We start from the raw sequence: 288,358 nt of genomic DNA, 5'->3' as shown, positions 1-288,358 counted from the left end.
ATGGTGGTGATGAGACATGCCCCTTTCTAACGGCCCCTTACCAACTTTGCTACCCTGGAAGAGAGACACATCATACAGGCGTATCATGTGAACTATCAGACCATCATGGAGCTGTGTACCCAGTTGGAGCCTGATCTGTTGCCTGCCAGACGTCATCCCTATGCCATCCCTCCCTTAGTACAGGTGTTGTCAGTTATTCACTTCCTTGCCTCAGGGTCATTTCAAATGACAGTGTGCTTGTGAGCAGGGATGTCACAGCCGGTGGTCAGCAGTGTTGAAGGATGTACTGTGTGCTTTGCTCAAACATCTGCCCTGATACATCAGGTTCCCCCAACATGCAGATTTGGCCACTGTTAAAGCTGCCTTCTACAATTTGGCACATGTCCTTCATGTGATAGGGGCCATAGATGGTACCCACATTGCGTTGGTACCACCCAGGATAAATGAACAAGTGTACAGGAACCGGAAAAACGTTTATTCCATAAGTGTCCAGGTGGTGTGTCTCGCTGACCAATATATCTCCCAGGTCACGGCCAAGTTCCCTGGTTCTGTTCATGACTCATACATTCTGTGGAACAGCAACATCCCACACATGATGGCACAACTACAGAGGGGCCGGGCCTGGCTCTTCGGTATATATCCAATAGTATGTGTGCCCCTGTAATATCACCTCTCTTCACAATATGGCCTGTGTCTTCACGGGTATTGAGATGTGTCCTACCTCTGTGCACACAAGTGACTCTGGCTACCCTAACCTTCGCTGGCTGCTGACACCTGTGAGATATCCGACTACAGATGATGAAAACTGTTTCAATGAGGCCCATGGTAGGACGAGGCATGTCATCAAGAGAACCTTTGGGCTAGCGAAGGCAAGATTCCTCTTTCTACATGTCTCTGGGGGTGCCCTACTCTACAAACTACTAAAGTCTGCCAGATCGTTGTTGCCTGCTGCATGCTACACAATCTGGCCCTTAGGCGTCACATCCCATTGCTGGATGTTGAGGAGGAGGCAGCTGGACCAGTGGCTGATGAAGGGGACATAGTGAGTGATGAGGAGGAAGATGATGAGGATGCAGCTGACTAGAGCAGAATTAATTCAACAATACTTCCCATGAGAAACAGGTATGTGTCAACTGTTTCGTATGTGACCTGTACTCCTTTTGCCTTGTGACATAGCTCCTCCTGGTGCAGTGGCGGCCGGCAGTTTTAGGGGGGAGGGGTGGGCGGGAAGCACACTCACACATTCTTTCACACACACATGCATGCACATCTATTAACAACACTCATCAGCATTCAAACATACACGCACGCACCAAACATTCATTTAAAAAGATCACACACACACACACACACACACTAACCTTCAGCCTCGGAGGTCCCAGGAGGGTTGGACTGCTGCCTTCCCTCATTGGCTGACCACAGGTCAGCCAATGAGGGAAGGCAGCAATCCCAACTTCGTCACAGAGTGGGATGGGGTCAGTGAGACTGCTGATTCCACCCCACTCTGTGACGAGGTGTCACTGATTGACACTCTCCCTGGGCGCTTCAGGGCTTAAACCTGAAGCGCCCAGGTCGAAGTCAATGGGTGACGCTTCCCTCTTCACCCAGGGAGGGCCTCGAGGCACCTTTGCTGAGCCGAGGAGGTCACGTCCACAGGAACTGTGACCTCTTCAGCCCAGCAAAGTTCAGCCCAGGCAGCCAGAAGTCTGCACAAATCGCACACGTCTCCTCCTGGCTGCCTGACCTGAACATGAAGAGTGTTTGTCAGGCTGACCTTTGCTCAGCCTGACCGGCACTCTTCATGTCGTGCAAAAGGTGGGGGGGGGGGGGGTGGCCCCTCTGCCCTAAAGGAGGGGCCACGCCTGTCCTGGTGTCTGTTATCAGTGGAGGCGTTGACTGCAGCTCTCCCTCCGGGTGGTTTGTGGGGGGAACATTTCGCCCACCAAAGGAGGTGTTATTGTTCAAATGTTAGTGTATATCCACTCTGCTGTTGTGTTGCATCATTCATGCAATTTATTGTGCCTTGTGCTATGTTCCCTGTACTGCTTTGTCAACTGCAATTGTAGTGCCAAACATAGTGGTGTCTTCAGTATTGCTATTTATCCTCACAGTCCACAATGGGAGAATGTGTAACCAGACTGGTCCTGACTGTGGCACATGCCTTGAGTTGAGTTTTGTCAGCTGCGAGGGAAGGACAATTGGGTATGGGTATCTTGTAAATGTTGACCTGAAATGGGCATAAGGTTTGAGATTCCACCTGCCAAATCACTCTAGGGATTGAGACATTGTACTGCATGTGTGTTGAGTGACCAACATTGACTCCTATTGCGATAGTTGTCCCTGTCTTGGTCTATTTGCAGGGCATTCGTGTGGTGCAACTCAGGTTCCCGCCTTGCCTGGTGGCTTCCTTAACACATGTATCCAGAATATGCCTGCTCTACTATCAACCTTGTTGCATGTTTCTCCCCTTCTTTCTATCTAACAGACTTTTGCAGGACAATGGTTTGGCTGTAATGACATGTTATATAACAGTAAATCTCAATTATTACAATAATGACACGTAGGCAGTAGATGTGCTTAAAGGTGTTTAATTTAATTCACAAGTGGGTGATGAGTGGGGTCATGGTGGGTGAAATCATCAGTTGTTGTCCCAGCTGTAGGTAGTCCAGGTCCAGTATCCAAGGGGCCAAGGGAAAATGGAGACATGACAGTGGACAGTTAACAGGGTGTGTCAGTGGCAGACATGGGAGAATGTTCAGGAGAGGGTCACTTACTGGCAGTGGTCTTGCTATTGGATCAGATCCTGCAGGATGTCTAGATGGACGTCCTCGCTTGTGTGGAGGTTCCTCAGTTACAGGGGGAGGGGCTTTGGTGGTCTGCAGGTCACAAACATTTTTATAAAATAATCAATATGTATCTGGCTGCAACTTACTTAAAAAAGATTTTTACATATCAGGTATGCTTGTTTTACTTTTATTAACCAGCAGAGCTTGGTTTAAAATTAATGGTGGAATTTACATACCTGTAAATAGCTTTTGCTGATAGATTCAAAAAAAACTTTGACACCGTCACTTGTGCTCTTTTTTTAGATGAATAAAAACTCAGAATAAGAATGATAGCCCACTCTTACACCAAGTAACAAGCAATGGCAATCTATTCACCTTAGCTCTCACTGATACTCTCCTAGTTATCAAATCACAAACTCCGTTTCATCTTTTATTTATGTTAGCCTACATCTCAATGGTTACTGTGTGTTAGCTCTATTTTGTGCTTCTAGTCAGAAGCAAAATTTGCTGCTGCGTGCTGTAGAGTCGGAACTCTGTTGAGTCCCCCTGTGCGGACCCCAGGTGTAACTTCGCAATGGACTTGCAACTCCATTCGGGGATATAAAAATATATTTACCTTTTTTTGTACATCTTTCACTACATTATAAAAATAGAGATAATATTTATCTAGAAAAAGTTTAATTCCAATTACAACTCCACTACAATGTCCCCTTTAGTAACAAATGTTTGTCTCCTTTAACCCGTTCTGTGCCCAGGATGTAATGGTTACGTCCTGAGGCACAGTGCTGCTGTGCCCAGGACGTAACCATTATGTCCTGGGCACACAGCCCAGAGGGAGCGCTAGCGCTCCCTCTGTGGGGTTCCCTCCCACCCCCCCAAGTCAGGGATGGAAGGTGAAGCCCTTCCTTTTCCACCCCCGGCCCACCCACCCCCCCTGTGACGTCAGGGCGCGAGTGCGCGCTGAACAATCACAGAGCCTCCATGGGGGAGGCCGAGAGAGGCTTCGAAGGGAAGGAAATGTATTTTCTTCCCTTTGAAGTCTCTCTCAGCGTTTTGGCAGCCGGATTGAAAGCAATCCGGCTGTCAAAACGCCCACTAGACACCAGGGATGTCTTTTCTAAAAAGGAAATGGACATAAGGGTGCGACCCCTTGGGCAAAGGTCGCTCCCAGGGGGGGCATTTTTTTTTAAAGCCTTTTCAGCCTATTATTAGGCCGATCTGCCCCCATGGGGGGCAGAAACCTCTAGGCACCAGGGATAAAATTTTTTGTTTTTTGTTTAGTTTTTTGTTTTAGGGGTGGGGAGCAACCCCTTAGGCAAGGGTCACTCCAATAGGGGGCAAATTATGTTTAGGCCATTTCTGCCCCTCTTGGGGGCAGATTGTCCTATTTTTATGAGGCCAATCTGCCCCCAAGGGGGGCAGAAACCACTAGACACCAGGGAGTTTTTTTTTTGTTCGTGCATTTCACGTAAGGGGAGCGACCCCTTAGGCAATGGTCGTTCCCCTGGGGGGCAAATTTATTTTAGTTAGGCCGATCTGCCCCCAAGTGGTGCAGAAACCACTAGGCACTGGGGATTTTTGTTGTTGTTGTTGTTGTTTTACAGATGGGGAGCGACCCCTTAGGCAAGGGTCGCTCTCCTGGAGGGGCAAATTGTATTTAGGCCATTTCTGCCCGCTTTGGGGGCAGATCAGCCAATTTTAGGTCAATCTGCCCCCAGGGATCTTTTTTTTTGCGCTGTCACGCAAGGGGAGCGGCCTTGTAGGCAAGGGTCGCTCCCCGGGGGGGTGGGGGCTCAAATTTATTTTAGGCCATTTCTGCCCCCCCCCCCAGGGGCAGATCGACCTATTGTTATTAGGCCGATCTGCCCCCAGTGGCGGCAGAATCCTCTAGGCAACAGGGCACATTTTATTTAAAAAAAAAATGTTGTTGTTTTTTTAGAGATGGGGAGCGACCCCTTAGGCAAGGGTCGCTCCCCTGGAGGGGCAAATTGTATTTAAGCCATTTCTGCCTGCTTTGGGGTCAATCTGCCCCCAGGGATCTTTTTTTTTGCGCCGTCACGCAAGGGGAGTGACCATGTGGGCAAGGGTCGCTCCCGGGGGGGTCGGGTGGCAAATTTATTTTAGGCCATTTCTGCCCCCCCTGGGGGCAGATCGGCCTATTGTTATTAGGCCGATCTGGGGGCAGAAACCTCTAGGCGCCAGAGCAAATTTTTTGTTTGTGTTTTTTTTTTGTTTGTTTGTTTTTTTAGAGATTGGGAGCGACCCCTTAGGCAAGGGTCGCTCCCCTGGAGGGGCAAATTATATTTAGACCATTTCTACCCTCCTTGGGGGCAAATCGGCCGATTTTAGGTGAATCTGCCCCAAGGGGGGCAGAAACCACTAGGCACTGGGGATCTTTTTTTTTGCGCTGTCACGCAAGGGGAGCGACCCCGTAGGTAAGGGTCGCTCCCCAGGAGGGAGTGGGGGGGGCAAATTTATTTTAGGCCATTTCTGCCCCCCCCTGGGGCCGGCTGAGCTAGAGGCCAAAATCAACAGGTAGGCACTTTGCAAAAAACACCTCTGTTTTCTGTGAAAAAATGTGATGTGTCCACATTGTGTTTTGGGCCATTTCCTTTCGTGGGCGCTAGGCCCACTCACACAAGTGAGGTACCATTTTTATCGGGAGACTTGGGGGAATGCTGGGTGGAAGGACATTTGTGGCTCCTCTCAGATTCCAGAACTTTCTGTCACCGAAATGAGAGGAAAAAGTGGTTTTTTGGCCAAATTTTGAGGTTTGCAAAGGATTCTGGGTAACAGAACATGGTCAGAGCCCCACAAGTCACCCCATCTTGGATTCCCCTAGGTGTCTAGTTTTCAGAAATGTGCTGGTTTGCTAGGTTTCCCCAGGTGCCGGCTGAGCTAGAGGCCAAAGTCCACAGGTAGGCACTGTTTTCTATGAAAAAATGTGATGTGTCCATGTAGTGTTTTGGGCCATTTCCGTTCGTGGGCGCTAGGCCTACCCACACAAGTGAGGTACCATTTTTATCAGGAGACTTGGGGGAACGCTGGGTGGAAGGAAATTTGTGGCTCCTCTCAGATTCCAGAACTTTCTGTCATCGAAATGTAAGGAAAATGTGTTTTTTTAGCCAAAGTTTGAGGTTTGCAAAGGATTCTGGGTAATAGAACCTGGCCAGAGCCCCACAAGTCACCCCATTTTGGATTTCCCTAGGTCTCTAGTTTTCAAAAATGCACAGGTTTGGTAGGTTTCCCTAGGTGCCGGCTGAGCTAGGGGCCAAAATCTACAGGTAGGCACTTTGCAAAAAACACCTCTGTTTTCTGTAAAAAAAAATGGGAGGTGTCCACATTGTGTTTTGGGCCATTTCCTTTCGTGGGCGCTAGGCCCACCCACACAAGTGAGGTACCATTTTTATCGGGAGACTTAGGGGAACGCTGGGTGGAAGGACATTTGTGGCTCCTCTCAGATTCCAGAACTTTCTGTCACCGAAATGAGAGGAAAAAGTGTTTTTTGGGCCAAAGTTTGAGGTTTGCAAAGGATTCTGGGTAACAGAACATGGTCAGAGCCCCACAAGTCACCCCATCTTGGATTCCCCTAGGTGTCTAGTTTTCAGAAATGTGCTGGTTTGCTAGGTTTCCCTAGGTGCCGGCTGAGCTAGAGGCCAAAGTCCACAGGTAGGCACTGTTTTCTATGAAAAAATGTGATGTGTCCATGTAGTGTTTTGGGCCATTTCCGTTCGTGGGCGCTAGGCCTACCCACACAAGTGAGGTACCATTTTTATCAGGAGACTTGGGGGAAGGCTGGGTGGAAGGACATTTGTGGCTCCTCTCAGATTCCAGAACTTTCTGTCATCGAAATGTAAGGAAAATGTGTTTTTTTAGCCAAAGTTTGAGGTTTGCAAAGGATTCTGGGTAATAGAACCTGGCCAGAGCCCCACAAGTCACCCCATTTTGGATTTCCCTAGGTCTCTAGTTTTCAAAAATGCACAGGTTTGGTAGGTTTCCCTAGGTGCCGGCTGAGCTAGGGGCCAAAATCTACAGGTAGGCACTTTGCAAAAAACACCTCTGTTTTCTGTAAAAAAAAATGGGAGGTGTCCACATTGTGTTTTGGGCCATTTCCTTTCGTGGGCGCTAGGCCCACCCACACAAGTGAGGTACCATTTTTATCGGGAGACTTAGGGGAACGCTGGGTGGAAGGACATTTGTGGCTCCTCTCAGATTCCAGAACTTTCTGTCACCGAAATGAGAGGAAAAAGTGTTTTTTGGGCCAAATTTTGAGGTTTGCAAAGGATTTTGGGTAACAGAACCTGGTCAGAACCCCACAAGTCACCCCATCCTGGATTGCCCTAGGTCTTTAGTTTTCAAAAATGCACAGGTTTGGTAGGTTTCCCTAGGTGCCGGCTGAGCTAGGGGCCAAAATCTACAGGTAGGCACTTGCCAAAAAACACCTCTGTTTTCTGTAAAAAAATGGGATGTGTCCACGTTGTGTTTTGGCCCATTTCCTTTCGTGGCAGCTAGGCCTACCCACACAAGTGAGGTACCATTTTTATCGGAAGACTTGAGGGAACGCTGGGTGGAAGGAAATTTGTGGCTCCTCTCAGATTCCAGAACTTGCTGTCACCGAAATGTGAGGAAAATGTGTTTTTTTAGCCAAATTTTGAGGTTTGCAAAGGATTCTGGGTAACAGAACCTGGTCAGAGCCCCACAAGTCACCCCATCTTGGATTCCCCTAGGTCTCTAGTTTTCACAAATGCACAGGTTTGGTAGGTTTCCCTAAGTGCCGGCTGAGCTAGAGGCCAAAATCTACAGGTAGGCACTTTGCAAAAAAAACCTCTGTTTTCTGTCAAAAAATGGGATGTGTCACGTTGTGTTTTGGGGCATTTCCTGTCGTGGGCGCTAGGCCTACCCACACAAGTGAGGTATCATTTTTATCAGGAGACTTGGGGGAACATAGAATAGCAAAACAAGTGTTATTGCCCCTTGTCTTTCTCTACATCTTTTCCTTCCAAATATAAGAGTGTGTAAAAAAAGACGTCTATTTGAGAAATGCCCTGTAATTCACATGCTAGTATGGGCACCCCGGAATTCAGAGATGTGCAAATAACCACTGCTCCTCAACACCTTATCTTGTGCCCATTTTGGAAATACAAAGGTTTTCTTGATAGCTATTTTTTACTCTTTATATTTCAGCAAATTAATTGCTGTATACCCGGTATAGAATGAAAACCCACTGCAGGGTGCAGGTCATTTATTGGCTCTGGGTACCTAGAGTTCTTGATGAACCTACAAGCCCTATGTATCCTTGCAACCAGAAGAGTCCAGCAGATGTAACGGTATATTGCTTAAAAAAATCTGACATTGCAGGAAAAAGTTACAGAGTAAAACGTAGAGAAAGATTGCAGATTTTTTCACCTCAATTTCAATTTTATTTTTCAGTTGTTATTTTCTGTAGCAAACCCTTGTAGGATCTACACAAATTACCCCTTGCTGAATTCAGAATTCTGTCTACTTTTCAGAAATGTTGTGCTGTCTGGGATCCAGCATTGGTTTCATGCCCATTTCTGTCACTGACTGGAAGGAGGCTGAAAGCACAAAAAATCGTAAAAATGGGGGATGCCCCAGTAAAATGCCAAAATTGTGTTGAAAAATTGGGTTTTCTGATTCAAGTCTCTCTGTTCCTGAAAGCTGGGAAGCTGGTGATTTTAGCACCGCAAACCCTTTGTTGATGCCATTTTCAGGGAAGAATCCACAAGCCTTCTTCTGCAGTCCCTTTTTCCCATTTTTTTGAAAAAAAAGAAATTGTAGAAACTGTATTTTGGCTAATTTCTTGGCCTCCTTCTGCGGAACCCACTAAGTCAGGGTACCTCTAGAATCCCTAGGATGTTGGAAAAAAAGGATGCAAATTTGGCGTGGGTAGCTTATGTGAACAAAAAGTTATGAGGGCCTAAGCGCGAACTGCCCCAAATAGCCAAAAAAAGTCTTGGCACAGGAGGGGGAAAAGGCCTGGCAGTGAAGGGGTTAAGAACTGCTCTTCCCCCCACACTGAGGTAGGTCATTCCAACTTCGCCAGTCTTCTGGTGAGACCGCCAAAATCATGGGCGCCAGAGGACCGCTAGTGCTGGTGGTCCTCCAACCGCCATATTCCGAGTACCGAAGGACTTCCACATCAATTTGGGCAGAAATCCTCCAGCAGTCGTGCTGGCGGTCAGCGGTGCAGAGGCAGTCCCACTGCCGGCCCGCCCCACCAAAAGGACTCCACCAGCTGTATTCCGACCTGTAATACGGCCTGGCGGTGTCCTGATGTTTGGTGCTGGCCCGGCAGTGGAAAAGCCGGGTCCCTTGCTCTCAGGGAGGAGCCCCTCCTCGGATGAGGTAAGAGTCCTCTGCAAGGGGGGGGGGTATGTGAATGGGTGTGTGTGAGTGTGTATATGTGTGTAATGAATGGGGGGTGGGAGGGGAGTGTTTGTGTGTGCGTGTGTGTGTGTGTCTGTGTGTAATTGTTATGCGTGTATGTGTGCGTAAGTGTAAGGGTATTGTGAGTGTGAGTGTGTATCAGGCTGTGCGTGTGTATTTGGGGGCGGGTTTCAGTATGGGGATCGGGGGTCTTTACTGGGGGATGGGGGTTTGGAGGTCTCTTCTGAAGTGGGTGGGGGAGCCTCTACTGGGGGGGTCACTATTGGGAGTGGGGGAGTGGAGGAGTCATCTACCAGCAACAGGAATTCATATTCCTGTTGCCGGTAACCTTTCCGCCAGGGATTTCGTGGCGTGCTACTGCCACAGAATCCCTTGCAGAAAGGGGACTCGAATTCCACTGGCGGTATTGGGTGGCCTGCCGGGTTGGAGATGCTCGTCTCCGGCCCAGTGGGTCAAACCGACCTGGAGGTAGCAACGAGGAAATGGTGGTTTGGCGCAGGCCAAACCGCCACACTTGTTATTTGGTGGTCTGCACTGCCACCCTGGTGGCGGTCAAAAGACCGCCACAGGTGTGGCGGTTCAGTTACCGTCAAAGTCGAAATGACCATCTGAATGTCCACAGGTTCCACAGCGGCCTCCTCTAGAACACTCTACTCTACCAGAAAAGTTCACTATATTTATTCTTAGCAGCAGTCTAGCTTTACTGTCTACTGTAGCAGGTGTGGTTTATGTAACCATATCCAAAATGAGAATATTTGATTGAAAAAAAAGAACCAATCACAAATTGACTGATATATTTGTTAATCACAAACTACTTGTATCTATCACTCTTTTTATAACATGCAATCAAATATGTGTTTTTCTTAATATGTGGTTCTCTCTCCATTTTAACCACCTACATTTTCAAAACTCATTCATTCAGATGTGGCCTTCTCCTGTCTGCTCCTGCTCCTTCCCTTCAAAATGTTCAGAGTGGACCTGTGAGTGGGTGTGTGAGTGGGTCTGTGAGTGGGTGTATGAGTGTCTAAGTGCATCCGTGAGTGTATCAGTGTCACTTGGTCTGTGAGTGGGTGCTTGGGGGTCTGAATGGGTCTGTGAGTGGGTGTATTAGGCTCTGAGTGAGTCTGTGAGCGGGTGCATGGGAGTCTCAGTGGGTCTCTGAGTGGGTATATAAGTGATAGTGGGTCTGTGAATGGGGGCTTGAGTGTGTGACTACATCTGTGACTGGGTATCTGAGTATCTGTGTGGGTGTGTGACTGGGCGTGTGAGTGTCTGAGTGAGACTATGAATGGGTGTTAGAGTGTCTGAGTGATATTTTCCAGTTAATTTCTCAGAAACCACTGAACAAATTTACACCAAAACAACAAAAAATGTCACTTTCTGGACCAGGACCTACTTTTTCTGCCAAATTTGGTGTAACTGTGTCCAGTAGTTTCAGCGCCATCGCTGTTTAAAATCCCTATGGAAAAATGAATGAAGAAAAAGTGTTTTGGAACCCCCCCTTTTCTCTGTGTCCCCTGGATGGATCACCCTGAAACTTTCCAGACAGCAGCTCGAGTGTGCATAGTATTTTCTTGGAAACGTTTGTGCAGATTTGTCAAGCGGCGCCAAAGTAATTAGATAAACAAAAAATGGTCTTTCTATACAAATGTAGGGCCTCACTATGAGACTGGCAGTCTGAGGGCCACCATGTTGGTGGTGGCAGTCAACAACAGGCTGGCAGAGAGGACCACTAAATTATGACATTTGCGGTGATGCAACCAGAATACAGTCAAAGCTCCGCCGGCACCACCTGTGTAGTCAGTCCGCCAATGATGATTGAAGGCACCAGCAGGCCGGTAGAGACCAAGTTTCAATCAGACTCATTACGAGGTTGCACACTGCCAACATCTCCGTCGTGGTCAGACCACCACGGAAACCCATCCGGAAATTAACTGGATAAAAGGAGACACTCATCTCCAGGAAGCCATACTCGTTCAGAATCACCAAGGAACCACAACTAGACGTCATTCTGCTGCTCCTGCTTGACCAATGACCATGGAATCTTCACTGACGAGGAAGACAGCAACTGTAAGTACACACACTCACCTGTTCCAGTTGTATATTGTGACAATTTTGTACAGTTACATAACATACCATAGGGATGGGGCTGCGAGGGCAACACTCACACGAGATAGCACATCGACACGTACCCTCTCATACAACAGCAAAGACACCCACACATATACAGCACACACACTGCAGCCAGCACACACACACACCACATCAACAGCACATACTTACACACGACAATACAACTCAGGCCCATTTTCACACAATTCCACACAACATACCTACACATCACACCAACACCACAACCGCAACATCATAAACACATTGTCAAGCACTCACAACCGACACTGGCCAGGGACTCATCATACATACAACACAATGTACAATCATCAGGGAATGAACAGACACATTAACACAACCATACAACTTAGCAATCGACATACACATCACACACACAGCAAATCATACCTATCATGCAATGTACAATACACGCACACTAACACAGTCAAATCACACAAAGCCACACACCACAACAAACACATGTAAACACAAACACCACACAATACCATCACTACAACATGTCTGCAACATACACATGCCCATCACACCACACATACCCTATCCCTGGGTGACAAACGCACTGCACACACCCTCACATACTCCCCAAACAATACAGGAAGCACAAGCACCACACACACACAAATACTCACACACAACCAATGTCAGGCAGGAACAACCCAAAGCTAGAAAATGAAAAACAGGACAAAGATGTAACCAGTAAATCAACAACTGGTTGGTCTGAATATATTGTAAAAAATATGAATACGAAAAGTTCAAGGCCATTGGCCATTCCAATATAAATACAAATTGGTAGGCCAAAGAAACTATATGATGCCCCAACTTGACTCCTGACTGCCATGTAACCTCTACAGGTAGGGACATCAAGGGGGCAGGCAAGCACCTTAGGGATGATCTGGGGTGCGGGTGGCAGAGGGGGGATTTGGGAGAGAGGGGGCTTTGGCTTTGGCTTGGGAGTTTTTTTTTTGTTTTGGCTTGGGGGAGGGTTGGGTCCTCTTGGGAGGGATAGACTTCTTGGTAGGGGGAGGGGCATGGGTACTGGCTGGGGGTAGGGCAAGCATTGGAGCTAGAAGGGATGGCCTTGGGGAGGGAACCTGAACGTCTAGGGGTGTCACGGGGGAAGGAGTAGGGAAAAGGTCAAACTTCGAGAGGACAGACTTTATGGATACACAGGGATAGTCATAACAACAGGGTTTGGGTGTGGAGGGAGGGGGAGTGGTTGTCTGAGGTGTTTGTGTGAATGTCTTGGGTTCATGTTTGTAAGAGGTATGTTTGTGGGTGGTGGGGGTCTGTTAGGTGGGTGAGTGAGGGGCATTAAAGTGTCTTGGGCTGAGGAGGGTGGAGGTGCTGGGGGATGCCATGGTGGATGGGTAGCTGTCTGTTGGGGTGGTGACTTCAGGTATGGTGGATGTTCTGCATTTAGGCGTGTCTGTGGGGTCTGCGGGTGTGGTGCCTGGGGTGGATGTCTGAGGGTCTGCTGGGGTGGTGTCTGCGGGTAGGATGCCTATGGTGGTTAGATCAGTGAATGTTGGTGTGGTGTCTGCAGGTGTGGCAGGTGTTGTGTCTGTGATGCTGGGGATGGTAGGGGTGTCAGGGCAGGTAGTGACTGTTGCTGTGTGTGCAGGTGTATGTTGTTTGTGTGTATACCTGTGGTGTGTCTTTTGGTGCTGATGTTTGTCTGTGCTACCCTTGCATGTTGAGGTGGATGCATGCCTGTCTGATTTAGTGCTTTGGCTGGGTCGGGGAAGAGGGGATTGGGATTGGGAAGAGGGGACGGTAGACAAAGGGTGACTGGCTGCCATCAGTGTGGAGGCCAGAGCCTGAAATGATCTCTGTAGGCCAGCTAGTGCACCATGAATGCCCTCCAGGAATGCATTACTCTGTTGTATCTGTGTTGCCAGCCCCTGGATGGCATTCACAATGGTCGACTGAGCCACAAAGATTGACCTCAGGAGGTCAATAACTTCCTCACTGAGGGCAGCAGGGTTAACAGGGGCTGGGCAGAGGTGCCTCGGCAAAGGAGATGCCCACCCTCATGGGTAAGCAGGCCCGGCCAACTGGGTGAGGAGCTACAGGGAGGACGGAGATAGAAAGGCTGGTGCTGGACAGAGATGGTGCTGGGGTGGTCCTAGGTGGGTCCACCACCGCCAGGGAGCATCCACTGGAAGAAGATTCTGGAGATGATGAACTGGAGCCAGTCTCTCCTGTGGCTGTCCCCTCACCTTCCAGGCCACTGGGTCCCTCGGTGTCGGTGTCCTCGTGACTGGAGGTCCCGTGGCCAGAAACCTCCCCACTCAGCTGTGCCCTGTCTCCTTTGCCTGCGATGCTGATGCTGAGAAACAGAAAGTGAGGTAGGGTCATCACATTCTTTACGTATCACGTACATCACATTGTACACATCAGTAACATCACATCTAGCTGAACAACACCCCCAGGTAGTACCAGTTCAGTGCCAACATCATGTCACAACAAGATACAGTGCACATCCCTCAATCATGACATAGTCACACACCAACTATGTTATCTATCTCACACCTACAGTAACATGATATCAGCAGAGCTACCACACTAACCAGTCCATGACAAGGTGACTTGCCCACATGATACGGGACCCTATTCAGAGCAATGTAGACAACCAACAACCAAGCTATGGGAAATAGATGTAACATAGATTTCCACATATCACATACACACACTAAACACATACCAACAAATTGCCCTGATGTCATGTACCAAGTAAGGAAACATATTGTATAGTGAAAACAAGATAGCATGTTTCACACAAGCCATACCTACCTCATGTCACTGAGTATACAATCTTCCCCATGGAAATGTGCAAACATGCAACTGCTCTAATTGGCATAACCAAATGTTAGAAATGAAAGAGTCGGAACACATGACACCTACACATGTACCAATAGTGATGTAGGAAAGGATTATACATACTTTGTGTACCAAGTCATCTAAGTCATTGTCCTCTTGAACACAAAGTATAGCACTCATATAAGGGCCTAATGAGCGCAGAGCATTTACTCACACACAACCACAGGCAGTACATCTACTATTTCAAGACAATGGGCACCTGTCAAGTGTATGAAGGTGACATACAGTGCAATGTATCATGCAATTGTTCCATCAATAGCCCAATGACTGAGTGGCAACATCACTAAACATATATCAGACAGAAATAGCCTTACATCTGTTTGGGGTCAATTCTGAGAGACAAACCACATCTGTGGCTACCATGACAGATACACCCACCATGATGAAAGCCAAATGCCTGAATACACATACCATACCACTCACATGTGTTTGCCATTGGCTGCACATACACCACAATGGTGCCAGTGTAAACAATAGGTTTCCATATAACAAGGATTCATAACATGTCCAAAATAGTAACAGAAAGAATGTCAATAACTCTTTTCAATGTTGACTCATGATGTAACCTTTCAATGTAGATGTGATGTTGGCACAAAACAGTTGAGATTATAACTGTCAAGAATATGTCTTGGCCTATTTATCATGTCTACAACACTAAGCTAAGGAAATAGCTGTGTAGCCTCTTCCCACCTACAGAACATGAACATGGTAATAAAATTCATAGCCCTGACACCAATGTTTGTGATCCAACAGGATCCAATAGGAGTCTAGCAATACCTCCATGGTTACCAACATGTATGATGTCCACTCAGATGACACATTATACAGCCCTATGTACATCCCTCACATACCAAGGGGGTTGACCTTGTAACAGGTTTGAATAGGACATGCAATTATGGCATGTGAAATGTCAGATGGACATCACAGCCTCACATGATGCTGTCACTCATCAGAAACCTTTTGAAAAGTTGGAATGACTTCAAATTGTCAGATTCTATTTTGCACATAGACATGGATCAGGGGACATTGGAATGGACAGAGGACAAAGACCAGAACAACTTACCATCATGATGTTGGGAATATTGACCTGTAGGTGGAAAGGAACAGCCACCAGGGTATGAAAAGCTGTATAGTGGTACACACATTTGACAAATAACATGTGCATCATCATATGCTTCTGTGCAGAGGGGACAACATAGGAGAGTAATATGTTGTCCCTATACGAATTAGAATGTGCACACCTGTGTACCAATGTTGGAGACTGTACATCAATGTTGTCCTTGGAGATCTTTTTCCCTTTGCACTTACCACATTGTCACAGCTTAGAAACCATCACATCATACACTAACCTGTTAAAGGGATGAACTTGTGGCAAGTCTGTACCTACCCCCTTGTGGCTGCTGTGCTGCACTCAAGCACCCATCCAACTCTGGGTAGGCCATCTCCAATATGGGGGCCATTAAGGGGATCAAGGTCCGACGGGCACCCCGTCCTCCTTGAGAGGACACCCCCAGCCGGGCCTCTGCGGTCTTTCGGGCCCAGCATCTCAGGTCCTCCCACCGCTTCCCACAGTGCGTGCTCTGCCGACTGTGGCCCCCAGGGTTCGCACTTTCTTGGTGATGGTACACCAAATCCCCTTTTTCTGAGGGGTGTTGACCTGCATGGATGACACAGACAAGAAGAGAATGTCATGTCCACATACACAATACCAAAACAAGCAGGGTGAAAATACAAGTTAGTGTAGCTAGCCATACACAGACTGCCTTCAACATCCCTTTCAATGAGGGATGACCATCTGCAGTCAGGCCATGTGTGATGATGAGGCAGACATACAACATGCATATCCAGTACCAGGTGTCAGCTTGAAGTATGTGACCAGATCACAAGCATATCACTAAACATTGTATATCTTTCAATTCTTTTTTCACATCACATTCACTGATTATGTAATACAGTCTGAACTTGGGTCAGGGTACATACATCACACACACACTCTACTATGTCTCCGGACTCAAAATCTATCTGTACACATATGCACATGCCCATCTACCCACACATTTTACCACAATCTTTCATTCCACCACATTCGCTGAACATCATCATACACTTAACCCTTATAACATGGCACTTGCATTGCAATTAGCTGATCCTCTGGTGCACCATAGAGCTGTTCATACAGGGGTAGGACCTCCTGCACAAGCTTTTCAAGCTCCTCAGAGGAAAAGACAGAGGCCCTATCACCTACAGGACGTGGCATGACTGCTCTCAGAGGCAGTACACAGCAGCTCAGATTGTGGAGGTCTTGCTGGCAGCAATGGCAGGAGTCAAGTGAGAGATGAAGTATGAGATGGCGGTCAGGTCTGCCACGTAAAACAGCATCACTGACAGCAGATATCGTCATTGGCCCAAGACTGCCAAAGGCGGCAATGTGTTCCAATGGCACTGTCCACTGCGGTTGTATGCGCCTACTGCCATGACGACTTCCGCCAGCAGACTTAGGTCACTTCCTATTGTCCAGTACAGTAAGTCAGGCAGCTGCCATTTTAAGGCTCATAGATGAACGAAAAATTTATTTTAAAGTTGCGCCACAAGCTGTGAAAATATCTACAGTATTGCGCTCCCTTCTGGATTTGAGCAAACATATAGCAATGTGCATGACTTCTGTTCAGGATGTCAAATTGATGTGTTTTAAGATTTGTAACTGTAGTAGCAGAGTCAGCAGACCTTTTACAATCTGACATGTGATATATGTGTGCCATATATGTGCCATATGTTACAAATGTAATTTCACATAGACTGCCAGTGACATGCTTTCCCATTTTTAAAATATGATAGAGGAAAGGGGATGTGAATGCAGTAATAAGCCATTATTTAGCTAGGTATGTTCAGTGTACAATGTTTCAACAGTTTCCTGCGGCATTTTAAAGCATAAAATTTAACATAGGTATGATCATACTTATGATGTACAGAATGAGTGATACACATACATTCTGGTTTTCTCCCACATAGTTACCCTGGCATGAGAAGAGTGAGAGAACCTCCAGTGTACCGTTCACAAGTAGACCTGCAGACCATGGAGGAGAAACATGTGATTCAGATCTGCTGCCTGGATAGGCATACAATCGTGGATCTGTGTCGTCTGTTGGAGCCAGATCTAATGCCTGCAATTCGTAATCCCCATAGCATACTACCTATTGTACAATTTATGTCAGTACTGCACTTCCTGACCAGAGGAACCTTTAAAAATACAGTGGCCCTAACTGCAGGCATGTCACAGCCTATGTTCAGTCTGGTCTTGAAGAGTGTGGTGTCTGCATTGTTGAAAAACCTGGACAGCTACATCAGATTTCCACAACGTGAAGATTTGGCCCATGTAAAGGCTTATGTTCATGCTTTGGGACACATTCCACATGTAGTTGGAGCCATAGATGGCACCCATGTAGCCTTGGTTCCCTCAAAATCCAATGAACAGGTGTATAGGAACAGCAAAAACTTCCACTCCATCAATGCCAAAGTGGTCTGTTTGTCTGACCTCTACATTTCACAAGTTTGTGCAAGGTACCCAGGGTCAGTCCATGATTCCTTCATCGTGCGGAACAATATCCCACTGATGATGACACAACAATACCCAGAGAGGGCCTGGCTGGTTGGTAAGTTATATGTCATGTGTGTCTGTAACTTTTATCTGCTAACTAAAGTGTGGATGTCCGTTGCTTAGGTTTGCCTTTCTAAACCCTTCCTTATAGGGAAAACTGGTTACGCAAACCGTCCCTGGTTGTTGACACCAGTGAGGTACGGAACCACGCCTGAGGAAGTCCACTTCAATTAGGCGCAGGGAAGGGAAAGGCGTGTAGTGGAGCAGACTTTTGGCCACCTGAAGGCAAGATTCCGTATCATCAATAAGTCTGGTGAAACCCTTTACTCACCCACCAAAGTATGTCAAATTATTGTTGCTTGCTGCATGCTCCACAACCTTGCCCTGAGATGTCAAATTCCATTAATACCAGATGAGGGGGAGCCAGCAGTTCCATTGGGTGAGAATGCAGATTTGCCAAGTGAGGATGAGAATGATGGGGATGAACCTGGAGACATCAGGGCAGATCTCATTAATAAGTACTTCACCTGACTTTAGGTATGTGATGTTATGTCATTTTAGGTACTCAGTGGGGTATTGGTGGGGTTGGGGATGCTTTTTAAGGGTCTTAGTATATCCATCAGGCAGATCATAAGTAGCTTTAAAACACATAACTCTGATGTGCATGCAGAATGTAACATGGAGTAGTGTGCAGGTTTTTAATCACCATTATCTTATTTTCTCACAATGCACCGTCTGAGTCACCCCTGTAAATGGGAATTGGCTGTATGATGTTTTAGTTTCAATGCAGCCTATACCTTATGTTTGACATTTATAATTTGCAAATTGCTTCACAAGCTCATCCTCATTTGGCAATATCTGACAGTGTCACAGGCAGGTGAAATTTTCAGACTGACAAGTGAAATGAACATGGATTGTACAAAATACTGTCAGGCATGAGATTTGTGGTGTGTGAGTTCCATGCCCAGACTCTCAGAACAGTGAGATGATAGTGTCCTACTCTACTCTATAGACCTGTATGGCATTGTGGGTTTGTTCCATGGTGCCACGTGTGTGTTCATTTGTCTCGCACACGTTATCCTGTGCTATCCATACCCCCCACCATCAGAAAGCTTTGTATTGTTAATAAGTAATTTGTATGTAGCCGTCATTGTGTTTCCTCACTGCAGGATACTGTGGATGTGGATCAAGACTGACACAGGAGAGTGGCATGCCTACTGATCCCTGACCATGGAAAGTGGAAGGTTCCATGACTGGGGGCATTTGTACTGACCTCTGTCTGTATCATGGGGTACAGTCAATTGGGAGCAGATACTGAAAGACTGACAAGTACGTAACTTCAGTAGTCTATGTGGTGGCAGTCTATGACATCTATGCTGATGCACGAAAGTGAGCAGCATTACTTCACTGAGTGATTGGCATTCTCCCAACCTGCATGTGGAAAGTTCAATGAAAGTGATTAGAGTAATGCCTATCATTATTGTGAAATGCAAAATCTACCCAGATTAAACAGTATATGTGAGATGGAACATTACAAATGTCTGACATTTGAAAGAAACGTCTTTGTGCAGGAAGTGTTATAGATGACATTAAAATGCTCTCACACATAATCTGTGGTTAGGTAGCATTTATTGGGAGTGCACAGCAAAATTAGTGAATTGTATAAAATTTAACAGAAAGGAAACAGTGAAGGGTTTTGCAATGGTGGATAAAATCATCAGGGTAGCTGCTACAACATTTGAATATACAAATACAGTGTCCTTATACCGTAGGAAAATGGAGATATGTTTCAGAAAAGTCAACAAGATGTATCTGTGCCACACAAGGGGTTCCAATCAGCAGAGGTTCACTCCTGGCAGTGATTTTGGTCTTGGCTATTGCTCCTCCTGGATGTTTTGGGGAATGTCCACATTTGCGGGGGGTTCTTCAGTTACAGAGGTAGGGGTGTCTGAGGCATATCCTTCCCCTGACAGGGCCTCCAATTCCACTACCAGCCACAGAAGTAGAAGCGGCTAAAGTCTCATTACATTTGGAAGGGGCCAGCTGGTGAGTACAAAACCAACTCAGTGTGGTATTCATGTCTCTCCCTTGCAGTGGAAGCCAAGTAGGCATTTTGTGCCTACAACTGCTGCATGACTTCCTGGTGGTTGTTTCTATGCAGCTGCTTTATCTCTCCGATCATGGTGCGTACCGGGCCCATCATGCCTTGGGCATATTGGTAAGTTCCCAAGGCTTGGGAGTTGGTGTCCAGGCCATTTGTATCCCTAGGAGCCTCCATCCTCTGGCCCATGCCATCCGTCCCACATACCCTACCCCCACGTGCCTGTGCCCCTGGGACAGTTTGCCCACTCCCACTGGTGCCAGGTCCATCATTGTGTGGGATAACAAGAGGAGACTCAGGTACCTGTACTGGGGGGCACAAGATGGTAGACACTGTCCTTGGAACACAGGTTTGGGGGCAAATGGCTGCCTGTGACGTTGAAGCAGCAGGGCTGGGAGGAGTCGATGTGGGCAGGGTGAGGCTCACAGCTGTTGAATGACCAGGTATCTCAGATGGGCCAACTTCGTCCTTACTGTCCACAAATCCAAGAGTGTATTCCTCACAGAGGGCTTCATCCAGAGTGATGGTGGCAGTCTCGGGTGTCCTTTCCATGGTGACATTGGATAGGTTACCTGTAGGAGAAGTGGAACACACCGTTGCTGTAAGTGATAAAAGTGTTGTTTAACTTTGAACACTAGACATCCTATGTGACATGCGCACAATGCTTTTATATAATCCCCTGATATGACAATGAGAAATGCTTTCACATCTCGGTTAGGCCTATATGGGACACAGTGATTTTTAATTGCATACATCTTGCCACAGGATGTTGGAGAATCTTGGTGGGTAGATGACTGTTCATTGACTCATAGCTTGTCAGTTTGATAACTTGACAAGTTAAAGTGAACTCCAAGTAAGGTGTATAACATCAATGAGTCACCTAACAGCTGCACAATGTACAATGGCAACAGTGTTGGCCAAAAATATAGGTGCAACCATTATTCCTGACCCTATGTATCGGTGTACTCAATGTACATCCAGCTTCCTATGTTGGTGTTCCCCCAGTAAGTACATGACCTTATTTGGATGTTGATTTAAAGGCCAGTTTTGTAGGGAACACAGCTGTAGCTGTGTGTTGCTTTTATAAGTGCTGGCAGAAGCCATAGCATTGCTGTCATTGCCATGGACTGTACAACAGTGGAGGAGACAGGTGGGTTGAATTGATTGTTAGTTTCACATGCAAGGCAATGTAACTTGTAGTACAGAGTTCTGGTTTCCTTAATGGCAGTACAGTGCATGCTGGGATTTGTAATGCTGTCAGTCCCTGTACTACCCATGCATAAACAGACAGTGTGCCCCCAGGTGAGTTTAGTTGACATATGGTATGCCAGAGAGGGGTATTTGGACATTTGGTCACAGGAATGGTGAGAGGGTTGGCTGTTAAAGTGGCCAAAGGTGATCAGTGTCCATGCAGGACATTGCAGTGTGGTGACAGTTGTTGAATTGCGACTTATCAGAATCCACTCCTCCAGGTATTCCTGCCAAGCCCTCAGGATGTCCAAGACCTTCTGTTCCCATGATGTGAATTGTGGGGGAGGAGGTGGTGGCCCACCGCAGTCTTGAGGACTGCCAGCTGTTGCTTGGTGGCCATGGAACGTACCTTCCCCCTGAGGTCATTCCACCTCTTCCTGATGTCCTCCCTTTTGCGTGGGTAGCTGCCTACAAAATTGACCATGTCGATTATTCTTTGCCACAGCTCCATTTTCCTGGTGCTAGATGTTTGTTGGACTTGTGATCTGATGATTTTGTCCACCATGACCCTAAATTCATCATTTCTGAAACGGGGATTTATTTGTGGGGACATGGTGGTGGTGGATGAGACAGTGAGGAAGAATGAAATAATTAGATGAATCAGTGGTGATGAGATGTGAGTGCTGTGATGTGAGTTGTTGAATGGTGGTGTTGAATGTGTATGGTATTAATTTATGTGTTGTGCTTGTTTGGCAGGTGTGGGATAAGTGCTATGTGAAGTATGTAGGAGTGCCTATTCTATGGTTGATAAATATTTTTGCACAGGCTCTGTCTCGTGGTGTCTGGCATTCTGGTTGCAAAGGATTGTGGGGTGTGAAAGGGTGTGTTTTATAGTGCAGTGTATATGTGCGTTGAGTGTGTAGGTGTGCCTCAGGTGTGAGGTTTTCAAACAATCCAATTTGGTGTGGTGTATTACTGATATAATCGCGGACTGTCACGGTTTGCACCCCCATTGTGTTCCACAACAGAAGAACCGCAATTGTGATTTTTGGATCGTAATAGGATCAGAGGTATTTTGGCAGGCTGGCAGTGCTGGTGGTGGGACAGCCTCTATCCCGTTCTCCAGTGTCCTTGCGGTTTTGGGATTCTAGCTGTCTTTTGGCGGGGTTGGCTGTGTAACTCGTAATATGGTGGTCTTTAAGAGTGCCGAAATGGCACTCTTTTAGCAGTCGCCACCGCAGTGGTCTTACTGTCAGAACGCCAAACTTGTGATGAGGCCCTCAGTCCTAACGATAGCTACCTAGCGGCGACTGCCACTAGGTAATATATATATATTTTTCACTGAAAAAACCAAAGTTACACAGACATTACAGTTAGGAAATCAAATAAAAAAACCTTCAAATTTCACAAAAAAAACAAAGCTTACAGGGACGTTTTAGTTACATTCAGAGTTTACACACCCAAATCCATAGAAATACAGCAGTTATAGTTATCTCAAGTAACTATAATTCGTGCCCTAAGGTAACTATGAGGGTCATTACAACATTGGCGGTAAAAGCCGCTTACCGCCGTGCAGAAGACCGCCAACACACCGCCGCAGCCGAGACCGCCAAAATTCAGACACCCACACAAGTCCGCCACATCAGTGATAAACTGGCGAAAACAAAATCTCCACCGTCATACCAACAGAAATACGGCCACACTATCACGACGCACGAATCCACGCGGCGGTCTTTCAACCGCGGTATTCCATTGGCGGTACACACCGCCGCGCTCAAAATACACACACATTTACAAAACACTACCACATTGGACAAATTGAAATACACACACCTGATAAACATACACACACCACTCCCACACACCCAATACAATATAAAACACATACCCACATCACCCACAAACCCTTACGACAACATTATCGAGAGAAGGCCAGAGAGAGACACTACAATCCACAACCAAGCATCCACAGGCACAAAATACCATCACCAACAGACCTTCCACGCATCTCACACAACACACCACTACATATCAGCACACCTATCACCACACACACCACCCCACACATCACCCACACCACCCCATAGCACGGCAAAGACACCCCAGGTTCTCTGAGGAGGAGCTCAGGGTCATGGTGGAAGAAATCATCCGGGTAGAGCCACAGCTGTTTGGAGCACAGGTGCAGCACACCTCCATAGCTAGGAAGATGGAGTTATGGCGAACAATAGTGGACAGGGTCAACGCAGTGGGACAGCACCCAAGAAATCAGGATGACATCAGGAAGAGGTGGAACGACCTGAGGGGGAAGGTGCGTTCCGTGGTCTCAAGACACCACCTTGCGGTTCAGCGGACTGGCGGTGGACCCCCACCTCCTCCCCCACAACTAACAACATCGGAGGAGCAGGTCTTGGCGATTCTGCATCCTGAGGGCCTCGCAGGAGTTGGTGGAGTAATGGACTCTGGTAAGTCAAATCTTAACTACTATATCCCCCACCCTACCTGCATGCCATCACATACCCCCAACCTCACCCCCATCACTCCAACTCCTCACAAATGTCCCAATATCACAAACCACACATCCCAACACCAAGCCCTGCATGCAACAACAAAGCATGGACACCCAGCACCAAAGCATGGCCACTGCACATACCCATACACCCTCCTAAACCATCATCACACAAGGTCCCACACAGGAATGCAAGCACTGGGGTACACGGTCACCCACCCATTGCACACCATGCCACACACAGATGTAATAAACATTCTTTTATACCCCTGCAGGACCCCTACCCAACGTCACCGGACAGGAGGGTCCACACATGTCCACACCACCAACAGAAGAGGCCCACAGTGATGACAGCAGCTCTGTCCAACTGGAACTAGATGACCAGCCCAGCCCATCGGGGACCTCGGGACAGTCGGTTCCCCTCACACAGTCACAGGCCACTACAGAGCTTCCTCCCTCTGGAAACACCAGCACAGCACCCACCCAGCAGGCCCATACCTCTGTCCCCAGTACACGTCAATCAGCAGTGTGTCCACCACTACAGGGAACCCAGGCTAACCCACCCCCCCAACAACACCAGGGACCTGGGGGCAGTGGTAGTGGGCACACGGTCCAGGAGATGGAGGCCCAGGAGCACAGGGGAACTGGGAGGGCTGCTGTGCGACAGGGGGAGGACAGGCCAAGGGAACCCACTCTCCATGAGGCCCTCTCCTCCATCATGGGAGCCTACCACCACTCCCAGGAGACGATGGCAACAGTACTGGCCAAGTTTCAGGAGACCCATCGCCTGCAGGAGGAACAGTATTTGGGCTTCAGGGAGGAACTCAGAACCATCAATTCCACCCTGGGCACCATCGTAGGGGTGCTGAAGTAAGTACTCAACTCCAGGAGGGACACTGTGGCACAACAAGGGGCCCCTGGCACTAGCATGGACGATGAACTACGCACCACCTCCGCCGGCGCTAGTGGACAGGACACCCCGCCACAGGACCACCACACCAGCACCTCACCCCCTGCAGAGGAAGAACCACCCCGCAAACGGTCCCTGAGATCCAGGACAAAGACAGAGAACGATGCCAAGACCCCCGCCAAGAAATGAGACCACCCTGAATGTCATCTTTCTGTCCCAATTTGTCACCCTGTCCATCCTCAAACTGCCCCAGCTCCACTTCCTATGCCCATTTGGGCAATGCACCTGTGAGACGAATAGACTGGACTCTGCCATGGACATTCCTCCACCATCCCCCTCACCATTTTACAACCCCCTCCAATATTGAGCACTTATATAAACACCCTTGAAGCACAAAACAATCTGGATTCAGTCTGTGATTTCGAAATTGTGTATTAGCAATTACAGTGACAAAATGCTCTTTCAATTGTAATGTCAACATACCTATGTCACACAGCTGTAGTCCATGAGGAAACAAAGCAGATGTCACACAGTGGGACCCACATCTGTGAAATCGTAAGGGAAAGTGACAACTCAGAGACCATGCACTGGGTGAAAACGACAGACAGTAGAGAGGTAGAAGGGTTAAGGTACATGTAGTAGGCAGGTCTGTACTCTTACCTGTGTCTCACTGGAAATATTGCAGGATCAGGATCACCGAGTTCCTGTTGTCCATGTCCTCTTCTTCTGCTTCCTCGTCTTCACTGTCCACAGGCCCCACAGCTGCAACAACACCGCCATCTGGACCATCCTCCTGCAGAAAAGGCACCTGTCATCGCAAAGCTAAGTTGTGAAGCATACAGCAGACCACGATGATCTGGCACACCTTCTTTGGTGAGTAGAATAGGGATCCACCTGTCATATGGAGGCACCTGAACCTGGCCTTCAGGAGGCCGAAGGTCCGGTCTATAATCCGCCGAGTTCGCCCATGGGCCTCATTATAGTGTTCCTCTGCCCTTGTCCTGGGATTCCTCACTGGGGTCAGTAGCCATGACAGGTTGGGGTAACCAGAGTCATCTGCAAATGGTTAGGGACAACTGTTAGACACACACTAGCCTGTAGGGATATCCCCAGACCCAGACAACCATTCCCACTGTCTTCCTTCCAGGTACTCACCTAATAGCCACACACGGTGCCTCTGGAGTTGACCCATCACATAAGGGATGCTGCTATTCCGCAGGATGTAGGCGTCATGCACTGAGCCAGGGAACTTGGCATTCACATGGGAGATGTACTGGTCTGCCAAACACACCATCTGCACATTCATGGAATGATAACTCTTCCAGTTTCTGTACACCTGTTAACTCCTGCGGGGGGGTCCAAAGCCACATGTGTCCCATCAATGGCACCTATGATGTTGGGGATATGTCCCAGTGCATAGAAATCACCTTTCACTGTAGGCAAATCCTCCACCTGAGGGGAAACGATGTAGCTCCGCATGTGTTTCAGCAGGGCAGACAACACTCTGGACAACACGTTGGAAAACATAGGTTGGGACATCCCTGATGCTATGGGCACTGTTGTTTGAAATGACCCACTTGCAAGGAAATGGAGTACTGACAGCACCTGCACTTGAGGGGGGATTCCTGTGGGATGGCGGATAGCTGACATCAGGTCTGGCTCCAGCTGGGTACACAGTTCATGGATTGTGGCACGGTCAAGCCTGTAGGTGATGATCACATGTCTTTCCTCCATTGTTGACAGGTCCACCAGCGGTCTGTACACCGGAGGATGCCGCCATCTCCTCACATGTCCCAGCGGACGGTGCCTATGAATGACAACAGCGAGCACAGAGTCAACCAACTTAGAGGTACGTACTCACAGCTTACAAAGAACACGAATCATAATCCGAAAAGTGGCCTGTATGTGTGTTGAGGCTAGGCCTAGGTATGTGTGACACAGTTAAAAATTAAGCCATGTGGGCCCCTGAAATGGCGGCTGCCTGACCTCTAAAGTGGGACAATGGGATGTGAGGTAACTGCACTGGTGTTGTACACCGTCGCGGTAGGCGGTCGAAGACCGCGGCGCAATGCTGCATTGGTTAACATTGGACCCTATGGGTCCCAGGAGCCAATGACGATGTACGCCGGCGGTAACGGTACGCACCGCCGCGGACGTGACCGCCATTTTCTATCTGTTCAATCACTTGATACCTGATCTTCGACAGGAGAGGACCTACACTGCAAGTGCTGCTGTGACCTCGGTCTGGAAGAGACAATGGCTCTGGTGTCTGGGGAAAGGGCCCCTGCCTTCACATCGGAAGAGTTGGAGAGACTTGTGGATGGGGTCCTTCCCCAGTACACGCTACTCTACGGTCCTCCAGACAAACAGGTAAGTACACTGGGAGCATGCTGTGTGGGCTATGCCTGTGTGGAGTGGGGTGGATGAAAGATGGGGGGGGGAGATTGAGGCGTGCATGAAACGACGATGTATGCATGTGCCACATGGCAAGGGTAGGGATGGGGGCCAATGACTGTGACGGTGCAGTTGGTAATACATTTTCTCTTCCCCTGTACAAATCATGTAGGTCAGCGCCCACCAGAAAAAAGATATTTGGCGTGCCATCGCCAAGTACGTCCGGACCCTGGGGGTCTACCACAGACAGAACACCCACTGCCGGAAAAGATGGGAGGACATTTGCCGCTGGAGCAAGAAGACGACGGAGCTTCAGCTGGGGATGGCCTCCCAACGGATCCTGGCGGTGGCGTACCCGGAGTTGGATGGGCGCTTGAGGGTATCACAGCAGCCACACGGGGGTGAGCACACTCTCATCTTGCTGATTTTGCATGCAGTGGAGGTGTCTGGGTGGGGGAGGTGGGCTGTGGGTTTCCCTAGGCCAGGGCGGGTTTAGTAGGCAAGGTCCCTCCGTAAGGCAGGCCATGTGGCACCCCACCCGACCTCAGTAGAGTGCCAAATACACCTAGTAATGCTGCTGTGTCATCCATGTGTACAGATGTCGTCCATAGCCTTGTAGGCCATGTCCCAGGGTTTGAACAGTGGAGCCCAAGAGCGCTGCTGAGTGCAGGGGGCTTCTGTCGTGTCTCCCAACGGTAGCGGTAATGCATGCACTGAACATGTCTTTCTTCTGTCGTTCCCCCCCTTTTTGTTGTCTCCCTGTTCTTGTGTGCATTAGCATCATCAGGTGGAGGAGCAGTGGCACCGGAGCAGGAGGGAGCTGCATCCCACATGGCCCTGGAGGGTGACACTACGGACTCGGAGTTCACCAGTGGGACGGAGGGCGAGGGGAGCCCCACGGTGGGGACAGGAGCTGACACCAGTGACACGGACTCGTCCTCTGATGGGAGCTCCCTTGTGGTGGTGGCACCATCTGTGCCACCCGCTTCTACAGGTACAGCCGCCATCCCCCCATCAGCACCGCCCTCCCAGCAGCCCCTCAGCCTTTGCCCAGTGCCCGCTCACCCAGGAGGGTGGGCATCACCTTTGCCCCAGGCACCTCAGGCCCAGTCCCAGTCCCTCCTCAGGTCCCTCACTGTTGGGCAGCCTACCATTTTGAATGCCATCCAGGGTGTAGAAAGGCAGTTGGAACAAACAAATGCATTCCTGGAGGGCATTCATTCTGGTCAGGTGGCCCTTCAGCGAGCTTTTCAGACTCTGGCCTCAGCACTGATGGCAGCCATTGTCCCTGTCTCTAGCCTCCCCCCTCCAACTTCCTCCACCCAGACCCAATCCCCTGTACCCCAGCCTATCCCAAGCACACCTTCAGACCAGCATGCACACACGTCAACACACAAGGGAAGCTCAGGCAAACATAAGCACCACACATCCCACAGGCACTCACACAAACATCACACACATGCAGATACACCAACATCCACTGCCTCCACTGTGTCCCCCTCCTCCTCGTCTCCCTCCTCCCTCCCAGTCTCGTCTACACTCACACCTGCATGCACTACATCTACAGCCACTACTGCCATCACCAGCACACACACCACCACACCCCGCTCACGTGCAGTCACCACCCCCACTACCATTCACACGTCCCCTGTGTCCTCTCCCAGTATGTCTGTGACGCCACCTCCCAAGATACACAAACGCAGGCACACACCCACCCAACAGCCATCCACCTCACGACAGCCTCCAGAGCATGCACCGTCACCCAAAGTCACCAAATGAACACCTCCTCCAACCACAACCTCTTCCTCCACTACCAAACCCCCTCCAGCTACCCGTCCCAGTGTCTCCAAAAACCTTTTCCTGTCCAACCTTAACCTCTTTCCCACACCTCCCCACCCCGTCCGTCTCCTAGGTCCTGACTCTCCAGGTCCCAACCTAGCACCTCAGCCACAACATCTCCGGGACCAGTGGTGCCTGTAGTCACCGGAATATGGAGTACACCGGCCACCAGGGCAGCCAGTGTGGCACGGAGCAACAGCATGGACTGTCCCCCACCTGTCAAGCATCAGAAGTTGGCCAGTGCCCGGCAGGAGAGGGGGAAGACTCCAGGCACCAAAGCCGCTCCCAGGGGTCCCGGTGGGAGTGTGAAGTCAGCTGCGACACCTTCCAAGGTTGGGAAGGGCCACAAGAAACCTGGCAAGGCTGGGAAGAGCAGCATGGCGGAGAAGACCGCCATCATCCCCGCTGCCCAGGAGGCCACCGCCAGCACCTGCCCTGCTGCCCAGGAGGCCACCGCCATCATCCCCGCTGCACAGGAGGCCACCGCCAGCACCTGCCCAGCTGCCCAGGAGGCCAACGCCATCCTCCCCGCTGCCCAGGAGGCCACCGCCAGCACAAGCCCCGCTGGGCTAGAGAGGACCGCCAGCACAAGCCCCGCTGAGCGAGAGAGGACCGCCAGCACAGGCCCCGCTGAGTGAGAGAGGACCGCCAGCACAAGCCCCGCTGAGCGAGAGAGGACCGCCAGCACAAGCCCCGCTGGGCTAGAGAGTACCGCTAGCACAAGCCCCGCTGAGCGAGAGAGGACCGCCAGCACAAGCCCCGCTGAGCGAGAGAGGACCGCCAGCACAAGCCCCGCTGGGCTAGAGAGGACCGCCAGCACAAGCCCTGCTGGGCTAGAGAGGACCGCCAGCAGCTGAGTCATTGCAGAGGAACACGCCGCCACAAGCACCACTGAACAGGGCACCACCGCCACAAGCACAGCTGAACAGGGCACCGCCACCACAAGCACTGCTAAACAGGGCACCGCCGCCACAAGCACCGCTGAACAGGGCACCGCCGCCACAAGCACAGCTGAACAGGGCACAGCGGCCTCAAGCACCGCTGAACAGGGCTCCGCCGCTACAAGCACTGCTGGCCCATGAGCGCCAAGGGCACTGACGCTGCTGAGTCCGTCACGAGCAGGATGAAGCACTCTGGGCACAATGCCCCCTCCAGAACCAGTGGATATTTACATCCACTACCTCTGTCCTTAGCAGGATGAAGCACTCTGGGCACAATTCCCCCTCCAGAACCAGTGGAGACTGTCATCCACTACCTCTGTCCTTAGCAGGATGAAGCACTCTGGGCACAATGCCCCCTACAGAACCAGTGGAGACTGTTATCCACTTGAGAGACTGTGGCTTTGCACTCCCCAGGATGGAACAGTGGGCAAACCACCCACTGTAGAGACTTGAGAGACTGTGGCTTTGCACTCCCCAGGATGGAACAGTGGGCAAACCACCCACTGGAGAGACTTGAGAGACTGTGGCTTTGCACTCCCCAGGATATAGCAGTGGGCAACCCACCCGCTGTAGAGACTTGAGAGACTGTGGCTTTGCACTCCCCAGGATGCAGCAGTGGGCAACCCACCCACTGAAAAGACTTGAGAGACTGTGGCTTTGTACTCCCCAGAATAAAGCAGTGGGCAAACTTCCCACTGAAAAGACTTGAGAGACTGTGGCTTTGAACTCCCCAGGATGCAGCAGTGGGCAAACCACCCACTTAAAAGACTTGAGCAACTGTGGCTTTGCACTCCCCGGGATAAAGCAGTGGGCAACCCACCCACTGAAAAGAATTGAGAGACTGTGGCTTTGCACTCCCCAGGACTGAACAGTGGGCATGTGCCCCCCTCGTGGATTTGGCATCGTGCACTCAACCGGCTGAGGTGCCCCTGCTTTCCCTCCCCTGAGGTGCCAGTTTTCTTGCTCTCTGATGCCCCTGCAGTGTTCTCTCTGTCATGGTCGGGGATCTTGTGTGGGCCTCGCCCATACCGTGTGGGCCCTGTGTTCCACCAACTTAATTGGAGCACTACCTAGACTACTATGCTTGGTATATATTTTGTACATGGTGTATATATATATATTTTTGCCTACTTGATTTTCATATATTACAATGGTTACACTCATTTTCTATTGTCTTTGCATTCTTCTGGGGGGGTGTAACTGTGATGTATCAATATGTATTAGTGTGTGTGTTGTAGTGGGTGAGGGTGGGAGTGTTGCGTGTGTGTGTCCCTGTTTTTTCCCTCCCCCCTCCCCTGTGTCGTAGGTGCAGTACTCACCATGGTCTTCGCCGCCAGTGTTCGTGCTCCTGGTAGAGGAGCAAGAAGACAATCGCAGGGAGAATTTGGAGTTCCGGGTCCATGGTGTCCTCGTTCCTCGTGGGGTGTGTAGAGGTGAGTGTTTTCCCTTAATAATCCTGTTTCCACTGTGTTCATTGGAGCACTAACTGGACTACTAAGGTTGGTGTATATTTTGTTTATAGTGTATATATATATTTTTGCGTACTTGATTTTAATATATTACAATGGTTACACTCATTTCCTTTTGTCTTTGCATTCTTCGGGGGGTTGGGGGGTGTAACTGTAATGTATCATGCTGTATTGGTGTGTGTGTTGTTGTGGGTGTGGGTGGGGGTGGGGGTGTTGCGTGTTGCGTGTGTGTGTCCCTGTTTTTTCCCTCCCCCTCCCCTGTGTTGTAGGTGCAGTACTCACCGTTGTCTTCGCCGCCGGCGTTCGTGCTCCAGGTAGAGGAGCAAGAAGATAAGGGCTGTCAGGATGTGCAGCTCTGGTTCCATGGCGTCCGGATTCCTCGTGGGGTGTGTAGAGGTGAGCGTTTTCCCTTCGAAGTCCTGTTTCCGCCGTATTTTTGTTTGCGGTGACTCCGCCCCGGAAAAGGTGGCAGATTGGTAGGTTGTGATACTGTGGGCGGTACTTTGTCCTCCGCCTGTCTGTTGGCGGTGACCGCCGCACTGTTTGTACCGCCGTGGCAGTCGGACTGTTAAAGTGGCTGTCTTTGTTGGCGGTTCCGCCACGGTCGTAATTCCAATTTGTTTACCGCCGGCCTGTTGGCGGTCTAACCGCCGCTTTAACACCATCCGCCAGGGTTGTAATGACCACCTATAACTTGTGCACAATTTTATCATCAATAGTTTCACTGCACTTGTTGCAGTGATAGTTATTATCAATTATTTCATAGAAGATGTCATGAATTATGTGATATGTGGGGTAATTAGCAGTGCATGGTGGAGGCGTGAGTTATAGTTACATGTGGTCACCCTCCCTGCATCCAGCCAACCACACACTGTGCACAACTTCTGGCTAATCACCCCAAAGGCAGCCAACCATACACCGCAAACCAGCTTTGACCTTGTGCGGTGGCAGGTTACCCACAGGAATCCTAGAGTCTTTTTTTTAAACACAGCAGTGCACCCCTCCCCACCCAGAGATTTGTAAGGCCCTGGGGACCCCATCTTTCAGGGCTACTAATTAAACTTAAGGGGCAAGAGCGGCTCCTCCGTTAGGACAGAGGAGCGTTGTTCCCTGCCAGCAGCAGAAACTGCAAACCTTTAACACACGAAACGATAATAAACCACAATGCCTATATTTTTGTATATTGATATTGTGTGGCTCAATATTATGTCAGTTATCTGTCCTTGGACCACCTTGCGTTCCCCTGCAGAGCATCACTCATAATATTGAGCCACACAATATCAATATACAAAAATATCAGAAAATAAATATTCTTAACAAAAATATTGTCTTTCTACACTCAACTAATAAAAGCACAAATGTTCAGAACACAAATATCATTGTTAAAATACTGTTTACGACATACAACACTGCACATATGAAAATCAGAGATATACTGCGGAAACATTGGCATGTATTAAAAAGTGATCCTGTAATTGGGGCAATAATACCCAACAAACCACAATTAATGTATAAGAGAAGTAAATCTATGAGAGATATACTAGTTAAAAGGGATGTTAGGAACTGTGAAAAGAATGAGGGGTGGTTGAAACAACAGGATGGGTTTTATAAGTGTTCCAAGTGCAAAGCGTGTAGAAATGGTGAGAGCATTAAATCCCTACTGGCAGGACAGAAAATAATAGATAGAATTAAGGCTCACTACACTTGTAAGAGTGATTTTGTAGTTTATGTTCTGACTTGCAGTTGCCTCAAAATGTATGTAGGGAGTACCAAACTACAAGCTCACAAACAAATCTTGCAACATTTGAGAGCCATACAAAACAAAGATGATACAGATCCAGTTGCACGTCATATACATCAGAGGCACAATGGAAGAGTAGAAGAAATAAAATATAGTATTATAGATGGTATTGCTAAAGATGTTAGAGGTGGTAACAGGGAACTAAAACTGAGAACCTTAGAATGAAGATACATAATTATGTTAGGTACCTAGGAGCCGAATGGATTGAAGAGCAGTGAAGAATTATCAGTACATTTACAATAAGTAGCAATGGGTTAAAGTATTAATAATCAGAGGGTTAAACATATATCATTAAAACTAATAGGCTGGTTCAATTTATGAGCATGAAGGTATTTAAAATGAAGGATAATTAAATATACATGTCGATAGTGCTAGTGAATAACTGATGGATATATGGTTATGTCGTGGTGCACGGGTTCGCTTTTGTAAAATAAAGCCTGCTTACCTGCTGTCAGGCGCTGTCTCACTCCGGCGCCCTCCAACACCGAGTTACGAGGACAAGCATGAGGTATATAAAGTGATTCCAAGATGGTGACGGCAAGGTTGACAAAGGCGTTGGACGCCGAAATGCGTTCCTTTGTGAGTCAATAAACTTTATTTCGAGTAGCTGTGGAGTGCCGTACCCTTTGTTGGAAATAAAAGGAAAGGTGAGTATATATATATATATATATATATATATATATATATATATATATAACCTACTGTCGGTCGGTGGTTAACGTTAGCACCTAATTCCCATAGACAAAGCATTTTTTGGTTTGCTAATAACTTCAGCGCCATTTGATGAATCGTCATTAATGTTTTTTTTTAAAGTGCCCCACTTCTCCTAGTTTTACATTTAGAGATTCAGGGTGATCCATCAACATGTTTTCCCATTCAATTTCCCATTGGGATTTTGAAAACAACTACAGCCCAAATCTCTGGACAGAATTACACCAAATTTGGCAAAATGCTAGCTCTTGGACCAGAAAGAGCCCTTTTTGTGATTTGCTGTCAATCCCTTCAGTAGTTTTGGAGACAGTAAAGGAAAAAGAAATATAGATATTTAGGGACTTGAATCCTTTGTAGAGGCATTCATGGGACAAAAGCAAGGCCCTGATTGGCTGGCTGCGTCCTGAGAGGAAAGTTGTGGCTGCCATTTTCTTTCACACATTGGGCCAGAGGGAGGAGAAAACACTAAAAGACTGACATAAGGGGTCAGGGTACCCCATAGGAGAGATGGAAGGGTCCCTAAGAAACCCCTCATGGGGAAACATTCCCCAAATTTTAAGTTTTTTGGCTGATCTGTGGATCATTTCTGGTGCCCACCTACAGTATGCTTTGCTTTATCCTTTTGAAGTTCAAGGTGAAGGATGGTGAGTCTTCTCATTTCTTCTTGACTGTCGAGGATGCCTGGACATGACTCCATGCAAAGGGGATGGCGGGCCCATCATCGGAAGACTGGAGCACTGATGATTGGCTGACATCTCGCAGGGCCAGGAGGTGCGAAGAGACTGGGAACTGCCCCTCTATCACACAAGCAGCTAGGGAGGATGCACAGGCAGGGGAGGAGACAGAATCCTTTGGCAGCTATACCATCAGAATGTGCTGTGTACACTGGGGTGGACACTGGTGGTGCTGTAGCCTCTGTAGGGGAGCCTCCTTGTTGAAACTACGAGTAGTTCAAACTGCACAGAGGGACTGCATAGAGTGGTCTCAACATGATCCACAGTACCAGCACCACAATCAGAAGGAGCCGTCTAGCGCGGAGCTTCCCCAGTACCCGGGGCAGGGTTCCTGCAGGATTTAGTCTTCACCATCATGGCCACAGTGACACCTACTACTAGAGCAGACAGAGGGGAGGGCAAGCCGAATCATCAGGGCCTTTGTACCCCCACGAACATTGTGTGTTAGGGGCTGCAAGGTATTTGGGCAAAATATTGAGTTTTAAATTTTGAGATACAGAAATATCGGAAAAATATTGTGATACCAAAATATCATAATGCAGAAATATTGTGGGCAAGAATAATTATATTTTTAGGTAAGTAATATCATTTTCAAGACTACATTTGTTGTTAATATCGTTTTCAATAATATAGATGTAAAAAATAATGTTTTTAAATTATGTTTATGTGTTTTATCTCTTATATTTATTTTATATGTTACATATTGTTTGAAGAATTCTTATCATATATTTAAATGTAGCTTGTAATTTTAAGTTATTTATCATTTTTAATGCAATAACTAATAGTAATTTATACTGTTGTAGTGGGTTGTGCGGATTATAGGGGTACAAGGTGGGAAGGTAATTAAGTGTAATTAATTAACAATGTATTATTTATTAATTTATTAATAATTATGTAAATTGTGTAATTATTATATTGTTTAGTTATACTTTAGGTGTGGGTAACTGGTTTGTAGAGGTACAGGATGGGAAGCTAATTAAGCAGTGATTAATGATTTATGATTAATTGTTTAATTGATTAATTGATTAATAGTTATGTAAATTGTGTCATAATTTTTTTAAGTTATATATTAGGTGATGACCGTTGGTGTGTAGGGGTATAGGGCAGGAACTTTATTAAATAATAGTTAATTGACAATTATTAATTTATTATTAATTATGCAATTGATTATTAATTATATAAATTGTGCAATAATTACATTTTTAAAGTTCTATATGTAGTACCGACTGTTGTGTTTGTAGGGAAATAGGGTGGGAACTTGATTAATAAATATTTAGTTGATTATCAGGTATGTTAATTGTGTAATACCTATGTACTTTAGTTAGGTTTTAAGTGTGGGCTGCTAGGTTTGTAGGGGTATAGTGTTGGAAGTTAATGAAATAATTAATAACAATTGTTAACTGATAATTGTTACATCTTTTAATAGTAATGTAAATTGTATCATTCTTTTTATTTTTATATATATATCATTTTCCTTATAGGAGTTTTATATTTCTTGTGAACCAATGGGGTTATTAAAATATGTTATATGTTTGAAATGAATTACGTTTCCTACTGCTGCACAGACCGGAGTGGGAATAGTGGATATTACTCCTCTGGAGTCCAACACTTTCCCTGCTGTTGCACAGACTGGAACGCCTCCGAGGTCCAACGATTTCCCTACTATTGAACACAGTGGAGTGGGAATAGTAAATTTAACTCCCCCGAAGTCCAATGCTTTCCCTACTGTTGCAGAGATTGGAGTGGGAATAGCAACTTTAGCCACCCGAAGCCAGCGCTTTCTCTACTATTGCACATACTGGAATGGGAATTGGAAATGTAACCCCTCTGAAGTCCAACAGCTTTTCTACTGTAGAGCAAACTGGAGCGGCAATAGTACATTTAACCCCTCCAACGTTTAACGCTTTCCCTACTGTTGCACAGACTGGAGAGTGAATGGTAGATTTAACCCCTCCGAAGTCCAACTCTTTTCCTACTGTTGCCCAAACTGGAGTGGGAATAGTAAATTATACCCCTCTGAAGACCAATGCTTTCCTTACTGTTGCACAGACTGGAGTGAGAATAGTAAATCTTATCCCTCTGAATTCAGCACTTTCCCTACTGTTGCACAATGTGTAGTGGGAACAGTATATCCATTATTACCAGACTGCAATACTTTTTTTTTTAATAATGTGTTAACATAGATGTTAGTTTTTGTTTATTTATTTTATTTTATTAAACTTGTATATAGTTTTTAAAAACAATTGTATTATGCTCAGTATTTGTTTTGGATTTTATAGTTTTTCATACCTAGTTTTGTGATTTAATATTTTGCAGTTAATCTTTTAATATGTATAATATCTATCTATCTATCTATCTATCTATCTATCTATCTATCTATCTATCTATCTATCTATCTATATGCACATATATATATGTATGTATATATATGCATATATATATATGTATATACATCTGCTTTTTACAGTACTAAATGTAAAACAATTAAACATTTAATATAATGTAAAATTGATTTTTAATTATTAGTGTTCCATTATATATATATGTATATGTAAATACCCACAAACTCACATATATATATAGCTGTGCACGTTTATAGGAGTATATATTTATATATAGTATTAAATATTATTCAGAATTATCTCATTTACATTATTATATTATTCTTATATGTTAAAATATTTAAGATGTACTATTTTAAAATTTCTCTATATAATGAAAATCAATATTTCTGTATGTTTTTTGAAGATATTAGTGTGAAACAATATTTTTTATATTTTTGCACTTACCATGATAAGTAAGAGGAGACAATATTTTTGTAATCTACATTTTTGACACAATATTTCTGTATCTCGATATTGTTGGTTCTGATATTCTGTCAAACATGCAACTGCAATGCTCCCCCCCGGGGTGGTGGGTGCTGGTCACCATATATAGCGGACAATGAGTGCTGCAAAAGTTAAGCAGAGTGTGCCTGGGTCGCACTCCCCACCGAAGTCAGGGTCCAGCATACCTCAGGTAGAAACTCACCAGCACTGGCTCCAACCTCATCCTCACTGCAGAGCCAGGAAGCAGACCCCAACTTCCAATTCCTGAGGTACGTTTACCCAGCCCTCCACAGGGCAAGCAACAGCATGGTCCGGCTCCCAGGATGCTTCACAGGGCCCATGTGCACCTTGGGACCCCCGTCAAGGGTCAAGAAGGCATCCCGGTCCAAAACGATCCATAGCTGGCAGAGGCCGCAAAGCGGAAGCCAACATCAGCGTCCTCACAGGGCTCTGGTATTGACCTCCCATTCCCCTGCAGGCCACCTTATCTCTGGGCCTCAACTGGTCATTCTGCGGTTGGGGCCCTCTCATGTGCAGCATGGCCACCGCAGGAGCTCCAATGTCAAGGGCCTCATGGCCATAGAGCCAGCACAGGCTTCACTAGGTGGAAGCTGCAGGCACCAATCAGTGGTAACCCTTGGCCTCCATGGAGCATACCCTGAACCGGGTCGAGGTGTGCCGCTGCCTCCGTGCACTGCACAAGCCTCCTGCAGCCTTGCGGCCAATGGCCGTGTTCCAGCCCAATCCACAGCTGGCGATGCCACCGGCCACAGAAAAGATGATATTGGGCACTCTTGCTCACCGGGGTTACTATGGGAGGGGTCACACTCACAACAGCGGGGCCTCCAGTTGGGTCCCAAAGGATGGTTAAGGATAATAATCAGACTTGGGCTGGAGCTAATCGAACTTTGGCTGGAGCTCTCTAGAACATGTACGTAGTGGCTGCCATCTTGGCCATGCCCCCCATGCACTGGCTCCTTGATAAAGCCAATAGGTCACCTTTTTATATTTTGGTGTTCTGACCTTTGGCAATGTCAGTAGCACTGCCCTGCTTAAAATGACACTCTATACATTGTTACATGACATCAATGGACATCTCATTTTACGCTTTTAATAGACCATAGAAATTCAGTGAAAGAACAAAGGTTAAAATCACATCATTATTAGGAATTGTAATCATATCTAACTTTACATTTTTTTTAAAAACTTACAAATTTACTGAAAAAACTAAAGTAAAAGGATGATATAATTAGATGAAAATGTCAGTTGAGAGAAACCATTTTAAAGTAGCATAACTACTGAATTAACCAGTTATAGTTATCTCAAGTAAATATAACTCATGCCGCAAAGTAACTATAAATCGTGCCCTCTCCATGCAGTGCTAATTCCTCACATATTAAATCGTTCATGACATCTTCTATGACATCATTTATAACATCACTTCAAGAACTGAAATTATCTCACTGATGACCGTGCATGGTTGGGGTGTGAGGTGCTATTTCTAGGGCACGAGTTATAGTTATTTGAGATAGCTATATCTTGGGAATTTCACTGGTATAAAACGGTATGTTTAAATGACTTTTTCATCTAACAATAACGTACAGAACCAACACCACCTGGGGTCAAAATAAATAAAATTAAAAAATCCAGTGCCACAGGAAGCATTTTTTCATTAAAATTCCCTCTCGTTTGGCCATCGAATGGAGAGGGTGTTTTAACTTTTTTATTTTAATATAGTGATGGGGGCCTGCTTGAACCCCCTCCCCGAGCCTGGTAGTAGCCCATCAAACCCCATTCCATAGGGCATGTGAAAAGATATTTTTTTTCAAAGTAATATATTGGGAAGGGGGCTATCTGGGACCCCCTACTTGAGCCAGATATTGGCTCTGGTGACCCCATCCCCAGAGGCAGCCACAAGCATGATTACTCCTCCTTCAGATGGGAACAGAAAGGTAACCAGCAGATGGGATCAGAAATCCCTTTCTGTTAGAAAGCAGCAGGGAACAGTGCATTTCTCTCAAAGCAGAAGTAGAAATTAAGCCTGCTCCCCAAAAGAATATGTTGCACGGTTCCGGAAGGGACAGAGGAACCCACCAAAAGCACACAAAAGGTGTGGCTGCCTCCCACTGGCACCCAGGATGGGTGCAGGCTGGAGAGCCAGCAGGGTCGTGGGGGCTTTTGGTCTCTCCTTGTGCCACCAATTGCTAGCTAAGTTGTGGGTGCCCATGGTGGGGCCAGGGTACCCACAAAATGTTTTAAATAGTGGTATCTCTGGCTCCTGCTTGGCTCCTATGTTGGGCCCTGGCTGGCGAGCAGATGGCTTTACAGGTGCCTTAGGGCTCCCCAGACCCCTAGCAATATAAAGGCTGTGGATGTCCCAGATGACAAGGAGCATCTCATAGTACCCTTTGTGGTCAAATTTGCATGTTTTACAGGTTTGTGGTGCCCAAACTTGGAAGTGGCACAAGCATCTACATGTTACAAAATTGGTACAGGGTGCTGAAGGGAGTGCCGCAACCCCCTAGAAATCATTTACTAAAAGTATGGAGTGACCTCAGGAAACATTTATGGTGTTTGTAAGTATTTCTCAAACTGTACCTTTTGCTCTTCAGCTGAGAACTGATTCCTTGTTGTTGGTCTTAAGACTGCATTATATTCCCTAAGGAATGTAAAAGAAAGACGTTGACACTGCTTAATGATGTTTTGTACACATGTGCTTTGTTTAAAGGTTTATTGATAAACATGCTTGCTATTAATAATGAATATTTTTAAATGTGATGTTGGATTCTATTGCTTTCATTATTTAATCATACTATGGCCTGAGTTTATACTTTTTGGTGAAAACTGCATCATTTAACAATGCCAGCCGGGCGCTGTATTATTAGTATGGCGCAAGCCAGGGCTAGCGTCTTAAAAAAAAGACGCTAGCCGGGTGGGGGTGGTGGTAGGGAATGAGAGGGTTGTGCATCAGAAAATGACGCTAGCCTGATTAGAGGCAAAAGAAATGCCTCTAACCAGACTAGTGCCATTTGCTGGCGCACAACCACTAAAAACATGACTCTGGTCTTAGGAAAAACAGGAGTCATTCCCACCACCCCAGTGGCCAGCACAGGGGACAAGTGTCTCCTGGGTATGGCCATTGCACCCTGTGCCGTGCAGGGGCCCCAAGTTAGGGCCCCCAATGGCAAAAAAAAACAATTAAAAAATATTTACCTGGGATGGGGTCCCCATTCTCTGCTGTCCCTCAGGTGGTGGGGGTGTTCCTGGGCTTGGAGAGGGCACCTGTGGATGTATTCCGTGGTGTTTAACCATGGAAATGGGTCCATAGGTCCCCTAACACCTGGTCTGACCCAGGCGTAAATAATGGTGCTAAGCAGGCTTAGCACCATTATTTAGCCCCTTTTCCCACCCGTATGTCATTTTAGCACAGGGGAATAAATATGGGGCTATGGTAATAACATAATTTTTTTGGATGGGAACGCCTACCATGCATCTCATTGACTCATCCAAAAAATGGTGCAAACTCCTATATTTTGACGTTAGACATGTCTAACATTAAAATATAAATATGGAGTTAGGTTTTCGCCAAATTTGCGTAAAAAAATGACGCACATTCGGCACAAAATGAGTATAAATATGGGCCTATGTCTGGTGTTTCATTAGGATAGCGAATCTTTTACAAAGCCAAGAGGTTTGCCTTCATATATTGATGTGGTGAACCATTGAGAAAGTCAATAGGCTTGCAATATACAATGATGTAGCCACCCTGGACAAAGTCAATAGGCTTTATTTCTGATGGGGTGCTCCCATGCCAGAGCAGAAAGGTTTGCCTGGTATATTGATGTCATCACCCCTTGACAAAGCCAATACGTTTGCCTTTTATATACTGATGTGATGATCCCTTGATAAAGCCAGTATGTTGGCCTTTTTTTAAATGACACCCCTTTTATACTGTGCTGAGTGCTCTCATTAGGTGGACATGCAGTTAAACCACTATGCTACCACGCAAGGGCTCCCATTGTTCTTGGTTGGATCCGTTCTTGTCGCAGCACTAGGCCCAGCCATACAAAGGGGGCAGCATTTTTATTGGCATGTGTGAACAATACGGGATGGTAGGACTTTTGTGGATTCCTGCGTATTCTGGATGTTTCCATAAGATGATAATGATTGTGCGTGATTTCAAGCAAAGTTGGAGGTTTGCAGGGCATTGTGGGCTAAAAAAAAACTAATGGTATCCACACAACTCATAACATCTTGGATCCCCCCACATGTCTAGTTTTAAAAAATGTACTGGTTGACTAGTTTTCCCTAGGTTTCGTCTGAGCTAGGGTTCAAAATCTAGAGCTAACCACATCGGAAAAAGAGGGTCAGTTTTTGTTGGAAAAATGTGTTTTGGCCATGTTGCGTTTTGGCCAACTTCCTGTCATGGGCACTAGGTCTACCCACACAAGTGAGGTACCATTTTTATCAAGAGGCTTATGGGAGCATAGAATAGTAGAACATTTGATATGACCTTTTGGGTTTGCTGCATTTGTGCCTTTCAAATGTAAGATAGTGTATAAGAAAGATGACATTTTGAAAAGTACCCTGCAAATCATATGCTAGTACGGATACCCATAAATGCAAAGATGTAGAAATAACCACTGCTTCTAAACTCTATATCTTGCACCCATTTCAGAAATATATATGTTTCCTTGATACCCATTTTTCACTCTGCCTATTTCGCTATAGGAATTGGTCTATACTTGGTGCTCAATAAAAAACCATTGTACAGTGCAGCTCAGTTGTTTGCACTGGGTACTTGGGGTGCTTGGACTATCTACAAACCCTATATATATATCCCTACAACCAGAAGGGTTTAGCGGACGTTATAGAATATTGCTTTTGTCAATCTGCCATTGTGAAAAAAAGTTACAGATGAAAATATTGTCATAAATGCCAGTTCTTTCCTACTCATTTTAAATATTTATTTTTCCGTAGTTATTTTCCTCTGGAAAATGTTGAGGGACCTGCGCAAAGGCCCCTTGGCTGAGTTTGGAATTTTGTCCACTTTTCAGAAATGTATAGATGTTCTGGATCATCCATGGGGCTTACACTGATTTCCATCACGAACTGGAAGTGGGTTGAGAGCACACAAAATATGGAAATAGGCTACCTCTTAGAAAAATGCTAAAACTGTGGTCCAAAAGTTTTTTTTTTTCATTCAGTTCTGCACTTTCCTGAAGGCTGGGAAGATGGTGTCTGTAGTACCTCAAACCATTCTTAGATGCTATTTTTATGGAAAAACACAGACACTTTTATCTGAAGCACTTTTTCCCTGCTTTAAAAAAAATAAACTCAAAATGTTGCTATATTTTGCCTATTTTCTCAATACCCTCCAAAGGAACCGACAGACCCTGATCACCATTAGAATCCTCAGGATGTTGGGAAACAAGACACAAATTTGGCCTGGATAGCTTATGTGTAGAAAATGTCGAAAAAGTTATGCAGGCTTAAATGCGAATTACCACAAGTAGCCAAAAAAAGGCTCAGCCCTAGGGAATGGGGGGATGGGGGAGGAGCATCGAAGGGATAAAGAAGTGATTTATTAGACGTATACAAGGAGCCAAATTCCAATTGGAAGAAATGTGACTCTTATAGGTTACCACTCTTTAAATAGCACTACAGTACATAAAGAACCAATACATCTGATTGATATATTGTGAGATAAGGTAGGAGAGAATTGGCACGCACAAGATTAGTGTGAGGAGGTACTTAAATCTTAGGCTCTGATCTAGACTATTGCAAAAAGAACAATTGATGGATGGAATGCTGAACATTGTCAAATATTCACCCCAGTACAGAGAGCTGGGCCTAAATCCCTTGTTTTGTTTGCTATCCATGCCATTCCAATTTAGACCCAGCCATATGTAAATCAGTCTTGACCGTATTCCACATAGGGAAATTCCAGACCGAACTGCTAGGCCAGGTCTTCCGTGGACCAGAAACAAACATCCTGAGACCAGTTTGGGGTATCACCCCTCCTCAGCCAGGCTAGCTTGACTCCTGTGGCATAGAGAGCCTGGGACCCACGTCTGGGCATACCCGGACCACTTATGGCGACAAAAGCAAACAAACACAAATGATTGACGGAATGTGGAACCAATCAAACATTCACCCCCAGTCACAGATCTGGGTTTAATCCATCAATTCTTTTGCTCACCATACCACCCCAGTTTGGACCTAGCCATATGCAAATCAGTCATGAACCTGTTCCCTATGAGAACAGTCCAGGTCAAACTTCAATGCCAAGTCCTACCTGGAATGGAAATAAGCATTCTGAGATGGGTTTCAGAGTATCACCCTTCATCATCCAAGCCTAACAGTTCGGTCTGGACTGTTCCTATGGGGAACAGGGTCAAGACTGATTTGCACGTGGCTGGCTACAAACTGGAATGGCATGAGTAGCAAAAAAACGATGGATGTTCTTTTTGCAATTGTAGCCCTAAGTGAAAAACAAAAAAATGAATGACTCCACACGACTGAGTTTTCTTCCAGGATGTGAGGTCATTATAAAAATAAGAACTGCAGACTCATCATTCCCAAATACCATCTCTCCCACTGGCTCTACCATCAGAAAACTGATGGTCTGCCTGACGCATAATTGTCGGAGTGGACTGAAGATTTAGCAAACAGGGTACTCTGCCACAATTGCACCCTGTCCACCAAACCATAAATCAGGCCCTAAATCTGAATTATCTCAGAATCTGAATGGAATATAACTGTAATTTGTCAGGATGAATAATTAGCAATTGCTTCCGGGGTTTTTAAAACACTCACAGCATTCAGTGTTTCTAAATTTGGGCACACTGCCAAACTTGTGACCTCTCTTCTGATTGGTTACATCGCAAATTGTCTACTCACAGGGACTCCCAAAGGGCCTGCCTAATGAATATCAATTAAGCAAGTCGAAATTTGAGACCCTCTGAGAATGGATGCCACTGAGGTGATCGAGTTCTCCAAGGTACAGCAGACCTCTGTCCTGCATTTGCTTTCCCAAACAATAAAAGATTATTTTTCAAAAGCAGCTCGTGTCCATTAAAGACACAGGTGTTAGTTTAAAAAAAAGTGTTTTTGATTTGGGAAAATATCGGGGAAGCAGGCAGTGGATTTTTTTGTGAATATCAATAAGCACCCCACTTGTCGGTTGCAGTCACAAAGCATTAAAACAATTCCCTTCCACATTGTAAATAGAAAGACAATGCCCCCCTGCAATTCAGAAACGATCGCAAAAGCCCTATTACGAATCTGAAAGAATTTTAAAATTTTGAGAATCCCAGGTTTTGCAACTGTAAAAGGGCTTTGTGCATTGAGCTCCTAATCTCCATGGGCCAGATATATAAAAAGTTTTTGCATTCGCAAACGGTGCGAATCGCAAAAATCGGCCGTTTGCGAGTGCAAAAACGTGGTCTGCGATGCATGAAAGGCATTCGCAGACCAAAAATAAGAAATTGCAAAAATTGCAATTTTTTGCGTTGCAACCTGGTTTTGCGAGTCGCATTTTGCGATTCGGTATTTCCAGTAGGAAATTGCGAGGCGCAGAATGCGATTCGCAAAATCCAAGTCGCAAATAGATGCATCAACAAATCGCAAATTCCGACTTTTCGCAGAATGGCATTTTGCACATGCAAAATACCACTAAGTGAAACCAGGTGGTAACCAGGTGCAACCTATATAAAGAGGCCCAGAATGCCTCAGACACTTTTCCACAATGGCTGCACTCTACGTCATGGCGAGGAGGATGAGGATCTTGGCAGGTTTGAGGAGAGGGAGGAGGAGACAGGAGCGCATTTTTTCAGAGTGCGCATTACACTTTTTGACCTGACAGAGGAGGAAGTATATGAGAGGTATAGGTTGAACTCAGCCATGATACTTGATCTGATAGCTGAGCTACAACCCATACTGCAGCGCAGAACACTAAGGACTCACAGCATACCCACCTATGTGCAGGTATTATGCTCCCTACACATACTCGCCTCAGGGAGCTATCAAGGGGTCATAGCAGCAGCTGGAGGGGTTTCACAGAGTACCCTCTCCAGATTTTTCAATGCATTTATCAACGCCATGCTTAGCAAACTCCAACAGTACATCAGATTCCCCCACACCCCACAGGAAATACAGCAGACAAAAATAGAGTTTTACCAGATAGCACAGTTCCCCCACGTCCTAGGTGCCATAGATGGCACACGTGGCAATCTGTCCACCATCAGACACAGAGTATGTGTACAGAAACCGTAAATACCAACATTCCATGAATATTCAGGTGATATGCAATGCCTCCTATATCATAACTGATCTCGTGGCCAGGTACCCAGGGAGCACACATGATTCGTACATCTTTCGCCACGTCGGCATTCACACAAGACTGCTAGCTGGGGAGTTTGGTGAAGGATATCTACTAGGTATTTTCCCTCTGTACACTGGTGCATTTATGCAGTAGTGACGTCTGGTGGCTCACTTACTCATTGTACCCTCTGTTCCTTCCAGGAGACAGTGCCTATGCATTGCGCACCTACATGATGACACCCTACCTCAATCCCACAACACCAGCAGAACGGAGATACAATGCAGCACACAGGGCAACCTGCAACCTGGTGGAGCGCACATTTGTCCTGCTGAAGAGTCGCTTCCGATGCCTCCACAAAAGTGGAGGGGCACTACAGTACAGTCCAGAGACCACATGTAGAATAGTGGCTACTTGTGGAATCTTGCACAATATAGCTACAACCAGGGGCATACCTATAGAAATCAGTGACACTGAATCAGATGAGGATGACGATCCCATACCACCTCTACAGCCAGCAGACAGGACCAGTGCAGCAGAGGGAAGGCAAAGGCGTGCCGACATCACACACAACCATTTCAGACGTGAGTATGAATGATAAAAATCCACTGACAACTGTACCTGTAGTGATATAAATTTATTACCTTACGTCAGGTAATGAATGATTGATAAATGAAAGAAACAGGAGGGAGGAGGAGAAGGAGAGAGTGCACCTAAGTGTGCATGTGTGTTTGGCCGCCATTTTAGGCCAACCAAACACACATGCGCACTTAAGGTTCTTCAGCCCGGTTGTGTTGAACAGCCGGGCTGGAGAAACTCCACAGACCCCAGGACACTGTCTGAGCAGCAGTCAAGGCTACTCAAAGCAATCCTGACATTGCTTTCATGCTGGCTTTAGCATGAAAGCAGCACCAGGATTGCTGGGGAACCCGTGCTGGTGTCCCTGTGAATGCTGGAACACCAGAAGAAGAGGAGCGAGACAGCAGGAAGTGGTGGCAACGGGAAGAGGTAATTTATTTTAATTATTTTTTTATTCCCCCCCTCCATACTCCCTGCCCACCCCTCCCATTGAGATTTGCGGCAGTCGCTGTTGTTCTTGAGACCCATGGAAATTACCCTGGTACTTACCCTCTCGTTTGGAAACAGTCTATGGAGAGTTCCTCTACACCTTAGGCTTAGAATGTGCTGTTGTAGCCCCTTGTGAACCCTGTAAGATAACCACTTGTCAGCCAACACCACAAACTTCTTTGGATGCCTCTCTCCCTCGATCCCTCTAACCCATTCTTTCTAATCACAGAATACATCATGAATCCAAGCCTTAAATGGAACACCATCTGTTCTCTTGCAGTACCGTAATGTCTGAAGGTACTAAGCTGTGTTCAGACCAAACACAACACACACATAACCACTGCACACAAACACCACAAACCACATGCACATCCTATCACCCAAACTCACACCAACAGACAGCGCACCCAGCATCACTGCACAACACACACCCCACAACACAACTACCATGCACCACAAAAAAAACTATGGTTCACAGACGAAGAGCTGAGGGTCATGGTCGACGAAATCATCGGAGTGGAGCCACAACTGTTTAGAGCACAGGTGCAGCAGACATCCATAGCCCAGAAAAATGACTTATGTCAGAGGATCGTCGTCAGGGTGAATGCTGTGGGGAACCCTCTTACCACAAGGGAGGACATTAGGAAGAGGTGTAACGACCTATGATGGAAAGTATGGGCCATGGCTTCCAGGCACCAAATCACCATCATGAGGGAGGTCTGGTGGTGTGCCTCACCACCTCCCCAGAATTATCATTGTGGGAGGAGAAGGTCCTGGCCATCCTACACCCAGAGGGGCTGATGGGAATAACTAGTGGACTGGACACTGGTAAGTCAACTACACTCCCCGGCCACATGTCCCCATGCACGGCATATAACCCCACCACCCTCTCACCCCCTCACACCACTCTATCATGCACAAACCCACCATGGACCTTATATCTACCCTTTCATGCCACAGCTACCTGCTAACACCGTTCCCCCTCAGCCCGCCTAGAGCATGGATACCCCACACTGTAGCAGGTACTACAACTACCACAATGCAACACTGCCTTCCCTTGCATGACTGCTACATCCACTTCACCTCTCTGTACTTGCATGTTAAACCATGTCACTCCCCTTCACCAACAAGTAATTGGAATGCACATCAGTACATGGCAATGACAGTAGCAAGACAAATACAAACTATTCCCCAAAATAGGACCATTGCAAGCATTCCATTGATACAAACACATGCAGTAGTCTAGTAACTGTCAATGCCATTGTTGCCCTGAAAATCCAGTCAATGATGGCATACAACCATGTGTATCTCTTGTACAATACCATCATGTGACATAATACCTCTAATTTCACTGGTCTCCCAAGTACTGCCACACAGCAGAGGATGCCAGTGACAGAAAGCCCTTGCCTGGAAGCAGGTCCAAAAGTGGTGTAAACCCCTTGGATGTCTAGATATGGATGACGAACCTGACCCATCAGGCATGAGTGATCAGTCCACCACCACCAGCCTCAGCCTGCCCATAACTGAAACCACCTCCCATGTGGTATCCATGGCACAGCAGAGCCTACCTTCCGAAACCTGTGTCCCAAGGTCACATCAAACATCAGTGTGCCCCACAGGACAGCGGCATGAGTCAGGAGTGCAATCCCAAGACAATGACAGCCCTGGTGTCATTGGGAGGGGGCACACTCACCAGGGGCACAGGCACAGGGGGCAAGGGCCAGTGGGAGGGCAATCGTGGGCCAAGGGACGAGGCAGCAACAGGACACGACTGGCTAGGAGGCCGTCTCCAGAGTCCTGGGAGCCTACCAGCAATCCCAGGACAAGATCGGCCAGATACTCACTACCTTGCAGGAGGCCCAACGGCTGCAGGGGGAATACCACCAGGAGGCCATGCAGCAGTGGCAGGTACTCAATGCCACAATGGTCTCCATGTTATGGGAGTTCAAGGATCTCAACAACATCCTGCAGACATCCTCTACCCAACAGCAGGCCCCATCCAGTAGTCAGCCAACACCACTGCCCTCTACATCAGCACCTGCTACTGGAATGGAGGCCCAGCAAGAGGACCCACAGGCCACCAGCACCCCTACCCCTGCAGCTGTGGGACACCCTTAAAAGAGGTTGGCCATCCAGACATCCTGCAGGACCTGAGGCAAAGACCAATCCCCCTGCCAGGAAGTGATCCCTCTCCTGAACTGTTACACTTGTGTGCCACTGTTACACCCTCTTGGCTGTCCAGTGCCACGTTCCCACTATCCCAAGGCTAATGGATACAGGACCTGTGAAACAAACAGCTGTACCACCCACTCTGATCTTCACCTAAACCATGCCACCACTCCTCTGGACTGTGATGTAAAACACTCAATAAACACCAATTTGCACAAGTCATGGTGCATGTGCCTTCATTGTTTAAAGTGGCAATTCTGTTTACAAGTAACAATCAAATACACATGTCGGCACTACAATAATATCAAAGCGACAGATGTAGTAGGAATATCCAGTAGGTGTGTAAGTACAGCCATATTGTAGTAACATCCAGTGTCAACGATGCCAAAAGGCAAATCAGTAAGCAGCTTGCAAACAGACGTGACTTGAAGAGGGAAAATTACATGGAATTAGGCACAATCTTGTAAGCCATGTACTCCATAGTGATACATCAACAGCAGTTGAACACAAACACAGGATGACTGCCACAGCAGCTATGATACCACATATGTAAGGGCCTGCATTGTTACTCACACACATGTGAATAAAAGTAAAGATATCACATAGGTAACATCCTCTACTGTTCACCTCCCTGAGTAGTCAGGAAAAGGTAGTTGCCACACAGCAGGTGACAATGCAGCATGATAGGCCTACACAGCAGGAAAAAGACTGATAAGCCTCCCGTACATTTACCCAAAGAGGCAGGCTGAGGATTCAAAATCTTTGGTACAACCTTAAGGATGTTCTGTTATGGCACCAGCATTTCACACATGCCATTAGTAGCAATGCATTTCTACTACCCCTCATGGTAAGTCAGCTCCCTTTCAGGCTCTGAAACCAAGATGGAAGGCAGTAGTCCCCACACACACCTTGATGCATGCAAAATCTGGGTAAAGACTGGCTTTAGCAATATATCGTCCAAGTGCAGATGACATACACGTCACACATACTTGTTCATCATTGAAAGTAGTGACGAATCAGGCCAGTCCTGTTGTCATGTGCCTCATCCTCGTATGCCTCCTCCTCAGCATCAGAGTCACCAGCCCCAAACGCTGCTCCAGCATCAATGTCCCCCTACTCCAACAGTGGGATGTGCCTTCTGAGGGCCAGATTATGGAGCATGCAGCATGCAACAAAGATCTTGCAGACTTTCCCTGGTCAGTATTGTAAGGCACCTCCGGAAACATGGAGGGAAGAAAATCTAGCTTTCAAGAGGCTGAAAGTCCTCTCAATCACTCGCCTCATATGACCATGTGCCTCATTGTTCCTGTTCTCCCCTCCTGTAGTTGGATGTCTAACAGGTGTCAGGAGCCAGGGCAGGTTGGGCTATCCGGAGACACCTGTGTGGAAAAGGAGATATGATGATAGGTAGCAATGCTAGGCAGAGTGCAGACTGTGTAGGGAGGGGTATCAAATGTTTGACATGGAGAGCAGTACACATACCTATTAGCCAGGCCCTTTCTCCTTGTAGCTGTAACGTCAATGCAGGGACACTGCTGATGTAGGAATCATGTACCGATACAGGGAAATTTGTGTTTACATGTGTTACGTACTCGTCTGCAAGACACACCACTAGTACATTGGGCAAATATGTACTCTTCCGGTTTCTGTAGACCTGTTCATTGGCCCTCGGAGGTACCAAGGCAATGTGAGTCCCGTCAATGGCCCCTATTAAATGTGGGACATGTTATATATTGTAGAAGGCTTCTTTAACAGTGGGCAATTCAGCACATTGTGGGAACCTAATGTACCTGTTCACATGCTTAAGTAAGGCATCCAGCACATCCTGTAACTCCTTGCTGAACTTGGGCTGTGACATCCCTGCAGCCAGTCCGACAGCGATCTGAAAAGAGAGAGACACTTGACAGAAAATGCAGGACTGCCAACACCAGAACTGTTGAAGGGATGGCAAGGGGTTCAGTAGATAGGTCAGGATGATGTGGCACTCCTACATGGTTTCAAAAACTACTAATGGCTGATAAACTGATGCATTCCTCATGACTCCATTTTGGTGCTATCTAGGCAGGGAGACAAACAACAATCTGGGCAACTCTCACAATGTTGTGTGCCAAGTATGACATACAACAATGACGAAGTATTGGTTATGTAAGTTGGCTGTCATGTTGTGGAAAGACACATTACTTCACACTCCATTCCTAGCCAGACAATGCCACATAATCCCTGTAACAAGGGACATGTACAGGGCATGTAAACATACACCTTCCATGTGTTCCACCAGTTTGTCAAAACAGACATATGTAGTGACACGTGTGGTGATGTCACCTGACACTCACTACATATGTGATTATCCACAAAATGTAACCTAAATAAATCAATGACGTAGTGTAAGCCCAGGACAGTCATGTAACATACTAAAATGGCATCCGCCTGTCCTCCATGCATTGGACAGATGGAAGTGACCTTATTCCACCGGCGGCAGTTGTCATTGTGGAAGGCGGTCAGAACCGCTGTGCAATTCCTCATTAGATAACATTGATGTCTATGGGAAACTGGGACCAATGACGATCACCGCCGGCGCTGACGGTCATGACTGCTGTGGTTGTGACCACCATTTTGTATAGGCAAGCTCACTTGACTCCTGGCATTCGGGCAAGGAAGACCTCCACTTCGTGTGCTGCTGTGTCCTGAATCTTGGAGCAACTATGGCATGCACTGAAGGGGATAGGTCCCCAGCCTTCACAGCTGAAGAGCTGGAGAAACTGGTGGAAGGGGTCCTACCCCTGTATGAGCGGTTGTATGAGGATCCAGGGCAACAGGTCAGTACAACGTCCTTTGTCCCACATTTCAGGTGGTGTTTGACGATGAATCTGTGTGCACATTGACATGTGATGACTGATTTGGGGTTTTGCATGCATATGATGTGTGTGGTATATTGGCAGTGTGCATGGTGCGTGCATGTTGTGTGTCGCCAAAGGTTGCAGCTGTATTGGTATCATTTACATCATGCCCCCCATTTTCGGAATGTTTCCCATGCATGTCATCACCCACTAGGAAAAAGGGTTGTGGAGAGCCATTGCCAAGGAATCGCAGACCTTGGGGGTCCATAGCTGGTGGAGTACCCACTGCAGGAAGCGGTAGGAGGACCCGAGGCGCTGGGCCCGGAAGACCGCAGAGGCCCAGCTGGGGATGGCTTCCCAACTTGGAAGTGTTTCCCGTCAGACCCTAACCCCCCTAATGGCCTGCATACTGATGGTGGCCTATCCAGAGTTGGATGGGTGCTTGAGGGCAGCACAGCAGCCACAAGGGGGTAAGTGTAGACTATTAGGTGACTTCATCTTGGTTGTGTACTGTGACCCTCACTGGACTTGGGATTTATATGTTCAGATGAAATCTGGGGAGTTTACAGTCCTGGTTGTCACATTAATCATGTTGGAGTTTGGCACGTTAGCTAAGTAGAGACATCCAGGAACAGAAGTGATGGTACTGTAACACACATTCTACTGTGCATATGGGTTGCTCAAATGTTCAGGCATTTCACTGGCTACATACTCCATCTCTGCGTATACAGTAGTAGTACAAGGTGATCTTATTGGCACTGTATTTTGGTAATGACAGGTATGTTTTGTTAACATTGCAATTGCTTCAATTGCAATATCAATGGATCTTTGTATCAAATGTACTCCACACATACCTGTTATTTAGTTTGTGTGCACAGTTCCTTTGAGATCAGATTTGTGTCATCCTGTCATGACTGACGTGTTTGGGTATGTTAATGGGATGAATTGTTGGATCAGTCATTTAGCCAGTTGACAGGCATGTAGGACTTTTCAATCAGGTGTCTAGGTTGCAGGGATGAGGTGATTGCTGATAAATTTGGGTATAGCTTGCAGAACTCTATTGTTCATGACTGCAAAATGGTCTGTTGTTTTCCTGACAGGGGCAAATGTATGTATTGTTGGTATGTGAAGTGGGTGTGTGGGTTATTACCATTTCCTCCCTTTCTGTTTCTCCTACCCTCCTTCTCTCTCCACCTCTATCTATGTATGCATTAGCATCATCTGGCGAAAGGAGGCTGGGCATCAGTGAGTGGGGATGCAGTAGCCCACGGGACCCCGGAGGCTGGCACCAGCGAAGCCAAGGGGACTAGTGGGATGGAGAGCGAGGGGAACACCACGAGGGAGACTGGAGGTACCACCACATCTGATTCTATTCTGATTCCTCCTTCGATGGCAGCTCCCTGGAGGTGGAGGACCATCTGGGACCACCCCAGCACCGCCCTCCCTGTAGCTCCCCACCCAGTTGCCCTTGCCCGTCTCCTTTGCTGTAGGCACCTCTACCCCTGCCCCAGTCTGCCCTGCTGCCCTCAATGAGGAGGCTATTGACCTCCTGAGGTCCATCTCTGTGGGGCTGACAACCATTGTGAATGCCATCCAGGGACTGGCATCCCAGCTGAAGCAGTCCAATGCCTACCTGGAAGGCATTCATGGTGCCTTGTCTAGCCTACAGAAATAGTTTCAGGCTCTGGCCTCCTTGTTGGCGGCAGCCAGTGTCCCTTCCTCTTCCGTCCCCCCTCCAGCTACCTGTTCCCAATCCACAACCCCTCTCCCTACACCCGTCCAGGGCACACCTACAGACCAGCATACAAACACTACAACAGACAAAGGGGGTCATTCTGACCCTGGCGGTCATGGACCGCCAGGGCCAACGACCGCGGAAGCACCGCTTCCGGGGGCATTCTGACCACGGCGGTAAAGCCGCGGTCAGAAAAGGGAAGCCGGCGGTTTCCCGCCGGCTTCCCGCTGGCTTCCCGCTGCCCCAGGGAATCCTCCACGGCGGCGCTGCATGCAGCGCCGCCATGGGGATTCCGACCCCCTTCCCGCCAGCCTGGTTCTGGCGGTTCTCACCGCCAGAACCTGGCTGGCGGGAACGGGTGTTGTGGGGCCCCTGCAGTGCCCATGCCACTGGCATGGGCACTGCAGGGGCCCCCCTAACAGGGCCCCACATTGATTTTCAGTGTCTGCGTGGCAGACACTGAAAATCGCGACGGGTGCAACTGCACCCGTCGCACACCAGCAACTCCACCGGCTCCATTCGGAGCAGGCTTCCTCGTTGCTGGTGCTTTTCCGCTGGGCGGGCGGGCGGCCTTTTGGCGGTCGCCCGCCAGCCCAGCGGGAAAGTCAGAATGACCGCCGCGGTCTTTTGACTGCGGTACGGTCTTCTGGCGGTTCCCGCCAGGCCGGGGGCTTCCGCCGCCGGCGGGAGTCAGAATGACCCCCAAAGTGCGCAAAGACAAACATAAGCACCACAAACGAACCCACAGGCATACACACACTACACAGATGCATACACAACAACAGACACTTCCCACACTGCCTCCCTTACAGTCAGATCACCACTCACACCTGCCAACACTGCATCCGCACACCATATCCGCACTCACCACGACCACCTTATCTGCCACCTGCAGCACATCCACTTCACTTGCACACACCACCCCAACATTCACTCACACATCTTCCATTCCCTCTCCCTGCATCTCTACCCTCCCCCTCCCAAGATTTGCACCCACTCACCCACCCAAAATACACCCAGCACAGACATGCACACATTGCATACCCCAGCATCCACGTACAGCACACCAACACGTCACACGAGCACTCCTTCTACCTCCACTCATCCCTCATTCATGTGACAGTCCTGTGTACCTTAAAAAGTCTTCCTTTCTGCCCTTGACCTCTTACCTACTCCTCTCCCACCCCGTGTTACCCCTAAATGTTGTGTCCCCCTGCCCCTCCCAGGCCCTTCCACCTTCCATTCATCAGGTGCCCCCTCTGGTGTTTCCCCTGCTTCTACACCCAGCAAACAATCCACCCCTCCCAGAGCCAAAGTCCACCCTCCCAAGGCCAAACAGAGACATGCCCCTTCCAAATCCAAGCAACACCCACCCCAACCGTCCCCAATCCCCTGAGGTGCCTACATTACCAATTTATGCCCCTATGACGTGGAGGCCTATTTGCTGTCAGGAGTCAAGTTGGGGCCATGATGTCTGGACAATGTGTTCTGCATTTCTGAACATTGGACTTGCCATTTGGCACATTTTGTATATAGATTATATTATTGTCATGGTTCTAAGTACATCGGCCCACATTGCTGTACTTGGCAAGTTGAGATGCTTGTCCTGGTTTCCTTCTACATGGTGGTGAGACATCTGTATGCAACAGTGTGTGTGGTCTGTGTATGGATTGTGTCTGTGTTGTTGCATATGCTGGGTAGATGGGTTGTGCCATGTGCATGTTGTTATGTGTCTGACTGCTTGCTTGTGGGATTGTATGGGGTGTTGTCTGCGCCGTGTGTATGGTGCTGAATCTGTAGATTTCCTTGTATGTTGGTTGTACGTGATGTGTCACCTGTGTCAGTTTGGATGTGTGTTCACTGCTATTGATTGTGTATCATTGCTACATACAGTTTGTTTGTGTGTATATGTGTGGTGTTTCACAACGTGCCTGCCTATGCCTGAGTTGAGGTGTTTGTGGTCTAGTTGTTGTTGAGTGGTTATGGGGTGTTGTGTTTGTGTGTGTATGACTGTGTGGTGGTGTCTATGTCCATTGTGCTGTATGTTTGTGACGTATCTGCTTGGCTGTGTGTGTGTGTAATGGGTACTTGGCTTTTACGTATTTTGAGTGTGTGTGTGGATGTGTGTGCTGTTACGGTACATTTGTATGCGTGTTTGTGTGTAGCCTTCGCTGTCCGTGCCGGGAATGTGTGTAACGTGTGGGTGTGTATCACTGCCATTTCCTCCACTCTGTGCTAGGCATACTTATGTTTGTCGTCTTCATCGTTGTCGCTGGCCCTGAAGGTGTATGGCGAAATAGAACACTGGGAAGACTGGCAGTTTGTTTGCCATGGTAGCCGCAGACACATCTGTTTTCCTGAAGGTTGGTGTTTCCTTTTGTACTTTCTGTTTCCGCCAAGATTTTCGTCGCGGCCAGCCCGCCCCGGATATCCTGGCAGTCTGGTGACTCGGAATATAGTGGGCAGGACATTGTTTCCCGCCAGCGTGAAGTTGGCTACCACCACTGGATGCTGCTCATCAACGGTGCTGGTGGTGAGTTGTCTGTGTTGCTTTGGGTTCACCGCCTTACTCGTTATGTGGCGGTCTGCACCACCACCCTGGCGGCGGTCATAACACCGCCGCTGGCATGGCGGTCAGGTTACCGCCAAACTCTGAATGACCACCTGAGTCTTTAAAGTTTATGCTGGGGCTCTGCTTCCTTTTGAAGTTCAGTTTCCTCTGCCCTTCCTCCAGAAGGCTGTCTGTCACAGCAGGAGCTACTTCAAATATGATAGCCACACAACACAGGCCATGGGAGTGACTAGAGCTTTACACCTGGATGTCAGTCATAGCGATATGTGTATCAAAGTATCAAAGGTTTACCTTAGGGCCACAGCCTTACTCTTTATGATTCTTTTATCAGCCCCATCCTTTTCTAGAGATGTGCCCAGGTCCCATGTTAGAGACTTATTTCTGAATCAAAGAGCACTCTTTGAAGTACACTGAAGAGTCTAAGTTTCCCTTCCTTCAGGGTGTCCCACACAGCTCACAGGAATGAATCTGTCTAGGAGGATTATTCTACCTCATCATATTTCCCCGGTTAGTCCTGGGTCTCCCAAAATAGATGCCAGAATCTTCCGTGTATTGAACACATACGTCCATTAACAAGAACAAATACACTGGCACATGTGTATAGCACATATGTAGTGCATAGCACTACGTCTCCTATGTATTGTACAATTCACAGGCACACATACACCCACCACATGTATATAACATACACACACTCAACAGGGATCCATCCCCCCTGTATTCTACCATTCACAGGTACACATACACCGAGCACATGTATAACACATGCACTGAACAGCACTACACACCAATCCAATGTAGGTTTTGTTAAGTAAACAGCAGTGGAACTTTAAATAAGTGAGCTTGAAGGCCTCACGCCAGTGGCAGAGGTAACAAGCATTTGAAATGCACTAGGACTCGCATATTTCGAACAAGTTAATTGTCATCTTTAGACAACAGCGCCCATGAGCAAAAACATAAAAAGACATGAGTGAAAACTGAGAAACGCCAACTTAACAAAATAAAATAAAAATAGCTTTAAAAAATAAAACTTTGCAATTTTGTTTGTCCTGCAAAGCTCGTTTTTGCCAGCCACAAGCCTTCTGTTTGCAGGGCACTGGAAGTTAGAACAAAATAGTACCTCAATCACGTTGGAAGCAGCAGAAGGGCACTGATTACGTTGAAATCAATTAGTGTTTGATCCCTGCTTCACACAGAGGAACGGAAATGATGCCGGACATGCCTTAACAAATTACGAGGCTGTAAAGTAGAGTGCAACGCAAACCAACAAATGGTGATCAAAAGGCACGCTCCGAGCCCTTTACTGAGCACAACAGCATCTAGTATATGAGATGCATGCGCAAACGCATGCACTTGCAGGCTCAACCCTAAAAGGACTATTCACTCCTCTTGATCACTACATGGTGTGCTGCCATCACTGCACTTGTGCTGCTTACCCCCAGCAACAGCAGTAGCCTTTCACCACTCTATGGGTAGTGCTTATTGCACCCCTTCTGCTTTGAAATGACTGCAATCCATCTTATGGCACACATGCATGAACTGCGTTCGACCATGACAACCAAAATCAGCATCAGGTATCAAGACATCATTAGAGTTGGGGCACTCAGGGAAGGGGTTCATGTCCATCACCATAGGAGAGGCATTTCAGTCCTAATATGATATATCTTATACTTATATATATGGCCTTTCAGACAGTCCTTCTCTTCCACTGGTCTGTTAATGTATCACTCACATTTTTTTCTTCTGCCTAATACAATGTGCAGCTTAGAGCAATAGGTCAGCCCACTTCAACCATTGCTTAACATCACTGTGAGTAATGACTGTGTTCTATCACAAAGAACACATCCACATAGAAAGCAGTTCACCTCAGTGCCAGAGACTACCATTTTAATGTGTGTTCTTTAGCAAATTTGTTTTTTATATTGCCAAGGGAGCGCAGTTCCCCTACAACAAAGTTTTACAAAAATCATGACAAAACAAAACAAGCATTGACAAAGCCAGTGCCAGATGTCTTGGCTTCGGCACTGCTTGTTTCTTTTTTTTACACTTCATTTTCAGTCTGATTGTATCCTTACTGTGGGTGTGCCAAGGGCTAACAGAGGTGGTGAGCTTGTCAGACAAAAAGACAAGTGTGTAGGTTGTGATGGAATTGCAGATTAAGCAAATGATTTTGAAGGTGAGATGGGCTGGCAAGAGGAATCAGTGGAGTGCCACAGAGTGCAGGTGATGTAGTCATTTATCTTCAACTTTATGCTCTTGATGAAGCATGCTGCATCGTCCAGTCATAAGTGAGGCCAATGTGGAGCCTTGGAGTTTATGATGCAGGGTGTTTCTACTTTCCGTTTGCAGGAATAGGAGAGCGTGAACAACAGATCTGAGGTCACTTTCTGGAAGGAATAATTGTAATGTCTTCAGAAGGAAGAGCACTTACTAGGCCATCTTGGTTTTCTTGGTGATATGTTCCTTGAGGATGACGTTGGTGTCCCGGGTAAATCCAAATGGTTGGGCACTGGTTGAAAGTTAGTTTGAATCCTTCAAGGTTAATGTCATTGTGTTAGGTTTGAACTAATTGTTGCATGTTGCTGTTAAATAGTACGAATTCTGTCTTGCAGGGGTTGATTTTCACTAAGTACTAGACATTCAGGTGTGGATGCGGTTCAGACAGTGTTTAAGGTGTTGTATGTCTGGAGAGCAGGAGATTTTCAAGTAGAATTGTGTGTCGTCACCAGAACTGCAGATTTTAATGCTGTTAAACACGAGTATTGTCCAAAGAGTCTTAATGGAGAGGTTAAAGATGACAGGGGGACCCAATGGAATTATGGGGGGGTTTCGCAGGTGATAGAGAGTTTTGGGGTCTAGAGGTACCTATGTGAACCAACTGGCATCATTTTGATAGGTAGAAGAAAAATTAGTGAAGGATGCTGTCAGTAATTTTTGTTTGAGTCTGCAGCATGCGGTTGAGGGGGCGATGATTAAGAGATTTCATCTACATCAATATTAACAGGTTCGCTTGCGAACATGCATTTCATACATCATCAGCAAAGCAAGAAAATCTGTACAAATGGCATTGTTCTAACAAGGCGTTATAGTTCGGCTCACATTTTAAACGTACAAAACCAGAGAAATTCACCTGTTATAGTTAGAGTTATTTCAAGTAACTATAACTCGTGCCCTGAGGTAACTATAACTCGCACCCCCGCCATGTACAATTTTTTAATGAATATTTTTACAACAAATGTTAGAATGATATTATCCATGATGTCATAAAAGATGTTATGAGTGCTGTAATATCTGTAATTAGAAGTGCATGGTAAGGGCCCGAGTTATAGTTACCTAGGGGCAAGAGTTATAGTTACTTGAAATAACTCTAACTATAACAGGTGAACTTCTATGGCTTTGTACGTTTGAAATGTTAGCATCACTATAATGTCCCTGTAACCTTTGTTTTTTCAGTGAATATTGATGTTTTTTTCCATTCTATTTTTTAACTATAATATCCCTGTAACCTTTATTTTTTCAGTGAATTTCCATAGTTATTTTAAAGTAAAGTAATTTTAATTACTATATGTTATCCAACCACTGCCGCGAATGGCCTTTGGCCGTGTATGGCAGGGGTTGGCCGCAGGGACTGGCCTGCGGCCAGGACTTGTGGCCAACACCCTATAACCACCCAACCCTGCACCAAGCATGGCCATGTGCTGTGAGTGGCGGGGGATGGCCGCAGGACCTGCGGCCAAACCCCTATAAACACCCAACCTGCACCATTCTTGGCTTTTGAATGGCACTGTGGGAGATGGCAACAGGGTCTGGCCTGTGGCCAGGCCTTGCGGCCAAACCCCTGTAAACACTCAACACTGTGCCATGCAATGAGAATTGTTCTGGCAAATAGAAAAAAATACATTTGAAAAGCAAAAAAGTGAGATCACCTTTTGTACTTACCTTAAATTTTTGAGGTTGAAAAGAATTTAAAGCTGAGAAATGATAACTGACACACTTAGACTGCAACTCTCAACTTGCTGTTTGAGGGTCTGAGACCTTAACCACTAGGTCACAGGTGATTCCTTACTATGCAGAGTCCAGACATCTATATGATATCCGAGCTAAAAATGGCGATGGGTAAAAAGACGTTAATGTTCCGCTGCAAGGAATATTTAACATTCAAATTGCAAGTAAATAAAAAGACACACTGCCATGAGATACCAGGATTTGAACCTTCTGAGTGACAGTCCAAGAGCTCTATCAGTAGGCCAGAGGTGAATCTGTTCTGCTGGGCATCAAAAGGTGAATATAACATTCCATCCAAACATCTTACTAGTGTGACGCTTTGAAGTCATATAATGGACAGACCATTGCAATAACAATGTCTCTCTTTCTTTCTCTTCCATCCCACTATGGGGAGAGAGACAAAGTGATAGGACCACATGGGGGGCTTCAAGGCCCCCCCCCCCCCCCACCGCCCTAGCCGGGCTCCCTGAAGCCCCCACACCAGTGCTCCCACAAGCCGAGAGCAGCATTAAATAGCAGCTCCCTGCTTGCGGGAGCAATGTTTTCCGCTCTTTCCCTGCACGTATCTTGGCACGTATCTTGGTATGCAGGGAAAGAGATGAAACCCTGCTTTCAGGAAGTGGGAGCTGTTTGACAGAGTTTTTTATTTTGCCAATAACTTTGACTCCGTTTGACGAATCTTCATGAAATTTTCAAAACTACTGCAACAGTTCAGCTTCTGTCTTGAAAGGTTTGAGGAGATTCTTCAACTGGGGCCTGAGAAAAAGGGGGTCCTGAAACTCTTGTCCCCTTGCAATTTCCCGTACAAATTTTAGATATGACTACAGTCTGAACCGCTGGAAGAAATTACACCAAGTTTGGCAGAAAGGTAGCTCTTTGTCCTGAAATTGCTCTTTTTGTTATTTGGTGTAAATCCATTCTGTAGTTTTAGAATATTTAAAGGAAAACCAAATGTGTATATTAAGGAACACAGAGGCTTTGCAGATCCCAGAGAACTCATGCTGAGATCTGATTGACTACCTGCACTTCAACCAGGAAGTGTTGGTAGCCATCTTGGGATGCGGCCTCAGCAAATCCCAAAACAAAACGTTAAAAAAAGGAAAGGGAGAAGGGTAGAAATACCCTGACCCTCTAGCCTTGGTGTGCCAGGCAACTTATTTAAAAATACATTTTCTCAGAAAATCATGGGTGATGTGTAAATCAGGCAAAACACGCAGATCTTTTTTTAAAAAGGAAGGGGCATATGGGGCCCTTCTCTTAAGGCTCCTATGAGCACCGGGGACCACCACCACCCTGAGGCCTTTTTAAAACATTGGAGGAGGGGCCACACAGATCCCCCCCCCCTCCATTGGGCTCTAATGAGCACCAGGGGCCACCTCCAAGGGACTTGAATAGTAATATGGACTGACCCTCCTCCTGTGGCTGTTTTATGCCCCAGAAACGCCACCTCGCCGGGGCTAAATTTGAATTTGAGCAGGGGGGGTCGCGTGGACCCCCGGCATGCAGGGACGAGCACCTCCCAGAACCAGTAATAAGTGAAAACTTGTAGGGGGCCAAAGGCCCATCTCCAGGGCCATATACGGCACAGGGGCCCACCACCTTCCTTGGGCCAGTTCATGCAACTTAAAGGAGGGGTGCTGCGCAGCTCCCCTCCTGGAGCTAATAATGGCTCTGGGGACTGCCACCCCCAGGGCCGGTGCCTGCTATCGCTCGAGGTGCCCACCCCCGGGAGTTAGCAGTTTGCTTTCGTTTGGTGAGAACTGTGACAGCTCCCGCCAAGAGAAGGCAAATAATAACTCTGCTCCCAGTAAGCGGTAAAATTGCTCTTGCTCGCTGGGATGGAGTTTTGATCTATTTCCCTGCCTGCTGTCATGCGGGCAGGGAAACATATGAAATGATTGCTCCCACACACAGGGAACTGCGAGCTGAAACAATGCTGGCTTCCGCAGGAGCCGGCAAGCTGACTGGCACTGCAGGGGCATTTAGGCTCCCCTATGTCCCCATCAGTGCACTATGGGTGCCCTGGGTAGGGCCCGGGCACTCAGGTACATATGACCAGGCCCCAGGGGATAGGGTCCCCAGGGCCTAAATCAATCCAGGAAGTGGGGAGTGGGGAGTGTCACATGTCCCACCTCCCCTTCAAATAATTGCCTGAACCCTGGGTGATTGGGTACCCAAGAAGGAATGACAGTCTTACTGTGGCCAAACTATTGTTCAGGGAGTTGATCCCTCATTTTGGCATAACTTTTTCTCTGGAGTCACATTGTGGGACACACTTCCCTAATGAGACTATGCATGTACTGTGTATAGCCTGCAAGTGGATCAGATACTTCATTGTAGTTACAGGCCAGAGGCATCTGGCATTGTTATGTTTTTTAAATATTTTTATTGAAGTTTTTAAAACAAACAACACTGGTGCTCAACTGCACACAGTAAAACCCGAGCACACAGGAGTGGAAATGCATTTGTAGTTGGTTTGCAGGAGTACAGTACACTGTCAAATCGATCACTGTGAAGACATAATCACTACACTTTATAAGATGGCACAGAGAACGTTCTATACATTATTCGGGCAGGGTTGAATGGGTGGGGGGACTCCCATCTCCACTGTTCAGGTCTGTACCATAGTAGCTCATCCACAGACCCCATATTTTATGGAACTTCTTTGGGCATCCTCTAACCTTAAAAGTAGTATTCTCTGCCCTCATGGAAAGATCTATTCCTGTTTTCCACTCCCAAAGAGTTGGCAGCCCCGGGGCCCCCAGTACTTAACCATGTCTCTTTTGGCCACTATTAAACCCAGGGTGCTAAATAAGCTTGGCGTGAGGTATGTCTGTTTCTGTCAGTATACCTAATAGAATATAGTAGGGTGTAGGCTGTAGGCTGCTGGGATAGTTTTCCCCGGTTTATTACTCAGTTCACCTATTATGTCAGTCCAGTACCCTTATATTTTAGTGCAGTCCATCAAGGTGTGTAGGAAAGTTCACTGTTCCGAAACACATCCGAAAGAATTGGGAAATAGCTTTCTATCCATGTGGTGTTGTCCAACTCTATTGTAGTACAACCTGTGTAGGATTTTGAATTAGATCAGCCTCAATCTTATTTTAATCGCTACCTCTCGAGGGTGCATCAGGGCTGCCATCCAATCTCTGTCGTCCAGCTCTCCTATTTAAGTTTGCCATCTTGCCCTTAAATTTGTCAAGTTGTCAGGTACATTGTTATTGATCATGTTGTAAGTCTATGAGACCGCTTTGGCTTCCAGTTCTCTCTGGGGTAGTCTCTCCTCCAGCAGAGCATATTCAGGGATATCTGTGATGTCTAAATTCTCCACCCTCCATGCATGTTTAAGTTGTTGATATTTAAAATGTTCCAACTTATTTAACTGGTACTCTTTCTGTAGGGCATCAAAAAAAGTTAGTGACCCCCTCTGTCACAAGATCACATAATTTGGAGATCCCAAAGCAATGAATTGCTTGAATTTCTTTACTTCTTTCAGATGTGACCCCACCCATATGGGCGTCTCTCGGTGATCCTCTTATGCCTTCTTATATATCTCCCTGCTCAATACAGGCATCTATAGCCACCTGTGTTGCTGACAGTAGTTTTCTAAGCACTTTCCCTCTATACACATAATGCAAATAAGGAGTAGTCTGAAATTTCAACCGCTCAAGCACATAGGCTAGATGGTCTCCAGCTAAGTGGCACCAGTCATTGATCGCTATGAGATGTGCTGCACAACAGCAAGGCTATATGTCTGGTAGGGCTATAGCCCCATTATACTGGTTTCATTGCAGGGTTGTTAGTGCCACTTGGGTGTGCCGCCCTCTCCATCTTAGGTGGCGTACCAATTTGTCTATTTTAAGAAAGACCTCCTATGGGACCTTGTAATAGTTGTTTTGAAGGATGTAAAGGAGTTTTGGCAGGGTTATCATTTTGTACATTGCAGCTTTCTATAGTAATGTGAGTGGGTAGGGCCTTCCATCGTTCAATGTCGCTGCTAAATTCCGTCAGCACTTATCTGATATTATGGTTCAGACCACTCTCTCTGTCTAAGGACACATATAGTCCCAAGTATTGGAATCCCGCTTTATCTATATGAAGGTCATGCAGGAGGTCTACTTCATCTAAGTTTCTCCCCATCTTAAATACGCTTATTGTATATCCTGCGTCTGTTCTGTAATGATCAAAAACGTTAAATACTTCTGGTAGGGTGTCTCTCAGGCATGTGACATATAGGAGGATATCGTCTGAGTAGAGGGAGATCCGCTCATTCTCCATCTCTCCTCCCCTACTCCTAAAGCTTGTGATGTCTGGGTGGGCCCAGACTATTCACACGAGTGACTCCAGTACCAGGGCAAACAGTAGTGTGCACATGGGGCATCCCTGTCTCATGCCTTTCCCTATTGGGAACTCATCCGATACCTTCCCATTCACTCTAAATGTAGCCACTGGGTTTTTGCACAGGAGTTCTATCCAGGTCAGAAATTTGGGTCTGAAACCAAGCCTCTTGAAGGCCTTTGTCAGGAAGAGCCAAACACCTTCTCAGCATCCAATGATAAAAATATGTGTGGATCATCTCTGTACCATACCGTTTCCATCCATTTACACAGTCTGCGGAGGTTAAGTCTCCTAGACTGGGTAGACGATAGCTATTGTGCATAAGATGGAAGAGTCTGTCTCTGCTCCGGGTTGGCTTTCCAAGTCTCTTTCCAGGTATTCCATGTCTCTCAGTTCCCTTTTACTTTTATGTGCTATTATGTTTTTCACCCTGTCTCTTAGTACTGTTTTATAGGACTCCCATAGGGTAACCGCTGATTCTACTAAATATTTATTTTTCTTAAAATATAGGTCTGTGTCTCTAAGCTCATGTGAGACAGACTCATGTCTCAGTTCCCATGCATTCAGTCTCCATTTCACCCCTGGTCTGCGGTGTTGCCTACTGAGTGTGATCCAGAGGGGCAAGTGGTCAGAGAGGCCCCTCACCAGGTGTTCTGCCCTATCTATCTTTTCCACTTCTCCTGCAGTGGCAAGGAGATAATCTAATCTAGAAAACACCCTATGGGTTCCAGAAAAGTAGGAATAATGTCTATCTTCAGGGTGACAGTGGTGCCAGTGCTCCAATAGACCCATGGACTGTACAAATCCTGCCAGTGACATGTCCCTCTGTGGTCTGGGGCCTAATTGTCTAGTTCTGGGCTGCGTACGTTGTTGAGGCCCACCCCAGCTATGTGTAGATAGGAATCAGTTTCGACCAGTATCCCCACTACTTTCTCCATGGTTTGTTTTTATAGTTGTGGAGGGGCATAAAGGCTAATCGGTGTTACACTTCTCCATCCCATATCCCTGTAACTGCGGCGTATGTCCCATTCAGATCTGGCCATGATTTTTCTATACGGAAAGGGGGTATTTTCTTAATCAGAGTAGCTCCCCCTTGGGAGTCTGTAGTACGGCCGTCGTGTGCCAGCGTAACATAGGCCCAGAAATCTACAAGTGGAACCCCCTAGGTGTGTCTCCTGTAGGAATACTATGGGGCTCATTACGACTTTGGCAGTCTCAGGTCCGCCATGTTGGCGGTGGTGGTCGTACTGCAGATGGTCCGGCGGTGAAGACCGCCAAATTATGACCATGGCGGTCTTTCCTACAGAACACAGCCAAACTACCGCCAGTACCCCCAGTGCGGTCAGGCCGACGCAGACGACAGTAGGCACCTTCAGACCGTCAGGGACCATGTTTGCACCGGACACATCATGAGGCTGCACACCGCCAAGGTTTCCACCACAGTCGCATTGCCACCAAAACCCTGGCGGAACAGCGATGAAGACAACAACCGTAAGTACACCTACCTAGCACAGACTGGAGGGAAAGGCATTATTACACATGCAAATACTACATACACAACCGGGATGGCTTGTGATGGCCACACACACGTAACCACACGCCCATACGAAAACACACACACACCTACATACACACACCCACACACACACACCCAAACTACACACACCACAGTCAACACACACGTGCCATACACATACCAGCCCGCACACTCGCATCACCGCCACTGTCTAATACAATCATACACAACACCACCGAGTCACAAGATGACATCACAACCAGAATTGCACAAATGCTTCGGCAAGCAATTTCACTGCACACCTACACATGACAACACATACTAACAACAACACGTAATAACATCAGACAACCAGTCAGCACTATCACACTGCCATACAATGTACCATATGTCACACCATGCCCACACCATACACAACGCATATGACATAGCAATCACCACACACAACAACCACACAAGGGCACACACCACCATAACACATGGCAACACAAACAATACACAATTTAGCTACACATATGCATGTACCAAACACAAACATTTCCTACACACAATACACAGCAATGGCAGTGGGACTAATGGCAGGGCCACACACACATGCAGCCCAGGCACAACAGCTAGCACAACCCTCACACACACACACACATACACACACACACAAACCAAAGCCCACAAACACTAAAAAGCAATGTAGAAAGAAAGGCAGGACAAATATGTTTCCATCAAATCCAACACCAGGATGGCCCAGATGTATTAAGAAGGTGAAATAGAATAAAAAAGAATAACTATTTATAATCATAGGGTCATTGGCCAGTCCAATGTTCAAATTACCAAAGGCAAAAATGGTACTGCAGTGTGCCCCTACTTGACTCCTGACTGCCAAATTACCTCCACAGGTTAGGGGCATCAAGGGAGCAGGCAGGCACCTCAGGGGTGGGTGTGTTGATCAGGGTTTGGGCTTTGGAGGTTGTCCTTGGGCTTTGGTTGGGTTTGGGAGGGGGACTTGGGCCTGGGCTTTGGAGGGGTAGCCTTCTTGGCAGGGGAAGGGGCTTGGGTACTACCAGGGGGAGCAGAGGAGTACTTGGAGATAGAAGGGCTGGACTTGGGGAGGGACAAAGAGTGTTTGGGGGTATCAAGGGGTGGGAGAAGGGTAGGGAACAGGGAAAACTCTGAAAGGAAATGCTTCTTGGACACAGGGGGTGGTCATGGCAAAAGTGTTTGGGAGTGGTTGTAAGATGTGTCTCTGTGGATATCTTTGGTGTAAGTGTATGCGTGGAATGCTTGTGGGTGCTGGGGGTCTGTTGGGTGGGTAAGTGCGGGCATTTAGGTGTTTTGGGAGGAGGGAGGAGGTGCTGGGAGATGTTGTGGTGGATGGGTGACGGTCTGTTGGGATAGTGTCTGCAGGTATGGTACATGTACTGCATATGGGGATGTTGGTGGTTGTGGTGGTTGGGGATGAGGTGACTGTGGTGGATATCTGCCGGTCTGCTGTTGTGTAGACTGTGGGTAAGATGGGACTGGTGGCTGGATCCGTGAATGATGGTGTGGTGGCTGTAGGTGTGTCTGGATTAGTGTCTGTGAAGAGGGGGTGGCGGGGGAGTCAGTGCAGGGAGTGGATGTTGGTGTGTCTGGAGGTGGGTGTTGCTTGTGTGCATGCCAGTGGTGGGTCTTGTGGTGCTTGTTTTTGTCTGAGCTACCCTTGTCTGTTGAGGTGGACGCATGCCTGTGTGTAGGTGTCCTTTGGAGGGGTATGGGGAGAGGGGTTTGGGATTGGGAAGAGGTAGGTTGAGGGGGGACGGGAGACAAAGGGACACTGGCTGCCATCAGAGTGGAGGCCAGAGCCTGGATGGCATTCATGATGGTGGACTGACCCACAGATGTGAACCTCAGGAGATCAATAGCCTCCTCACTGAGGGCAGCAGGCCTGACTTTGACAGTGGCAGAGGTGACTGCAGCAAAGGAGACACCCACCCTCCTGAGTGAGCGGGCACGGGCAACTGTGTGGGGAACTACAGGGAAGGCGGTGCTAGTAAGAGGGGTAGAGGACAACGATGGTGCTGGGGTGATCCCAGATGGGTTCGCCGCCACCAGGAAGTGTCCACTGAAGGAGGATTCTAAAGAAGAGGTGATAGATCTGGTATCCCCCGTTGACTACCCTTGCCCTCTGTCCCACTGGGTCCCTCGCTCTCGCTGGTGGCAGCTTCCTGGGTCCCGTTGGCTGCTGCTTCCCCACTCGCCTATGCCCCTTCTCGATTGCCAGCTGATGCTGATGCACACAAAGAGAGAGTGGGAGGGAGAGAGAGACAGATGGGGAGAAAAGGGTCAACATATAATTCCCATAGACAGATATAATTGTTACACTGTGACAATACATATCATGGCAAGACAATTGCATTTGCCAATACACATTACCCACATCATGTCATTACTACCCACACCTGTATGCCAGTCCTCATACCTACATCAATACCTAAGTAGGACTGCACTACTGGAGTCATCCCCATGATGCCAACCAAAGCCCTCACAGACCATACAGCACTTACCTACCATATTACATGGCTAGCCACTCAGTACAGGGATGCCATTATGGAGAACAACTCTGATTTACCTAATACAAGTCAGACACCCAAACAGTTCACATCTGATGTGTACTATGTGGATCTGTGGTAGAGCCATGTGATCGGTCAGACCCTATCACATAGCTAGAGCAGCTGACACACAGCACATATCACTACTCAGCATACTGCTAAGTGCATCTACAATGGGTCATGTACCATATATCACACATCCACTGAGTGCAGTGTCACAACAGATGTACCTCTGGAACACACATATCACATCATGGACCACTTCCAATGTCACCAGACATGCAGGTACACCAGTTGGACTACGCACCATGACAACTCCAGCCTCACACACACTATTCCACAAATGGAAAACCTGTCACTGAATCCAGACTTCACAATTCTCAGAGGGGAAATATTTGCATTCACTAGGCACACATGGACAAACACCACTGGCTGTACAGCAATTACACATCCCACTACCACGTAAGGCAGCCTGAAGAAACTGAATACAAAATGTGAATCACCTCAACATGCCATGTATCGTGCAGTTCCCAAACCACTCCTAATCTGCCACTGCCTAGTACCTAAGTGAAGCTGTAACAGTCACAGGCCATCAAATGTGCCTCCAGATTTCCATGATGACATAATGTAGGCAGTTACTCAGCATTGCAGCATTGGAATTGCTAAGGCGTTGTCATACATTCCATTTACACATCATGGTGACAACTTAGGGATATCCTAGGGAACTTACCACCTCTAGTACCATCCCATAGGTTTAAAGGCCACATCCCCATGAGTAAAGCTCCTAGGAATGCATTATTTGTGTAATCAGGCCTCATCAATTCTACATGTTTCAGTTGGCTACCTGCACATACCCTACAGTCAGCAGATCACCTATATATATGCCTAGTCAGCTGTCAGGCCAATACCCTTGTCCCATGAAGTCCATTTATGTGGTGGAACTGTAATGCCAGCCCCACAATCTGTCAATTCCAGATACAGTACATGGTGTATATCGTCCCAGTGATAAAAGGAGAGTCACACAGTAGCATATACAGGTAGACTACACAGATGGGAGTGGACTGACATCTCAGAGCCACTAATAAAGATGGATGGAGCTGGTCATACACAATGCTTAGGGTGATCCAAACTCTCACATCCATTATATGGTCAGGATAGAGTCACACATGTGCCTATGTGCATCACCACATTATAGACATGGAGAGGCATGGAAATGGGAGATGTACATCCACTGACAGTAAAGCAAGGAAACACACCTACAAAAGATACTCTGCCAGTGTGCCTAACTAACCATTGAAAATTGTCGATAAGCATGTAGCATGGACGACCATGTCACTTTGGCTGCAGTGAGGCACCCAATCCAATTTAATGCCAGCCAAGTCCCAGGATACAGTCAGTACTCACCACCTTGTGGCTGCTGTGCTGCTCTCAAACGCCCATCCACTTCAGGGTAGGCCACCACCAAAATGCAGGCCGTTAAGGGGGTCAGGGAACGATGGGCACCCCTGCCTCTTTGGGAGGGCATCCCCAGCTGGGCCTCCACGGTCTTTCGGTCCCAGCGTATCAGGTCCTTCCACCGCTTACGACACCGCTGCTGGGTATGGCCCGCAGGGTCCCCACTTGCTTGGCAATGGCACGCCATATCCCCTTCTTCTGATAGGTATTTACCTGCATAGGTGACAAAGACAGAAGGAGAAAGTCATGTAGACTGACACCATACCAACAGCAGTGGACTAAAAACATCAGACACACCAAATGCCCACACATACCCATCTTTACGGTACACATGCCTTAACTCAATGCCCCCTGCATACATGTACTCCCTGACTGGTAGACTTATGCCATTTACCCTCACACACACCCCTATCACACGACAATCGCATTGGGCTCACCTGCTCATCTGGTGCCACATACAGCTGTCCATACCAGGGTCAGACCCCTTCGACCAGCTTCTCCAGCTCTTCTTGTGTACAGGCTGGGGCCCTATCATCTGCAGGATGTGGCATGATGGCTCCCAGAGACAGTACACAGCAGCCTACGTCGTGGAGGTCTTGCTTGCAAGAGTGTCAGGAGTCAAGTAAGCAAGGCTGCAGAAAATGGCGGTCAGGGCCACCACGTACAGGACCGTCACGGCGGCAGTGATCGCCATTGGCCCCAGACCCCCATAGGCAGAAATATTAACCAATGAAAAGTTGCATGGCGGTTGCGACTGCATACCGCCATGATGAAGTACAACGGCGGAGTTAGGTCACTTCCATCTGTCCAGTGCTGCAAGACAGGCGGCTGACATTTTATGCACATATCTTGCTGCAGCATAATAAGTGTGCCATACTCATTTTTTGACCAGAATGCTTAGCAGGCCTATGTTGTACCATCATAGGTAGGCGTATACATGTGACATGCATGACACAGTCACGTTATATGGCAGGTTGTCAGATGATATGCATGTTCAGATACTCAGAGCCTCATATGCGGTGTAACCATATAGGTATATAACATGACTACATACATGGTCAGTGCAGGACAGGTCAGTGTACCACATATGGAACATAAAACACGTGATGTGTGGCACAAACTATCGATCAGGGGCAGCAATGTGTAGTAAGGATGGTGTCCATGGCACTTCAGCATGCCCAATATAGTATTTGTCAGCAGTGCGAGGCATGTCTACAGTGTTAGGTGTGTGCGATAAGGACATGTTCAGCTAACATGTGGAGTGCTTATCACATTGTACATTCTCTCCTCGCTATCCTAGATACTCTGTTATGAGGAGATTGAAAAATGCACCAGTGTACCATCTGCTAGTCAACCTTGTAAACCTTGAAGGGCAGGTATATCATCCTGACCTATCGTCTGAATCGTTAGACCATCATGGATCTATGTACCCAGTTGGAGCCAGATCTATTGCCTGCCATACTTAATCCCTATGCCATCCCTCCCATCAGTACAAGTCATGTCAGTGTCACACTTTCTCGCCACTGACTCCTTTCAGAATTCAGTGGGCTTGGCAGCAGGAATATCACAGCCCATGTTCAGTCTTGTGTTGAAGGATGTACTGTATGCTTTCTTGAAACACCTGAACAGCTACATCAGGTTCCCCCAATGTGCGGATGTGGCCTATGTAAAGGCAGACTTATATGATATGGGACAAAACCCTCATGTGATAGGGGCCATAGATGGCACCCATATTGAGTTGGTCCCTCCCAGTGCCAATGAACAAGTGTATAGGAACAGGAAAAACTACCACTCTATCAATGTTCAGGTAATGTGTGGCAGACCAGTACATCTCCCAAGTGACAGCCAAGTTTCCAGAATCTGTGCATGACTCCTACATTCTGATAAACAACAATGTCCCCCACATGATGGCACAACTACACAGAGAGAGGGCTTGGCTCATTGGTATGTATGCATTTGGATGTGTGTGTTCTTTTAGGGCACCTGTTATCACATTCTTCACTGTGACTGTACCTGTATTGTAACAGGTCCTACCTCTGTGCACACAGGTGACTCTGGCTATCCTAACCTTCTCTGGCTGTTGACACTAGTGAGGTACCCGGCCACGGAAGGGGAACTCTATTTAAATGAGGCCCATGGCAGGACCGGGCGTGTAATTGAAAGGACATTTGGCCTACTGAAGCCCAGTTTAAGGTGCCTGGACGTCTCTGGAGGTAGCCTCCTCTACAATCACTAAAAGGTATGCCAGATCATAGTTGCCTGCCGCATGCTCCACAATCTAGCCCTGAGATTTCAGATACCATTACTAGCTGAAGATGATGAGGTAGCTGGACCAGTGGCTGGTGATGCAGACATGGAAAGTGAAGAGGAGGCAGATGAGGAACGTGCAGCTGACTCTAGGACTGAGCTTATCAATCAGGTCTTCCAGTTACATACAGGTATATTGTGTGTGTATTTGCAGGTGTTGTATTTCCACAATGATTGGTGTCAATGGTCCTCCAGATTTGGAGCATCAGTGGTGGTGTGATGTGTCCTATCCCTATGTGTGTGTGGTGGGAGGTGATTGATTGCATATAAGATGCAGAGTTAAACTATCTAATCTCTAACATGTGTACTCTATGCTGGCTGCAATAATCACATCTCCTATGGACAGGCCTGTAAAGTGCTATGTGTCCTGCATTCTCCTGTTCTCATTTCGTTCAGCGAATAACTTTGTACTGTGAATCTTTGCCTCTCCTACCTATTGCTTTAAGCAGTCATGCTCATTAGCCTTTGGTAACTGTTTACAGAGTAGAGTTTTGCCCATGACAGATGCCAGTTACAGTGTTTTGTGATGTATTTCCTGAGATGTAGAAGTGACATCTGCTGTGCCCTGTTTAGTTGGCAAACCCTGGGCACGACAACTATGAACCTCATATGTGCTTTGTGTGCCACCATGCCTACTACTAATCTGATGGAAGTCACTGTCATGGTAATTTTGCAGGTTGGATAAGTAGAGATACTCTGGTGTGTGGCTGGACTAGTGACTCCCATACATCTGCCGTGGGACATGTCTGTTGTACGGTGTCTCCAACAGAGGATGCATTACTCTGCTGTCCATTACACTGCCTGTTGGTTTAGGGGGCCATACCCACATAACATTTTGCTGGCCAAACTTCTGTATATGTACAAATAACGACACATTTGCAATTGCTGTATTCTACAGTGTTTATTGTGCATACAGTGACAAACAGGTGATGAGTGGGGTCATGGGAATGAAATCATCAGAGAAGGTGGCACAGCTGTAGGTAGCAAGGTCCAGTGTCCAAGGGCCATGAGAAAATGGAGAAAATGTAATTGAACAGTCAACAGGGTGTCTAAGTGACACACAAGGGAGAGAAATCAGGAGAGAGTCACTTCCTGGCAGTAGGTTTGATCTTGGCATCTGCTCCAGCCAGATGTCTGGATGGACGTCCACGTTTACGGGAGGGGGGTCTTCAACTACAGAGGGAGAGGTGCCAGAGGCCTGTGGTTTTCCGGGTAGGGCCTCTTTTCCACTAGCTGCCGCAGATGTGGAAGGCTCAGATGTGATGTGGCTAGTGGAAGGGGCCTGCTGGTGGGTGGATGAAGCATGCAGGGTGGTGTTAATATCCCTGAGCACCCCTGCAATGGAGGACATGGTGTCAATGTGGGCCTGCCACAGCTGCATGACCTCCTGGTGGTATTCCCTCTGCAGCCTTTGGTTTTTACTCAACATGTTAATGACCTGGCCCATCCTGTCCTCGGACTGTTGTTATGCTCCCCGGATTTGGGAGATGGCTTCCTGGTCAGGTGACTCCCTTGGGTGCCCTGCCTCTGACCCATGGGTTCCCTCCCATGCTCCCTGCCCCCATGTGCCTGTGCCCCTGGCAAAGTCTGCCCACTCCTAGTGTCAGCAGGACCTTCATTATCTTGGGTGTGAGGGGTCGACTCAGGTCCATGTACTGTGGGGCACACAGTTCTTGGGACACAGGTTTGGGGACAAAGGGTTGGCTGTGATATTGGTGCCAAAGGGTGGGGGGGGGTTTGATGTGGCAAGGGTGAGGCAGGGAATGGTAGACTGACCTGGGGTCCAAGATGGGCCAGGTAGGTTGTCACTGTCCAGACATCTAACGGTATTGTCCTCACTGGGGCCTTCACCCTGAGGAGGGCTGGCAGTCTCTGGTATCCTCTCCATGTTGGCAATGGCAGGGGTACCTGTGGATGGAATGAGAGAGGGTTAAATGGTGGAGGTGGTTGTCTTTTTGTCTGATGCATACAGTGGCTTGACTTGATCACCAGCAATGGCAATGAAAGGTGCAGCACTGCTAAAACCGTTTGTGGATAGTGGATAGCTCCATAGGGCTTGTTGTCAATCAGGCTTAGTAACCTTGGCCTGATGGGTGGGTTCTGTTCCTGTATGATGGTTCACATGACAGGTGTGCCCTGTTAGAAGGTGGCAATTCAGGCTTGCTAGATGTGAGTGGGTATGGCTGTACATTGCAGCTTGGTGTCCAAGTGGGAGGAGGGTTTATGTGTATGCAAGATTGCTTGTCCTGTCTGTGCATGTTGTGCATGGAATATACCTTTTTACTTTCAAGGCCATGACTTTTCCATTTCAGGGTTGTTGATCTGGATACATGGTCCTTAGGTCTGGTGACAGTGCTGTGTCTCTGTTGTTTGGCATTGTGTTGTGCCATAGCAATGGTGTCATTGCCATGTAGTGGTCCTCAGTGGAAACATCCAGTTGGTGTAGCTGGTGCAATAGACATACATGTGAGAGATGTAATGTGATGTGCACATTGCAGGTTTTGATGGAGACTGGCAGGTACATTGTGGGGGTCTTAGTGATTGTGATTGTCAGTGCTATCTGTGTACTTGGCAGGGACTGTGTGTGGATTGGGGCAGGGTGGTGGTGTGGCATGCAGGAGAAGGGCATTAGTTGATTAGGTGGGATGTGTAGTGGAAGATAGAGTGTATTGGGGAGTGATTGGGTGGTGAGGAAGCATGCTGGATCGGACAATTTGTGCAGTGGGAGCCTTAGTTACTTACCAGAGTCCAGTCCTGTGGGTATTCCAATCAGGCCCTCTGGATGCAGGATGCCCAATGCCTCCTCCTCCCACGATGTGAACTATGGGGGCCCATTGCTAGTTTTCTGCATGGCAATTTGGTGTCTTGATTCCATGGAACGCACCTTCTTCCGTAGGTCGTTCCACCTCTTACTGATGTCCTCCCTTGTGTGTAGATGTTTGCCCACTGAGTTGACTCTGTCGATAATTCTGTGCCAGAACTCCATTTTCATGCCAATGGAGGTTTGCTGTACCTGTGCTCCAATCAGTTGTGACTCTACCCTAACTATTTCAACGACCATGACCATCAACTCATCGTCTGCGAAACATTGGTGCTTTTGATGGGACATGGTGGTTGTGTTATGGGTGGGGATGGGTGTAGTGTGTGTAGGGTGCTTGGTGGGATGGGGGAGTTTGGTTGTGGTGTTTGTGTGAAGTAGCGATGTGTGTATAGTGTTGATCATGCAGTTGTGTGTACTGAGTGTGAGGTGTATAAGTGCTAAGTAATAAGTTTATGGGTCCTCGCTGTCTCTGTATTTGGTCTTAGTCGCAAACGATTGCGGGTTGTGAGGGGGTGTATTATATAGTGCAGGGAGTAGGTGTGTCTGGTGTGTGTATGGAGGATTCGAACTGTCCAATGTGGTGAAGTATTCTGTCTGAAAGTGAGTTTCTGAACGCGGCGGTTCGGACCGCTAATGTTTTTCTGCCATGGAAGAATGCTGTGCTGATTTGTGGCTCATAATCTGGTGGAAAGTTGTCGGGTTGGTGGTGAAACCGCTTCTTTCCTGTCCTCCCGTGTCCTGGCGGTGCTGGATTTGTGCCTGTTTTTGGGCAGTCTTCAGTGTGTGACTCTTTATACAGCAGTCAGAATACTGCCAACATGGCAGTCTTTTGGTGGCCACCACAGCGGTGGTGTTGCCAAAAGACCGCATAAGTCATAATGAGGCCCTGTTTCTGTTTAAGTCTCCTGATGTAGGCAGCAAGAAGTCCTCATTTTATTTTGTTGCCTAACCAGTTCACGTAGGATAGTATAGATTACGTTTTACCTTCTTGCATCTCTGCCCCTCCCATCTATGTGTGATTTGTCGTCCTGTATTGTCTTCAGTGGTACTTCTATGTTTTCCTCTTTTTCACTCCGTGGGTCTGAATGTTTTTCTCCCCCCAACCCAACTAAAAAAAACCATAGCATGACCTAACCTCCCATCTTCCCATGCCCTCCCTCCCCAGTGCTTTTCTCCCCATATGACAAGATGACAACTGTGTCACAGGTCAGGCCTGAGAGATCTGTTGCCCATCCGCATATAGCTCACATACCCACCCTAATGATCTATCCCCCAATAACTGTTAAGCAAACACACTTATACCTATATATGAAACTGTGTTAAAGAACAAAGTAAAGAAAGAAAAGGAGAAATTTGAAGTAAGAACTTGCACTCTTCCAATGACCCAGTGCTTGTTTGTGGGTAGCGTGGTCAGCCTGGTGGATGCCTACTTCTCTAGTCTCTGGCTTATTATTGCCTTGTCAAGGGTCTTGTCGCTCTGAGTCCAGGTCATGGGTCTGCAGCTGTGATTCCTGACTATTGTTATCCTCCTCTAGGATTGTTATTGCTTCTGCGAGTGGATGCAGTCCTTCAGTGTTCAAGGAGAGTTTTTCCTCTCCTGATCCCGATGAGGATGTCCATAACAGTTCAGATTTCCTCGCTGCTCCTGGGGTTTGTTTATGATCTCGTTCCATGTCAGATGACAGTCCTCTTCCGCGACTGGCCCCTTTGTTGGGTATGGAGTCCCTCTGGTGCGCTGTGTCAAGGTGTATCCCCTCCTCTCTCTCCTTAATTGGCTCTCTTTAGGGCTAGCCCCTGTATCCCAAGATGTTGGCTGTCCAGGCCCATGCCCTGTTCATGGGTATGAAACAGGGTCTCTCCTCCAGCCGTGCCCAGGCTTCTTCTGGCATTTGGAAAAATAATATTTTACCCTGGTAGAGGATCTTTAGTTTCACTGGGAAAAACACCACATATTACAGTTGGAAGGCTCTCAGTTCAGTCTTCACTGAGTCAAATGTGTGGTGTTAGCGTTGCACCTCTCAGGTTTAATCGGGGAACACCATTGTAGGAAAGTACCCTCCTTCTGGCATGGTTACCCCACTTTTGGCCTGATGTCAGTATGTTTTGACTGTGTTCACTGGGATACTGCTAACCAGGGCCCCAGTGACTGTGCTCTCTTCCTTTAAATTTGGTTGCGTGGACTATTTACACCCCACATTTGGCTTACTGGTATCCCCATATAAATCCCTAGTATATGGTGCCCAGGTACCCAGGGCATTGGGGCACCAGTGGTTCCCCATGGGCTACAGCATATATTATGCCACCCATGGGAGCCCATGTAAAATGTGTTTGCAGGTCTGCCATTGCAGTCTGCGGTGAAAAGGTGCATGCACCCTTTCCCTTCAGGTCGCTGCACCTAAGTCAACCCTTTGGCAAGCCCTCCTAGCTCAGAGGGCAGAGTGCAGGTACTTGTGTGTGAGGGCACCCCTACATAAGCAGAGGTGCCACCACAAACTCTAGCTCCATTTTCCTGGACTTCTTGAGTGCGGGGACACCATTTTATGCGTGTACTGGACATAGGTCACTAGCTATGTCCAGCTACATAATAGTAACTCCAAACATGGGCATGTTTGGTATTAAACATGTCGGAATCCTACCCCAATACTGTTGCCAGTACTGGATGTATGATTCCGTGCACCCTGGGGGCTCCTTAGAGGACCCCCAGCATTGCTCCTATCAGCTTACAGGGTTTTTCCAGGCAGCCCAAACTGCTGCCATCCTACAGACAGGTTTCTGCCCTCCTGCTAATTGAACCAGCTCAAGCCCTGGAAGGCAGAACAAAGAATTTCCTTTGGGAGAAGGTGGAAACACCCTCTACCTTTGGAAATAGGTGTTACATGGCTTGGAGGGGTAGCCTCCCCAAGCCACTGGTATGCTTTGAAGGGCACATTTGGTGCTCTCCTTGCATAAACCAGTCTGCACCGGTTCAAGGACCTCCAGTCCCTGCTCTGGCATGAAACTGGACAATGGAAAGGGGAGTAACCACTCCCCTGTCAATCACCACCCCAGGGATGGTGCCTAGAGCTCCTCCAGGAGGACACTTGATTCTGCCATCTTGAATCCAAGTGGGAAGAGGCCCCTTGGAGCGTCCGAGTGGCCAGGTCAGGCAGGTGACGTCGCAGCCCCCTACGGATAGGTAGTCACACTGCTAGGTGACCAATCCCCTTTCTGGGTTATTTAGGGTCTCCATCTTGGGTAGGTCCTCAGATGTGATGTGCAAGACTCCAGCAGGACTCCTCTGCAATATTTATTTCAACTTCTGGCCACTGGAAGTGCACCTGGACTTTACATGAACCTACAGTCTGCAGCTATAGTGACGATTCTGCTCTGCAATATTGTTTCTCTGCCTCCTTCCAGCAACTGCAAAATTTCTGACTGTGCATTCTCAGAGGGCAACACGTCTTCAGCCTGCACAAGTAGCAAGAAGGAATCTCCCTTGGAGTGAAGGAGTCACTCCCCTGCATCCCCAGGCACTAACTGCAATGACAATCGGCTACGTGGATCTTCTCTCATCCTGAGGTGCTTGGATCCTGCATCCTGGGTGATGGTCTGTAGTGGTCCCCTTGGCCTCCTGTACCAACTTTCAAACTTTAGAGATGGTAGGTCCTTGCCTCTCCAAGCAGGACAGTACCCCAGGGCACCACGTCTCTTACAGCTACCAAGGTTTATTGGCATCTCCTCCAAGTGATCTTCAGGCTCCATGTAGCCCCAGCCCTCTTCCCTGCAACGCACAGCCCTCTGCGTAGTTCTCCAGCGATGTGGGACTCCTTTCCAAGTCTGCTGCATAGGCCACATCATGACTCCTGTGCTTGCTGCCTATGGGTTGTCTGTGGGGCTGCCTCCTCTTTGTCTTACTCTCCTGCTCACTGAGGGTCACCCGGGACTCCCTTCCATGGGTTGATTCCCCCTGGACCTTGTTGGTCCCCGGCTGCTCTACTTTTTTCTATCACAACATTTGCCTTTGCCAGGCTTGTTGGTGGTTTTTTCCACACCACAGACCAACTGCAATTCTTCATTCGGCATGGGACATCGACTGCATCACTCAGCAACTCTTCAGCTGCTCCAGTGCTGCACTGCTGACCGCCTTCATTTCACGGTCGATCAGATCCTGCATCTATAGATGTGTGGGCAGTGGCTCCTGCCACAACCGGACACGCCAACGTGAAATGGACTTGGTCCCCTTCTCTTTAAGGTCTCCTTCTTCCAGGATCCACCTTTGGTTTCTTACAGTCTTCTATGGGTCTTGCAATATCCTTCTCTGAAGTCCTTTTGGTAGGCTGGGGAAAATCCAGTTAGTTACTTCTTTCCTCCTGGTAGCTGGAGGGAAGTCTAGTACTTATCTTTGGAGTTTCCTAGTTCCTCCAGCTTCCCCTCTACCGATTCTACTTCTTTGGGTGGGGATCCGACTTTTGCATTCCACTTACTTAGTATATGGTTTGGTCCCCTCCCCCAGGCCTTCAGTATTGCCTATTGCTTTTCACTGTTTTCTATTTCTTTTTATGCCAATCTCTTATTGCTACTGTACATATAATAGCGTGTTACTTGCCTCCTGTTGGAGTATTGCCTATCTAATGTTTGTGTTACCATAATAAAGTACCTTTATTTTTGCAACACTGTGTGGTTCTTTCATGTGCGTGAGTGCTGTATGACTACAGTGGTACTAAATAAGCTTTGCATGTCTCCTAGATAAGTATTGGCTGCTCTTCCACAGCTATCTCTAGAGAACCTGGCATCCTAGAAACTGACTACATCTCACTAATAGGGGATACCTGGACCTGGTATAAGGTGAGAATACCATAGGTACTCACCACACACCAGGCCAGCTCCCTACAACCATGATCTTGGAGTTTTCATAGTATATTTATCCACTACAATACATTTCTCGAAGGTTCATGTCCCAGTCTAAGACATTGAGGAATTTCACAATGATGGGATGAGGTGGTGTGCCTGGTGGAAGCCTGCCACTCAAGGCCCTGTGTGCCTGCTCTATCATGCAGAGAATTGATCGGAGGGGACAGTGTCCTTCAACCAGGTCTCTAAGAACATGTTCACCCTACACTCCTTCAGGGATGCCGACAAAATTGAGGTTATTTGGTCAGGCACAGTTTTCCACATCTTCCAAGCGCCACACAACATCTCAATTTGTGGTTCTGAGTCCCCCCATTGCTTTCTTAAGATCCTATACCACTTCTTTTACTTCTGGGCTCTTAGTTTCTGTCACAAATCCTGGCGCAGCAGAGTGACCTCCAAACAGACCTCTCCTATCTAGCCCTCCAGTGTTTCTCTCGTGGATTGGATCGCCAGCAAGATGGTGGAATTGTCTGGCATAGTCTGGGTATCTTCTTCTCAGTTCATCACAGGGGGCCACGGCCCTGGTATAGCGGTCCATCCTGCCGGGTGTTTGTTGTCTATGTCTTTTGCCATGGTTGTAGATGGGCCTGCAGATTCAGCGGCGGTGGAAGGTGGCCCGATATCAGTCTTTCAGTACCGTCTTAAGTGAATCAAGGGGGACTCGATGGACGTAATCCCCTTCCTCCATATCTGTATGTTAGGCTATCACCACCCTCAGCTCAGGAATGTGCGCAGCTGCCACCTAGGACCAGATTTACTGTTGTGCTGTTTCGCAAAGCAGGGCAAGATGGACCCTCATCCAGCAACTGCACCTGTTGAGTCCCCTGGCATCAAACCAATTATTAGGGAACCCAGGGAGGGTTCTCTTGTGCACTGGGTTCGGGTCCTGGCCCGTGTCAGCATGGTCCCATCCATATGATCAGCTGTGTATTTAATGTCACGTGGTTGCCAGTCCCTTTACCACACTCTACAGCCCCGATCAGCAGGTCACTCACTTATGCGGGGCGCTCCAATTTGTAGCTGCTGCTGCTCAGTCCTGGTCCGGTGAGCTTGGACGGTGGGTCCCTCAGCTGTCTCACAGTTGCAACTGTGTGGAAGGCCTATCATTGTAGTGCCTTTGCTCCCAGGTCTCTTTGGGCTGTGGTGGGCTGCCGTCCATGGGGTCAGGCTTTGGCCTCTGTACTTTTGTGTCTGGAAGGCCCATCAGCAACAACAACGGGCTTTGCTGGGTATCAAGCAGTCCATTGCAGGAAGCGATGTCAGGTTGGTTCTCATCGCCACAACACCCTCAGCGATCAGACATGCATGCCTCCCCTCGCGGAGGCCAGATGCTCGACATTTTCTGTCGTTCTCTGCCTCTCGTATGTGATCAGTGCTTGCTTTTTTCCCCAAAAAGCTCAGCAGTCAGCGCAGTATAAGGCAGCCGAGTAGAAGGGTCAGGTAAAATTAGGTTATCGCTGCAGCATTTCCCTCATCTGTTCCCCCTATATTGCCCGGGGTGTATCACAAGTGCAGGTCTCAGTGCCCGGGGGCACTCTTCTTACCAGTCAGGGCCTCGTCCTCTGCCGCATTATGGGATGGGTTCTGTTCCCAGGACCCATTTCGCCTATGGGACTTCTATGGCCCTGCAGCTCTCTCCAGGGTCAGGCAATTTGTTCCAGTCTGTTATACACTGGGTACTCACCGCTACCAGGTATGCTGTGCTTGGGTGTGCCTGCAGTTCTCACAGCTGCTGAAGTGCTCCACTCCCTTCACAGTTTTGATTCTCTTCGTTTGACTCCCGATCCGTGTATATCTGATAGCAGCCTGCATCGGTTTTGCCGTGAAGGACCAGCAACTCACAACGACCCCTTCTTGTTCAGGTCTGCGTTGCTTCTTTTGATGACCCTTGTTAAGGCAGGATTAGTGTTGGATTTAACTTCTATAGCCAGAGATCTCAGAGAATGCAGCTAGTCCGCCATGTTGCTGGCCACGCCTCCCCTTGATTGGCAAATGGCATTGCTGAGCAAATCAGCAGAATCTGAAGTCACGACTTGCTTTAGTGTATTCATCCACATACCTCAAAAGGCAAAATGCCCCCGTGGTACTGATGCATCTCTGAAGCACTCTGGTTTGGAGAAGAGCCATGACTCTTCCTGCCATGCCTCCAGTTGCACCTGTGAATATTACAGATGGTATGGTTCTCTAGTGCTACAAAGTATTTGCTGACATGGTGTGTTCCGTCTCTCACCGGATTGAGGCAGCCTCTCCCCTTCCATGCTAAGAACATTGTCATGATTTCAGTCAAGGAGATTGGGTCCTGGTGAAGACACGTGTTAGGAAAAGTTGTTTGGAGCCCTGCTGATATGGCCCCTTTTAAGTCATCCTCGTGATGAACACAGCTGTGAAGTGCAGTGGCTTCCCAAACTGGGTAGGTACATGCTTCTCATATGCAAACAGTGAGACAAGTTGGTGAAGAAGTGGTGACAACTGATTTGCAAAATCAAACTCCAGAACAACCCAAATGTTCAGAAGGGGAACAGGATTGTGCACAGGTGTCACAAAGTCAATCTGAGGTGAGTGCTAAGTCTGCAGTGAATGAGTCAAGAGTAGCCAGAGTGAACAAAGCTGAAGAAACTTCAGTTGATATCTCAGAGTCTGGAGACGGGCTAAGCAGTTCAGCTAGAGGGGGGCTCAGAAGAGAAAGGTGGCCAAGGAAGGGTGAAAGACAGAGCTGTTATGACAGAGGAATACATCCCTGAGACAGCTGACAAGAAAACAGAGAAAAACAAGCAAAGTGATCGCTATGGTGAACAGGCAGTAGTCAGGAGATTAAAGGGAACATGTGTGCCTAATTGAAGTTACTCAGTTCCTGAATTGAATACTCTGCTGCGAGCAGGCCTGACTCAAGAACACATGAGACGGAGAATCAATGGAAAGCGTTTGAGAAACTTCAGTGAACCGGTCTACCACAATGAAGAATGATAGATTTTTTTCATTCTTGACGGACTTGATTCAAGTGAACTGTTCAGACAAACTGAAAACTGGCCTGAAACTTATAAAACTTCTTAGGACCTAGGCTCCAGCAGAAGAGAACGGTTATCATTATTAGAAGAAGCTGATGTAAGGTTAGAATACCGTTTGAAGATAATTGAACTATTTTTTTCAGCTCTGAACTAAACAGTGTGTTGCCAGTTTGCACAAGTAGAGGTTGACAAATAAAGCTTGCTTTTGCTTTATGATTTTGTGTTATTTTGATCTGACTCGAGAGAAACCATGGTGTCCAATTCGCCAAACAAATGTAGAGTATTAGTTAGTGAAGTGGCAATTGTCTTAGTCGTCATGATTGTCCTACTATTGGGTTTAAATTCTCCTACTGAGCATGCTTTCACTGTAACCAAACTTATTCTACTCACTTAGAAGAACAGCATAGGTTTCACATGAAGATGATACATAGAGATGCTTCTGAAAGCAATTATACTGAAAATGTTTTCTTTTCAAACTTTTGCATGAATACTCAAGTCATGCATGCTCCTGATTGCTAGTCTGTACCTGCCTACCTGCAGCTACAGCAGGAGAAGTAATCTACCACCATTTGCCTATTACCTGTAGTAATTCTCTGAGCTTTCTTTATGAGATGGGTCGATTTGAGTATTTTTCTAATTATGATTTGCTTTTTGACGAATTGCCTATGGTCAAGAATTTAAATCCACTTCATAATGCTCTATATATAATGGAAGTGAAAAGTTATTTTAAGTTTCTCATAGAACTCAACGGTCCCCACTTTCTTAAGGAAAGAATAACATTTAAGTTGATTGGACCTGAGAAGGATTTTATCAAAGAATTGGAAGACAGAAGAGAATGAGCTAAAGGCAAAAGAGACTGAAAAAATGAGAAAGGTTGATAGCTGCTGGAATACATCCGAGGTTAAATTTGGATTGGGAAAGGAAATCTCTCTCTCATGAGAAGGAAGGAAAAGGTTTGATTGGTTTGATGGTGGGTTAGATTGAATGTGAACAGAGATTTGAAGCTCTGGGGGATCAGATATATGCTGGCAAAGATCCTGGTATTCCTGGAGTTTATTATGTATGAAGGAAGAATGCTTGTTTTCAGCGTCCTGTAAACTAGATAGGCAGCTGCTACCTCGTTTTAGTGTTTCCTAAAGTGTAACATGTAGATGTGATAGACAATAAGGGAGTGGTGCTTCATGAAATGACTGTTCAGAACACCCCTTGGGTATATTATGGACATGTTATCATATGAGACACCCCAAAAGATATGAGAATGCAAGGACTTCACATCTGTGCAAGGATTGCACAATTGTTTAAATGTTACGCATTATTTACTGGACAAATTGTAGCAATGAACAAGGGTCTAAGGACAATGCATGAGGAGATATGTATTAGATATTGGATGACCATATAATGATTTTCAATAGCTATTATGGAGTAAGTAAACAACGATTTATCCCTATTGGTTATTTTTTGTGTCTACAATTCTATTACCCAGGTACACATAGGGTTATCCAGGTAACCCTACTCTATCTTCACTGAAGTATTTGAAGCATATCTCAACTGTGGTCAGTGTGAAGAGGTAGAAATTTCCAAAGGAGAGAGAGCTGCATGTTCATATCATTTGCCACTGCATTTACTTGTTCAACAAAAGAAATTACTCACTTGAATGAAATCCCTGGATTCCGTATGTGTAGTGTGTAATCAAATGTGCTTACAGTCCCTCATTACTCGAATCTCGGTCTTGGCAACATTCATGCACAGAAAATTCTCCTTCATCCAGTGGAATACACTGTCCAAGCGCACGGTAATGCTGGGACCATTTTCAAACAAATATGGGTTTGTATGTCATCTAACATTTGGAAGTTCACCTGGTACTGCCTTCTCAGCTCTGCATGGGGTGTAGATAGATGTTGAAAAGAAGAACTAAGAGGGATAATCCTTTGTGAAAGGCACAGGCCGTTTGATAGATCCAGTTCTTTCTGGCTGTGATTGACAAAGCTTTATGTAGTTATTTGAAAACTAAGGAAGAGGTGCGAGTGTGCATTTATTTTCAAGATACTTGGGTTTACATGCTTTTAGTTTTCAGACACTCCCATTCTCCTATCATTGACTGTAGGTTGGATAAAGAGAGATATTACAAAGGTATATCCATTCACAATTACAGTTATGCTTAATATGCTAATGACAACTTACAAGCGATTTATTTATCTTGCAGTGATCCATACAACCTATACCTCCTTGACCCTAGATGTGAGGAGGCAGAGTGTGGAGTCCTGTGTCTGTTTTCCCTCCTATTCTATTCCCTGCTTCTACTACTGGCCTTCATATTCCAATTTACGTTTTCATTGGTGGGAACAGAGAGAGACAGAAGAGAGCATCTCTCCCTTTCGGTCCTTCACATAAGGTTATGCAATATGACATTCAAACTCACCAGTGTATACAAAGGGAACTAGATTTGGCTTGGGAGTAGGTGCTAAATTGCTTCATGCGATGAAACAACTAAACAGCAAAGTTACTACTTTAGTGCCCTTAGCTTAATCCAATCTGTTTGGTCCGTTCACTACATTTGTTCTTGCACTGGGCTGTCATGGCTCAAGATACATATGTAGCATCAGGAGGGCTCACTGGCATGTCTATGGTACCCCAGAAAACTATTCTGCTACCCAAAAGCTTTTTTTTCACTTTAAAGGTCTTTGTTTGCTCCATTTCTTGGTCTGTATGCTAGTTTGGTTCTGACCTCTACAAATTGTCATAAATATTGCGTTGTTTATGTGTAGAAACGTTTGTTTTACCCACTACGTTTAATCTTAAATGTGATTCAAGTCTGCAAAATTATAATTGTCCACTCCATTAAGATTTATCTAGCCTTTGAGAACCACATATAGGACTGCAACAAGTGTCACGAAATTTGACATGGCCAAATGCGTCTATCTCTACAGTTTTCAATTGAAGGATGAAAAGACTCTATGCCTTTAGGAGTAAATCAATCTACTACTACTAACTACTACGGCTACTGCTGCTATGATCGATCTAGAACTACCAACAGATCAGCAACACAAAAAAATGATAAAGCGGGTGACACTGTGATGGATGTAGGCACTGAATGTTACTTGGGCAATCAGAGCTCCCCCCACCACTGTCCCTGTGAAAGGTCCTTACGGGTTACTAGGATAAAGAAGAAAGTTCGTGCCACAGAATGAGAAAATAGTACAGTCTTTGACTTTTCTTGGTATATATTGACTTTTCTTGGTATATATTTGACATCCCCCCAAAAAAAAATCTGTATAAAGGCGTCCATATCTGAATAGCTAGCCAGTTTATTGCAATTAAAATCCACACATTTGTTGAAAACTGTCAATTGATAGATTAAATAATTTTCCTCCTGGAATCCCCCAAAAAATTATCAGACGTGCTTGATTAATATTATGTACAGAAAATCTGTTTCTTTCAGGTGCACGTGTTTTTATTTTTACTCGACAGTATAGAAAGAGAATAAGATTTTTGGCGTAACCATTTTTAATCACCCGTTGTCCAAGTTTTTCGATCACGATTAAAAACCGGGAGCCATTATTACGAGTATGGAATACATTTCAGCCCCATTTCCTCTTTGCATGTGACTTGCTGTTTTACAACGCTCTTGAGAAATCTTATTTTTCAAGGGGGCAGTTTCAAGCCTCGCTCCTAATTCATCTGAGTTAAAAGCAGGGGAAACGCACGTCAGCGGCCCTTATTACTACCATCTTGAGGAAGGTGTTGGTACGGGTCACATGGTCTAGCGCTGCAGCTTGTCTTTTTTAAACTTCTGATACTTTGATTGGGAATTAAAGTCTTAAGCTTTCATTAAAACGATATATCGTTTACGTCACTGTCATGCGTTTAATCGTTTGCAGCATTAAGAGTAATAGCCGGGTTCCCGGATGTTCCGGTGTTGCAAGTTCAGGAACCGAACATGCACAACCCCTGATAAAGCTGATACACTCACTGGCTCTTGGAGTAAACATTGCCGACTGAGGAGTCCTTCTTAAGAGACATATTTTATAGGATCTTTCATTGGGCAAGAACTGAGCAGACAGAGCGTTGCACTATTTTTCTGCAACAAAAATAGTATGGTAGAACATATTTACAAGCCTTGTGCGCAACCGGTGCATCACTTTTTGTGACGCACCATTGTGCAGACCTATATCTTTCTACAAGGCCACGCAAAACCACTTTGCATGGCTTTTCATGGCCTTGCAGTTATTGTGTTCCGCATCACAGCACATGCCGCTGGGATGCCTTACACCGTGTCAGGGAGACTACCGTGGGTGTTCCCACACAATCCAATCGGTTTTGACGCATTCCCCCATTTACGAGAATCTGTAAGCCTGAGAATACGTCAAAACTGTATACATTCATAGGGCAGTCGCAACTAGGAGAAATATTTTTATTTCTCCTTGTTGTTTCCTCTAATCCTGCAGTCTTCAGCACACACAGAAACAGGAAAATGTCTCTGAGGATTGTTTTTGTGTAGGAAGGTGTTCCCTCCAGCACACAAACAATCCTGCTGACAACGCAGAAACCCTTGCACCACGATACAGTTTTGAGATTTCTGTGCTGCACTGAGTTATTTTGAGGTCTACCTTTTTATTTGTCTTTGCTAGATACAAGACAACCTTTGCTTCTTGGCTGGGATTTCTCGAAACCTGCTGGTTCTGGGCTATTCCCAAATAGCTCTCTGCATCGACTTCATGGCCATACCCCATAAGTGTCATCCGACCACACCTAGTGAGCACACTCCATGAAGATATCAGCAATCAGCCATACCTCGAGACCTCATCAGATGTCAACACTACACTTAACATCTACATTACAGTTCTGAAACCCATCTCAGGGCTATTTAGGGTCTCTCCTCTGGGTGTTCCTCAGATTCAGTTTGTAAGATTCCTCCAGGACTCCTCTGCATCAGCTTCTGACCGTTGAAATAACCACAGACTGCTCCAGGAACCAATGTAACTGCAACAAAGTATCCAGGACGACTCCTGTGACCTACAACTTCAGGTCCAGCCAGCATTTACAACAATTTTCAAGGTTTGCACGCTCTGAGGACTGGCCGTCTTCACCCTGCACCTGAAGAACCGAAGGAATCTCCAGTGGAGTGACGGAATCACTACCCTGCTTCTGCAGGCACCTCTCTGCGACAACCGGTACACTGGGACTCCTCTCTTGTCGACGAGTGTGATCCCTGGAACACAGGTGGTGGACCCAAGTGACCCAGACTGTCCAAAGGTCCAGCTGTCCAAATTTGGTCACGGTAAGAGCTTGCCTCCCTGTGTTGTGACAGTACTCCTGTGCACCGCGTCTTCAGCAGCTCCTTGGGCTTCAGGGCACTTCTTCCAAAAGTTCTCAATGCACAGCTTAGCCCAGGCCCCCAGCACTCCATCCTGTGATGCACAGCTCTCTGAGTTGCTCTCCCCGGCGGCGTGGGATCCTCCAGTGTAGTGCTGCAACAACTGCACTTTGCATCTTCTTTGTCCCCATGTTCTGGGACTCCTGTGGGTGCTGCCTGGTCTTGTGAGGGTTCTCTGAAGTGCTGAGAGCCCCCTCTATCTCCCCGGTCAGAGTTGAGACCCCCCAGGTCCTTCCTGGGTCCAGGCAGCTCCTCTTTGACACAAACTGTGTACTTGCTTGAACGAAGGCTTGTTAGGGGAATCCAGCGAGGCAAACAGCCTCCATCCAACAACTCGGCGTGGGACAGCTCTTGCAACAAGCAGGAACCCGCAGCTATCTTTTTTGGTGCATTTCTGTACTTTTCTTCTAACCGGAGAATCCACCTTTGCACCGTCTTCCAGGTTGGCAGGGGATCCTGTTCTTTCTGGACTCTTCTTCGACTTCTGGACTTGGTCTCTTCTCTCCACAGGTCTTCAGGTCCAGGAATCCATCGGTTGTTGCTTGCAGTCTTGCTTGGTTCTTGCATAATTCTTCATCACGACTTGTGTCTCCTGAGGAAACATGCTGTACTTTACTCCTGCTTTCCTGGGCTCTGGGGTACTTTATCTACCTTTGGTGTTCTCTTACACTCCCAGCGCCCCTCTACACACTACACTTGCCTAGGGGGAAATTCAACATTCGTATTCCACTATTTTAGTATATGGTTTGTGTTGCCCCTAGGCTCATTGCAATCTATTTTATTTTCTACTGTTTGCACTTTTCTATGACTGCTTACTTACCTGATTTTGGTTACTAATGTATATATTGTGTGTAATACTTTCCTCCAGAAGGAGTATTGCCTTAAGATATTTTTGGCCTGGTTTCACTAAAATAAAGCACCTTTATTTTTGGTAACACAGAGTATTGTCTTTTATTGTGAATAAGTACTGTGTAACTATAGTGGTATTGCAGGAGCTTTGCACTTCTAGTTCAGCCTTGGCTGCTCTGCTATAGCTACCCCTAGACAGCCTAAGCTGCTAGAACACTGCCTACATTTCACTAATAAGGGATAATTGGACCTGTTATAAGGTGTAAGTACCTTAGGTACCCACTACAAACCAGGCCAGCCTCCTCAGACTATCATTAGGGGGTAATCAGCCCTTTTGTGGGGACAGGCACTTCACTACTGAAGTGTAAGTGTTAGCTACCATACACCCTTCCAGCCCAGGAAGGTCCATCAGAAAGCAGTTCAGTCCTTTGCCATCCCTACCATTCCTGCGTTTGTGGCTGGCTAGAGAGAATGCACTAAGTGTAGCTGTCACCTGGCCCAAACGTGTATTGGAGACAGGCTGCATGGCAGATAAAGCAATAAGAGCAGAGAAATGTACACTTTCTAAAAGTGGCCTTTGTGAAATAATGTTAAATCCGACTTTATCATTGAGGAGGATTTAGCATTACCATTCCAATGATATGAAACATGAAGTAATTACTCCTTTCTGATCAGGGATTACAGCTTAAAAGTATATGAAGGAATTCACAATGCTGGCCTAGGAGAGGAGTATGCCTCACGGTAGTGAAAAACAACTTTGGGAGTTTTCCAATACCAGGACGTAAAAATTAAAAGTACATGTCCTGCCTTTTACTTACCTAATACCCTGCCTTATGGGTCACCTAGGGCCTACCTTAGGGGTGACATGTAATAAAAGGGGAGATTAAGGCTTGGCAAGAGATTATAAATGGCAAGTCAAAGTGGCAGTGAAACTGCATACACAGGCTCCACAATGGCAGGACTGAGACTGGTTTTAAAGGCTACATGTGTGGTTGGCACAATCAGTGCTGCAGGCCCACTCCTAGTATTTAAATTTACAGGCTCTGGGTATTCCACTTTAAAAGGGACTTACAAGCAAATTAAATATGCCAATTGTGGACACACCAATGTATCCATGCTCAGAGGAGAAGCACATGCACTATAGCACTGATCAGTAGTGGTAAAGTGTTCAGAGTACCAAGGACAATAAAAAGATACAGCAAAAACAGGATGTAAAAGTTAAAAAGTCTGGGGGAAGACCACCTTAAGGCGGTCAGGTCTAACAACCACGTTGACAAAAACAGAAATGGATATATACTAAAATCCCAGGCAACTTCTGCCAGTTTCACACACTTCTTTCCACACACAACTCCCTCATCAACATAACTAAAGAGATCCACAACCCCACCATCAATGAGGCACCCCACAAAAGCAGGCAGTCATTAGATGCAGAAAGCACATCAATCCAGGCACTACTAGCCAGCCATTAGCCGATAAACGAGATACCAACAATTGATTCTTCACCTAGAATATCAATAAGATCATATCACACATCAAGTATGTGACACTAACCTCCCCATAACCAACTATTGCCCTTTGCTCTTCTCCCAAATTGACTGCCTTTTACTTAATCTTGATGCAAAACTCAACATCCTGAATTCTCTCACATGCACCTCTTGAGATGATATTGTGTCAACATTCAGTATCAATTCTTTTCAATGAGATGCCATTCCATCTCTCATCAATACAGTCTACAAATCCCTCACCCATAGCATGTTCCCAGGCAGCAGGAGATGCTCTTCCCCTGCTCAAGAAACTGGTTCTGAAGCCAAAGGATCTTTTCACTTGCCTATCCTACACAGGAAAAATGATAGAGAAAGCGGTCTACATCTAGCTACGAGAGACGATCAGCAAGAATACCAGTCCTGCTACAAGAGTACCAGTCCTGCTACAGACTATGCTGCTGCAGGCAGATAGGCAGTCTCCTTGTAGTTGAAAATGCTGCCTTGTCAATGACAGAAATTTATTGTGCCTCCTCATACTGCTCATCTCTGTACAGACTTTGCTACAGTGCATCTCTAAATGTTGATCCACACCCACTGCATTGGCCCCTCAGACATAGTCATGTATGCATCCAGGAGCTGGGCAACATCCCTAATGACACTAGAATTGACCCATCCTTCCTGCAATCAAGGAAGAAACTGAAAACAACATCCCTTCAGGGAACAGTGCAAACTAACTCACTAGAATAGACTTTTGCATGTCCCATATCTGCTTTTTGTCAGTATGCTGCTGTGTATGTCAGTTTGTATGCATGGCTTCCTTGTGTATGTGTGCGTCACTTGTGCTTGTACGATGTGCATTACTGGATTCTATTAAGCATTTTAAAGGATGAGTGAGAAAAAAAGGATTTAAGATATGAATTAAACAGAGGCGGCAACTTCGCAAGGGCAAAGGAGCGTCGCCCCACTCTCCCTCCCCCACCGAGCTGAGCCAGGAGCTGAAAGGTGAAACAATATTTAATTATTGTTTTATCTTTGAGCTCCTGGCTCAGGCAGCAGCATGTGACAGGAGGGGTGGGCTGGGCCACAGGAGGTGGAGGTGGAGAGAGTGCACCTAAGTGTAGATGTGTGTTTGGCTGGCCGCCTTAGGCTAGCCAAGCACACATGCGCACTTAGGTTTCTCCAGCCCAGCGGTGTTGAACAGCCAGGCCGGAGAACCTGCACAGACCCCAGGTTGTGTCGGAGAGGCAGAACAAGCTGCTCAGACCAATCTTGAGGATTCTTCCTTGCTAGGTTTAGTATGAAAGCAGTGCCAGAATTGCTGGGGAGCCTGTGCTAGTGTCCCAGTGAATGTTGGAACACCAGAAGAAGAGGAGCAATGCGGAAGGAGTCTACAAAGGGAAGAGGTAAGGTTTTTATTTTATTTTTAATTTTTTTTATTCCCCTTCCTTCCCCAACCCCTGCTATTGAGGTTTTCGGTGGCCATCACTGAAATTGAACAAGTAATAGGTGAGAACAAAAATAAGTGGTTATGCTCAGTAAATACAGTTAATAGTTTACAAATGTATTTTATGGTTTTTAGTGCGGCCGTTTTCTTGGGTTTAAAACCTAATACAGCCATAAATGGGTGAAATACGGTAGCATATACATGAAAAAGAAAAAATGTGAGAAAATACATTAATACTCGCATTTTTTTAAAAACTTCCTGAAGGCACGAAAAGTTGTATGGCAAGACAGTCGCAAAAGGATAAGTACACAAATATAGGAGGAGTTTACGAGAACATAAAGGGACAAAGGCAGAGAGGGGTGTAGTGAAACTACAGTTTCCTTCATTTTGCTTGAAACAATGAGGTACAGCTAAAGGTGGGAGGGTTAAGATGCTAAGCAGAATGTACGCAATACAAGAAAAGCAATTAGATGTAAATGTGGGACAATGTCAACACTGTAGCTTTAAAATGAGTTGTAGGCCACAAACCAAGACGTTTTAAAACTTGTATTGATAAAGCCATACACTTGGGCTTTTCGTAGTACATACAAACATAACCATTAATCTAGATGAAACAGTTGAGGGAGAATTGCAATGTTTGAAAAAGATATAACCAATGAAGCATACTTAACATTTTGAAGAAAATAAGCCTGAAAAAATGCCTATGAATTTTCTTATTTTTGAGAACACTTCATTTTTTCAAAGATTCAAATGGAATAGCAATGCCTAAAAAAAACAGCCGGTTGTGAAAGCAGCATCTTGGGGAAACATGCAGTGGTCCATCGAACTGCTCCCAGCAAACTTTGATGTCAGAAGCTTGCACACACTCAGCACGAGCTGTTCGAAAAGTACAGCTTTCACTCAGCAAAGGTTACCGCCCGTCTTTATCAGTCTATAACTATTTAATGCAAAACATTCCACTGCCATTAACGAGGAGGATGGATGTACCATTTTGTAAGCAAATCGCCACAACGTGTACATTGCGGTCTGCAATGACAGCCATGGATTGCAAAGCATATAGATGCAGTGTGAGTTGGTACTTCCCGTTTGCAAAATCTGCTGCACTAATTTTGTCAATGCAAAGAAATTTAATTTGGCACAAAGTGCCTTCCTGTGAAATACAACAAAAACGCAGTTGTTTTGGTCTTCAAGTTAAGCAGTAAAGATAATGTGGCTAATAAATGCACAACATTTTTATGTACTCTGTACATATACTAAGTATGAAGTTGTATATAGTGCATCACAAACTAGAGTGCTTCTTGGTGCTTGATAACAGGTTACAACTATCAATCTCAATGGTTGCCACTGTATCGACCTCAGAAGAACGCAAGGTTACTAACCCTGAGGGGTTTCACATTTATAACCTGCAGGTTACATGCAGATCTTTGGGAAGTGCCTAGCCAAATAAACTAATTTAGCGGATTCAAGATTGTAATCTTCGGGTTAGCTCATTTTATGATAATTATAACTGCTAGCCTCCAAAGTACACTTAGATCTCTGAGCTATCTCAGCAGCATATTTATTTAACCAGGAAATACTGCTGCCAGTAGACCTCGCTAGAAAAATGTTCCTAGTGCATGCTATTTTGGGAGGCTTAGCTGTTCTCCCTTCTGTGTGTGATAAAAGGTGCACCTGTGCTTTGGGTGAACGTGTCACAAGAAAGGGCAAAAGTCGGGGGTGGATAGGGCCCCCACTATTTTTAGAAAGGAGTCTCAATTCCCCTTAGCCTAGGCTGAGAGGTGTCACCTTGTGCCCCACCACGGAGGCTGCTTGCATTTGCAAACATTGAATGTGTTTACCTTATAGCCTCAAGAGGTTCGCAAACCTCCACCTCACAGGCAGCATACCCTTTTATTTGTTAAAATGTGCCACTCACTAAAAGCAGTTTACACGTGTAATTACCGACTTCTACGTCGTTTACAATTCGATAAGTGAAAAAATGCATACGATGTATTAGAGTAAAACTTTAAATATTATTTTGACGTTTTCTGATTATTATAAAGGCATAAGTCACTTTTTGTGACATCTTTGTGACTTGCATGTGATTAATTAGCGTCCAACCTCTCCCTATTTCCCTTAAGGATAATGCCCAGTGTCATAGCAAAGATACAATTGACTTTGGAGCAGGCAATAAAAATGGCCCTATTGACAGTTGTTACAGGAGTGAACTACAGCACTTATCAGGTTTCAATGCCCCCCTCCAAGCTCTGGGTACTGGTGTCACTGCATCTGCTGCACCAACTAACCCTAGTCATAATGTAAATCATCTTTTTCCGTTATGTGCTGGCAGAGTCTAGCCTGTGACTGGACAAAAGGATGAAATCCCATAAAGGCCAAAAGACCCGATTCAGGCAGGTGACTAAAATTTTGAAGTCAAAAATAGGCTTACATTGGACTGTCCCCCGTCTGAAATTGCTTGTTTTAATAAAAGTGAATAGGGAAATATATTCTCAATTATTTTTATAAAATCTCCCACTTTTCTTTTTGTAAATGTTGGCATTTGTTGGAATCTCTGAAATTAACATCTGCATCATCAAACAAAACTTGTGCCAGTCCCACGGAAGGCGGGAGAGGAGTAAACTATTTTTTTACAGCAGGTAGTAAAACGCAATCCTGCCCTTCCAGGACTGCCTCCAAAATATGCGATAGCAGGAAGTCAACGCGGGGTAATGTTCACCACGCCAGGCCCCTCCTCTGTCCCGGCCGCGCTGACACCGCGGCCCATGCTCGCCAGTTAGATGTACCCTCTTGGCTGGCACGCCGCGGCCGCGCCGGTTCTTCGTGCTGGGACAGTGCGACTCGGATGGCAGTGGGTCCCCGGCTTCATGTCCTCTGCACCCGGCATGAGCACCGACGAGGGGCGCGTGCAGGCGACCGAGCCCAAGGCGAAGTGCCACAGCGACACTACAACCGGGGACGGGATGGCGGAGTCTGACAGAAGGATAATGGAAGCGCACGACAAGGCCTGCCGGGTAACCACACTTCTAAGCACCGAGCCTCCATGGCGACGTTCTGACTGCGTCCTCCAAGCCCCTCCTACGGCGCCCCACAGCGGGGCCTGATCGCGCACAGCTGATTTAGTAGCATGTCACATGTTTTAAGGTGCACGTGACGGGAAGAATTTAGGACTTCGAGCGCATTTGTTCAGGTTTGGGTATGAATGCATTGTTTTCGAGTCTGTAGTGATACGTGTAGTAGTTTGGTTATGCCTTGTCTTTTTGAGCACAGAATATCTGGTAGATGGGTTTGTGAAGCCGCCATGGTAATTCATCCCGAAGAGAGTTATGGATTGGTTTGTGCATAGTTCACGTGATATGTTTTTTGAGTTTACAAAAACAGAATAAATAAGTAACACATGATTGACAATATTACGGAATTGTTAAAAAATCTTGCATATTCTAATTTAGGAAATTAAATCACGCCATTTGGAAAATAGGGATGCAAGATATGGGAAAAGAGTAAAGAAAGAAAAAGAGATGAGAAAGTAAATTAAGAGGATAAGCGTTTGAAGGTGAGTGTAAAGAAAGAAAAGTTGTAGGAGGTAACCAAAATACTTCAGATTTAAGCTTTTTGTAATAGCCTTTTGAACTTAGAGGCGGTGTCACAATTTTTTGTAAGAGGTGTCCAAAGTTTCGAACATATAACTCAGAATTTCACCGAGTTAATGCATGAATTCTAGGTAGGTCACATCGGAAACAGAGATAAGAAATCTCTGCTCTTTGTTTCCAACTTGTTCTGTAAAAAGTTCATACATTAACTCTGAGAAATTCTGAATTATATGTTTGAACTTTAGACACCTGGCCTGTAAAAAGCAGGCGGTCGATGAGGCCAAGTTGCATGTGAATAGGCTTCTGTAAACTGCATGCGTTTTTGAACCTCAGCTGTTCAATTCGGAATGTTTCACTGTTGAAACTGGAAAGGCTCATGAATAGGTTTAGAGACATTTCATGTGTTCAGGATTAAATTAAGTTTAGATGGGTCATGTGCTGTTAAAGCTGTGGAAGGATAGACTTGTGGAAGATTCACGTGGTATTGAGTGGATAATACATCACAATCCATCTGGGAATGTGTCACCTGCTGCTGTCAAGGCTTAAGTGACACAGATTGATTTCAGAAGATTACAAGGTTTGACCTTATTCGAACATGAATCATGTGCACTGCATGTACAATATTGTTGTATGTGGAGTAACTTTATTGTCTATTAAAACAAAACTAGGGGGATGTTTTAGAGTTTGGTAGTTGGGTTACTCTATCTGTGACGGTTATCCCGTCCGCTGTACTATGATTCCCATAGGATATAATAAGATCGTAGCGTGATGGACGGGATATCCGTCACGTTTGTGACGGCGAAACCCCATCCGCTAAACTCTAAATCGGGCCTTAATTGAGGATTTTACATAGCAAACATCTTGAAATCAATTTCTTAAAGGTGGTCTCAGTTTTGATGTTCACTTAAAATGAGGCACAGTGAAGTAAAATTATTTGTGTAGGTTCACACAGTTTGATGAAGTGGTGAAGGTTAGTGTTGAGCCCAGTTTTCTGTTTTCACTTTGTGCTATGCAGTCAAATTATGAATATTTACTTGCTAGGCTCTTTTCGAGCAAAGCACAATGCTGTGTGTTCACTTTTTTCTTGAGCTAAATTGGTACATGATGTTTCATATATTCAGAAAACACGTTTATTTATTCTGACGAATAATGTATAAAATGTTAAAATATCTTTCCTGAGCTAGATTAACCCTAAGGGAAGTTAGGGGACCATTTCTATGTTTTCTGTCACGACCTTGATATGACTTGCATACTGTGAAGTACGAGCGATTCAATACTTCATTGAAGGCAGTTACATCTATTAACAAAACTAAGGGGACTCTGACTTTGTGTAGGCTTTCGGTGTTACCAATCTGCATTGCAGGTCAGCTCAGCTGCAGATACACAAGGCCGAAAAGCACCTTTCTAGATCGTGTACACTCAGCGCTCATGTATCTAGTGTTTTTTCTTTTAAACTGTAGTAAGGAGGGTAAAAGGTAGTGACTGGGATGTTTGTCTCAGTTATATTTTGGCTCACCTGTCCTAAGCAGACAAGAGCTGAGCCATAGCCAAATATTCACCTCGAGCTTTGGTTGGTTTGCTATAGATAGAGCCAAAAGCAATACTGTAGCACACAGAGGAGTTTTCTGATGAATTGATGATCAATTATTGCCAGCCACTGCCCAGATGACAAAAATGTAAGTCATGTCTGAGGGGCAGGGGAATATTAAATACCATTTCAGTGAATATTTTCTACAAATATAACTTTTCTGATCAAAGTTGGCAGGTGGTGGCAAGACGATGCTCGTCATCTACCTACGTTTGGCTGAATTATTTTGCCGATAGGTTTCACTACGGGTCAACGGTAGCAGCGCAATCGTGCTCTTTTTTTCCATTTAATGAGGCAAGAAAAGTCTGGTTGGGAGTTTACAACTGCTAATAGCACTAACTCGGAGAAATGCGAGACCCGTTGCATTGCAAATGCTTGTTTTGTTCTTGGAGCTCCACCTCTTTTTAGCTCTGCCTGTTTGTTTGTTGAAAAACAAACAAACAAACAAACGGCTCACTGTTAAAACACAGCCGCACAGCTTAAAGAGCGCGATTCATGCCAGATCTTTCAGATAACCACCTGCTACACAATGTTTTACTTTTAGACTGTGTATAGGTTTATCTTACTTAGAGACACTGAAAATCTGGCATGGAAGTAGCACTTTTGGACCTATGTTGTTCACTTCTAACCAATAATGACACAGCACTGTGGGGTGCATAAAGCTTGTACCACTAGACTAGCGCCTTCATTTTTATGATCAATTAAAATAACGGCTTATCTGCTCTGTACAAGTTCTGTATTTCAACCTGTATCATAAAAGGTACGGAAAAAAGCAACAGGCAAATTATGTAGTTGTTTAATGCTTGAAAGGTCATTATTATTTTGATCAGAAACGAAAAACACTGTTCTTTCGTGACATTTCTCTGATTTTCTTTACCTATAATTATTACAAATTTATTTAAATGTTACCTTATATTTCACATGACTCATTTAGGTTCGCAAGCCAGTACGTTTTCAGAAGGTAACATAACTGTAAGCATATGCATTACATTGTTATACATGCAGAATAAAACATGAAACTTTGAGATACATTATGTTTAACAAACAAGGGGTCATTTAAGGTCCATGTAAGAACCAGGATGAAAAAACTGAACAAAACACATTTTCACTTGATGGAGTGATTATTTATTTATTTGTACTTCTTTTAAGCGTCAACCAGGCCCAGTGCTGTACTTGGTGGTGGTGGGGAGAGGGGAGGGGTGGGGGGGCAATAGCACATTTTTATACAAATCAACATTTTAAACGACATAAGAAATACTAATACTTACAAATGTGAGTAAACAACGTCAAAAGAGATAGCATTCATTAGACGATGTAGGAGACTTTTCAGGAAGAAATTGGCTAGTGACAAAATAAAAGGAGATTCCAGTATTTAAATGCAGACACATTTAGCGGAGGAAAATAAATTAACCATGGAGGGCATAGTGGAGAGGAGTGATTTGAAAAGAAATTCAGTGCAGTGTAAATAATTTTGTGCAAAACAATATTATACAAACAGAACCTTTGAATACTTATAAATTGAGAACATAATAAACGTATTTACAAATCTCAGATTAAAGGACTACTTCAAGAGATGTTCAAAGATTTCCAGAGAGCAAAGAAGAAAGTGGGGCCAAGGGGGTGGAGGGTTGTGTGTTTAAGGATGTTTGCAGAGTTGTATTATTCCCTTGAGGAACAGAGGTCAGAGCTTGCTTCCAGTTAGCAAACATTAGCAAATAGCCTGCAAAGAGAGGCCTAACTGCTTAGCTTCAGAAGCTTTGGTAGCATGCACTGACCGGATAAACAAGCAAGCAAATACTGGCAGATGTGCTTCTTTCCGATTCACTGTCTAAGGATTATGATTTCTATAACTCGTTCTGTGAAATAGTAGGACGTCAGTCCCTTACTGCTTTTTCATCTCCTTTTAAACGTTTCTTTACTACAGAAGATAAAGTAGGAGTTGAGAAGAGAAATCAAATGCAATTACTGCTTAGCAGCCATGAATACTTTTTCTTTTACTGTGGTATTTTTGATTTTTTTTGAAGGTGTTATGAAACCTTATATGAACAGTACATTCAGGTCTCTTTTATTTCCAGTGTTTGTGAGTTAAATCTGTCTATAGGCATTCCCTGGATCTTTTTGTTTTTGGTTTCCATTCGTTCATATAAACAGTTTTTTATGTTTTACCTGTATCTCCAACAAACTTATCCTGAGCATTACAAGACTGTACAAGTAGAGGTCCAGTCGTGTTATTTCTAAGGCACACTGGTCTTATCTAGAGATATGTAAAAGATGAAATGAATCATACAGATTAGATGCCTCTCTATCTGGAGTGGTAGAGACCAGGCTATTTGTTTTAATCACAGATTTGTCAGTGAGTGGTGTATTTTTGGGATTAAAATCCTTTCAAATACATTCATTGGAAGCAGACTGAAGTTGTGGGTGTGAACTGAAGTGTCAGTGTTGTGTGATTCTTATTTTATAAAAAACCTTCTGTGTGATTTCTTAAAAACTAAATAAATGGTTTCCTACTGTTAATATGAATGCTTATATATATTTCTCAAGAGATTATACAAGTACACCTTTACTTTACTGGCTACACAGGGTTGCAATGACGGGAAAAGTAGGTCCTGTCATTCAAAATAAGTGCTGCACATTTGCGGTTTGCAGACTTTCACAACACATTGCTTGGGCAGTATCTTGGGCTAATTTCTTGGCGACATTTGTGATGTAAAAGTGTTTCAAAGCTTGCAGGGCCTTAACATAGGTCACTGTTGGAAACACCATTATTCCACAGCAGGTGTTAAAACAGAATAGTTGCTTTCAGACGCAATGATGTACACAAGGTAGAAAGATACACGTTTTCAAGTAATTATGCTGTGCATTCTGATTACTGCATACATTGGAAGTCTAGTAAATATTTCAGGAGAAATGGGTCAAGTTGGGTTCTTTGGGTTTAGAACCTATGACAGTCCTAATTTCCAGAATTATTAATAGAAAATATGAACAGAAGGATGTCAGTAATTAGGATAATTAGAGGATTAATGCATTGTATAACAACCAATGTCATACAGTGAAACTCAGCTCAACAAAAACTAAACTTGCCCCGATGTATCTAACCACAGATCTAATCCAGGCTCAACACCTTGAACCTCAAACCTTCTCCACATCCCTATAGCAGTAAGCAACGTCCAGTGTTTTCTAAATAAAAAGCAGCCTCTTCCTGAAAACCTTCCCAGGTATAAAGCTCATACAGCTTTGTTCCAGATCAACCTGTTTCTCAGAATCATCAACTTTCAAATCTGAGCGCAAGCATTCATACTGTCTCAGGTAGAAGGTGGATGTTTTGCAGTCTGGGCGATTTGACTCACCATGGGCCCACCATAGCTGTTCTGCATGTCTGAAAATTTTATTGCAAGCCATGGCAAATTGGAATCATATCACTCACAACCTATAAGAGCTGCATTGTCACCTCTTACAGCTCCATTTTGTTCAAGGGTGCATGTTTATAAGATCATTCACCCAAACCTCAGGGCTTACCGAGCAAATTAAATAGCTGTAAAAATCGGGCAACACCTGTAATGCTTCCATAGACAAATTTGATATTGAAAAAGAGTCTAAAGCAATGAATGTTGATTCAGGCCTTATTAGTATAAGGCGTGGGGCTATGGAACAACCTAGCTCTGTACCACTGTTCACTTCCCTACTGTTCTTCAGAAACCATTTTAAGCCCCATCTTATCATCTACCTCCAGTGTTCTGAGTCCCTTCCTTGACATTTCACAGTATTTGTGAAACCGCTCTCAACCACATGAATATCTCGGCATGTATGATGTAAAATAGCACGAAGGTGACATCCCTTTTGTTGCCTTGCGCACTGCCACTTTTCAGTGCTTTGCAATTGCATGCTCACTCATAACGTATTGATGCATTTCTTTCTGAATCATAAGGAAGGGGGAAATGCCTATTTGCTACGATATTTTCATTTCCACTTGCAAGGTGGCACTGTGCTAACCTTGTGAGTCCCAAGGGCACTTAGATATAGAACACTGATACTGTATACTGACCAGTCACAAAAAATGTATCATCTCTTGGCCACCCCATTTCCCTTGCAATTCACAATAATTCACAGTTTTGACATTGTGAGTTGCCAATACATTTGTTACTCACAGTGCCGTTTTAATTCGTGTCATGCTGTTCCTGTTCTAGTAAAAACACTGCATGTTTTAGGGTGGCAGCACCATCGCATGTGGGTGACCGAGTCAGTCCTATACAGACTGTAAGTTGTCAGCCTGATTCCTGGCTAACCCGCAGTGTCTCACCCAAACGTAGGAAGTAAAGGCATGTGTGGCAGCTTAAACATGACACTGAATTCTTAGGTAAGTCGTGATGAACAGATCATACCCCTTTCACTCAGTAACAAAGACTCACACTTGCCAAGGTAGAATAAAAGATGCAAAACAAGTTTCAAGGTATTTATTGAAGCAATTGCATCTGATTATAAAAAGCATGGGTTCTGATAGTAAGGGAGATTAACCATAAAAACTGGGATCATCAGTACGGTTAGGGCAAAAGAGAAAAACAACCCCACCATCTTTGGGTAATCCTAAAAACCTAAGTGATTACTGAAACATCTGAGAGCATAGTGTTGGTAATCCTTCTGCCCATCCTGGTCTAAGAGAAGGACCACAGCCCCATACCTGAAAAGGCTGGCAAGGGTTTGCCTGTGGTCTGGATGGCAATTCTTTCAGTTGGCGGAAGAGTCAGCACCAGGATCAGCAAATCTGTCAATGGAATGGTGTACATGGCAGGACGGCTATGCTTGGAAAGCCCTCTACCCCTCCTTAGGCCTTTGCGTTGTTTGTATAACAAATTTTGTAGTGTTCTAAGAACAGGCCTGTCGTGATATGTCTGAAAAATGGGGACTGTCTCCTGAGCTCCTGGAGCAGCATTATGAATTGGAATATCATGTACCGAACATGATAGCCTTGCGCAGGGCACAAAGTGAAATGCGTGCACAGGGGTGATAAAATGTGCAGTGTTAACAACTATGGGTTGTATGAAAGAACCACACATGGCAGAACCACGCATGGCTTAATGCAGTCGGAACCACAACCACGTCTTTATCATGCATGCCTTTACCACGCATGCCTTTACCAACAAATTTTGTTGTAAAAGCATGCTTAGTAAATGAATATGTGATAACAACATGCGTGGTTGTGTGATGCAACACCCCTGAACCCTCCCCACCCCCATCCTGAACCCTAAAACCTACCCCACCTTGTCCAAAAAATGATGCAACCCTCACCCTGAACCCTAAAACCTACCCCACCATGTCCTAAAAACTATCCCATCCCAACCTGTCCTAAAAACTACGCAGATCCCCGCACTAAACCCTAAAACCTAGCCCACCCTGCCCAGAACCCTAAAACCTACCCCACCTTGTTCTAATAACTGATCTGCCCCCACCCCTGCCCTGAACCCTAAAAACTACCCTGCCCTGTCCTAAAAAGTATCCTGACCTCCCGCCCTGAAACCTACCCGCCCTGTCCTAAAAACCACTCTGACCCCCCACCCTGAACCCTAAAACCTACCTGTCCTGTCCTAAAAACTACCCTGACCACCCACCCTTAACCCTAAAACCTACCCCACCCTGTCCTAGTAATGACCCCGACTGCCCTGCCCTGAACCCTAAAACCTACCTCACACCGTCCTAAAAACTACCCGACCCCCTGCCCTGAACCCTACAACCTCCCCTGCCCTGCCCTAAAAACTAACCCGACCCCCTGACCTCACCCTGAACCCTAAAACCTACCGCGACCCCACCCCTACCCTGAACCCTAAAAGCTACTCACCCTGTCCTAAAACGTACCCTGACCTCATACCCCCACCCTGAAAACTACCCAACCTTGTCCTAAAAAATACTCCGACCCGCCAAACTGCCTAAACCCTGAAAGCTAAAACACCCTGAACCCTAAAAACCACCCTGCCCTGTCCTAAAAACTACCCGCCCGCCCTAAACCCTAAAAGCCCTGTCCTAAAAACTACCCAAACCCGCGCTGCCCTGAACGCTAAAACCTACACCGCCCTGTCCTAAAAACTACCTCGATGCCCTGTCCTGAACCCTAAAACCTACCCTTCGCTGTCCTAAACCCCCCTCCCACCTTAGCCCCACTTACCCGGCTTGTGTTCCTCTACCTGACCTCGCACTAAACCCTAAAAGCTACCCTGCCCTGTCCTAAAAACGACCTCAACCCCCACACCCTAAACCCAAAAAACGACTCCGACCTGTCCTAAAAACTACCCGTCCCCCCACCCCTGCTCTAAACCCTAACAGCTGCCCTAGCCTGCCCTGTCTTAAAAACTACCACGACCCCTGACCTGAATCTTAAAGCCTACCCCACCCTGTCCTAAAAATGACCCAGACCCGCCCACCCCGCCCTGAACCATAAAATCCTACCCTGCCTCGTCCTCTCCCGGCTGGTTCTGCCTTGTGCCTGAACCCACACATATGCATGGTGCCTTAATCACGCATTTGCATGATTCAGGCACATGGGTGGTCCAGGCAAGCATGGTAAAACTTGTGTTGTTATGGCCTGCGTGGCTCCGGCTGCATAGAAAAGGCTGTTTTCCACAACTATGATTTTTCAGAAAGAAGCAGCTGATTAAAATATAAAAACAATGAGCTTAAAGGTGGCCATACTAAAAAAATATGAAATGAATAAAACGTATGTGTTAAAGATACAGGCTATTGGACCTAAGGCTAAAATAAGTGTCAACCCAGGCACTAACGAGAACCCACAACAACACTGAATATTCGTTTTTCATTCTCACAAAGATTGCCCCTTTGTGCAACGCATTCTTTGCATGGGAGAAAAATTGCAATTTAGTTAAAAAAACATTGTAAGTGGCAGTCTTCACAACTCAAAATTTGAACACTATGATTACTTGTAAGTCACTTGCAAAAAAGGGTATAAAGGATGTGTTCCCCTTTTCTTTCAGTTCAAAAGAACATTCCATTTGTTTGCCCTCATAGGAAAAGGTGAGAGGTTCCATGGAGGGATTCATTTGACCCCGTCACCTGGTCCAAAGAGAATACAGTTAAAACAAGGAATACTGGTTGTCTGTGATATGAGTTGTTTATAGTTGCATGGCGAACAGGAGAGGTAAAAGAGGTTCCCATTGCTCCTGTCCTGCAGGCTTCTGATGCAGAGCTTCCTTCAGAAGTGTGCAGGCACCACTGGGTGTGTCCTTGTGTTGACACATTGCACTGCCATCCCAGGATGAGGGTGTGCTAGCCTGCTGTTTTGTGCTCTGTCATTCTCTACCTCACATGATGGACTGTTAACGACCAAAATGAAGCCTTTCACGCAATTGATGTATGGTTGGTGCATAGTGCAGTGCTCTCTTTCTTCCTTCTCTTGAGAGAAAGCTCTCACAAAACCACATTGAAGAATCCTGCTGGCCTGTGGTGGGATCATGTGGAACAATATGAAATGTGAAGTGGGACAGTCCAAACAGGCCTATTGTTTCATGGTCATGCACAGAATGACATGACTACTCTTCCCAAATTATCTCCATAAACTAAAAAATGCAAATAAGATGTCTATCATCCCTGAGCAATACTTGACTCCAAAAATTAATAAAGATTAGTTTGAGGATTTTGCAATGAATGTGTGGCAATTAAATATGTTGAAAGATCTGCTGTTCTGAATAAATGAAATTAACCTTCTTAAGCGCGATATTCACTCAAAAAGCATCTTTGTGCTAGAAACAGATATCCTAAAGAAAGGCTACAACAAGAGAGGTTGTTCAGCTAACAGAGGAGGTGAGTTTTGAATGTTTTTTAAACCATCTGGGTGCCTGGGGGGAGGTGGTCTCGTCCTCGGCCATGGTTCCCGTATGCTAGAAACGAGACCAGCTCATCCAGCACCCGGCAGAGGGGGGAGTGCTAGCACTCCCCCTGTGGGCCTCCCACTCATACCCCCACATCAGGGATGGAAGGGGAATCGTTTCCGCTTCCGACCCTCCCCCCCCCCCCCATTGATGTCTGATGACGGAGCGCAGTTGCACGCTGACCTCATTAGAGGTCACCGCCCATCGCGCAGGAAGCTGAGCTTTAGCACGATCTGGAAAAGAAATGTAAAGCAGGGAGGTGGGGGCAGGCAGAGGCATTAAAAAAAAAAAGGAAAGGCCTTTCCTTTCCTTTCATGCCTCTGTGAGCATTTCTGCAGTCCGATCGGTGAAGTGATCGGGCGCAGAAATGCCCATTAGACACCAGGGATATTTGTTTTGTAGTTTTTTTACTACTTATGCAAGAGGGGAGAGGCCCCTTTGGCAAGGGCCATTCCCCAGGGTGGCAATATATTACTAGGCCTTTTCTGCCTCCCCGGGGACAGATCGGTCTATTTTAATTAGGCAGATCTGCCCCAGGTGGGCAGAACCCACTAGAAATCAGGGTGTTTTTTGTGTTTTTTTTAAATAAAAATGAAGAAAGGTCGCTCCCTTGATGGGCAATTATTTATTAGGCCTTTTCTGCCCCCCCGGGGACAAATCGGCCTATTGTAATTAGGCCCATCTGCCCTCTGGGCAGAAGCCACTAGACACCAGTATTTTTTTTAATTTTGTTTACAAAAATGATGAAGGGGAGCGGCCCCTTGAGCAAGGGTTACTCCCCTTGGGGGTAATTTTTCAGGCCATTTCTGCCCCCTCCCCCCCGGGGGCAGATCAGCCTATTGTTATTAGGCTGACCTGCCCCCAGGCGGGGCAGAAACCGCTAGATGCCAGGGATAACTTTTATTTATTTATTCTTTTTACTTTTTTTTACAGGAGGGGAGTGACCCTTTAGGCAAGGGACGCTTCCCTGGGGGAGGGTGGGGGAATTGTCTTTAGGCCATTTCTGCCCCCCTTGGGCAGAAGGGGACCAGGGATTTTTATATATTTTTACGTTTTTTACAGATGGTTTTTTTTAGTGAAGGGTCGCTCCCCTGGGGGGGCAAATTTATTTTAGGCCATTTCTGCCCCCCTTGGAGGCAGATCGGCCTATTTCTACTAGGCCGCCCATCTGCCTCCAGGAGGGGGCAGAAACCACTTAGGCCCCTCGGATTAGTGTGTGTAAGTTTGTTTGGGGGGCAGTCCCTTGGGCAAGGGTTGATCCCCACGGGTGCACATTACTGTTGGCCATTTCAGCCCCCCTTTGGGGGCAGATTGGCCTGTTTTTGTAAGGCCCCTCTGCCCCCAAGGGGGGGGGCAGAAAGCCCACCAAAGACCAGAGATTTTTTTTTTCAAGGGTGGTGGTATGGCTTTAACCCCACCTCAAATAAATGGGGACAAAGTTATTCTGCCCACCGGTGGGCAGATGGAGTAATTACCCCCGATCCACTTCCCGGGCCCGGGGGGACAGAAATCCTACTAGATGCTAGGGAATTAAAAACAAAAAAAAATAGTGGGGTGGTGGCTACTAACCAGTATGGGCATGGTTATGCCTCCCACCCCAACTAAAGGGGGTAACAGTCTTTCAGCTCCCCCCCCCACACACTAAAAGATCGTATCCCAACGGCAAGCAAGAGGACATTTGATTATTTTAGGTTTTGGTTTTACATTTGGGACATGAGAGCTTGTCTAACTCTCAAAATCGTTTCACTTAGAATGGTGAGGGATGCACTTTTTGGACTTTGGGACGCTGCCATGTAGAAAAATCTACGAGACCTAGACAAATCTGAAAACCAAACATCTGGGTGAGTCCAGGGTGGTGTGCTTCACATGCACCGCACCATTTTCTTAGACACAATGCCCTGCAAACCTCCAACTTTGCTCGAAATCACACATTTTTCCCACATTTTTGTGATGGAACCTTCTGGACTCTGCAAGAATCAGCAGAACAGGTGTTATTGCCAGTTTTCTTTCTCTACATGTTTCCTTGATACCTATTTTTCACTCTTTATATTTCACCAAATGAATTGCTGTACACCCGGTATACAATGAAAACCCATTGCAAGGTGCAGCTCTTTTATTAGCTCTGGGTACCTAGGGTTCTTGATGAACCTACATGCCCTATATATCCCCGCAACCAGCAGAGTCCAGCAGACGTAACGGTATGTTGCTTTCGAAAATCTGACATCGCAGGAAAAAGTTAGAGTAAAATGTGTGTTTTTTTTCAGCTCAATTGCAATTTTTATTTTATTTCAGCTGGTATTTTCTGTAGGAAAACCTTGCTGAATTCAGAGTTTTGTCTACTTTTTAGAAATGTTTACCTGTCCAGGATCCAGCATTAGTTTCACACCCACTTCTGTCACTAACTGGAAGGAGGCTAAAAGCACAAAAATAGTAAAAATGGGGTATGTCCCAGTAAAATGCCAAAAGTTTGTTGAAAAATGTGGTATTATGATTAAGTCTCCCTGTTCCTGAAAGCTGGGAAGATGATGATTTTAGCACCGCAAACCCTTTGTTGATGCCATTTTCAGGAGAAAAAAACACAAGCCTTCTTCTGCAGCCCTTTTTCCCACTTAAAAAAAATATGAAATTTTAGCTGTATCTTGGCTAATTTCTTGGTGTCCTCCAGGGGAACCCACAAACTCTGTGTACCTCTAGAATCCCTAGGGTGTTAGAAAAAAGGACACAAATTTGGAGTGGGTAGCTTATGTTGACAAAATGTTACGAGGGCCTAAGCGCTAACTGCCCCAAATAGCCAAAATAAACCTGAGGGGGAAAAGGCCTTTCAACGAATGGGTCAAAGGGACCATGGACTGGAGTTAGCTTTTATTCTTTTTGGGAGGTCATTCCATAGTTTGTGGCCAAGCAAGTATGCACAACATCCACCCGTTCTCACATGACAAGTTAAGATGAGTAACTGCTTATTGGAGTGCATGGACCTTCTTTGCTTGTGAAATTTAAAGTGATGTGATTTCACCAAACCACAGAATGCCTTATTCAGAAGGCATAAAGTCTTGAAAATCACCTGTGTAACAGGAAACCAGTGCAGGGTTATTCGGACTTGAGGCACACTATATATTAAAGTCTTTTAAGGCCACAGACTAGCCTCACTGTCATGTTTTGTATCCTCTGAAGTTTTAGGAGTGTGTATTCAAGGAGCCTCAAGTAAAGCAGGTTTCGGTATTCTAAACAGTACACATTTTGCTACTGCTTGTGTATGGAAATGTTGTGGAAGAAAAAGTAATATTCTTTTGAGTAGAATGAGATGAAAAAAACAGGCTCATGTCACCGCACTAAACTGGGGTTTGTTCAAGCATTCTATCCATCACTTTTTTTGTTAACTTCATTACTGCACTAACCTGGGGTTCTGAAGATAGGTGTGCATCTAGAAGAACACCCAGTGAGTGAACTCTGAATGCCTGCCCTGGCATTTACTCTAAAGAGTTAGGCCACATAGAATAAAGCAATCACTCCAAGTTGTTGTCAACTATGAGGATCTCCATTTTACTTCAAATACATTTTAGGAAATTGTGGGACATAGTGTGTATTTATAATACATAACATATACCTGTGTATATTGCCATTGAGAGCCCCTGGGGACACGATAAACCACATGACTGAAGACAAAGTGGTTGGTAAATGTCACAAGGACCCTTGGATGGCAATATAGGACCATATTATACATGGTACCCATTACGTATTTTCATATTGCACATTTATTTTGGGGCAGTTAGCTTAACAATGCTGTTTTCATCAAAATGTAGCTAACAGTGGGTACTGATTGGAATTAACAAGTTGAGACTGTTTACGTTTCTTGAATAAATTGTTAATAAAACAATGAGAAGTGGTGAGGGTCCTTGAAATTAGGTGATTCCGTGGCTCCAACATAATTTGCCACATAACATTTGCAGATTTCAACAAAAGCGTTGTTTTTGTCTCATACATATTAAAAAGGGAGAGTGTGCTGCATAATTTGTATTTTTTTCGTATAATTTAAACAAGGTTGTAGTATTATATGGCCCTTCCAGCCACATAATTCTAGTAGCTCTCAAAATGTTACAACTCTGCTGAGCAGATTAGGGGCTGTCCCTATGATGATGAAATTCGCATTTCAAAGGCAACTATGAAATATTTTCAAAATCTTGTGAAATATGAGCTTTTAAGTATATTATGTTTTTTTTTTGTTTTTTAGGTTTAGGTTTCAAAGGAATGATGGGTGTTCCACTGTTTTAATAATTAATCTTTCGAGCACAGTGATGGGTATTTCACTGAGTTACTGATCAGTTTCTAGGACATTGTTGTGGTTATTGCACTGAGTTACTGATTCAATTTTAGGGTGCAGGGATGGGCATTGCACAGGGTTACTGATTACATTTTAAGGTACAGTTGTGGGTATTGTACAGGGCTATTAATTAGTTTTTAGAGCACAGGGATGGATGTTGAACTAGGTTACCGATTAGTTGTAGGCCACAGGAATAGATATTTCACCATGTTACTGATTAGGTTTTAGGGTGCTGGTGTGGCTGTTGCACTCAGTTACTTTTCAGTTTTTAGAGCACAGGGATGGGCTGAGCACTGAGTTACTGATTAGTTTTTAGGTGAAGCTGTGGGTATTGTAATAAATCATTAGTTCATTTTAAGGGAATGGGATCGGTGTTGCACTGATTTACTGATAAGTTTTTAGGGAGCAGAGATGGGCATTTTGCTGGGTTCCTGATTAGTTCTTAGGGCGCCATTGTGGATTTTGCACTTGGTCACTAATTAGTTTTGAGGGGGAGGTATTGGTATTGCACCCGGTTAATGATTAGTTTTGAGGGCACAGGTGATGGTTTGCACCAGGTTATTCATTTGTTTTTAGGGTGCAGGGATGGACATTGCACTGGTTTACTAGTTTTTGGTGTGCAGGGATCAGTGTTGCACCAGGTTACTGATTACTTTTGAGTGCTGATGGGGTGGGTATTGCACCGTGTTAGAAACTGGGCTTCTAGTTTGCAGGCGTATGCAACCTGTCAAAGTAGGGACCACAATCCTTGTCATGGTAAGTCACTACACAACCTAAATTATCCTGTGCTCACCCTCCAGTAGCTTGGCACAGAATAGGCAGGCCTAATTTAGAAGGAAATGTGTAAAATACTTCTGCAATAAATTATACAATAATACAGAAAGTACTCCACACCGGTTTAGGAAAGTAGATACTATTTATCTGTTTAAAATAAGACCAAAAGGACAAAAATTCAATATGCACTATTCAAGATATCACTTTTTAAAGATTTAAATGAGTATCAAAACTTAAGAATCAGAGCTGGTATCCTTCTAACATGCAGTGCCTGGGATGCGGTAAAAATAACAATGCACAGGGGCCGCAGAATAGGAAATGCGTTGAGAAGTAAAGCGATGCATCATTTTTTTTTTTATAAGCGTCAAAGGCAATGTGTTGTTTCTTTCCATGCTGTAAGGTGATGCGTCTGTTTCCAAGAGCGCAGCCTTGATTCCTCACTGCAGTGCGGGGATATTTGATGCCCTGGGAAGACGCGTGGAAACCCAGAACGCGTTGAGCAGAGGTAACAGGCGCTCCGTTGATCCAGCAGGTGATGCAGTGATTTTTCATCTGTGAAGCAGTCACTGCGTCGGTTTGGCAGGTGTTGCATCAGTTTTCTGGCACACTGGATGTTCTTCTCTTTGGTGAAGTCTTTGATGGCCCTGAGACCTCAGAACAGGAGGCAAGCTCAATCCAAGTCCATTGAGAGCACTTGAGAAGGAAGGCAGAGTCCTTCCAGCAGAGTCAGGGGTCAGCAGGTAGCAGGGCAATAAAGCAGGCCAGCAGCCTTTCTAGCAAAGCAGTCCAGATAAGTCTTTTGCGCAGCCAGGAAGTCCCTCCGACAGAGTCCAGTTGTAGGCCCTGGAGTGTCTGATTTGGTGGGGTCACAGACCCAGTATATATACCCAAAGGTGCCTTTGAAGTGGAGTAAACTTCAAATAGTGGTTTGAAGTGCACACGTTCCCCTTTCAACTCAGTCCTGTCTGCCAGGAGCTCTGTGGGGGGTTATTAGTACCTTATGTGAGGGCCAGCCACTGACCTTGGAAGTGTAGGTGAGAGCCCCTCCACCCTTCCTACCAGGAAAACCCATCAGTATGCAGATAAATTCAGATGTAGGTTAGTGTCCTGTGTTTATGACTGTCTGGGTAGAATGCACAAGAGGAACTGTCAACCAGCACAGACCCGACATGGATTGGATAAAGGCTGTGAGGCACAGATGGCAGAAAGTGCAGAGACATGCCTACTTTATAAAAGTTGCATTTCTGAAATAGTAATGTAGAATCCAACTTCACCAGTAAGTAGGATTTCTCACTACCATTCCAACCGTATCAAACATGACAAGTCTTCTCCTTTTAGATAAAAAATTACCACTTAAAAGCATATAAGATCATTTCTAACGCTCACCTATGAAAGGGGCAGGCTTCACAATAGTGAAAAATGACGTTGGGAGTTTTTTACTACCTGGACATGTAAAACTGATAAGTACATGCCCTGCCTCTTATTTACATAGCACTCTGCCCAGTAGGTTGGTTGCCAAGGGCCTACCTTATGGATGAAAAGGGGAATTTAAGGCTTGGCAAGTAGTTTTAAATGCCAAGTCGAAGTGGCAGTGTAACTGCACACACAGGCCTAGCAATGGCAGACCTGAGGCATGGTTAGGGGGCTACCCAAGTGGGTGGCACAATCAGTGCTGCAGGCTCACTAGTAGCATTTATTTTAAAGGCCCTGGGAACATCTAGTGCATTTTACTAGGGTTGTTCAGGTAAATTAAATATGCCAATTTGGTATGAGCCAATGTTACAATGTTTAGGGGATTGAGCACAGAGTCCTAAAAGCAGCACAAAGGAGTTCAGAAAAATGGAGGGAAGCAGACAAAAAGTTGGGGGAAGACCACCCTAAGGCTGTCAGGTCTAACACACCGATTTAGTAATTGGTCCTTGGGCTGCAAGGATGGCATTGCACTGGTTTACTGATTTGTTTTAGGGTGCAGGGATGGGTGCTGAACCTGGTTACTGAGTAGTTTAGAGTGCTGCTAGGGTTGGTATTGCATCATTTTAATAATTCGTTTTTAGTGTTCAGGACTTGGGTTTTGTACTCGGTTACTGATGAGTTTTTTGGGCACTGAGATCGGTGTTGCACTGGTTTACTAATTCGTTTTTAAGGCAAAGGGTGAAAGAGACTATTTAGGGTTCAGGGTTGGGAAGAGAATAGGGGTAGCAAGGAGTTTTTAGCCTGAGGGACTGGTACAGGATAGAGGTAGCAATGAGTTGTTATGACTGAGGCATGAGTATTGCTTTAAGGTTCAATGGTATCACAGACAAAGGTGTTTCCCCACTAAATATTTGTTAATTTACTGTTTTTTTTACATTTTGTATGATTGTATATTTTAAATACATATTTTTAATATTTCGATAAAATTCGGACTATATTTAAGTGTGTGTATATATAAATGTATTGATTTTTTTTTTTGTATAGTGTTAATTTCCTATTTTAGTCCTTTAAATCCGGGCACATTTATTGCATTGTGAAGTATGAACTATCACATAGAATCTTCAAAGGCGAAATATGTCACTTTTCTCAGGAATGCAGGACGAAACAATGAATATTTATTAGTTAAAAAAACGTCCAATCGACTTGGTACATTGAAAAGTAAGTGACAGTGACATCCACAATGCAAGTATAAATAGAATACAGGGAGCCAGCACTTGGACATGTGCCTCGTTTCATGTCTGATGAACGCCTGAGATTGGTTACATAAAATGCTGCTACTCTTTGTAACAAAAGTGATGTGCTCAGCATTTGTTGCAAATATACACTTCTTTTTTATGCTAAGCAATGATGGCTCATCATTTAAACCATTCCCGTATACTTTCCTGTTTTTTGCACAGCTCGAATAAATTCCCTTTCATCACTATACATGTTCCCTGCTCCTTTCATGTCTATTTATACTGGTGATCTAGTACTTTTAGTGTTACAGTAGACATAAATTCAAATTATGTTCATCAACTCTCATACTTATCTGCTAATATTATTAAAATGGAACGTAATGCTAAGTGAGCGAGTGCAATTTGGTATTTATTTTCCGTTGCATAAAACATAATTTAGCGTTGCTCAAGGTCACCTGCATTAGTCAATACTGCATACATATTTTCAGTGCTAATCACAGCCATTCCATTGCACACATATTGATAACTTTATGCGACAACGGACATTCTATGTATGTTCGAAATAACATACATGTTCCAGTATACACTATTAAACCACTTTGCATACAAAAACGCTATTTAGAAAACTAACTTAATACAGTTGTCCTAACACCTCAGTGTCTCTACTGTTATATACTGTAGTCATGTATCAGCGAAGTGTTTCAGGTCATTGGGCCAATAATCTATGTGTTTATTTTAATTTGTGTGTATGAAACACTCAGTTGCAGCAAAATGTAGACAAATGCATATTTGAAATAAAAGATTTTTACCCTTTTGTTTGTATGGTCAGAACAAGGTCCCATGTTAAAAACACCAAGGTAGGAAACTGGATTTCTAAACTGAACTGGAGAAGAGTGGTGATAATCGTGAATTGAGCTGCGACCTTGCTCCAAGGAAGGACAGACAGCTGTAGATTTGCAACACATCAAAAAGGTGGAGTTAAAGTACCTAAAATTTCTAAAACAAGTGAGTTCAAAGCAGAAACCTTAATGAGCAAAATTACATAATGCTTGGGAGTTATCATAAAAACAAAAACTATTCCATACAAAACAATGCAAAATCAAAAAACAGTGTTAATTGAATGGGTGTAGTAGGGCAGGACATAGGCACCCCTCATAACTCACCTATTTGAATAATGGTTGAATAGAACTTGTTAGATCTTTAGTTTACCCTGTTCAAAAGTTTGCCTTCATGCCTAGGAAGTTTCTGAACATCTAAAATGTTCTGTGGCAAAGGTCTGGAAAATGTAGCCAGACAGGTTTGCACAAGGTTGGATGTTCTTTTATCACAGTCCTACTGTAGCTTGAAACTTCACTGCAAAAAGCTTTAAAGATGGAAAGGCACTAAAATGTAGCTAGTGAGGTGTTGTCTTAGTCAGGAAGCCATGGCACCTTATTCTGAAACTCCAGAAAAGAAAGCAAATATTCTAAATGCCAGCACTTATAAAACAAATTATGACCTCTTTTCTAATGGCCCAACAACCTTCAAAATTATTGCCACCCAGTCCACAGTTCAGTTTGCAGGAAGGCTTCCCACAAACCCAGTGCAGATCCAAAGGAAAATATCCATGTACAATCGGTTACTGAGATTTCTTTTGGGTAGCTCGATCTGTTTTGGTCCACAGGGCCATCCTCAATATACATGAACAGTGGAGATGTTTTACACAGAGGAGCTGAAGAAAAGTCTTCTTACCTCTCGTCCAGTGCTTGCCATCCAGGTGGATACATAGTCCTCTGTTCCTCTGTCTTCAGTACCTTCTCCACACTCTTGCTAAAGGAACGTTGTTCCACTGGGGGATCAGGCTTCACTGGCAATACTTAGCCCTTTGTATTTTGGGTGTCAGCAAGTGGTCTATATTCCTTATCACTAGGCAAAGATTTCTAGTCTGAGATATCCTGCCAGAGCAAGGTAAACAGTTGTTTCTTGGTTTTCGTTTGAGCCGCATGGCATTCTTGCAACAAGAAAGCAAGTATCAACTTTTCTTTTTAGGCATATTTTGGCTCTTACTTGATAGTAGTGAACCCAGTCTGCAATGGACAATTCCTCTTGAAGGCATCAAACTAAGATACTCTCACTTTTCCCACCCAGTAGTTTTTGTAAAGTGACTTAGTCCCTGTTATAGGGAAATCTTACATGGCAAAGGTTATTCCTGTGGCTCGTTTCACTACAGAAATGCTGTACTGGTCGGAGTCCAGCTGTAAGAACGTGAGTAACATTTTTTTGAACACTGTTGACAAGTTACAGGTAGGAGATAAGTTAAAACATAGGTAAGTAATAGAAGCAAAAATCAAATTATATCACAATTTTTTTAAACATGTTTACTGAAATGCTGCAAATTTGAAGTTTGTAGTATTTTTGAAAAAAGCTAGGAATTTAGGGTTTTTCTGAACATGTGACACCTAAATGCAGTATTATAGAGTATGCAGTAGAACACATATGTTTTCTAAGCATTAGTGCCAGATGTAGGCAGCACTGTACTTCTCACACTTTGTGACCAGTATTTTTGTGACCACTGTTTTGCGAAGTGAGCTATGTCCAAATAGGTCGATTAGCAAAATTCTGATTCATAGTTGGTTGCAATTTGACCTACCTCTTGAATATTAATGAGGTGGGTTGCAGATTTTAACCCACTAAAAATCACCCAATCATAAGGATGATGACCTGCTGAGGGCAGTATTCCAGCCGCAAATGCTATCTGTTTCCTTAATGGAAAGCAGAAATGCGTTAAATAAAATTAAAAACTATACTAACATATTTTAAGAGTAGACAGTGGCCCGTAAATATTTTTTTTTCAACATTCAAAAAGAGGGAGGGGCTCTAGGAGACCCTTCCTGGTTGCCAATGATTTACCACTACCTTTTAGTTGACAAAGTATTAATGTTTTGCAACAGGATTTCAATTGCAAAAACTTAATTCATACTAACGATTCAGTATTTGGAAGGGATGCCCTACACACACACATGTTCCAAACACCATTTAGGTATTTTGCTGCAAACCTAAATTATGGTTCAGTAACATATTACCAAGTTGCAATTTTGAGTTTGATGCATAGTAAAAAAAAAACTTTTTGCAAATGCAAATATGAAATGCAAAATGTTTAAAACATCTGGATCATAGTATCTTATTTGGATGCAAGAAGGAAAACGACCCTTCACTCTGGCATCTCATAACTGAACTGTGTGCAACTACGCAAACCTCTATGAACAATTACAGTTCTTGTTTCCATTTGTCAATTATGACAACATGAACAAAGTGATTTTGCAATCATTTGCAAGATACAACTAATATAGTCAAGACCTGTTCAGAAGTCCCCTTTGGCTGTTCCAGAGATCAAATTCAAGATGTCCAGGGTATAAAAATTGGTTGAAGGAAAGAAACAGGCAAAAGGTGAAGTTCATGTTCAGCACAACCAGTATTGTAGGATGAGAACAGTGATCCTATATTAAATAAACTAACACAAATAAATCTTCTTAAGGCCTACACTACAAAAGTATTAATGGGCGCTATAACAAAAGAGTTAAATGACTCTGTGTAATTTGTTACCTTTTGCTTAAGTCTGCTTGCAAGCTGTACACATTCCTGTGCAAAAAAGTTACTGAAAATGCAAGATCAAGCCATACCTTAATATTGTGCCTGGCTTTTATGTAAATTAGGTGCTTCTCCTAGCTGCACCATTATCAAGATTTCTTGAGAGCTCTTCTAAATAATACTTATACTAATTGTAATGTTTATTTCTTTTATGTTGACTGCACTAGCCAGATGTGGTCCTTTCACTTTTGATATTCTGGCTCAGTTCTTGACTAGTCACTAGTGCATTGTCACCTGCTGACTTAGTATATTAAAACATAAGCCTAAAACACACTTATAAATAACTGTTTGTGAGAAACTGCCTCTTTTTGTGTGGCCACTCCAATTTTTTGTTGGCTGATGCAGCTGTGCACTGGGACACTGCTAACCAGACCATAAAACATGACATAGTTTCCAATAAGGCCATACCGTATGGTGTTGCAAACCACACCCATTTCATGAAAAGTTAAAAGTTAAATGTCACCTATGGACTACATCACTACTGTGCCATCCACTAACAGAGCAAGACAAACTGGACTTGAGGACCTCCCACTGTAGTTAGGCTGCTGCAGTTTTAAAATTGCTTCCCAATCTGACAAGATGACCCTTTTCACATAAGGAAATCTCAATTTTAAAGATTAATAAGTCACGCCTATGAAAGCCTTGCAGCCCTCAAGGCATGGTGCATGGTATTTAAAAGTAGGACAAGTAGAGCCTTAAAGTTAACATCCTGATACTGGTTTCAGGGCATTACCCTTCATCAGCCAGGCTAGTTTGAATTCCAGTGGCATAAAGAGCCTGGAACCCACGTCTGGGCATACCAGGTGCACTTAGGGCAACTAAAGCAAAAAACACAAATGATGGATGGAATGCAGAACCAATCAAACATTCACCCCCTAGTCACAGATCTAGGTTTAATCCATCAATTCTTTTGCTCACCACGCCACCCCAGTTTGGACCCAGCCATACGCAAATCAGTTTTTACCCTGTTCCCCATGGCAACAGTCCAGCATGAACTGCCAGACTAGGTCCTATCTGGACCGGAATCAAGCATTCTGGGACCGGTTTCAGGGTGTCACCTTTCATCATCCAGGCTAGCTTCAATCCAGTGGCATAGTGAGCCCAGGACCCACGTCTGGTCATACCCGGCGCGCTTAAGGCGACAAAAGCTAACAAAAACAAATGATAGATGGAATGCGGAACCAATCAAACATTCACCCCCAGTGACAGATCTGGGTTTAATCCATCAATTCTTTTGCTCACCATGCCACCTCAGTTTGGAGCCAGCCATGTGCAAATCATTCTTGACCCTGTTCCCCACAGGAACAGTTTAGCCCGAACTGCCATGCTGGGTCCTCTCTGGACCGAAATCAAGCTTCCTGGGATGGTTTCAGGGTATTACCCTTCATCAGGCAGGCTAGGTTGAATCCAGTGGCATGGTGAGCCAGGGACCCACATCTGGGCATACCCGGCGCACTAAGGGTGACAAAAGCCAACAAACACAAATGATGGATGGAATGCAGAGCCAATCAAACATTCATCCCCAGTGACAGATCTAGGTTTGATCCATCCATTCTTTTGTTCACCACACCACCCTAGTTTGGAACCAGCCCTATACAAATCATTCTTGACCCTGGTCCCCATGGGAACAGTCTAGCCTTAATTTGCAATAGGCCACACATAAACTTCTGCAATAGAGTGTAGGACTTACCCTATTCCTTTATCCTTTATAACTAAAACATCCCTGAGCTCCCCCCCCAGAGAGGGGCTTGTAGCCCTTATTGGGACTAGGTATCACGGTACAAGAAGATTCCCAGTGATGAAGCATTCCACCTATGGTGTGTGAGGGAAATTGGCCTGTTTAAAAGGTTTTTTTAACCTTAGCTAGGTCTGCATTCGTAATGGTAACTTGTTGAGACCCAGGGGTCCTTTTTTGTGAGTATTTGAGAAGAGGGGAGTCAGCCCTTGCTGGTCTTTAAACCTCCTCAAAATCTCACTGACATCCAACAGGATTTCATCCTGGTCTGGTAATCGAATAAGTATGGATTGCAGACTCGAACATCAAGATGAAGGTGAATTAAAATGGAGCAGTGGCACTGCTGCTATTGGGCCTTTGCACTGCCTTTGATACAGTCAAGTATGTATTCTTTATTGCTTCAGAGACTCAATAGTCAATCAGTCAGTCATTTGAAGAGTGCGTCGCTGTCACCCCTTGGAGTAGCTGGGCGCTGGCTTGCGATGTCTCTGTCGAAAAACCAGGTCTTGAATCTCTTTCGAAAGTCTTCCAGTGAGGGTGCACTTAGGAGGGGGAGGCATAGGTCATTCCAGGCCTTGGTGGCGATGGAGGAGAAAGAGCGGCTGCTGCTGCGGCTGTGCCGAATTCTCGGTGTGTGTGCAAGGGCAAAAGAGGAAGACTGCAGGCGCCCTGTGGGGTTGGTGGAAGTGGAGACAGTGGTTGATGTAGTCCTTTCCTTGATTGAATAGGGCTTTGTAGGTATGCGTGAGGAACTTGAAATTACATCTTTCCTGGATGGGGAGCCAATGGAGTTTTCTGAGGTGGGGGTGATGTGAATGCATCTGGGAAGATCCAAGATGAGTCTGGCAGCGGCGTTCTGTATTGTCTGGTGTCTCTTTAGGAGATGAGATGGAAGGACATGCCGGCATAGAGAGCGTTGCCGTAGACATGGCGGCTGATGACGAGGGCCTGGGTGACGGTTGTCCTGGTGTTGGTTGGGATCCAACTGAAGATTCTGCCTAGGGTGTGGAAGTAGGAGAAGGCGACTGCATTTTACTGCTGCTTTATGGTCAGTTCACTGTTGAGGATGAAGCCAAGATTGCGAGCATGGTCTGTAGGCATGGGAGTGGGTATGAGTTTGGCTGGCCACCAGCTATTGTCCCAAATGGAGCTGTTTTTCCCGAAGATCAGGACTTCCGTCTTGTCAGAGTTGAGCTTCAGGCAGTTGGTTTTCATCCAGTCGGCTAAGGTGGTCTGGCTTTGCGGAAGTTGGTTTTGGTGGTGTAGGGGTCTTCAGTAAGTGAGAGGATCAGTTGAGTATTGTCTGCATAGCAGATGATGTTGACTCCGTGGGATCTAACGATGTCGGCCAGGGGTGTCATGTAGTTATTGAACAGAGTAGGGCTGTGGGATGAACCTTGGGGTATGCCGCAAATGATGCTTTTGAGTCCGGAGGTGAAAGGAGGTAGTTGGATCCTCTGAGTGTGTCCTGTCCGGAATGGGCCGATCCATTTGAGGGCATCATTTTGTATTCCAGTGCTGTGGAGTCTGTTAATGAGGCTGTGGTGGGAGACCGACTCAAGTGCAGCTGATAGGTCAAGGAAGATCAGGGCAGCACTTTCCCCCACGGTCAAGGAACACTCTGATGGATATAGGGAACCAGAAGAACTAGAGAAAGACAAACGGAATTCTTACGATCACTCCCGCTCCCGACCTTAGACAGGGGAGAAGGTGAAACACTAGGGGGCCCAATTACGAAGGAAGAGGTACTGGAGGCTATCACACAGCTGGCCCCAGGCAAAACACCAGGGAATGATGGGTTACCAATGGACTTTTACAAGAAATACCCCAACTATTGGCCCCACAGCTGGTAGACCTTTATGCAGAGGCACTACACAGAGGCCTTCTCCCAGACACACTCAGTGAAGCAGTGGTGATTCCACTGCCCAAAATAAAGTCTAACGAAGCCTCAGTCACCAACTTTAGACCACTTTCAATGTTAAACAACGATTTTAAAATCCTCAGCAAAATCCTAGCTAACCGGCTGCTGCAACATATACCAGCTCTGGTACATGTGGACCAAAACGGGTTTGTACCGAATCCCAACACATCACTCAACCTCCGACAACTCTTTGCCATCTTACAGATGCCAGCAGCAGCGAAGCCACCCAAAGGGATGTTGCTGGCTATAGACTTCGAGAAAGCCTTTGACTCGATCCGCTGGGATTACCTAAGAGTAGTAATGCTAAAGATGGGTATGGGAGACAAATGGGTAAAATGGGTAGACCTGCTCTACACAGCCCCACAAGCGAGAGTCAAGACAGGAAAAGTTATCTCAACCCCCTACACCATTCATAGGGGAACCAGGCAGGGATGTCCATTATCGCCGCTACTGTTTGCCCTGGCCATTGAACTGCTAGCCACCTACTACCGTAGGGAGGGTAAAGACGGAGGGGTGAGATGGGGAGGGAGTGAACACAATATCTCACTCTAAGCCGACGATATCCTAATCTACCTTAATGACGGGGGCACTGGACTTCAATGGGCCTTACAGGCCCTGGATAGATTTGCTGAGCTATCAGGGCTAAAACTTAATAGAAGCAAAACATACGTTTTTCCGATCACAAAGGGCTGTACCCAGCCAGCGGCATTTCCGGAGACAGTGGTATGGGCTCTTGACACATTTAGGTACCTAGGCATCCAGGTGTATCATGACCAGAGGGATCTGCGGGAGGGTAACCTTGGCAGGGCGCTCGGCTCTCTAAGAGCATCCGTAGGGTTCTGGAGAACCCTGAAACTTTCCATAATGGCCAGAACAGCACTAACCAAAATGATCATGTTACCTCGCCTCCTTTACTATTTTACTAACTTACCGATATTGATCCCAATGCAATGGTTTAACGAACTAAACTCACTACTCAGAGAGCTAGTCTGGGACGGAGGCCGAAGTCGCACAGCACTATCTACATTATGTAGACCAACTACTGAGGGAGGACTGGGAGTTCCTGACTTTGAGTTATATTATTTAGCTTGTCAATTACAGTGGTCAGCCAGATGGAATGCAGGGGAGGGCAAGCTAGAAAGACACACCGGGAGCAGAGTGTTAAGCATGGAAGAGATCACATCGGAAATTATAGGACGAAAGTTACAAGAAAAAAGCATGTTGACGAAAGTAGCATTGAGGTGTTGGAAGAGATGTTCAAAGAGGATAGGAATAGGTAAACCCTACTCCCCGGCATTACCACTACATGTGTTGAAGGCAGAGACAATTGATGGGAAATGGATGGACACAGACTTAGGGCCCTGGACAAGGGCTGGAATAGGGACGATAGGAGACCTATTTGAGGAGGGGGTACTGAGCTCATTCACCGAGTTAGTAGAAAAAAAAGGGGTTCCCAGAGGTCAGTTCCTAGTGCACCAAAGACTAACCCATATTATACAAGAACACTGGGAAACGGTTAACGCAGAACCCACCACGCACTGCATGTAACACCAACTACTGACAATAGGGACAGAAGCCCACCAAATCACCAAGCTATACAAAACACAAATTGAAGGCACACTAGACCAATTGAGACCATTGAGAGATAAATGGGAAAGAACACTCGGAAAAGACCTCACAGACTGGGAGTGGAGGAAAATCCTGGCGTACCCAAAGAAAGTATTGAGAAATACCAGTTTGAGATATAACCAGTATAACTACACTCATAGGACATATCTCACCCCACAGCGCTTAACCCGTATATATGGGGGCACCCCGGCGGAATGCCCCAGATGTGGTGTGGTGAGTGCCGATCTAGACCATATGGTATGGCAGTGCCCAGAGATCCAAACTGTATGGGGACTGGTGACAAATGACCTAGAGAAGCTAATGGGATGCCCAATGCCACAGACCCCGGCGATATGCTTGGTAGGCCTGAAACAAGACCTCAAAATTGGGAAGGTGCAGGAGCGTTACATAGATACTGTGCTAGCACTATATAGGCGGCTAATAGCAGCAGGCTGGAAATCCACTAAGGCCCCAGTAATAACCGAGTGGAGGCGGGATGTAGAGAGATGGGCGAGGGCTGAATTACAGGCCCTGAAGAGCGAGGAAGCAAGAGGGTTGCGCCAAAAACCAATAGCGAAGTAATGGAAGAAAGCAAGGACACAGAAGGCTCAGATTAGCAACTGGCAAGTGAAATAAGACATAGCAAGAAACACACTCCGATAGAGCCGTCACACCAAAAAGAGAGAGAAGAAATTATATATGACTCACAAGAAGCAATAAACTGCACATTAACAGAAAAGATGTGATGTGAGGAACTGAGGGACCAATGAATAGTAAATGACCCAACTTGTCAATAGAAGGGGTAAGAACTAATCAAGAGCAAGATGGAATAAGACAATGCTCTAAACTGCACCCACATAAAAAGACATTTGGGAAAATGGCACCAGAAAGTTCAAGTTCATGTTTAAGCTTAGGTAAGCAGACAGGATAATAGCAAGGACCAATCAATGACTACACCTCACTAAACTGAATGCAAAATAAGACATGGAAAATATAGGAAACGAATAACAATGACGCATACTGAAACGGAAAAAAAAAAAGAGGGGAAAAAAAAGAATAATGATGTAGAAGCACAAATAATGTCTGAAACTGTACATGTAGTAAAGAATGCAACCTGTAAATGGCAAATGTTAATAAAAATATTTATAAAAAAAAAAAAAAAGGAACACTCTGATGTTGTGAGTGGCAGCGACGAGTGCAGTCTTGGTACTGTGGTTGGAACGGAAACCTGATTGGGAGGTGTCCAGTAGGTTGTTTTCTTCCAGGTAGCTGGTGAGCTGCTGACTGATGGATTTCTCGAGTACTTTGGCTGGGTAGAGGGGTAGAGAGATGTGCCCGCAACTCTTGAGTTTGTTGGGGGTCTGCTGAGGTTTTTTGGGGAGGGATTTGAGTTCTGCATGTTTCCATTTGTCTGGAAACAACTGCTGAGGTGATAAAAGCGTTGAGGATGCTGGTGAGTTCCGAGCTGATGGGGTTAGTTCTGAGGTTGAATATGGTCGGGACTGGGTCATTGGCTGCCCTTGAGTGAAAAGATTACAGGATGGCTGAGGTAGAGTGAGTCGTGAGCTGTGCGCACGTGAAGATCGTACTGTTGGTGTACACTGGGGGGTCAAGAGAGTTGAGGTTGGAGATCGTGGGTTGGGGGTCGAAGTTGTAGATGGTCATGATCTTGCTGTGCAAGTAGTCTGAAAGAGTGTTGCAGAGTTTTTTAGAGGGGTGGAAGGTGTTCTCGGTGGCTGCTGGGTTGGGGTATTCTTTGACTATCTTTAAAAGTTATTTTGTGCGGTTGGATGCTAAATCGATGCGGATCATGATGGCCGCTCTCTTTGCCTCCTTGAGTTGTCGGTGGTAGTTGAGGAGGGCTGGTTTGTGGACTGTTCTGTCAGAGGGCTTCCTAGTGGATCACCATTGTTTCTCAAGTTTGTAGCAGCTGCACTTGGTGGCTCTGAGCTCGGGAGTGTACCAGCTGGCGTTTGTAGAGGTTTTGTTGGTCCTGTCTGTTTTAAGCAGGGCAGCTGAGTCAGCGCATACGGTGATTCAGGAGGAGAAGTTCAGGATGGCCTGGTCAAGGTCAGATAAAGCTTTGGGTTTGGATGAGCTGAGGTTCTGTGTCCACTGTGATTCAGTTACTCTGCTCCAGTTGTGGTAATCGGCTCTGTGGTTTTTTGTGATGGGTGTTGGACGTTGGCAATGGTGAAGCGGACAGTGCTGTGGTCAGACCAGAAGAGTTCTGTGACATGGCTGAATCTGACTGTGTCACTGGAGGTGAAGAGGGGGTTGATAGTGTATCTGGCCTTGTGTGTGGGTACATTGACTTGTTGGATGAGGCCTATGTTGCTCAAGTTCTCTAGGAGGGTGGAGGAGTTGGCTTTGTTGGGGGTTGTCGATGTGGAAATTGAGGTTATTTAGAGTTGATGGCTAGTGGTGTGATGATGTTGGGGATGGTGTTGCAGAAGGCTGGTCGGGGCCATGGGGAACTGTATCCGAGGGTGCCTCTTAAGGTAGTTTTGGATTTGTAGAAATAAATCCAAAACACTGCTGTACATTCAATCGCCTGCTTTCTTTTTAACAAATCCAGTGTCCTAACAGTGCCCCCTATATGTTTTGCTCCTTTCCCTCGATGGCTTGACTGCCTCAAAAATCCACATTATCACCTCCTTTTTGTGTTGTACTTTAGGTCACTTCCACAGCTCATATCCTCTTTCATCCTTAACTGGTGTAATTACACCAATGACATGCAGATTATACTAAACAAAACCTCAGGAACCATCCATTCCAGATTCCTGATCCATCCTGCTGGGCCTCATAATTATTGATCAATGCACACTAACCAATCACCTCTAGCGAAACACATAAAAAACTGAGATTCTAGCCTGTGGTAAATGAAGCACCTGCCGTCCAACTTAGGTATGGTTATGATTTCAAGCCTCTCAACAAGTGAGTCAACATACAAGTGGATAAATACATTTGCCAACATACAGCAATTTTTCCCTTATGTAGACTTCCCTGGAAGAGTACAAACCGCCAACAACTTAATTCTCTTCCACCTAGACTATACCACAGTATATACTTTGGAGCATCCATCCTTGTGATTCTGAAGCACAGAAAAGTCAAAACGCAGCTGCGAGAAAGCTTCTCCATTTGAATATTCGGATTCACATTTCACTTGCTGTTCATTTACTGTACTGGCTCATTGTGAAATTCATGGCCCCCCTTTACTTCAACAATAAGCCCGAACCTATTACTAAACTCTTGTTGTTCAAATTATGTTGGGTCCACTCTTGACCATTCCTTTCTTAAGAAACTCTTTGCACATGTGGGAACTCTTTTTTGGTTCAAGCTGCTAAAATAGGGAACACCATCGCCGTTAGAATAGGAATAATTTACAACAATCTCAAATGTGGACAAAATGAAATAAATAACTATTTCCATGCACTTAACAGCCTTGTTTTTTTTCAAACAAACTTTATTGTATTTTATTGAAATGTCATTTCATCTCAACTATAGATTTTGCATGTTTAGTGTGGTTCGATGAGTAACAGGGATGTGGAATCTATCGCCCGACGGCCGGGACATCTTGTTTGGGGTCAAGAGCAACAAGTTTTTATGTTTACTTTGTCCTTGGGACAAGTAGGCCCAACCCTCTGCAGCACAAACCCTTTGGCTGCCTGTTTGCAGAGAGTGGAACTCTCTGCAGTTGAGGTAATGTTTCCAAAAGATAATGTTGTTTGAACTTGTATTTATGGTTCATTATTTGAAAGCATTAATTATTAGGGTGAGTGCTGTAAATAAATGTTTTAAGGTCACACTTCACTACTGACGTTGGTTCCAGTACAAAAAAAAAAAAGGTGTATACACATGTTTGAAAAGTTTAGGCTATGAGGCTAAGTATAATGCTCCCAGAATGCTCTCTGATTAGATGCAAATGAAGTGTCATTTAGAAAATGTGTTGATGCATGCTAGTATTCCCCAAAACTATTTCTAATGGAAAATCAGTGTAACCATTTTCAACACAATTATGGGAAGCATGAAAATAAACAAACACTGACAAAGCCAACTGATCTGACATATTTTTATAAGTCTTTTAGTTTCATCAATGCGTGTCTTGTTTTGACATGGCTTTTGTAACACTTTATTGTTGTGGGAGCTACCAGGCCCTCAACATTGTAACAAACACTGGCAAAAAAAATCCAAGAAGTTTTTGAAATCTAAAAGCACACGTTGCCACCAGTGGCATAACAAAGGCCCCGCAGCCACCCTCCAGGGGGCCCCTTCAGCACAGCACCTGCCCTGAGTGAGTCTGGAGAGGGGGCTCCTCCATGTTCTTTGCAAAGGGGCACCCTCCAGTTTCGTTACGTCACTGATTGCCACTGTAGTTCCCAACACTGAACAAAACTACTTTGTGTGCCAATATGCTCCTTGTGGAAGAGCAGAATGCGATCACTCACAGTAAAGCCCGCCGAAAGAGAGAGAAATAGAAGTTTAATAAAAACAAAATGTCTTTGTTAACACCAGACCTAATTAGGGACCAAGACCCACATGTAGGTAGCTTTTTGCATGTGCGCAAACAGCGACTTTCTCTGTTTGCAACGTGCAAAAAGCACACTGCGATGCACAAAACCAGTTTTGCGACTCGCAATTAGGAAGGGGTGTTACCTTCCTAATTTCGACTCGCAGTGCAATGTAGGATTGTTTTGTGAACGCGGGCGCAAACCAATCGCAGTTTGCACCCATTTCAAATGGGTGCTAACACTTTCGCAAAAGGGAAGGGGTCCCCATGGTACCCCTTCCCCATTGTGAATGTCACTGTAAAAAAAAATTCTGAGCAGGCAGTGGTCCTGTGGACCACTGCCTGCTCTGAAAAAATGAAACGAAAACGTTTAATTTTTCGTTTTTGTAATGCATCTCATTTTCCTTTAAGGAAAACGGGCTGCATTAAAAAATAAAATAAAAAAAATGCTTTATTGAAAAGCAGTCACCAACATGGTGGTCTGCTGTCTCCAGCAGGCCCCCATCCCTGTGAGGGCCGCCATTCGCAAGGGGGTCGCAAATTGCGACCCACCTCATGATTATTCATGTGGTGGGCATTTGCGAAGCCCTTGCGAATCACATATGGTGTCAGGGACACCATCCTACATTAGGATTTGCGACTCGCAAATTGCGAGTTGCTCTGACTAGCAATTTGCGGGTCGCAAATCTGAACCTACCTACATGCGGCCCCAAATTCTTAAAGAAAGTCACAAAAGTGCACCCATGGTATCTGTCGTACCCCTATAAAATATTTGTGAACTGTATTTTAGCATGGGTAAATACGAATGTGTAGATTTGCTGATGTGAAAATCCATTGAGCCTTTGCAAGTTAATTTTCTATCCAGCCACTTTTCTTCCCAACCCTGGAAGAAGTTCTATTTCTGCCATTGTCAGGAGTAAATGTCCAACCTTTCTTATTATGGGAAAATATTAGAGAGAAGCTGGTGAAAATCTTTAAAACATGCAGGTTAGTAGGTTTGCGGACTCAAAGGCATTCCAGTCCTGGAACTATTGCTTACTGCTTCCTCCAGCCCCAGTATGCAGATCTGCAGAAAGGTGGCAAAATAAGGAAATTGCTACAGTAGGGATTGAAACTGCAAGTATTCAAGCCCTACTATGGTAGTAGCCCTGGCATAATCAGAGAGGCTATTATCAGAGCTCTTACATAATGAGATTGCTGCCATAATTTGTCGCCACACTACATGGCACCAAAGGGACAAGTAGATCTTTTTACAGGACAAGTAGATTTGAGAAGCAATCTGTCCCTTGGACAAGTAGATATTTTAATAAATTCCACACCCCTGAGTAATGAAACATGCATGTATTATGACATCAGCATTATTGAGATTATCACTTTCTGCAAATCTGTTAATGGAACAAAACAAAATGCCTTGTACCATCCCCCCCTTAAGCCGTCTTAGGTGACATGATTATCTATTGGGTAGTGTGTGTGTTATCCATCAATTAGGGGAAGAGCGGGAGTATAGGCCGTGGGCAGTGATTGGTGGTAGCCAACACTGCCTTCCATCGGTCAGATGGTTAAATTAGGCAGGAGCACAATAGTTATAATCGGAGGATAAGCAGGGTATCTACTAGTTTCAAAGAGCCATGGCTGTGATCTGGCATTACTAGTGCAACCCCCTCTGTTTTGGACCCTGTGTAAATCCAATTATGGAGTTATCAAGCCGGTTCCAACCCGGTTGCCTTGAACCCTTCAAATATAGCATTCCATTCTAAGGAAAAAAGCTTCTTGAGACGGCCGCGGTGCTTCTCACGTCGAAGGGCATCACTTTCTGCCAGTTCCCACCTCCGTACCTCATCACCCGATTTAGTCAGTTTAGGCTCTGTGTAGGCCTTCCACTGACTTGTAATAAAATGCATTGCTAGAAGTAATGCTAAATCTGCAAACCACAGTGAGACTCTGGGGCCGCACGGTCGTGCATGCATTCCAAGTAGGCATTGTTCCAGAGTATACTACTGGTCCAGTAACAGCTGTCAAAATGGTCTTAACCCGCGTCCAGTACTTGACCAGACGAGGACACGCCCACAATATATGCAGTAGATCGGCTTTTGTATCTGTACAACGAGGGCATATAGAAGATAGGGTAGGAAATATCTTAGTTTTTTCAGAGTGAAATATGCTCTATGTAGAATGGAAAACTGTATGAGTTTGAATCTGGCATTTCTTGAAACAGTCTTAGGATAGTCAAGTATCCATGTCCAGTCCTTGTCTGGAAGTTCCAGCAGCAGGTCTGCCTCCCACATGGGTTTGAGCAGCCTTACTGATATGTCCAGGCTCATCCAAAGCCCTTGGTAGAGCCATCTAACTAAATGTCTCCCATTGCCCATAGTGTGTATAGCCTGTAAATGATTGTGTGTGTCAGGATCCATATTGCAGGGGGACTAGTGCTCCCGCACATATTGCAGAATGCTTGTGTGTAGTAAGAATAAGGTCTCAGGGAGTCCATGTAAGTGGGAACTTAACTACCTTGTTAACTCCTAAATTACCTTGTAGTTATCAGTATGCTCAAACTTGTTTCTCACGTTATTCTTGTACACTTCTTGCCTATGTGCAGAAGTGCTTTCAGGCCTTGTTTACAGCATGTCTCCAAATATTACCCACTTCGCCCATCACCTTCCTTACAAATCTACTACATCCATGACCCTTTTCAACTATGTACTCCGAAATGGTGGCCAAAACCACACACAAGGTTTTGAATTGCTGCATAAATGGCAATTAATCAGCTGTGTGGTCAAGAACAGTCCATTGGGCGACTTATGGTTGGGGAGTTAGCTTGCTTTAACTTGGGAATTTCAAAATATTTTTTATTCATAATGCCCCTTCAGCTTACTTTTTTAAAGGAAATTTGTAAGGTTAGCATATGAGAATATTAGAAAGCGGTAACATCCTGTCATGTAATGTAGTCCATAAAATTGTTTATTGACACGCAGCCTTGCATATGCCCACATCTGCATGTGCATTCCACAATGGCATGCAAATAAACACACGCCTTGGGGCCTAGTATTTAATAGTCAAACCTGTTTTAGTACAGCATAAAACGTATGAGCAGCAATAAATCGTGAAGTGTTTCTTTTCTAACTTATGAATGACTAAATCATTGGCTCGCAGCTTCACCACCTTTGAATAATAACCATTCATAATTCATAAAAAATGTATAACTACTTGAAGGTCGAGATTTCTTGTGTGTGGGTGTTTGAAACACTTGAAAGATGTGGGCAAAATACACGTAAAGCATATTTACGTTTTGTTTGCTTACTGTTGCTTTAAATGATGCAAAATATATGTATGAGAGCCTTGTCTAATATCTAGCTGTAATGCCGTCATCAACTCGTTCACTGGTGCTCTTCGAGCAGTGCAAATGCCGTGTGCAGGGTGTGAAACATTTGCTGATGATTGAAGGTACAGTTTTGAAATTACTAAATCCGATTGATAATAATTAAGGGTTCTCTCGTTTTTTTTTTTGTTTTTTGTTTTAAACTAATTTTTACACATAAATACAGATCAATCAGTTTACTGCCTATATTCATTTTTTAAATTGCAAAAACACAAAGCATATCTGCTTGAGAGCCTCTCCTTGCTGTCATCCATGACAGGGTAGGCCAGTACCTGCTCATATTGACTGCAAAGGGATTTCATACAAGGCATGAGAATACCAAGGAATCCAAAATAGATGCAGGTGTGTACATGAGCTGGAATTTTATTATTTTCAGACGTGTGTAGTTTTTACTGCATTTAACGTAGTGGACTGAAAACGTACATATACCGAAATGGGGATGCACAATTATTAGTTAAATACGTTTGAAACTGTAATTTTTCAAATGGCAAAAATTTGATATGAATTAATGTCGACAGAAATGCCCAAAAATAAATATTATAAAATCAGGGAACCAAATTATAATTATGACCACTGTAAAAACATAATTCATCAGGTTTAGTATTGTCTGCATACATTTCAATTTCCCACAATTCCTACAGTATCAGTCATATGTATGTTAATTTTCAGAGTGTTACAAAAATAAAAGTGTTATTGTTGGGTAAAGACTTTAAAGAGATTAGGCATTTCCCTGAGTAGTGTAATCATCACTATTTGATAAGCTAGGAAAATAACTTCGGTCTATAAAATACAATAACCAAAACGCAAAGTATTTATATGTAATTCAAACTATAAAAAACGTGTTTCCCTATTCACAAACATCGTGATTACATGAGATACAACTGTTTTCAAATGAGCAATTTTTTCATGAGGCAGTGGGACTTGACAAACATCGTAAATAGGCTTGTTTATAGGTAGAGTGTTTTTTGTAATTGCCTTGCCCTTTATGACACTTAGAAGTTTTATACTATTAGGGGCTTGGCACTGTGAATGGCGTGTTCTGCTCAAAAGAAGGCAATGTGGAAATTGTAGTGAAGTCTGCAGTTACAAAGTCTGTGTGATGAACAGAAACAAAAAATATTGTTTATTTTTGTGGTCAAATATATATGTGGCTTTCTTTGACTTATTCACGCAGCAACACCATGGGATAAAGTGAATTACTGTGACACGAACATCTTGTGAGATGCTTAGCTCAGGATTTGTAATGTTTGAGAATGCCAGCTATTTTACAGCTGTTGTTGTATCTCTCGTTTAATGAAGAGCCTTAATTCCTTAAGTGCATCCTCGTAGGATATATAACTAATACATCTGAATACGCTGTTTATACTTAAAAATCCAGACTACCTATTTGATGAATCTGGAGTAAACTTAAAAGGGAAGACAAATTGTTGTAGGTGAAGATAAATTGTTGTGGGTATCTGTAATGCTTTGATTGAGTGAGGCACACATTTTAGTGCAAGAAATCTGTATATGTAGGCTTTTTTTCTTGTGATTGCGACACTCTGTATGTTTTTCTCAATATAGTTTAATCTGTGCATTATAAGCATAACTAATGACGATGTTGATAAAATATCGCTCCCGTAGTTTGATACAAAAACATTTACTAACTACTGGTGAATAATAGTTTGAATAAGAAATCATTAAAGTTTCTTAAGAAATCTGTGCACAGTGTTTAACACTGAGATCCCTTTGTGTCATTGTGCTAAAAATAAAAAATATCTTGTCACACAAGTTAGTCAACCTTGTCACTTAATGTGGTCCTCCACTGCTGCATAATTCCAGCGGCCCTGATAATAGTCACCATTGTCTCCTTCTTTTAATATCATCATAAAAATCTGACGGCTAACAATGCGCTAACTAGGTCATGGACAAACTCAACCAGAACCTCACTTAAACAGGTGAGTCTTTAGTGCTATTCCATGTTGGATGATCACAGCGTTTTGTTGCCCACAGCTGGTCACTAGATACCTTCTCACTGTTTTCCCATGCTATATAAACTTTAAGCTGCATATTTTTTTATATTTTTGTGTAAAAGCAAAATCTACTTTCTCTCTCCATATGTATATATATATATCAACAAAATTGTGCTCACAACCGGGCTCCAAGCGGCCCTAGAGGGGTGGTGCGTCGCAACCGGCAGAGCACTCCGGTTAATTTTTATACATAAATCCAAAACTTCCACAGTAAAACGCACGCTCAGGAATTCAAAGGCTGATAGTGTTTATTTAACACACAACGCGTTTCGGCTGACAAGCAGCCTTGATCACATGTATAGTTCAACGAATACACACCACTTTAAATACCCTCCAGGCATAGGCGTAGAAATAGGACTAAGTAATTTCTTCTTTTGTACATATAAATATCGAAGTAAAAAATGGGTAATATATAAAACTAGTTCAATTAAATAAATACATCTATATATATACAACCATATATCTCATTGATGAATTATTATTTAACTAGATTACCACAAAAATGCCAGATGATAATAACACTATAAATATATATAAATATGGTTGTAAATATACATATCAATATAAATAGGGCTCATATATTCATATAATATAAAAGATGATATTTTTTAAAGAAAGATAATATTTTTAAAAATATAAACAGAGCCAATATTTAAATTTCATTCCCTTCTACTTAAGGCAGTACAATTCACATAATATATATATTCATACCCCCTAATTACTAGGCAATGCCAATATTTTTATTTTTCGTGGGAAAAATAAAAAACATTTTCCATACAAAGTCATAGCAAAGCTGTAGAGAGAAACTTATCACTGTTTCTATGTATCCAATACCCATAACACCAAGTGAAAGAGCAAGCACTAGTGAAATCAGGAATCAGGAATCCATCCGGACCCCTCCATTCTGAAAAGACATAATCAAAACAAATAAATTAAAATAGGACTTGATTAGAGAATCTGATTAGAGAATCACTACTACTCACAGTATACGTTACTACTAATTGTGCTGTAAAATATATAATATAAAATGTAACAACTGTAGTTCCTTATATCATACTAGATTCATCATATTAATCATCAAATAAGTGGGTATTAAGCTCTTCACCAATATTCAATCCTCTTGGTGTCTTGGTTTCTAAATCCACAATATATTTGGATTCCTTTTCACGTAGAGTCAACTCTCTATTACCACCTCTGTGATGTAATGGCACATGTTCAATACCAAAATAGGATAACAAAACAATATCAGAATTATGAAAATCCTGAAAGTGTCCAGCTACAGGGTAATGTTGATCCTTTGATGTAATAGCACGCATATGTTCAAGAATACGTTTCTTCACTGCATGTTTTGTACTTCCCACATACCGAAGGTGACAGGGACATTCTAATACATAAATAGTAAAAGGAGTACTACATGTCAAAAACTGCTTAATTTGTCTCTTCATCCCTGGTTTTTTCGTGGGGTACTCTTTCCTAGTCACACTATTACGGCAGGCTTTGCAATGGCCACATGGGAAAAATCCCTGTAAATTATGTTTCTTTATTTGAGAAATAGAGGTAACATCATTTGATCTCAACATATCATGAAGATTACGCCCTCTTCTATAGGTAATCAAGGGCCATCTCTGAATCTCTTTGCCAATAATAGGATCACACTTCAAGATATTCCAATGTTTAGAAATAACCTTTTTAATCTGAGTAGTATCCTCATTGTAGGTTAAGATCAACCTGATGTCTTCATTATTCTCATTTTCCACTTTAGCAGTATTATAGAAGAGAGTCTGGATTCTTTCTACTTTCTTGATTTTTTTCTGTAGCCTTTTTGATTACCCAATCCGGGTAACCTCTTTGCTTAAACCTTATTACCATATCTTTCTGTTCTTGTTCAAATGCCTCATCTGTAGTACTGATTCTTTTGGCCCTCAATAATTCACCATAAGGGATACTCCATTTCAGTTTGTAATGAGCACTCAATGTTCAAGCCAGATTAGACGCTGCCTCATGCTGGCCAGAAAATACTATTTTTTTTTAGTTGTAATAAGTACATGTTGCATGATTCCCAACACATACACATCATTAATCCTAGGATATGTAATTTCTCGCTAGAGCACCCAGTGTTATAATGCCAACAATTTAGAAAGTGTAGTTTGCTCCAGAATACTTTTCTGCACCACAGCTAGATCAGACCTGGCAACTCACATGGTACCACCTTGTGTCACATGTTATTGGCTCTCTTCACAATTTCAACCAGTGAGGACCTGTTATCACAAGGTGGTAGGAAGGTCAAGCCATGAACCACTGCCCAGAGTGGGTTTCCACCTTGTCTTCTGAGACACTGAACAGCCAATCTAGATTAGGGGTCTGAAAACACACTAGGCCTCAGTCACTGTAAGTTATTTTGTTTTGTAGAGCTGAGAGGTTGGTGTCAGGAGGTGGCAGAATTAACTGTTATGTAGTTCTTGGCATGAGGCTGTTCCCCCTCTAAAGCCTTGCCACCTCTTACATGGTGAACTATATGTTTTTTAGGTTGGCAGGTCTATAAAATGAATTCACATGCAGAAATGGAGACAGGATGCAGATGTATCCTTCAGAAGCTTTAGATATGATGACCTTGTAAATAATGGATGTCAAATAACAATGGGTTCAGGTATGGACTTTGTGGCTGGGGACTCATAAGAGTTCATGGTGGAGTTCCCTCTGGAGCATGGGGGCTGGAGGGGTGGTTCAGTTGGATCAAGGATTAGTACAGCTAATTTTAGCCGGTCCTCTGTGACCTTCTCAGACTGGGGAAAACACAATAATACACCCTGACAGTGTGCATGTGGTGGGTCAAGTAATGTCAAGACTAGCTGGTGGTGACCTGTGGTGTCCGTGCAGTACTGTGAAGGTCAGTTCTTGTGTATGGTCTTGTTTCTTCCAGGATAGCTGGACTTAGCACAGTGGACAATATGAGGGTACCTCAAATTGTTAGTCATTTATTAACCTATGCTATTAAGTGCCTTGTTATAGATGCTCACTGTAGCCATCTGACCTATGTTATTGAATGATGCTAGACCTATATTATGGACAATGCGGGTTCCCACAAGGCAGTCCAACATGCATGAATACAGATTAGGCACATGTTCTCCATACATCCAAGACCGTACTGATTTGCCACATAGGTATCTGTGACCTAACCCTTAGTAGCACTTCACAACAAAAAATGCGTATAAAATCCTACCCACTTGTACTATGAATTCACTCTCCCACAACAGAACCAAAGCCAAGCAGTTGGCAAAGTGTTGCTAATGCAGAAGAACATCCCTATCAGTGGATCAGCATACATCTTAGAACCATCCAGAACAAATTAGCTTAAAAATATCACACTACATTCTATGGAGCAGTTAAACCTTTACATTCCAATGTTCTTTATGGAGCATTTTAAGACATGGGAGCATTGGCTCATTCAATTCCTCTTATACAGCGTTCTATCACCTGTTATTCCCAGGCTAGAGAAAAATTGCCTACATTACACAAATTACGAACTTATACCTCTGATTAACATAAATCTGAAATATCTAGCCAAAATATTGATGGGTGATTACCTCCCTTGTTCATCACTACCAAGTAGGTTTTGTTCCGGGAAACCCTTGGGGCAATATATGTGGACTCTCAACGATCTCCTGTGCTCGGTCAAAGACTCTGCTGAAGACTGTGAAGCAATTTCACTTGACACAGAGAAGGCTTTCAACCTCGGCGAGTGGGGGTACTCGTTTAATATTCTAGAATGGTTTGGATTGTTTACCACTAAAGTTTGGTAGCTATGTGACTCCTCACAAGCTCAGGAGAATTGTGACAGCTTCAGGTCAAAACCCTATAACAGTGGTTCTTAACCTTCTGACCTCTGTGGACCCGACTTAATCATTAGTGGAATCCAAGGAGCCCCACCTAATCATTAATTGAAATCAGGCACCCCACATACTCATTATTGGAAGCCTGGGACCCCGGCTTAAGCAGTTTTGATAATTTAACCTCAAAACCATAAACAAAAATACAGAACAAACATTCATCAAACAAATCACTAATACAAAAATGAGGAAATATTTAATTCACAAACATAAAAAATCTTTTATTTTTTATTTTTATGGGAAGGTTGAGTGTTTTCTATATTCAACTGAGGCCACCAATCATCCACACTATTTCTGTTCTGTGCATTAGCACTGCTCCCACATATCAATCTGAGGATAGGAGCTGCATTTATAGCCTCCAGTTTCAAATTCATTGATATTTACCTAACGGTTTTAAATTTAAAAATGTATATTTGGTTTCTTTATTGATATAGAATGTATTATTCTGTTATTTAATCTTCTAAGCAGTTACAGGATTCAGGAATAGGCGTCATGGACCCCAGGGTTCCCAGATCACAGTTCAAGAACCATTGCCCTATACCATTCGGGGAATGACCAGGCAAGGTTGCCCTCTTTCCACTTTACGTTTCATACCTGCACTTCAACCATCACTTATTGGCATCACACACTCACGGAAGATTAAGGGAGCCTACATGTCACTATCCAACACTACAATGCATGAATCGGGGCATAAAAACTTTCTTATGGATTGGTGATAGACCTGAGTGTGGCCTTTAAAACTCAACTTGTGACAAACAAGACAAAGCACTTTATATTTAGCACATGACTACAGAACAGTCAAACCTACTGGAAATTCATGGTGACACACTCTTGGAAGCTAAACTCAAACTGAATGATTACAGAATGCTAAATAATTAGTATTTAACACCTGTGCTTCCTTAGAGCAGTCAAATCTGCAAACAACCTTTATCGAACGGGTATGAATACAGAATCTCGGTGTGGCACTTTGAAGGTGAACCACTGCATATCTTATGGTCATGCCTAGGCCACACTAGTGAAATCTCGCATAATTGTGGTAATTTTGCATTGTGTTTGCCATGCAAGATTTCTGAAACTACAATATTACACCACATCATGTATTTTATGTGCTTATGCTGAAAAATTAACACAAGTATGCTGGACCAGTACGAACGACCAGGACGTGAGCAATTGCTGTTTGCAGTGGTTGTGTTTTTTAGCATGAAATTTATTCTTATGTCCAAAATCAACACAAGGGCGCATTTCACAGTAATATATAGCAACAAATACCAGTTTTGCATTTTGCTTAGTCATGCACCATTTCGCATAATTTCCACCAAATTTTGCATAATTGCACAAAAGCAAATTTTGGGAATTTCACACACCCTTAATTATGTCCCAGTTTGGTGCTTTACTGGGCAGACATCTGGCATATTCTAAAGAAAACTAGTTATATACCCTTCAAACCCTAAAGGAGACCAGCCTTTATAATATGCTGGACCTTCAGAGGGACACTTCACAGTACCACAGGTGAATATAAATTTATTTTGCAGTTGCAAAAGTTTGTACTCTCAGTTGCGTTATCTCCGTGTGAATTTCGCACAAAGCTCTTACATATGACCTATAGGAGCGAATATTATAGAGTATTGAATAAAATAGAGATATTTTATCAGGTGTGGGAACGTCACTTGGGCTACTTATCATGACTATCAGGATATTGGGCCAGATATAATAAATACTGGCTGCAAAACCCAGGTTGTATTTTGCTACCAATGTGTTTTGAGGCCAGTGTTGAATTTTGCAAAACGACCCATATCCTAATAGGTTTGTTTGTAAAATTCCAATTCAGAGTGGGTTGTATTCTGACCTAATTAATGGATATTAGTGAGGTAGGTCACAATTGCAACTCACTGTGATTAGTGGCCATTACAAGGATAGTGGCCTGCTAGGGTCAGCAGAGTACCATAGCTGTGATTGTCATTCAATATAGTAAACATTTTTTTTAATGCACCCCATTGTGCTTAAAGAAATGTGGGCTGCATTTAAATACGTTCAGTATTTTTAAAGTCTGAGAGTTTTTTCCACAGATCTTATTATATGGCTGTTCAACACACAGCTTGCAAACGGTTTTAAAATACATCAGTGTGGGAAACACAAGGTGAAGTACTTTCTTGTATTCACAACAAGAATAGTATGATGAGGCTTATACATGATTGTACCTTGGTGCATAATAACGTTAAGCCTTCACTTGGTACATCATGTAACATCATTTGGATAGTAGAAGCAGTCAGTTCAATTCTTTTGTATAATTCACCCAGTGACTACAATTTAGATGGATTTCTTGAAGATAGTGCGTACATGAGCGACGTCTTCCTTCCTAGCTGTAAGCCTGCCCGAGGCCCTTAAATAATAATGCCTGGTGGAATCCGAAAAAGTTCATTACATGCATTTTTCCTTCACCTGAGGATATGGAACCTTTTTGCTGAGGAAACACAACCTGAAAGGTGTCTGTGAATTCACTTAGCAGTTACTTCTCCAATGTAAATATGTGAGTACTTGGTGGTGTCCCTAAATAAAGAAAGGTAAATATTTTTCTTGAAAGGGTTAAAACATACGTGTGCCTGATGCTTTCTTGCTAGTCTCATTTTCTTTCAGCGTGAAACATTAAGTAATGTGTAGTATTTAAGACTTAATTTTGTTTCTGTCACAATTATTTGGATGGGTGGTTAGTGGAGAGTGCAATACATAATCTGTAATTTATGTGTATAACATCAAATGTAAATGGCAAAACTGTAGTTCTAATAACCGTATCCAGAATTAAATGTACTAATTATTAGGTGAGGCTTCTTGAGACAATCCTAAAACTGCCGAGTCAGTTTTTCAATGTTATTACGTTTAAGAATGGTCAGATTTTAAGAAGTGAATCATTAGGAGGTGTTTAGAGATAATTGCTAAGAATCAAAATAATTAAACTGACATAATAGTTCAACTTCGTTTGGGTATTTCCACAAAGGCAGGTTTATACATTGTGGATTCACCAGTGTTTGGTACATGCTGGATTTTCAGGATAACGACAGCCTACATAGATCATTTCATATTGAGATACATTGTGCCTAAACTTTCTCAGTGAGGTTATCCTCAATCTGGCATTGGAGTGGCCTCTGCGGCCAAACGTTGGACAAACTCTGATTTAAGGCTTGCATGAGACAGTCTGTGAGAACAAGAGGTTACTTCAAGGTCATTTCATGTTGCCCTTCTCCATGTTTTGATCTAGTGTGAGTTCAACTCTGAACAAATTAAAGCAAAACTTGTTTTACTGTGTGACGTCTGCATAGTTAAAATACTCGTTTCACTGAGAATGGAATGTTATTGGCCGTAAACAGGTTATAAAAGTGAAATTATGCATCAAATGCCCCCTAAAATTTAAATGTTGAGCTCTGTTACAAGAAACATATGCAGCTAGTAAAAAGTATCACACTGTAAAGGGAACCTATGAACCCCTGGGCCCGGTATGTTATTCAGTGAAAGAAGGGTATTCAAATGGATATAAATATAAATGCAGTGATTTTAAAGAAAAACACAGGGAAACCCGATAATGCACAGACGTTTTACCACTGGGTCATTCTGCTATTGCAGTTCTTTGATCTTTTGTCACCATCAACATCATTCATCAGTTTTTTTTGATTGACAGACATTACCAAAACAAGACATTACAAGGTCATCAGTTATCGTCTTTGCCTCAGAGCACCTGGTGTACGGGAGGATTATACAACTAGTCCTAGGAGACACAATATTAGTCCTGCAACTGTATCTGAGTTCTGCTTGCCCTGATTATGTTGTGCTCAGTCTTGCCTAGCGAACTTGTTCAATCATTTTATAAAGGCTCACAGTTGGTCCTCCATAATCTTTTTGAAGAAAGCCTGTGAATATACGTTGTGTCCAGTTTGCAGAATTTCTTACATTTTGTAGAATGTTTGTGCCCCAGGAGGTTCTGGCCACTTGACAGGTGTGATTTACTTAGCCACCAAAATTTGCAATTAGCTGCAAGTAAGAAATTGGGAAATTGATTGGTGGGGGGGAGAACTACTCGAGCAACAAGCACAATCCTTGCCAGCGTGAACCATAAACGTTACTAAATTGACCTGTGCTTAACCCTCTGGTAGCTTGGCACAAAAACAGTCAGCCTAAACTTAGAGGCACTCTGCAAAGTATTTGTGCAGCAGAAAAAACAGTAATAAAGTCAAATCACAACAAAAGAAAATTCCCACACCAAATTAGAAAAATAGAGCAAAATATAATAAATACAGTGACACCCAAATGAATTAAATCCAAACAGTAGAACTGGAGTTATGAATTTTAAAGTTTAAAATGAAAAATAACATAAAAAAGAACAAAGTGCCAACCACAGGTCATGCGAGACCGCTGCAAAGTCAGAAGTTAAGAACAAATTAGGTGGAGCGTTTTCAGCTAAAGGTGTGGATTGGGCCAGGCCTTGGCTTACATGTGGATTTAGAAGAAATTTGAAGAAAAAGTTGCTGAGAAGGTAAGGTTCAGTGGTGCAAGACAGCTGGTAGTGTCTGCGTAGAAGGCATCGTTGAGGAACTGCTGGCTTACATTTGAACTTAGAAGAAATTTGAAGAAAAAGTTGCTGAGAAGGTAAGGTTCAGTGGTGCAAGACAGCTGGTAGTGTCTGAGGAGAAGGCATCGTTGAGGAACTGCTGGACGAAGTCACAGTGAAGATTTCTGCTTTTGGACTTTATCAATTTTTTGGTAGTCAAAAATCTCCAGCAGGATGAAGCTTCAGGCTGCAACTGCCGGGGGCTCTACAAGGCTGGATACCCCTTCTAAGAGGAGCCCCTGAACAGGATTTCCTGGTACAGAGAAGAATGTGACGAAAGTTAACGCAAAGTATGGCCGACCAGCGATTCACCTCTGGTGGATCGGCAAACAGGTAGGCCCTGGTCTCCCATCACTTCTCAGGCCACTTTTTGGTGGAAAATGTTTTAAGTACCAAGTTTTAGAGTTAGACTGGTACAGAGCCCTTAGCACCACTTGCAAGGTTCCAGCACTGGTTGGGGACCACCTCAGGGGAGTCAGAACTCTCTTCAGGCAGGGCCCAGTTGCGGGTTCAAGGTATTTCGAGTCTGTTGTGTTCCTGTAGCTCAGAACAGCAGTCCAGCCAACTAGCCCAGGAGTAACTATGGTATTCCTGGGTTCAAGCTGCAAGGCACGTCTCAAGCATCAGGGTCGTCTTCTGAGGGTACAAGGCAGGCTTCAAGAAGCAGGGCAATTCTCTGGTAGCAGCAGGGCAGTCCTCTGAAGTACAAAGCAGGTCTCAAGCAGCAGGGCGGTCCTCTGAAATACAGGGCAGGCCTTCTGAGGGTCCTTTGCAGGTCCAAGAGTGAACTGAAGAGTTGGTGTGAGGGTCCAATATTTATACCTGGTGCCAGCCTTTGAAGTGGGTGAAACCTCTTAGCCTTCCTACATCTGGTTCTGGAAATGTCATGCCTTCCCCGGCCCAGGCTTAAAGAAGTCTAGGCTTATAAAAGGTTGGTGCAAAGTTCTTTGTGACTGTGCTGGAGGCAGGCCTTTGAAATTGAAGCGGCGCAGGGAACATCTCCGCCCCTCCTATCCTGGCATGATGGACCTAGTCCCGCTTTGTACCACTGTTTGGGAGGAATACACAAAGGCCAGCTGACACTCTATTCACTGTCATACGACCCAGGACACAGGCACCAGCAAATGGCAACTTTCTAAAAGTGGCATTTTCAGAAATGTAACTTAAACTTCGACTTTACTATTAAAGAGACTTTTAAATTACAATTTATTTGAAACCAAACATGACTTTTCTACCTTTTTCACAATCAAATGTTCGCACTTACTGAATATAATAAGGTAATCTAATGTTATGGGAGAGGTAGGCCTTGCAGTATTGAAAAACGAAGTTTATTTATTTATCTTTTTACCAGTACATGTCCTATTTTTTAAAAAATACAGTGCACCCTGCCACATGGGTTGTTCTGGGCCTACCTTAAGGGTGCCTTATATGTATTAAAAAGGAAGGGTTAGACCTGGCAAAAGGTTTATTTTGACAAGTTGAGTTGGCAGTTTACACTGCACACTGGCTGCAAAGGCAGGCCTGTGACATGTTCCCACAGCTATTACTTACGTTGTTAGCACAATAAGTGCTGCAGGCCTACTAGTAGAATTTCATTTACAGGCCCTGGATAACTGTAGTACCACTTTACTAAGAACTTATAAGTAAATTACATGTGCCATTTGGGTGTAAGTCAATTATATCATGTTTTAGGGAGTGTGGTTAGCGCCGGTTAGCAGTTCTAAAGAAAGCAAAGACGAATTTCAGCAAACGAGAGGGGAGAGGGCATAAAGTTTGGGGGAAGACCACACCAAAGTGCAAAAAGTCAGGAATATGCAATAATAGGTAGTTTAAGAATGATTACTAAGATCAGGTTACTAAGATTAGGTTGTTTTGGAGGTATGCTCACTTGTACTGTTTCATCTACAGGTTGAAATGTATCTGTGCCTGAAATAATTTAATAATTTATATAATTTAATCATCTCATGTAATCATTGCATGTTTTACTGTGACTTACCTTTAAGTTAGTCAACAATCTTTTTTTTCAAACGATGTAACGGCACTTCATTCCTCTGAAACTTCGTGACATAACCTTTATGTTTAAATGTTTAGGGAAAGTGCAATTGTGGACTATTTAAAAAATGTTCTTGTGTGTTCTGTCTACAACATCAGCTATGGATATTTTGCACAAAAGTGCCTAAGGCAGGGGCCAGATCACAAATTAGTGTTGTCTATCTTTGAACATTTCGGCCATACTAACTGTATCATGCAAGTAGTCGTTGCAGTATTTGAATTTCTCCACAGCAAAAGCTGTTGTTGAAATTTTCAAGTGCTGTGCCTTTTGAAATAATACACTGGCAACAATGAAAAATAAATGTCATGGTATAATGTGATATTAAACAAGCTCCTGACAAATTGCCACCCACAGCTTTTCTTACTGACAAATTACAAAAGTGCATATACAGCTCGATCCACATTATAATACCATCATGAAATTCAAGTATCATTGACACAAATGCTTACGGTATTGTGGCAAAGCTACCAACCAACAAAAGAAATTCTAACATTGCTGCCTTACATGATCCACCTACATCTATGAATGTGGAGCAGGTAACACTTTTGCCATAGATTTAAAAATGCACATTTGGCCGCTTTTAGGAATATTAGGAGAATTCAAGTTATAAAAATGCAATCAAAAAATGTAATATTTATATATAACGCGAGAATAAATATAGGCCCTTAATACAAGTGGCCCGTTTTCGGTGCAATAATTCTTGCACTTTACCAATGTATAACAGAGAATTGTTTGGAATGTATCCAGTGCGATAATTATCACCTACTCCGAGTTTTGCCTCCAAAAAGTTGGCATAGCATGCATGTTTTAGCGCATTCTGCATCTCTTGGTATTTATTGGCTATTTCCTCCCAGTACAGTTCGGCAGGTTTGACCTGCTGAAATTTACTTGGGAAAAACTCAGAATTCCAGCATGTGCAGCAACTGTGGTTTTAGTCCTTCAGTGTATAGAAATGCAACTGTTCTTTTTGTACGTATTGGTATTGTGTGTCTTACTCCTGACAATGACTTTTTGTTTACATACAGCACCTGCTCGAACCAAAGGTATTGGAGCGCTTTACATGGACACCAATTACATTACACGAGGTCACAATAGGTTTTTTTAGGCACGGGGAGATTAAGTGATTTGCCCAGAGTCACCGGGTACAAGGCCAGACTGGCAGTACTGGACATCTGGTGGTTTTCTGGGTGGCTGGAGGAGGGGAGGCGCTTTTGTTCCTGCGGCTGGTTTTGTAGCAGTACAGTTTTAAAAGCACTGCAGAGTTCCCTGTGTATTCAAAAGTTTTCAGGCAACAACAAAAGTAGCAAGATAACTCTGGTAATTAATGTACCTGCTGGAGAGAGATAGAGTTTTGTCTAGTGGCAGTTTTGACTCATCTAAAGAGGTGGAGGGTTAATATGCATGCTGCAAAGAACGTGTAATATGCAGATCACAATACAGTATTTTTTGTGCAATGCTCAGTGGGTTACTGCTTTTGTCACAGAGCTCCTTTTGTTACTGTGGAGTTCATAAATTACAGGTATAATCTAGTACAGTGAACTAGGAACGTCCATCAATGAGCTGCATGCAAGCTACATGGTACAGGTTAGAAAGTCAAATTTTCCGAATCTCGGATTATCATAATTTTTCTAAAAAAGGGTTTGTTTGGGTAGAAATAAATTATTAGTAAAGTCAACCCTAACCACTGTGTTACTTTCTGAATCCAGAGTTTTTTCTTCCCCAGACCAAGCACTCTTATGCCTATCAGCATGGATGACGTTCCTTCTACACCTTGTAGTCTCCTTTGTCTTATGTAACATTTTCTATACGTTGATTTACACACGTATGATGAATTGCCTGTGTGTGTGTTGTGAGAAGGTAGCCTCTTTCTAGCCTTGTTACCCCCACTTTTGGCCTGTTTGTGAGTGTATGTCAGGGTGTTTGTCACTGTTTTCACTGTCTCACTGGGATCCTGATAGCCAGACCTCAGTGCTCATAGTGAAAACACTATGGTTTCAGTATGTTTGTTATGTGTCACTGGGATCCTGCTGGTCAGGACCCCAGTGCTCATAGGTTTGTGGCCTATATGTATGTGTCACTGGGACCCTGTCACACAGGGCCCCAGTGCTCATAGGTGTGCATGTATATGTTCCCTGTGTGGTGCCTAACTGTCTCACTGAGGCTCTGCTAACCAGAACCTCAGTGGTTATGCTCTCTCATTACTTTCAAATTGTCACTAACAGGCTAGTGACCATTTTTACCAATTTACATTGGCTTACTGGAACACCCTTATAATTCCATAGTATATGGTACTGAAGTACCCAGGGTATTGGGGTTCCAGGAGATCCCTATGGGCTGCAGCATTTCTTTTGCCACCCATAGGGAGCTCTGACAATTCTTACACAGGCCTGCCACTGCAGCCTGAGTGAAATAACGTCCACGTTATTTCACAGCCATTTTACACTGCACTTAAGTAACTTATAAGTCACCTATATGTCTAACCTTTACCTGGTAAAGGTTAGGTGCAAAGTTACTTAGTGTGAGGGCACCCTGGCACTAGCCAAGGTGCCCCCACATTGTTCAGAGCCAATTCCCTGAACTTTGTGAGTGCAGGGACACCATTACACGCGTGCACTACATATAGGTCACTACCTATATGTAGCTTCACAATGGTAACTCCGAATATGGCCATGTAACATGTCTACGATCATGGAATTGCCCCCTCTATGCCATCCTAGCATAGTTGGCACAATCCCATGATCCCAGTGGTCTGTAGCACAGACCCTGGTACTGCCAAACTGCCCTTCCTGGGGTTTCACTGCAGCTGCTGCTGCTGCCAACCCCTCAGACAGGCATCTGCCCTCCTGGGGTCCAGCCAGGCCTGGCCCAGGATGGCAGAACAAAGAACTTCCTCTGAGAGAGGGTGTGACACCCTCTCCCTTTGGAAAATGGTGTGAAGGCAGGGGAGGAGTAGCCTCCCCCAGCCTCTGGAAATGCTTTGTTGGGCACAGATGTGCCCAATTCTGCATAAGCCAGTCTACACCGGTTCAGGGACCCCTTAGCCCCTGCTCTGGCGCGAAACTGGACAAAGGAAAGGGGAGTGACCACTCCCCTGACCTGCACCTCCCCTGGGAGGTGTCCAGAGCTCCTCCAGTGTGCTCCAGACCTCTGCCATCTTGGAAACAGAGGTGCTGCTGGCACACTGGACTGCTCTGAGTGGCCAGTGCCACCAGGTGACGTCAGAGACTCCTGCTGATAGGCTCCTTCAGGTGTTAGTAGCCTTTCCTCTCTCCTAGGTAGCCAAACCCTCTTTTCTGGCTATTTAGGGTCTCTGTCTCTGGGGAAACTTTAGATAACGAATGCATGAGCTCAGCCGAGTTCCTCTGCATCTCCCTCTTCACCTTCTGATAAGGAATCGACCGCTGACCGCGCTGGAAGCCTGCAAACCTGCAACATAGTAGCAAAGACGACTACTGCAACTCTGTAACGCTGATCCTGCCGCCTTCTCGACTGTTTTCCTGCTTGTGCATGCTGTGGGGGTAGTCTGCCTCCTCTCTGCACCAGAAGCTCCGAAGAAATCTCCCGTGGGTCGACGGAATCTTCCCCCTGCAACCGCAGGCACCAAAAAGCTGCATCTCCGGTCCCTTGGGTCTCCTCTCAGCACGACGAGCGAGGTCCCTCGAATCCAGCGACACCGTCCAAGTGACCCCCAAAGTCCAGTGACTCTTCAGCCCAAGTTTGGTGGAGGTAAGTCCTTGCCTCACCTCGCTGGGCTGCATTGCTGGGAACCGCGACTTTGCAAGCTTCTCCGGCCCCTGTGCACTTCCGGCGGAAATCCTTCGTGCACAGCCAAGCCTGGGTCCACGGCACTCTAACCTGCATTGCACGACTTTCTAAGTTGGTCTCCGGCGACGTGGGACTCCTTTGTGCAACTTCGGCGAGCACCGTTTCACGCATCCTCGTAGTGCCTGTTTCTGGCACTTCTCCGGGTGCTACCTGCTTCAGTGAGGGCTCTTTGTCTTGCTCGACGTCCCCTCTCTCTGCAGGTCCAATTTGCGACCTCCTGGTCCCTCCTGGGCCCCAGCAGCGTCCAAAAACGCCAAACGCACGATTTGCGTGTAGCAAGGCTTGTTGGCGTCCATCCGGCGGGAAAACACTTCTGCACGACTCTCCAAGGCGTGGGGGATCCATCCTCCAAAGGGGAAGTCTCTAGCCCTTGTCGTTCCTGCAGTATTCACAGTTCTTCAGCCTAGTAAGAGCTTCTTTGCACCAACCGCTGGCATTTCTTGGGCATCTGCCCATCTCCGAGCTGCTTGTGACTTTTGGACTTGGTCCCCTTGTTCCACAGGTACCCTCAGTCAGGAATCCATCGTTGTTGCATTGCTGATTTGTGCTTTCTTTGCATTTTCCCTCTAACACGACTATTTTGTCCTTAGGGGAACTTTAGTGCACTTTGCACTCACTTTTCAGGGTCTTGGGGAGGGTTATTTTTCTAACTCTCACTATTTTCTAATAGTCCCAGCGACCCTCTACAAGGTCACATAGGTTTGGGGTCCATTCGTGGTTCGCATTCCACTTCTGGAGTATATGGTTTGTGTTGCCCCTATCCCTATGTTTCCCCATTGCATCCTATTGTAACTATACATTGTTTGCACTGTTTTCTAAGACTATACTGCATATTTTTGCTATTGTGTATATATATCTTGTGTATATTTCCTATCCTCTCACTGAGGGTACACTCTAAGATACTTTGGCATATTGTCATAAAAATAAAGTACCTTTATTTTTAGTATAACTGTGTATTGTGTTTTCTTATGATATTGTGCATATGACACTAAGTGGTACTGTAGTAGCTTCACACGTCTCCTAGTTCAGCCTGAGCTGCTTTGCTAAGCTACCATTATCTATCAGCCTAAGCTGCTAGACACCCTATACACTAATAAGGGATAACTGGGTCTGGTGCAAGGTGCAAGTACCCCTTGGTACTCACTACAAGCCAGTCCAGCCTCCTACATTGGTTGTGCAGCGGTGGGATAAGTGCTTTGAGACTACTTACCACTCTTGTCATTGTACTTTTCATAAGAGAAAAATATACAAAACAAGGTCAGTGTATATACACATAGCCAAAAAGTTTTGCATTTCCTCTTTTCACTCTTTTCTAAGTGCTGAAAAGTACTTCTAAACTTTCAAAAAGTTCTTAAAAGTTTAAAAAGTTTTTTTCTGTCTTTCCAAAAAGTTCTGAAAACTTTTTTCTCTTTGTCTATCACTTTAACTCTCTCTAAAAATGTCTGGCACAGGCCAAAAAGTTGAACTGTCCAAACTTGCATATGATCACCTTAGCTGGAAAGGAGCAAGGAGTCTCTGCATAGAGAGAGGTTTGAGTGTAGGGAAGAATCCTTCCTTAGAACTATTAATTAATATGCTTAGAGTACAGGATAAGGCCATAAGTGCCCAATCTGTAGAAAAAGTAGCTAATGGTTCTCAATCTGATCCAGGGACTCCCCCAGGAAAAGGTTCAGGAAAGAAACTTCTCAGCCTGCCCATTACTAGACAGTCTAGCATAGTTGGTACAGAGGTTGAATCACATCATACTGATGATGTGCTCTCACATTATGCTGGTAGCCAAGCTGTTAGGGTGCCCTTGGTAAGGGACAGGTCTCCTTCTGTTCATTCCCATCATACCTCTGTATCTAGAAATGTCCCTCCCACCCACCCTGATGACAGATTGTTAGAAAGGGAGCTCAATAGATTGAGAGTGGAACAAACCAGACTGAAGCTCAAGAAGCAACAGCTGGATTTGGATAGACAGTCTTTAGAAATAGAGAGGGAAAGACAGAAGTTGGGTTTAGATACCCATGGTGGCAGCAGCAGTATTCCCCATAGTCATCCTGCAAAAGAGCATGATTCCAGGAATCTGCATAAGATAGTTCCCCCTTACAAGGAGGGGGATGACATTAACAAGTGGTTTGCTGCACTTGAGAGGGCCTGTGCTGTACAGGATGTCCCTCAAAAGCAGTGGGCTGCTATCCTATGGCTATCATTTACTGGAAAAGGTAGGGATAGGCTCCTTACTGTAAAAGAAAATGATGCTAACAATTTCCAAGTTCTTAAGAATGCACTCCTGGATGGTTATGGCTTAACCACTGAACAGTACAGGATAAAGTTCAGAGATACCAAAAAGGAGTCTTCACAAGACTGGGTTGATTTCATTGACCAGGCAGTGAAGGCCTTGGAGGGGTGGTTACATGGCAGTAAAGTTACTGATTATGAAAGCCTGTATAACACAATCCTGAGAGAGCATATACTTAATAATTGTGTGTCTGATTTGTTGCACCAGTACCTGGTAGACTCTGATCTGACCTCTCCCCAAGAATTGGGAAAGAAGGCAGACAAATGGGTCAGAACAAGGGTGAACAGAAAAGTTCATACAGGGGGTGACAAAGATGGCAATAAGAAGAAAGATGGTGAAAAATCTCAAGATAAGCATGGGGATAAGGGTAAAACCAAAGATCCCACTTCAAATCTTAAACACTCTTCAGAGGGTGGGGATAAAACAAATTCTTCCTCTTCTTCCCAACCTGCACACATTAAAAAGCCTTGGTGCTTTGTGTGTAAAAATAGAGGCCATAGGCCAAGGGATAAGTCCTGTCCAGGTAAACCCCCTGAGCCTACCACCACTAATACATCAAGCTCTAGTGCCCCTAGCAGTAGTGGTACTAGTGGTGGGACTGCTGGCAACAGTCAAGCAAAGGGTGTAGTTGGGTTCACTTATGGGTCCATAGTGGAAACTGATGTCATCAGTCCCAAGACAGTTTCTGTCACACCTAGTGGCATTGGCCTTGCCACACTGGCTGCTTGTCCCCTTACAATGGATAAGTACAGGCAGACAGTTTCAATAAATGGTGTTGAGGCCTTGGCCTACAGGGACACAGGTGCCAGTTTCACTTTGGTGACTGACAACCTAGTGCACCCTGATCAACACATCATTGGACAACAGTATAAGATTATTGATGTCCATAACTCCACTAAGTTTCTTCCCTTAGCTATAATTCAGTTTAGTTGGGGTGGAGTTACTGGCCCTAAGCAGGTGGTGGTATCACCTAGCTTACCTGTAGACTGTCTCTTAGGTAATGACCTAGAGGCCTCAGGTTGGGCTGATGTAGAGTTTTATGCCCATGCAGCCATGCTGGGCATCCCTGAGGAATTGTTCCCTCTCATTTCAAGTGAAATGAAAAAGCAAAGGAGAGAAGGCCTGAAAACTCAGGATCCCTCTCCATCAACAGGTAAAAAGGGTATCACAGTATCCCCTAACCACCCTACCATTCAGGATACCATTCCTGTGGTGGGAGAAACCTCTCCTAGGGTGGCACCTGTTCCAAGGGAATCATCAGTTGGCAAAACTGTACTCCCTGAGGTGGAAGTACCTCTCTGTGGGATAACTAACATTGGTGAGAAAAAGAGCACCATTTTAGTTAACATGGAGCATCCCTCCAACCCTCCCAGAGAAACTTTAGTGCAGAAACTCTGCACTGCCTCACAACACTTAGGACAGCATCCCTGCCCTAGTGTGGAGCTGATAGGACAGCATCCCTGCCCTGCTCCAACTCAAGAGAAACAGCATCCCTGTTCTCTCTTCCAGCCAAATGGACAAAGTTGTTGCCCAGCTATGGCTTTACTGAGACAGCATCCCTGTCTGGCATTTCCATCATTACAAATAGGTTCAGTGGATAATTCCCACTGCTCTAAACTAAAACTTACTGATAGAAACTCTGAAAATACATCTTCACATTGTTGGCTAGCTAAAAAACTTCAAACAGGGTGGTTTACATCCCCACAGGGAAGTAACCATATAGTGGATGATAAAGGGAGTAACCAGTCTATTGCAGAGCTACTCTCTACTTATCACCACTTAGACAATAAAGTCTCAACTGGCCAAGGTTAGCCTTATTGTCCTTCGTTTGGGGGGGGGTTGTGTGAGAAGGTAGCCTCTTTCTAGCCTTGTTACCCCCACTTTTGGCCTGTTTGTGAGTGTATGTCAGGGTGTTTGTCACTGTTTTCACTGTCTCACTGGGATCCTGATAGCCAGACCTCAGTGCTCATAGTGAAAACACTATGGTTTCAGTATGTTTGTTATGTGTCACTGGGATCCTGCTGGTCAGGACCCCAGTGCTCATAGGTTTGTGGCCTATATGTATGTGTCACTGGGACCCTGTCACACAGGGCCCCAGTGCTCATAGGTGTGCATGTATATGTTCCCTGTGTGGTGCCTAACTGTCTCACTGAGGCTCTGCTAACCAGAACCTCAGTGGTTATGCTCTCTCATTACTTTCAAATTGTCACTAACAGGCTAGTGACCATTTTTACCAATTTACATTGGCTTACTGGAACACCCTTATAATTCCATAGTATATGGTACTGAAGTACCCAGGGTATTGGGGTTCCAGGAGATCCCTATGGGCTGCAGCATTTCTTTTGCCACCCATAGGGAGCTCTGACAATTCTTACACAGGCCTGCCACTGCAGCCTGAGTGAAATAACGTCCACGTTATTTCACAGCCATTTTACACTGCACTTAAGTAACTTATAAGTCACCTATATGTCTAACCTTTACCTGGTAAAGGTTAGGTGCAAAGTTACTTAGTGTGAGGGCACCCTGGCACTAGCCAAGGTGCCCCCACATTGTTCAGAGCCAATTCCCTGAACTTTGTGAGTGCGGGGACACCATTACACGCGTGCACTACATATAGGTCACTACCTATATGTAGCTTCACAATGGTAACTCCGAATATGGCCATGTAACATGTCTACGATCATGGAATTGCCCCCTCTATGCCATCCTAGCATAGTTGGCACAATCCCATGATCCCAGTGGTCTGTAGCACAGACCCTGGTACTGCCAAACTGCCCTTCCTGGGGTTTCACTGCAGCTGCTGCTGCTGCCAACCCCTCAGACAGGCATCTGCCCTCCTGGGGTCCAGCCAGGCCTGGCCCAGGATGGCAGAACAAAGAACTTCCTCTGAGAGAGGGTGTGACACCCTCTCCCTTTGGAAAATGGTGTGAAGGCAGGGGAGGAGTAGCCTCCCCCAGCCTCTGGAAATGCTTTGTTGGGCACAGATGTGCCCAATTCTGCATAAGCCAGTCTACACCGGTTCAGGGACCCCTTAGCCCCTGCTCTGGCGCGAAACTGGACAAAGGAAAGGGGAGTGACCACTCCCCTGACCTGCACCTCCCCTGGGAGGTGTCCAGAGCTCCTCCAGTGTGCTCCAGACCTCTGCCATCTTGGAAACAGAGGTGCTGCTGGCACACTGGACTGCTCTGAGTGGCCAGTGCCACCAGGTGACGTCAGAGACTCCTGCTGATAGGCTCCTTCAGGTGTTAGTAGCCTTTCCTCTCTCCTAGGTAGCCAAACCCTCTTTTCTGGCTATTTAGGGTCTCTGTCTCTGGGGAAACTTTAGATAACGAATGCATGAGCTCAGCCGAGTTCCTCTGCATCTCCCTCTTCACCTTCTGATAAGGAATCGACCGCTGACCGCGCTGGAAGCCTGCAAACCTGCAACATAGTAGCAAAGACGACTACTGCAACTCTGTAACGCTGATCCTGCTGCCTTCTCGACTGTTTTCCTGCTTGTGCATGCTGTGGGGGTAGTCTGCCTCCTCTCTGCACCAGAAGCTCCGAAGAAATCTCCCGTGGGTCGACGGAATCTTCCCCCTGCAACCGCAGGCACCAAAAAGCTGCATCTCCGGTCCCTTGGGTCTCCTCTCAGCACGACGAGCGAGGTCCCTCGAATCCAGCGGCACCGTCCAAGTGACCCCCACAGTCCAGTGACTCTTCAGCCCAAGTTTGGTGGAGGTAAGTCCTTGCCTCACCTCGCTGGGCTGCATTGCTGGGAACCGCGACTTTGCAAGCTTCTCCGGCCCCTGTGCACTTCCGGCGGAAATCCTTCGTGCACAGCCAAGCCTGGGTCCACGGCACTCTAACCTGCATTGCACGACTTTCTAAGTTGGTCTCCGGCGACGTGGGACTCCTTTGTGCAACTTCGGCGAGCACCGTTTCATGCATCCTCGTAGTGCCTGTTTCTGGCACTTCTCCGGGTGCTACCTGCTTCAGTGAGGGCTCTTTGTCTTGCTCGACGTCCCCTCTCTCTGCAGGTCCAATTTGCGACCTCCTGGTCCCTCCTGGGCCCCAGCAGCGTCCAAAAACGCCAAACGCACGATTTGCGTGTAGCAAGGCTTGTTGGCGTCCATCCGGCGGGAAAACACTTCTGCACGACTCTCCAAGGCGTGGGGGATCCATCCTCCAAAGGGGAAGTCTCTAGCCCTTGTCGTTCCTGCAGTATTCACAGTTCTTCAGCCTAGTAAGAGCTTCTTTGCACCAACCGCTGGCATTTCTTGGGCATCTGCCCATCTCCGAGCTGCTTGTGACTTTTGGACTTGGTCCCCTTGTTCCACAGGTACCCTCAGTCAGGAATCCATCGTTGTTGCATTGCTGATTTGTGCTTTCTTTGCATTTTCCCTCTAACACGACTATTTTGTCCTTAGGGGAACTTTAGTGCACTTTGCACTCACTTTTCAGGGTCTTGGGGAGGGTTATTTTTCTAACTCTCACTATTTTCTAATAGTCCCAGCGACCCTCTACAAGGTCACATAGGTTTGGGGTCCATTCGTGGTTCGCATTCCACTTCTGGAGTATATGGTTTGTGTTGCCCCTATCCCTATGTTTCCCCATTGCATCCTATTGTAACTATACATTGTTTGCACTGTTTTCTAAGACTATACTGCATATTTTTGCTATTGTGTATATATATCTTGTGTATATTTCCTATCCTCTCACTGAGGGTACACTCTAAGATACTTTGGCATATTGTCATAAAAATAAAGTACCTTTATTTTTAGTATAACTGTGTATTGTGTTTTCTTATGATATTGTGCATATGACACTAAGTGGTACTGTAGTAGCTTCACACGTCTCCTAGTTCAGCCTGAGCTGCTTTGCTAAGCTACCATTATCTATCAGCCTAAGCTGCTAGACACCCTATACACTAATAAGGGATAACTGGGTCTGGTGCAAGGTGCAAGTACCCCTTGGTACTCACTACAAGCCAGTCCAGCCTCCTACATGTGTGGGCTATGAAGTGTTCCAGAACCCTGTGCTGGTCAGAGAGGTGCTATAAAACATAAATAATACATGTGAGAGAGGGGCTATGGCGAGATGAGAGACACTGATGAAGGGTGATAGTGAGGTAATCATTGAAGAGCCTCAATAAAGACTGCTATACCCTTTTGCACTGTTAAGGTCATCATTTACTGTGCCTTAAAAACGAATACAATTGAATATATAATGAAATACGTGTTGTAGCATGCACCGTTTTTGCCATTCTTTCCCCACATTTTCTTGTGAGGAGAACCCGCAAAACCCATTGTAGTGGTCGGGCTCGTTTTCTATACACCCTGTGGGGGCTGGCCTGACAAAATTTGTTAGGGCTGCTTTGGGTTCCCAGCCCATCCCTGACTGGATATTGATCTGCCGCTGGGAATGTTTTCCAATTCCATAATGGGCAGCTCCAGCTCTGCGGCCATCTCCTCTCCTGAAATGGTAAATTAAATATCTCGGGAACTTAGTTCATGATATTTAGGCCAAGAACTTTTGACCCAGTGGCACAGCGCTAATCAAAATTGACTATAATGAAAAGAATGATTGACGTTATAATCAGCCCTGATGAGTTATTCTGTTGAAGTATTCAGTGCATTATGTATTGTTTTGTAGCATTGATGTAGTAATTCATTCTACCATAAAGTGTTCTGATTTGCATTGGTGTTGGTTGTTTTAAAGCACAGGTGGGACTGGAGAGGTGTTTTAAACATGATGCTGCAGTGTCGCTTTTCATGAGTATGAGCTGTTATAATTGTTAGATTAGGCTTAGTTGGGCAAGAAAATGCTTTGTTATGTGTTGGAAAGAGCCATGGTTTTAATGTTTAAATGAAAGAACTTCACACGGCCCTTTACATAGCCCTCCTTTGAGATATATATATATAGTAAGGAGGCTTTGTTTTTTACTAAAAACAACCTATACAACTTCAAACGTTGTCCGAGCATTCCCTTTTATTTCAAGGATGTGATGTTTTATGTATATGGATTTCCGGGTCCACGCTCGGGCCGCCACGGAGGTGTGCCTCGGGATTCCGGTAATGGTGTTGTGGTGTGTGTGTGTGTGTGTATATATATATATATATATATATATTTGTGCCTTTGGAAACAAGTTGACACACTGACTTGTATTATTTAAATTGAAATAGTGTTTTTGTTTTGTTTTGTAGGCCCATCAGGAGAACTACGTTGATCCAGAGACGGGATACGTAGTATTCACCAAATTTGGTCATTTGCAAAGAGGGAAATGCTGTGGATGTGGTTGCCGACATGTAAGTAGTATGCTTTCTCAGCATCATGGAAAAATACCCCAAAATCAGCTTTCTTCAATGTTCCCAATGTTCTATGAAGCACATGAGCGTATGAATTTGATTTGTTGAACAAAGTGTACTTTTATGACATCTGAACGATATTCCAGTACTTACCTGAATTGGTTGTCATATGGGTGTACGGTAAAAAACATCGTATTTTTAAAGAATACCATTAAGATTAGCATTTCTTTTGGTACGGTGTAAATCAATTTTTATTGTGGAAAAGAGCAAATTTATAAGAATGGGGTTTTGTGATGCATTACATGAATGGTTTATGGAGTAAGCACCAGACATTGTGGAGAATATACAAGGCAGGACCTTTAATGAAAAAATCTGAAGTTATCGAAGTTTTAATGTCAATCTGCCACAATATTGTATTCAGAATACTGCGAGGATAAGAATGTATACGTAATTAAATATGTACTTAACACCAAATCTACATACCTTCAAAATGTAGATCACAGAGGTGTGCAGCTGTGGAGTTAAGAATAGTGAATCAATATTATGAGTCGATATTCTGGATTCAGTATTTTTGCATTATGATATTATTTACCTCAATATGCTGTGTTGTGGCAGTTTTGGGGTGTGCCAAGGATGTTTTTGGTAATGTGATCTATGTGGTATGTTTAACAGAGTATCATGATATGTTATTGCTGGAACTTTAGTTTTTTTAATGATTTGTGTGTGTACTTCACAGTCATTTTATTTTTTTGATCTTTGCTCAGTTGCAGCAAACCAGCTTTTAACTTGTTACACTATTTAGTGCCAATGATGTTTGCTAATTGACCTTTACTCTCAGACATGTGTGTTCAGCGTGCCTGATTGGGTCTTTTGGGTATTTTCTCCAGAGGTCGATAAAGTGAGTATCATTGAGTCGAGTAATAACAAACATCTATTATTCAGAGGCAAAATACCCAAGGGCGCTAGAGTACTTTACAAATACATGTTATATTATGGTGTGTGGTGGCTGCTCAGCTTTCAAAGTGGTCGGACAGAAAGTGTTGCTGTGAAAATTGGTGATTGATGAAAAGTTCAAACAGTCAGGCGTAAATATCTGCTCCAAACTGAGAGAGCAAGCCTGAATTCCTCCGAGAAGAGGGGTGATTTAAGGTAGTTCTTCTCTCGAGAAACCTCTGTAAAAATGGCACCAAATATTTAATTTTAGAGTAACGATTGCATATAAATTGGATAGACGGTTTTGACAAGCCATTGATGAAATATTTGAATATTTTTAACCCTCACCAGATATGCGTGAATTTCACCCTCCTCAAGAAAAGCTAGAAAATAAGGTGATTTTTACAACCTATATTCCATAAAATTGTCTAGAGATCTATAAGTATCAGAGGCAGTTATAAAAACCTCAATAAGACTTTTCACACGGGCTATCTTTTTTTTAAAATATGAATAAACATTATTATTGACTACAAAACAGAAAGTACCAGGGCACTCCAAAAGATAAGTCCACAGTATGCAAGAATCCAAAAAGTTTTAATTCCTTATGTTAGAAAAAGTAAACACATTAATTTTCAGAGACAGCCAACACGTGTTTTGTCCAACCGGACTTATTCAAGGCATGTAGCTGGATGAGTTACTGAGTCCACCGCACGCACGCCGTTTGTTTGGCTTTCCTGACTCTTGGGACCGTGAGAGGACAGGTGATCAGGCTTATCAGGGCCCTGCCACATACAATTCTCAACACTTGGGATAGTTGGCTTATACAACCTGTTCATCATACAGGACCGACGATTTTCCTTTGAATGGAGACATTTTTTTGGACTCAGTAACTCATCCAGCTACATGCTTTGAAAAAGTCCGGTTGGACGAAACACGTATTGGCTGTCTCTGAAAATTGATGTGTTTACTTTTTCTAACATAAGGAATTAAAACTTTTTGGATTCTTGCATACTGTGGACTTATCTTTTGGAGTGCCCTGGTACTTTCTGTTTTCTATTTGTGTACTCAGCACGACACAGAGGAGGCATTTCCCAGTCCTTCTGGGTCTGTGCATCATAATTCCCTGGGTGGTTGGGTATTCACACCAGGTTGGCACCCTTCTGATGACTTTGTTGCTTCCTCCAGGACATTGTAATTTTTGTTGCAGATGTGCGATTTGCAAGCATCAACCACCTGTTCAGTTATTTCTATCAATTTTTATTGACTACGTTATTCTACTTTCTTTAGTTTTTCATGCTGCCTGTGATATTTCAGCTAGACACAATATGATTTCAGATTTTTTTTTATAGATATAATGATTATGTATTACTATAAAAGGCATAAGAAAATGTACTTGACCGTTCTCCTTAGTTTATTTCGTTATGCCTTAGATATGCTTATCTGCTAATGCTTTGTACAGGGTCCTTTCCCTGATAGTTCATAACTCCATTAGATCACAGATAGAGAGCAGATGGCTTATCCTATGTATTCTTTCACTGTGTAGCGATTCTTCATCCTGAGGGATGACCCATCCACTCAGGGGAAAAGAATAAGGAGTCATGAGCACAGTGTTTTCTCCACCTTCCACCCTGTCCCCTTCTTTCCCTTCACTGACCCCCATTTGTGGCTAGAGGAGAAGATACAGAACTAGAAGTTCACTCCCTTCCAGCACTGTGTCTTCTCACTTACTTTCAGGAGGTTGACTCTTTTATGGTAGATTGGTCTGGGACAAAATCACTTGCTCCCTTCCTCTTTTCCTACCATAGCTGTACTGCCTAAAAGATATCTCCTTTTGGGTGATGCCTAATAAGTATTGGTCCTCTGATACATGGTGGCAGACAGACCTGCCTTTTTTATGTAGGTGCCCTAACTCTCTTCTTCCTGATAAAAGGAGGACATGTCAGCCCTGTAAAGTGAGGAGTTTCAGGGAGACCTGTACTGAACTTTCTTCCTTTCATAACACATTTTCTTGTAATGAAATAAGTGCCTTGTATTCAGCAACCCACTTAAGAGCCCCACTAACCCTCCCATAACAACTGGATCCCATGGAAGCCGGCAGCAGTGAGAGCGTGTGCGGTATAATCGTGGAGTTGTTCTCTGCTCTTCCATACAGTAATGGTTGAGTTTCATGGTGATGTTCTACTGTGTGCATCAAAGAATCAAAAGTACATCTACTTCCTTGTGTGGAGCGATCCCTGTATTGCCTGCTGCAGGAACCACTCATCATGGAACTAAACAGACTGCACAGTATTTTATGACTGATAATTTTCTTCAGAGGGTCAGGGTGGCAGAATTAAAAGTGAAGTATGACTCAAACTCATCTGCCTCAGCTAGCATATGAGGGCAGATATTACTGGTTCTTAGAGAAGTGGTACCATTCATGTTATTTAGGCCCTAAAGGCTGAGATTGAATACTGGTTACACCTATGTTGAATACTTATGCTTCAGGCATAGGCCATAGATATAGATGATGAAATGTCTCCACTCCGGAACTTAGCATGAATTATCATTCAGCTTTAAATATCTTTCTGTACATAAGGAAATAGCTAATGGCCTACGGCTTCCCGAAACCCTTTTCACAATGTAAACCCCTGTTGAAGAGGTTCTGCTTTTTATACTTCCATGGACTCGTACAGCAGGCCTTGCTCCTCAGCTACATACCTTCATCATATAACCTCCTACCAACCAACACCTCCCAAATAAAGGCCTCCCTTGAGTCCTGCTCCCACCTTGTTTACACCCTTTGTCCGGTCCCTTTGCAGGACAGCTTCCTACCTCTAATGTTAACCCTGCAACCCATGCAGACAATCAACATTCATCGCTTAACTCTCCCTCTCTAACTCGTTTTTTCCACCGCCTAGTGCAGTCTTCCTCCTCCTCCTCTTGTGGCTAATCCCTCTCTGCCTTCTTACACCTGTCCTATTCTTGGGAGATATTTTATTTATCTTTTCCACTGTGTTGCATTGCCTTGCCACTCGGTTTGAGGTCCTCTACTCTTGACTATTAATAAATACATGTTGGAAATCAAATAATTATGTCTGCAAAGATGAGGTTGCCAATTTCTGGAAATATGCACATTTTGCTATCCAATGCACCATTTTCATTTTGGATGCATGAACTTAAATTTACACAAACAAAGCAAGTCACTTTCAGGACGAAAACTTGATTTGGTCACCAAACATGAGAGTTTCACTTTCAACAGATACACAAGTCCTTCTGCCACACTTCTCCCATGCATGTGCATATCTTGCCTTACATGTTCATGTATTACCGTTACATGCCAGAGAGGCACATCACATGCCAAGGATTCCCATCAGTATTATATTAGGGACAGGCTCTTAGGCTATCATACCAAGGTAGTTCATAATTACCGCCCTTACACCAGAGCCTTCGTTTTGCTGGAGGGCACAGTGGCTGCACATGATATTCTATCCATTAATTATGCAAGAGTCATCATTATTTTACTGATGGACAGTATCATACCATGGATGGCCAATGTATGACACTAATTACTTCAGTTGTCTCTGGGCGATAATTATGAAATGAGTGAGAATCCATCATGCCATTAATGCCTAAAGTGTGCCAAGAATTTCCACCGTTATTTTTGGAATTATATTAGACTAGAATTAGAGGACCTGCATAGCCACAGGCTCTCAAGGTGTATCAGGTATGCAAAGTGTAGGCCTCCAAAGCTAGTGATAATGCAAAAATGACAGTAGACTTCCCAAGAATATTATGATCAGGTAACAGTAGCCAATGATCGAACATCTGCGAGCCTGACTGAGAGACGTACACTCACATGAAGACACCCACACTACCTCTGGAAGGCACACACACTTGCTTACGTGTAGATGTGCACATGGACAAACACATACATGGACACAAACAAACACAGGGGTGGCTTTTCTGCTAGGGCGGATGGTGTCAACCCCCCCCCCCCCTTCCACCCCCCCCAGCCAGCAGCAGCAGCTGCAAACCCTTTGATACAAAACGATAATAAACTCTGTTTATTATTGTTTTGTATTAAATGGGGCGGGGCCACGGCATGTGACGCGAACTGAGGGGAGTGCACTGTGCACTCCCCTCAGAGCGCATGTGTGTTTACCGGCCAAACACACATGCGCAGTAGGCTCTCTACAGCCCGGCATTATGTTGACGGGCTGGAGAAAGCCTGCACAGGCTCCCAGTCTGCCTGGGAGTGCCCTGGCTGGGTGCTCTCAGCCAATCCTGACGCTGCCCTGAGCAGCATCAGAATTGGGTGCAGGGCAGGCTGGGAGCCTGTGCCTACAGTCGACGGTGGAGGAGCAGAGCAGCGCGGCACATGAGGAGAGAGGTACTTTTTTTTCTACCACAAGCCACCACTGAACGTGCATTCACTAACGTGAGTGCAGTCATCCAACCAACTACACAGATATGAATACTTTTATTTTTACTTATCTGTTTCATCTGCTCACTTCGGTTCTGTCTCTTTGTCTTGCAGTTGGACTATCTCAGTGTCCTGCGCCTTGCATAATCTTCAGGGCTTCCTCATTGCCCTGTGCTGCCCAATTGCACTGTGTGATTGACAAAATGGGGCCTGTAACACAGCCAGTCAGCATGTAGCAGACACTCAATAAATGGTCATCACAGGTCCTGCTTAACCTGCCAATTATCATGGAAGTTTGAGCATAGGCCCAAGTTAATTAGCAGCCTTGCCTCTGTGGTGCCAATTAATGTATTTTATCAACAATCTTTGGGGTTGGTAGAGTAGGGGCCAATATTCAATCAAACTTTCAATTCTGCATGTGCATCTGTAAAATACTTAGGATCACAATTTTCTGGTGTCATTGTGAAATTGAAAATGGAATTGAACTACTATGGAATCAGTTGTTTTAAGCCACCTATCCTTTTTGTGAAAGCTTAGAGGGATCGGGTCAACATTTCCAGAACTGTTTTCCAGCAATTGAAGCGAAGTAGAACTTTTGCTGCTATTACTAGCAATTTAGCTGTACAGTTTGGACCCTCCCTTTAGGTGAAATTGCTTGCCATTGAAAGAGCTTAAAAGATCATTCTTATACAGTCACACAGTATGATACTTCATCCATCTGGTGTTCCCTGTCACTGGGTAGGTGACCGAACAAGTTGTTTAGGACTATCACAAGACCTTCTTTTTTTAACTGAGAGAATGCTAATTATTGTAAGGATTGGCTCTAGCTTTTTCTACTTCTCAAGGATTTTTAAGTTAAACGTAAGTGTAGGATGTCTTGTGTACTTTTAAGTATACTTCTTCTTTTGGCTTCCAGCTATTTCATTTGTTACTTTCAGTGTCATTTAAAAATTCTTGCTTGCTAGTGGCCAGTCATGCCTCTTTGTCTCTCCTTATGTGTGGGAGCAGGGGCCAACTACTGTATAGTTTCACTTTGACCTGTTTATCTAGTCTGTAGGGGACTTTTTCTTTTTTACTTTGTTTCCTGCACTTGCCCAGAGAAGCTTCCCTTTTCATTTGCAGAGCATTCTTGCTCTGACTTAGCTGTAAACAAGGCTATACATCAGGCTGTTATCTTGGTCACATTTGGTCTTGGGGGGCTTTCTACACCCTCTCGCAGCTGCCTGGCTGCTGCCCTTCCTTGGCTTGGATTTTCTTTACCAACTCTATCCAGAATCCTTAGAGATAGTGCCCATTTCTGCTCCATACTGGGATCCCACTCACAGCTCCATCAATGCACCTCAATTCACACACTCCAAGCCCTCAGCCGTGCAAGTGTCAGGAACCCCACACACACTGTCTACCAGAGCACCTCAGTACTTCCAGTCAGTACACTTTGCTGCTTCAGTAGTAGGACTTCGGGCACAGCTCCATCAGTGCACCTCAGCTCACACACTCCAAGCCCTCAGTCGTGCCAGCGCCAGGAACCCCACACACTCCGTGTGCCAGAGCACCTCAGTTTTTCCAGTCAGTACTCTCTGCTTCTCCAGTAATGGGACCTCAGACGCAGCTCCATCAGTGCACCTCAGTTCACACACTCTAAGCCCTCAGCCGTGCCAGCACCAGAAACCCCACATACGCTGTCTGAGCACCTCAGTTCTTCCAGTCAGTACTCCCTTTGCCTCCAGTACTGGGTCCCCGGGCGCAGTTCCATCAGTGCACCTCAGTTCACACACTCCAAGCCCTCAGCCATGCCAGTGCCAGGAACCCTGCACGAGCTGTGTGCCAGAGCACCTCAGTTCTTCACGTCAGTACTGTCTGCTGCTCCAGTACTGGGACCTCAGGTGCAGCTCCATCAGTACACCTCAGTTCACACACTCCAAGCCCTCAGCGGTGCCAGCGCCAGGAACCTGAGCACCTCAGTTCTTCCAGTCAGTACTCCCTTTGCCTCCAGTACTGGGTCCCCGGGCGCAGTTCCATCAGTGCACCTCAGTTCACACATTCCAAGCCCTCAGCCATGCCAGTGCCAGGAACCCTATACACTCAGTCTGCCAGAGCACCTCAGTTCTTCCAGTCAGTACACTCTGCTGCTCTAGTACTGGGACCTCGGATGCAGCTCCATCAGTGCACCTCAATTCACACACTCCTAGCCCTCAGCCGTGCCAGTGCCAGGAACCCCACACACGCTGTCTGCCAGAGCACCTCAGTTCTTCCAGTCAGTACTCCCTTTACCTCCAGTACTGGGACCTCGGGCGCAACTCCATCAGTGCACCTCAATTCACACACTCCAAGCCCTCAGCCGTGTCAGCGCCAGGAACCCCGCACAAGCTGTGTGCAAGAGCACCTCAGTTCGTCCAGTCAGTACTCTCTGCTGCTCCAGTACTGGGACCTCGGTTGCAGCTCCATCAGTACACCCCAGTTCACACACTCAAAGCCCCTCAGCCGTGCCAGTGCCAGGAACCTCACACACGCTGTCTGCCAGAGCACCTCAATTCTTACAGTCAGTACACACTGCTGCTCCAGTACTGGGACCTCGGGCGCAGCTCCATCAGTGCACCTCAGTTCACACACTCCAAGCCCTTCAGCCGTGCCCGCACCAGAACCCCGGCGTGACAACCCCACATACACTGTCTGCCAGAGCACCTCAGTTCTTACCGCCAGTACACTCTGCTTTTCCAGTACTGGGACCTCAGGAGCAGCTCCATCAGTGCACCTCAGTTCTACCCCGGCGAGGTCACTTCCTTTCCTATATTGGTACCCCGCTCAAATACAGCTCCAATACAGCAGCTCAATTCTAATATTCAGTCCAACTGCCAAGCCAATACTGGACCCAAAAGAGCAAAACACAGATTAGCCAGTGCACCTCAAGTCTAACATCCAACGCCACTGTTGATGGGAACTGCCACAGCTCCTCCAGAATCCATCAATTCTAATAATCAGTGCACATTTCCTCTCAGTACTAAGGCTCACACACGCCCTTCAGGACTCCATGCTTCTGTCGTTCAGAGGCCATGCCACTCCCATGCTGGGCACCACTTGCAGCTTCACCAGGGCACCTGCAGGCTAACACTCGGCAACACTGGCATGCCAGTGCTAGGTTCCACACATAGCTCCATTAACATACCTCACTTCTGACCTTGTGGACCCGTTACTATTCCAGTACTTCAGCCCACATACAACTTGTGTCAGTGCACCCCAACCCTAACCTGCAGCGCCCCATTAATCCAAAACCAGGAATTACGCAGTGTTTCGTTTCTAATTCCTCACCCGCTGCCTTTCTGTTATTTCAGCACTGGACCGGGACACAGCTCCCCCAATCCTGATCTGAAGCACCCCAATATTGTTGTATTGGGGCTAACATACAACTCTGCCAATGCACCCCCTGCTGTTCTACAGTGCCTCCTGCTGTTCCACACTCTGGCTTCTGTTTGAGAACGTGGGGGAGCCAATTACATCTATTCGTAGCTGCCATCTTCATTTGGGAGGATCTGTTTCCCCTATCTCACTCCATTCTTTCCTTTACTCTGTTTACTCTCAACGTTTTCTTTCTCCTCCACTTTTCTCTTTCCTGCTCTTAAAATCCACACGTTAACAGTTTTGCTCTTTCTTTCAACTGTTTATTTCTACTCCTCTCCTTTTTTTTTTATATCCCTCTTGCTCTTGCTACCTCCTCTTTCAAACTCACTCCAAAACTTTGTTATTTCTTTCAATTTTTCGTTCCTCTCTTTTTTCTTCATCAGGCGTTCATTCTTTCACTACTTTTTTCCCTCCACTTCATTCCTTCTTTGTCATTATTTGTACTTTCCTTTGACACGGTATGCGTCCTTTGATTTTGTTTTATTTTATTAGATCTTCCTTCCTTTCTTTGGTGTTTTTCTTATCTTTATCTGTCAATTCCCGTTTTACTATAAATCTCTCTTTTTCCTGTCTGTATGTGGAAGCCACAAATTACTTGTCGGGAGCCGAAGTGTCAAAGTGGTTTCCCACTCCGTGTCTCTGGGAAATGGGTCAGTACATACATGTCTTGGTTCTTTCGCTGCTTGTTTCTCACACCATCTCTCTTTTTCTTTTTTCGTAATGTTCATTTTTTTATTTCTTTTCACACCTCCTTCATTATTTTTTCCTCTTTTTCTTTCATTCGCTAGCTTCCTTCCTTTTTTTCTTTTGTCACACATTTGCTCTGTTTCTTCTCTTAGTTGTGCTTTCATTTCCTCGTTCTTTCTTTCTTTCCCTTCTTTCTTTTATTTCTTTACAACCCCTTCTCGTTCTTCCTTTTGTTAGTTATATTCCTTTTGCTTCTCTTTTTCTTCCCCATCCGCTTTTTCTCCTGAGGAATAGTGATCAATGGAGCAACAGGTACAGTGGCACCAGGGCCCAGAGACCTACGGCCCTCCCTCAACTCTAATTACTGCTTTGTTTTCCTACCAAAATTCCAGTCAGCCATTTTCCTTTCTTACTCCAGGGCCCATGACACCGTCACTAGGCCACTTGTCCTCTCCATCTTTATTCCTGACTCCTTCTTTCCTTTACTCTCCAATGCGTCCCACATGATATTTTTGCCATGATGTTTTGAGCATTACACTCTAATGGTAAAAGTTTATTTGTGATAAAGGTTTATTTGATAATTGTATATGTTTTAAGATAGAGGAAGACGGTAAATGGAAGTGCTTTAGTTAACTGCTGGGGCCACTCAAATTATATGGCAGGAAAAGAGGAAATATGAGAGAGGGTTGACCAATTTATGTGGCAAGAAAAATCCAGTTATGAATTTACAATGCCAATAGCTCTAACTCAAGAAAATGCAAGACCAATTGCATTGCAAATGTTTGTTTCCATTACTACTGATAAGCAGTACATCTAATGCTGGAGAAACTCTTAAAGTGGTCCAGACACAGTTTCTTGTGCTGGATTCTCAGTGACAAGTATTCCTAGAGGAGGTAGAAATAGATGAAGAAGGTAGGCATGCAATTATTGCCAACAGAACTACATGGTTTGTGTAGCGATGTCAGTTCCTAGCCACTGGCTAGGCTCACCAGCTAGCGGTCCTGTGTGCTGTGCTATGACAAATAAAGGTTTTATTTATACATTTTTGCATGTATCTGAAATCTTACAGTGACAACGAGATTTGAAGACAAATTTGTTACATATTATCTGGCAGCACAGGTGTGATTTTGTCCTCATTAAACCTACAACATCTGAAGTATATTACATCTTGTTGGACACTGGCTGTTTTGTGTTGTCACTCTATCTGGAGAGAACTATTGTGCTGATGAGAGGTATTTCCATTTTATACTTTTATGAAAATATATCGATTTCACTATTTACCAAGAATCCCCAATGGCTCTCGAGTGATCCCATGCACGAATAAATTATTTCCCCGGTCACCGGCACAAGAATAATGGAAAACTAATGAGGGAATGTACACGCCATCTAGAAAGGAACACCGACATTGCCCGTCATCATCAAGCTATGTAGAGAGCTGGAAAAGTGGACGTGAAGACATCATCTTTTCATGTGTACCAGTCGTACGTTTGCACAACGTCTTGATGACATCATGTTGTGCCTAAGGAAACATAGTTAGTTTCTATGGTAACCTTCCTGCTCATGAGGGTATTCCTTTAACATGATCAGCGATGTGGATGGCGGTGCTACTGTTACCGTAGTGATCCTAATTTGCATCGGATTGCTGTTTTTCCATCATTTTACATAGGAGCGCATCGTTCCAGTGATGAGTGAATTATTATTTTATGCATTTGATTTCAAATTTACAATATGAGGCACTCTTCTACACATAGTGACTATGTTGCAGTGTTTCCTCATTAAAATATTACAGAGCCTCTACAAGACTGTGCAATTCAGTACATAATACTTCTCTAAAACATTTCATATAAAATGCAGTGTGACTCTCCTTCTAAATGTCTTCAGGCCAAAGGTGAACCTCTTATATCATAGTTAAGGTGGAAAGAAGAGTTCATGACATACCTCAGAGCCATATATGGCAAAAGGATGTCGGCAGAAAGAAAAATATCTTGCTGCACTGTTTGGAGTCAGAGGGACAGGTCTCTACAGAACATTGCCACAAGTAGTGCGTCAAGGCAATATGAATGTCTTTGAGGAATCTATGATAAGAGTAGAACATCGTTTTAAGCCCATGGCTAACATTGCATTGAATAGATTAAATTTGTATACCCTTTCACAGGAAGATGGTGAGACTTTTGATGAATTTTTTTACGAGTCCTATTGATGCACTGCAATTTTGGAATAATCACAGATGAGGTGATCAGATCAAATTATTGTATGTGTTAAGTATAAATAGGTGCTATGAGTAATGGGTCATCCACGTTTGTAGGATCTAATAAGCACTGTTAAAGCTATTGAACAGTCTGAAAAGTGGGTGAAGACTGTAAACATAGAAAACAAGGTTGCTTCTGAGGATGTATGTAGTGTTAATGCTGAGAGTGCAAATGTGAGTGGGCATAATACATTTAAAAGACTAGATAGAAGTGTCCATTGTTACAGATGTGGTAATGCCAATCATGTGGCATCTTCACCTTAATGTCCTGCAGTAGTCAAGGAGTTAAAAAAATGTGGACGTATTGGACACTTTGCCAGACTGTGCATGAATGTGAAGAAAAACAGTAATAGCATTGTGACTAAGAGCAAAGTTTCATGTGTAAGTAAGTATTCTGTTCGCAATGGGAATGGTGAAGACAAAAAGGGTATAGTTTTGTCTATAAATAATTTAGTAGGGATTGGGAAGGAGCAGAAAGTTATGAGACCACCTAAAAATAAAGTTAAAGTTTTGAAAGTAGAATTAGAATTAATGGCCGATTCCTGACAATTGTTACCAAGGATTATTTTATGGAAATGTCCCAAGATATATTGAAGTTAGGTGCCCTCAAAATTTTTGAAATTCTTGCTGAAAGTTTTGATGAATCCAGAATTGATATTATAGGCTATGAAGAAGTTGATATTGAATTTAAAGGACGTTGGGCCCATATTAAATTATATGTAGCAACTAAAGGTGTGAATGTGTTAGGGTGGAAAGAACAGAAGAAGCTAGGCATAATTCTCAGCACAAGGAATAATGAACCAGTACTGGTTTTGATGGATAGCAATAAAAAACATTGGGTGGTTAGTCAATTTCGTAAGGTGTTTACTGGAGAATTGGGCAAGTTGAAAATTTTTGCCCATAAAATCAAAGTAAAAGAAAATGCCACGCCTGTCAAACAAAAACTCAGGGGTGTACCTGTTAATGTGAGAAAAGAACTAAGGAAAATGTTAGAAAATATGATAAGTGAAGGAATAATTAAGGAAGGAGAGTCATTGGAATGGGTTTCGCATATTGTTTTGGCATGCAAAAATGACAAACGTTTGAGGTTATGTGTGGACTTGAGAGCTCTCAATGCCAATTTAGTATTGGATTGCCAGCCGCTGCCAAATATTAATGAAGTTGTATACATGCTGGAGGGAGCAATGGTCTTTTCCACATTTGATCTCTGCCCAGCATATCATCAAATTCAGTAAACTTAGGAGTCAAAACAGTTCACTGCTTTTCTTACTCCTCAAGGTCTGTTTCAGTTCAAAAGGATGCCCTTTGGCTTAACCTCAGCGGCATCTGTGTTTCAGAGAGCAATGTTTCATATCTTAAGGGCCATGGATCAGTTTGTTAAATGCTTTCAGGATGACAGTCTTATATTTTCCTGTAATGAGAAAGAACATATGGAACATGTTATGAAAGTTTCCATGCAACTGCAGCTACATGTTCTGACTCTTAAGAAAAAGAAGTGCACATTTTTCTGTGATTCTGTAGAATATTTTGGTCACACACTCTTTGGTAATGGAGTGGTTCCAAATAAATCTTTGATGGATGCTTTAGTGAATGTCCCTGGAGAAACGTCTGTAATTTGCAGGACTGTGTGAATATTACAGTAAGTTTATAAAATGGAACCGCTACGTGAACTAACAAGGAACAAAACAGAGTTCATTTGGGCAGAGAAAGAACAAAAAGCTTTTCAACAAATCAAAGAAGAAATTGTGCAAGCTCCTACACTTGTATGCTTGTATTCTCACTGTAGATAACAGGTTTATATGGGATTGGAGGGGTGTTCTCACAGAAATGAGGTAAGGATGAGTGGTGTGTAGCACTTGCATCAAGGACTCTCGGTGCTGTGATCGAAAAGGAACTTTTAGCGTGTGTAGGGGCTAATAAGCAGTACTGTAAGTATGTCTGTGAAAGTAAATTTGTGCTTGGAACAGACCATAAACCGTTAGTTGGAATTCTGTCACCAGGTGGTGGATGGAATGCCATGGCACATATAGCTAGGCTCATGTCTTAATTTCAAGAATACAATTTCAGTGTTGAATATTAACCAAGAAAGCATAATGTTGTGGTAGAATATTTGTCTAGGTTGCCGTATCACAGTGAAACTAGTGTGGATGAGCATGATGAAATTGAAATGGTTATGATCTTCAAGGATTTTGTGAGTGGAGAATTCAAAGCCATAATGGAGGATGAATGGGAAAAAACTTGGAAGAAGATGATAATTGGCAACTCTTGAAGAAACATATTGTGGAAGAGTGGCTAAAAGACAAAAATCTGTTCCCAGAGATGAGGTTGTACTGCAAAATATCTGGAGGGTTGGAAGTGGAAGGCGATTTCATATTCAAGGAAGGGAAATGTGTACCTCCAGAGTCGATGCAAGCAGAAATTTGAAACGTGCACATGAAGGCCATCTTGGTATGGCTTCCTTGAATAGGTTAATCAGATCTAAGTTTTGGGGCCTGGTATGGATAAGATGGTAGACATGGTGGTGAGAGAGTGTATTGAATGTATTAATAGTGATAAGATGCTCAAAACATTTCCAGGTCATTTGAAACCAGTGGCTTGACCAAAGTTACTGTGGAGGAAGGTAGCTTTTGATATTTCTGGTGCATATTAAAACTTACCTCAAGAAGCCCAAAATGCTTTAGCCATAATTGACTATCACTCTAAATGGACTGAAGTAAAATTTGTTGCTCAAGTGACGTTGCAAGTTAGTGATAGAATTTTTCAGGGAAGTATTTGCCTTTGAAAGATGTCCGGAAGTAATTGCAACAGGCAATGGAGTTCAGTTAAACTCGCATGAGATGGAGGAATTTCTTAAAGGGCTCAGCATCAGACATTGCTCCACTGCTTTATATGAACCTCAAGTAAACGGCCAAGTTGAAAGGTGCAATTGTGTACCTAAAGATGGGATTCAATGGGCACGTAAGTCTGGAAGAGAATGGAAGAATGCTGTTAGAGAAAGTTTATTATTATATTGAATTACTCCCCATTCTATCACAGAAGTAAGTCTGTTTAGGTTATTGAAAGGGAGAGACCCGGTATCGAAGCTATGTCCCTGGTAGATGAAGGAAAGAAATTGTTGAATTGAGGTTATCGATGAATGAAGAAGTATCTCTAAAAGTGAAACAGAAACAAATGAAAAGCAGATATGATAACAATGGGATATAAAGAGAACCAACTTTTAAAGTAGGTGATTGGGTAAGAATACACAAACCTGGTTTTAAAGTGAAAGAAAATTCTAAATTTGGTCATGCTCTGAAAGTGATCAAAGTGAATATGAACGGTGTAGTTAACCAGGAGGTAAAGTGTGGGATGGCAGGAAAGTGGTGAAGTGCAGAAGTAATTTGGCACAGAGTGACGATTTACAGAATGTTGCCAAAGGTGTTATTGGAAAGGAAAATGATGCTTTGGGTACAGAAACAAACAAGGCTATTGAGACTGAATTTGCAGCATGTAGAGTAAAAAGAGAAGGTAGGATCATTGGTCCACCTAAAAATAAATAATGACTGACTGTTTTATTGTATTAGTTATTTGGTGTTTTAGAACTTTTTTTATAATGTTGGTAAGTTGTTCAAGGGAAGAGCTGTGTTACATTCTTTATCTTATTATGGTGTGTATGTTATATAGAACTGTAAATATTCAAAGGCAGATCTTAGCCACTGTTACTTGCATGTTCTCGAACTTTGGAATTATAAGGCGGTGTTGCATTGGACTCATTAGATAGCGGTCCTGTGTGCTGTGCTGCAACAAATAAAGGATGTATTTATACATTCACACACATATCTGAAATCTTACAGAAAAACATATTTTTTAATTTAATTTTTAAGTTTTCTAAACAGGTACAAACAGCTCTTACAGGAAAGTTACAGTCCCATCACAAGCAATGTATATTAAGAAAAGGTTCAAAAAGTTACTGCATAGCATTACTTAGTTGATCAAAACCGAAGGTTGGAGGTTATGTTATATTATTTTATGTGTAAAGCGTTCTATCACCATCAAGGGTATCCTGACTCTGAGTGGGTGTGTGTGCCCAGCCCTACCTATGGCCAGGATGTGTCTTCAGCCTCTTGTGGAATTCAAAAAGAGAGGAGGAGGCTCTGATGTGAAGAGTGATGTTGTTCCATGCTTTAGGAGTGATGTAAGTGTATGCTTGGGGTGGTGTGTGGAATCAATTATAATCAGTTTTGTTTGTCACTTGTTCTCTGAAATGGAAATGTGGAAAGTGGTGTGTGTTCTGCTTAAGTCTTCACTACCTAAAGTTAGGAATGTATCAACTAGAAATAGATCACATAATGTGGTTAGCTTCAGCCTGTTGAGTTGGGAGCAGGCCATGAACTTGCATGTCAGTGGAATAGCTGGGTTATCAAGCAGGAGTATATTGGGAGAGTAGATCACACAAATTTTGTGTCTTCTGTGCAGGCCCTCCCATGTCCACAGAATGCTTTGTATGGTGTTGATCTTCCCTCTGGGCCTGCCTTGTAGTAGTTGTGATAAAGCAACCATCTTTGCCAGAACAAGTATTCTGGCCATACAAACAGGTAGTCTGATCGAATGATCAACCTGGGATTCAATGCAGTCAAGAGTCACTTTAGATTTTTCTTGTATGGTCTGATCTGTGTCCATGGATTGGCAGCTTTAGTGGGTATTCAATCCGGAATCTTGTCACAAGTTGTCAGTATCTCACATAACGTTAGCCTTTGTGAAGCCATGCTCTCTAATGCTCCATGGAAGGGGATATTTAGGTGAAAAAAGTAATAACTAGTATGTCATACAATGGTGGCAGGAGATACTTGCTGACGCTTTATTAATCTCTAAAACCAGGAGTCCCACAAATGTGGGTTTGTATTAAGGAAAAAATGTAGCTATTGTCCCTGATGCAATGTGAGATTGGTTGTCTTGGAGAGACAAAAGGGAAAGTCCCAGCCTTCTTTCCTACAACAGGATTTGCTGACTGAATCCCAATCCCCCTTTAACCCAAATGTAAGTGCACTGAAAGGACTAATCAGCAGTCCCCTGTCAGGGAAAGCTGTAGCACAATCTCCATCTTGTGTCATATAAAACTAGAGGCAAACTAGAAAATGGATCTGTATCGTCTCAGCAGTCTTATCCTCACATCCACAACAAACCTTGCAGCCATGCATGCTTTACACAACACACACTTAACAGTTGTATTTCAGCATTTCAAGGGCCACTATATTATGGCCCAAAATACTGAGGCCTAAATATCAAGGACTCACATGTGTGGTGGTAAAAGCTAACAGGTATGTACCCCATAGAGCAATCTTTCCATCTTTATCAGGTGGTCTTATTGGTGCACAGGGATCTGTTGCCAAAGATTTCAACACAACCATATGTTATTTCTTCAAAATTAACTTTCTACCAATATTGATTTTCTTAGTCAGCCACACAATATCTTGACATACCTGATCCTCAAGGGGTTTGATTAACTCATCATTCTGAATGCTACTCTCAGATTGAAATTATCAATAATCAGGACAAAATCTCTTCCATTGTACTTTCAGTATACTCCGTAGCAAACATTTATGTTGATCTAAAGAAATCAAATTCATTTGCGGGGACTGACTGAGTTTTTCAGTTTTCCCCTTGATTCTAAACTTTTTAAGTTAGTAGGGAAGGCCATTTTGTCCATTGTATTTAGGCAGGACCACTGAAAATATGTAATTGTGTGGCTGCTGCATTTGTGCATATTTATAAATTTGCTACATAATCATTAATCTGCTGAATTTGTTTGTAGCTCAAACATTTCAAAGGTTACTGAAAATGCAGCGACACATTTTGCTGCACTGTGAAAGGCCCTTTGCAAAGTTTGACTGGCCATCTTTCTGTTGAGCATTGCTAAATTGTCTTGGGCTCTCTCTGCAGGATCAACCCAAACGTTTTTGCTTTTACCCTCCACTTTTTGATGAATTCATTTTTGCTGGCCGTAGGACTAGTGCACATTACCACTGCAAACCAGTACTAAAATTATTGTGGTCTCTCCCTAAATCATGGTAGAACTGGATTATAACCAATTAGCATATTTAATTTACTTGTAAGTCCCTAGTAAAGTAGTACTATGTGGGCCTGCAGCACTTCTTGTGCCACCTAATTAAGTACCCCTCTAAACATGTCTCAGGCCTGCCACTACAACCTGTGTGTGTAATTTTCCAAACTGCTTTTTTGATCTGGCAAAATAAACCTTCCATTTTAGTACCTGTAAGTTTCCCCTAAGGTAGACACCGGACAGCCCAGAGGACAGGGTGCAATGCAGTACAAGGTGGGACATGTACCTTTTAGTTTTACATGTCCTGGTAGTGCAAATCACGTAATGTTATTTTTCACTACTGCAAGGCCTACCTCTCCTATATAACATTGGCGTTACATTATTTTATTTAAAATGCTGTAATTTCCAAATGGAAGCAGGTAACCATGTTATGTGTCTTTGTAATTGTAATGAAAAATCGTAACTTATGGTGAAGTCAGATTTTATATTACTATTTTAGAACGCCACTTTTAGAAAGTTGGCATATATATGCTTTAGCTATTTAGTGCCTGGGTCACATGACTGGGTGTGGCTGACAGTTGCTCTTTCTTCATTACTCCTAGACAGCCACACACAATAGAGAGCTTAGATGTTCCTAGATAGGCCATCAGTGTAAAGATGGGAGAGCGAAGCGGAACACAGCACTACTTACACTTTAATATACTGTGTCGTGCCTCCAAACAAAGGGCTGCATACCCTCTGTAGTTAGTCTAGAGCCAGGACAGGTAAGACAAAATGCCTGGGGGCTTCAAAGTGATTTTCTAGAAGCACCAGGTATAAATATTGGACCTTAGACACCAAACCTTCAGAACACTTCTGGACCTGTGCATGCTCTGCCAGGAAGCAAGTCTGCTGTGCTGCTGAAATGACTGCTTCTCTGAAGTTCTGCTGCCTGCTGTGCTGACCTGCTGCCCTCTTGTCTGGGTGAGAAGGACTAGACCTGCATCTCTTGAACCCAGAACACCAGAGTGATTTGAAGGGCTAGTTGGCTGGCCTCCTGATCTGAAGCCACAGGGAACCAGCAGGCTTCCAACAACCTTGCATCTGCACCTGAACTCTGCTATCTATGAGTTGTCCCTGCCAAGTGGTGCCACCCCAGACCACTGAAGTTGGGCTTAAGGTGCTCTGCCTGCCTCTGTGGATCTTGTGGAACTGACACATCTCCTCTGCTGTGCTGATCAACCTCAAGCAGAACCAATGCATCGCCAGTGCTGCGGAGATAGAAGAGATTGGAAAGGTCTGCATCGCCTTCAAAGCCACTTCGGAACTGCTGCTGCATGATACCTCCTTGGCACAGGCCCTCACAGACGGCAGCCCAAATGACAGCATCAGCCTCCGCGTCTCAGCCTTGCAGCTCCTCTTAACCAATACAATGCCTCAACTGCACGATACATCCTCGACACAGGACTTCGCATCGCAACCTCGCTGCACATCGGAACCGAAACATTGCTTTGGCTGCATGACGCACCTTCAACGCGATCCTTTCGACGCTCCCCAAACCAGGACTTAAGTTACTTTGTTCAGTGGGCCTAACTGCGTCCCTGTAGCCAGCCCACATTCAATTGCGGTTGGCATGGACTTATGACTTCGTCCAGGTCAGCGCGACCAGATGTCCACAGTTGGTGATTTGTGCTTTTTGGCGCTATTTTCTCTAAAATTTTCAAAATTGCATATATCCGATTCTACTGATTGGATTTTTTTCATTTTGGCCTTGTTTTACTTATTTACTTTAAATATTCTATTTTTAGGTTGAGCCTAGGCAGCGCGCATGCACTCTCTCTCAACATGCTGTATTCTCTCTGTGGTCTTTAAGCCTGCCCACAGTCTTGCGATTAGCTGGTTCCATTGTCACTCTCCTAATCTTTCTGTCTGTTTGTTTATGGCATGTATTTTTCTTGCCTCCTTTTCTGTTTATCCCTTCCTGTGCGCACTAACCAAGTACAATGTCCTTCCACTGGTTACCATCTTGTATGTGTGTGTCAAACTACTTTTTTGTGTTTGCAAAGGGATCTGCACAGCATGCTGCACTTCATCTTTAAACATGGTCCTTCAGGGGGTTGGAGGTGAGAGCAGGTGTGGGAGAGCCTTTGAAAACCAGCGCCAAACAGCACAAGCAACACTCACTCGCCGTTTCCTCCTAGAAACTATTGATTTTACCCAGGATCCTTTCATATGTCCGCTCCTAAACTCAACCCATTGTCAGCAGAGTGCTGTAAAGCTACTTTTTTTTAGGGTGAAAAACATGCACAATGTCCAGAAACCCTCACAAAGTGAGTCAGATCACCATGCATGTCGATATAAAAAAAAAGAATCTTCCAACCGCATGCAATTGTGCAAAACATTAAGAGCGCTGCTCCCCCTCAACTTTAAAGATGCATGCATACTTTTCCTGTTAAAACAGATATGGTTAAAGGGAGAACCGCTGGTTATTAGGCATAAAATACGTCACAGTGCGGGTTGACGAGATTGTGTCTTGAACTGTAAAAATCGACATTACTGCAACGCACAAGGTAATGAGGCAAGAATTGGTGTATTTGCCATGCCTCTTACCTCCGACCCTGTACATGTTGGCAAACATGTCTGCCGTGCTGGAACCTTTATGGTACTGCCCCCAAGACTACCTCCGCCTGCACCAGGCTCCCTGCTTCCCTCCTGCCCTCACCTTTCCCCTTTTTAGTAGCTTCTCTTTCTCCTCCGGGTTACACAAAACAAGGTGGTGGAGGAGGGTGTTAGCACTCTGGGTCTTTTTGGTTAAAAAATATGGTCGATCGATAGCGCGGAGGGAGAGAAATGCATTTAAATGGACCGTACCAAATGCAGTGTGTTTTTATTTTTTTATTTTTTTGAAGAAGATGCTTTAAATTTTGAAATATGACTTTTGAAAAAAAATAGTGCAAACAAAGACTGGAGTGCATGTGGCCAAATAACAATTGTGATGGGTGCGTGAGGCCATTGAAAGGGGGCATTGCATTTACTTCCACCTATGTTACACATTGGATGGCAACAGCTTAAAGCACATGGTCCTGGTTTTGATTGTGTACTATTGGTTATAAAGTCTATGGCGGTAAGGTGTCTGTTGAACTTTCTTGTTAATTTTTAGTTTGTCGTCTCCCCTCACAACACTACCTGTTGCTTCCTCCTACTCCCCCAACCACCTCAGCTGCGCCCCCATGATTGTTATCCATTTATTTAGGAGAGCGTGCCAGCAATTGCCAACAGCTGCTCACCTTTATAAAAAGCGCTTTGCACTACCTGGAATGTCATTTCTTTTATTTACTGGTTTATCTTAGATTAACAAATTTACAACAATTGCCAGCTGCGTCATTTCATGGGCACACGCTTTCAATTAGATGATTGTATGATGGAACCACGCATGCAGCAACCACGCATGCCTGAACAACGTGGTCGGAACAACGATCGCGTTGTTTCCACGCATGCCTTTACCATGCATGCCTTTACAATGATTTTTCGTTGTAAAGGCATGCCCAGTAAAGGCATGTGTGTAACGGCATGCGTGGTTGTCACATGCCAACCCCACCCTAAAAACAGAAGTACCCCAACCCACCACCCTTAAAAACTACTCTGATACCCACCACTCACCCCAAGCCCTAAAACCAACCCCCACCACCAAAAATAAAACAACCCAACCTCTAAAAACAAAATTACCCCGAACCCCCACCCCACCCCTCAAAACAGAAGTACCCCCACCTTTAAAAACTACGCCGAAACTCCTACCCACCCTGATCCCTAAAACCGACCCACAACCCCAAAAATAAAACAACCCAACCTCTAAAAACAACATTACCCTAGCCCCTCCACCCCACCTCTAAAAACTAAAGTACCCCATCCCCCACCTTTAAAAACGACCCCAATACCACCACCCACCCTGAGCCCTAGAACCATCCCCTGCCCCCCAAAAATAATACTACCCAATGCCTAAAAACAAAATTACCCCACCCCCACCCCTAAAAACCCAACCCCCGGCTGCACTGAATACAAAATTACACCAACCCCCCCACCCCGCACCTAAAAACCCGACCCGCCCACCTGCCCGAAATAGAAAAATTACCCCAACCCCGCCCCTAAAAATCCATCCCCCCACCCCAGCACTAAAAACCCGACCCCCCCACCCTAAATATAAAATTACCCCGACCCCTCACCCCTAAAAACCCTCCACCCACCCTAAATACAAAATTACCCTGTCCCCCCACCCCTAATATCCCGCCCCCCACCCGCCCTAAATACAAAATTACCCCAACCCCACCCCTAAGAACCTGACCCCCCCACCAGCCCTAAATACAAAATTACGCCAACCCCCACCCCTGAAAACCCACGCGCCCTAAAAACCTAATTACCCCAACACCCAAATACAAAATTACCCTGCCCCTAAAAACCCGGCCCTTCCACCTGTCCTAAATACAAAATTACCCCGACCCCTAAAAACCTGACCTCCCACCCCCTAAATACAAAGTGACCCCGCCCCTAAAAACAAAATAACCCTGACCCCCCACCCCGCCCTTAAAACCATAGTACCAACCTCCCCACCCCGCCCCTTAAAAAAAAAATAACCTAACCACCACAAACCCTAAGCCCCCGCCCCACCCCTAAAAACTACCACCAACCCTGCCCCAGCCCCACTTACCTGACCGTGTCCTCTCCCGATGGATCTTCCTTTTTCTCTGCCTTAACGATGCATGTGCATTGTTCCGCACATGCATGGTTAAGGCAGAGAAAAGGCCTACGTTGTTCAGGCAAGCGTCGGTCCGCTTGCGTGAACAACGCAGGCGTGGTTCCTGCGCGTTGTTCCAGGTCTCTTCCTAAATAGATGAATGTGTTTTATGAAACCCTGAAAGATTTGAGAGGACTCATGCCCACTTCCCTCACTTCCTTGGTTTTGACACCCCTTTATTTCAAAATATCTCAGTGGTTTAATCATCTGCATCTATGATCTGGGAGCGACCAGCGAAGGACAGATTCTTCTGGCCCAAGAGCAATACTCCACCTTCTCACTTCGCACAATCGCTCAGTGGTTTAAACGCCCTTCCCTTGTGGATGCAGTGGCACCGGCACCAAACACGGCTGCTTTCCTAGTACATATCACTTCATGGTATCCGTACAGACACCACTGCAGCCCAGAATAGAGCTCAGATCAGCTTACGCCTAGATGGCGTCCCTGCACCCCCACAATACTTTGAAGGTATTGTAGCGCAAAGAAGCACCCTTTGTAGATGCAGATTTTGCAGCACGATACAGCAATATCTCCGGCCCTGATGTGCACATCTTTGATGCCACTGGTACAGGTCTGAATGAGAAGACTTCAGCGCTGTACAGTACAACAGCACAGATGTGCATGGCGCGTGCAACAAACCAATGCAGGGCAGATACTTACTCAATGAGATTACTTTGGATTGGCAAAAGGATGCTCAAATCCCCCCCCACCCCCAACACCAAACCCCGCCGCCCTGTCCTCCCCGCACCCCAGCCTATGATTAAATGGAACGTTCCTGCTTCAACAAACAAACTTTTACAGCAATGTACAATATTTTAAACTTGCAAACTTTTTTAAGGTGGTGACATGTCAGACTATTGTAATAAACCTGCTCAGTATGCGTTGCCACCTACAACACTCTGGTATAAGCAACACATGCATTAGTAGACAGTCAACTACCATATGTATCACTCAGGTTATGAGCCATGATCACACCCACCCTAGCCGATCTTTGAGTTTAGGCTGTCCTTTCATACATGCTTTGTTTTACAGCTGTTCTCAACAATAGCAATGAAATTGTCTGCAGGATTTAAAAACGTGACCTTGCAGCTCGCACAGAGATCACAGCAGCAGCCATTTAGCACAAGGAACTCTCCCTCAAAATCTAATCTGGCCTGTTGGGTAAAATGCTTCATATATTCATGGTTTAAACCGTGTATGTACATATATATATGTGACATAGCCTATTGGTTCAGATGCTTCATATATTTAGTGAGCCCCACTACATTTCTACCTCCGATCTAAAGGTTACACAGGAATGCATTATATAGGGTCCCAGAGGAACACCTGCAGAGGCCACACAGGGTATTTTACCTGCCGGGATATATATCTATATCTATATATAGATAGATATAGATATACACACACTAACACACTCTATTATACCTATAAGTGCGCTGGAAGGCAAAGTAATGTTACATTTATATTTCAGAACCATAGTGGAGCGTGTGTCATGAACAGCATTGCACTACTGAGTCAAAGTGTTCAAAGTTCCAAATCAGCAGTGATATGTGTGTGACATTACACTGTCTGCTGCCTCCTACATTTTCAGTGACTGATCGAGACAAGCAGTAATTTATTTTATATTTATCTGAAGGGGGTTTAGTGGTTACAAACTGCTTCGCTTCCCAAATGACTGCCTCAGAATACCTGTCAGTAGTCTGGATGTGCATATTTATTCCCAGGCTAATCAGAAATCATCATTGATATACAAAATAAAAAAATACCACTTCACCCTTTGTCCCATCTCTCATCTCTGACTCATCTCAAACCTTTCTGACTACTATAAACCCCCCAGACATCCTTCTCAAACTTCACTTTCCTTTTTAGCCATGCCACCTAACTAACATGCACCCATGACCACTACTTGCAAAACAATCTATTACTTACCCTTTCAAATTCATTCCCATCATTCTATCCCTATTCCAAGCACACAAGAAATCAATAGCACAAACCTAACACAACTAATGCACAAAGACAACACAATTTGTGTTCCCGAGTAGTGTACCGCTCATGACAAAGCACTTCAACTCATTGTCAGGGATAGTAAGTACTATCTAAATAGAATTTACAATATGTTATCAAGTATACGTTTCTGTGGGATGAAAGGCAGCCCTCAGTCTTACTTATGTTTTTGCATTTTTGCAAGTGCTGTGCTGGTATCTGAAAAGCAATGTCACTTTTAAATTAATTTGATGCCACATAGCAACAATCCATATAAGTACGCTACACATCATGCCACATATTTCCAATCAGCATAATTTCACTAAGCACCACACAGTTCCACGGAAAACAATTCCACTTCACACAGTACCATCCCACACCACATAATTCAGCAACACACCACATAATTCAACTCAAGAACACATTTACACAACACACCACATTTATCCAATCCACTCCACAGAATACCACATTATGACACAAAATTCAACACAGCACGTAATTAAAATCCACAGCATACCACTACACAACACAAAATATCACTCCACATAATTACATTCTGTGACACGCAGTCCGACTCCACATAATTCTACTACTCACATCCACTCCAGACCACACAATTCTATGACACACAATTCCAATTCAACCCATATAATTTCACTCCACATGGGTAAAAGACATTTGCAATGCCAAAAGATCTGACTCTCGCAAATGCAAAACCTTTTTGTAGTTTCAGTGTTTTCACTCTGTTACTGTTTGAAGTGTTGCACACATACCTTACACATTGCCAGTGAGTTAAGCCTGACTGTTCTGTGCCAGTCTACCTGAGGGTTGAGTACAGGTTAATATAGGAATTGGTTTTAGCTTCACCCTGAGATGAATTGTGGTTGCTGCTTGAGAAGGGTCTCACCCCCTCAACCAGTAACCCAGTTTCTTACAAACTGGTATTAATAAGGTGCAACCAGTGCCCAGGCAGTGTTAACAAGTAATACTAGCATAAATGTGCTGCAGTATGATGCATAACTTGCTTATTCTTGGTGCATAATTTACGCAACCCTGCCGCATTATTTGGCTGCCTACACCACATAATTCCACTGGCCCTGCATATAGAAAATGGCAGCTTGAGCAATACCTATGGATACCATTTTATAAGTATGAAAAGAGGGCCTGAAGTAGTTGGATGCTAAGTGAATTGCCCCCTTCATCATCCTCACTTTTTGTGGATATTGTAGTTTTGGGGTACAGGCATGACACTGGTGGGGACATAGACACATCTAATATTATACAGAAGAAATTGTCGTTTAGAATATCAAATCGTTCACTAGATAAAATGATGTACCTGCACACAAATGTCTTGTTTGCAAAGGATACAGTAAAATACTCAGTCAAAACTAGAAAAGTTTAAAACCATAACAAAAAGAATGGTAATCATGATGCCAATTGTCGTCAGTATTTTGTTGAATGGAATTAAGATAATTTGTTGCTTTTGCAATACATTTGCCATTAGAAGTCTTACACCAAATCTTTAACATGAAGAAATGGAGTGTATTATATGGTGTGGTTGTGCGACCTCACTGTGTGATACAGTTTCCAACCCATTTAGGCCTAATACGTTTCGTCTGTAAAACCCTCAGCTCAACCTGGGTAACTATAACAATGAGCAGCAAGGCTTACAGAGAAACAACTGTAAATCATGTAAACAGCATCAAAACAAATGAAGAAGAAATTGACACAAGACTCAAAAAATCCAACACTAATTTATAAAAAAAGACTTACACTGTATATTTATAAGAACTTAGACATTAGAACAAAAAGGATCCATTGGAGGGTTCTGGAGATATAGATTTTACAAGCAGTAATAAATTAAAGCAGTTTCACTAAGCCGGGAATAAGCCTTGGCAAAGTGAACAAATTGGACACAAACTTTTCCAGAGAAAAGTTAGTTAAGTGTTGATGTGGTCAATTAGAAGTACTTGGAAGTTCTTGGGGCAACTACGTCTGGCTAGGAGCTAGCCAGGGGGACCAGCAAGGTCCTCAAGAACAGTTACCTTCACAGGAGACCCAGTCCTTCAGCAGTTCCAGGCCCTTTATCCATGTTGCAATGTATTCCTGTGGAGTGGTCCTGATGTAAGGGATGAAGGATGCTGAAAATGCTCTAACGATTCCTCAGTTCACAAAGATGATGAGGGGGTCCTGTTTGCAGTGTCAAAGTCCAATGAAGCCTTTTCCAGTCTGGCTGAAGTTCAGTTACCACTGGACTATCAGTAGCCTATTGTTGCGGTCACAAGTCAATTATTCCTGGGTCAATAACTCACTTAGTGAGGATCCTAGCATCTCTCCAGCAGCACTCCCAAATTCAGTGAACTTGGGTGCAACTCTGTGCATCTGTTATTGGTCCTTGGTGCTGCTCCTCAAAGCGACTCTCCCAACACAGCGGGAGAGCCAATACTACAATATTCACTGCACTCAAGAAACTCGTCCCATGATGTTTTACAGGCCATTACTTTTAGAAAACATTTTTGCGCATAACTCAGTCTATGGTGGTCCTCGGGCAGTGGGACCACCATCAAAACGTCCACCACATTGTGCTCTTTCTGTCTATATCATCTATGGGTCCGCAAATTAGGTTAGTGGGGACCCCAAAATAATAATCCCTCCCACCATTCAGTGTCTGTTTAAGCTCTCTCATGGCTGGAACTTTTGTTTTACAGCTGGGAGTAGTTTGTGTTTTATGGGCCTTGTTTGTAATATGATTGCAGTAGGTCTGTTAGCTTAGAAAATGTTTAAGGCACTATGCCTTCTAGGGACTATATATATGGTTGCATTGCTTTAATTTCTGCCATTTTCTTTTCGTGTTGTTATGCCCTCTGGGGCTAACTATATGGTTACATGACCATGTTTCATACAGATGCTATTTTCATTGTGGTGTCCTCTAGGGGCTGTTCTAAGCATTATAGTCAGCATATCAACATAGTACAATATTTGCGGCACCAAAACTCCCCCCATAATGCTTTGCAGCTCATTACTTTTACAAAACATTTTTGCTCATAACTCAGACTGTGGCGGTCCTAGGACAATGGGACCACCTTCAAAATATTCACCACAAAGTTTTCTTTCTGTCTTCATCATCGCTTGGTCCCCACACTAGGTGAGTGGGGACCCCAAAATAATAACCCATCCCACCATTCAGTGTCTTTTTAAGTTCTTTCATGGCTGGAACTTTTGTTTTGCATCTGCCATGTTTAAATGGCCCTGTTTGTTATATCATTGCAGTAGACCTGCTAGCCTTCAAAATGTATAATGCACTACGCCCTCTTGTTACTCCTCCATGGCTGTCTTGTGTCTTTTATTGGAATTAGCATGGCAGATTTAAATTAGGATGCTAAATGGAAAATTTTCATTTTTGGCTGCAGATGGGGGAAGAAGGTAGATGGAAGTGCTTTAGTTATATGCAGGGCCACTGGAATTATGTGGCAGAAAAAAAACACACAAGTATGAGGCAGGGTTTACCAATATATGTGGCAAGAAAAAGCCATTTATGAATTTACAACTCCAATAGCTCTAACGTAAGCAAATGTGAGACCTATTGCATTTCAAATGCTTGTTTGTGCTTTCACCTACTACCAGTTTGTGGTATTTGTGGTGGAAACCATTGTAAAATCCATGGGTGACCCAGGAAAGCTGCATATTTCTGAAAAGTGGTCAGAATTCTGAATTCATCAAGGGGAAATATGTGTAGATCCCTGAAGGTTTCCCCAAAGAAACTAGGGGCATGATTTAGAGTTTGGCAGATGGGGTTACTCCATCACAAACGTGAAAGATATCCTGTCCGATGTATTATGTCCTATGGACATCGTAATACAGCAGACAGAATAGCTGTCACGTTTGTGACAGAATAACCCGTCCTCCAAACTCGAAATCAGGCCCTAGGTGTTGAAATAAAGAAATATTGAAAACAAGTAGGAAAAAGAGTCATTTGTGACAATGTTTTCATCTAACTTTTTCTCACAATGGATGGTCAATTTACAAAACAATGTACCAGTACGTTCCCTAAACCTTTTTGGTTGTAGGGCTATATAGCTTTCCCTAAGAGCCTGAGGTACCCAGAGCTAACAACTGAACTGCACTGTGTAATAGTTTTTCAATGTGTTCTGATAATAGACCAATTCACATTCTGAAATATCTAGAGTGAAAAATAGGTATCAAGATAACCTATGTATTTCTGAAAAGGGTACAAGATATGGAATTTAGGAGCAGTGGTTATTTGTACATCCCTGAATTTGTGGGTCCCCGTAGAAGCATATGATTTGGAGAGTATTTTTCAAAATCTCTTCTTTCCTACACACTGGCTTATATTTGCAAAGCACAAATGCAGCAAATACAATTGATAATAACAAATATCATACTAATCTATTCTCCCACATGTCCTCCGATAAAAATGGTACCCAACTTGCGTGGGTAGGACTAGACCTGCAAAAGGAAATGTGCCAAAATGCAACATGGGCATATCACATTTTTCCATTCAAAACTAACCCTATTTTTTGCAAATTGGGTAGCTGTAGATTTTGGCCCCTAGCTCAGCCAAAACCTAGGGAAACCTAGTAAACCTGTATATTTTTGAAAAACAGATACCTAGAGGAATCCACAATGGGGTGACTTGCATATCTCTCGCTGTCCGAGAATCCCTTGCAAATCTGAAACTTTGACTAAAACATATAGGGGGTCATTCCAACCCTGGCGGTCGGTGTTAAAGCGGCGGCCAACCCGCCAACAGGCAGGCGGTGTAAAAAATGGAATTCTGACCCTGGCGGAAACCGCCAACAGAGACCGCCACTTTAACACTCCGACCGCCATGGCGGGACAAACAAACAGTGCGGCGGTCACCGCCAACAGACAGGCGGGAGACAATGTACCGCCCACCCTATCACAACCCACCAATCCGCCACCTTTTCCGGGGCGGTAGCCCCGCCGATAAAAACACGGCGGAAACAGCCATTACGAACGGAAAACGCTCACCTCTACACACTCCACGACGAATCTGGACAGCATGGAACCCGAACTACACATCCTACCAGCTATTGGCTTCCTGCTCCTCTACCAGGAGCACGAACGCCGGCGCAGAAGACAACGGTGAGTACTGCACCTACGACACAGGGGAGGGGGGAGGCAAAAAATTACGGGGACACACATACGCGACACACCCACCCTCACCCTCACCCACAACTACATACACATCAATGCAGAGCAACAACTCAGAGTGACCCCTCCCAAACCCCCCGGAAGAATGCAAAGACAAAAAAAAAAGATCATGAAATATGAAGTATATTGTACGGCTAAGTAAAAAAATATATCAAACATCTATAACTATATATACATATGTAAATTGTCCAGTCCAAATTGGGTATCAGCCATTGTTCGTGGGCCAATGGGCCTAAACACATGGGCAAAGCCCACACAGGATACCCGGCTCCAATGGAGAGAACACTGCAGGGGCATCAGATAGCAAACCCACAGGCACCTCAGGGGGAAGGGAAGGGGGGGCACCTCAGCCAGATGAGTCCACGACGCCAGATCCACGAGGGGCCTCCATGGCCACTGTTCAATCCTGGGGAGTGCAAAGCCACAGTCTCACAAGTCTCTACAGTGGGTGGATTGTCCACTGTGCCATCCTTCGGAGGGCAAAGCCACAGTCTCACAAGTGGATTACTGACTCCACTGGTTCTGGAGGAGGCATGGTGCCCAGAGTGCTTCGTGCAGCCCTGCCCGACACAGATGCGGGCCTGCCCCATCTGCCAATGGGCCAGCGGTGCTTGAGACGGCGGTGCCCAGCGGAGCGGTGCTTGAGATGAAGGGCCCAGCGGAGCGGTGCTTGAGATGAAGGGCCCAGCGGAGCGGTGCTTGAGATGAAGGGCCCTGTTCAGCGGTTCTTGAGATGGCGGTGCCCTGTTCAGCGGTTCGTGACTTGAAGGGCCCTGTTCAGCGGTTCTTGACTTGAAGGGCCTTGTTCAGCGGTTCTTTAGATGGCGGTGCCCTATTCAGCGGTTCTTGACTTGAAGGGCCCTGTTCAGCGGTTCTTGAGATGGCGGTGCCCTGTTCAGCGGTTCGTGACTTGAAGGGCCCTGTTCAGCGGTTCTTGAGATGGCGCTCCTTCATTGCCCAGCTGGGCTGTGGCTGGCGGGGCCCTCCTGTGCAGCTGGGCTGTGGCTGGGGGCGGGCCTTCCTGGGCAGCTGGGCTGTGGCTGGCGGGGCCCTCCCGGGCAGCTGGGCTGTGGCTGGCGGGGCCCTCCTGGGCAGCTGGGCTGTGGCTGGCATGCTGCCCTTGCCACCCTTCCCTGCTCGTCTTTGGCCCTTTCCTCCCTTTGCCGGTGTGCCAGGTGGCACCCCACTCCCAGACGGTGCCAGGGTAGTGCTTTTGGAGCCTGCTGTCTTTGGCCTCTCGCGCCGGGCACTGGCTTTCTTGGCTTTTTTTGCAGGGGGTGGGCTGGCCGTCTCTTTACTCCTAGCCGAAGTAGCTGGGCTTGAAGGTGGTGGACTCCAAAATCCTTGGACTATTGTCTTTGTTGCTCCAGGTTTTGTGGTGGCTGAGGTGCTGATTGGAGCCTTATGAGATGGAGGGGGTGGGTCAGTTGATGGAAAGAGGTCAAGGTTGGAAAGGAAAAGCAATTTAGTAAGACAGGGATGGGTAGTTGTAGTGGGTATGGGAGTGGAGGAAGAGGATGTGGTTGTAGGAGAGTGAAGTCTGGTGTCTTTGGGTGCAGGTGCTTGTGCTGGAGGCTGTCGTGAGGTGGATGGCTGTTGGGTGGGTGGCTGCCTGCGTTTGTGTGGTTTGGAAGAGGGGGTGACAGACACACTGGGAGAGGACACAGGGGACGTGTAAATGGTAGTGGGAGTGGTGACTTCACGTGTGCGGAGTGTTCTGGTGGGTGTGCTGGTGATGGACGTAGTGGCTGAAGATGTTGTGCATGCAAGTGTGAGTGGAGACGTCACAGGGAGGGAGGAGGGAGACGAGGAGGAGGTGGACACAGAGGAGGCAGTGGCTGTTGGCATGTCTGCATGTGGATGTTGCTTGTGTGAATGCTTGTGTGATGTGTGGTGCTTATGTCTGGATGAGCTTCCCTTGGGTGTTGAGGTGTGTGCAGGCTGGTCTGTAGGTGTGTCTGGGATAGGCAGAGGTACAGGGGAGTGGGACCGGGTTGAGGAAGTTGGAGGAGGGAGGCAGGAGACAGGGACAATGGCTGCCGTCAGTGCTGAGGCCAGAGCGTTGAACGATCGCTGATGGGCAGCCTGACCCGAATGAATGCCCTCCAGGTATGCATTACTCCGGTGCACCTCCCTTTCTACACCCTGGATGGCATTCAAAAGGGTAGACTGCCCAACAATGAGGGTCCTCAGGAGGTCAATGACCTCCTCACTGAGGGCAGCAGGGGTAACTGGGGCAGGGCCTGAGGTGCCTGGGGCGAAGGAGATGCCCCCCTTCCTGGGTGAGCGGGCACGGGGCGAAGGCTGAGGGGCTGCTGGGAGGGCAGAGCTGGTGCGCTGGGTGGCGGCTGTACCTGTTGTTGCGGTGGGCACGGATGTTGCCACCACCACAAGGGAGCTCCCTTCCGAGGACGTGTCTGTGTCGCTGGTGTCACCACGTGTCCCTGCTGTGGAGCTCCCCTCGCCCTCCGTCTCACTGGTGAAATCAGAGTCAGTTGCATGGCCCTCCATGGCCATGTGAGATGCAGCTCCCTCGTGCTCCGATGCCACTTCTCCTCCGCCTGATGATGCTAATGCACACATGAACACATGAACAGGAAGACCACAAAAAAGGGGAGGGGGAGAAAGAAAGACATGTTGAGTGCATGGATTACCGCTACCGTTGGTGGAGAGGACAGACACAGAAGCCCCCTGCACTACGGCGCGCACTTGGGGTACACTACTCAATCCGTGGGACATGGCCTACAAGCCTATAGACGACAACTCCAAACATAGGTGACACAGGGCCATGATTGGCTGTACTAGGCAATCTACAGAGGTGGGGGGTGGGGGTACAGGGCCATGCCTAACGGAGGGGCCTAGCCTACAGAAAACGCCCTGGCCTAGGGATACCCACAGCCCTCCTCCCCCACCCAGACACCTCCAATGTGCGCTAAATCAGCAGAATGTGCTTGTACTCGCCCCCTTGTGTCTGCTGTGATGTCCTCACGCGCCCATCCAAATCGGGGTAGGCCACCGCCAGGATCCGGGACATCAGGGGGGTCAAAGCACGACTGGCACCCCTCCCACGTTGGGAGGCCATCCCCAGCAGAGCCTCCGCGGTCTTCCTGCTCCCGCGGCGGATGTCCTCCCACCTCTTCCGGCAGTGGGTGCCCCGTCTGTTGTGGACCCCCAGGGTCCGGACGTTCTTGGCGATGGCACCCCAAATGTCGATTTTCTGATGGGCGCTGACCTATGTGACATGTGCAGGGGGAGAAAATGAAACAAACATCACCTTCTGCATGCTCGATGTGAGTGGCCCCCCATCCCCACCCTTGCCATGTGGCACATGCTCTCATCTTTCGTTTGATGCATGCCTCATTCGCTCCCCTCCCCACCATCTTTCATTCACTCCACTCAACCCAGGCATTGGCCACAAAGCATGGTCCCAGTGTACTTACCTGTTGGTCTGGAGGACCGTAGAGTAGCGCATACTGGGGGAGGACCCCATCCACGAGTTTCTCCAATTCTTCAGAAGTGAAGGGAGGGGCCCTTTTCCCAGTCGCAGCAGCCATTGTCTCTTCCAGACCTAGGTCACAGCAGCACTTGCAGTATAGGTCCTCTCCTGTGGATGATCAGGTATCGAGTGATTAAGCAGATAGAAAATGGCGGTCACGCCCGCGGCGGTGCGTACCGCGGCGGTGCGTACCGCGACCGCCGGCGCACATCGTCATTGGCTCCTGAAACCCATAGGGTTCAATGTTAACCAATGCGGCTTTGCGCCGTGGTCTTCGACCGCCTACCGCCACGGTGTGCCACGCCAGCGCATTGACCTCACATCCCACTGTCGCACTTCACAGGTCAGGCAGCCGCCATTTCAAGGGCCCCCATATCTAAATTTCTACCGCGTCACACATACCTAGGCCTTGCATCAACACTCATACAAGCCATTCAATGCATTGAGAATCGTGTACTTCTGTGTTCTTCCGGTGTTCTTCTCTGTTCTTCTCTGTTCTTCTCTGTTCTTCTGCTCTTCCGATCTTCTGTGCTTCTGTCTTCTGTTCTTCTGTTCTTCTGTTCTTCTGTTTTTCTGTCTTCTGCTCTTCCGGTCTTCTGTTCTTCTGTCTTCTGTTCTTCTGTCTTCTGTTCTCCTGTCTTCGGCTCTTCTACCTCCTCCGTCTTCTTCCCCCGAGCCTGCCCTCCTGCTCCTTCCTCATCCCCCTCCCTCACTCGCCTCCCCCTCTCTCACCCCTAGCTAACCCGTTCGCTATCTACCTCCCTCACTCCTCCTATCTTCCTATCTCTCTAGCTCCCTATCTCACTATCTAACTCCCCCACTCTCCACCTCCTCCCACCTACCTATCTGTCTATCTATCTATTTCCCTATCTATCGACTTCTCTATCTATTTTCTCTATCTATTTCTCTATCTCTCCCCCCCTCCCCGCCACCCCCTCTACTACCTATCTCCCTATCCTCTCACTCTACCTCTCTCCCTCACCCACCTCTACAACCCCCCCTCCCCTATCTTCACAACCCTACTCCTATCTCTCTCCCTAATCTCCAAACCTCCTAACACTCACCCTCCTCCACCCTAAACCCCCTCCCCCAGCTCCTCTCACTCTACCTGTCCCCCCCTCCCTCGCGCTTTCCCGCCGCGACCTCCTGCACGCCCCCGCCCCCCAGCTCCCATTCGCCCCCAGCTGACCCCTCCCCCCCCCTCCTACCTCTTATGGCGGCCGCTGCGCGACAGTGGTAGCGACCCTTGACCCAAGGGTAGGTCGCTCCCCCTGCCGCTGCAGCTCCTCCAAGTTCCCGAGTTCCTGTGTTCCTGAGACCCACCTAACTGTAAGTACCCCCCTCCTCCCAGCCCCTCGCCCTGCCCCGCGCCACTCACCTTCTCTCCTGCTCCTGCTTCTTTTCCTCCTCTCTGTCTCTTCCTCCTCGCCCCCCTCTGCAATCTTCTTCTGTTCTTCTGTTCTTCCCTTCTGTTCTTCTGTGTTCTTCCGGTCTTCTGTGTTCTTCTTCTCTGTTCTTCTCGGTGCTTCTGTGTTCTTCTTCTCGGTTCTTCTGTGTTCTTCTCTGTTCTTCTCTGTTCTTCTCTGTTCTTCTGCTCTTCCGATCTTCTGTGCTTCTGTCTTCTGTTCTTCTGTTCTTCTGTTTTTCTGTCTTCTGCTCTTCCGGTCTTCTGTTCTTCTGTCTTCTGTTCTTCTGTCTTCTGTTCTCCTGTCTTCGGCTCTTCTACCTCCTCCGTCTTCTTCCCCCGAGCCTGCCCTCCTGCTCCTTCCTCATCCCCCTCCCTCACTCGCCTCCCCCTCTCTCACCCCTAGCTAACCCGTTCGCTATCTACCTCCCTCACTCCTCCTATCTTCCTATCTCTCTAGCTCCCTATCTCACTATCTAACTCCCCCACTCTCCACCTCCTCCCACCTACCTATCTGTCTATCTATCTATTTCCCTATCTATCGACTTCTCTATCTATTTTCTCTATCTATTTCTCTATCTCTCCCCCCTCCCCGCCACCCCCTCTACTACCTATCTCCCTATCCTCTCACTCTACCTCTCTCCCTCACCCACCTCTACAACCCCCCTCCCCTATCTTCACAACCCTACTCCTATCTCTCTCCCTAATCTCCAAACCTCCTAACACTCACCCTCCTCCACCCTAAACCCCCTCCCCCAGCTCCTCTCACTCTACCTGTCCCCCCCCTCCCTCGCGCTTTCCCGCCGCGACCTCCTGCACGCCCCCGCCCCCCAGCTCCCATTCGCCCCCAGCTGACCCCTCCCCCCCCTCCTACCTCTTATGGCGGCCGCTGCGCGACTGCGCCGCTGGCGCGCCGAAGGCGCGCCAGAGGCAAGCCCGTCTGCGCCCGTCCGCGCCTGGCCCGCGCCAAGCGCCACGACCCCTGGTCCCCAGCTCCCCCAAGCCCCGCTGATCCGCTACGACCCCACCACCCTCCACGCCCTCAACCCAGGGCGCTCCAAAACCTGCTTCCTAGCTCACCCCAAACGCACCCATGGACCCTTCGCCTGCAACTCCTGCAAACGCATCTTCCACCACGCAACTACCACGACCACAAGCCCACGCGCCATCAACCACCTCAAGTGCATCCTGATCAACGCTCGTTCCGTCCACAAGCACGCCGTTGAACTTTGGGACCTCCTGGACTCCACAGCCCCGGACGTCGCCTTCATCACGGAGACATGGATGAACGCCTCCTCTGCTCCAGACATCGCTACCCGCCATCCCCGAAGGCTACAAGATCTCCAGAAAAGACCGCACCAACCAAGTAGGAGGAGGTGTCGCCATCATCTTCAAAGACTCCATCAGCGTCACCACCTCCACCGAAGACCCCCCCCTCGCCGCTGAACACCTGCATTTTCAGATTCGCACCGACCCAAGGACCACCCTCAGAGGATCCCTCGTCTACCGTCCTCCCGGACCTCGCGCCTCTTTCAGCGACGCCATCGCCGACTTCATCTCCCCGCACGCCCTCGCCTCACCGGACTACATCCTCCTGGGCGACCTCAACTTCCATCTGGAACAAAACAACGACCCCAACACCACCACCCTGCTCGACAACCTCGCCAACCTCGGCCTCAAACAACTGGTGAACACCGCCACCCACATCGCCGGACACACGCTCGACCCTATCTTCTCCGCCAGCAAACACGTCTTCTTCAGCCACACCTCTGCCCTACACTGGACCGACCACAGCTGCGTCCACTTCACATTCCGACGCGAGACCTCCCACCTCCGCACTCAACCCATTCCTCATCGACAGTGGAACAAGATCCCTGAAGAGCAACTCTTCTCCGCTCTCGCCGCCAACCAACCCACCCTCACCACCGACCCCAACGTCGCAGCTCTCAACCTCACAAACTGGATCTCCAACTGCGCTGACAACCTTGCTCCCCTCAAACGCACGCATCGACAGACCAACACCAAAAAACCTCTCTGGTTCTCTGACACCCTCAAAGAATCAAAGAAAACTTGTCGTACCCTTGAGAAGGCCTGGCGCAAGGACCACACCGCTGACAACATGACCGCCCTCAAGAACGCTACACGCGAACACCACCACCTGATCCGCACTGCCAAAAGGAACTTTTTCACCGACAGACTAGACAAAAACAGCCACAACAGCAGAGAACTCTTCAGCATCGTCAAAGAGTTCTCCAACCCCAGCGCCAGCGCCGTCACGCCATCACAGGATTTGTGCGAATCCCTCGCCACTTTCTTCCATCGCAAGATCAGCGACCTCCACGACAGCTTCGGACACCAGACCCAACCATACACCACTGAACCCGCTTCCCCGGACATCACCCTCAACAACTGGACCCACATCAACACGGAAGAAACCAAATCCATCATGAACTCTATCCACTCCGGCGCCCCTTCGGACCCCTGCCCGCACATCATCTTTAACAAAGCCGACGACATCATCGCCCCGCACCTCCAGACCGTCATCAACTCTTCTTTTTCTTCTGCTACCTTCCCCGAATGCTGGAAGCACGCTGAAGTCAACGCCCTACTAAAGAAACCTACGGCTGACCCAAGCGACCTGAAAAACTTCCGCCCCATCTCTCTTCTACCTTTCCCAGCCAAGGTAATAGAAAAGACCGTCAACAAACAGCTGACCACCTTCCTGGAAGACAACAACCTGCTCGACCCTTCACAAACCGGATTCCGAACCAACCACAGCACGGAAACCGCCCTCATCTCAGTCACAGACGACATCAGAACCCTGATGGACAACGGTGAAACAGTCGCCCTCATTCTCCTCGACCTCTCGGCTGCCTTTGACACCGTCTGTCACCGCACCCTAATCACCCGCCTACGCTCCACCGGGATCCAAGGCCAGGCCCTGGACTGGATCGCCTCCTTCCTCGCTAACCGCTCCCAAAGAGTTTACCTCCCTCCGTTTCGCTCAGAACCCACCAAGATCATCTGCGGCGTACCTCAAGGCTCATCGCTCAGCCCGACACTCTTCAATGTCTACATGAGCCCCCTCGCCGACATCGTACGCAAGCACGACATCATCATCACCTCCTACGCCGACGACACCCAACTTGTACTCTCCCTCACCAAGGACCCCGCCAGCGCCAAGACCAACCTACAAGAGGGTATGAAGGACGTCGCAGATTGGATGAGGCTCAGCCGCCTAAAGCTGAACTCTGAAAAAACGGAAGTCCTCATCCTCGGCAACACCCCGTCCGCCTGGGACGACTCCTGGTGGCCCACGGCCCTCGGCACCGCACCGACCCCCGCAGACCACGCCCGCAACCTCGGCTTCATCTTGGACCCTCTTCTCACCATGACCAAGCAAGTCAACGCCGTGTCCTCCGCCTGCTTCCTCACTCTCCGCATGCTCCGTAAGATCTTCCGCTGGATCCCCGCCGACACCAGAAAAACCGTGACCCACGCCCTCGTCACGAGCCGCCTGGACTACGGCAACACCCTCTACGCCGGGACCACAGCCAAACTCCAAAACCGCCTGCAACGCATCCAAAACGCCTCGGCCCGCCTCATCCTCGACGTACCCCGCAACAGCCACATCTCCGCACACCTGAGACACCTGCATTGGCTCCCAGTCAGCAAAAGGATCACCTTCCGTCTTCTCACCCACGCACACAAAGCCCTCCACAACAAGGGACCGGAATACCTCAACAGACGCCTCAGCTTCTACGTCCCCACCCGCCCCCTCCGCTCCGCTGACCTCGCACTTGCTGCCGTCCCTCGCACCCGCCGCTCCACGGCGGGTGGGAGATCTTTCTCCTTCCTGGCGGCCAAGACCTGGAACTCCCTCCCCACCAGCCTCAGGACCACCCAGGACCACTCCGCTTTCCGGAGACTCCTAAAGACTTGGCTGTTCGAGCAGCGATAACCCCCCTTTCCCCCCCCTAGCGCCTTGAGACCCGCACGGGTGAGTAGCGCGCTTTATAAATGTTAATGATTTGATTTGATTTGATTTGTACTGTGCAAGCTGTGGGAACGTACCTGTGGGTTGATTGACTCTGTGCTCCATGTTGTCCTTCCTAGGCACCGTCCGCTGGGACTTGCGAGGAGATGGAGGAATCTTCCTGTGTACAGACCGCTGGTGGACCTGTCGACAATGGAAGAAAGACATGTCATACTGACATACAGGCTTGACAGAGCCACTATACAGGAACTGTGTGCCCAGCTGGAGCCAGACCTGATGTCACCCATCCGCCAACCCACAGGGATCCCCCCTCTAGTGCAGGTGCTGTCAGTACTCCATTTTTTGGCAAGTGGGTCATTTCAAACAACAGTGGCCATTTCATCAGGGATGTCTCAGCCTATGTTTTCCAAGGTGTTGTCCAGAGTGTTGTCTGCCCTGCTCAAACACATGCGGAGCTACATCGTTTTCCCTGAGGTGGGGGATTTGCCTACAGTGAAGGGTGACTTTTATGCCCTTGGACATATCCCCAACATCATAGGTGCCATTGATGGGACCCATGTGGCTTTGGTACCCCCCAGTGACAGTGAACAGGTGTACAGGAACAGGAAAAGTTATCATTCCATGAATGTCCAGGTGGTCTGTTTGGCTGACCAGTACATCTCCCATGTAAATGCCAAGTTCCCTGGGTCAGTGCATGACGCGTACATCATGCGAAATAGCAGCATCCCTTACGTGATGGAACTACTTCAGAGACACCGTGTGTGGCTAATTGGTGACTCTGGTTACCCCAACCTGACCTGGATACTGACCCCAGTGAGGAATCCCAGGACAAGGGCAGAGTAACTGTACAATGAGGCCCATGGGCGTACTAGGAGGGTGATCGAGCGGACCTTCGGCCTCCTGAAGGCCAGGTTTAGGTGCCTCCATATGACAGGTGGATCCCTAATGTACTCACCAAAGAAGGTGTGCCATATCATCGTGGCCTGCTATATGCTTCACAACCTGGCTTTGCGACGCCAGGTGCCTTTCCTGCAGGAGGATGGTTCAGATGGTGGTGTTGTGGCAGCTGTGGAGCCTGCGGAGAGTGAAGAGGAGGAAGACGAAGAGGACGACACAGACAACAGGGACACAGTGATACAGCAGTATTTTCAGTGACATACAGGTAAGAATCAACACCAGCATTTTACATTTACTTAAAGTCTCCTGCCTCTCTACTGTCTGAGTTTCCCCGCAGTGTATGTTAACTGAGTTGTGAATTTCCCTTCCAATTTCAGAGATGTGGGCCCCACTCCGTGACCTCTGCTTTGTTTCCCCATGGACTACAGCTGTGTGACAGTGGTATGTTGTCATCACAATGTAACTGGACATTTTGGCACAGTTCTGTGTAATACATTTGTTAAAAAATACAGGCAGACTCCAGATTATTTTTGTGCAATAAGTGTGTTTATTAAAGTGCTCAATTTTGGGTAATGGTTGCAATTCAGTGATGGGTGATGGTGGAGGAATGTCCATGGCAGAGTCCAGATTTTCAGTCTCACAGGTGCATTGTCCATATGCCTGTGGAAGGTGGAGCAGGGGCAGTTTAAGGTTGGACAGGGTGACAATGTGGGACAGTGGGATGACAGTCAGGGGGTATCCTTTCCTGGCGGGGGTCTTGGCATCCTACTCTGTCTTCTTCCTAGATCTCAGGCACCGCTTGCGGGGTGGTTCTCCTTCTGCAGGGGGTGGGGTTCTGGTGGCCTGTTGTTCTTGTGTCGGGGCCTCCTGTCCACTAGTGCCGGCGGAGGTGGTAGCCTGTTCTTGGTCCATGCTAGTGACAGGGGCCCTTTGTGGTGCCACATGGTCCCGCAATGTACTGACAATCTGATTGAGAGCCACAACGATGGTGCCCATTGCGGAACAAATGTTTCTGAGTTCTTCCCTGAACCCCATAAACTGTTCCTCCTGCAGTACCTGGATCTCCTGGAACCTGGCCAGGACCGTCGCCATCGTCTCCTGGGAGTGGTGGTATGCTCCCATGATGGAGGATAGGGCCTCGTGGAGAGTGGGTTCCCTGGGCCTGTCCCCCCCCCTGTCGCACAGTAGCCCTCCCAGTTCCCCTGTTTCCCTGGGCCTCTATCCCCTGGACCGTGTGCCCACTACCACTGCCCCCAGGTCCCTGTTGTTGGGGTGGTGGGTTAACCTGGGTGCCCTGTAGTGGTGGACACACCGCTGATTGACGTGTCCTGGAGACAGAGGCATGGGCCCGCTGGGTGGGTGCTGTGCTGGTGTTCCCAGAGGGGGGTAGGTCTGCTGTGGCCTGTGGCTGTCTGAGGGAAACCGACTGTCCCGAAGTCCCCGATGGGCCGGGCTGGTCATCTGGGTCCAGGGAGACAGAGCTGCTGTCATCACTGTGGGCCTCTTCTGGGGGTGGAATGGACTTTTCTGGACCCTCCTGGGCGGTGTCGTGGCGTTCGGGTCCTGCAGGGGTATAAGAGTATGGTTATTGCTTCTGTGTGTGCCATAGCGTGCAATGGGTGGCTGCCCGTGTACCCCAGTGCTGGCATTCCCTTGTGGGGGCTGTTGTGACGGTGGTTTGGGGGGGGATGGGTATGTGCAGTGGGTATGCTTAGGTGATGGGTGTCCATGGTTTGTGGTGGCATTCAGGGCTTGGTGTTGGGATGGGTGGGTTGTGATGGTGAGACATTAGCAAGGAGGATGTGTGATGGGGGTGGGGGGAGGGTGGGGGTATGATTTGGCATGCCGGTGGGTGGGGGGGATGAAGTAGTTGAGATTAGACTTACCAGAGTCCATTCCTCCGCCTACTCCTGCGAGGCCCTCAGGATGCAGTATCGCCAAGACCTGTTCCTCCCATGTTGTAAATTCTGGGGGTTGAGGTGGGGGTCCGCCGCCAGTCTTCTGAACCGCGATGTTGTGTCTGGATACCATGGAACGCACCTTCCCCTGTAGGTCGTTCCACCGCTTCCTGATGTCGTCCCGATTCCGTGGATGCTGACCCACAGCGTTGACCCTGTCCACTATTCTTTGCCATAGCTCCATCTTCCTGGCCATGGTGGTGTGCTGCACCTGTGCCCCGAAGAGCTGGGGCTCTACCCGAACTATTTCCTCCACCATGACCCTGAGTTCAGCGTCTGAAAACCTGGGGTGTCTTTGGGGTGCCATGGGGTGGTGTGGATGAGGTGTGGGGTGGCGTTTGTGGTGATGAGTGTGGTGAGTGTGGTGGTGTGTGGTGTTTTGTGCGTGGATGTTGTGTGAGTGATAGTGTTATGTGCCTGTGAATGCTCTGTACTAGCTGGTGGCGTCTCTCTCTGGCCTTAGTCAATAAATGGTGGTCGTAGGGGTTTGTGGGTGATGTGGGTGTGTGTTTTATATTGTGTTGGGTGTGTGGGAGTGGTGTTTGTATGTGTATCAGGTGTGTGTATTTCAAAATGACCAATGTGGCAGTGTTTTGGAGCTGTGTGTGTGTTTTGACCGCGGCGGTGTGTACCGCCAATGGAATACCGCGGTTGAAAGACCGCCGCGTGGATTCGTGGGTCGTAATGGAATGGGCGTATTTTTGTTGGCGTGACGGTGGAGGTTTGGTCATCGCCAGTTTTTCGCTGGCCGTTGGTGTGGCGGACTTTTGTGGATGTCGGGTTTTTGGCAGTTTACCTGTTGCGGGTCAGAATGACCGTGGCGGTTTGCCGCGGCGGTGTTATGGCGGTCTCCTGACCGGCGGTAAGCGCCTTTTACCGCCGAGGTCAGAATGACCCCCATAATCCTCACATTTCTGTGATGGAAAGTTCTGGAATCTGCAGGGAGCCACAAACTTCCTTTCACCCAGCATTCCCTAAAGTCTTTAGATAACAATGGTACCTCACTTGTGTGGGTAGGCCTAGTGCCTGCAACAGGAAATGGCCCAAAATGCAACATGGACAGACCACATTTTTCCACTGAAAACTGGCCCTCTTTTTTGCAAAGTGGATAGCTGTGGATTTTGATCCCTAGCTCAGCAGGCACCTATAGAAACCTAGCACACCTGCACATTTTTAAAATCTAGACACTTAGGGAAATCCATGATGGGGTGACTTGCGTGGATCCCTTGAAGTTTGTTTTTACCCACAATGCTCTGCAAACTTCAAACTTTACCTGAATTCACACATTTTCCTTAAATGTCTGTGATGGAAACTTCTGGAATCCACAAAATTACTACCACCCATCATTACCCCCATGTGTGCTGATAAAAACACTCCCCTGCTTCTATGGCTGGCCCTAGTGCCCGTGCCCGTAACTGATCAAACCAAGGTCCAAAGGAGCCTTTGCATGGGGACTCCTCTTGACCTTGGTTGGATCTGTTCCTGTCACTGGCACTAGGCTCAGCCGCAGATATGGGGCAGTGTTTTTATCGACAGATACCAGGAGTTTCCATAAAAGAAATATAGGGAAAATTCTTGATTTGAGGCAAAGTTTAGGGTTTGCAGGGCATTGTAGGTAAGAAAACCTCATGGAATACACACAAAGCACACCACCCTGGAATCCAGTGGTTTTGTGCTTTACCAAAAATGACTGTGGTTGGTTTCCATGGGTGGTGGCCGAGCATGGCCCCAAATTCTGCAGCTACCCATATTGCTGATCTCTCCAAGAAGCACTTAAGGTCCTTTGTGTCAAGGTCTCTTGGACCACCCACACAAGTGAAGCACCATTTGTATTGTGAGAATTGGGAGAATGCTGTGTGGTAGGAAGATTTCCTCACAGAAAGTCAATGTTTGAGGTTTGCAGGGCATTGTGGGTAAGAAAATGATGTGGGATGCTTATGAAGCACACCGCCCTGGACTCCCACAGATGTCTAGTTGTCAGAACTGTATGGGTCTGGTAGCTTATACTGGGAGTTAGCCACCTCTCCTTGCCCATATGAAAAAACAGCACCCAAAAGAATCAAAATCAAATATCTTCTTGCTTGCCATTGGGTTGGGATGCTTTAGTCAGCAGGGGAGCAGAAAGACGGGTGAGGTTGTAGGGGTGACGGTGGGGCCTGATGTTAGGATGGGAAAGACCCGCCTATTATATATTGGTGTCAAACAGTAGGCTTTCTGCCCCACAGGGGGGCAGATCAGGGGTAATTACCCCAACCTGCCTGAAGGACTGATGCCTCCGTTTCTTGGGGCGGGGTCATGGCCATGTGGGCATCCCCCACCGCTCTATTTCTATTTAAAAAAATCCCTGTCTCTGGGAGAGCAGATTGGGGGCAGTTGTCCCATCTGCCCCCCAGGAAGGTAGAAAGGATGTTCTGCTTATTTCGGGATGGGGGCATGACCATGCCCATTCTGGGCAGTCCCCTACCTTCTATTCTTATTTCAAAAGAAAAATCCTTGGTGCCTAGTGGGCTTTTTGCCCCCTTGGGGTATGGGGGGCAGATCAGGGGCATTTTCCCCAAACTGACCCCCCTGGGGGCAGAAAGACTGTTCACCCTTATTTAGGGATGGGGGCATGGCTGTGCTCTTTCTGGGCAGCTCCCACCCCTCTCTTCTTATTTGGAAAAAAAAATCCCTAATGCCTAGTGGGCTTTCTGCCCCCATCCTGGAGGGGGGGGGGGCAGAAAGACTGTTCACCCTCTGTGGGATGAAGGCATGTCCGTGCCCATTCTGGGCAGCCCCCACCCCTCTATTCTTATTTTTAAAAATAAATCCTTGCTGCCTAGTGGGCTTTCTGCCTCCCTGGGGGTGGGGGGTTAATCTGGAACAATTGCCCCATCTTCCCCCAGGATGGGCGAGGGGCAGAAAGACTGTTCACCCTTCCTCAGGGGTGGGGACATGGTCTGGAGTATTTGACCCCATCTACCCCCCTGGGGGCAGAAAAATGGTTCACACTTATTTAGGGGTGGGGTTGTGGCCGTGCCTATTCTGGGCTCCCCCACACCTCAAATCTCATTAAGAATATACATTCCTGGTGCCTAGTGGGCTGTCTGCCCTCCAGGGGGCAGATTAGGGGTAGTTGCCCCATCCACACTCTGCGGGCGGCAGAAAGCCGAAACATAAATAAAATTAAGGGGAGCTCAAGCCCTCGCCCAAGGGGCTGCTCCCCCTTTGCCTGGTGCCTAGAGGGTGGATCTCTACTTGTGGAGCACCCTCCTGTGCAATGATACCGCTCCCATAAGAATCAGTGCTCAGGGGGCTGAGATATCCCCGAGGACTGATTCAATGAAAGTGAAACGAGCTGAAAAAAAGCTCTTCCCAAGCAGCTCGAGCCTGGGGGAAATAAAAGAAAGCCTTCTGGTGCAAAGCTATAGGTGGACCCTTCAAACCCTTCACTGTGTCAGCCAGTGGTTGACAGATGCACTGGGGAGGGTGTGCCTATGTCGGCCATTGGCTGACACATGCGCTTAAGAGGTTCATACAGTCACTGCTGAAATATATTATTCAATAATGGCATGTATACTAGGTGAGAGCCCAGAAATGAAAAGATTTTTAAACACCCTAAATCTTGTCAGAATAAATAGTATAGGTATGAATTTTGGCAATGAATGCAAATATTTTTCAACAAGAACAGCTTTCATAATAATGTCAGGCCCTGATTGTCACTGAAAAAGCCAGCAAAGAATTTGAAATCAAGGCTGACTTTAAAAGGATGTACGATTAGTACTCACTTCTCAGGCTGGGCACCTACAGTCCTAGAGGTTTACTCAAATGTTTTTCTGTACACTGATTTCTGTGCATAACTTTGCATTCATGGTTCATTTGCATAAGTAAACTTAGAGTTTTGTTAAACATTGAAGCCAACCTGAAGAGTTTGATGGTGCAAACAGCGCAGTTCTAGAATTCAGAAGCGCTTCCCAAGGATCCCTCTTTGTCAACATGGGCATCCTTCAGGACAACCAGCCATCATCCTTTTACAATTTCTGCTTAGCAAAATGCACTCTACCAGTAAGGAGTTCCATCAGTGCATTCATTGACGTAATCGCCTTCTCTATACTGGTGGTGCTTAAACTGTGTTCATGGGGCCCCTGGCGGGTCCGCAAAGCCTTCTCAGGATGGTCCACAGCAGATTAGAAAGTTAAATAATTAACAGATTAATGAAGTGTATACAAATGAGGAAGCAAAAATTAGAGTTGGCATTTCTGAAACGTTATTTTAATGTGAAGGATTTTGAAATTGGAGGCTAAATGTTAAGTTGGTATCCTCAGATTGAGTTGTGGGAGGAAGTGCATCAATCATAATAACGTATGGATAGTGAGTGACCTAAATTGAATTTAACAAGGCTATACTCTTCTCATTAACATTAAAATTCTGCATTTTTTAAAATTTGTTTGAGCTAATTAAAATATTTCATCATATATGTATTTGTGTGATGAATGCTTGTTTCTGTATTCTTTATATATTGTTTTAAATTTCACTCATCAAAAAAGCTTATGCTGGGTCTCTGGCATCCATTAATGATGTAGCTAAGGTCTTCGGATTCAAGTAATTATTCTGGGGTTCCTCAGGTTTGAGTAATGAATAAGTGGGTGTCCACAGAAGCAAAGGTTTAAGAACCACGGCTCTAAAGCACTAGTTTTAGCATGCTGGTTGGTGTGAAGTGAATGAAGAGGGTGCATAGGTGTTCTTTCTTCTCAGTCAAGTCTTTTCTCTGTAGACTCCTCAGGTCTCTGCTCCCTCTTCTCTGAAGGATTAATTGGAGGTGTTTGCATTCGGCTAAAGAGCAAACCTAACCAATTCCCTTTTTCATGTTTTTTTGTGATATTGTGCTCTACATTTAGGTTTCCCAAAGAAACAATTCAATTGTTATGTGCAAACCAAATCTCAGGGTCTCAGCATGTCTGTAGAAACTGATTGCCGAATTGTGTAGTAGTATTTCCTTTACTCCAGCCATTGTACAGTCATAGTGCGGGGCTGTTGGGCCCAATCAGATGGAGTCAATATCTGGCATTTACTGCTCCTCCTCCCCCCCCTTGCTCCCACTGCTGTCCTTCCGTGCCTCTCAGGGCGAAGAACTGTCTGTCAACGCTCTGGTGTGCCTACGAAATCAAGCTATAATTCCTGCAGTCTGCTTCCTCTATTGTGTTCTGCCACAATAGGCCACAGGTTCTCAGGCCTGTAATGTGAGCCATTTGTATTTGCTATTCTGTAAATAATGTTTCAGTTTGGAAAAACATAATCCTGGGGTTTTATTATGAACATTGTGTTGGTCTTCCGGCTCAAAATGGTAGGGCAAGTGAAACACTGTTGACCATTGCCACAGAGAGAAAATAATTAGCCACTATCACTTGCAAAATGTAGAAAAGTTTGGAATTCAACACCACACCAAACACCACATTAAGGTGGTCATTCCGACTGTGGTGGCCATGGTGGCAGTCTTCACTGCCAATGGGCCGGCGGTGAAGACGGCCAGATTACGAGTGTGGCGGTTTGGCCTGTGCCAAACCGCCACGTACCCGTTCCTACCGCCAGGGCGGTTGGACCTCCCGGGCAGGAGATGAGCATCTCCGACCCGGCAGTCCACCCAATACTGCCAGCAGTATCACGAGTCCCCATTCACCAGGGATTTCATGGTGGTAGCACAGCCACAAAATCCCTGGTGGAAAGGCTACCGGCGACAGGAATTTGCATTCCTGTTGCTGGTAGACGACTCCCCCACCCCCCCATCTACCCAAGAGCCCCCCATCCACCTTCCCTTACAATATTCCCACCCCCACCTCCCCGAACACCCCAGTAAACTCCCCACCCCCCTGCTCCCAATAGTGACCCCCCACTCCCCTGCTCCTAGTAGTGACCCCCCACCCCTCTCGATCCCCACACTTACCTCCTGCATACATGCACGCACCCACACCCATGACACTCACTCGCACTCACAACACCCTTACACTCACATGCAACACCCCCCAAATCCATGCACACACACACGCACACCTGCAGAACACCCCCACACGCACTCACTATATTTACCCACATTGACACGCATACTCACTCCATCCCCCACCCCCTCCTTTCCTCAGCATACCTACACACACACACAACCCCGACCCAGCATTCATATTCACCCACAGTCACCCACACATGCATCACATTACTACATTTACACACACACACACAAACACACACACTCCCCTCCCACCCACCCTTCATGACACACATACACACATCCATTCATACACCCCACTCTCCTCCCCTTGTAGAGGACACTTACCTTATCCAGATGAGGTGCACCTCCCTGAGGGGAATGGGAGCTGGTGCTCCCACCGCCGGCAGCGCCCTGCCATCAGGACACCGGCAGGCTGTATTACAGGTTGTAAAACAGCTGGCAGAGTCCTTTTGGCAGGGCGGGGCCAGTGGTGGAACCCCCTCTGAGCCTCCGACCACCAGCACGACTACTGGAGGATTTCCACCCAAATTGTGGAGGAACTTTTTTAGTAATCGTAATATGGCGGTTGGAAGACAACCAGCACGGCAGTCTTCTGGCGCCTGCGGCTTCGGCAGTCTAAGGAAAAGACCACTGAAGTTGGAATGACCAGCTAAGTATTCTAAATAAATAGTACCCTCTCCTTGTGAAGTGCAACTGTTTTGGGTGAAGGGCACCATGCAGAAAGTACTCCACCATCTGTAATGTTCTCCCAGCAAGCCTTTCCACTGAAAAAGAAATTAGGGCCTCATGTACAAAGAGTCAACCCAGTAAAGCTGGTCGCATATAGCACACTCACTTTTTCTAACTCAATTTTGATTTTGCTAACAAAGCTAAGTATTCCTTGGTTCATAAAATACATAATTGTAGTGGGGTGCTATTCGACTAATCTCATCAATATTTATGAGTTAGGTCGCAAATTTGTGACCCACTACTATTAGCCATAAGCACAACGAGGGTAGCCTGCAGGGTCTGTGATTTTTCTTTAAAACAAAGCAATCATATTTTAAATGCAGCCATTTTGCCTTGAAGGAAAACAGGATATGATTTAAAAACAAAAAAAAGTTACACAAACCTATTTTAGGAGTTGTCAGTGGACACGGATTGCCACAAGAGTCAGAGACTAAAGGAGAGAGGATATTAAATATAAATATTGAAGATAGTACAGATGTGATGAACACATATGATCTGATGGGAAGGATTTCTACTTCTTGTTTTAGAATCTCTGCTGTATTTGGTAAAAGCACTAGGTAGGTCTGACCTTTTAGTTTTTTCATAACAAATTTTGAGTTTTGCCAAAATGGTATGGCCACCTGTGTGGGTGTGTGTGTGTGTGTGTATATATATATTTGCATATGTGTGTGTATGTATGTATATATATATATATGTATATATATATATGTGTATATATATATATATATATATATATATATATATATATAATAATATATATAGATACGTGCACACACACCTAGAGGCAGTCGCCACTAGAGAGTTATAGTTAAGACCATGTTTCCATAGAAAAAACGTTTTTTGACTCACCTATAACTTTGGCTCCGTTTGACGAATCTTCACAAAATATATTTTTTTCAAAAAGTGTGCCAGTGATTTTTGTTGCAGACAGATAGTTTTAGGGTGATCCATCAAGCAAGGGGAATGGGGTGATCAAAAAAGCTGTGTTCCCATGTTAAGTCCCATAGGACTTTTAGGCACGACTACAGCCCGAACCACTGGACGGAATTACACCAAATTTGACCAATTGTGCTTTCACTTATTTGGTGTAAATCCATCCAGTAGTTTTGGAGATATTAAAGGAACAATAAACTTGCTTATCTCTGGCCGCGATGACTTCACGAAAAAAGATGAGCTTGTGCATGGAAATGCACAGATCAGATTGGCCATTAACACTTCAAACCAGGAAGAGTGGCAACCATCCTAAAACTCTGCTTCAGCCGAGTCCCACAAAAAAGAAAACAAGGGGCCAGGGTACTGACACCCTGACTCTCTAGCTCTGGTGCTGGGGTCCCTTATGGACCCCCCCCCCCGAAGCTAAAACGCATTTTTTTCAATTCGCAAACAAAATATGAAGTGCAGGCTTCTTCTATTCATCTTTTTTAATTTACTGGGTGGGCCAAATCCCAGGAGCATTGTTTATTTGTAAAGGGGATGGGGCAACTGCCCCCCTGGCCCCAGGGACTGCCATCTCCCCTGGGCAATTGCAGAAAATATGTACAGAGGCGCTGCACAGCCCCAGGGACCACCACTTCCCCAATGCTATATTTACATTGTGTGGGGGAGGCCTGTCAGTCTCTCCCACAGCCCCGTGGACTGCCACCTTCCCGGGGCTGTAAGCAACATTAATACAAAGGGGTCAAGTGGCCCCCGCAGCCCTGGGGACTACCACCTCCCCTGGGCTGTGTTAAAAATAATGATGAGGTCCATTTGGGACCCCGTAGCCCAGGAGACCACCACCTCTCCTGGACATTATTTGTAGGAGAGAAGCGCACCGATACCCGCTCCCCTCAAGGAGCCACTGATGGCCCTGGGGAACACCACCCCCTGGGGTCGGGTCCTGCTATGTCCCAGGGTGCCCACCCCTGTTGCTCTGGCTTGGCTGCAGCTTTAGTAGCTGCAGTCAAGTCAGAGCAAAGATAATTCTGTTTTCTGTCAAATAGATCCTGCTGTCAGAAAGCAGAGTCTTCATCTGTCTTCAAGACAGATAAAAACATTGCTTTGTATGTATGTATGTATGTGTGTATATATATATGTATGTATGTGTATATATATATATATATATATATAGGTTACAGGGCAGGAAAAGTTTGTGAATAATGAAGAATAAGGAACAGTATATTTTAGCAATTTTATGATCTCCTAGGTCTTCCAGGAGGAGTTTGCCTCCAATGGGTTAAATTCAGGAGTGTCTTCTAAATTTATAATGTAGAGGGTAATGAAGTGGTTGGAGTGATGGAATTGACCATGATGCAGTTGACAGTCGAGCTGCAGCTTTTGAAATGATTTTAAAACTATGCCATTCATGACATCACCTAAGTTGTAGATGCCTATAACATCCCATTTCCTAAAGCCCTCCAACTGGGCTACCTGCTGTAGCACTTTACTGTGCCACAGTGGCATACATTCGGTAAGGTGTCCCTGCCACTCATGTTTCGCAGGAAGGCACATCGCTCTTTTCTCGACAGTAAAATCTGGATCACCTTGGAGGTCATACCACCAGTCACTGATGATTGTTAACTGTGAGGTGGCGTAATAGGAGTACACATCGGCTGCCGCAATGCCCCCACAATACGTAGACTGGAAGGATTCAATGAGTGCAATGTAGGGGATTCCCACACCTCATATGAACCCATAGAGTTAATTTACCTGAACCAGGACCGAGGGATAACATGGACAATTCTGCAACTGGTAGAGCAGTTGGGGCATGGATACCATCTTAAAGGTAGCTAACTGTCCGGTCAATGACAACAGCAGACGTGACCAGGTTCTCACCTCCTGTGGCAATATAAAGACCCACAAGTATTTAAAGCCTCTCTCTACAATATACTTATTTTAAGTTTTTTTTCAGCCAGCTTTCTTCATCCATTGGTCTGTTAGTGTGTCATTCACATTTTCCTTCCACCCACTTAAGGACACAGCAGGGAGCAGGGGATCACCCGTGTTCAGGCACTGGATAACTTCACTGTGAATGACTGCATTTTGCTCTTTCACAAGGAGCACATCCTCACACAAGCTAATTCCCTTCGGTGCCAATGTTTTCTTTCAATTTTTTTACTTTAATGTTGCCTTTGTGTTTAGAATCTGATGTAACAGCAGGAGGTACACAGGCAACACTCTACACTTTATCAGTTCCTGTCTCCCGAGTGTGACTGCTGGTATTTCACAACATAACAGATTGCGTACGTTTGAAACTGTTTCGTATTAAGTTATCGAAAGCTTCAATAATTAATATGTGAATTCATATTAGGACAATTCTTCAGAACATGTCTATTCTAGACTTGGTTTCACCAATGGTTCTTTAGTAAACTTTGACCTAGAAAAAAACCTTTATTGCGTTAAATTTGAAACACTTGTAACACTTTCTTCTTGCTTACTTTCCTTTCTTCCTCCTTTCTTTTCCTTCCTTCCTTCTTTCTTGTTTTCTTTCATTTTCTCATTCTTCTTTCTTTCCTTCTTTCTTTCCTTATTTCATTCTTTTATTCCTTCTTTCCTTTAATTCTTTAATTTCTTCTTTCCTTTCTTGCTTTCCATTCTCTTTCATTCCTTCTTTTTTGCTTTCCCTTTGTCTTGAATTCCTTTCTTTCTCTCTTGCCTTCTTTCTTTCTTGTATTTGCCATCTTGCATTCATTCCTTCTTTGTTGCTTTCATTCCTTTTTTGATTTCATTATCGCTTTCTTGCGTGCCTTCTTTTTTCATTCTTCCCATTCTTTCTTCCTTCTAGCTTGTCTTTTTCTTTCATTCTTTCTTGATTTCTTTCTTTCTTACTTTTTCTTATTTTTTCTTATTTTTTGTTTGATCTTCTGTGTTCTTTTGTATTTTTGGAGTCAAAAAGATGTCTGATAAGATCACAGTGTGACTCTTCCCTTTTTCAGTATTTTTTCCATCCTATCAATTTTGTGATTTGTTCCCTGGAATTAATGGTATGGGTTTCTGTTTTTCCTATAGATTAAAGGTTTATGTATAGGAATCAATTATTGAATGTACCCAGAGTTTTGGTTTGGTAGATCTGTTTTTTGGTGAGATATAAATTGTTTATCTTTTCAGTAAGGTATTTGTTTTTTGGATGGAGCCTGATTTTTGTGTATAATTCAATTCATAGGTGACTACCATTTACATGGTTTTGATAAAGACCCCAGACTATTCATTCCAGTAGGGGTCAAAACACCGGCATAAACTGAGGCAAAAATACATTGATTTATTTTCATTAAACCCTGAACCATATAGTTTAGTTTTTCTCCCATCCACTTTACTTCAGATGAGTTCGTGGCAGAACATCTATTTATGATTGCCCCTTCACAAGGAGCACATCCACACACAATTAGTTCACTTTACTTCTGGTGAGTACTATTGTAATGTGTGCTTTTTTGAAACCAGAAAAAAATTCTACATTAAGTCAATGTTTTTGTTTAGATTGACAAACTCCCGGCATGTTCCTATGCAATAAAGTTTTGTTAAGCCATGACAAAACAACACAAGAATTGCCAAAAGACTGACAGATGTCAGACCTCTTGGCTTTACCAATGCTTGTTTTTCTTTTGACGGTTCCCTTTTATGTATTAGTGTTCGCATAGTTTACAGGGAGTATTACAGGTTCTCCCTTTCTCTTCTGTATATTTTTTCAGTCTTGTCTCCAACTATGAAAAGATTAATACATTCTGGGATGTGGACGACCTTCCAGCTAAATAATGGTGGTTGCTATTTACAAACAGGGACCTGCCCAGTAAAAACGTTCCACATGATAAATTATGTTCAGCACATTTATTTTGTACTTTCATCAATAAGCCACATATAGCTAGGGCATGTGGTTCACGATTTGTTTTATTAAGTGAAAATCAGGTGATGTATTTTCTTCAGGACAGCAAGCCCAGCCACATTGAGAATTCAGAAACATAATTTTACCAGGCGAACAGACAGGACAATTCTGCTTTGGTAATTGGTCTGTTTCTCATGTACAATAGTAGAAATGTTGCTATTTTCTTAGGCGTTCATTGTTTATGGTTTTATTGACACAAATCTCCACCTCCTAAATTTATTAGAAATGAGTGCTCCTTTGCACAAAAGAGATTTCTTGGGGTGATCGAGGATTTTCATTACGCTTACTCTCGTGGGCTAGATTGAGGAATTTCAGGGTTTCCACTATTTAAACAATTGTGATTCTTTAATATAGCTGGGAACACATTTACAGAGAAACTCTTATTGGCTAAAATAGACAGAATGCACCAGTAATGCACCAATACTACACAATTTATTTATATTTATTTATTTATTTAGCAACAAGTGGCATGACGTTCTACCAGAACTGTCTTATATAAGTTCAGTGGCAGTAAAGTGATTAGGTAGATCCGATGAGGTACTTGAACTAGAGTGGTCATAGAGGTTTTAGACAGAAACTCTCTTTTTGTCATAAAAACAACAGAAAAGCACCAAAATCAAAAGAACAACATTAGTTGCATGGTGGACTCGTACTTTTTGCATCATTAATTGTTCCTTTGTTATTTCTGTCTCATGAGATAGCGTTTCAGGGTGGTTTTGAACTCTCTCAGTGTGAGGCAGGCTCAGGTTTCAGGTGGCAGTAAAGTCTAAAGGAGGGTCCAAAAAAGCGAGTAGTTGGAATGCGGATACTGCTCCAGGGGGATTAAGTGTGACTAGGGCGTTCTGGGTGACTGTGAATTTTTTGAGGGTTTATAGTTCAGAATATTGATAAGGCAGTCCTGAGAGGTACAGTGGAGCACTTTGTGTACATTTGTTAGTAGCTGGTAGTGACCCTGCTATATGTCCAGAGAGTGTGACAGGTGTGTGCTGTAAAGGTTGAATACGGTATGTTGAAACCCTTGCCCATGGTTCTGCAGGAATATTTAGGGAGGCCTACTAGCAGCTTATTACAGTAATCTAGTGCACTAAGTATTAGTGAAAAGAGTGAAGAACTTGAGATGTGGGCACATTTGTCTTTTATCTAATATTTGGTTAGCATATTGCAGTGTCAGAGCTAATGTCTGCTGAAAGGGGTTGAAGAGAATCCTGAGGTTGTTGGGTGAGGTGGAAGGATGATGCAGAAGAAGAAATGTAAAGAAAGTCCGTTTTTGGGGAGTTGACACGAGTGACCTGATAGCTGTCCAGTGACGGATAGCAAGTAGTAAGAGAAAGGTAACCAAAGCAAGTATGAGAGGGTAGAAAAGGAGAAATTAGATCTACCATGTTTATTCATGTAATAAGAGAAGCTGAGGAAGGAGATAATGTTCAGACAAGAGTCCTATAATGAGAATAGGAGTTAGTTAGAGGCTGGCGCTTGAGGTGCCTCAATTGGCAGAGGGGTTGGTAGTGATCTCCTGGAGTCCAATGCCACTGGGAAGAAAGTCCGTTTTTGGGGAGTTGACACGAGTGACCTGATAGCTGTCCAGTGACGGATAGCAAGTAGTAAGAAAAAGGTAGCCAAAGCAAGTATGAGAGGGTAGAAAAGGAGAAATTAGATCTACCCTGTTTATTCATGTAATAAGAGAAGCTGAGGAAGGAGATAATGTTCAGACAAGAGTCCTATAATGAGAATAGGAGTTAGTTAGAGGCTGGCGCTTGAGGTGCCTCAATTGGCAGAGGGGTTGGTAGTGATCTCCTGGAGTCCAATGCCACTGGGAAGAAATAGTCTGCTAGAACGGAGACACATTGAATAGCAGAAATCTTGATGCCAGATAGGGTGATTTAAATTTTAAAACACCAAACGCAAATCAGGATTGATGAGGAGAGAAGTTCACTAATTTTGAAACAAAGAGATTTATCTGGCAACATTAGAGTCAAGGCAAATATCTTAATTTTCCAGTTAGACCTGTCAGCTTTACAGTGGACTTCCCCCAAACGTTTTCTCTTCATCCCTCCTATTTTGCTGAATTTATTTTTGTTGGCCTTAGGACTCTGTGCACTTTACCAGTGCTAAAGTTCTTGTGTTCACTCCCTAAAACATGGCAATGTTGGCTACACCTGATTGGAATATTTAATATACTTATAAGTCCTTAGTAAAGTAGTATACCATAAACCCAGGGCCCATAATTTAAATGCTACTAGTGGACATGCAGCACTTAGTGCGCCACTCACTTAAAGTAGCCCTTTAAAATAAGTTCCAGGCTGCCATTGCAGGCCTGCTAGCGGCTTTTAAACTGCCAATTCGATATTGCAAAACAACTCCTTTGCCAACCCCAAAATACCCTTTATATTATATAAGATAACCATAAGGTAGGCCCTAAACAGCCTACAGGACAGGGTTCAGAATATTTAAAAAGTGGGACATGTATTTTTAGGTTTTACATGTCCTAGTAGTGAAAAGCCCACAAATGCATTTTTCATTACATTGAGGCCTCCCTCTCCCATAGGATAACATTGGATTACCTCACTACATTTAATATGTGCTAACTTTTGATTGGGAGCAGATAGAAAAGTCATATTTGATGTCTGAGGAATTGTAATTTAAAATCCTCTTTAATGGTAAAGTCAGATTTTAAGTCACAATTCTAAAATTTCCACTTTTAGAAAGTTGGCATTTGTGTGGCCTGACAATTAGGTGCTTGTATCCTGGTTCTGGGTCACATGACTGGGTGCGAGTGGCAGCTTGCCTTTGTACATTTCTCTCAGACTGCCACACAATGGAGGGATTAGGTGTACCTGGATGGGTCATCTCGGGCAGGATGAGGGGAGGCGGAGCTGTGCAGAGCTCTCACACAGATAACTTCACACTAGCCTTTTGTGTCTGTAACCAGGCTGGAGCCAGGGCTGGGAGGTGGGAAATTCCAAAACATTTCTGTGTGGAGAAGTCTCCAGAAGTTTCTCCCACTTCAAAGTAGATACCATGTATAGAAAGGGGACACTCAGATCCACCCTTTAGTTCACTTCACTTTTCGGACCTGCGGAAGGGCTCTCAGAGGACTACCTTATGCTGTGTTCTTCAGAAGACTGCTTTGCTGCACCTGGAAGAACTGTTCTGCTGCCTGAAGCCTGCTTTGCACTCTAGAGGCCTGCGGTGCTGCTTGGACCCTGCACTTCATCTTGCACCCAGGTCTTCCAGAGTGATTCCAAGGGCCAATTGGCTGGCCAGTTGGCTGGCCTACTGATCACAGCCTCAGGGATAGAAAAGCCTCCAACAATCTTGAACCCGCACCTGGACCCTTCAGGTGGTGCCTTTCCAGTCCTGGACCCTTGCAAGTGGTGCTAAAGGTGTCCAGATAGTCTCAAAACCTGGGACTTAATTGGTTCCAAAAACTGCTCTGAGAGGAATCTGGGACCTGCCTGCTTGTCGATCCCCACAAGGTGCATCACCAACCAGTCTGACTTAATGGCAGCTCCTGCTACATTCTTCCCTGCTGCAGCAAATCCTTTTCAGTTGCTTTACGCAGAAGGGGTATCAGGTGTCGTGGAGCCCTTGTTAGCTACAGCCTGCTGCTTTGTCCTACTGGAAATTTTCAACTTTTAGAAAAGAGACAAAGTCCAAACATAGGAATTGTTAAAAACGGGGTCTCTAGTTGGCAGTCGGTTTGCACCCTGGCCATGTAGGGACCCTCACTCTAGTCAGGATAAGGGAAATACCCAGCTCAGATAACCCCTGCTCACCCCTTTGGTAGCCTGGCACAAGCAGTCAGACTTATCTCAAAAGCAATGTGTAAAGCAATTGCACTTAACACACATTAATACAGTGAAAACACTACAAAAGGACACCACACCAGTTTTAGAAAAATAACTAATATTTGTCTTTGTAAAACAAGACCAAAACAAGAAACGTGGTACATACAGTAATAGAGATGTGAATTTTGCAAGAATTAACTTAAAAAGAGAGTTCCTTGAAGTCGATAGCTTCACCTGGGGCTATCACGGCATCGTGATCAACAAAACCAACGGTTCAGGCCGGCCAAGGCGTCGCGGGCCAGCTACAGTGTCGGGAAGACCTGCAAACAGTACCTTTAGAATTGCAGGGTGTTGTGATCCTCTCGATGAGATCTGGAGAGCAGCGTCGCTGGCTTCACGGTGTCAGTTCCAGAGGTCGGTTCAGAGGCCGTCGGGCCCTTGAAGTCTCACGTGTTGCAGATCGAACTCCGGGCTGATGAAACCAGGAGCACTGGTGTGGATGACGTCAGGGCTGCGGTGCGAAGCAGGGTGATACCAAGTGCGGTGCCCACAGGTCACGGTGCAGGCGGCGGCTCGGTGATGGCATCCAGGGGCGTCATTGAGACCAGGGCTGTGGTGTGAAGTGGGGCGGTGCAAATGCGTTGTCACCAGGTCACGGTGCAGGCAGTGGCATCATCACTGCTGATGAGCTGTCCTCGGTAGGCCCACGTGGGTGGTGTGGCATGGGTCGGGCTCAGTGTGGCGTCCACAGGTCACGGTCCAGACAGGGACCCCTGGTGACAACACTGGAGTCGATGGTGCTGGCGTCGGTTTACCGGGGCTGCGGTATGCGACGGGACGGTGCTTTGTGTACCTCATGAGCAGTGTCCACAGGCCATGGCGCAGGCAGCGGCGCCGGTGTCAGCAGGAGCGGCGGTAACGGGGATGCCCAGGCTGCGGTGTGAGCAAGGCAATGCCGATGTGCGGGGCCCACAGGTCACGGTGAAAGCAGTGGCTCAATGGCGGCCGTGAGACTAGGGTTGCGGTGCGGCTCTGTGTGGCGTCGGCAGGTCATGGTGCAGGCTAGGGGTGTCATTGGCAGCGTTGCAGTTCCGGAACAACAAAAAACACACAGTTCTGTCACAGTGCTGTAGGCAGATGAAACTGAAGTCTTTGGTGTCCCTGAGAGTTCCAACAGGAGGCAAGCTCTACTCCAAGCCTTTGGAGAACTCTCTCAAGCAGGATACACAACAAAGTTCACCCTTTGCTCTCTTTTAAGGCAGAAGCAGCAACTGCAGACCAACCTAGCAAAGCATCACAGCAAAGGGGCAGTACTCATCCTCCAGCTCTTCAGCTCTTCTCCTTGGCAAAGGTTCCTCTTGATCCAGAAAGATTCTAAAAGTCTGGGGTTTTGGATCCACTACTTATACCCCTTTCTGCATTTGAAGTAGGTATACTTCAAAGGGAAGTCTCTGTTTTTCACAATATTCTGCCTAGCCCAGACCTGGCCCCAGACACACTCCAGGGGATTGGAGACTGCATTGTGTGAGGGCAGGCACAGCCCTTTCAGGTGCAGGTGACCACTCCTCCCTCCACTCTAGCCCATATGGCCCATCGGGATATGCAGGCTACACCCCAGCTCACTTTGTGTCACTGTCTAGAGGGAATTCACAACAGCTCAACTGTCAGTCTGATCCAGACCTGGAATACACAAGAAGGCAGAGGCATAGAATAGTTTAAGAAAGATAATGCCCACTTTCTAAAAGTGCCATTTTCAAAAGAACAATTTAAAAACCAACTTTACCAAAATATGTATTTTTAAATTGTGAGTTCAGAGACCCCAAACTCCCTATCTCTATCTCCTCTCAAAGGGAAACTGCGCTTTAAGGATAATTAAAGGCAGCCCCCATGTTAACCTATGAGAAAGATAGGCAACAGCGAAACCCGGATTTGGTAGTATTTCACTGTTAGGACATTTAAGACACATCAGTAGATGTCCCACCTTTAACATACACTGCACCCTGCCCTCTAGGGCCTACTTTAGGGGTGCCTTACATGCAGTAAAAGGAAAGGTGGGGGCCTGGCAAGTGGGTACACTTGCCAGGTCGAATTGGCAGTGCAAGACTGCACACACAGACACTGCAGTGGCAGGTCTGAGACATGTTTACAGGGCTACTTATGTGGGTGGTAAATCGGTGCTGCAGGCCCACTAGTAGCATTTGATTTACAGGCCCTGGGCACCTCTACTGCACTTTACTAGGGACTTACCAGTTAACCAAATATGCCAATCATGGATAAACGAATCAACACTACAATTTATATAGGGAGCACTTGCACTTTGGCACTGATTAGCAGTGGTAAAGTGTGCAGAGACAATAAACCAGCAAAAACAGAGTCCAGTATACCATGAAAACAGGAGGTCAGAAGGCAAAAAGACAAGGTAGGCATGCCAAAAAGCTGCTAGGTCTAGCAGGAATCTTCACTGCAACTTCATCCAGCGGCTCTGTGACCGGGCGTCCCCGGCAACCGCGGCTCGTCATGACGCATCGGACCAGGCCGATGCGTCATGTCCGCGTCTCCCCGTTGCCGGGGCGACGCGATACGAGCGAGGCAGGGGGAAGGCCGTTGCCTGGGAAACCGGATGGGTTTCCCGGCGCGGCGTAAACAAAAGGGAAGACGGCACCGGAAGGAGGCAGGAGGGGCAGGAGAGGAGAGCCGAGGAGAAGAGACCGGAGGAGGAGGAGAAGAGAGCCCAGGAGAAGGAGCAGGAGAGGAGAGCCCAGGAGAAGGAGCAGGAGAGGAGAGCCCAGGAGAGGAGACCGGAGGAGCAGGAGAGGAGAGCCCAGGAGTGGAGACCGGAGGAGCAGGAGGGGAGAGCCCAGGAGAGGAGACCGGAGGAGCAGGAGAGGAGAGCCCAGGAGAGGGAGACCTCAGAAACGACCGCAGGAGAAGAAACCGCAGCAGAGGAACGCCACAACGCCAGCCACGACCCAGGAGGGTCGTGGCTCACCAAGGTACGGTCCTTGTGGACCAAAACAAAGGCCATATCAGACTAGGGGGGGGGGGAATATAGAGGAGGAAAGGGAGGGAACCGAAAGGGGCACGATAACGAGCACATATGAGCACCCCACAAATCTATAACTAGAGATTGAGAGCACTTATTCCCCAACTCCTCACAGGCACCCACCCCTCCTTATCGTTCCTACCCATACCCAGACAAGACTGCAGAAAAGAGTGAAATAACCTTGGTTAAACCCCATACTTACCCGGGTGTTGTTTTCCTTTGTTTTCCGGTATCCGGGAATCCACCTGAGGGGATCCGCCAGAAGTCACCCGGGAAAAGAAACATTGAGACTAAATCAACAATACAGGAAACTGAACAACAACACCGAAAACCCTAAGGAAACCCCGCCCGCTTGGTTATATACTTCAAGTTTTGTCTTTATTCCACCTTAATCTTAGAATAAATCCCACCATAAACTAAACGCATATCTCGTCGTCATTTGTATATTGTTCGATCTGTCACAGTGGTGTCAGAAGTGGGATCAGATTCTAGATCCTCCTCGACAATCGAACAGTATACACAATGAGTGACGCCCCCTCGCTGGAGGACATGATAAAACAGTTGGCCGAAGGCCAACGACACCTACAACTGGTGTGGGAGGCCCACCAGAGGGAGGCTAAGGAGGGCCGTGAAGCCTTACAGTCGGCTTTGAAAAGTCAGGCAACCATACTGGCCAATAATCAACTGGTCCACGAGACGGCCATGAAGAAACTAACGGAGACTATTGCTACCACTAAGGTACACCCCAATGTCCCAAGTTCCGTCTTGCAAAAATATCAAGAAGGGGATGATCCCGAATCCTTTTTTACTAATTTTGAAAGGGTGGCCTCAACCGCACAATGGCCGGAAGATAGATGGGGCCAGTATGTCGCCCCCCTGCTTACAGGAATCCTACAAGCCGCATATCAAGCAGCGAACCCCGGGGGAACAACCCCATATTCCGAAATAAAGACCAGTATATTAGAGCGGGTGGGGCATGACACGGAATATTATAGAATCAAATTCAGGAAAATCAAATGGGGACCGAACGAGGATCCCCGAACCTTCTACTATCGGGTAAACGATTTGGCTTTAAAATGGTTGGGTCCGTCAGGGAATAGCCGGGAAGACGTAATCCAAACAATTGTCCTCGAACAATATTTAGATGCCTTGCCTACGGCTACAAAACACTGGATCCGTCAACATCCCAAGGTGAATACGGAGATGGCAATTGACTTAGCATGTGCATACCATCGTTCGGTGGATGTACGAAATATGCCAACCCGCCCCAGCATAAAACCGGGGCTCCCCAACCCAAAAAAGCACTCCCACAGTCCTTCCCGAAGAACCCATACCTCGCAGAACCTACGAGCATCCACCAGTACCGGGTCCTCAGTGTTATAACTGTGGGGAATGGGGACACATTGCCCGTATGTGTCCCAGAAAACAAGACACTAGTGAACCCTTGGAGGTTGGAGTTACCCGACGACGGGTGCTGTGTACAGGCCGGGGCAACCCCAAATTTAAACAGTCCTTAAACGTCAATGGTCGAATGGTTTGCGCCCTTATAGATTCCGGATGCAGTCAATCCGTGATAAGGAAGGATCTCCTAGCCCTAGCAGACCAGGAAGTCGAACATTGGGTGACTATTTGCTGCATTCATGGGGATAAGGAGAGATACCCCTTACAGGCCCTGACAGTAGAGTGGAGGAATTACAGGGACAGCCTTCCTATGGGTATAATGTCAGATCTGATAGAGGAATGTATTATTGGGACGGATTACGAACATTTTCAGGAGATCCTGGACCACATTCGACAACCAACCCTGACCCAGGATTGGTGGAGGGGTGCCCCTTTTTCTGACAGCGACCTAGAGCCCCCCTCTACCCGTAGGAAACTGTCACGTAGGGAGAAACGTGTAGAAAAAGCAAACCACCGAGAGAAAGAGGCACATAGCACACCCTCAGGTCTGATTGCCGAGACACATGAGGTGCCTGTCGGGTTTCCCCAAAGACAAAGAGAAGATCCTTCTCTCGCCCAAGCTTGGAAGTCGGCCAAATCAGAAGAAACCGAAGAGGTGGGTCCCTACTTCTTAATTAGAAAAAACCTCTTATATCGCATAACCACTAATCGCTCCGGGGACCGTAAGCAACAGTTGTTAGTGCCCGAGCACTATAGAGAACATGTTTTAACCTTAGCCCACTGTCAACCCGGAGGAGGTCATTTCGGAAGGGAAAAAACAGAGGAGTATCTCCTCCGGCGGTTTTATTGGCTGGGGGTTTTCGCCCACATAAGAAAATTTTGCTCCCAATGTTCCAGGTGCCAACTTACCGAACCCGGTAGACCTAGAAAAGCGCCTCTCATGCCATTACCCATCATAGACGTTCCATTTAGTAGGATGGGAATGGACTTGATAGGTCCCATAGTACCCTCTACGAAAGGGCACACATATATCCTAGTCATGGTAGATTATGCCACCCGATACCCAGAGGCCATTCCTTTAAAAAGTATGACAACCAAAACAGTAGCCCAAGCAATGATTAATGTATTTTCTTGAGTAGGATTTCCACATGAAATACTCACTGACCAGGGAACTCCTTTCATGTCTACACTCATGAAGCAGGTGTGCAAAACGTTAGGCATTTCCCAAATTCGCACCTCGGTGTACCATCCACAGACCGATGGACTGGTGGAACGGTACAACCGTACCATAAAAACCCTGCTAAGGAAAGTAGTAGAGGAGTCAGGTAGAGACTGGGATCAAAAGTTGCCCTTGGTATTGTATGCTATACGTACACATGAACAGGCGTCTACCGGACACAGTCCTTTTGAACTCGTGTTCGGAAGACAGCCCCGATCCCTGCTGGACATGGCCATAGAAGCTTGGGAAGAGGAGGCGGAGGAAGGGGGGAAACCCTTGTTAGAATACGCCCACGACTTACAGTCTCAGTTACAAGGGTTATGGGACACAGTCCGAGTAAATATGGAACATGCCCAACAGAACCAAAAACAGTATTACGATCGAGGGAGTAAATTAAGGGTTCTACTACCAGGAGATCAGGTACTTATAATGCGCCCCACGTCTGAACACAAATTGGTTGCAAAATGGCAGGGTCCACATAAAGTACTACGAGCCGTTTCCCCGGTCACTTACCTAATTGAAATCTCGACCACGCCGCAGAAAACCCAGATTTATCACATAAATCTCTTAAAGAAATGGGAAGAACCCGAGAGCTCTAACTCGACCGAAGCCGTGGGCCGGTTCCTATGTCCCAATGGGAGGGTTCAAATTGAATTTTGCCCGACCGAGACCACTATTGAGGAGAATCTGCCCACAGTGAACGCCTCATTAACAAAATTAGAGAGGGAACAGGTATTCAGTTTACTGGAACATTTCAGATCATTTTTTTCCATAGTGCCAGGCAAAACCTCTTTGATTGCCCATAAAATACGGACTGCACCAGGTACAATAGTCCGGTTACGACCATATCGTATACCAGAGGCCAGGAAACAGATTATGGAGGACGAGGTCCAAAAGATGCTAGAATTAGGAGTAATAGAGCCTTCTACTAGTCCCTGGTGCTCCCCAGTTGTCCTGGTACCAAAACCTGATGGTACTATTAGGTTCTGCATCGACTTCAGGAAACTCAACGAACATTCCATGTTCGATACTTATCCGATACCCAGGGTGGATGATGTATTAGAAAAACTAGGAAAAGCAAAATACATGTCCACCCTAGATTTAACTAAAGGATATTGGCAGATTCCACTAGCCGCAGAAGATAAAGAGAAAACGGCCTTTGCCACGCAGTCGGGTCTGTACCACTTCACAGTGTTGCCGTTCGGACTGCATGGAGCCCCAGCGACATTTCAACGGTTAATGGACAGCCTCCTAAACCCCTTTCGACATTTTTCAGCTGCTTACTTAGATGACGTAGTTATTTTCAGTGAAACATGGAATGATCATCTACTGCATTTGCAACAGATATTCCATACTCTGAGACAGGCAGGGTTAACTGCCAATCCAAAAAAATGCGTTATCGGACAGCCTGACATATTATACTTAGGATACAAAATCAGTCAAGGGAACCTCCAGCCACAATCTAAGAAGGTAGAAGCTATTCTCAATGCACCTAGCCCTGCAACGAAGAAAGATTTGCGTTCCTTCCTAGGGTTGGTCGGCTACTATCGAAGACTCATTCCCAATTATTCCACCCTAGCCGCCCCCCTTACAGATCTTCTGGCTAAATCTCGTCCTAATCAATTAGCCCCTTTTTCGGATCAACAGGAGACTAGTTTTGAACAGCTAAAATCCTTTCTGACTAGGGAGCCCATCCTACGGTGCCCAGATTTCTCGAAACCGTTCCACCTCTATACAGATGCCTCTGATGTCGGGCTAGGAGGGGTACTGACCCAGCCCGATGGGGACGGTGGGGATCACCCGATAGTGTATATTAGCAGGAAACTGTTTCCTCGGGAGCGCCATTATCCCACGATCGAAAAGGAATGTTTGGCCATCAAATGGGCTGTAGACACCTTGCAGTATTACCTTTTGGGTCGCCCTTTTATTCTCTATACAGATCATGCTCCCCTCACTTGGTTGTCGGCTCATAAAGATACGAATTCACGGATCTTGAGGTGGTTCCTTGAACTCCAACCCTTTTCATTTCAGGTCCGTCACATCCCTGGTCCCCAGCAGGCCCGGCTGATTATCTCTCCAGATACCCAGACTCTACCTCGGTCCTCGATCAGGACCGTTCTTGGGAAGGGGTGTGTGACCGGGCGTCCCCGGCAACCGCGGCTCGTCATGACGCATCGGACCAGGCCGATGCGTCATGTCCGCGTCTCCCCGTTGCCGGGGCGACGCGATACGAGCGAGGCAGGGTGAAGGCCGTTGCCTGGGAAACCGGATGGGTTTCCCGGCGCGGCGTAAACAAAAGGGAAGACGGCACCGGAAGGAGACAGGAGGGGCAGGAGAGGAGAGCCGAGGAGAAGAGACCGGAGGAGGAGGAGAAGAGAGCCCAGGAGAAGGAGCAGGAGAAGAGAGCCCAGGAGAAGGAGCAGGAGAGGAGAGCCCAGGAGAAGGAGCAGGAGAGGAGAGCCCAGGAGTGGAGACCGGAGGAGCAGGAGAGGAGAGCCCAGGAGTGGAGACCGGAGGAGCAGGAGGGGAGAGCCCAGGAGAGGAGACCGGAGGAGCAGGAGAGGAGAGCCCAGGAGTGGAGACCGGAGGAACAGGAGGGGAGAGCCCAGGAGAGGAGACCGGAGGAGCAGGAGAGGAGAGCCCAGGAGAGGGAGACCTCAGAAACGACCGCAGGAGAAGAAACCGCAGCAGAGGAACGCCACAACGCCAGCCACGACGCAGGAGGGTCGTGGCTCACCAAGGTACGGTCCTTGTGTACCAAAACAAAGGCCATATCAGACTAGGGGGGGGGAGGGAATATAGAGGAGGAAAGGGAGGGAACCGAAAGGGGCATGATAACGAGCACATATGAGCACCCCACAAATCTATAACTAGAGATTGAGAGCACTTATTCCCCAACTCCTCACAGGCACCCACCCCTCCTTATCGTTCCTACCCATACCCAGACAAGACTGCAGAGAAAGAGTGAAATAACCTTGGTTAAACCCCATACTTACCCGGGTGTTGTTTTCCGGTATCCGGGAATCCACCTGAGGGGATCCGCCAGAAGTCACCCGGGAAAAGAAACATTGAGACTAAATCAACAATACAGGAAACTGAACAACAACACCGAAAACCCTAAGGAAACCCCGCCCGCTTGGTTATATACTTCAAGTTTTGTCTTTATTCCACCTTAATCTTAGAATAAATCCCACCATAAACTAAACGCATATCTCGTCGTCATTTGTATATTGTTCGATCTGTCACAGGCTCCCTGACGACTATGCTTCCTCCTTGGATACAGTCAACTGCCTTGCTTTGCTGTACTCTACCGCTCAAATATTTTTGTCTGAAATTTCTTCCAAGGGTAAGCGAATACTGGGCCCATTCCACTCTGTGTCTCCAAACCACACTCCGTCAGCCATAACTTTCGACTTTGCCCTGGTCTCACACGACTAGATGCCCAAGGTTCACACTTTGAACTTTTAGGTGCTAGTTTTCACCTTAAACTTTAAAAATTAATAACTTTGGTTCTACCGATAGGATTTTTTCATTTTCTTGTGTCAAATAAGTGTTTCAAATTGGCTCTATTTTCTAAATTGGTTGGGAATTTTTCTTGTGTTGTAGTTTCACTTTATTACCGTTTGTGTGTTGCATAAATCCTTTACACATTACCTCTAAGATAAGTCTGACTGTTTTTATGGTAATCTACCAGAGGATTAAGCACAGGTTAATGTAGTGACTTTTGTGGTTCACCAATGCAAGGACTGTGGCTGTTGCTTGAGAAGTGCTCACGCTCCCCTCAACCAACAACCCAATTTCTCACATGCTCCATGCCTAATAAATAAATGAAATTGTGTAATGTAACTAGTGGTCATGGAAAGTGTCCAATACCTTAGTGTCCAGTTCCCCCATATAAACCTGCAAAAAAGTATCTGATAAAAGAAAAAACACACCGTGTTATATGTTATGTATACGTGATGATACATTTGAGCTGCAAATTTGTCTCCAGACTTCACTTATTTTCTTGAACTAAATTCATTTTATGCATATGTAAAATAGACCATGAGAATTAATGGCACAATTCTCAAACATTTTTTGAAGCATTTGTTAACCTAAAAGGCAGAAAATGGAAGCGTTTCAGGCAAAATCCTGATGAACCCATTTGGTTATGTCTCACACAGCTGCAAGTTCTGACAAATAAGAAGATTTATTGACTGTCTTAAGTGGCACAAAAAACAAGTGTGTCCCTTCTATACGTTCTCATAGATGAGAACCACTCATCCTACTGTGTGGGTAATGACCCAATCCAGGATGATCCTGACCTCCCAATTTCTATAAGCACGGCCCTCAGTGTACTGCGAGAACCCGCCCGCCACTAGAGAATTCTCTGACGAGCACAGGATGGCTGATGATAAAGTATGACACCCAGGTGTATGTGAGGCCATCCCATATACTTTTATATATACCTTCCATGTCCTGCTTATAGAAATTGGGATTTAAGAATTATCCTGGATTGGGTCATTACCAACACAGTAGGATGAGTGGTTTTTGGCAAATGAGAACCGATAGAAGGGGCACATTTGTTTTTTGTGGTTCTTGATTTGGTAAGGGAGAGTGCAAACGTGCACCCCTATAGTTGCATTCTCCTCCCCTCAAGCATTGAGATCCATTTGCTATACCTTTTCCAAACTTCCAAGCACCTCTAAACTTGCATATGGCAACGCAGGTGCTGGCTGTGCTTAAAGGATAGTGCAAAGTGCATAGTGCATCGTACGTCCCCATATTTTGAAAGATGCAGGGAACGTTATGAAATGTTTGGTGGCTCAGCTAATGAGAGTAGTGAACATCTGTATCTACTAGTCATAGATGTACCTATTCTGCTGAAGGGATTTCCGATTTAACTGTGACTGGGGTCCTAAGATATAAGTATAACTTTGCTATTTCTTAGCACTATTACATGGTCTGGTTTTCTTTAGATGCATGGGCTGAGAAGAATACTTGCTTAATAGTCTCCTTAGTTCACATATAAATGTTTTTGAAAATTATTAAATCTATTATCCAGTTTTGCCCCATATTGACACATTTTATTATTTCCTTTTTTATGGACTAATGTATTGGTAAAAGATATTGTTGTCACAGAGCAACATAGGGCCACTGCCACATTATAGGCTTGAACGTATTTTTATTTTTATTATTATTGATAAGCTCTGTTAACTAAAAGTTAATATTGTGTTTTACTTTGCGTTCTAGAGAGCAAGATGAATTAGATAATGTTGTCAATTAAGCTTGACTGTACGCCTCCTTGCATAAGCCAAGCACTAAAAGAGAGTTGTCTTTTCTTCACAGTGTCCGTATGGCCAAGTAAATGTTAAAGATCCAGCAAAGAAGAAGCAGTTCAATTCTTTTTTTTACAGCTAACCACCATCGTCTTTAAGTTTTACTTTTCACAACATATGGAACTGAATGTATTGCCAAGAAGTGCTGGTGAGTATGTGGACCAGTGAAGCTTCCAAACAGCGCTACAGGTGCCACACTGTGGTGACTTTTAAGCAGGATGGACTATGATAGCGACGAGGACACGGCATTTCACTGATATTGTCCTGCATGGAGAAGCTGATTTCAGTGAAACTATTGAGTGCAATACTATGGAGCAGAGGATAAGATGTTTTACCCGCCAGTATTTCCGATCGGTACTTGTTTTAATTTACCTTAGCCAATTTATACTGTGCAGATTGTCCAAGGACATCTGTGAAGATTGTGATATCACAAAGTGTGCGAGTTTTCGAGTGAGTCACATTTTTTACAATGCCGGAAGTACGTTTGGCTGCAAATACTACATGAACAGCTTCTTTCCAGTTACGATTGCACTGTCTGTGTCTTCTTTCCCATACAGATGTAATCAGAGCGATTTTTAAATGTCTTTACTCTTTACAAAAGTAATTGTACAACGTTCCAAAGAAATGTTTATTGAAAAATAAAACGTAAAAAAAATCACAATTTAATCATAAATTGTGTCCTAAGCACAGAAACCAAGGCAAACTTTTTTTGTCCTAAATTGGATTTCCAGTTGCACTTTATTATTGAATAATGGCATGTTAGGAACTCTGTGTTTTGTCAATGTGCAATTTAACAGTCACTATAAACTTAGGATTCAACACTGCCTTAAAGCACCTCGTATTGTTCAGGAGTAATCACTAACTCTGAGGCATCTATGCTAGCATGTGTTTCGCAAAATACCTCCCTTCTTCAGGGCAAAGTTTCATCTCCTTATAATCAAATGATTTGTATGGGGTTTAACGGTTTCAAGCTGAGTTCAGCAGTTATGTTAAAGAATAAGATTTCCCTATTACATAGTTAATTAGGCATTTTTAAGCACGTGCCACGAGTCAGAGTGGGGACCTGGTAACCCCATCAAATGCTGCTTCACATGGGATAGTTTTATCATTTGTGGGGAAAGTGGGACTGTGTGCAAATGAGGGAAATCCCATTTTCTCGTGAGACATGTTTAAAAGGACAGGTGTTGGGGAAGTTGATTGTCCCAAAAGAAGTCCAGATTCAACATTGCCTATAAGTGATGTACAATTTGCACCTCCAAGAAATCCAGGAGGGATGGTACTGAGTGCAATTGAAACCATCATATGAAGTGTTTTGTGCCATTTGCCAAAGAATAGAGTATGCCACAGAATGTTCTGAGAATTACCTTGAGGGTGACCTCAACCTTTCGCCACAAAGTACAAGAAGAGATTTCAGTAACACACACTAACTGTGGGTCTTGTGGCCGGCTGACCCACTTGGTTGGTGTACGGTAGCCCAACGGGCAGAACAACCACCCTTGCAGAGAATGGGCCAGATCTATCCAACTGAGTGTAAAATATATAGTGTAAAAGACCTCTGTAGTCCACTGTTGCAGGGCGAGTTCCTCTATATTTGCGTTTAGCTCTACTACTTTCAGCTTTGTTACGTCAAGTTAGGTTCACATACCACCTAGTAAGACAACAGCACAGTTGTTCATATGTACAGTTGTTATAACAATTGAATGTCAGCTAATAAGTGCAGCAATTCAGAGGTTGGTGCAGAGACTCTTGCATAGTACTGGAGACAGCTGGATTACTATTACACAAGAAGCAATACAGTAACCAGAACTTCATCTATAACAGGGGTCTGAGTGTTTGGATTGTTTGATTACATGAGAGACTGGTCAACTTTGCTTAATATCCCATTGTTTTATCGCCTTCAATTCCAATTTCCACTCTTCTATTTTCACTGATGGCTGGTTAGTTGTTATACCCTATTGATTGTTTTTGGTCATTACACCCACTTACAGGTCACCATTCATTAAACTATGACATGGTACTGGAGTAGCGTCTGAGCTCCTTTCTATTTTGTTTTTATCACGAACACTGTGCCAAACTCATTAAATTAAATAAATTAAATATCTAATGGTAAAAGTAGTAAATCATCCCATCCATACAAATTCAAGGAAATGTGTTAGGAATCTTAAAATGTCATGTTCTTCAATGTTCACATAAGCTAACTGTCCCCATGCATATTCAATGACAGGAATATTTATTATTCATAACCACAGTGATGTAATGTTTGGGAGAATTAAGTATTGTGCTGTCTGCTTGTGCTCTTTAATGAGTTGCTGAAGTCCAGTTTACTGATTTAAATACTTAACAAAAAACACTTGGCATGATATATAAAAACAGGTAACCTACAACCACATAGTTTATGTATCTTTATTTTTAAATTACATTAGTGGTATTTATTATAGGTATAAAATACAGTTCTCTTACAAAACTATCTGACTGTCTGAAATGTATGGAAATCATGAAAAAAGGCATACCAATAAAGGTTCCCCTCGCCATTGTCTGTGTATTTCATAAATATTATTAAAACACACCTGTTTAAGGTTGAAGACTTTTTATATGTTTCAATTAATTCCTGAAATGCTTTTTTCTTTTACTTTAAAATATTTTCCGATACAGATTCCGCATTCTCCTCTGTGCTCTGGGACAATTGCTTCTTTTTAACACAGCAGTGACATCTAAAGTGTAGAAAATGCCTTTCGTTTTTTGTAAGTATAAAAAATGTTACACTTCAATGGGTGTGGACAAGATTTGATTTGGATTTCCTATGCCACTTTTTTTATCACACCCTTGTGGATGCTCAGAAGTGAAACTTAAGAGTGTGTAAGTTCTGTACATGTGCGTAGGCTAGATTCATTTCAATGAATTACACCTGTGTTTTTTAAAGTTTTGCAAATGTGGTGTTGTTTATGCGATCATAAATTGCTTCTATTTAGACATCTCTGTCAAATTTAAGCCTGCTAATTTGTGGTGAGGTTCCTATTATGAAACAGGACTGTATGTTTGGGATGGCAGAGCTTCAAAATGTGGAGGACTGAGTCCCTATTACCATCAGAAACTGTCAGCATGGTTCCTGGATAACTCACAGTGCCTCAAGTGAACCCCTAACCATACACGGAGAAGGTGATTTGTAGCAACCTGAAACATGACACTGGGATTCCCGAAGGAAGCCATGGAAACAGATCTCACCCTTTCATCATATTTCTCATGCATGCCAAGGCAAAAACACAAAGAAGTGTGTAATGAGTTTTCAATGCATTTATTGAAACTAACGTAATCCTATATAGGGAGAGTGACCTGCAATAATTAGGCAGATGAAGCACAGCAAAATAAATAGTGTTATGAACAGAGTAAAAACAATGAATATTCCCACCATTGTTAATTGGTTCTAGAAGTTATAGTGATTCCTACTCGGACCTACGACCCTAAAGAAAGCATATTTGGGTGTATCCTTCTGCTTGCCCAATCCAAGGAATTACCTTTTGCCTCATACCTGAAACTTGTGTAGGGAGTCTGCCTGAGTGGTAAATGGCAATTCTCATCAGAAAGCTGGTGGATCAGCACCAGAAAAGCTGTTTTTTTGCACACAGCAGTCCCAAGATGGTCGCAGCTAGAATTCCCCCCTCTGACCCTTCCTGTCAGCACATTGCTTATATAATAAAACTGTACTGTGTTAGAAGATGCATCTCTGATATTATGCTTTGTCTTGGTATTAGAAGCTGTTGCCTAAACTGGCAGTAGGGCACCCAGAATATCTCATTCTGTATCTAGCCTTGGACTAAGTGATTCTGATTGGTGTCAAGAATGCTAACTAGAAACAAATGTCATGTACCCTGCCTTCTCAGAATAATATTGTGTAAGCTTGTACATCCAAAAAATAATACTGCAAAAAATTCAGTCTGGCTAAAATGTACTTGTAAAATGTGCATTGTGAAAGCTAAAAAACAGAGGAAACCATCACAGTCCAAGACAGACATCTCTCCACTCTCTCCTTGCCAGTGACAGAGTCAGATTTGAAAATCCTGCAGGCTAAAAACATGTAAAACTAATAAAATGATGAAAATGTTTACTCCAACAAGCATAGATAATAGATCAAATTAAAGATATGGGAATTTAAAATAGTATAAATTTAGATTAAAAAACAGGAGCCAAATTCGAATGTTCTTGGGGGCATCCAGATTGTCAAGTTCAATGGAGTCCAGGATGGAATCCGCTTCCACAGATGATAGTACCACCAGAGCCTTGGTCAATAGGTTGAAAGAACACATATGGCCATTGGCCTCAGCTGCCATCTAAACAGTAGCATCCTGTGAGGTGCCCATTGCTGATGAGCACACAGGAACAAATCCTGAAGTTGTATCCACAAGTAGTGGCTCATAAACAGCATCTTGAAGCAATCGTATTCTCATAGGACAACACCAAAAATTGACCCATAATGGGAACCTCAACAGATTCATGAGTGTAGATAGTACCAATTGTCTTGCAAGACAAATATCCAGCGCAATTTCATAAGGGTACCAAAGACAGTGGAACACAGACTGGATGCAATAGAACCATAATGGTCCGAAAGTAAGAGACCAGTCTTCATTCAGTTCCTCCAGTAAAGTTGTGTTCAAGCACTGTATCATACATTTACAATACATGTTGAGGTGTGGTAGTTGTATAAGACGAACTTGCAATTCAAACGTCTCACGAGCGGATGTGAGTGCCATGTTGTGAAACAATAGTGCTTTGATTCAGCTCAGCTTGTTGAAGTTAACATTAAATGTTGGCATGGAAATAACACAAGCTGACTACTCTAATCTTATGCATGTGAGTAAAAAGTAGGTTGATGCAGCAGGTCACTATTTGAGAAACAGAAACCATATATGGAACACCTGCTGTCATCCCACAACAGCCTTGCTCATTCAGTATCAAGTAACTTCCATTTAAATGTAACTGAAACACTGGGTGAATCAAGGAAACTGATACTCCCTTCAAGTAACAAGTCAGATTGGCCGCCAACATATTGCAGACACTGTGCAATGTCACCTGTTTATAAAGCATAGAGTGGCTCAGTGAAGTTTCACATTTGTTTCCATTTAGAAAAACTTCCCTTTCCCCACTATTACACTTGTAATCAAAAGGCAGTTCCCGCACCTCATGGATGAAACTCTCCTCCAATGTCTAATATCTGCACACCGGAATATGTTTCAAACGTGCAGTGAATTGAAACAAGGAGATAGGAAATTAGATAACTCCATGTACTAGCCATTTTGCTGAAGGTGTCTCTGCTACAGTGAAAGGCAATTTATCTACCTTTTCTGTGTTAAGCATTGTGTATGTGGCATCATACTTAGCCATTACTAGTGTTGGAAAATGGGTTATTGGTAAGGGCAGGTAGGTACTAACCTCCACTAAGGTCCAGTTAGGTCTCAGTAAATTAAACCCAGCTCAACCCTTGGTAGCTTGGCAACAAGCGTCAAGGCTTAACTTAGGAGACAGAGTGTAAAGCATTCAAATATCACAAAACAGTAATTAAATAAAACACAGGAAACAGTAAGCGGAAATGCTGTTTTCGCCCACTGGCCCAGCGTAAAACTTCTAATAGGGCAGGCAGCATACCGCCAGGGGTATGCTGGCTGTAGCAGCTTTGGCGGGCTTTTAAAAAGTCCGCCCAAGTCGTAATGAGGACCTATGTATGGAATGCTAGCTCTATGCAAAAAATGGTGTCCATAACAATAGTAATAGACATTTATCCATAATTGCTACTGTTCATATACATATTGTCACTTTCAAATACAGTCTAATATTCAAGCTCAGATACCACTGAGTTTAGTGTTTTTACATCCCAATCATCTGACAACACACTCGGTGTAGTTTCATCATCCATTGAAATCTTAAAGACATAAGGTATTTGAATTGTCTCCGTCGGACCAAATATATCATAAGGAACTCTATCTCATGCAATTCCTTCAGGAACTGGAACAACATAAATATTCACAAGGGACACATCTCTTCCAACTTTGTGAGAGGATAAGTGCAGCTTTAATATCTCAGCTACCATTTTCACTGTTGAGCATTCAGGAAAGTAATATCCCCCTATAAGGAAAAAGAAATAACGTACTGCAAACAAAGCAGGAATAATCCACAAATAGGACCATGTGTGGACCAGATAGGTGTGTTTTAACCAATGAAAACATTTAGGTATGCATCAAAGTGAAATGGCAGATGAATCAGAAGAAAAATCATCAATGTCAACAAAATATCCACAAGCAGTGTGCATGGAAACCAAAGGATCAGCAGTTGCAAGGAGACTGATAGACACCTCCAAAGGTGGTTCATCATAACTCTGTTACTTTCAGTATTAGTAGAAGTAGAAAACTATAGACACATCTGGTGTTGTAGTTGGCATCCAAACACAATGCCCCAAAGGTGTTGTAGTAGTTGTAGCAGTAACAGGAATCAACAAAAGTTAATTCTCTGCCCTCCCCAGCCTAGGGGAAAAAACGTTGGTTTGGTTCATTGGTTGAAGGGGGATTTCCTGTATGGTAGTGAGAGAGGTTAGGGAACTACCACTGAAGCTTCTTGGCCTACTTGTCAGTACTGGCCCCATGATCTAATTTAACTTGATCAATGGAGGCAAAGCTGACGTCTCTGTAGTCTGCAAGCAGTGATAGTACCACAGTTCTGGTACTGTGAATTCCAGGTCAACACCGTCTCTTCATCATGCTGCCACACACTCCGACTCCTGTGGAAGATTTTTAAAATGTATTCCTCCCGACATGAGGAAGACAGTCACACATGCACTCATCACCAGCAAACTGGACTACGGCAACACACTCTATGCCGCAATCACAAGAAACTTCAATCAAGACTCCAAAGAGTCCAGAATGCAGCAGGTAGACTCATCCTGGGGAATTCCCTGACACAGCCGCATCTCCTCACACCTCAGAGAGCTACACTGGCTCCCAGTCAACAAACGCATCACATACAAACTCCTGATCCACACCTTCAAGGCACTACGCAACATAGGTCCAGCATACCTCAACCAGCACCTCACCTTCTATGTACCAAACAGACTTTTCCGTTCCTCCCAGCTCACCCTTGCAGCCCTCCCAAAGATCCTGAAAATTACAGCAGTAGGAAGATCCTTCTCCTAACTAGCAGCCCGGACATGGAACACACTACCTCTCAAGCTTAGGCAGACTGCATCACTGAAGCAGGTCAGGAAGGACCTCAAGACCTGGCTCTTTGACTGAGCAGCATGCCCACATACAGCGTCTTGAGACACTATGGGTGATTAGCAACGCTCTATAAATCCATGATTGATTGATTGATTAATTGAAGGACTGGCACCAGCGCACGATATGAAGGAGCATATTCCTTCTTCACTGGTATTTATTCTCAAACCAAGTCCCCAACTTTTGGAATACAACTGGTAGATGTTGGCTGCTGCTTCACTGTCATCGATAGCGGCTTGTATTGTAGCGCTTGTGTTACGAAATGCTTCTAGCTCCTGTATGACAGTTAGATGTTTATTTATGTCAAAAGGTGTTTCTGCCACCATTTAATACTCTCTGGACCGCATATAGGTTATGGACCTAACTGTGAGAGGAACCTAATACTGTAGCTGTTAACGACTGCTTTAAGTCACGGTTCTTCCTCTCCACAATGACATTTCCCTCAAGATAGTATGGCAAGGTATAATAAACAACCACACCCAAAGTTCCCATGCCTTCCCCGTAGCCTTAGAGGTGAAAGCAGGGCCCTGGTCTGAGTGGAATGCAGTTTCTGCATAAGTCCTGATGAAGACTTGCAAGAATTAATAACACTGCAAGCATCAGCTAACTGCTGTGGCCACACCCAAAGGAATCTGGAGCATGAATCTAATGCAAGTAGAATATATTTGAAAACACCATCAGTGTTTAGGGGGCCCCAGTGGTCTAGGCATATACATTGAAATGGTTTGTTGAAAACTAGGAGGGGTGTCTGTGGTGGGTGCTTAATGTTGGAACCTTTAATTTGCTGACAGATGTCACAGCTTAGGACATACTACTTGGTCTGTTTGTACAGACCATGCCATTAGTAATGTTTTTATAGTAAAGAGACTATAACCAACATGGGCAGATGCATCTGCCTCGTGTGCTGGTTTTATTAATTCTAATCTGCGGTCTTGGTTGGGAATAACTCGATCTCCCACTGCTGGTATTCTTGTATGTGGTACGCTTTGGGCACTTACATAGTAGGAATATTTTGCTGGTTATGCTGCTGGTAATGCAGTGTTATTGGCTGAAGTGTTAACACCTGCCATCATGTCTTCATCTACCCTCGTATGGGAACGAGTAATCGCACCTACTCTTGACTGTACTTTTTGTGGTTTCATCAGCCAGTGAATTCCCTACAACATGTATTCAAACACTTTTGTGCATCAGTGTATGAGCCAGTGGCATGCTAGCTTTTAGTTCTGCCATCTCCTCCTCCGGGCATTCTTTGCTTGATAGTGTTCCCTTTAGAGTCTCTCAATCCATTTCGCCACCAATAATACAATTGTTTTTAAAAGACTGGACACAGTAATACGAATCACACGCTATTAAAGCTATGTCAGAATTAATGCTTTTAGTTCTTCTGTGCTGTTTAGTCCCGTAGAGACTGTATGTATGTTTGTTGAGGGTGGAACTTGACATCCCTCATTACTCCAGATTGGTGTTTAATACCTATAGCAGGCTGGGTGGATCCATATATTATATAGTTATACTGTACAAAAGGCAAAATGTTTGTGGGCATGGGCTACTCCTGATTGTATTGTAAAAATTCTTGAGTTTGTAGTGTAGTATCAAAAACAATCTAAATCAGTGGCAGTCAAGGACGTGGCCCATTGTATCCACCATGGATATAGCGCTTTAGCATTTGGTATGCTGGCTTTAGTAACAGCCTCTAAGGCTGGGATGGGAGTAACAACAATTATGCATTTCCCTTGAGCCAACGGTCTTTCCTTAATGACATTTGTTCTGCAGTCAGTATTTTTTCAGTGGATGCAAAATGCATTTCTGCTGGAGAATATAAATGTGATTGACATACTATCGGCTCTGTGTCACCTTCATTAAATGTGACATAGGTGAAGCCAGTTGCACAGGAATTGTCCGGATGACTAAATTTGTTTTGTTTACACGTGTGCAGGTGTTGTACTGCAAGCATGTCAGTCTGTAGTGATGTGAGTCTTTGTGTCTGTTCTGTAGTCCAGTGTTTACTGGAAAAATCTGGATGAATGAAATTGTACAGTGATTTTATGCGTTGTGCATAGTCTGGAATGTAAGTTCTGCCAAAATTAAAGAATCCTAATAAGGATTGCAATATTTGTATTGTATTTGGTGGTTGTAAATTAGCACACTTCCCTAGGAAGCACGTGCCAGGCTCTTTCCTTCATTTGATAGCTTGTATCACAAAAATAGGACACTGAGGAAAGCAATTTTTGTGTTCCTAAAGTTGAATTTGTAGCCATGTTTGGCAAATCCCAAAACAATGCGATCCACTCTGGCTAAATGTGTGTTGAATTTACATCATCAACATAGGACAATGCTTCTTGGTCAATATCATGCAATATTGATATTACTGGGGAAGCAGACAGTCCAGGACTGTACTTATATCCTTGAGCGAGTCGGCAAAAGCATTGCTGAGAGCATAAAGCAGAAAAAGTGCTTAAATGTCTGCTTTCAGGTGCTAGATTTTGGCAGAAGCACCTGTTAGAAATATCCAGGGTTGTTTTGGTATTTTTTGCAGACTATGTTGTTCATTAGAGCTGTTCTGTGTGCATTTTGTATTGCAAATGTGCCTTTGTGACTATTTAAATGTCTATAATATAAGACGGTTCTATAGGAATGATCAGGCTTTACCTTAGGGAATATGAGCTTATTTATTGGAGATACACTGCATTCAATAACTCTCTGATACTCATGTTGTGAGAGCATTTCTCTCACTAGAGCTTTTGCTTCATGTTTGATCGAGCATTGTGGTTGCCCTTGTGGGCTAGACTTTATAGGTAATATATGATAAGGTGATTTGGTATCCCAGCCTACATGATTGCAGTACAACGCTGGGGTTTGTGAAAGAGCCTAATCTGTGGCATATGCTTCTTTTACTTGATTGGGAACTAGGATTGAGAAAGACAGTAAAATTACCTCTTCCCCTAATGGGAGAGTTCTAACAATCTCTGATGGCCAATCCTTTTCAGCCAAGAGAATGTCATAATTTTCCCAGGAAATTACTTTAATTGTGTGTAATTATTGCCTACTATATAATTTATTGAGACCAAGTAAATAGGCCTTTACTAATATGGATATTCACACTATCCCTAGGTGATACTGACCAGATTTCGTTCCCAGTCCTGATGATGACCCATTACTGATTTATGTCTACATTTGGGGTCGAAACGTCGACATGATTTTGAATGTGGATTAAAACTGTAAAGAAATTCTATGTGCCTTCAGGGCTTCCTGGATTGACTGAGCCGTTGGAAGTCCATACTGTTCTTAAACCACCTTCCAAATATTGTATATATCACTTTCACTTTCCTTCACAATATTCACTTTCACTGTGTTTTGCTAATTAGGAGCACCTACCAACACAAATACAATCTTTTCTTGTGCTAAAAATGTAATGAAGAAATAAAAGCAATAAAACACTATTTATGCTACATAGATTGAATATTTGTAATTGCTTAATCACTAGATCACCGTGGAAGTCTAGGAGTACTTCCCCCTTGCTTTGACCCTATATTTACTTTTATTCATTACCCTGGTCAAAAGGGTTAGAGGGTACCGCCTCTTTGTTTGAAACTGTCCCTTTAATGTTGCCTAAAATGATTGAGGATACTGTGGCAAAATTGCCAATTAACTTAATTCCCAAATCCAAGGCCGGGGCAGCTCCATATTCATTCTGAATTTGTTTGAGCACTTCTGGTAAGACAGCAAGTGAAGGCTTGCCAAGGTGTTATGTATATATTGCAGCAAAGACTGTACCCCATGAGATGCAGTTGTCTGTTGGTGATTCTATTCCAAGTAGCAAGCACATTGTGAAAATTCAGTGTTTATCTTGGGGTCCTGTATGGGGAAACACTGTTTCAAGCTGATTTGTTTTCTGTGCAATCCAAAATGGGATCACCTCTCCTTTAGTGTGTACCTTACTCATAATATCATGTAATTGTTACTGGGTTTAACCCAGGCACAGCTAATTGTGGTTGTACAGCTTGAACTGCTCTTGACGGTGTTGTAGTTAGTGTGTGCATTACAAATTGTGTGAGGTGCCTGTATAAATTACCTAAATTAGTATATAGGGGACGTAAGTAGGCTGATGCCAGGTTATGTATACTAGGATATGGTGTATCCTAGCCAGCTAACACTGGCCATGTGGCCCCGTCATTGCTGAGGGGACCCCTTGGCCTCATACCTGAAACTGGTGTCAGGAGTCTGCATGTGTGGTGAATGGCAATCCTTATCAGAAGGCTGGTGGATCTGCATTAGGTAAAGATGCATTTTCAAGCACAGCAGTCCCAAGATGGTCACGGTTGGAATGCCCCTCTGATCCTTCCAGTCAGCGCATTTCTTACATAATAAAACTGCACTGTGTTAGAAAATGCAGCTTGACATTTTGCTTTGTCTTGGTATTAGGAGCTGTCGCCAAAACTGGTAACACGGTAACCAGAACATCTCATTCTGTATGTAGCCATGGACTAAGTGTTCCTGAATGTGTGTCAAGAAAACTGGAAACAAACTTCATGTACTCTACCGTCTCAAAATACTATCATGTAACTTGTACATAAAAAACAATACTGCTGAAAATTGATGTGGCTAAAATCTACAACATGGAAACTGTGTAATGGGAAAACCTAAAAACCAAGGGGAATCAACTCAGTCCAAGAAGGGCATCATTACAAATTTTCTTTGGAAATCAATCCATGGGTACTTTTAACTGAAAATTGATGAAAAAGTATGCAACAACTCTCTCAGCCTTGTCTTTCATGTCTAGCTTAAATGAACAGCTACCATTGAAATCCCCTATAAGTATAATTAAATAATCTTCCTTTTCCAGTGATATCCACGTAGTAGAAAAAATTAAGTCTTCAGATTTAGTTTGGCCTTATAGCCACTAAACCAAAAGTGTCATTGAGGCACATAATTCATCAGTTATACCTATGGTGTGAATAAATGTATTTCTCTCAAAGAAATGCATTATAGGAACTGTTTACGGAGGAAACATGTCTGTCTAACTGCAATCTTTAATGTTGATTCTGGAAATAGACTTGCAAATAGTGGGACCATTTTTATGACTCATTTACAAAATGTCTCTGACAGCCTGAGTGGTTTCTTACAGTGCCTTTGGGGCATTGTGTTTGGATTTCAAGGTTTAAGTAGTAGTACCAGACAGTGATATGATGACCTGTATTACCTGAAACAACTTCCTTTGGTGTCAAGGATGCCGAAGCATGTTTGCAATATCTGAGCTGGTAGCTGCTCCGCCATTGGGACACCACTTTCAACCACCCTTTAAATAAGGCAGCAAAATGAGCAGGAGAGGAGAGGGTGCATCGGCCTTATTAAGGCAGATGTCCTAATCCTGGCCTTGTATAGCTGAAATCCTAACAACATCCAATTTCCCAGTGCTATTTGTCCAGCCACAGGGGCAGTATACTCTAATCAATAATAAAGAATTGTCAGGCATGATTGAATACTATGCTTGAAACTCGAGAAAATGTTTTAATATGTAACATATTGTAGAACTCTTGTGGTTACATTTTTTCTTACAGAAATAAATAGAACTATGTTAGATTGACCTTTCATCCCTTTTACAACAGAAGAGGGAAATTAGATTTAGCCTGGAAACATCACTAACACACCTGGTGCAAAATATCAGTGTTTCAGTTGTGGCAGCTGAGTACGAGCTGGAAATTACGACAGGAAAGCTTATCAGAGTTTAGGATTGCTGCCAATTTTCTACTAGCTAAGAAACAGGAATCAGACCCAAGCTTCTGTAAGTGTGCTCACAGGCAGGTGGTAGAAAAGGGTTTGTGTTAAAACAATAAAAAGGATGTGATTAGAACAGTCAAGCAACCAAACACTGTAATTGCATGGAGTACAACCAGCTCTTTTGGATCATGAGTAGAAAGGGACTATGTATGGTGCAAAGTTATTTTATTTTCAAATATCATGGCAGGTGGTTGAAACCTTTCTTCCAGCATGTTTGCCCCGATCCCATATATTTGATCTTTTATATTACAGATTAACCCAACAGCATTGCCTAGAGATCTTATGATCACTTCATTTATATACTCTAATGTGGTATGTTTTCTTGTTGTGACATCCTCAAACACGTCTGAGGTCACAGGTTTCTAGAATGGAGAATCAGAAGCTGAGGACGGTTTAGTCAGTGGGTGGATAAGGAGAATACAGATTTACCTGTCCCTGCTGCTAAATTTGAAATGAGCACTATTGAAGTAAAGAACAATTATAAGAACTTCAGCAAGTTTAGGTGGCAATGCTATGGATGCGGTCAGGTTGGTCATATAGCCGGTAATAAGGCTTGTCCTGCAAGTAGAGCTATTTGTAACTCAATGTTAGATCCCAACACCTACACATATGTGTGCATCAAGTGTCTGAAGGGTATGAACACCTTGAGATAAAGTTTGCCCAAAGTAGGCTGTACTTTATAGTATATAGTAGCATCTAAAGTGTGTAAAATGTCTTTGAACTTGCAAGATCATGTATGTAAGAAATTGATGAAACTACAGTTAGCTGTTCTGCTATAGTAGAAGGCACAGAGTGGCTGGCGCATGCTGTGGTAGCAAAGAAAGGTAATGGGGATATTAGACTACATATCAACCTAATCGCATTAAACAAAGAGATTGTGGTATATACATTTCCACTTCCTAATATTGTAGAGATGGTATCAAAACTGTCTGGTGCAAAGTTCTTCTCCACAATAGACTTCGCATCAGCTTATCACCAAAACTGCTTTCACTCTCTTTTCACAAAAGCTGACTATGGGCCAGATGTATGTAGCTTTTTCCTGGTCGCAAACAACCCAATTCACAGAATCAGGCCGTTTGCAACCAAAAAAAAGCATTTTCCAATGAATAAACCCAAATTTGAGATTCAGTAATCTATTTATCGAATCGCCAAATAATTTCTGACTCGCTATTATGAAGGGGCTTGCCAAGTGTGTCCTTTCCTAATCGTGACTCACAGTGGCATTTATGATTGTTTTGTGATCATGAATGGAGTCACAAAACAATCACAGTTACCACCAATTTCAAATTAGTGGTAACCAATTTGCAAACGGGAAGTAGTCCCCAAGGGAATCGCAAAAGAAACTCAATGGAGTTTCGTACATTTGGAATTGCAATTTCCTAATTGCGATTCAAATGGAATCGCAATTAGGAAATCACAATTCCACACGTTCGTACATGTGGTCCTATATCTGTTATTCCCATGAGTGTTTACATTTTTGCAAATTAATTTTGACTTGCCATCCATTGCATCTTTTTTGCAGAGATTGATGTATTCTACATGTCAAGAGTATGTTATTTCCAGAATGACATGTTCTTATAACACAGTATGCATGTGTGTGACGTTTTATTCAAATTTCAACATCCAGATTGACTTTGAACAAAGAAAAATTTAACTTCGAAGGAAGAAATTATGTACTTACAACACACTCTTTCAGGGTGAGGAGTGAAACCCCAAAAATACTTGGTGGATACCATTTCTAAGTTACAAAGTTCCAGGATTCTTTAGAGAAAGTGGGCTCTTGTGGGAAAGGTAGAGTTCTATAGTTGTTTTATTCATAATGTGTCAGATAAGACAGTGTGCCTGCAAGAACGCTGTAGGAGGGGTATAGACTTTCTTTGGAGTGCATTATGTAATCAGGATTTTCCCTTTCCTTACACTGCCATGGTTTGTAGGAGTTTTGTCAGTGAACCATGGGAAGAAGTGATGGACATTTTGGGGGCTTTGAGCGGAGAAAATTCCACTCCTTATTTAATTGTTTCCATTGACTTATTATTACGTTGGACAGAAGCTGCATGTGAGGGAGCTATCTCCTCTGTGACAGTAATCAGGTTTCAAGAGAATCTGTTCAGGAGAGAACTTCCTAAGAGTCTACTGAATGTGAAGTCCAATTCTGTTCAAAGGAGGTGGAGAACTGTCTTTGAGACATATTGTAGGGGAATAGCCGAGCAGCCTAAGATGGTAAATGCCTCTTCTGAGCTCCATAGCCATCCTAGCTAAACCTTCATCATCTGTGGTGCCCATGCCATCTAACCCAGCAAGGTGGGAAGAGGCCATCCCTGAGAACCTGCTACCCGACAGGGGAGTTGTGGCAGCAACAAGGGAGCAGAAGCCTGGTTTCGTCTGTGATGGAATTAGGACAACCCAGGCTCAATGAGAAGAAGGTGGGGCAACCGGCTGGGACCGCAGAGGAGTAGTGAACGGGACCAGCCACAACAACACAAGTTTAGAACTGGGGCCAATCCCCTTGCAGAGGTGGCATATTGGACTGCCCAAAGCATGAAGGTCTGTTTACGGCTTGTGGTGTGAAAACGGTGACCATCCCCTCAGGAGTGCATTGTAGCAAACTGTGGAGGCTCCTATGTCAGCCGGTAGGGAGGTAAGAAGCTCACAGGTGCCTGTCAAGAGACGTTAGGCTTTCAGGCCCGCCTGGCCCTACTCAACTGCCAGCCTGGCCTGTGCTGCAATACATACTGAGAGCAGACTGGCTGAATAATGACACTCCTGCCAGGAGAGGAGTAGCCTTGCGCCCGGGCGGGAGGATGGTTGGACCCCAGCAGTGGTGATGGCTGAGGGGAGATCCCAGCGCATAGAGGCATGGCCACAGGAGGATACACCATTGAAAGCCCTAGTGCCACAGGATCCAGGAGGAACAAACATCTGGAGGAGGGGGGGGGGGCTGGCCTGCATTTGAGCCCACAAGCAACTCTACAAGGGGCCTTGTAGAGACCTGGTGGCATGTGACTCCACAACATGGACTAGTGCAGGCTGGCTGCAGTTAATTGGGTTTTGGTACTGATCACACCCATCCTTCTGCCCTGTGGGGTGGGTCACTAGCCCGAAAAGAGACCATGGACAAGGATAAACAGGCTCTGCCACCCTCACAGGGGAAGATCGATAAGTGTACAAGACTGGGCCCACCATCTGTGGCCCAGGGTTAGGGCCCTACAGGGAGTGACACCTCTGATGCTGTGGCCTCCATACTGTTGGCCATACAAGCCTTGTCGCAGTCCCTGGAGAGCAGGATTTGCTAACTGAGTCAGGACCTTTCCCTACTGTGACAGGACCTGTGAAACACTGTAGAGAGGGTGACAGAAACTGAAAACCACATCTCTGAAGCAGAAGACATCCTCTGCACATTCCAAATCAAGATAACAGTTCTCCAGAAAATTGGCTAGCAGTTGGAGGCCAGGGTGGAAGGAGAGGTTAAGGAAGAACGATATCAGGATTGTGGACATCTCAGAGGGAGCGGAGAGGCGAAGCTCGGTGCACTTTACTATTATGCAGCTGCAGTTGTGGGTTCCGAAGGAAAAGGTGTAGCAGTACTTCATTGTAGAGGGAACCCCCAGGTCGTTGACCACCACCCACTTCCAGATGTGTCACCAAGACCTATACTCACCTAGATCTTCAACTACTTGGACTGAGATGTAATCCTAAAGGTGGGTCATCAGAAGGGGATGCCATTGTGTGGTAAATCCCCAGTCAAGATCTTTCTAGACTACAACCTTAAGGTACAGCAGCAAAGATGCTCCATCCTGGATGCAAAGCAGAAGTTCCGTGTGATGCAGACCAAGTACATGCTTCTATTTCCAGCCCATGTCAAAGTGACCTGCAATGAAATGACTTGTTTCTTACCTAAACATATTTTGGGATTAAGATTACTAGCCAACTCTGCAATATCATACAGCTTAATTTTGACCATTTATTAAAACAATGCATAATCAAAATATGCTACTGGAACAGACTACCCGTACGTATTGTTGGACAGTGTAATATTAAAAAAAAATAACATTCTGCCTAGATTAATTTATCTATTCATTGTGAGTCCACTCTGCAAACCTAATTATTTTTTAAGTGCCTAGACTCTGCCATAGGCAGCTTTATATGGGTTATCAAAGTGCATCACACCATCAACTTTACTAACCTACACCTTCACAAGGGAGGTTGGGCATTACCTGACTTTAAAACATATTTTGCATTGATAGGCAGCTGTCAGACAACATATTCACAACACATTAGCACAGATAGTACAGGTGGTATACATGTTTTCCACAGCAATTGTTCTTCTTTTTTGGTTTCTGGATTGTGATTTCATTGATCATTCAACTTTACTTCACTTTTACTGTTGCTTGGATATTTCTACTACATATTTACAGAGATTTTTCAAGCCACAGTTTCCTTCATGGAAGAACAAAATTCATCCCTTTCTCACATTCTCTGATACAAGGTTCTGTTTGTTACCTTTTTCTTATTTGATCTTCAATTTTCTTTAGCTATTTTGTAATTTCTGCTTTTGGATGCCTCTTCCAATTCCAATTACATGTGAATGATGTGCAGATTTTGTTTCCCTTCCTTTCTTTCACTGATGCTTAACTTAGACCCTCATTACAACCCTGGCGGTCAGTGTTAAAGCAGCGGTAATACCGCCAACAGGCTGGCGGTAAGAAAATGGAATCACGACCACGGCGGAAACCGCCAACACAGACAGCCACTTTAATACTCCGAACGCCACGGCGGTAGCAACAAACACTGTGGTGGTAACCGCCAACAGACAGGCGTAAGCCAATGTACCGCCCACCCCATTACAACCCACCCATCCGCCAGCTTTTCCGGGGCGGTACCAACGCCATCAAAAGCACGGCAGAAACAGTACACAGAAGGGAAACCACTCAACTCTCAACATTCAACGAAGAACCAGGATGCCATGGAGCCCGAGCTACAGGTGTTATCCATGTTGGTGTATCTTCTCATCTACCAGGAGTGCGAATGGCGGCGGCGATGACCACGTGAGTACTGCACCTAGCACACAGGGGAGGGGGGAAAGAGAGTGACACACACATGCAACACACAACACCCCGACCCCCACCCTCACCCCCAACACCATACACACAAATACATGCATCAACATTACATATACACCCCGTAACCCTCTGGAAGAACACAAGGACAAAAGGAATTGAGTCAAATGAGTGTCATATTAGAAATAGTCAGATATATGTTATAAATTCAAAAACAGTATTTACAATATATACAATATATACATAAGGCAGTACATTGTCCATTCAAAATGTCCGTGGCCCGCTGGGCCAAAACTCATAGGCCAAGCCCACACTTGACCCCTGCCTTAATATAGAGAGAACACTGCAGAGGCATCAGGTCGAAAACACACAAGTACCTCAGGGGGATGGAGAAGGGGGGGCACCTCAGCTGGAAGATGGTACAATGCCACTGCTCCTGGAGGGGGCTCCATGCCCACTGCTTGGTCCTGGGGAGTGTAAAGCCACAGTCTCTCAAGTCTCTCAAGTGGGTGGTTTGCCCACTGCCTGGTCATGGGGAGTGCAAAGCCACAGTCTCTCAAGTCTCTCAAGTGGGTGGTGGGCCCACTGCCTAGTCCTGGGGAGTACAAGGCCACAGTCTCTCAAGTGGATGCCTTCTTCCACTGGTTATGGAGGGGGCTTTGTGCCCAGTGTGCTTCATCTTGCCAAGGATAGGGTGAGTGGATGCATTTCTCCACTGGTTCTGGAGGGGGCTTTGTGCCCAGTGTGCTTCATCCTGCCAAGGATAGGATGAGTGGATACCTTAATCCACTGGTTCTGGAGGGGGTTGTGTGCCCAGTGATGCAAACCTTGGGGTGTGGCAGTTCACAGTCCCTCACATGGGTGTCTGAGCCATGAGATTTGCAGTGACCAGGATGCATGATAGTCCATGGAGGCAGGGCTAGAGTCCATCCGGCGGCGGCTACAGCTGCACACTGGTGGTAGTGCTGGTGCTGGTTGGGGTGCTGCCAGTGGTGGAGGGAGGCTCCGGCCCCTCTCCTGCAGCCTCGGTCGGCTGCCCACTGGGGCAGCAGCTGCTGGCAGTGGTGCTACTGTCAGCGGTGCAGGTGGTGGTGCTTGCGGCAGGGCTTGCGGCGGTGCTTACGGTGGTGCTAGCGGCGGGGCTGCTGGCAGTGCTGGCCGCGGTGCAGGTGGCAGTGCTGGCGGTTGTGCTGGTAGCCACCAGGCCTTCACCTGCAGCCTCGAACGGCTGAAGTGCCTTGCCTGGTGTTTTGTGCCCCTTCCTCACCTTGGCAGATGGTGGTGTCACCTTGGGTCTGGCAGCTGGAGTCTTTGAGGTGGCCTTGCTGGGTGGTTGTGGCTCCTTCCCCTTGCTGGATGCTGTCCCCTTCTTCACCTTGCCAGATGGCAGAATGTTTTTTGCCTTGGCAGGGGTTGGTGGCACACTGGCTAGGCTGATGGGTGCCCCCTTTGAGCCTCTGACAGCTGCAGGAACCACAGCAGATGTGGACTTGGTGGCTGAGGTGCTGGGCTGGGTTTTGGCCACTCTGGCCTGAGGAGAAGGACGGGGGGAGGGGGAGGGAAGAGGTCAATGTTTGCCAGGAAAAGCTTCTTAGGGACACTGGGGCGTGAAGAGGGAGAAGGGCTGGGAGTGGAGGAAGAGGGAGTGTTTGTTGGAAGTGTCTGCTGAGTTTGGGTGCAGGTGCATGGGCTGGATGCTCTTGTGATGTGGATGGCTGTTGGGTGGGTGCTTGCATTTGTGTACTTTGGGAGGAGGCTTCACAGACACAGTGGGGAAGGACACAGGGGACGTGTGCATGGATGTGTGGATGGTGACTGCCAGTGAGGGGTGTGTAGTGATGGGTGTGCTGGTGATGGAGGTAGTGGATGAGGATGTAGTGCATGCAGGTGTGAGTGGAGACGCTACTGGGAGGAAGTTGGACGAGGAGGAGGAGGGGAACACAGTGGAGGCAGTGGATGTTGGTGTGTCTGCATGGGGATGGTGCTTTTGTGAGTGCCTGTGAGATGAAGTGTGGTGCTTGTGTTTGGCTGAGCCACTTTTGTGTGTTGATTTGGGTGAATACTGGTCTGAAGGTGTGCTTGGGATAGGCTGGGGTTGAGGGGATTGGGACTGGGTAGAGGAAGTTGGAGGGGGGAGGCTGGATACAGGGACAATGGCTGCCATCAGTGCGGAGGCCAGAGCCTGAAATGCTCTCTGTTGGGCTGCCACGCCAGAGTGAATGCCCTCCATGTATGCATTTGTTTGCTGCAAATGTCTCTCGACACCCTGGATGGCATTCAGAATGGTTGACTGCCCAACAGTGAGGGATCTCAGGAGGTCAATAGCCTCCTCACTGAGGGCAGCAGGGCTGACTGGGGCAGGGCCTGAGGTGCTGGGCCGAAGGAGATGCCCTCCCTCCTGGGTGAGCGGGCACGGGTAACACGCTGAGGGGCTGCTTGGAGGGCGGTACTGGTGGGGGGGTGGCGGCTGTACCTATTGTTGGGGTGGGCACAGAGGTGTCCGCCACCACCAGGGAGCTTCCATCGGAGGAGGAGTCGCTGTTTGTGGTGCTCCCGCCTGTCCCCGTTGTGCTGCTCCCCTCGCCCTCCGTCCCACTGGTGTCCTCACCGCCGGTGGATTCGGCCTCCAGGCCCATGTGGGATGCAGCTCTCTCCGTCGCTGGTGCCTCTGCTCCTCGGCCAGATGATGCTAATGCACACAAGGACAGGGTGACAAAACAAAAGGGGGGAGACAGAGGATACACTTGGTCAATGCCAGTAAAAACACTACCCTTGCCGTAAACAACTCACAGGGAACAGCCCTATGCACTAGGCCATGCACTACCAGTTACAATGCTAGTCACCAGCCCATGGGGTACAATGCCTAACGCCATGAGCTGCACACCTGATACAAACAGGGCCCTGACCAGAAGTAGATGCCCACTAACACTAATGGGGTTGGAGTGCTTCAGAGCCTGCCCAACAAGGGACCTACCCTGTCATGTTCGCCCTGGCCTAGGGGCACCCACAGTCCACATCCCCACCCAAGTAAAACCTTAACGTGCGCAAACTAATTAATCTGAATTTGTACCCACCCCGTTGTGGCTGCTGTGATGCACTCAAGCGCCCCATCCAACTCCGGATAGGCCACCGCCAGGATGCGGAACATCAGGGGGTCAGGGTATGATGGGCACCCCTTCCTCGTTGGGAGGCCAGCCCCAGCTGGGCCTCCGCCGTCTTCCTTGCCCAGTAGTGCAGGTCCTCCCACCGTTTGTGGCAGTGGGTGCTCCGCCTGTCAAAGACCCTCAGGATCCCCACCTCCTTTGCGATGGCACGCCAAATACCCTTTTTCTGATGGGCGCTGACCTGCAGGAAAAAGACAGCAGAAAAGGGAATTAGTTAATTGTCTGGACCGTCACACTCATGCCCTACCATATCCCTCCCATCCCCTGACTCACATACATTGACCACCATACATGCATCACTCTGGGCAGGACGTCTCAGCCCCCCCTACATGTGGCTTACACACACAGCACTCCATACATTCATGGCCCACGCATCATGCTTATAGTGTACTCACCTGTTTGTCTGAAGGACCATAGAATAAAGTGTACTGGGGTAGGACCCCATCCACCAGTCTCTCTGTCGCTTCCAGACACAGGTCACAGCAGCACTTGCAGTGTAGGTCCTCTCCTGTTGAAGGTCTGGTAGCAAGTGAGTGAATAGATAGAAAATGGCAGTCACATCCGCGGCTGTTCGTACCGTCACCGATGGCGTACATCGCCATTGGCTCCCGGAACCCATAGGGCTCAATAATACCCAATGCAAAGTTGTGCGCCGGTCGTCGACCTCCTACCGCAATGGCGCACAACTCCAGCGGGATTACCTCATTTCCACTCGTCCCTCCTCACAGGTCAGGCAGCCGCCATTTCAGGGGGGCACAGGCCATGGCACCTAACTGCGTCACAGCAGACATTGGCACAGCAACTGACTCTCGGATTCACATACTGGTTCTGTAAATGTAGAAATGCATCATTATTGCAATAGATGTGGGATTATGACCCTCAGCTCACCGTTTTCCTCCATCGGCTTCAACCGTTGAGGATGAATATGAGATGGAGACATCCTCCAGTGTACAGACCCCTGGTGGACCTTGCAACAATGGAGGACAGACACATTATCCTAACATACAGACTTGATCGGGCCACAATCCAAGAACTGTGTGCCCAATTGGAGCCAGACCTGATGTCAGCTATCCGCCAGCCCACAGGTATTCCCCCTCTAGTACAGGTCCTGTCAGTGCTCCATTTCCTGGCAAGTGGTTCCTTCCAAACAACAGTATCCATGGCATCAGGGATGTCTCAGCCAATGTGCTCCAACGTGTTGACCAGAGTGTTGTCAGCCCTGCTTAATCACATGCTCAGCTACATTGTATTCCCACAGGTGGAGGATTTGGCCACAGTGAAAGCTGACTTTTATGCCCTGGGACATATCCCCAACATCATTGGTGCCATTGATGGTACACATGTAGCATTTGTCCCCCCACCCCGGGGAAATGAACAAGTGTTCAGGAATAGAAAAAGCTATCACTCTCTGAATGTGCAGATGGTGTGTTTGGCGGACCAGTATATCTCCCATTTGAATGCCAAGTATCCTGGCCATGTGCATGACGCCTTTATCTTGAGGAATAGCAGCATCCCATATGTGATGGGCCAACTCCAGAGGCACCGGGTGTGGCTAATAGGTGAGCCCAAGGTCCCCACCCAGTATATGTTGGTGTCTGGGTGGGTATGGGGTTATCCCTAAGGGTTAGTGTGCGTCTAACAGTTCTCCATTGATGTTTCAGGTGACTCTGGTTACCCCAACCGCTCATGGCTACTGACCCCAGTGAGGAATGCCAGGACAAGGACAGAGGAACATTACAATGAGGCACATGGGCAAACAAGGCGGATAATTGAAAGAACCTTTGGCCTCCTGAAGGCCAGGTTCCGGTGCCTCCATCTGACAGGTGGATTCCTGTACTACTCACCCAAGAAGGTGTGCCAGATCATCGTTGCATGTTGCATGTTGCACAACCTGGCCTCGAGACGCCAAGGTGCCTTTTCTGCAGGAGGATGAGCCTGGATATGGTCTTGTGGCAGCGGTGGAGCCTGTGGACAGTGAAGAAGAGGAGGCAGAGGAAGAAGATGTGGACAACAGAAGTAATATTATACAGCAGTACTTCCAGCAACACACAGGTAAGACAATGTAACTTCACTTTACTTTTCAGTTTTCTGTTGGACATTGTACATGGCAGCCTCATTTCCCTATGTCTATGGCGAATTACTGTACCCTTTGACATCTCTATTTTCAGATCTCTGTGGCCCACTCTGGCTCCTGGTATGTTTACTGCTGCCCACTAAAGGTTATACCAATGTATATATAACTGTACAGATGACTTGCAATGTTTTCAGAATGTTGTACTAATACATATTTCAATCATTTGACAGACTCCAGATTTGTATTTGTTCCAAAGGTGTTTATTTAAGTGCTCATAAGTAGAGGGGGATTTGCAGTGGGCTGGGGTGGAGGAATTTCCAGTTAGAGTCCAGTCTCTTAGTATCACAGGTGCATTGTCCAGTGGGGCATAGGAAGGGGAGTAATGGCAGTTCAAGGTGCACAGGGTGACAGAGTGGGACAGAAGGGTGACAATCAGGAGAGTCTTATTTCCTGGCGGGGGTCATGGCAATGTTCTCTTGCTTCTGCCTGGATCGCAGGGATCATTTTTGGGGTGGTTCTCCTTCTGCAGGGGGTGGGGTGCTGGTGGCCTGATGTTCCTGTGGCGGGGCCTCCTGTCCACTAGCGCCGGCGCAGGTGGAGGGCTGTTCTTCGGTGTGGCTAGTGTCAGGGGCCCGTTGGTGTCCCACTGCCCCCCTCATTGGGGTTGGCCATGTCACCCAGCACCCCTGCAATGATGACCAGGATGGTGTAGATGTGTTTGAGGTCCTCCCTGATCCCGAGGTACTGTCCCTCCTGCAGCCACTGGGCCTCCTGCAACTTGGCCAGTATCTGGCACATCGTCTCCTGAGAATGGTGGTATGCTCCAAGGATGTTGATGAATGCCTCTGGGAGAGTGGGTTCCCTCGGCCTGTTCTCCCCCTGTCGCACAGCAGTCCTCCCAACTTCCCTGTTGTCCTCTGCCTGTGTCCCCTGAACCGTGTGCCCACTGCCACTGACCCCAGGTCCCTGATTGTCCTGTGTTTGTGGGGTTGCCTGGGGTCCCTGTAGGGGTGGACACACTGCTGATTGACGTGTCCTGGGGACAGTGGCATGGACCTGCTGGGTGGGTGCTGTGGTGGTGTTTCCTGAGGGTGGAGGCTCCGTGGTGGTATGGGACTGTGGCAGGGTAACCGACTGTCCAGAGGTCCCTGATGGGCCAGGTTGGTCATCGTCATCCAGACATCCAGAGCTGCTGTCATCACTGTGGGCCTCCTCTGGGGGTGGACTGGATGTTGGTGGCACCTCCTCTCCGGTGATGTTGAGTAGGGGTCCTGTGGGGATGCAAATGCAGTGTTATTGTATCTGCGTGTGCCATCTTGTGCATGGTTGTGTTACCCTGCATGGTTGTGATTACCCTGTCACCTTTGCCTTGTGTGCATGGTGATTTTGTGGGCTAGGTGATTCTCTCTAATGGGCATGCAGTGGTGATGGGTGTCCATGCAGGTCTGTGATGGGGGTCCATGGATTGTTGTGGGATGCAGGGCTTGGTTTTGGGATGGGTGGGTTGTGATAGTTGGGTATATGTGAGGTGGTGGAGTGATGGGGGTGAGAGTATGGGTAGGAGTTTGTGATGGCATGCAGGTAGGGTGGGAGATATAGTAGTAAAGATTTGACTTACCAGAGTCCAGTCCTCCTGCTACTCCTGCGAGGCCCTCAGGATGCATGATCGCCAAGACTCGCTCCTCCCATGTTGTTAGTTGTGGGGGAGGAGATGGGGGTCCTCCGCCAGTCCTCTGTACAGTTACCTGGTGTCTTGCAACCACGGAATGCACCTTCCCCCATAGGTCATTCCACCTCTTCCTGATGTCATCCCTTGTTCTGGGGTGCTGTCCCACTGTGTTGACCCTGTCCATGATTTTCCACCATAGCTCCACCTTCCTAGCAATAGACATCTGCTGCACCTGTGATCCGAATAGCAGTGGCTCTACCCAAATGATTTCCTCCACCATGACTCTTAACTCCTCCTCTGTAAACCTGGGGTGTCTTTGGGGTGCCATGGGTGTGGTGTGAGTGATATGTGTGAGGATGTGTGGGGTGATGTGTGGGGTGGTGTGTTGTGGTGTGTGCTGTGAGGTGCCTGGATGGTGTTCTGTGGCTCAGATTGAGTGGCTGTTCCTGGCTTGTGTCTCTCTCTCTGTTGGCAATCTGTTTTTTTCATGTAAAGGGTTGTGGGTAATGTGGGTGTGTGTTTTATATTGGATTGGGTGTGTGAGTGTGGCGTGTGTATGTGTGTCAGGTGTGTGTAGTTTGAATTGTCCAATGTGGTGGTGTTTTGTAAGTGTGTGTGTATTTTGAGCGTGGCGGTGTGTACCGCCAATGGCTTACCGCGGTTGAAAGACCGGCGTGGTGATTCGTGGGTCCTGATACTGTGGGCGTATTCCTGTTGGCGTAGCGGTGTGGGTTTTGGTACCGCCAGTTTATCACTGACCTTTGGGCTGTCGGACTTGTGTGGGTGTCTGTATAGTGGCGGATTTCTCTGTGTGGGTCATAATACCCATAGCGGTATACCGCCGCAGTCACAGTATGTTGGCGGCCGTCAGCACGGCGGTAGGCGGCATTTACCACCAGGGATGTGATGAGGGCCTTAGTGTATTGCTCGTGGAATGTGAGAAACAGATAAGTATGTCCTAGCTCTAAATATCCACAAGAACAGAAATTCAGTTTTACACTGACAATGCTTTTGCTTCTGCCCCAATTTCCATCTGTTTTTTTAATGTCAGAAAACATTACCCTTGTAGTCCAGGATGAATGTTTCTACACCTTTCCAATACCATAACCAGCAAATTTCTGGGATAATATGCTGGTTAAGAGCAAAACGGCAGAAAGAGGAATAGGATAATAGAAAAATCTGACTCTAAATATTGCCACTCTGACTTGACATTCAGCTGGTCACTGCAGTCAACTGATAAAGTGCTTACATCTAAAACAAGAATATAACTTTAATACTCTATCAATCTTGCTTCAGCTGTTAACACTTTCCATTACAAGTGATATACCTTCAAAATATTTCTTTGTTTCTGAATCTCTAAGTTCTGCCCTTCAGCCAAGGGGGAAAGTGGCGGCAGCATTGTCACTGGCTCGTAATCGAGCCGGCTGCAACGCTGACACCCACAGGGTTCACCAGCACCCTTGCAATGCTCAGCAGCGAGGGAGCTGGGCAGGGGGACCCCTGCACTGCCCATGCCAAGTGCATGGGCAGTGCAGGCTCCCCCCTGTGGTCCCTTACACCTGTTCTCCACCATCCTTTTCATGGCTGTAAAACCTCTATGAAAAGGCTGGTGGAGAACCAGGTCATAATCAACAGTGGGGCGCTGCGACCTCCATCTACAGTCAACCTGTAGGGATCACTGATCACGGCGGAGAGAGACGGCGGTACCCTGGCAGTCTGACTGCCAGGGTCGTAATGTGGCGGTCGGACTGCCACAGCAGTAGCGGCCCTGACCACCAAGATTCACAAACTTGTAATCAGGCCCACAGTGTCTGACCAGTTTATCCCTCATCGCTGGAACCAGCCTCAGAGCTGGAAGAGTGTTCATCATTAAGGTTATCAAGAAGGAGCACCCATGCTACTATTGCATCCATAGTGTGCTAATCCAGTGGTTCCCAACCTGTGGTCCGGGGACCCCCGGGGGTCCGCGAAGCCTTCTCAGGGGGTCTGCGACAGCCTAGAAAATTAAAATATATTAACAAATATTGACAAATTAGGTCCCCAGCTTCCAGTAATGACTCAGGCGGAGGTCCCCGGATTCCCATGATGATTCAGTGGGGGTCCCTGAGTTCCATTAATATTAAAGTGGGGGTCCACAGAAATCAAAAGGTTGGGAACCACTGTGCTAATCAGTGCGAGACAGGTGCCTCTAGGTCTTCTCAGCTTCCTCCCATTCAAGGAGATCCCACAGCCACACATTCAAACCTGCCGATCTAGCGCTCTTCCAGTTAATGACTACTCTCCGTTTGGCTAATAAAAGAGCAAGTTGGATGAACTTGTACAGTTGTTTCTGCCCCATAGGATTTGTTTAGCACCCCTAAGAGACAGGATCTCAGAGTCAGAATAATCACTATACTGGTGGATCTTGGTATTTTAGGAATAATTTCCTTCCAAAAGCCCTGGGTCCCAGCACAGTCCCAGGCTAGATGCAAGAACTTAACTTCCACTTCTCTGCATTATGCACATTTGGCCTTAACTGACAAGGGGTCATGTAAGTATGATACAGAAAATTTAAATGCAGCAACTTAAATCACTGATTACAGGACACAGTACGCACCAGCTCGCAGGCCCGTGGCCAATCTGCATCTATGATGGATTTTTCTAATTCCCACTCTCAATTCCTACTCACTATTTCTTCATGGAGAGTCTTGTAAAACAAGATGATCGAATGCCTCCCCTCCCCATTAAATCAGACCACCTAATACTCTAGAGGATTGGTGTGTTGTGGGAAACCCAACCCATATCTCTGTGGCAGTACGCTCTAGCCCACCTTACTGCAGAACTTGACCCGGACACACTCAGAAGGTAATAAAGACTTTTCTGGAGTATATGTCACCTGCCACCTGACATCCGCTGCCCTCCATCGGTCCATGAACATATCCACATCCAGTGACTTCAACAGTGACAAATCCCAGAGCTTAATTTCCCTGTCGAATGAGGCCCTATGCACTACCTTCTTAACCCTTTTTTCCTGGAGTGCTGCCATCTGCCTTGCCAGGTAAGGGATGGGACGATCTGATCGTCTCCCTCTCATCGGTAGGCATTTCAGGGTGTCGTCCTCAGGCATATCTTTATAGAATCATTTTTCCCAGTTGTCATTGTCAGTAAACCAGCATGCAGAATGGTGTAAATGTGATGCATAATAGTAAAAGTGCATATCTGGGATAGCCAGGCCCCCATATACCATACCTCATTTAAGTACTGACAGAGCGCTACCCTACTACGCTTCCCAGCCCATATCAACAATATCACCAGGCTATCCAGCTAGCAGAAGAATGGGGGACTCAGGGGAAACATCGTGTTCTGAATGAGATAGAGACAGTGGGGAAGAAAACCAGTTTGGCCACTGTGGCCCTTCCTATAAAGGAGTGGGGAACGTGTTCCAGAATCTGTCAAGCCCTCTAGACCTTTACCACCCTATCAACATTCAGACCTTTGTGTGATGCCTTCGTATGCGTAGCCTGTATGCCCAAGTATCTGAATCTCTCCTTCGCCCACCACAGACCCAGTGCAGGTACTTTATCCAGGGGCCTCCCAACCAAGCACCAACACGGAAACAGGAGGATCTACCGAAGATTAACTTTAAGCCCCGAGACCTTGCCAAACTCATTGAGACCATCAATATCGGTACCAACCTACTCGGAGAATGCACGTATACCAACATGTAAGGAAATTATATGGTTCCACTCCCAGGCTCCAAATCTTTATGCAGCAACAGAGCCAATGACTCAATCGCCAGGGCAAAAAGGAACAGAGAGAGGGGACTACCCTGCCAGATTTGCCTTCCCACTGACCATGCTTCCGAGAGGTCTCCCCCTATTTTTAAACAAACCATGGGATTAGAGTACAACAGGCTCACCCATACACTAAAGATTGGTCTGAATCCCATGCCTCCCAACACTGACATCAGTAGACCCACTCGACTCTATCGAAAGCTTTTTCCAGATCAAGGGACACCAGGGACAGTTCACGTTCATCCCCATGGTCTCATGCATCACATGAGTGAGTTGTCGTAGGTTGAGTGTTGTGCTTTGGGTTGGCATGAAAGAAACCATACTGGTCCTCATGTACGAACTCCTGGATCACCCCTCCCAGTCTGGTCGTTAAGAGTTTACACAGTATTTTTACATCAGAATTTAACATACTAAGGGGTCTGCATGAGGAGGGGTCAGCCGCGTCACCCCCGGGTTTCAACATAAGACATATTGGCCCTCATTCTGACATTGGTGGTAAATCCAACTTAACGCCACACTGACTGCCCCCAACTTACCGCCGTGGCGGCTGATATCCATTCACCATATTATGGCACACACACACACCGATCCATCAGTATTCAGCCACAGACACAAATCCGCCACACCAAAGGTCAATGATAAACTGGCGGTATCAAAACCCACACTGTTACGCCAACAGAACTAGGCTCACCACATTATGACCCACGAATCACCATGGCGGACATTCAACGGCGGTAAACCATTGGTGGTACATCCTGCCATGCTCAAAATGGACACACACAGACAAAATAACACCACATTGGACAATTCAAACAACACACACCTGACACCCATATGCACACCACACCCACACCACTATAAAACACACACCCACATTACCCACAACCCCTTACCATTCCAAACCATTGCCAGCAGAGAGACATCAAGACTACAGACACAACCAGAGCAACACACTATACACACCTAGACTCCCCTCACGCACCCCACATAACACACCCCAACACATTACCCAACACACCCTCACCTCACACAACACCTATGGTACCACAAACACCCCCCCGTTTCACAGAGGAGGAGCTAAGGGTCATGGTGGAGGAGATCATCATGGTAGAGCCACAGCTATTTGGAGCACAGGTGCATTAGATATCGATAGATAGAAAGATGGAGCTATGGCGGAGAATCGTGGACAGGGTCAATGCCGTGGGACAGCACCTAAGAACTAGGGATGACATCAGGAAGAGGTGGAATGGCCTATGGGGGAAGGTACGTTCCATTGAGGCAAGACACCAGCTCGCTGTACAGAGGACTGGTGGTGGACGCCTACCTCTTCCCCCACAACTAACAGCATGGGAGGAGCAAGTCTTGGCAATCCTGCATCCTGAGGGCCTGGCCGGAGTGGGAGGAGTACTGGGCTCTGGTAAGTCAACTCTCTACTACTACTACCCACTTTCCTGCATGCCATCACATACCCCCACCCTCACTCCCATCACTCCACTCCATCCCACACACCCCACCATCACATCTCACTCATCCCAATGCCAAGCCCTGCATGCACCACCAATGCATGGACACCCCTCACAGTCCTGCATGGACACTTGTCACTAAAGCATGCACACTACAGAGAACTAATCATCCCACCATACACCAACGTACACAAATGAAAGCTGCCAGGGCAAACACAACCAAAGAGGTCACGCCACGGATGCACAATATGTCAGATACAGAAACCATAACACATCATTTACATCCCCACAGGTACCCCAGCCAATGTCAGCGGAGAGGAGGTGCCAACAATATCCAGTCCCCCAACAGAAGAGGCCCACAGTGATGACAGCAACTCTGGTCTTCAGGATCTGCATGACCTACTTGGCCCATCAGGGACCTCTGGACAGCCGGTTACCCAGGCCCAGTCACACACCACCACAGAGCCTCCCCAATCAGGAAACACCACCACAGCACCTACCCATTGTACCCACACCTCTGTCCCCAGGACACGTCAATCAGCAGTGTGTCATCCTCTACAGGGACCCCAGGCCACACCTCATACCCAATACAATCAGGGACCTGGGGTCAGTGGCAGTGGGCACACGGTTCAGGGGACAGAGGCACAGGCCAACAGGGAAACTTGGAGGACTGCTGTGCATCAGGGGGAGGTCAGGCCCAGGAAACCGACTCTCCAGGAGGCACTTGCAGAGATCCTGGGAGCTTATCAACATTCCCAAGACACAATGGGCCAGATCCTGGACAATGTGCAGGAGAACAGGCGGCTGTAGGAGGGACAGTACCAGGGGATCAGGGAGGACTTGCAGGCCATCAACAATACCCTGATCTCCATAGCAGAGGTGCTGGCAGACATGGCCAATATTATGAGGGAGGCAGTCACACAACAGAGTGCCCCTGCCACTAGCCAGACATCTGAACAGCCTTCCAGCTCCGCTACTGCTACTGGACAGGAGGCCCCCCCCCCAAAGGACTCACAGGCCACCAGCACCCCTCCCCCTTCAGAAGGAGAATCAACCTGCAAACGTTCCCTGCGATCTAGACAGAAGCCAGAGACACTTGCCAAGACCCCACCAGGAAATGAGACTCTCCTGATTGTCACCCTTTTGTCCCACTCAGTCACCCTGTCCACCTTGAACTGCCATTGCTCCCCTTCCTATGTCCCCATGGGCAATGCACCTGTGTTAAAAACAGACTGGAACAATATCCTGGACTTTCCTCCATCATCACCCCATCCCATTGCACTTGCCCCTCTATATTTTAACACTTCAATAAACACCCTTGGGAAAAAAAGAAGTTTGGAGTATGCCATGTAAATGAAATATGTATTCATTGAAACAGGTACAAACATTGCAATTCAACTGTACAGAAAGTGAGCATAGATTAATGACCTGTAGCTGGCTGAAGTGATCACACCAGGAGTATATGTGAGGTCACCAACATCTGCAAAATGAATTGCCAGAAGGAACAGTAAGTGGGCATAGAGGTGGAAAATATCAGCATGCCAGTGTCACAGAAATTCTAACAAATGCCATTGAAATGTGAAGTAACACTGTCCTACCTGTGTGTCATTGGAAGTATTGTCCGATCACTGATGTTCTGTTGACCTCATCCTCATCCTCTGCCTCCTCATCCTCACTGTCCACAGGGTCCACTGCTGGCACACGGGCATCTTCAGCCTCCTCCTTCTGCAGGAATGGGACATGGTGTCTGAGGGCCAGGTTATGCAACATGCAGCATGCCACCGCTATCTGGCAGACCTTCTTGGGTGAGTAGCACAGGGATCCAACTATCAGATGGAGGCACCAGAACCTGGCCTTCAGGAGGCCAAAAGTTCTTTCAATTATCCTTCTGGTTCACCCATGGGCCTCATTATAATGTTCTTCTGCCCTTGTCCTGGCATTCCTCATAGGGGTCAGCAGCCATGAGAGGGTGGGGTAACCAGAGTCACCTGAAATATTGATGGACAACATTTAGCCACACACTGTCTCAAATGGCCCACACCATACCCATACACCAACATCTACTGCGTGGGAACCAGGGCTAACCTATCAACCACACCCGTGCTTCTGTAGTTGGCCCATCACATTTGGGATGGTGCTATTCCTCAGGACAAAAGCATCATGCACCAACCCAGAATACTTCCCATTGACGTGGAGATGTACTGGTCCGCCAAGCACACCATCTGTACATTCATAGAGTGGAAACTCTTCCGATTTCTGAACACCTGTTCAATCTGGCGAGGGTGGAGAAATGCAATATGTGTTCCATCAATCACCCCAATTAAGTTGGGGATATGTCCCATTACATAGAACTCGGCCTTCACTGTGGCCAAATCTTTAACCTGGGGGGAAAAAATGCAGCTGCACGTGTTTAATCAGGGCAGACAACACTCTTGTCAGCACTATTGAGAATATTGGCTGTGACATTCCTGCTGCCAAGCCCACTGTCACTTGGAAAGAACCAGTTGCCAGGAAATGGAGCCCTGTGGAACTTGCACAAGAGGGGGGATCCCAGTGGGGTGACGGATAGCAGATATCGGGTCAGGCTCCAATTGGGCACACAGCTCAGTGATTGTGGCCCTGTCCAGTCTATAGGTGAGTATGATGTGCCTGTCCTTCAGTGTTGCCAAGTCCACCAGGGGTCTGTACACAGGGGTATGTCTCCGTCTCCTATTCATCCACAGCGGTAGGAATCTATGGGGCAAAAGAGTGAGGAGCCGGTTGCAAACTGAACAATGGAGCTACAACAGAACTTTGCATGCTGTTAACTTGTAATGGGTCAGTGTGATTTGTCCAGTATGTCTTAATTTCACCACTGACGCAGCAATTTTCCAAGGCCTGCCCTCCCCCCTGAAATGGCATCCGCCTGTCCTGCGTGGAGGGACAGATGGAAGTGAGGTAATTCCGCTGATGTTGGGCACTGTTGCAGGAGGCGGTTAGGAACCGCCGTGCAGCTCCTCATTGGTTAACATTGGGCCCTATAGGTTACAGTGGCCAATGGTGATCTATGCCGGCGGTGACGGTGTGCACCGCCGTGGATGTGATGACCATTTTCTATCTTATCCCTCACCTGATCTTCCAGAGGGGACCTACATTGCATGTGCTTCTGTGACCTGTGTCTGGAACCTACCATGGCCTGTGTGACCGGAAAAAGGGCCCCAGTCTTCACTTCGGAGGAGTTGGAGAGACTGGTGGATGGGGTCCTACCACAGTACGGACTGCTGAATGGGCCTCCAGACCGACAGGTGAGTACATTGAGGGCACGATGCATGTGGCATGAATGCATGGAGTGGTATGTGTGAAGGCCTTGTGTAAGAGGGGTGGCATATAGGTAGTGTACTGGGCCATGTATGTGCTTATGGTGATGGAAGCAGGTATGGTGGGCCATTTGTGTAACAGGCAGGACTGTTTGTGTAATAAAATTTCCTGTGTGTATTGTCTCTGCAGGTCAGTGCCCATCAAAAGAAGGGTATATGGCGTGCCATCGCCAAGGAGGTGTGGACCCTGGTGCAAACGGTTGGAGGACCTGAGACGCTGGGCACTAAAGACGGCGGAGGCCCAGCTCGGGATGGCCTCCCAACAAGGAAGGGGTGCCTGTCAAACCCTGACCCCCCTGATGGCCTGCATACTGGCGGTGGCCTATCCGGAGCTGGATGGGCCCTTGAGGGCATCACAGCAGCCAAAGGGGGGTGAGCACAGTGCCCATCATTACAACTTACGCATGGTAGGGTGGTATCCGGGGGGGATGTGTGTCAATGGGTGCCCCTAGGCCAGGCCTTACATTGCAGCGTAGGTCCCCTGGTGGCTAGGGTTCAGAAGGGAAAGTCTTGCTACCTACATCGTAGACATCCACAACTGGTCAGGGCTGCATGGGTCCCAGGTGTGCTGATTTGGCGGTGGTGGTGACGCTGACGGCACCAGTGGGACGGAGGGCGAGGGGAGCACCACGGCGGAGACTGGAGGGGACAGTTCTGACACAGATATCTCCTCCGATGGAAGCTCCTTGGTGGTGGCGGATACTTCTGTGACCACCCAAGCTACAGGTACAGCCTCCACCCCCATACCGGGCACCGCCTTCCCAGCAGCCCCTGACAAAGTTGCCCGTGCCTGCTCACCCAGGAGGGTGGACATCTCCTTCACACCACGCACCTCAGGCCCTGCCCCAGTTAGCCCTGCTGCCCTGAGTGAAGAGAATATTGACCTCCTGAGATCCATCTCTGTAGGGCAGTCAACCATTGTGAATGCCATCTGGGGGCTGGCAGCCCAAATGCAACTAACTAATGCATTCCTGGAGGGCATTCACACTAGATTGGCGGCCCAACAGAGATCGATTCAGGCTCTGGCCTCCTCTCTGATGGCAGCCATTGTCCCTGTTTCTACCCTCCCCCCTCAAACTTCCACTGCCCAGTCCCATTCTCCTCAACCCATCCCAAGCACACAGGCAGACGAGCATGCACACAAGACAACACACAAGAGTGGTACAGGCAAACACAAGCACCAGACTTCATCCCACAGGCACTCACACAAACACCATCCAGATGCAGACACACCAACATCCACTATTTCCAGTGTCTCCACCACCTCCCACCCAGTTCCGTCCCCACTCACACCTGCATGCACTACATCATCATCCACTACCAGCATCATCACCACACCAATCAGAACACAAACCTCACTGACAGACACCTCCACAATAGCCATGTACACGTCCCCTGTGTCCTCTCCCACTGTGTCTGCCCCCCCTCCTATGGTACACAAACGCAAGCACTCAGACACCCAACAGCCATCCACTTCACAACAGCATACAGGCCATGGCCTTACACCCAAAAGCAGCAGACAGACACCTCTAAAAACCACTCCCTCTTCCTCCACTCCCATTCCTTCTTCCCATCCCCGCCCCAATGTCCCTAAAAAACAGTTCCTATCCACCATTGACCTCTTCCCTCCCCCGGTCCTGCACGTATGGGCAGGGTAGGAAGAACCGAGCCAAGCACCTCAGCCACACAGTCCACGGGCCCGTCATCACCACACCCACTCGTGGTGGTAAAAGGTCTAGGCCACATGTCCTGAAGGTGAAGGAGCCTGCACAAGGCAGCCTCAAGGGAAAGGAGCCTGCCCCAGCTGGCAAAAAGACCAAGGAGCCTACCCCAGCAGGCAAGAAGGGAAAGGAGCCTGCCCCAGCTGCCAGGAAGACAAAGGAGCTTACACCAGCAGTCAAGAAGGGAAAGGAGCATGCCCCACCTGCCAGGATGACAAAGGAGCCTGCACCAGCAGCCAAGAAGGGAAAGGAGCTTGCCCCAGCTGCCAGGAAGAGCAAGGAGCCTGCACCAGCAGGCATGAAGACCAAGGGGTCTGGGGCAGGAACTGTGACAGAGCCGCCACCACCAACCATGGATGTGCAGCCGTCCAAGGTTGCAGGGGATGGACAGGAGCCTCCCCACCCACCAGCAGCAGCACCACCGCTGAGCAGCCGTCCGCGGTTGCAGAGGATGGACAGGAGCCTCCCCCCAGCAGCAGCACCACCGCTGAGCAGCCATCCAAGGTTGCAGGGGATGGGCAGGAGCCTCCCTCCCTACCAGCAGCAGCACTACCACTGAGCAGCCATCCGAGGTTTCAGGGGCTGGGTAGGGGCCTCCCCCACCAGCAGCACCACCACCACTGTGCGGCCTGCCCCCTGCAAAGCCAGTGGGTATGACACACACCTGAGAGACTGTGACCTTGCACTCCCCAGGATCAAAAGCACAGGGCACGTTGCCCCCTCCAAAACCAGTGGGCAAGACACCCACTTGAGAGACTGTGGTCCAACACTCCCCAGGATCAATGCCCCTCCAGAACCAGTGGGTAAGACACCCACATGCACAACACTCCCCAGGATCAAGAACAGGGCACGATGCCCCCTCCAGAACCAGTGGGTAAGACACCCACATGCCCAACACTCCCCAGGATCAAGAACATGGCACGATGCCCCCTCCAGAACCAGTGGGCAAGACACCCACTCGAGAGACTGTGGCCCATCACTCCCCAGGACCAAGAGCACAGGGAATGTTGCCCCCTCCAGAACAGTGGGTGAGACACCCACATGAGAGACTGTGACCTTGTACTCCACAGGCCAAAGCACAGGGCATGTTGCCCTCTCAAGAACCAGTGGGTGAGACACCCACATGAGAGACTGTGACCTTGCGCTTCACATGACCAAGCACAGAGCATGTTGCACCCTCTAGTACCAGTGGTCTTGTAACATCTACCGGCTGAGGTGCCCCCCGTCCCCACTCTCCCTGAGGTGCCTTCCTATTTAACAACTGATGACCCTGCAGTGTTCTCTCCGTGTTGAAGCAGGTGACATGTGTGGCCTTGGACTTTGGCCTGTGGCCATGTAGACTATGCAAATAATGGACTGGCCCGTGTCTCTTTTTCTGTACATATGTATATATCTATTATCTTGCCTAACTTATTTTTCATGCTGTGTTGATCTCATTACATTCACTTTTACGAAATGTTTTTTTCCTTGCATTATTCATCCGAGTTACGGGATAAATTTGTTTTTATAATGCAGCAGAATGTGTGTATGGTGTTGGGGAGGTGTGTGTGTGCTGTGTGTGTGTGTGTCACTCTCTTTTTCCTCCCCCTCCCTTGTGTGCTAGGTGGCTGTACTTATTGTTGTCGTCTTCACCGGCGTTGGTGTTCATGGTGGAGCAGAATGTAGAAGATCATGGGGAAGCCATGCAATTCAAGCTCCATGGCGGCGTGGGTGTTCCCTGTGTTTCCAAAGGTGAGTCCTTTCCCTTATGAGCTCAGTTTCCGCCAGGCTTTTGATGTCGTTGGTACCGCCCGATAAGGTGGCGGTTTCCTGTGTCATAATATGGTGTGCGGAACATTCACTTCCGCCTGGCTGTAGGTGGCTACCTCCGTGGTGGCAGTTGTTTCTGCCCTGGCGGTTGGTGTGGTACATTGGGTGTCTTTCGGAGATCTTTCCGCCATGGTCATAATTTGGCGGTAGTTACTGCCGGCCTTTTGGTGGTATTACCGCCACTTTAACACCAACAGCCAGGGTCGTAATGAGGGCCATAATTCCTTTCCTCATGGTTGGCGGGAGTGTACTTCTTTCCTGAGCCTCGCAAAGAACTTCCAGTGGCTTTTATTTAAGTGCGGTTAGTATGTCGCATACAACTTAACAGCAGACCCATCTGCGCCGGGAGCATTGGCTCTAATGAGGGCACTTAGCGCTTTGCTCAACTCATCGCCAGTGATCTTCCCTTCCAAATCCCATGATGTGTCATGTGACAGGTTCGGCAGCCCTACACCCATCAAAAATTCTTCCAAGCTACCAGGTGCCCACCCCACAGTACTATACACCTTCCAGAAGTGCTCTGCAAAAACACTCAGGATATCCTGTCAACTAATTACTAGTGCACACCTTCTCTCACTGGAGACTCCACATGAGGACCCTCCTGACCTTATCACCTTTCCTATGTAGGCGCTGTCTGTATGTCCAAAGGGTGCATTCATCTAACGTATCCCAGGTCCTATGTATCTCCTAGTGCTTCTGAAGGACACCTGTATGCATCTCCACGGTGAAGGTCACTGAGCCATGAAGGCATATCAAACTACGTTCCTGCTCCAAGACTTCTGCCTCCAGCTGTCGGCAGACCTCGCAAGTGGTTCCAATGCATGCCCCCTCATAACTGCCTTGAGGGCTTCCCAATCTGGGGCCCTACAGGATGCAGTTCCCCAATTAGGATGTAAATAGTTAGTGAGAGATTTTAGCAATGCTTACAGACACAGTACATCAGACAGGAGGTCAGGGGCCACGCACCAAGTACACGTTCGGTGTCCAACACTCCACTACATTTGCAGCAGCACTGGTGCATGGTTGGAGAGGAACCACCCCAAGTGTTTCGCTGTGGTCAAATTCTGCAAATCCATCCCAGCTACTAGTGTGCGATCGGGGGGGGACTATAGGTGTCATAGTTTAGGAAGTGACAAGTGTATTCCCGATCCCCAGGATGGAGAACAGGCCAACCATCATTGAACCCTATGTTACCCATTACTGGGTCAAGGGAGGAGGTCACCAGAGTATTAGTACCCTGTTTAGGTGGGCAGCGATCCGATTTTCCATCAAGGACACATTACAGTCACTTATCCAGATCATCAGGGGTCTCATACTGCCCTCTAGTAGACCCAGCAGTCAGTCAAAGAAGTGCCTGTCATCAACGTTGGGGGCATAAGCGTACAAAATTGTAATTTCCTTACCATCCAGTACACCCTGAAGGAGGAGATATTGACCCTCGAAGTCCGCATCATTATAGGTGTGTTTAAATGGAACTCCAGGTGGAATCCAAATGACCACCCCTCTAGCAGATGATGAGTACATGGCTGAAAAAAATGCATCCCTTCTTCTTCCCCAGTTTATTTGCCTCCCTTTTTACAAGTGGGTCTCCTGCCAGCATGCAGTTTGTACCTTGTGCCTTTTGAGAAGTGCATGAACCCTGTATCTTTTATCATAACTTCTCAGACCACTTACAGTCCAGGTTAAGACACATGTACAGTCAGCCATACAGTGTTACCACTCCCTCTCCTAGGGGTCGATCGCACATGGCCCCCAATTGGTTGCACCATAAAGGATTCAATCTGATGCATGTATATACTCGGCTCCACTCCTGCACTGCAAACAACAAACCCCATAACTGACAAAACAACACAACACCCTCCATCCCGGATAGACAGTAAACCAATATAAACAGATACTGCAAATCCCACAATATCCACACTTCCAGAACTGACAGCCTGACCACCAGTACACCAACAATGGCCTACCACAGTACATGGGAGGATCATTCCCAGTCCCACACAAAAATATATATTAACATCAAGCATAAGAGGAAAATTAAGAAATCAAGCAATACGCCATTGATAAAACAAAGTTGTGTCTTGACATAGTAAAGCTGTAAGGGATTCCCAGTTAAACAGCAGAGTTGCCCACACTTGTTATAGGGACTGGAGTCTGTGAGTCCTCATTGGCAATGGATTCAGCATCCTGAGGCACCATAGCCATGGTACCATCTTCATGGATCGGGTTGTCCCCTCCAGAGGCCTGGGATGGATGAGCCATGACCATCCTCCTGGATCTCCAGTCTGGGCTACGAGTCCCCGGGCTCATCTGGGCCTAGTCAGCCATGAGCGCACCATCTTCCTGGGCACCTTATCCCAAACCTCCAGCCACTTCCAGACATCTTCTGGTGTATCAAAAAAGTGGGACTTGTCCTCCGACAGGACTTTCAACAAGACTGGATATAATAACATGTAGCTAAGGCTGTAGTTTAACTTTGACTTCCAGAAAGCCCTTCCTAGACCCCTTGACCTTATAAGTGTAGTCTGGATAGATAGAGATAGACAGAGATCTGGTGCTTTTTTAAAATGGGCAGCTTCGGTTTCTCAGGCCACACAAAGAATGTAGTCCCTGTCTTTATAGTTCAAAATGCAGGCAATGATAGCCCGCCAAGGCGCCCCGGGTCTCAGGGGTGCCACCAAGGATCGGTGCGCCCTCTCAGTTGCAAGCAGTGGAGTCAGCCCGATGGCTTTCAGAAGATCTCTTATCCAGCGCTCCACAAAGGCCTCCATTGCAGTCACTTTTGCACATTCTAGGAACCCCAGGAGATGAACATTGTTGCAGCAGGACTGTCCTTCCGCATCCTCTACTCTGGATTCCGGGATCCCTGTCTGGGTGGTGACCTCCACGTCCTGCTTCTGTAGGAGAGCCACCTCAGTCTGTAGTTCAGACATAGAACTCTCTGTGACTTGTTCCTTGTCTGACACCTTGCAGAGATCCGCTCAAAGGAGATTAACCTCCAGCGCCACCTTCTCTATCTTTTCCTCTAGGGCCACCCTGTAACCCTGTAATGCCTCAAGCAACTCCAACCATGAGAGCTCGTCCACAGCCAAGCCCTATCCTCCATCTTCCCTGTGTCCAGTCTGTCACATCTGTTGCTGTGAGGCGTGTGCCAGAATGGCGTACTGTCTCATGGTATTCCTCTGTGAGGGAGGTGATTGCCTATTCCTCCCCATGAGGAAAGCTCTGGGGCATACTACTGACCCTCCTCTTTTTCACTTGGGCCACACTCCTTCACCCCCTTGAGCCAGGGCACCCCCTATGCACAACCACAGAGTAGCCAGCTGTTGACACCTCCACGCTCCCTGCTTACACATCGCCCCCGGATCCAGAGGAAAGGAGTGAGATCGACTGTCGACAGTTACTGGTAGGGAATGGGTTGTCTATGAAGAATTCTGTTGTTCCCTGTGGCACTTCAGCAGTATATGCCCTTGTTGGATCCCCCAGCTCTAGGATCTGGCTCCCCTCCCCAAGCTCAGCAACCACCACCACTCAAGGGTCCCACAAAGCCACAAGGTGCCGAGCCAACTATTCAGAGTCTTCTCACAGGGTCCCCCTCTCGATTTCCAGCGCCACTAGCTATAGCATCCAGGCGTCTTCTAGTAGCTGCTCACGGGGTCCACTGCAAAATGGATCTCAAGGGTCCCAGGGCTCAGTGGCAGCTACAGACTGGTGATGATTCCCAGAGTGCCCCCCGACTTTCACTCACCACACTGTGCCCCTTGGCAGGCTACCATCCATAGAGAAAAGAGGCTGAATCGGGTCACTGCCCCAGGCCAGGCTCCACGATGTGCTCCGCAGCCCAGGTGCAGCAAACAGCTGTGCTGTTGGCCAACGGCAGCCAGCACTCTCACCTCATGGTCCAGAAGGGGAGGGGCAGAGGAACAGAAGCACAGCCCCAGGTGAGCCGCAGCTCCAATGCGGCCACAACAGTAAGTCGTCCAAGTGGGGGTGGAAGCTGCTCAAAGCAACTCAGGCAACAGTAGCCGGCCAACGATCTGTACAGCCCTGATGCCGTCCCACAGCCAGATTACAGTCTCTCAGCCGGGAGAGGGAAGGGCTCCTCTACGTAGCGGCAGCCTCGGGGCTGATCGGCACCTCAGTTGGATGCTACGCCTGCCACCAGCATCATCCACACCAGGAGTTAGTGATAGATGTTGCAGCCCCCGGAGCCGCTCCACAGTCTCACCCTGTCACAGGGGTGAGATGAGGGCTCGTCTGCAGCCCAAGGAACTCCAAAGGCTGGACCCTGGGGATAGTAAGTAGCATTCTTCCACCTTAAGCCACTTAGTTTTGGACTCTGACAATGTATAGGTCAATCAATCAATCAATCTGCTTTATTTCGGTAGGAAAGATACCATAAAAGCACAATACAAAATATTTAAAAGAAAAATAAAACATAAAATCATTGGCTTTTAAAATGTAACCATACAACACAATAAAAGCTTAAAACAAAACAAGCTGCATGTTAATTTAAATAAATATACGAGTATAATCAGGAGCTTGCAGTAGCTACTACGCAATGACGAATAGTCTGAAATATATTGATGATCATACAATATAATGCACCAACTATGGGATTGCTTTGCCCGCAGCCAAAATACGTGGGGGAAATTTACCTTTTAAAATTCCAAATCTGAGATGCCAAATGGATTCGAAATTTTTTGGCAAGGAACATGCCAATGGCACAGATGGATCTGATTTAAATATACTCAAAGCTGGTAAGCAGTTCCTAAAGCCCATAAGTTTGCATAAGGGAATAATGCAGCGAGCCCTTTGTTTGGTATATGCGGGGCATTGGAAAAGAACATGAATAATGGATTCTTCATTCCTGCAGCCAGTTGGGCATAATTTGGACTTGTTAACTGAATTGGGCCAATTGTAGGTTAAGGTACACAAGGGAAGAGCCCCTATTCTGAATCTGATATACAAGGCACGTGCAAATGGAGAGAGTATTGTGTCCATATAATGCTCAAACTCATAGTGGCATTTGATTTGTAAGAAATTGTCAGTCATGGTGGAGGGAGGAGCTACTGCCAAATACGATGTTTGAACATTTAGCCAATAAGCGTCCTTCAAGATCTGGGAGGCATTTTTTGGGATGGAAGAGGGGTCTGTCCAGTAGTTCCCCAACCCAAGAATAGAAAAGAACCGCTCCATATAGATACACCACTTAATTTTAGTAGTAGAGCGGGTGCTCACCAGATTACTCAGACCAATTCTATAAGGGCTGAGGGAGTCTAAAGACCAAATCCGGACCAATATAAAAGTGGCCTTAGAGCAGTGATGTGGCTAATGGAATAAAGGTTAAGATCCATTCGAATTGGCAATGTTGGGGTTCTGGTAGGGACCCTCAACAACGTCTTTAAGAAGGAATATTCCACTTTTTCTAAGTCCTCCAGATTGCAATAATTCAGCTCCGTATAAGCCCCCCCTTGCTTGAGATTTATATATTTCTATGGTGGGGATGATGGCAAATCTGGGGGACCTAGCTGCAAATCTTACAATACCTGCCCTTTGTTTCAAGCACGTCGATGATTTCTGCAAGTGGGTGTGCCATTTATGAGAATCTTCTAGTTTCAACCCTAGATAATCAAAGACACCCACTCTTTCCAATATGACACCCTCCAAGCAAATGCGTCACCTCATTTTGTGCCTTATGTCCCCCAAACACCATGTATTTGGTTTTGGCTGAGTTAATTTCTAAGCCATGATCTGTGCAGAAGGCCACAAACATCGAGAGCAAATTGGAAAGGCCACTCGCCGTTTGTGATATTAATAGAGTGTCATCTGCAAATAACAGGCATAGTATCTTTTGCCCTCCAAATCTAGGGGCGTCATTGGAACATTTCAAGAGATAAGTGATGCATGCATTTATAAATGAAAGAAAAAGTGTAGGAGCCAACACACATCCCTGCTCACGCCGTGATTTGTGGGAATCTCCAATGATTTTGGGCCCCAGCGGATTCTGGCACAATTGCCAATATAGAGATCTCTAATTATATTTATCATAGAACTGGGAACCCCCCTCTGCTCATAACTTCCCATAACTTTTCGCGTGGAATGAGATTGAAAGCGAATTTCAAATCTACGAATGCCACAAAAAGATGGCCCGAGTCCACGTCAACTGTTTTCCATTTAATTGAGGGAAAACGAAATGCCTGGTCAATTGAACTTACTTTGTCTCTAAACCCCGCCTGAAGATGGCTGAGCGCTTGGTTATCACCCATCCATTTTTTTAGCCTACTTAATAGTTGATGCCGAAAGTTTTTTTGTAGATTATCTAGGAGGCTGATAGGACGATAATTCCCTGGAATTCCCCTCTCCCTCTTTTTACATATGGTACAATGGTTGCTTCCTTCCCTGACCGGGGGTAAAATCTGCTTGCCAAGACAGCATTTGAGACCCTATTCACATACAGGACCCATTTATTCAGGTCTGATTTGTACATATCCGAGAGAATGCCATCTGGCCCTGGGGCCTTCCCTAATTTTTGGGCTGTGATGGCAAGCTCTGATTCTGACAGTGAGAAGGGTGTCAAAGTAATCAGGGGCAGATCTAAATATGATGATTCCCCATGGCTTGCAGATTTGCATTCAAGTGGTGAGCCATACAGTTCCCTAAAATGGGTAAGCCAGACTTCAGTGGAGATGTGGCACTCTGGCTTTAATGCTTGATTTCAATCCTTTCGGGCCACCAGGGACCAGAAGCGTTTAGAGTCTGAAAGTCTGGTGGCATGGGCAAATCTTTCCATAATGCCTCTTCCCAATCAATTTTGCAAGACTTACATATAGAAGCATAATTGCGTCTAGCAAAAGCTATTTTGTCTCTATCTTTTGTTCTTAATGCTTCTATCAGCCTTTCTACATCTCTTGTCAAACCACTTGTTGTTAGAGTTGGATGATTGGTGGACTGGTTCCCTAACAGATTAAAAAAAATAGGTCTTTAAGATTAGAGAAAAGATCCAAATGTAAGGTCATAACCTCAAGTGGAATAAATAAAGAGTGGTCGACAAAGAGCTGGTGGCTAGAAACTAAAACGCATAGTTTGCCCCATAGTTTTTTAGAATTCTGAAGGGATTCCCATCTTACCACGCGCTTATTATTAGAGACTGTCAGGACATTAGTAATTTCGAAGTCCGGAGGAGGCATGGGAGGCATAGCACCTAAAAGAAACTGTCTATCATATACTACTAAAAGAGGGGCATGGTCGCTGGTATATTGATTGCCCACTCTCACATCTCTTATATAATGCCAAACCCTCAAGTTAAAAAGGACAAAGTCCAAAAAACTACTGTAAGACCCCCCAAAGAAAGTTGGACTAGCAGGGGTATCTGCAGGAAAATGCCCATTGCCAGGACGAAGGCCATGGAGTATCATGAGGTCTATTATCTGCAGAGCCCTATCACTAACTTTAGGGGGATTTATCGGGGCGGAGTAAGAAGGGATATTCCATATGGAGTCTTCAATCTGCGTGGCCTCCGCAAAGGCAAGGTTGGGCTTAGTTGGCACATTAAAGTCCCCGGCTATAACAATATCATACGTTGAATAGAAGTCCAATACAATAGAATTCAAAAGCTCTATAGTTGGGGAAAGCTGGTGAGAAGGATCAGGTCTATTGGAAATATTTATACACAAAATAGGGGGGCCCAAGTTTGGTTGTATAACTATAGCCAAGATGTCGGGGGAGTCTACATATAATTCTTTTACTCTGCCCACCTCTGTCATTCTTACCCAAGTAATGAGGCCCCCTGCTACTCTACCAGCAGGCGACGGTTTTGCTTTTTTCGAAAAAGAGGTAAACCCCTGCCTATGCATACTGCGAGTTGCCCACGTTTCCTGGAACATACAAATATTGAAGTCATCAATAAAAAAAACCCAATCAGTGTCAGCTAATTTGCTGCAAATGCCGGCCACATTCCAGGACAAAAGCTTCGCTAATGGAGGATCAGTAATACAATTAAATTTGTGTGGAATAACAGCAGGATGGGGAATACTAGAGTGCTCAACAGGGATTATTGTTGTTGCAGTACCATTAGAAAAGGATGACGTCCTCCACGAAGAGACATCTTCTAAAATCGGAGAATTGTTAACGAGTGGTAAGGCAGCTTGAGAAAAATTGATATTAGTATTATGTAACACAAGTGAATGTAGTCAATCAATGTCAGAAGTATTCCGCACAGGGTCGAATTCACATACATTTTTTGCTTTAAGAGCATGACCCTGATCCTTCATCAGAGCTGAACTGGGTAATTCCGCATTAGAGACAGAAAGCCCCAGATCCCTGTTCAGCTTTGTAGAGCCCAAGGTAGACAAAGATTTCGGTCTCCCAGTGCCAGTGGCAGACCAACTGTCACTAAGAAAGATGGCAGTACCCTTCCGTGATAGTAAAGGGTTTGCTGCATATGGAAGCATGCAATCACACAAAGTGATGGGTGGTAAGACTAAGTTTTATGACATTCCGATCTCCAGTTTTACTGCTTAAGCAGTCAGCTGATAATATATCTGAATGGATAATTGAACCGCAATGTCTGACATGACATAACCAATGCAAGGCCTTATTAATAAGCAAGGATTTATCCTCCCGAGATCTCGGGGATAAAGGAGGGTGTAACCGGGTCATCGCGTCTCCGGTCACAGCATTGACCCCGAGCCGCATCGGCAGTGCCCCGGGGGAACAACGCAGAGCAGCGACCACCAGGAAGTGTCTATCAATCCGGATATCCGGGTTGATTGGTCGTCACTGACAGGTCAAAAAGGGAACACGGAGGAAGTAAGGGCACGCGACTCAAGGAAGCCGGAAGAAGCAGGGACTGAGGACCGGAGTGAGGAGAGCTACGGAGACGAAGCGGCAAGACTAGATGACAGGAGCAAAGAGAGCCATGAAGACACGCGAGGTGAAGAGGGGAAGAAGGAGACGTGCGGAGAGAAGCTACAACACCTAAGGCCGTTGGACGAACGGACCCGCCACGTCCCTGGAGGGGCGTGGCTGTCCCAGGTACGATCGTATCTTAAATTTAGTTATTTTCCGTTTTTGAGCAGGAACGAGAGTGAGGGACATATAGCAGGGGAGGGACCCGAGGGAAGGGGTCCAAGAAACGAGCAAGAGAACTGAGAGTGCATGTGACTCTAACCACACACACAACCCCCCCCCCCCAGATAGGGACTGTGAGACATAACAGTCCTATAAAAGTAGCCTGGAGAGTCACTATATTGTTTTGTTGCACCGAGAGCACTTGTGGGTTCTTAGCTTGTCCATGTTCCAAACCCGACCCGGTCACCACCCATCACTGCTAAACCCCTTCCTGTCACCACCCTATTACTAACCAACCCTAACATAATCCCCAGGTCTCTAACACTTACCTCTTTCTTTAATTCTCGGGGTCCACCGCCGACGGTTGAAGCGGAGCCATCCTGACTATCCCGACCAACACTCCCACCGCGCCAACATCCACCAAAAGAAGAACCTAGCGAAGAAAAGGAAAAAAAGAACGTTAATCCCTGGACAAAACCCAAGGAAAAGACCCTACAAGTTACCAGAAGGGAACTAGGAGAATCTTTAAACCACAGCCTGAGAGAAAAATAAAGAGCACTTGGAAAAGAGATAGTGTCTCCTGTATCTTTAATGCCTTAAAAACTACCAGGGTCCTAGGGGAACCCACCACAGAGGGACATTGCACATATAAATGTAATGGCCACTGGTAGAATGTGGGGGATGGTCGTGCGCTTATGTTGTGTCACATTCCAAAATGGTACGAGGATAGGATTCCCCTCTAAGGCGTGTGATACTTTCAGGATTAATTGCAGGGGTTCCCCGACAATGCACAGGCTTTTTATTGCCCAGAGAATCATTAGGGCTTGGCAAAGGACTGGAGGTTAGGGGATGGTCAATATTTGATGGAGCTGCCTTAGTTTCATGAAAGTTGGAGGAATCTCTCCTCAAAACAATAGATCTAACAGAGTTGAGGATTTCTAGGAATAGGGTTTTCAGCTCTCCCACTTAATTCTTCTGACTAGTCACCAGGGGAATTAGGTCCTCTTGCAAAGAGCTGCTCGCGGAATTAGATGGAATTTGTCTAGCATGAATCGATGGCAGAGTGGAGCTTGTTTGAGCATTGTTCAAGACCTTCATCTCCAAAGGCGAAAAACGATTAGTGCAGGTAATTTCATGAATAATTGCATCTATTTGTGAAGCTTCAGATATAGTTTGGGATGAAAGAAGTATAGGAGGAATATCATTCGTGGTGGCGCCTTAGATATCCGACGCCTGATGGCAAGCATTGTTAGATTGTGCGCCGCTGTTAATGTGGGGACTGGCGGTAAGAAACGGGATAAGAGTACCCGTACTCAGACCTTTCAACAAATCCCTCTCTTTCTTACTTAAAATCAATTCCACCTCTTCAATTAAAGTGTCAATCTCATTAGTCACTCAGTTTGAGAGTGGTTGCGTGGGTATAGGGCAATTGTTTCGAGATTTTTGGGCAGAAGTTCCCAATAGTAGCAGTCTCATGCAGGGTTAATTGGGCCGCACGGGAGCTCCTCAAAGGTGCATCCTGTCCGTTATCTGGCATGACAAAGCCCCATGGAGAGCAGAAAGTTAGATGATTGCCTGGTCATTGAGCTACATAAACAAAAATTGTGTGACTTTGAAGCTGTCATGGAGGTTGTTACTGAAAGGGTGCACCATATTTGTAAGGCTCATTAACAGAGCAGATCATTGGCATTTAACAATAAGATGGCCATATTAAGGAAAAAAGCGATCAGGTGTCAGATAGTTGAAGAGATCAAAACTAGTGCTAATAAGTATCTCTCATAATGTCGCTCAGTACAATGTGATTTGTCAGAAGTATGAAAATTTAAATGAATATAAATAAGCAAACTGTGAGATAAAATTGGGAACTTCTGCTCTTAGTTATAAAAACACGTTCATACATTTTGGAAATAGCTTACTTCTGGTTCAACTCTAGTGCATACAGAAGGTAGAACATGATCAAGATAAATAATTTATGGGTAATTAATCTCTCTTTGTTTAGTTGCACTTTGGGTGAGTTAATTTTTCTTAGAATGCTAAATAGTAACTAAATTGTTCCCACTAGGAATTAGATTCCAGAGATAACTATGCAAACTTCAATGGTCAAATGATATACCAGCCTTTATTTTAAAGCATTGAAGACATTCTGAACCGAAAGAAAAATTATACTTTTTACACATTTGAAGCTGGTTGGTAAAACGGCCAAATTCAATAGAAAACATCAAACTGGTTTTTAGAACATAGGGCAGTACTAGAACTTCAGATATAGCTCTTCTGCCTTTCGATTTTATATTTTAACACAGTTTACAGTCAGTCCCTCTTAAACACTGCCCTCCCGATTCTGCTTACATCATTTGACCCTGAAAGCAGTGAAATCCATGGCGCTGGATGGCAGAGAGCAATAAGGAAGAGAACAAGCTTGTGACCCAACAATAAAATGGTTTCTAATGCCTGAAGTGATCTCAGTTAGTGGAACTAAGCTGCAAGAGGTGGACAGTCTAGCTGTAACATGCCAGTTACAAAGCTCCACATGGCGAACACAAGGAAAAGGACTGGATGAACTGCAAATGTCATCTCCAGAGATGAGCTACTGCGGCTATGACATGTCTTTGAAGAAGATGAGGCCAACTATGCACCATAAGAGAGACTAGACCTTGCACTGAATTTAAAAGGACTTATGCACAAACTATAATTTGTAGTGTCATTAATAGTTTACTACTCACCTGCTACCACATGCTATTCACAAAGCTATGTGCACAGAAGTTTACCTCACCTATATTTTCCAGGTGGATACCTCCACCCTAGTTATGGTGGCCTCCCACATGTATACATTTAGTACATACATTTTAGTACTAAATATGGGAGGAACCTGAGGGAGCAGCTGGAAAATGGGGATTACTTACTACTAAATGGGATGGATAAGAAAGAGTTAAGGCAACACATGAAAATACAAACACTGCCTGCAAAAAACATATGCCACTGCTATTCACAAAATGCACTTTTAAAGTTACTACCACTAAAATGGACCAAAAACAGCCCTAAATGTACACCAATCAAGCCGTGCAATAAGTCCATCACCATACAACCTCCATGCATAGAGGTCTTGGGGACAGGCCAGTTCCTCACCATTTTCTACTACACCTACCCTGTAAAGAGGTGTTTTTTCACACAGACCAGCCCTTCACCAAAACTACTATCCATAGCCTTTTCCCTGACATGCCAGACTTCCACCAAACCCTACTGTGCACTGCATTTGCCCTGCACATAGCTGTTTTCAGACAGGCCAGTCCCTCACTAAACTCTATTATGCAGACTCTGCAAACCCCACTATGCACAGCCTTTGCCCTACAGAGAGGTCTTTGCAGATAGACCAGTTCTTCTAAAAGTCCTACTACACACAGTGTTCATCCTGCACAGAGCTTTTTGTGGACAAGTGAGTCCTTCAGCAAAGCCTACTATGCACAGCCTTTGTCCTGACTCTGAACTTTGTGGACAGGCCAGACCTTCACCAAACTATACTATGTACAGCCTTCACCTTGTTCAGAGCTTTTTGCAGACTGGACAGTCACTCACCAAACCCTACTACTCACAGCCTTTGCCCTGCAGACGGATCTTAGTGCACAAGACAGTCCATCACAAACCCTACTAAGCAGAGCCTTCATCCTGTATAGAGGCTTTACGGACAAACCAGTCCCTCACCAAGTTGTACTATGTATAGTCTTCACCCAGTACAGAGGTCTATGTACATAGGTCAGTCTCTCAGCAAATCATAATATGCACAGTCTTTGCCATGCACAGAGGTCTTCCTGAGCAGGCCAGTCTCTCACCAAATCCTACTATGCACAGCTTTCACCCTGTACAAATGTGTTTGTGGACAGGCCAGTCCCTCACTAAACCCTACTATGCACAGCTTTCGTCCTGTACAGAGGTCTTTGCAGCCGGGCCAGTCCCTCACTAAGCCCTACTATGCACAGCCTATGCTCAGCACAGAGGCATTTGTGGACAAGCTGGTCCTTCAGCAAATCCCACTGTGCACAGCCTTCGCTGTCTACAGAGGTTTTGGCAGACAGGCTAGTCCCTCACCAAAACCTCCTACACACACACACTTCACTTTCTACAGAGGTGTTTGTGGACAGGCCACTCTCTCACTAAACCCTACTACTAACAGACTTTGGCCTTTATGGAAGAGTTTGTGGGCAAGCCAGTCCCTTACCAATCACTACTATGAATAGGTTTTGCCCTGTATTGAGGTATTTTTGTGAAGACGCCAGTTCTTCCCCAAATAATACAATGCACAGGCTTTTCCCTGCACTTAGGTCTTTGTGGATAGGCCGGTCCCTCACCAAACTGTACTGGCAACAGTCTTCGCCTTATACATAGATCTTTGTGTACAGTCCAGTTGCTCACCAAACCCTATTGCGCAAACCCTTCACCGTGCAAGAAGGTCATTGCTGACAGACCAGTCCTCCAACAAACCCTACCATGTACAGCCTTTGCCTGGTACAGAGGTCTTTGCAGACAGGCCAGTCCCTCACTAAACCCTACTACATGCATCCTTTGCTCTCTACAGAGGTGGTTGTGGACAGGCCTTTCTCTCACCAGACCCTACTACTAACAAACTTTGTCCTGTACAGATGTCTTTGCGGACAGACCAGTCTCTCACCAAACCTAACTATGCATAGTCTCTGCCCTGTACAGAGGTCTTTGAGGACAGACCAGCCCCTCTCCAAATCCTACCAGGCACAGCCTTTAGCATGTACAGAGATCTTTGTCCAGGCCTGTCCCTCACCAAACTTTACTACAGACAGCCTTTGCCCTGTACAGAGGTCTTTGTAAAGAGGCCAGTCCCTCATCAAACTGTACTACGCACAGCATGCGCCCTCTATAAATGTCTTTGCAGACAGGTTAGTATCTCATCAAGCCATACTATGCTCAGCCATTGCCCCATACAGAGGTTTTGGCGAACAGGCCAGTCAATTACCAAACTTTGCTAGGTACAGACTTCTCCCTGCAAAGAGGTCTTTGCAGACAGGCCAGTTCTTCAGCAAACCTTACCATGCACAGCCTTTGCTCTGCACAATGTCTTTATTGACGTCAGTCTCTTAGCAAACCCTACCCCAGAGTCTTGGTTCATATTTTTATAATTCAAAATAATATTTGCTTGCATATGCACATCTCGACTTTTTCTTGCCTGTGTTTATTTCACACTTGGTCATGGTGAGCCCACTCCTACTACACACCCAAGCCCCAATTTGTGTTTTGACCTTACTATACAAAGTGTTCACCCTGTATACACATCTTTACGGACAGGTCAGTCCCTCCTCACAACTAATGGGCTAAATCTATGACTAAAAATGTGTATAGATATAGGTTTGATTCAAAATATATGGGTGGATGTATGGGAATCCCCATACAACAGACATGGACCATCATCCCGGTGTAATGTAATGCAAGGCAGTGCAGTGCACTCCATTGAATTACTATCGGTTATAAACCAACAGAAAAATAAATTGCTGTTATTTCATAAATAAAAATATACGTTTTGTATCAACTCTGCATAAAAGAAGTAGCAGACATCAGATTTTTTGTAAATGTATGATAAAGCTATTGTTAGAAGTGTTTGAGTTTTAATTCAACACCTAACAATAGACATACCTTTCATTATCAAGAAGAAACTGCTGCCATAGACTGTTATGCTACAAAAGCATAAAGAACCATAAATGACAAACAACGTAACATTTTTCTATTTTTAAACTATTAAAGGTGGTTCTGAAAATAACCATTATTTAACGTTTCTTTTGTTTTTTGGGAAGCAAAAACACACGCATCTTAACTTGGAAATGGAACGGAAAATAAATACTTGTGCCACTGGCAGTTGAGCTCCGCACTTCAGCTCCACCACTAGTTTCTTCTATGGCGATGTGTTTTTTTTTCTCCTGCCACCACAATTTTGGAGCATCTGTTATGTAATAATTTGCTGGGGTTTGGTATTAAAGTTCTATACCTGTCTGCTGTTTGAGGACTTCAGTTGGCGCATTGTCCCCTCAGCAGTGCTTCTGACACATCTTCTTGCTGGAGTTCGTTCTCAGCTTGAGTAAGGTGTCTAAGATGCATGGTCCTCATCCCGGATGTTCCAAAGGAGTACTGTTTAAGAGTCCCCGCCTGTTGAACTTCCTGTTGCAGAAAGTACAGGTGACATTATTATGTGACGTCTTTTCACCAGGTGGTATGGTGAACAATTCCATAATAAAAGATTCCTTAGGTCAGCGCTTAATTTGTAAATAAGAACGTGCTGGTGCCCTAAACCCGCCTCTTAAACACGCAGCTGCTGCATTTAAATGAGGGTACATGGAATATTGAGGCAGTGTAATCCGGAAGCCTTCTCAGGCCTCTTCAATCCATTTAAAGCCACTCCCTCTCCCTTCAACTCACTTTTGCAGCTTTCTGCTTTCTCCCATTGTGAGGCTTTTTTGTGTTTCTCTTCCTCCTTCTTTCCTATATGTGTATTTTGCTCGCAGTAAATGCTTGAGGCAGAAAAATAAGGGCCAGTCCTCAAAAATAAGTGAAACAACAAGCACAAATTAAACACTGCCTTAGGTGTTCTATATGTCACCTCCTCTTCCTCCGTGACATCTGGCCTCTCCTGTCCAGATGCCATTTTTCTTTATTTGAAAATTCCCAAAACTTTAGAAGGAATCAACAGGAAAAGACAGGGCTTAGAACAGCAAGTGAGCACACCGAAGTCCTACTCCAAAATGAGTTTGGAAGGGTGGGATCTTCCTGCAAATGAAGGAGCACTGTGATTTCACTTCAACCAGAAGTCTTTCACGTGTTTTTTATCTGTCTCATTATACTTTTGCAATTCTCATGTGGCGCGCCTGCGGGATCACAAAACACTTAAACAAAGTGCATGTATGCAGAACTAATTAAGGGATCGTCATAATCCGACCTTGTTAGAAAACTTCTGGGCTCAAAGTTAAACACAACTTTTTTAGTTTTACGCGGTCTCGCACAGGAAGTAAAACTCACTCAGTTCCCACGGGGGCTTTCCATTGGCTTCAAAACGTATATTAAATTTTAACATTAAACAATACTATTGTATATTAACTGTAAAAAATAAAACCAAAATTTACATTTTTATTAACTTAAAGCATAATATCTTACTTTACATTAAAAAAAAACTTGCAATTCACTGATTAAACAAAGATTAAAGTGAAGTTATAGTTAGGTAACCAATCAAGACTTTAGCTCACATTTAAAAAAAACATAAAGATGCACAGAAAAAACTCAAAGGATAACGGGACGGTATAGTTGGGTTAAAATATTAGTATTTTTAGAAGATGAACTTTAAGGAAGGCTCCTGTGAATCCTAAGGCAGAGTACAGCGAGGGTAAGTACCATTAATGACTTTATGTGTGCTACTGACATGAATCAATCTCAGTGTGCTCTTAAGTGGAGATCCTTAAGTAATTGGGAGAGAAGAAGAGGGTTGAGCTTGTTCAGTCTAAGGGATGCATAGACATACGGGTATATCATTTTCAGCGGCAGTTACAGGGGCCGGTTCATTAATGAAATGATGATCATGACGAGTTGAACAGCTCTCAATAGTAGCCTTTGTATTTCCATTATCATGTAACATAGAACAGGGCAAAGGCGAAGAAGGTAATGCCGATAAGGCGAACATGGGTGCACCTGCACCGCTCATATCCCTGTCAGATAACTCCACAGGCAATGACACAACAGGAGGAAAGTCAGAGCGAGAGTCATCAGATAAACTTTGGGCTGCATGACCTCCCAAATCTCAAGCACTCCCCTACCCCCCAAATGGCACTACAGTTATTAAAAGAGGGGCTCATAATCAGTAGTTTGCGCACTTGAGAATCCATGGGACTAACTCCATCATGCCTAGAGTCTAGAGTGTACAAAGGCTCAGGAAATAGCCTGGCAATTGCAGGACTACATACCACCATTTCTAGCAATTTCCCAGCAGGCTGGAAAAGAACCATTGCTGTCTCTGCTCCTTTTGACCTCAGTCATCCACTGAGAATTAGTAGCCAACCCAGCTGGATCAAGAAAATGACGCACGCTATACTGGATGCCGGACACTAACTAGGCATCTATCTCACTGTTCTTATCTATGCTGAGTCTTTCCTCTTCACGGGGACTGGACCCCACTACCTCCATCTCTTTTTACTTACCCGGTGAGAACGCCGTTGAGATACAGCCCATGACCTCCTTACGCTGCCTGTTAACCATGCTTTGTTCTAGGGAAGTCTACCCATTGGAGTGGAGGAGCTAGTGCAGCAGCTGAGCCTTGAGCCGCCATCTTTCAGCTATTCACGTACAACCTCAACAACACATCTTACAGCTAAATCAAGAACATAAAATTGAATCCCAAACTCAATATGTACCCAGATGCAAGACATTGTGGGGGTCATTCTGACCCCGGCCGGCGGTGGTAGCCGCCGGCCTGGCTGGGACCGCCAGAATACCGCTGCGCGGTCAAAAGACCGCCGCGGGTATTCTGGGTTTCCTGCTGGGCTGGCGGGCGACCGCCAGAAGGCCGCCCGCCAGCCCAGCGGGAAACACCCTTCCATGAGGATGCCGGCTCCGAATGGAGCTGGCGGAGTGGAAGGGGTGCGACGGGTGCAGTTGCACCCGTCGCGATTTTCAGTGTCTGCATGGCGGTATGGGGCTCGGAATCCACATGGCGGCGCAGCAAGCTGTGCCGCCATGGAGGATTCCCCAGGGCAGCGGGAAATCGGCGGTACACCGCCGGTTTACAGTTTCTGACCGCGGCTGTACCGCCGCGGTCAGAATGCCCATGGGAGCACCGGCAGCCTGTTTGCGGTGCTCCCGCGGTCGTTGGCCCTGGCGGATTTTACCGCCAGGGTCAGAATGACCCCCTGTGAGTCAAATTGCCCAATATAGTGCTCAGATTGCAGAACAAATGAAAGAGCTTGAACAGAGAATGATCGCTAGAGAGGAAGCAGTGTCCCGCGTTCCTTAGATGTCTTTAGATGTACAAGATGCCAGCATACTGGCAATGTGGGGAAAAATATGAGGAGCCTGAAAATAGGCAATGCTACAGGAAAAGACGTTCGACAACTAGCAGTCACTTTTTTTCAAAAAGCTTTCCCTGATCTCTGTGTCTTTCAAATTTAGCAGGCCTATTTGTTTCTGCTTCAGCGAGGTAACTCATCACAGCCCGACTCCAAGTATCTGCGCTCCATCCTGGTCTATATAGGCAATTCTATTCTTTGGCACGATATCTACAATAGGGCTAAGCCTTTCACTCCTGTCACTGTAGAAAATGTCAAGTTCTTTGTGAGGTGGGACTTTTGCCTCTCAATAACAGAATGGAGATTGCAACTCAGAATGCAAGAATTGGGAGCTCAGGTATTTCTATAGGGGTTTTTGGAAACAATATTGAGCAATAAATATTATATACCGTACATATTGTGTCAAGAATATTGTGTTGTCAAAAATATAATTGACAGAAATATTGACTGTAATAATATCTCTTTAAGAGCTGTATTTATATATTTGTTAAAAAAATGTTATATATTTGAATAGTATTGTAAAAATATAGGGCCTCATTACGAGTTTGGCAGTCAGACTGCCAGGCTGCCATATTGGCGGTCCTGGAAAGACTGCCATGTTGGCAGTCTTTTAGACCGCCCTAAAACAAGTCATACAGGCAGGACCGCCGACCGCCAGCCAAGAAAGGCAGACCAGCAGTGGCATGGATGGCTGGAAATAGGTGGTCTGACCTCCAGTGTCGACAGCACCGGGACCAACCACTGACCATATAACAAGCACACAGTCGCCATGACAGACACCCTAAGCGATCAGCCAATGGTGGTCTGAACCACGACGGTCCACGGTCACCAAAGTAATACACAACTGCATATTGGATGGATTTGAAAACAACACAGCTGACACACATTGCCACACTGGACAAAACTGCAAAGGATACTACAAAACACATCCCTTCACAGACCACAATCCTTTGCATTTACACTGTAACGTACTGAAGCCAGAGTTTATTATTTACCATACAGTGCAGATACTAGGCACCACTATTTTTCACCATTCGATACAACACCCTGCACACGCATTCATCCAGCCACATCCCTTTGCGCTTCCCCTCTTTAGTAAGTCACTGCCATCCTTTTTGTTATCACCATGGCACGTTTAAAAAATCCCTGTTTCTTAGAAGATGACTTAAGAGTCATGGTGGATAAAATCATATGAGGGAAGAGGTGGAACGACCTCAGGGGCAAGGTGCATTTCCTGGTCTCCAGGCATCAGCTGTAGGCCAATGAAGACTGGTGGTAGCCCTCCAAGTGCCCCATTACATCTATTTCCCTGGGAAGAGAATGTCTTGTTCACACTGCATCCTGAGTGCTTGACAGGAATACCTGGGGGAGTGAAGTCTGGTAAGTCACAACACTAAAAATGTCACCAAAATACCATGTCATGCATGCTCACAGCTCATCTTTTGCCACATTTACTGTCACTTCACTCACCAGCCCTGGGTCCACCTGTCTAAAGTCCTCTATTTGGCAATTCAAATTTGAAGTTCACTCACGTGGGCAGATGACATTTGTATAGTGCGTGTAGTACAGGGACTGACATGACTACAACTCCAGCAGGCACAGCTCTATAACTCCAAATACCAGACCAGTGGCCATTTCTCCAAATACCCCTGAGGTGTACTCACTTTGGGGGATAATATTTGTATAGTGTGTGTAGTATAGGGACTGACATGACTGCTAATGCCAGGAAGCACTGTTTCTGTAACTCCAAACACCAGCACAGTATTCTCATGCCCAAACACCCCTGTTTGACAACTCACTCCTAATGACGTTTACTCACCTAGGAGGATATCATTTGTCAAGTATAGGGGAGTAGTAAGAGTGACCTGACTGCAAGTCCCAGGGGGCACTGCTTCTCTAAACTCCAAACACCAGCCCAGTGTTCTCTTCTCCACAGACCTTGTGTCTTAACTCTCTATTGAAGTGTACTCACCTGGGAGGATGAAAGTTGTATAGTGTGTGTAGTACAGGGAGTTACATGACTGCTAAGACCAGGAGGCACTGTTTCACTAACTCAAAACACCAGTCCAGTATTCAAGTTCTCCTAATACCCTTCTTTCGAAAAACTAACAATTGAAGTGTACTCACTTGTGGGGATGACAGTAGAAGTAGAGGGAGTGACATGACTTCTAAGAACAGGAGGCTCTGTCCCTCCGACTCCAAACACAAGCTCAGTGTTCTCATGCCCAAATAATCCTGTGTCTTAACTTTCAAATTAAGTTTACTCATCTGGGAGGATAACATTTGTATGGTGGTGGGAAGTACAGGGATTGACCAGAATGGAAAAAACAATAGGCCCTGTGTCTCTAACTCCAACCACAAAAACAATGTTCACTTTCTCAAATCTATTTATTTAGGAACCCTCAAATGACGTCTACTCACCTGTCTACTCACATTTGTCAAGTGTATGTAGTATGGAGAGTGACATTGCTGCAAGGCACTGTTTCAGTAACTCCAAACACCAGACCAGTGGGCACTTGTCCAATTTCCCTTGCCTGCTAACTCGCAATTGAAATTTACTCACCTGGGAGGGACCAAGATGCAGATCATGCCCAACTCAGAGAAGTGGCTGGCTACCTAGCTTCATCTTGACCAGCTAACCCAAGATTATACTATTGAGGACAGGAAGGACAACTTAGCCAGTGTGTAAAACAATTATCACAAAGGCCTCAAGATGCATCAACAGAATGGTATTGGCAGCAGACACATTCACAATGCACTGAACGCATGACAACTCTAGTCACATATATAACACAGTCCTGGGCCTGCCTGTATAACAATCAACTAGGCCTCAAAATGGCCAAAGACATATCTTGCTGAGCCACTGTTTTGCCTGCACTGGTGGTAAGATGGCATTCTCAGGCCATCCCCTCAAGGGCTAATAATCTGCTCATTTTAGCAGCTGCTTGACTCAGATGGAATTGCCATGCCTCACAAATGTCAGGTCAATACAACCAATATCATGGCTACTTGCCACAATAAGATTAACCGCAAAATACCTTCTTAATGTAACACTAAATTGTTGGATGTGGATGTCACAATGCAACCAGTAACATTGTATCTTTCACATTAACAGGTCGAGCTGCCACTGGGCACATAGTGGACACACAAGAGATTGCCACTACACCCCTGGATGAAGCCCTCAGTGAAAAGACATTCCTGGACATCTAGATTTGGAGGATGGTTCTGGCTTATCTGGGCAACCTGATCAGACACCAACACTGAGTCCCACTGTGGCCACATCAGCATCTCCTAGCCTGGTTGCCTCTACATCACTAGCAACCATTTGCCCCCCAACATGTGATCTGAGCAGTGTCTACTATCTTGTGCACCTCAAACCTGGATCCTAAGTTGCAGTGCAACACTTCCAACAATGAAGGTGCAGGACACAGTGGGAGAGAGCACCCTGTGGCAAGGGCACAGAGCAGTGGGGGTAGGGTACGTGGGAGGGATGCTGTGGGCCAGTAGGGTGAAGCCACTGAGACTGCTCCTGGCCAGGACACAATCAGCCATGTCTTATGGGTCTATCCAGAGTCCCAAGGCATGATGGGCCAGGTCTTGACCGAACTCCAGGAAATAAATCAGCTACAGAGGGACATCCATAGGGATATGCGTGAACAGTGGGAGGCTCCCAATACCAACATGGCCTCCCTAACAGGGGTGATAAAGGACATTAACACCACCCTGAGCAGGGCTCTACAACACCACTTTACCCCTTCCTTTGATGCATTGACACCAGGCCCTTCTTCACCGGTGCCAGAGGAACAAGCCCCAGACACCTCTGCCTCTGTAGCATCAGTCCCCTCCCCACCATGCAAGGGGGGTGTCCAGAGGAAAATCCAGGAAGTGCCGATGGCAAGACACCCACCGCTGCCAGCAAGTGACCTCTTCCTAAAGGAATTCCTTTGTGTGCCACACATTGACTCTGTTGACTGATCCTGAACTACCCACCAGTTCCAGTGGGAGGAGTACTCTGGACTTGGGACTCCCAGTAGTGTGGCATCTACTCTAATGATTTCATTCACCATGACTGACACCTTCACTTTATTATTTTTCACCTTTTTGTCGAAATTGTATTTACTGCATTGGCATTGTCATAAATTCACCCATCACAAGCTCATTGCCTGCTTGCTTCGTTTCAACATTTTGCCAGACCAAGTATACCATTTGATGAAGACATACCTTACTTGTGCAAAGAGGGATGTGTTACAGGTACACAGTGTCCTGCTCAGGATTACAGCTATTACACACAAACACATCAGTACAAGTGTCTGTTTCACACCAAACACTTTATTCCAGTGTACAGCACATAGGCTGTCCATATGTCTGGACCTTTGTGACATAAGAATGCGTGACTCATAGTAAGTCAAATCACATATTCCAGGGTACATCCCCTAGACCACGGAAGGGGGGGTTTGTCAGACATTGTCCTGTACAATAGGCAAACATTAAAGTGGATGCTGTCAGCAGCTTGAGCCTTATCACATATCACATCAAAGTAATCCAACATCACATAATCCAAGATACAGCCAGATGGCAGTACAACAGTACCTGATCACAGGCCCATCATAATCCAATGACCATGCATCTGGTGGTATGCCACAAACATATGTTAGTGTTGTGGCACAGGCACTGTGGCCTGCAATGATGAAATACATCTACAGCTACATACAGGTCATACAAGAATAGTGTTTAGACAATGTGAAGGATGAATGACTTGCTCGCAATCGATGACTGCATATTTCATGCCCACATGATAACACACATGGTACAGTCAGCCCAACACAGCACACAAAACAAGACCAATGTGCACTTCTGGCCTTCCACACAAACACTGTGCAAGTTGCCTTGGCACAGGTCTCATACACCCCAGATCTGTGACCTACATTGCTTGGAACAATCCGTGTCCACTTTGTACATCAGAACAGCATCAGATACCTGCCATGTCACAACTCTGAAATGCCCACATGAGGATGTCATAGTGAAAGTACTTGTACAAAGACAAAACGAGTCTAGGATTGAAAACATACATATTAAACACATCACATAGCAAGCTACTGGAAATGTAATCACATGGCAATGAAACTGATACAAACAAAGCAATATCTTTAAGGTGGGGACATGACAAATGCTAATTCTTCAAGCAGCCTTTGGCTGAATATTGCAGAGTATCAGCGCCCTAGTTGTTGCTAAAACACTCAACTCCACACATTCTCACAAATACAGTCCATTGTATAGTCACAGTCATTACATCACATGACATACCTGCACTTATGAAAAGTAACTGCTGATGAGATCTTCCCGCAAGTCAGCTCTTTCCTCTTCACCACTGTCATATTCACTTGTCATGTCAGGAGTCTCATCCGGTGGCACTGCAGGCTCCCCCTCCTCTGGGATGTACAGGATATTCCTCCGCAGGGCCATGTTGTGGAGCATGCAGCATGCCACAGTGATCTGACACTTTTCCGGCTGGGTAGAGGAAGGTCACACCAGTCTGGTCAAGACAACTAAATCTGGCCTTCAGGAGCCCAAACTCCCGCTCCACTACCCACCTTGTTCTTCCATCGTCCTCAGTGAAGCAGACTTCACCTGGTGTAGTTAGATTCCTTAGTGGCATCAACAACCAAGGAAGGTTTGGATAGCAATCTCCTGTTAAGTAATGGGACATATGTGCAACAATGAGTCACTCAGTTCATGATTGTAGCACCAGACATTGCACACACACAAACAGGGCAGATGTGACTTACCAATGAGCCAAGCCCTCTCTGGGTACAGTTGCGACATCAGCTGAAGTATGCTACTGTTTTGCATTATGGCGGAATCATGGTCTGAACCTGGATAACAGGAACACACATGTGAAATGTAGCGATCCGCCAAACAGACAACTTGCACGTTGATGGAACAGAAGTTATTTCTGCTGCGGTTACTTGTACATTGGCCTGCGGTGGGACCAAGCCAACATATGTGCCATCAATGGCCCGCTATATGTGGGATGCATGCAAAACCATAAAAGTCAGCCTTCACATGGGCTAAATCCTCACTTTGGGGAAAATAGATATAGCTGTCCAGGTGTTTCAACATTGCTGAGAGAACATTCTTCAACATTTGACTGTACATAGGTTGGGGCATACCAGCAGATAGGGCCACTGTATGTTGGAAGAACACTGTGGCTAGGAAGTGCAATACTGACATGACTTGTACAATGGCTAGTATGCTGGTTGGATAACTGATAGCTGGCATCAGATGTGGCTCAAACTGAAGACATAAGTCCACTATTTGTTGCCTTTTTTCGACAGTCGAGCAGTATGACGTGAAGTTCTTCAATGGTTTGATGGTCTGGCAGAGGAGTGTAGACGTGAGGTTGTCACATCCTCCCTCTCCCTGGGTACCTATATATGACAAGACAGGATTTGTAACATTAGTCAGTGTGTCCACAGTAACAAACACGATGCATGTCAATAATATCATGTAACAAGGCATTTCTGAATACATAGACATGGCAACCAGTACAAATCACAGCTGCTAATAACACAGGTTTTCCACACATGTGGCTACAACATTTATATGGACCAAACTCAAAGATATACAACACTTTAAAACATGACTGGATATCACTACCGCCAAAAATGACTGTCAGCAGTGGTGGACTGTGCCCCACAGACAAATGCCATCTGTCCACTGCAACATACTATAATGGTGTTTGAGTAGTATGACCTACATGACAAGACAGGATAAGCATATTTGTGATGTAAAAAATCCTTTTTTGCTAGAGTATCGCAGTTTATATAGCCCGATACAGCATTTCAGGTGGCCAAAATGGCAGCTGCCTGACCTACTCCACTGGACATTAGGAACCGCCCGCGACCACAGGCGGAAGTCGTCATGGTGGTAGGCAGTTGCAACTGCTGCAGAAACAGCCATAGGTGAATGTTGTTGCCAGTGGCGGTCGTGTGCTAATGGCTGTGTCTGCCGGCAGTGATGACCACATACGTGGTAGACGTGACCTCCATGTTCTGCAGATTCAATCACTTGACTCCTGACACTGCTGCCAGCAATACCTCCATGACCAGAGCTGCTGTGTGCCGCCTCTTGGAGCAATCATAATACATCCATCAGGTGGCAATGTCCTGCCTTCTCTCCAGAGGAGCTGGAAAGGCTAGTTAATGAGGATCTACCACTGTATGAACAGCTCTATGGTTCACCAGAGAAGCAGGTAAGTACGTCATGTGCACAATTTTATATGTACTTCCCCATCCTTTCTCTCCTCACAGGCTAGAATGTGCCCATGTGTGCCAGTTAGACTACTCGTGTTACTGCTGTTGCAGTCTGTGTGGCATCAATGGGATTGACAGTGTGCAGGTATTGGTGGCCAGTGCTGTATATTAATTTCAGTCACATTGTGTTGTGTGAGGATTTTGAGGTCCTATACCTTCCCTGTGTTGGATGCACACAACCAGGTAAGGAGATATTACTGCCATCCACTGACATCTCTTTCCTCATGATTGTTGCAAATGTCAGACAACATGTATGTGCATCACAACATGAGCTGTGTATGCATGTTGTATGAGTCAGTTGAGAGTCATGTGAGCAATGTGTATAGTGCCATAGATCTTTCAGACCACATCTGCCCTTGCTCAACTGTTGTCTGGTAGGCATATTAGGAGTCACTCTGCCCTTTAGGTTGCAACACAAACCATAAGACAAATTGCTGTTTGCTACATGATGTACTGTCATGCATAGAAGTGATGGCAATGAAGTATTATGTAGGTTCTATCAGCTAAGCCAACAGAGACCAGGGCTTGTCAAATGTATCCCCCATTATGGGACCTAGTCTAGGCTGTATTATAGTCACTGTGACTATGCAACTGTTACACTGTGCCCACTCCCTGTGCACCTGGAGATCCTGCCATGTGGCCAATATGAGGCTCTGGTGGCAAAAGCTGGCCCGAATATCTCATTCCTTTCAACTAGAAAAGGAATGGGTTCAGAGGTACATTTTTAATCTAGTCCACATGTGCACATAGCATCATTGTTAATGTGTGTCTTAGACTCATGGCACGTCGCTTACTTCCACATCTCTCTTGTCACCTTCACACAGGTCATATTTTTCCTGTACATGCATATTGGATACCTGACAGTCCCACAGTGCAAACAGTGTGTTAATTCCTGGGAGGCCATGACATGTGACTCAGTAGCTTGGTCACATAGAAGAAACTGTACAATGCATGCCTTTCTTTGTTGGATGCCATCTCTTTAGGATGGGCACATGTCCAAAGGAGAGTTGTCTGGTACAGGTACATAACACAGAATTGGCATAAGTTTGCAATTGTTAGGCTACTTGTCCACACATGGACAAGTAAAACACTTTGGGCCTGATTCTAACTTTGGAGGACGGTGTTAAACTGTCCCAAAAGTGGCGGATATACCACCTACCGTATTACGAGTCCATTATATCCTATGGAACTCGTAATACGGTAGGTGGTATAACCGCCACTTTTGGGACGGTTTAACACCGTCCTCCAAAGTTAGAATCAGGCCCTTTATGTACCTACCGTGACTGCCCCTTCATTGTTACTTATGTGTTATGTTGAAGTTTGTACTCTTGCAGTTGCCTCTAGGGGCTGCATGCAGCGAGTCATTCTCACAGAGTGTGAATGTCTTGGTCTGTTCATGCCTAAGGAGTTTACCCTTCAGAAGCAACATATGTGTGTAGTGTTTCATAGTGGCTCACATCACAGTACAGGTTGCTAGAGCATGGGCTACCTGATGTCAGTAAGCTTTCTTGGTCATTGTAAGCCATGAGCAGGGAAGAGGGTTACTCTGCAGATAGAAATATATATGTCTGCAGTCATGTCCCTGTATTTATTGGCTTGTGTGTGACACATAGAAAAGTCCTAGCTTCATGTTACTGACATGTATGTGATTCAACCTATTGTGATGAAACCTGTGATTATAATCCATTGATTTCTTTTTTGCATCCATGCATGTCTATGCCCATCAAAAGAAGGAACTGTGGAGAGGCAGCGTCCAGAAGGTGCGAACCCTGGGGGTCCAAAGCCCGTGGAGCGTCCACTGCTGGAAAAGGTGTGAGGACCTGGGACGCTGGGCCTGGAAAATAGCAGAGGTCCAGCTGGGGCTGTACTCCAAACCTGGGTGGGGTTCCTGTTGGACCATGACCCACCATATGGTCTGCATTCTGGCAGTGGCCTACCCAGACCTTGATGGACGTTTAAGGACAGCACAGCAGCCACAAGAGGGTGAATACAGGGCACATTCCTGCCTGTCACATTGCCAAGTGAATGTGTTAGGTTCTGACAGCTGCCCCTGACAATTAGGGATGAGCCATGTGTACCACAGTAGATGAGTGATTGTTTGTAGACATGTCATGTGGTGTATACTGATGTGCCTTGCCTATTGGCCCATGGACCTTGGACACAACAACTGGCTCTCCAGGGTCAACATATGTCTGTGTACAGTGATCAATCAAGTACAATTTGTTGTTGTAGCATGTGTAAATTCTATGCAACAGACCACTACTCCTCAGTGTTACAGGCCAAAGGTAAGGAATTGATGGATGTGTCTGGGTAATTGAGTATATCGGCATCTACCAACCAGAGGCTAGTTGTCTTCAGCGTATGATGGGTGCTGGTGCATAACTGCAGTCTATAATGTGAAGATGGCCATCATACATGTGACAGAGCATGCACTGTACTTTGGGTGGAGATACAGATCAATACATTCCCTTGGTAAGTGGGGAATGTCTATTGACATGATGCATGTGCCGTCACTGTTGCCAACATTCCTTGTGCCTACATGTCAGCATTTGTCCTTTTCTCATTAGCAAAACATTTATAAGCTGTTGTTTCATGCATGGTCTAGCTGTGTTAGGGGGGTGATGTCTGTATTTGCTCACATATATGTGCATGGCAACCTGTGTCTGGAATAAGCCATTTACAATGCGGGTACATTTTATGTTGTGCTACAAACAGGTGTGTTTCACCATTGAATATTGGCTTACACATTTCCTCATGCATCAAAGCATGTCATTTGGCATGTACTTCAGTGGCAGTGAAGTGCATGACAGATAGGCCTAGAGTATTGAGCCACAATGTGCATTTCTATGCCATTGATACGGCAGCATACAGCAAGTGCACCGCACATGTGAAATGGGTAAGGTTTGTAACCAGACTGTTGGCATGCATCATGGAGTGACTTGCAGTTATGTTGAAATCATATGTGCTTGCATACAAGCATTCATCCACAGACAGACAACTGGATCTGCATGACCACAGTGGAGACAATAATATAGCTTCCAATTGGGCAACAGTTGAGGGCCTTCAACAAGTACTTCAAAATCTCTGATCCTCTCCAGCATCCAAGGGACTAATGGCATCTACTGATGCACTCAGAGTTTGTGGCAGATATTAGTGGTGATTACCCTACGGCTTGCTGATTCATTGTGTTGCGGATTTTGGGGACATCTCTCCCTGACATATTGCACATGATGTCTACAGTGCCCAGTCTCATACTACAAGTGTGGCCTATCAGGGAAACATTAGTAATACCTCCATGACTCCGATGGGACAAATATCACTTGGTAAAGTGTGCATTGTGGAACTGCTTCGAGTATGACAGGAGCATTTCCATATCACCTTCTCAAGGCTATTAAACTTTTGTCAGCAACATGGAAGGATTTTGGAGAATCATTTCTTATTGTTGTGTCATTATGTATGTGAGAAATGGATGTGTGCATAACCTTATGTGGGATCTGTGGGAATTCAGTTGGTATCGGCTTACTATTGTATGAC

At 45.7% G+C, this 288,358-nt stretch overlaps 1 protein-coding gene across 1 annotated transcript; it reads left to right on the top strand.

Annotated features, from left to right (window-relative positions):
- The first annotated feature begins 94,659 nt into the window (after positions 1 to 94,659).
- C4_2H1orf53 (chromosome 4_2 C1orf53 homolog) lies at positions 94,660 to 224,791 on the top strand. The gene is made up of 3 exons (XM_069232123.1): positions 94,660 to 95,015; positions 154,414 to 154,515; positions 222,271 to 224,791. The coding sequence occupies exons 1-3, from the start codon at positions 94,782 to 94,784 to the stop codon at positions 222,340 to 222,342; spliced, it is 408 nt and encodes a 135-aa protein (XP_069088224.1). The 5' UTR covers positions 94,660 to 94,781; the 3' UTR covers positions 222,343 to 224,791.
- Positions 224,792 to 288,358: the final 63,567 nt, after the last annotated feature.

The sequence above is a fragment of the Pleurodeles waltl genome, chromosome 4_2 (genome assembly GCF_031143425.1).
Source record: "Pleurodeles waltl isolate 20211129_DDA chromosome 4_2, aPleWal1.hap1.20221129, whole genome shotgun sequence".
Classification (NCBI taxonomy): Eukaryota; Metazoa; Chordata; class Amphibia; order Caudata; family Salamandridae; genus Pleurodeles; species Pleurodeles waltl.
The sequence above is the reverse complement of the archived record's forward strand: the minus strand, read 5'-3'. Positions and strand labels throughout refer to the sequence as shown.

Bases quoted from the DNA above. Each gene is read 5' to 3' on its own strand.
- C4_2H1orf53 (XM_069232123.1), top strand. From the start codon at position 94,782: ATGTACCCTCTTGGCTGGCACGCCGCGGCCGCGCCGGTTCTTCGTGCT. The intron at 95,016-154,413 runs GTAACCACACTT...TTTGTTTTGTAG, and splicing joins CGCACGACAAGGCCTGCCGG to GCCCATCAGGAGAACTACGT. The intron at 154,516-222,270 runs GTAAGTAGTATG...TTTTCTTCACAG, and splicing joins GTGGATGTGGTTGCCGACAT to TGTCCGTATGGCCAAGTAAA.